This window comes from Cryptomeria japonica, chromosome 6 (genome assembly GCF_030272615.1).
Source record: "Cryptomeria japonica chromosome 6, Sugi_1.0, whole genome shotgun sequence".
Taxonomy (NCBI): Eukaryota; Viridiplantae; Streptophyta; class Pinopsida; order Cupressales; family Cupressaceae; genus Cryptomeria; species Cryptomeria japonica.
The window spans coordinates 389,316,433-389,604,790 of NC_081410.1; positions in this window are offsets into that span (position 1 = coordinate 389,316,433).

The window sequence follows — 288,358 nt, forward strand, 5'->3', positions numbered from 1 at the left end:
ACCCCTTTGATTAATTAATTCAAATTAATTAATCCTCCCCCCATTTCAATCAATTTTTCTAATCCTCAATTAAAACAAATCAATTTATGTGTTGCTGAAAATCAATTTGTCTTTTCCTATTATTTGAATTTTCAAATTCAAATTACCCACATGCCTCCCAACTTCTAACCACCTAACCTAACCATCCCTCTAACCTAACCCATTTCACCAAACCTTGGGTTTAACTAACCCTATCCTATCTTGCACATCCTAACCTCCTTATCCTAACCTTCTATGGTGTGGATATTCTCCCCTTGAGACACATGGAACTTTGGCCACATGTCTCCTCTCTTGGAAACTTTCTCTCTTATGAGCAAGGCTCCTTGACACTTGTTACCACAAAGATGACAAGTGTCCCTTCCTCCAACCTTTTCTCCAACCTCCTCCAATTTCCCCCTTGATATCTTCAGACTCAATCTTGACCATTGATTCTTGCCACCTCACTCCTGGCCTTGGAAATCCTATAAATATCCCCCATTTTGTAGCACAAAGGATCCCCATCTTGTTATCAATTTAGGAATTGTTACTATAGGCATATCATTTGAGCGTTGTTGTTATACCCAATTGCATTAGCTCAATTTGATCATTCTCTAGCATAATTGTTGAATCATGTAGCTTAATCAATCTCTTTTCTATCTTAATTGCATCATCATCATAGCTTAATCATGCATATCATTATCTTAATTAGACTCTTGGATCAATCTAGCGTAATCAATCTCATCTAGTTTGCATATCATTATCATTTCAAATCCTCAATCTAGGTGTAGTCAAGTCATTAGGATTTTTTATCCAGAATTGAGAGCAAATACATACTCACATTTCTTAGGAGGTGATAGGTCACTTTGTCATGGTTTATCTCTCATTTTATTTTAATTTTCTAACCATGCTTTTAATGATCTATTGAGTGTTTGTGTTGCAGCTACAGGTATCACACTTCACAAGCATGACAATATCAGTTCATTGTGCATCCATTAAAAATATCTAACATAACCAGAAGCCTAGCAATGAACTTCACCTAACTTCAAAAAAGCCAAAATAAAAATTTGCACTATAATCTATCTCTCATGCGGGTTCTCCTTATTGAACCAGTCAAGAATTCTTCACGCTTGCTTTTTACGGGCCCACGGTCACAGCTCCGGTCCCATCTCCACCCTTGCTATCTCATGTGCCACCTATAATGATTCCTCAACCCGCATCAACCCCGCAAACATTTTAGAAGATTCCCATCCACACCAATAAGTTGCTCTGCATCTTTCCTTCACCTCATCCTCTAGCCCTCACACAAAGGAAATGGGATTTTCCTGCTCCTCGATGCCTTCAGAAACATCAATTCCAACCCTCGGGACAACCCATTCAAGAATGGAATTTAGGCCCTACAAATAATCCTCTGTAATGAGCTCTTTTAGGATTTGTTAGACCATGTCCAATGTGTTTTCAAATTCTAGCCCTCATGCCACAATCAAAGAATAAATATCTATATTAGTTCGATATCTATAGCTGATGTGAACAATGTTCCCACTCAGCATGAACTTCACCACTTCCAACAGACGCTCATCTTTGTAGAGGAAAAGCCTCTATAATCATCTATTGGATGCCTTTCTCACAAAAGGCACAAGCTTCTTCTATGTTTTAAAAGTAAAATTCGCCTCCATATTTGCAAGCTATAGTTCCGCCACCCCAACACCTAAGAATATAATTCTTTTGCAACTAAAAGAAATAGTGCTACTAGAACAAAATAGTAACACCCTCACTTATTCATTAATATGAAATGATTATCAATCCTTCCTTCCTAAGAAATCCAGCCTTCACCACTGCCAAAGTCATTTTACATCACTGCAAATTGTAAATGCGTTGTCAAATTATACCATAGTGACCTTCCACACGAACCAAGAGTGACTACATTGCATTGTCATATTAATTGGCATGTCCTATATCTAACACTCTACTTCTCCAAAAAAAATTGGGTATACCACCAACAACCACATCTCTCATGTCATCAATGAAAAGGTTTTGAATGTCCTCCAGTTGGAAATCATGTTCCTCTTTAAATTTTCTAGCTCGTTTAGATAGTACGTCCACTTCTTTATTGACTTCTCTTTGCATGTGAGATATCTTGAAATCTGTAAAATATTTCATCTCCTAAGTTATTTTTTGAACATACTTGTTAAGCATCCAAGCCTGCATTTGCCCTTTAATAATTGCATTGACAATAATCGGTGAGTCGCCTTCCAGATGTAGTTTCTGGAAACCAAGTTTCAAACCCCATTCAATGGCTGATGATGTTGCTTGCACCTCGACAACATTATTTGTGCCCTTTTCTAGTCGCTTAGCACCCCATGCAATGATGTTTCTCTTCCAGTCCTTGAACACCACCCCTACACCAGACTCACCCAGATTACCTTTGGATGCACCATCAAAATTAGCCTTAATCAACCCTTCCTCCGATGGAATCCAATTTTCTCTTTCCTTTTCCCACTTCTTGTAGTAAGATTGATCATCCTACCTAGGCCCGTGAATGGGCCTAGGAATGGGATGATTATTGTTTTCACCCCTTCCCCATTATTTTCCACCCCTTCACCAATATTGAATCCTTCAGTCAACGCCGCTCACTCCATGATAGTCTCCAAATTAACATGCAATTTAGTAGGTACCAAAGCCTCCACCACCCACCGAGCCTCACCAATATTGTCTTCCACTTCAAACCCCCATGCTAGAATAAGTGAGTAGACATCCATCCTTGTTTGATATATATGCTTCATTCTTATGAATACCTTACCCACAATCAGATAGACGCATTGAGGGAGATAATCATCCCAGAAATTAAACATCCCTTTGAGTCTCCTCACTGTTAACTTCCCATGAAATGGGCACATCTGCTTCTTCGTCTGCAAAGTGAAATTTCCCTCCATAAATTCCACAACCACCACTTCCAACACCTTCAAAAACCACTGCAAACACACCAACACTTTACTGCAAAACCACTCTATCGTGCTTCACACAACAAACGCAGGGTAAAAAGCCGAAATGACCTGCATTTAAACCAATGCATACACTTGAAGGAAATGCAATAAATTTTAGACCTCATCACACCTCACCACCTTTTGAAAAAGAATATTTTTTTATTTTTGGGTGATGCTTGTGTGTTTGGGGAAATTTCCTTTCCCCGTGAAGATTTTTGGGGAAAAAAAATATAATTCTATTGTTTCAGAATATATTTATTTATCTGCTTCAATGGTATCCGCAAATTATATTTAATTATATTAAATTTATTGGCACATACAATTCTACAAATTATTTTTTATTAAATACTCTTTTTTCCGTATCTCTGTGTTTCTATATTGTGGCGGGGTTCATAATTTTGATTGAGCGTTGTGTTGTTTGGAGTAGCGTGGGGGGGTCTCTTTATTGATTTTTCCTTCAAAATTCAACAATAACAACCTCCATCCTTGACCCCAAGAGGATTTTTATATTCATTAAAGACCCTCACCAATTGTTTTATCTAACTTTCAAATTAGTTGGTCATTTGGGAAACAAAATGCAACTTTTTGCACCAAAATTGCAAAGTTGCTCATAGCAACTTTTGAGCAATTTTGACAACTTTTGCAATTTTCAACCAAATGATCTCCTATCAACCTAGGTAACCTCAAACATATTAAATATGACATAAACCATGAATTACATCAATTTTATCACTTTTGGCCACCTCTGGAGGTGTTGACCAGTGTTGACCTATTCAGGACCTAGTTGGCCTAGAGATGGCAAAAAATGGCACAATGGCCTTACAACTTTGATCCAATACATGGAATGACCTTATTTACTCATGAAAAGAAACAAAATGGTCTCATCATGACCTTATTACTAAGATTGACCCAAAATGGTAATGGTGGCCTCAAAGGGCTCTTGGTGCTCTTGTACCATACACCCCCCCCAAGAAGATTCTCTTGTCACAAGAGAAAGTGTTGAGTATTTGTTTGCCTTGACTCATTCAATGGAATTCAGGCACCACCAAATAGGTATTTTTTAGATCTATCTTCCTCGAGCAAGGGAAATTCAAGAAGAGAAGAGGAAAGTGAGACATGTAGTAGGTCTAAAAGAGGGATACAAACTAGAGGTCAAAAGAATAGAAGAAAACTCCATAAATGCATGGAATTTTTTCTTGTTGAAGGGCGGTCATGTTCTTATGATGATGACAGCATAGGTGACATCGAGGTGCCCTTGAGTTACAAACATCTACAAATACAATGGGTACCCAAGGAACTTCCTCCAATAAACACTAATTTTTGTGTCAACGAAAGGATATATTGCATAACACCATCGTCATTACATGGTTTGGGCATATTTTGTATTGACAACATAAAGGTCTATTATGATAGTTACTGAATTGATGGAGTATGTCGGACCCTATTGTAGTTACAAAGATTGGATGCAGCCGGTTCAATATACACGAAGTATGCGAAGGTATGCGCTGCTAGCAAATTATATACAACTAAAAGATAAGGATCAAAATAAAGGAGTGGCTATGTACATTGATGGAAGGCCAAAAGCATCAGAGAATATTGTAGGGTTTATAAATAGTACACAACCTAGGTCAACAAATAAGCAACCCAACTGCATATTCGAGGTGCACGAGGGAAACCGTGTATTCGTATGTGCGATAAAATCAATAACTGTAGGGGAAGAGTTACTAATCAATTACAATTTGAATCACATAGATACAAACACATTTACTATGGGGTGGTATGTACTATATACCATTTTACCCAGCCTCTAATTAATGACTCCAATATACCATTTTATTATTATTATTATTATTATTTTTGTAAGTCTATTGGTTTCATTTGGGTAATGTTTTTTTATATTTAATTTTTGTCATAGCAGCACATTGATCATAGTGGGAAGGCTCTGGCCTAGAGCACGGATTGTGATGCATCTTTAGGTGCTTCTACCTAACAGGTTTACCTCATTGTAATTGTACAAATTAGATATGAGAAAAATGTTTTAATATTTTTTTTTTTTAAAGTTTATTGGGTTAATTTTGATAGTTTTTAATATTCTTGTCGCAGTCGGATGATTGGAGAAAGGCACCATCAATAGAGGAGAGCATCCATATGGAGATGCAGTCACTATTATGCAATGATGATATGACATATTCTGCAAACCATCTAGATATGATAAGGAAGACCCAAAAAAATGCAATGAAGAAATCCTTCAGTTGTTATTCATAGTGCCTCAAATAGATGATATAAGAGAAAGGGTTAAAATACTGATTGAGAGAACATGAAACTTGCAAGTAAGTTGTCATAATATCTTTAATTATAACACAAGTTTATTCATGGTTTAATATTTTGTACTCTTTTATGTCATGAACTAAAATATGTGTTGTTTTTATAGGATTTTTGCATCCTCATGATGCTACTGGCCTTGACTAGGGTAATGCAAGTGCTGCCTGGGGAGTAGGGGTTGGTACAAGTGTCAATCCTAACCTTATTGCACATACATCACATCATCCTACCCCATCATTCGTGCATATATTGTCAACTAAAATGTCGGCAACACATAGCATGCATGCATCATGTAGTGCACCCTCTGGCAGTGAACAAATGCTAGAACATGCGTCAAGACATGTACCTGGGGATGCAGAGGCTACTAGTACTAGTGATGTTTTAGTAGCACTTCCTGGATCTTCCCACATTACTAGTACGGGAACATTTCCAGTCACATTTGTGGTGACCGAGGATTTTATTCCCAAAAAGATAGAGAAGGTCCCATGTACTTTAAAATGTTTTAATTAATATTATATATAATCCAATTGAAATTTGGTTATTGATCACTCTTTTTAGATTAATGATCCCATGATCTTTTGTAGGAAATGATGTTTTTTATAAACATCTAAATGATATTACATTGGAGATCTTTGGTCCCACCATATGTACACAGTGGAATGCACAAAATCAAGATTTAAAAGATGAGCTCATTAACCATTTAATTGTGTTGTTCGGTAATAACACATTCAACCAAACCAAGGTCCTTAAGAAAGCTGGTACCTATCTAAAGTATGTGAGGGACCAATATAGGTCACATTTAGAGAAGAACAAAAAGTATGAGCATCCCTCACAATTTTGAAGAGGGAGTGGAAGGACCTAGTGTCGGATGGAAAGGAGAAGGCCAAAAAGAAAAAGGGAAAGACACCACTAGGGTAAGGAAGGTATGTGATACTATCAACAATGTAATTATATACTGATTACTTTTTCTTTCTACATAATCTAACATATTTCAAACTTTTCATAGGCTACCCGACACATCAAAGGCAACAGAGGCAAGACTATAAAAACACAAGCAACACAAACTTGGCTCTGGTGGTTATATGAAATTAGTCGCATAAATTATAAGTATCAATAAATAAAATATTGCATCCAAATAATAAATAACAAATAATTTTGGTTTTATCACACCATAGAAGCAAAATTCATGATCTTATGCAAAAATGCAGGGCTTTGAATTCAATAGAATGCCCACAAAAGAGGACTTGAAGATTGCCTTCCAGCAAGGCTATGGAGCCATGGCTGAATGCTTAAGTCTTGACTAGGAAAACATAAGCTTCCATTGCATCTGATAGACATGTAAATAAAATCAATGAAGTTTATTTAAAATTCAATACTTGTGCAATCTATTCAAGATTAATTTCCACCATAAAGTAATTATGTGCCTATTTGTTTTTAAAAAGGCAAGAAATGAAAATAATGCACATGACAATGGAATGCAGCTTGGTGAGGGTGGAGCACAACCTGCAAATGAAGGTCATGGTGTGCATCCCGGTACTAGATGTATGCATGTGCTATACAAAATGTAGTATGGATTAATACAATTAAACATATTTAATTAAAATTGGTGTATTAATTAATGTAATCTTTCATGTTTCAATTTTAGGGCTTGTAGAGCATGATCAACATGTTGAGCATGAATGGGCTAGACAAGATAAGGAACATGATGTGGCCCCATCAGGTAAAGAGGACCACTCTAATGTTCTTTTTAGCATATATATTTAATTTCAATTGGTGTATTAATTAATGTAACCTTTCGTGTTTCAACTCCAAAGGATTTAGAGGGTGTTCAACATGTTGAACATGAAGCTGTAAGACAAGATCAGGAACATGATGTGGCCCCATTAGGTAAAGAGGGCCAATCTAATGTTCTTTTAAACATATATATTTAATTTCAATTGGTGTGTTAATTAATGTAACCTTTCGTGTTTCAACTCCAGAGGATTTAGAGGGTGTTCAACATGTTGAGCATGAGGCTATAAGACAAGATCAGGAACAAGATGTGGCCCCATTAGGTAAAGAGAACCACTCTAATGTTATTTTAATTAATTAAATACTTGTAACAATAATAATAAAACATATCAATTTAACATTTCTTTGTTATTGCAGCAGACCCCCCTTGCAACGACCTCTATTTTGTGAGTACACAACTAGGCATACATTAAGATCACAAGCAAAGGGAAGAACAAATGAAGGGGGGACAAATGATTTAGAAAATGATACTCCACTTCTTTATTTATCTGCCAAAAAAAAAGAGATTGTAATCATATTATGACAACCATATTTTTGATAATATGTTAATGAAAGTAAAAAGTGATATTTTTGATAATATGTAAAAACTGAAAGAATGAATGTTATATGTTATTAATGGATGAATGAATGAAATGTATATATTATTAATGGATGAATGAATGATTAATGTTTTATGATTGGGTATGGGGAATTAAGAGTGATGTGACAAGGGGGGAGGGGCCCTCTAGTCTATGAAGGTTTATTTAACATGATTTCATTGATAGATGGAAGGTGTGAAGGTTTATAAGGAGATTTGATAATGAAAACTAATAAAATTTGTCATTTTCCTTCATGTTTCAAATCTTTGTGGAAATAGTACCCCAAGGATATAATGTTATTTGGTTTCAAATAGTCTTATATATAATAGGGCATGTTGATAAATTTGTTTCCTTTCATTAGAGTCCAATTTAAAAAGGAGGAAGTACAAGGAAACAAAGTTTTGGTAACAGGATGACCAACTGTCATACGGTTCTGCAACTTTATGACTATTACAGTGGAAGAGGTGATCAAATATGAAGTTGTTTTACTCTGCACTCGGTTATGAACTCTAGAACAATGAATCTTATTTTATTTGAATCCATTTTTTATGAGTTTTCACAATGTCTTTTGCAAGTTATGTTAGTTTTTCCAAAAATAGTCTGAAACCCTCAATGAGGGTAACCAACAAGAAAATTATTTGTATAACTTCTAGTATAGCCAGTGGGAAAATCTAGTTTTTGGTGATATGTAGGGTTTATATATATACTCCAAGATTTCAAAGTGGCAAGTTGATTCTCAGAGGTTTGGGGGGGTTTAAGGATGCCCTGGTACTACTAAAACCATGGTTGTGATAAGTGATAATAGTGACAGTGGATTGTACCTCCATTCTGCTTCTGATTATATGTTAGATACTTTCCTATAGCAATCAATAACTAAGGACATTTTGTATACTCTATTTTTCTTCTGAATATATGCTAGATACTTCCATGTACCAATGAACTAATTACATCTTGTAGCTCTTGTTTCTTTATGTGACATGACAAACCTAATGTTGAATATTTCTAATGGAAACTTCTGGAGATTTTACTTGTTCTGATTATATTTGAGCACCTTCCTCCTTTCTGTTTATTAGATGTATCATTGGGATTCCTACCTCATTTATTGTATCACATGTAGAGATATGGCTTATCATTTAGTTTCTCTAGCTATTGGCACTATGAACAACCAAGCTACATCTTCCTTTAGTTATCACAATTACTTAAAGGTACATTTTATTATTTGGAGATACCATTCTTGTACTTACAATATGTATTTCAGCATTTCAACACTGTTTGAAAACATTTCTTTCCTCATGAACAACCAATGAATGCGAGCCTATATCATCTCTGTTAATGTATCAACATCTTTAAGAGGTGTATGTTGTATGTTTTTTGTTGATGTACTAGTGATCAATGTTCATTATTCATGTTATCTTGATGAGCATATAAATGCTCTGATACTTTTGACTGTCTACTTTTGATTCTTAATTGTTGAGCACTAAATTGTTGTTGCTTTCATTACATTTTCCTATTACTACAAATTAATGTTGTTTCCTATAGCTTCCATAATGTACTATTACACTATCGGCATAACAAAAACCTGCTAAAATGACAGTATAAGTCATTCTCATGACATACTATCAATTCTCCTCTATCAGCATTGGTATCCTAAAATGCAATCCCATCGGAATCCCCAACACTATCGGAATTGCACAAAAATGATAAACTGATAGTATAGACTTATTCCTAAAATGCACCTTGGAACAATATCGATATAGCTATACCAATCAAGAATCATCAACCAGATTTACAGTATAGGAATAGTACGAAAACTTTAAATCAACAATAGAAACTATTCCAATCACTTGGCCATCGGCTAAGCTATCTTGATAACTCTTGTCAAGGCAAAAACTAACCATCGGTAAATTATCCTAATATGCTTCCAGTGAGTCCAAAATAATTTTTGAAAGAATTTTTTTTTTAAACTGTAAGGTTTCGTTGCAATTTCAATAAAAATAGATATCGACATATCTTATACCGATAAACAAACTTCCTCAAAGATGACCTTTTTAGCATAGCTATACTGGTCACCAAAAGGATAGTTCTATCAGAATAGGTATCTTGACAACACAAGTCAATCCAAAAACACTGCATTGGAATAGATATCTCAAACAACAACTCATTGACCAGTCTAATACTGTTAGGATAACTTGAAAGGGGCACGCTGATTCTAAAAGTTATTCTAATTAGTTATTGTCGCCGAACCTTAGACATATAGATACCAATGAACCACAAACATTTGTGAAGAGGTTGTTGTACATGCGACCTTGATTTCATCGTAATGAGAATGAAAGTTTGTTCTACCTCATCAGAAAATGGACGACAGCTCAGTGTTTTTTCGACGATTTCGAACAGGTGTTTTGTAACATTTTGTGGTCTTTTTTCATCGATAGATGGATTAAAAATTGCAACAAACACTGCAAACATTTCCCTTGCCACCGACCGATGATTCTGGGTTGTTGTTTCAATGAAAAAGAAAACATCTTTACAGCGACAAAATTCTAGCAATGAAATTCAAACCAAGGTTTCATCGGTAAATCAACAATATTTTGTTGATATGTCATCAAACCTTCGTCAAAATTTGGAGTCAAATATAGTAGTGATATTAGTGTAATACATTAATGTTTTAAAGGTTCACTAATTTGAAGTGATCTATTGTCTATTTTTGCATTCATAATCTAGGAATTGACCCAATGCCCTGGAATAGACACTAGTTTGTTGAATTGTCTATAATTAGTTTTAGAAACATTTCCAATCAAAATAAATCTTTCTTTAGCCCTTTCCTTTTTAATAAGATTATTCTAAATTATTTTTTCTTAGATATTCTCAAAGGCAAAGAAAATGAGATTAAGATTGATTCTAAAGCAATAGATAAAATGTTCTTTATGTATCTGAAAATAATTCATCCTCATCATGCTTGTAAATTGTTGTTGTTAAAAGGTTATTGTCAAATACAAGCCCAAACTAGGAATACCCTCCTAAGTATGATGGAGCTCGAAGTGAAGAAGGCTATAAAAGCCTTGTTATGTTGTATTTTCTTGTCCTCAATATGTTGATGGGGTTAAATGTGTGACATAGGTGTTCAATCCCATGGCCTAGGGTTTTATAATTTCTCTTAGGATTGAGGGTAGCAATAAAAATCACCAATAGGGTGCAACCTTATCATTAAACACCAACAACCCATTCTCAGTGGGCACCCTTCAACATAATTTGATGACCAAAGAACTTGAATCCACACAACAAGATCCTAATATGCTTACACTCCTCAATGACCTTCTAAATAATGACCCAAATCTTTTGTTACTACTCCAGAATGGGGCCACATTACCACCCGACTTTGATGTCATGAACATTTTGCCACCCGAGACCATGCTTCAAACAAAAATGGGTCAAACATTAGGTTCATCTTCCCAAAAAGATCAAACTCATGTTGCATTATCAATTTGTGCCTAAAACTCAACACAAAACACACGAGCAAGGTCAACTTAAACCATTGTGGGTTAAACCCAAAGTTCAAATTCTGGCACACCATCTACAATCACTTAGGAAAACACAAACATTGCTAGTACCTCATCACAAAAATTAGATAGTGCTTCTAGTGCCTTAGACCAAACATTGGCCAGTACTTCCCAAATTCTTGTGTCAACTCTTAAAGGATCAATGGCAAGCACCACACAACCGTTGGTATCAATTTTCATGGGATCCACCTACAGTCATCAAAATTTGAACCAAGGTCCTCATAACTCATTTGGTCTGACTCAACCTTGCATTAACACTCATTTTGCATACTTCACTTTACCAAGTGGGACTAGTAATACATAGCTTCACAATCATTTGACATTTCAACAACCTCCTATCTACACCAATACCAACCCTTTTGTCATCTTTCATCATGTTACACAAATGTCATTGACTCAAACATACCTCCTTTTTTAGCAAGTTGAGAACCTACAAAGACAAATGACAAAACTCCAAAAAGGCAACATAAAAAGAGTTATAGCATGGAAGATCTCTATCCATATCCTTTCGATTAGACAATATACATGTCGCCTTTTCCCCCAAACTTCAAAACTCATAACTTCAAGAAGTATAAGGGGAAGGGTGACCCAAGGGATCAAATTCAAGAGTTGTTCACTACATGTATAGAGATTACAGGAGACAACACCCACTTGATGCATCTTTTCCGTCAAAGCATGGGTGGTCAAGATTTAAAATGGTTGTCTTATCTCCCACCAGGGATAAGTTCATGGGGGGAGCTAGCTGAACATTTCATTGCCCATTTTTCACATAACATTGATAATCCTATGACATTAATGGACTTATGCACTACCAAAGAATAGGAGGAAGAATCCTTTTCTCCCTTCTTACAATGTTGGTACTCACTTGACTAGAGGATTCCTTGTCATATTCCAGAGAAAGAATAGGTTGGCATGTTCATAAAGAACCTCATCCCTAAAATAAAATATCACTTGCCAATGTAGTGTCTTAATTCATTCCACTAGGTAATAGAGAAATAAAGCAAGTGTGAGAAGGGTCTCATTGAACAAGGGATCTTGAAACCTACCAAGAAGAGTAACTCACCCAGTACCTTGAGTAGTGAGAAATCCAATTTCTGGTAAAAAAAAAAGAATGTGACAAATGATGGAGTAGTAAATAGGGCCCAACCTATTATCTCTTTGCAAGGCCCCAACAATGCATTCATTCCTAATACGAATAAGCCTAACAATAATAATGTTGTCTCCACAAATGCACTACAATCTATTAATCTACATCCACCGAGGAATGTCAACCCAAGGTGAAACTATACACCCCTCAGAGAACCTATCAAATCTGCATTCAAGAAACTGATCTAGATGAATGTGATAATATTACTGGAGATTAAACCTTATGAGCTTGGTTTTTTTAAACCATCTTGGTGCAACAACAATGATTTATGTGAGTACCATCTAACTAAAGGTCATAAAACGTCAAATTGTTATAAACTCAAGAACTTAATTCAAGACCTCATTGACCAAGGGGATATAGGTGTTGAAAATAAGAAATAAAATTCTAATAAGGATCACATGATTTTTAATAACCCCTTCTGTAATCATGATAAAGGAAAAGCCTCCAATTCAATTTCACATGATAATAAGGCAAATTATACCCGAGCCTCTGTTAGATAGTTCAAATAACCAAAAGACAACTGAGAGGGGGGGTGAATCAGTTGTCACCAGATTACCGGAACCTTATGCAATTAAAACTTTAATAACAGAATGCATAAACCAAATATTGAAATAGCAGATAAACTAATTAAGCATAAAAAACAATCAGAGAATAAATACCATCCACTTGACACCAAGATCTGTACGTGGAAAACCCGGTAAAGGGAAAAACCATAGTGGGAAGCCTACCCACAATCAGATAATACTTCTACAGTAAGTATGTGGTTACAATTGAGGGGCTTGCACTTGTAGGAAGGCCAAAATCCTAGAGCACACTGCTCATCACAAAAGGAGTCTTACTGACTACATAAAAATGCAGAGTACAATCTGGAAGAAGGAATGAACTGCAAAGATAGCATCTTCTATGCCTGAATACAGTTCTGGTTAAGCTCAATACCGGAGGACTAAATCCTTTTACATAAACCCAACTCAATCACCAATGATCGACCAAATCATCTGCCTGAATGATTATTACATTATTCGCTCCTATTCTACATTCCTATGTGATCTACAATGAGATCTTACATCATATATATACAAACCCTCAACCAAAAACAATAAGGTCGGACACCAGACAATAAAGCAATTACATAATTACAAAACATGTCAGCCTGAGACCAAACAAATAATATTTAACCCATAAGACATCTTGGAAACATATCTATAAGTCCAAACAACATGTTACATTAAGCCGTTCCATAACCTAGATAAACCGGGACCCAATTTAGGTCCACACACACTAACGAAATGATCCCAATCAACCAAGTCTCAAAAATGATCACCATCAACATCCTGAATCAACACTAGAAGCCGCACCAACACCACTTATGCATATCATCAAAGATCACCATTGTTGGCCAAGGGGTTCATTCGTCCTAGTGTTTCCCCTTGGGGTGCGCCTATTATCTTTGTTAAGAAGAAGGATGGTTCTCTTCAGTTATGCATTGATTACCGACAGCTGAATAAGGTAACCATATGAAATTGATATCCATTTCCTTGTATAGATGATCTTTTCGATCAGGTAAAGGGAGCCAAGGTGTTCTCTAAGATTGATCTGAAATCTGGGTATCATTAGTTGCACATTCATGATGCAAACATTCATAAAACGGTGTTGCATACTCATTATGGTCACTATGAGTTCACAGTGGTGCCATTTGGGTTGACAAACGCACCTTCAATTTTCATGTGCCTCATGAATGGAGTTTTTCACACCTACCTTGATCATTTTGTCCTTGTGTTCTTGGATGACATATTGATTTATTCTAGATCTATGGAAGAGCATGAGGGTCACTTGCGACAGGTATTGTAGTGCTTGAGGGAGAATCAACTTTATGCCAATTTGGCGAAGTGTGACTTCTTCCAGTCAAAGGTGAACTATCTTGGTCATGTGGTTTCGAGAGAAGGTGTATCTATGGATCCTTCAAAGATTCAATCCATTGTTGATTGGCCAGCACTGACCAATGTTTCAGAATTTTGGAGTTTTATGGGTTTGGCCGAATATTATCGTCGCTTTATTCAGGGTTTTTCCCGGATAGGTCACCCAATTACTTCTCTTCAGAGGAAAGGGAAGAAGTTTTTTTTGTCAGAGTAGTGTGAGTCATCTTTTCGTACCTTGAAGGAACTCCTTGTCAGTGTTCCAATTTTGGCAGTCCCTGATCCATCTAGAGATTTTATGGTATGCATAGATGCCTCTTTAGAAGGTATAGGTGCAGTTCTTATGAAGGATGGACATGTGGTTTCCTATTAGTCTTGTAAACTCAAGGACCATAAGTTGAACTATCCAATTCATGATTTGGAGTTGGTAGTTGTAGTGCATGTGTTGGTTAGATGGTGACACTTTCTGTTGGGGCATCAGTTTGAGTTGCATAGTGATCATCGTAGTTTGCAGTATATCTCCATGTAGCCGAACTTGAATGCTCGATAGCAAAGATGGATGGAATTCCTCTACGAGTATGATTTTGAGGTTCAATATATTTAGGGGAAAGAAAACGTAGTGGCAGATGCTTTGAGTCGTAGGTGGCATGAAGTTTCAGCACTATCCCTTAGAGTGAACTTCAGAGAGATAATTCTTGGAGTTCTTCCTGAGGATACTTGGTATTAGGATGTTAGAGCCATGATGGATTCCAGAAGGCCATTAAAGGGTAGGTTTTCTGGATATAATATTGAGGCAGATGGTCTTCTTCATCATTTTGGATGGATCTATGTACCTCCTTTGGAGGGTCTTCACATTTTGATCATGACTGAGGCCCATTGTGCACCTTATTCGGCACATCCAGGTGTTAAGAAGATGCACGTAGATCTTAGACAGATTTATCATTGGGCTGGTATGAAACATGACATTGTTGATTTTGTGTCGAGATGTTTAGAATGTCAGCGGGTGAAGGCGGAGCATCAGCACCCAGCAGGGCTTTTTCAACATAATTTGGTACTGGATTGGAAATGGGATATCATTTCCATGGATTTCATTGTTGGGTTTCCTATCTCTTTGCATTGTCATGATGCCATCATAGTCATTGTTGACAGATTGACCAAGGTTTCTCATTTTGTTCCTATTCGAGCTTCCTATAGGCAGTAGTGGTGGCTCGGGTTTTCTTGGAAGATGTGGTGAGATTGCATGGGATCCCAAGGTGGATTATCTCTGATAGAGATCTTATTTTTACCTCAGCCTTGTGGACCTCACTTCAGCATGCTTAGGGGGACTCAATTGAACTTTATTTCATCTTATCATCCAGAGACCGATGGCCATACCGAGCGAGTGAATCAGATTTTGGAGGAAATGCTTCACATGTATGTTATGGACCAGCAGCCACGCTAGGAGGATTATATTTATCTAGTGGAGTTTTCATATAACAATGAATATCATAGCTCCATAGGTATGTCTCCTTTCTAGGAATTGTATGGTCGTCCTTGCCGTACTCCTTTGAGTTGGGATCAGTTAGAGGACAGGGTGCATATAGAACCAGATATCCTCCATGAGATGGAGCAGCAAGTTGAGTGGATTCATGAGCATTTGGTAGCTACACAAGATAGGTAGAAGAATCATGCAAATGCTCATAGGGTAGATCATCAGTTTTTTGTTGGCGACCAAGTGTTTTTGAGAGTGCATCCACAAAAGAGTCTGATCCATTACGGAAAGGGTTCTAAGTTGGTGCCTCATTTTGTTGGCCCTTTTGAGATCCTTGAGAGGATAGGACCTATTTCCTACCATCTTTCCTTTCCATCGAGTCTATCCCACATCCACGATGTCTTTCATGTTTCAATGCTTTGACCTTATCATCCTGATGTAACACACGTCCTTGATTGGAACACTTTGCAGGTCGAGGACGAGCAACTTTCCATGGAGCCCGTGCATATTCTTTAGCATCAAGATTTGACCCTCAAGGGTCATACCATCGACCAGGTAAGGGTCCTATGGGACCCAAATGATGAGACCTCGACAACTTGGGAGGATGCAATGAAGATGAGAGAGCTCTAATCTTATCTATTTTTGGCTTCTAGGAGTAAGTCTAGTTTGGGGGGGGAGAATGTAGTACCCCTCCTCGATCGAACTTGTTAGACTCATATTTTACTGCAGTTTACTTTCAATGGATACATTACTTCTATGTGTTATTCAGACTTATTGATATTATTTCATGTTTTAATTGGATATGTGATGTATGCTTTATTTACAGTATTTCAGTACTTATGATTAGTGTTATTTTTATGGATTATTGACATGGACTGACACTTTTACCCTACATGTGCGATGTGTTATTTATATGTTGTGTGTTTGCAAGTGTATTGGATACGAGGGGATGATTTTCCTTCACTCACTCCAGTGAGATAGGGAACATCACGATTCTCCTTCATTGGTGTGTGTGTCATGTATTCTATATTTGTATATATGCATGTGTGGTTCGATGATGCGAGACATTGCAGGTACAAGTACCGGGTAGGTATGTGGTATCATCTCCACCTAGCTTCACAGGTCCGAGCATGCCTTATTTGTCCGATGGGAGTGGAGGAGATAGTGGTTGACCCTAATTTTACCCCAATTACAATCTTGTGGGTGTCATCAGTTGGTCGTCCTTTCTGTTTGTTCGGTCTTCGAGTTTTGTTTGTTTGACTTTTTAAGAGTCTTTGTATGGGTTTTCTCGGTTTGTGTGCCCTAGTGGGTTAGACTATTTATTTGAGTTATGGCATCATTTCATAGTTGGTGTAATTAATTTATGATTTATTATGCATTTGTGTTATGGAGTTAATTAATTGAACGAAGTGATTAAATTTAGTTTGATAATTGCATTATATTAGAAATATGTTCTTATTTAAATTTAGTGAAAAAACAAATAAAGTTAATTGCTTATTTTGTTCTCTAGATTTTAAAAATTAAAATAAAAAATTAAAATAGAGTTAAACCATTGCCTTAATTTCTTTTTAGAAAAGTTAATTAGTTGGCATGAGAAAAGAAAAATAAAAAGAAATGATTTTTGCAAATAACTTTCCATTTACTTTTTGGAAATTAGAAAAATAAATTCTTTTATTATTATATTAAATATTATGTTTTTTGGGGAAAAGATTTTCAACCTAAAAGTTTAGGTTAAATATATTTTCCTTATTATGCATGTGAGTTCACGGGAAGGAGGCAGCAAATTTTTGGGAAAAATTATTTTGGATGCATAATTTTTGTTGGAGAAGTAAAAAATCGAAGGATTGCTGGTAAGAGGTATTGACTTGGAAATCTGGTTGCAGGGCTGAGCTCTTCCACAGATTCTTCCAAGAAAGCTTCACAGGTTGGATAGCCTATGCCTGGTTTTGTTTTAAAAAAAAAAATTAGGATGAATCTCCTATCTCTGTTTGTGGTTATTTTTATGTTTTATTTGTTTCCTTTCTGTGTATAAAATAGTTTTGCTATTTGAGAAATTGCACGGGTTATGCTGGCAAAATTTTGCCAAATTTACCCTCCTTGGTTCCAAATAAATTCTTCCTATGCAATTTTGTGTTCTTCCTGTATGTGGAAAGATTTAGAAATCTGGTTTAAAAATTCTTTCTTGTGGTCTGTGTAAAAATATTTCCCTTTTAAAGAATTTTGGGGTTTTTACCAATCTCTTTTCTGTCTCAAAGATTTGAATCTTCTGGTAGATTTATTTACCAGTAAATTTTTAGGTTTGGACTATAGTTGTATAAAAAAGAAATTTTATTAAATTGAAAAAAAAAAATATTGCCTATGATTTTTTTAGACTTTGTTTTCTCACTGGAGTTGAGATTTTATAATCTCAAAGTTTATTAAAAAAAAATAAAAAAATAAATTAAACTTTAGGGAGGGGGTGGTAGCTTGCTACCATAAGGTAGCAGTGCTATCGTATGGTAGTAGTACTACCGCTAACACTTTTATTGCCTTCCTTGTGCGTACAACACTGTGGCTGTGGTAAGTTTTGAGAATTCGGTTTTTCTTTTAATTTTTTTGTTAATGTTTAGTGTGTGTGTGTGTGTGTGTATGGAAATTAAAGTATATTGTGAAAATTAGTTTTATGTTTTAATATATATATATTTTAATGTGATATATTTCTATGGTATATATTCGATGAATATATACTCATATACATATATATTATATATATATATATATAAAATTAATTCAGAATTTATTTTATCTTCATAAAAGCATATATTTAGATTCTCTTATTATTTAATCATGAATATATGTTAGGGGGTTAATTTTTATGTGGTTAAATTTAGCCTTATTGGACAAATGACAACTCTGAAATTCTTTTATCAATAAAGATGTATTTTCTATTTTTCTGGAATATCTATATTTGCAAGTATTTAATGCTTTGACTGTTTTAAAAAGATTGCCTATAATAGGATCTTTAGTATAAATGATAGTTTTTGGTAAAAGCATATTTACGTTGTAATCCTGATTTTGAGTTGTCGTCATGTTGTAATGGTTGTTTATACCCCTTGGTCATGTGTTGTTGTGTATGTTAGGATTCCCAAAGATACTGAGAGGGGGGGGTAAATCAGTATCTAACTGATTATTGAATTTACTTGATTTAAAACATGTAAAGCATATCAATAGTGTATACTAGTAAACCAAGAATTATGCAGTAAACAAGAATAACAATAACCACATAAAAAGCACACCATAACACAGTAGTTTAACGAGGAAACTCGGTGTGGGAAAAACCTCGGTGGGATTTGTGACCCACAATATTCGCTTACTGGCCAATAAGTGAATATTACTCTTACAATAAGGGTCTGCACATGCAGGAAGGCCAAGTGCCTAGAGCTCACTGCTCAATTACAAAATAAGAAGTCACACTGACTTACAAAATGGATTATACAAATCCAATGTCTTGTACTACTTCAAATAGCATTTGCTATGCCAGATCTAGTACTGGTTTTAGCTCTGCTTCATACATAAAACCTTAACCTATAATTCGCATATTAGGTCTGCCTTATTTCGCCTATCACCTTATTACAAAAGGTTCTACAATGATCTCATACATATATGAGTCATATTACAACTCGCCATGCCGACTTACAATGATTTTACAATTAATTACAAAATATATTATAAACAAAATTCCTGTCGGCCAAGGTATCAGTATCCTTCCTTTGCCGATGTTCTGTGTGTCGGTGTAGAGTTTGTCATTGCCAATGTCGGTATATTGTCTTGCTGGTATCATATGATTGCAAGGTTGCCATCAATGACAAAACCTTCATTCACCTACAATTTCTCATTGGAGTGTGCATTTGCCAACAATCTCCCCCTTTGGCATTGATGGCAACACTCATGAGAAAAATCCAAAAAGTGTCATCCAAAAATGAGTCTACCAGAATTGTCTTACCAAAAAAATATGAGCTCCCCTTGAGCTAATGAGCCATCTGCTGATCCTTTTTCTCATAGCCTCTACTCCCCCTTTGACATCAATGACAAAGGTTGTCATTCATTGTTAGTGGAGTCCTGCATGGTTTCTTGTAACTGGTGGGTTACACTCTGAAAAATATCTGTCAAAATTAAATTTATGTCATTGTTGAATGTTTTACTATCTTTTATAGCCTCATGGGTTCTCTGCACTGTATCGGTGAGTATGTACATTTTCTCTTCCGATGTTTTTAGTCCGAGAACCAGATCCTGAAATATTTCTTTTCTCAAAGAAATAAGATACTCTAGTCTTGGACCAAGTCTACATTTTAAGTCCTTTGCTTTGTCCTTTATTCTTTGTTTTTCATTTTCCAATTTCCTGATTTTCTCTTCCTGCTCTGCAATTTTCTTCTCTAATTCCAAAAATGGATATGATGTTCCAATTAGATTGTCAGCAATATTGTTAAGCTTATCCTGTGTCTTTCTGATTTCATTGTCAAGATAATCTATTAATACATCCATTTTGCATGTATCCCTGTACAATTTCTTGAAGTCAAAAATGATTTCATTGTTCTGGTAAAAGAGTATCCATCTCCTCTTTGTTCTTATTCACAATTTCCATAAAGAATTTCTCTTTTTCTTTTATCATCCTTTCCTTAAAAGAATCCTCATTTATTTGATCAACAATGATTAGGTTACCGGTGATGAATTTAGACAATGTGTCTAATTGTCCTAAAGAATCTTTATTCTCTATGCTACACTTGGGTGCAATCATCTTCAAAATTGGTATGGTGTTATCAATAGCCTTATATGCTAGTGCATTACAATCTGTTATTTTCTTAATTGAATCTAGCAATACCTCTATCACATTTGTTGGTTTGAATTCAGACATGGAGGTTCTGGATGTCTGTCCAACTATCTTCACAATTTGTAATCCATCGGTGGTGATAATAGCATTGCTTTTCTCTTTCACTAGAGGATCAGTTTGTGTCTGCATTTCAGCTACCAAAGGTTTAGGTCTTTTAGTTGTAGCCGGTGGCACTATCTCTAAATGTACTTGTGAATGAACTTGTTGTTCTACCTATTTCTTTGTACTCTCTACTGATGGTTTCTCTGGTGGTGCCTCTAATGATTTTTCAGTGGTATCCACTGCCGGTTTTTCTATTTGTAACTCTATATGTTCTACCGGTTTCTCTATGCTTGCTCCTGAAATGTCTACAGTCAGTATCTCAATAGATTTTTCATTGTTATCAGTTGTCAGTTGCTCAATAGATACATTATGTACACCAGTGCTGTCAGCTTTTCCTGTATCCGTTGTTTGTTCAGTTTGTTGCTCACTCCTAATTTCAATGTCTCCAATGGTATCTTCAACATTTGTCTCAACTATTGTGTCTTATACCGGTGGCTCATTTGCCACATCTCTTTTCTCACTTGTTTCTTTATGAACCACAATGTTGACTTCCTGAGTATCAATATTCATTGTGTACAACACCTTAGAATCAAGATTTGTGTCCTTGTGTGTTGTCTTCATACTCTCTATTGCCGGTTGATTTTCAGTAGTGTCTACCAGTGGAGTATCTAAAGGCGGTGGGGGTAAGTTGTTTGTTATCTTTATACTGGGAGGTCCACCAACCTTGCCTTTTCCTTTGTCCCTATCCTTTTGATATACCTTGAAGGTTTTAGGTTTTTGATACTCTTCCTGTTTCTCCTTTTCTACCAAGAATATATCTCATGCATCTGTTGTTTCCTCTGTTATCTGATTCACTCTTCCTGCCATCAGTCCTACATGTCGGCGAGCAGTTGAGAATACTAACCGGTTAGCCTCAGAGATTAATTGATCTATCTCATTAGGCGAGTTAACAAGGTGTACTGCAAGTAGTTTTTCAATCTTTATTTTCTTATCTAGCTCAATAATAGCTACTCTTCTAGCTTCTAGTCTGTTATATAGATCTATTGGTATTTCATCAACAACTTGCATCAAAAATTTCTTGAAAATATCTAAGTGTAGTATTACACTGTTCTCTACTCTCTCTTTGTCATCAGCGGATAGTGTGTTATACAGTTTGCTGATATTCTTCAACTTTCCATCCTCAGTAATTTCATTTAGTAATTTATCAATAGGAGCTATAGTCTATTTTGACTTCTTCTTAGGAGTCAACTTCTTTTTCTTTGGAGTTAATTTCTTTGTTGGGGGCCTTACTGCCTGTTGGTTCTGTCTTTTTGGTGTAGGAGAAGGTGCCGGTGAAAGTTTTCTTTGATAGTTCTGATACTTAATATAAGTACAGATCCAATAGCCAACAAGATGAGAGGGGGGGGGGTGAATCATACAAACTTAATCATTCATAAAAACATCAAATTCAACCTCAGTAACATATATATCAGTCATATAACCAAAACTGTCAAACATGCAAACTCAAAAGCATATGAACAATATAAATCTCATAACACCAGATTTAACGTGGAAACCCAAATAGGGAAAAACCACTGTGGGATTTTGGACCCACTAAGAAATATACTCTTCTAGAGTATGCTCGGTTAAAAGAAAATCCTATTAAAGATTATAAACACATTGCTAGATTTGACCTGGCTAAGGGATTTACCTCAAATCTGTTAGGATCTTCACTTTGTTAGAAGTGACCTTGTCAAAGGATTTCAAACACTCAATCAAAATGTCACCTTGCTAGACGATTTTACAAATAAGATTGTTAAGTCCACTCAATTAAGAGATTTTTTGCTACTTCTCAAAATAACAGTAATAAAGATATGTCTGCAACTTCACATCTAAAAATGCTAAAGCAAATTCCTATTTGTTCAATACAATCTAGACATAGAACTAATCTTGTCTATCTACTGGGCTCTATACTCTATTATCAAAACAGGTCTTCAAGCTTATGTGCTCGGTAATCACTATGTAGCATCCATGTGCATACACTTGCCCACATACATTGTTTATTAACAGTTTCCTATTTTTAAACAATCTTCTAACCACTTAATCTCATTGATCACATTTCCCATGATCAATCATAGCCATCAGATCTTCAATCTTGTCCAGGTTCAATGTATCCTTTTTGATCTGAAAATGTTTTACCCCGCCTTGGAACTTGCATTTTCACCTTGGAACTTGTGTTAGGGTGATGCGGTTCAATGTGAGCTATAGATATTCCTGCCGATCTTTCTTTACCATAGATTCTTTAACAATCTTCATACACGGCTTACCAATCATTGATCCACTCCAGCTCATCAGCTTCTTTCATTAAATATCACATGTAAACATTTAATGCATTCTATTATAGCTCGGTTACAACTCGATGAATACTAAACTTCACTTGGTAGACATTCTGCCTTCATTAACCGATAGCGATAACCTTAGGGTTTACCGACTAGGTTCCTTAGGGTTTACCGACTAGGTTCTTTGCTTGATAACATAGTGTAGTATTAACCTTTACATTTTACAATATATGTATGATGTTAAAACAATATAAAACATCATGATCTCATCATTGTCTAACTCGGTAGTAGTTCCCATTGAATAACCTATCCCCTTATTCATCATATTCTTTCCTGTGTCTTTTATCGACTTCTTTATAATTTTCATATCATACTTCTCAAGATATGGCAACATCATACTGAATTAGAAAATCAATTTCTTGACATCAATGTCAAAATAATAATATCAAGATAGTAAAACATCTTTAATCAGTTATGTCCATAATCATCAACAACCTTCTCAATATCCTTATTGAAATGCCAACAATCTTTCATTGTCTGTTATAATGCAATATTGCCAACAATCTCCCCCTTTGGCATTGATGGCAAAACCTATTGATTTGACCTTTAAAAGATTCGGATTGCTGTGATTCTAAAATGCTGAAATGTTCTCCCCCATACTTTAGACTTCTCTTCTGTTTGCAATCTTTATTTCAATCTGTAGTCTTCTCCCATATATTAGTCTTCTCCCCCTTGGTAGGTCTTCTCCCCCTTTGACAACAATGCCAAAAGAAAAGAACTAAAACATAATTTCTTTCTGTAAGAAGTTATTTCCTGCTGTTGTGTATCAATCGAGTCTCGGTCAGAGCATTTGTCTTCAATTCCCGTTTCCTGTATCATTCTCTATAATATTCCAGTATTAATTCTAGTACACTTTTAGAAAACATTCTAAAGTGTATAACTCCAACATCAACTCCCCAAAAGATATTCAATAGAGTCATCAGATTGATGCTTTCATCGAACTCGGCTAGTGAGTAGAAGATAGGGGTAGACCCCTAACTTACTTTTGAGATATTCAAAAGTGTCCTTTGGTAGTGGCTTGGTGAAGATATTTTCTCTTTGCTCCTTTGTGCTAACATATTCCAACACCACTTTCTTCTCTTGAGCTTCTTCTCTAAGATAATGATATTTGATAGATATGTGCTTTGTCTTAGAGTGCATAATAGGATTCTTTGAAATATTAATGGCACTAGTATTGTCACAGAATATAGTTACTGGCTTCGTAAATTTCTCATTTATACCTTCCAACAGTTGTTTGATCCATGTAATGTTGGTACAATTCAGTGCTACAACAACGTATTTAGCTTCTGCTGTTGACTAAGAAACACATCCTTGTTTCTTGCTAAGCCAACTCACTAGTCTTTCTCCTAAAAAGAAAGCTCCTCCACTTGTGCTTTTCCTGTCATCAATGTTGCCTGCTCAATCAACATCAGTATAAACCTTTAAATCAAAATCATTTCCTTTCTGATATACTAAGCCATAATCTTCAGTGCCTTTTAAGTATCTGAAAATTCTTTTGATTGTCGTCATGTGTGTTTCCTTAGGATCTGCAAAGAATCTTGCAACAATACCTACTGCATGTGCTATGTCTGGTCTACTATGAACAACATATTGCAACTTTCCAATCATATATCGGTAAAGTGTCTCATCAATAGATGTAGATTCATCATTCTTTGATAGTTTACAGTTGGTAGTCATAGGAGTACTTACTGGTTTTGAATCCTCCATTCCAAATTTCTTCAAGATTTCCTTTATGTACTTGGATTGAGTAATGAAAATCTCATTTTTCATTTGTAGTATCTGTAAACCTATAAAATACTTTATCTCCCTGATTAATGGCATCTCAAATTCTTTGCTCATTTCATTTCCAAAGTTCTTGCATAAAGATTCATTTCCACAAAATATAATATCCTCAACAAATATGGCTGAGATCAGTATTCAATTTTCATCATTCTTCATGTACATGTTGTTGTTCTCACTTATCCTTATAAAACCAATCTTAATCAAATAAGAGTGCAATCTTTCATACCATGCTCTTGGTGCTTATTTCAAACCATATAAAGCTTTGTTCAATTTACATACCTGATCTTTATTATTGTCTTCAACAAATCCTTCAGGTTGTTCAATGAAAACTTCTTCTTCTAATATTCCATTCAGAAATGCAGATTTGACATCCATTTGATATACCTTGAAGTTCTTGAAAGCAGCATATGCCAACAATGTTCTTACTCCTTCAAGTCTAGCAACAGGTGTAAAAGTATCACCATAATCAATTCCTTCTTCTTGGGCATAACCTTTGCAAACTAGTCTTGCTTTGTTCCGAATGACCTCACCCTTTTCATTTAGCTTGTTTCTGAGGATACACTTTGTACCAATTACATTTTTGTCCTTCAGTCTTGGGATCAATGTCCATGTGTCATTCTTCTTGATTTGATCAATCTCTTCTGTCATAGCATTTATCCAATCTTCACTATTAAATGCCTCTTTCACTACTCTCAGTTCAAATTCAGATATCAAACATGTGTTCTGTCTCAGTTTGTTCCTTGTCATCACTAGATCATCCTTATCTCCTATAATCTCACTTGGTGCATGATGTCTTCTGACATACTTGGCTAATACAGGCTCGGTAGGCTCTGTGTGATCTTCTTCATCACTCGATAACTGGATATTTTCTTCATTTTCTTCAACAGTTTTCTCGGTAGGACTTCTCGGTTGCACATAGACAAATCCGTCATAATCTTTTGGTTCTTTGGAGTTTCTTTCATCATTTCTTTCTACAAATTCATCGATTTTCACATTTGCACTTTCTACTATTTTGTTAGATGATTTGATCAGACATTTAAATGCTTTGCTTCTAGAAGAATAACCTAGAAACATTCCTTCTTCACTTTTCTGATCAAACTTGCCATTTCTATCATCTTTATGAACATAACATCTACTCCCAAAGATTTTGAAATAACTTACATTAGGTTTCTTGCCATACCAGATTTCATAAGGTGTCTTCAAAGTACCTTTCTTCAATTGAACTCGGTTCAGGGTGTAAACAGTTGTTCTTATTGCTTCTCTCCAAAATGTTTGTGGCACCTTCTTCTTAATCATCAGTGTTCTAGCACAATCCACAATAGATCTGTTTCTTCTTTCAGCTATTCCATTCTGCTATGGAGTTCTCGGTGCAGAGACTTGTCTTTTAATACCATGATCATTGCAAAATAAGTTGAATTCATCAGATGAAAACTCTCCTCCTCTATCTGATCTAAGACATTTCAGTTGTCTTCCTGTTTCATTTTCAACTCTTGCCTTGTACCATTTAAACATTTGAAAAGCTTCTGATTTTTCTTTTAAAAACATTACTGACATCATCCTTGAGTAATCATCCACAAATAATATGAAATATTTATCACCATAATAACTTTGAACTTTCATAGGACCACAAAGATCAGTGTGCACTAGATCTAAAATTCCCTTAGAAGTGTAGGACTTACTTGTAAAGCTTGATCTTGTCATCTTACCCATCTGGCATCCTCGGCACATAGCATTCTCAGGTTTTTCAAGACTCGGTAGACCTCTTACTCGGTGCTTCTTACTTATCTTGATCAGGTTATCAAAATTAACATGACAAAACCTTTAAAGCCATAACCAGGTATAATCAATCTTTGCATACAAACACTTATTGTGAGTTGAATCAAGGTGAAATGTATTACCTTTTGTTTGTGTCCCGGTAGCAGCTAACTTTCCATTCTTGTCATGAACTTTGACAGTTCCTTTCTGAAATTCTATTCGGTAACCTGTGTTGTTTAGCTATGCTACACTCAACAAATTGTATTTCAAACTGTCAACCCAATAAACATCATTGCATCTTGCATTATCAAGAAGTGTTATAGATCCTTTACCTCTTACCGGACATGGTGCATCATTACCAAATCTAACATAGCCTCCATCATAATCTTCTAACATAACAAACTTGTGTTTATCTCCTGTCATATGATGTGAGCATCCACTATCTATAATCCAAGAATCATTAGTGTTTATGTGAGCTATTAGGGCTTTTTCTTCATACCTTTCTTCATCTGATCCATCCTTGATAGCCACATAAACAACTTCCTCTATAGCAGTCTCATCTGATTTGTCATCATCAGATTCCTCATCAGCTATTAAGCATGTCTTTCTATCTCTTCTTCTGAAGTCTCGGTGTCCTCTATAATGGTTATCTTTCTGTCTGTCATCTCGGTAATCTCTCTTTTCAGTAAAATCTTTGTCAGGACAGTTAGAAGCCATATGTCCAATCTTATCACAATTGAAACATTTCAAAGGTAGTTTTCCTTTATACTTACCTTTGCCTCTCAGTAGCCTTTTGGCCAATAGTGCTTCAAACTCTTCTTGCTTTCTGATTTCTTCATACAGTTTATGTACTTCTTCCATGTTCTTCCGAAATCTTTCACCTGCTCCATTGTGATCTCCTTCAGAGTACTTATACTTTCTTTCATTATAATCATTAGATTCATTAAGATGAAAAGAACTAATTGCAAATTCAACTTTATTTACCAATGAACCATTGTTATCAAAGATACTTAACTCAAATGCATGTAGCTTACCAATAGTAGCATCTAAAGAAACTGGCATATTGGGTACAGACCTCAATTCATTGATTGCAGAGACTTGGATTGCATAGGTAGGTAGAAGGGTTCTTAACGACTTACTTGTCACACCTTTTTCTTCAATAGTTCCTCCTGCTCCTTTGATTTGATTTACAATCTCCTTTAGTCTTGTACTATACTGAGTTATGTTCTCACCTTCATTCATCCTCATAGATTCAAGTTGTCCTCTTAAACTATCCACTTTTTCTCTTTGAACATGTTCATCTCCTCCATATACAGATATGAGCTTAGTCCACATTGCCTTTGCATCATTGCAGCCTTCTAGATCATTAAACTCTAAATTGGTCAATGCAAATGTTATTTTAATCATTGCTTGAATATGTTCTTGTTTTTCCTTTATCTTTTCCATAGTCAATGGATAGGTGCTCGGTGTGATGAAATCATTCTCTAGATAATAGACAGTATATTCTCCAATTCTTGATAGATTTAGCTTCATCCTTTTCTGCCATGTAGAGAAACTTGACTTGTTCAGCTTCGGTGCATCCCTCTTATACATCTTTGGATCTTTTAACTCAAGTGCCTTTAAACTTTCCTTTCAGAGTCCAGTGCTCTGATACCAATTGATAGTTCTGATACTTAATATGAGCACAGATCCAATAGCCAACAAGATGAGAGGGGGGGGGGGTGAATCATACAAACTTAATCATTCATAAAAACATCAGATTCAACCTCGGTAACATATATATTAGTCATGAAACCCAAATAGGGAAAAACCACTGTGGGATTTCGGACCCACTAAGAAATATACTCTTCTAGAGTATGCTCGGTTAAAAGCAAATCTTGTTAAAGATTACAAACACATTGCTAGATGTGACCCGATTAAGGGATTTTCCTCAGATCTGTTAGGATCTTCACTTTGTTAGAAGTGACCTTGTCAAAGGATTTCAAACACTCAATCAGAATGTCACCTTGCTAGAGGATTTTACAAATAAGACTGTTAAGTCCACTCGGTTAAGAGATTTTCTGCTACTTCTCAAAATAACAATAATAAAGATATGTCTGCAACTTCACATCTAAAAATGCTAAAGCAGATTCCTATTTGTTCAATACAATCTAGACATAGAACTAATCTTGTCTATCTGCTGGGCTCTATACTCTATTATCAAAATAGGTCTTCAAGCTTCTATGCTCAGTAATCACTATGTAGCATCCCTATGCATACACTTGCCCGCATACATTGTTTATTAACAGTTTCCTATTTATAAACAATCTTCTAACCGCTTAATCTCATTGATCACATTTCCCATGATCAATCATAGCCATCAGATCTTCAATCTTGTCCAGGTTCAATGTATCCTTTTTGATCTGAAAATAGTTTACCCCACCTTGGAACTTGCATTTTCACCTTGGAACTTGTCTTAGGGTAATGCGGTTCAATCTGAGCTGTAGATCTTCCTGCCGATCTTTCTTTACCATAGATTCTTTAACAATCTTCATACATGGCTTACCAATCATTGATCCACTCCAGCTCATCAACTTCTTTCATTAAATATCACATATAAACATTTAATGCATTCTGTTATAGATCGGTTACAACTCAGTGAATACTAAACTTCACTTGGTAGACATTCTGCCTTCATTAACCGATAGTGATAACCTTAGGGTTTACCGACTAGGTTCCTTAGGGTTTACCGAATAGGTTCTTTGCCTGATAACATAGTGTAGTATTAACCTTTACATTTTACAACATATGTATGATGTTAAAACAATCTAAAACATCATGATCTCATCATTGTCTAACTCGGTTGTAGTTGCCCATTGAATAACCTATCCCCTTATTCATCATATTCTTTCCTGTGTCTTTTATCAACTTCTTTATAATCTTCATATCATACTTCTCAAGATATGGCAACATCATACTGAATTAGAGAATCAATTTCTTGACATCAATGACAAAATAATAATATCAAGATAGTAAAACATCTTTAATCAATTATGTCCATAATCATCAAAACCCTTCTCAATATCCTTATTGAAATGCCAACAATCTTTCATTGTTTGTTATAATGCAATATTGCCAAGATTCTTTTCCTCTCAACTCTCTTGAATACTGCAAGTATGTCACTTTCTGAAGAACTTCCAATCGGTGAAAGGTGTGTTTCTGGTTGGAGTGCTTCCAACTCACTTTTAGTTATATTGGTTTCTTTAGCACATCCTCTTTAATAGCTTTTTCCTGCCAGGTTCCCTTTTTAATAGTTGCCTCAACTCTTTTAACTCTTTTCCTCAATTGAATTTGACTTTCTATAGTTTCAGCATTACCAAATACTTCTTCTTCAGGTTCCTTAGGAGCTTCTAGGAGGGATTTTGCATAGGTTTCTATTATGTTGTCATCAGTCTCATACCCCATTTCAGTAACCCATATGGTTCTAGGAACAACTGCCTCCATCCAAATTTCATCTTTCTTTATTACAAAACAGATTTCCTTTTGGTACTTATCCACAATAGCTTGTGATAACCTTACTCTTGTTTTCATTCGAGCTTTTAGTGCTTGAAAGTACTCATTTATGGTTTTCTCCCTATTCTCTCCCATATTGTTCAGCAATTCTAATAGTTGTTTTCCTACTAGTATATCATATCCAAAATCTTTGGTGCCAATACCAGGTACTTGTTTGGTTATATATAGCATCAGACAAACAAGTAGGTTTCCAAATCTGAATGTTCCTTTCTTTTCCCTTTTGATCTTTGCTAGATTGTCTATTAGTTCATCTTTAAGCCATTCACATATGTCTATCCTTGCATTATCATTTACCATATCATAGGCACTCTTAATACAGAGGCTAGAAACTAAGTTTAACCTATTTGCATGTGTAGTCTTGTAACCTAAGATCATACTGATAAATCTGATATTTGTGTCCTTTACATCATTTACCCTTAGTGATCTCTTATCAAATGTTGCAATGTTGCACCGGTTAGGTTTGTCACTAGATCATTTGAGATCTTATTAGTTTTGGCAGGTCTGTTGCTGGTGGAGGGTAACCCTATCACAGCCTTTACTGCTTCTTTTGTGTTTTTATGAACTGAGTCCAACCAGAAAAATTCACCATGTACTCTGCTTAATACTATCCTTATGATATCCTTGGGGAAATCTGGGATACTGAGAATTTCAGTGAAACCTAGGGTTTCTATTATCTTATGTTCAAGTTTGACATTTCCTGATTCATCACAAATCACAGATTCATACATATTCTTAATTTCCTCATCACCTAGTTCATCAATATCACAGTGTATATACATTATAGGGTCTTCAACATATACTACCCCTTTAGGTATTTGAGAAAATGCACCTAAGCTATCATCTTTCTTCACAATTTTGGGAACTAGCTGGAATATGGGTCTAGGGCATTTAATAACTTCAACAACAGTAGGGTTTGTAATAAATTCAAGAGTAGATGAAGATGCCATAGCTATAAATACCTTAATATGCCTTAGGGGTGAAAGATTTGATAGATTGCTTCGCTTCTTTGCTTGGAATGCCTTTGCTTGGGATTTCCACGCTCTTGAAGATTTGAATGCTCAGTGAATGAAAAATGGAGCCAAAATACTTGCTTTATAATGTCATTTTCTCCAACTACCACATTTAATGCTTGTCGGTTAAGTAATGACTTAACTTTTTTGCCGGTAAAGAAGTGATCTCAACTTCTCACCATCAACCGAGGGAATAATAGCATGTTTTTCATTTAGTTGCTAAACCCCCAAAGGAATTTTCTTCAATTAGATGAAGAGTCTCCTACTGGTGGAGTGTTACTCTGTTCTGCCGGTGGAGGAGTATTCCCATCAACATTCTATTCTGACTTTCTGATTCATTGTTTTGAGAATTCTTGTTTTACCTCTTCAACCTTTTCTTTACCTTTCAAACTAGCACCATTATTATTTGTTGGTGGTGCCTTACTTCTACAAAATTTTGCAATATGTCCAATCTTGTTACAATCATAACAAGTCACTTTATTTTTCTGAATAGCTTTCCCATATCCTATGCTGGTTTGTGTTTTGCATTGATTAGATAAGTGTCCAAATCTCCCACAAACATAATATCTTATATTTATTCTGCAATTCTCTAAATTATGACCAACTTTGTTGCATTTGGAACATTGACCGGTGGGTGTATTGGTGTTCAAATAATTTCTAGATCTACATTGATTTGCTCTATGACCATACTTGTTACAGTTAAAGTATTTGCCATTAAATTTATAAGCATTTGGTTGCCTTACCGGTTTGTAATGATCATGTGTGCTTGCAAGATCGAAGCTTTCACCAACTTCAAAGACAAGGCCATTAGTGTCACCATTAGGTTTCTGATTCTTTAGCATGTCACCAAGTTCTTCTGAGCTTTTCTTGAATTTTTCTTTGTGTTTATTTGCAGTAGCCAGTTCTCTTTCCAAGATTCATTTTTGTCTCATAAGTTCAATTGAGTCATTTTGTGTATGCATCAGATCTTATGTTTTCATTTGCAGCATCATTCAGTCTTCTAGTCAGATCTTCTTCATTTTTCTTCCTATCTTCAATTTCTTTGCAAAATCTCATAGTCATATCCTGCATTTCATTCTTTGTAGTACTGCTTTTTTGTTTCAGTTTGTTTACGAAATCATTAAGAGTTTCCTTTTCATCATTCTCATTCTGCATCTTTTCACAAAGTTCTCTTCTCTTATTTCTTGTAATGGTAAGATTTTCTTGAAGTGCTTGAATAATATCCTGAGCAACTTTTAGATCATCTTCAAGTTTGATATTTTTCATTTTTTCTGTATCATAGTCTGAAAGAGTTGTTTCCAATTATTTCTTCAAGTTATCCATCTTTACCGGTGTCAAGATCTTCCTCAAGCTGCTAGGCTTCTGAAAATAGAGGACCAAGCTCTGATACCAATTGTTAGGATTCCCAAAGATATTGAGAGGGGGGGTGTGAATCAGTATCTAACCAGTTATTGAATTTACTTGATTTAAAACATGTAAAGCATATCAATACTGTATACTGGTAAACCAAGAATAATGCAGTAAACAAGAATAACAGTAACCACATAAAAATCACACCATAACACAGTAGTTTAACAAGGAAACCCAGTGTGGGAAAAACCTCGGTGGGATTTGTGACCCATAATATTCGCTTACTGGCCAATAAGTGAATATTACTCTTACAATAGGGCCATGCACATGCAGGAAGGCCAAGTGCCTAGAGCTCACTACTCAATTACAAAAAAAGAAGTCACACTGACTTACAAAATGGATTATACAAATCCAATGTCTTGTACTGCTTCAAATTAGCATCTGCTATGCCAGATCCAGTACCAGTTTTAGCTTTGCTTCATACATAAACCCTTAACCTATAATTCACATATTAGGTCTTCCTTATTTTGCCTATCCTTATTACAAAATGTTCTATAATGATCTCATACATATATGAGTCATATTACAACTTGCCATGTCATCTTACACATATTTTACAATTAATTACAAAATACATTATAAACAAAATTCTTGTCGGCCAGGGTGCCGGTATCCTTCCTTTGCCGGTGTTCTGTGTGTTGGTGTAGAGTTTGTCATTGTCGGTGCCGGTATATTGTCTTGCTGGTATCATATGATTGCAAGGTTTCCATCAATGACAAAACTATCAATCACCTACAATTTCTCATTGGAGTGTGCATTTGCCAATAGTGTAACCCTGTTGATGTGAACCGTTGTGTGTTTTGTTCCAAATGGTCAATCCTGGGTTATTGATTTGTGTATCCTTCACCTATATTTTGTTAGGATTAGATATGGCTGTTAGTTTAGCCATAGGGCTCTCGTAGAGAGACCATTCCTATTAGTGTCCTATGAGAGAGTGGCTTTTGAGTAGGGGCCACACCCGAAGATTATGGCAGGATAACCCCTTGAAAGTCATTTAATAAGTGATAATCTAATAAATGATTAGGGAGTGGGTAGTTGTAATATTAATTAAGATATTGTACCTCGCACATGGTTGAGTGCTTGTATAGGCTCAAGATGTTGTGGGAAAGCCTGGAATGGAAAACCGACCACCTTGTCTTCACAAAGGGTTGGTAGGGTCCGCATGATACTTGGATGGAGCTGGGGGTTCGGGAAAGGTTACCAGGATAACCCAGGATGGGGGTTGGGACCTATGGAAACCTACCTAGGGTAACCATCTTAAGCCATGTGATGATACTCTCTCTTTTGGGTCACTAGTATTTTGTGAGTTGAGACACTTGAGTTTTGTGGAGTCATGTTGTATTGTCATACTTGTCTTGTTATGCTTGCTTGAGGGTCTTCTGCTTTCTCCTAGCATGGTGGGGTAGCTCCATTTTGGGATCACATGGTTGGGTGGTAGTGCCACTTCCCATCGGATATCCTTGTTTGTACCTTCATGCGAGGATCGGCTTTGTTGGTGTTTCTTGGTTCGTGATTATTGTACATTTGAGACCCATGTGGTCATTGTATCAGTAAACTATGTAACCTTCGCATTGTAACTTATATATTTCATTTGTACTATTGGAAGCCATGTAATTATTGAATATTGTAATCTTAATTCAATTGAATGTATGTTATTTCAGTTATATTTGTTCTTATGTGTAAATGAATCATTGAAAGTAAATATATTGTAACACTTTAAAACTTTCAATGTGGAAATCAGTTTTATGAGTATGATTTAATTAATTGCAATTGAGTTTCCCTAATTAGATGGATAATTAGATTAATCTTAAGATGTTGTTTTAGTTATGAAGTAATCTTTGTTGGTAACCCTTTAGGATTTCTTTTGTTATACTTCAGCATGTGATATTAATTGTGTAATGTGACAATTAATGCACTTAATCTTTTAAAAAATAATTATTTCACCCTTTAGTTGCCTTGTAGTGTGGTTTTCCTTTAGGGTTCTTGGCGAGGCATTATAGAACAACAAGATAAACCTCATCTAGACTAGTTCAAAAATGACAAGGCGATAGCTAAATTCCTCAATATATATGGAGGGCTACCATATGGGCATCAGAAAGTAGATTTTACAATAGACCTTGATAGAGAAACATACTTTGGGGAGGCAAGTTCATCCTCTAGTTAGGAAGACTAAGAAGAAGATGAAAACAAAAACAAAGCCAGAAGGTCTAGCTAGAGAAAAATGGATGATCGATAAGAAGTCACAAAATGGGGAAGGTCCAATAGCTTACCCATTGATCAAGAGAGATTCTCATTATTAGGAGAGAAATCAAAAGAGGTGAATATTGGCAATAGTGAAAATGTGAGAAAGATCCACCTTACAAAATCACTATAACCTTGGGAGAACAAAAACTTCATTTAGTTCTTTAGAGAAAGGAAGATAAACTTTGGTTGGTCATATGCAAATATGCTTGGTCTAGACCCAAAACTAGTCCTACATCACTTGCCATTACTTCTAGGTGCAAAACCATACAAACAAAAACTCAGAAAGATACACCCTCAGATAGCCCTCCTAGTCAAGGTGGAGTTACAAAAGTTATTGGATGTGGGTTTCAGTAGATCTTTAGACTATGTAGAATGGGTCTCAAATCTCATGTTAGTAACCAAGCCAACTAGACACATCGGCATTTACACCGACTACATGGATCTAAACAAGGCCTTCCCTAAAGATGATTTTCCTCTTCTGAATATTGACATGATAGTAGACCTCACAATTGGACATAAAATTTTAGCTTTAATGTATAGTTTTTAAAGATATAATTAGATGAGGATAACACCTAAGGACCAACACAAGATAACCTTCACCTTCCCATGGGGAACATATTGTTGGATTGTGATACCATTCGAGCTAAAAAAAGTAGGATCCACTTATCAGAGATCCATGACAACACTATTTAATGGTGTGATACATGACATCATAGAATATTATGTGGATGATTTTCTAGCAAAATCTAAGACCAAACACAGTCACCTTGTAGTCTTCACAAAAGTCTTTGATAGACTTGAACTATATAAGGTCTTGTTGAATCTTAAAAAGTGTCTGTTTGAGGTAACATTAAGCAGGATCCTGGGGTTTATAGTCTCCAAAAGAGGTATTGAGGTGGATCCAGCTAAGGTCAAGGCTATTATTGAGATGCCTCCCCTTTTTAATCTAAAACAATCAAGGAGTTTACAAGGCAAATTGAAATTCATCAGGAGATTCATAGCACAACTAGCAGACAAATGTTAGCCTTTCCAATGATTGTTGATAAAAGGGGTCACCTTCAAATGGATAGAATAGTGTCAAGAGTCCTTCTAGGATTTGAAGTATTAATTTCTATTGCCACCAGTCTTAGTACCTTAAATGCAAGAAAATACCTTATTGTTATACATCTCTGCAACTAACTAATCCCTTGGAGCACTTTTGGCGCAACATGGTGACCAAGGGAAAGAACGAGCCATATACTATATTAGTAGAGCTTTAGTCGGATATGAACTGAATTACACTCCCATAGAGAGAGCATGCATTGTTATGATCTTCGCATCCCAAAAACTCTGACATTATATGCTTAGTCACAAGGTGAAACTCATAACAAGTATTGATCCACTCAAATACCTCCTGAACAAGGTTGCTTTGATAGGAAGTTTGGCAAAGTGGGTCATGATCCTTAGCAAATTTGACATTGAATATGTAGAATAAAAAGTGATCAAAGGATAGACCATAATAAACCAATTGGGAAGCTATATTTGAAGATGATCACCCCCTATTGAGATAATTCTCTTATGAATCAGTATTCACCTTAGCAGCATCCAAAAAATGGAAACTATACTTTCATGAATCTTGTACTAATCATAAAGTGGAGTTAGGAGTTCACTTTGTAACACCTCAAGGGGATTCAATCCCTAAATCATATCAAATCAACTTTACTTGCACAAACAATATGGCCAAATATGAGGCCCTTGTTATAGGACTTCATACCGTTGTACAATGGAAAATTAGAGACTTACATGTATATGGAGACTCCTAGCTTATAATTGATCTGGTTAATGATGATTACACAACTAAGGATGAAAAGCTGATGCCATATAATTCCATGGTGGATGACTTTAAGAAATATTTTGATCATATCATTTTTTAGCAATTCCCTCATGTCTAAAACAAAGTAGTTGATGTGATGAAAACAATTGGATCTCTCCTGGACATGCCAAGTAATGTGACACACTTTGAGTTCTTAGTTGAATAGTTAATGGTACTAGCTTATGGAATTCCTCAATAAAAATGTGTGTATGATAGTTTCCCCAAATCTCCATGGTACAAAGACATATATACTTATATCTATTATCAATACCTATCTTTTGATCTCTCTTGCAATCAACACAATTCTGATCCGAGAAGCATCAAATTGTAGATACCTTATTTAAGAAAATTTTGGATGGTACTCTTCTCCAATGTATTGATACTGAGAAAGCATAATTGGCCTTGAGGGAAGTACACGAGGGAATTTATGGCACTCACTCTAGAAATATTTCCTTGGCTAAGAAGCTTATGCGCACCAGATACTATTGGCCGACAATGAAAATATGCATATAAATACGTCCAAAAATGTTGACAATGTCAAATACATGGTGATCTCAGTCATATGCCTGCCCTTTTCACAATGGGGACTTAACCTTGTGGGGAAAATTGATCCTACTTTCAACGGACATAAGTTCATCCTTGCTGCTACCAAATACTTCACTAAATGGGTAGAGGTTATGCCTCTTACATACATAACTGATACACAAATAGCAAAGTTCTTCCTCAATTATATCATTTGCTAGTATAGAATCCCTATGACTATAATCATAGATAATGGTCACCATTTCATGAATCAACTTAACATTCAACATCGCTTTGCCGCTATGTACTACCCACAAAAGAATGGTCAAGCAGAAGCAACTAATTAAAAAATCTTGAAGATTATTAAGAAACTTGTTAATGAATCTAGACGAGATTGGCATTTATAATTGAATCACAATCTTTGGGCTTACCTAACATGTGTTCATATAGCTACAGGCACTACTCCATACTCCCTGGTATTTGAATCAAAAGTCATCCTACCTATTGAGGTTGAATTACCATCCCTTTATGTTTCCTTGCATAATGTCATTTCAAACGAAGACTATAGAGTTGCCAGATTATAGGAATTGGAGATTCTTAATGAAAAGAGATAGAGTACCCTGAATCATCTACAAGCATATCAAAATTGTCTGAGGAGAAGTTACAACATGGTAGGGTTTAGGAAGATCCAAAGAAAATACAAATTAATAATTATATGCATATTTGAATGCACAAAAGATGAAGAATCATACACAACACAAATAACATAGAGATTTAGCATGGTTCACTCAAGATGGGCTGCATCCACATAGCACAACCATCCAACCCTTTCTTATTATCGAGTAATACAGTATATTGTTACTACTTATCAAATTGCCATTAGTTTCATATCCAAAGTCATACTATATTCGAGTCAGTTAGTATTACCAAATCATACAGTCGGTACACACAGAGAAGTCGGTATGAACACTCTAGTCGGTTACTGAAGAAAGCAGTCACAGAACACAGTATTAATCAAGCTGTTTATCGAGTAAAGTTGCATGGCTACCGAGTGATAAAGATAACTCACCGAGTTGATATTCACTAAGTGAAACGTTTTACCAAATACATTGAACCTGAACATGCACATGAAAACGTGTTACAAGATTGAGGCACATCTAACCATTTTTGCATTGGAAATTGCACTATGAGATTGTGTATGATTACAAGGCCAATCTAACCTATGAGATATTTTGTTTATTTATTCATTCAAAGAATCTTTTTGTAAGATCAAAGCAATGAATCAGATCGCTGTTGTAAGAGATCTATATATACAACATGATTCTAGGGTTAGAAAATATATAAGACACATGATGTGATATGAGATACAATGAGATAGCAGTGTGTATGCATGAAGGAAGACTGTTACAGAGACACAAAGAGGTCACCGAGAAGGTTATCAGTGAACAGTCGAAGAATAGAGTAAACAGAAGGGTTTACTGAATTTCATTATGGGTTACTGAGGTATGCTACAAGCTAGATAATCTTATTCAGAGCACATAGAATCTGCTTTAGCATTGCAGATGTAAAGATTATATTGTAATATTTTGAAGTTGTAAGAGAAACCTTTAACAGGGTAAAAGACTCTAACCAAGTCTATAAATTGTAAATCCTTTAACCAGTTGCTACACTTATATAGTGTTGTAACAATCCTTTAGTAAGGTAGATCTAACTGATCTTAATACTCCTAATAGGGTAAGCTATCAGAAATAGCTAAATGTAGCTCTAACCAAGCATTCTTTATTATTGCAATAGTGAAGTTGTGGGTGCCATCCCCACTGTAGTTTTTCTCTCTAACCAAGAGTTTCTGCGTGACCAAAATTTTTGTGTTATGGAGTGAATCATGTATGATTGTTATCTATTGATTATAGTTTTATTTTATGTTACTGCACTATTCTATTTATGCATAGCAATAAGGTTATTATCAAATAAAAGTTTTGAAGTACTGATTCACCCCTCCCCTCTCAGTACATTAGCTTTCTATATTGGGCCTAACAATTAGTATCAGAGCTTGAATCTTGGAAAAGGGTTTAACTACCTAAAGAGAAAGATCTTAGCAATGGAAGACTACAAACAATCTTGGAGGATTGTGCATCTTCAAGAAGAGCCACATAATGCAAATCAAGTGATTGCAGACATGCAGAGGCAAATGCAAAAATCTCTGAAAGTAAGGAGAAGATTATCTAATGACTTGCAAGATTCTCAAGAGCTAGTGGAACAAATCGAGACATCATCTGAGAACAGTATATCTGAAGAAACTGAAGAAATGATTGGAATGTTGAAAGAAAAGAACAAAGTATTGGTTGATCAACTAAAAGCAATGAAAAGAGAACATGAATATTTCAGTACACAAATGACTAAAAATCTAGATTCATTAAGGATAGCTGAGGATAAAGCAAGAGATCTACAAAGAGAGAAACAACAACTTGAAGCTCTAGTATCTGATAAGGATGATGAAATCATAAGGTTAACTAGTATTCAACAAAATATGATAGATCAACTAGGTTATGCACATCATGAAGCAATTCTGAAGAATGATGAAAATCAATCATTGAAACTTGAAGTATCAAGGTTGACTGGTGAACTTGAAACAGAAAAGAAATCCAAAGAATCATTGGAGAAAAATTATGAAGCATCAAAGATGTTGGATGAGCAACTGAATACAAGAAGACTCTACAAAGATGGAGGACTCGGTTACAAAGGAATTCATACTACCGAGAGAGGAGAATCATCAAAACAAGCTGGAAAAAGGAATAACATCAAAAGGAAGAAGCCTATTTGCTACTACTATGGAGATCAAGGTCATACTGCCAACATATGCCAGATCAGAAAAGGTAAGAAACTAAATATCTCCAAGTCCAATGGATATTGTTATAATTGCAATAAATATGGTCACATACCTAATCAATGTAGGACAAAGTCTTTTAACAACCATCAGAAGGCAAAATTCAAAGGGTTTTGTAAATACTGCAATAGATATGGACATAGTACCAAGAAGTGCTGGTTTAAGCAAAATAACTACATGAAGTATCCACACCGAGAAAACACTGGAGGTTACCGAACTCACACAAATCCTTACCGACAATATCCAGCAGTACCATGGGATTACAATACAAGGATATGGTACGAATGTTGTGGAAGATATGGACATATAAGTGCCAACTATTTTATAAGGTTTGGGATGATCAATCGGAGATCATGGAGAAATCTCAGTATGGCATGTTTTCATTGTCACAAAGCTAGACATTTAGCTGGAGATTGCAGAGATCAACCGAGAAGAGACACTGAAGAGATAAAAGAAAAATTCAAGATGATTTGGAAAAAGAAAGATTATGTCTGATGAAGAAAGCACCTTACCTACCGAGTTAGGTGCACCGATTTCAAATTAGTCAAGAAAAGGTATGGAGGGACTACATTCTTTAAAAGTTAAATCATAACAGTTCCTATTTTATTATGAACAAGAATTCAAAATCTGCATAGTTAAGATGCAGTTAGTCAGTTTGCATACTATACAGGAAACCTGTCAAGTCGGTTAATAAAGCAAAGTTGGGTACTTGGTGAAAACAGAAAATGGAGTAAATTGGTAAAAGGTGAACCAAGTGCATTTAATATCTTGACCTAACTTGCATGGAGCCCGATAAGGTATTTTTGAGTACTTAAAAGTGTTTTCGCGGTCATTTTCATTCACCCAAGTTTTTGAGAAGCAGAGCAGAGCGAATCAAGCGATCAAACTTCATTCAGAGTAAATATTCGAGGTATTTACATCAATCTATTCACACTATTTAGCTGGTTTCTGATCTAGTCAAATTGCTAGTGTCTACCAAGTGTGAAGAGTAAGTCACTTGTAAACCCTAAGGATAACCTGTCAAATTTTACTTGAGATCTACCATGGTGCCCAAGATCCAAGACCCTGTAGTTTTCCAAAATGTGGAGAAGCCATCTCTGAAGTATTCCCTAATTCCTAAAGTCGCCTCAGAACCAGATGATAAAACTGCATTTTCACCCATCCCGGATCGAGTCATGTCAAATTCTTTACCAAGTGTCATGTTGAGGAACTCGGTCATGTAGAGATTAGTGACACATATGATGAACTGTGCAATGACGGCAAACTGGATTGTAAATTTGAACATATCAGAATCAAGGGATTCACTGAAGCCCTAGTCTATCCTCGTGTGTTTAAACCCCAATGGGTTAAGTTTGTATTGAGCAGAGTACATGATGATTTCATGTGGCTACAAGAGCAACCATTCAAAATCACGAAGGAAGTCATTCAGCTGATCACTGGATATCCCATCTACGATCATGCTCGTGCATAGAAAATTATATCACAAAAGAAGCTAATCAATCTAACCGGAGTAGAATCCGATTACCGAGGACTAAAATTGACTAATGTCACTGATGTTGAACTAAAATTTGCAATCAGAGTTATTGGTTACTATTTCTTCCAATCTACAAGGGAAAATAGTGTACCATGTGCTGCAGTGGACCTGGCCTACAAAATAGTAAAGAAGGGAATGAAAGTAGACTTATGTGAAGTGCTACTAAAGAACTTATTTGAGAACCTGAACACAATAAGGAAGCCAAAGAAGAACAACTCGGCAAACACACTAAAGTTCGGTTCACTACTTGTCTATATGTTTGTCTATTTTGAGAAGTTCTTTCCCTCAGTTGGTAAAGTATTATGGGAGCTACACCGACATATCACCCATCAGATCAATGATTACATCAAGAAGTTAGGAGATAACTTTAATGATATCATGGATGATTACTTTAGCAAATTCCAAGAGAAAATGCACAACAGGTACAGGATCCCACCACAACTAGTCAAAAAATACAAGGACAATATATGTTTTGAAGTCGACACTGATTATTGCTATGTAAATGTTGTTGAACCAAGGATTCAGTCATTGCAACCAATGGGTTATGAAATATATTATGATATCACATAGCAACAAATTGATGCCTACCTATCATTGCCAAGGCATGCAACTGAACTAAGGTATGGAACCTATGAAGAGGTGAAGGAGAAAGTAAAAATGAGCATTGTAGTTCCTAAGGCTACAAGAAAAGCTACAAAGATGATAAAAAATTTATCTGAGAAATTTGGAGAAGAATCCTCATCTACACCTGTCAAAGGCAATCTTGCCATTATTGAGGAAGAATCAGAAGCACAGGAGGCTACAATAACATTGAGCATAGAGATGCCAAAGGGAAAAGTTCTAAAATGAAAGAAACAGGACATCACAAAGGCCCTGCCAACTCCACCAACAAAGAGACCCAACACGAGAGCATCAGCTACATCACCGAGAAAGAAACAAAAGACTATTGGCATTCCTAAGGTAACAAAGACTTACAAGAAATCTACTCGGAGACTCATTTTGGCAAAAGAGTCGAGTGATATAGAGTCTGATGATGCAAACAAATTCCAGATTGTGAAGAGCAAAAAGGTAAACATTCACAATGTTGAAAACTTTTGTGCCAATCTTAAAGAATACAGAGGATTTGCAAGATTTAGATATGTTAAGTATGAGTCTAGGAATAATGATGAGAAACTACAGATTGAAGAAGTTGTCATATGTACACTTCTAAAATTTTGGTTAGCACCATTAGAACTAGCAAAGTCACTTCCGAGTGAACTCTACTCACATATTGATAACAGATGGAAATATGCAATGGATTCAGAGAGACAAATAAGAGAAAGAAGTCTTGTCCATTTATTTCCTGACATGTCCGTAGCTGAAATCAAGGAGCATTTGTCCACATACAATTCAAAATTTCTTGTGAAACAAAGAGCCTTAAAATTGATGAATGGGCTATAGATTGATGTGGAGAATGAGACTAAGGCCAAGTGGCAGGAGATCTTCAAACAAAAGGATGTCGGTGAACAATCTCAAATTAAAATTTTTGATGTCACCGAGCAAGATCCAGATGTCACCGAGCAAGGTCCAGACCCGGTTGACACAATACAAATTGATGAAGATGTAATGGATGATGCCGCACCGGAGCAGGAAATGATTGAAGGCACCACTTATGCAAAACTTGTGTCTAGTGAATCGGTCTTAGAACAAGTTTAGCCTTATCCACCGGTGAAGCCCCCAGTCCCAACCAAAGCTCCCAAGGACACCAAACAAGTTACCGAAGGTAACAAATCTGAAGCTGCAGAAGATACAAGTAACAAATTTGAAGCTGCAACAGACACAACCAAAGATCAAATATCTCAAGCACAGACAAGAACAACAAATATTACAGCTGAGACCCCTAGCACCAAGCCATCCAAAGACACTGCAACTGCTATAGGAACAGTCAAAATTGTTGCATCTACCAAGCAACCTACCAAGGGACAGCAAGCCTCACAAGCACTTGTCTTAGTGCCCCAGACCAAAGGAAAAGAGAAGAAGGTGAGAAAGCATGGTTTTAAATTTGACTTATCTAAACTGATCGTGTTGCCCAATGTTGAAATTTCCAAATTAAAAGGGCAAGCACTCACTGAATTTGGTGAACTATGCAAAGCAAAGGCCAAACAAGAGAAGCAACTGGCCATATAGAAAAAGAACAAGGTACTTCAAAAGGTTAGGACACTGCTCATAGAAATGCTACCATCAGCAACAGTGTCAACCGATGTAGGCATCCATATTCAGTTGGATGAACTCCTTAATCAGATTGAAACATTTAGAGTTGATGCATCCGAGTACCTAAGAAAGCTCAAGCATAAAGAGCTCACAACAAAAATGATAGAGGAAGTCCAAAAATCAATTGTTGTTGGCAAGGTAAAACTTGTCAAATTCATTGTTGAGTTGTCCCCTCAACTCAAGCACATTCTTTATTTATTAAAGACATCAAAAATAAAACTGATGTAATTGAGAAAGAGATCACCGATCTCTCATCCAGGTTGACCACTGAGCCTAATTCCATTCAGAATTTTTACAAAAAGCTACAACAGCTCATGGCTCAATAGTTAGAACTGAGGAATGAAGAGCATAAAATTAGGATGGATATAATGACCCTTCAAACATTATTCCTTCCTCATCTCTCATTAGTCCAAGAGTAGCTCAACTGAGCTACAAGCTTGTCAACTACAGAAGAGGAAAGCAGTCTTGATGGCTTGATATCACTCTTATTTGATATTCAAGCACAAAACTCATTAATGGAAAGTCTCAAGGACTCACTCTCAGTCGCCCTCACTGATCCCCGGACCAAGTATAAGACTATTTTTGATCAGTTACCGCCTCCAGATGCAAATTAAGTTTTTAATGTTTGTCAAAAAGGGGGAGTAATATTATGTTACTACATAGAGGAAAGCCTAGAAAAGGGGGAGTAATTCTACACTTAGAGAGTAGTACAGTTTTGATAACACAATTTTGAGTATTGTATACAAGGGGAGTATACCGAGCAGAATATACAGAGCATTCAGAGCACACAAGTACAGAACAGAACCAAACATGCAAAATTCAGCATTATGTACAAGATAATGATAAGGGGAGTATATCTACATATACTATTGACTATTGTACATATTGTCAAGTATAGTCATTTTGTCAAGTATGTAGTTTTTTGAGTTATCACTTTGTAAGTAGTTTTTGTCAAACATCTCAACTAATGTCAAAAGGGGAGATTGTTACTACTTATCAAATTGCCATTAGTTTAATATCCAAAGTCATACTATATTCTAGTCGGTTAGTATTACCAAATCATGCAGTCGGTTCACACAGAGAAGTCGGTATGAACAGTCTAGTCGATTACTGAAGAAAGCAGTCATAGAATACAGTATTAACCGAGCTGTTTACCGAGTAAAGTTTCATGGCTACCGAGTGATAAAGATAACTCACCGAGTGAAACGTTTTACCAGATACATTGAACCTAGACATGCACATGAAAACGTGTTACAAGATCGAGGCACATCTAACCGTTTTTGCATTGGAAATTACATTATCAGATTGTGTATGATTACAAGGCCAATCTAACCTATGAGATATTTTGTTTAGTTATTCATTCAAAGAATCTTTTTGTAAGATCGAAGCAATGAATCAGATCACCATTGTAAGAGATCTATATATACAACATGATTCTAGGGTTGGAAAATATATAAGACACATGATGTGATATGAGATACAATGAGATAGCAGTGTTTATGCATGAAGGAAGACTCTTACAGAGACACAAAGAGGTCACCGAGAAGGTTATCAGTGAACAGTCGAAGAACAAAGTAAACAAAAGGGTTTACCGAGTTTCATTATTATGGGTTACCGAGGTATGCTACAAGCTAGGTAATCTTATTTAGAGCACATAGAATTTGCTTTAGCATTACAGATGTAAAGTTGCAGATATTTGTAAGGATTATATTGTAATATTTTGAAGTTGTAAGAGAAACCTTTAACAGGGTAAAATACTCTAACCAAGTCTATAAATTGTAAATCCTTTAACCAGGTGCTACACTTATATAGTGTTGTAAAAATCCTTTAGTAAGGTAGATCTAACTGATCTTAATACTCCTAATAGGGTAAGCTATCAGAAATAGCTAAATGTAGCTCTAATGGAGCATTCTTTATTATTGCAATAGTGAAGTTGTGGGTGCCATCCCCACCACATTTTTTCTCTCTAATGAAGAGTTTTTGCATGACCAAAATATATGTGTTATGGAGTTAATCATGTATGATTGTTATCTGTTGATTATAGTTTTATTTTATGTTACTACACTATTCTGTTTATGCATAACAATAAGGTTATTATCAGAGAAAAGTTTTGAAGTACTAATTCACCCCTCCCCTCTCAGTACATTAGCTTTCTATATTGGGCCTAACATATATCACCATTACAAAATGTCTTTTTTTATTCCAGATGCTTTAACATGCAATTTTTAGGGCAACCTACAAAGTTAGCTTTTTAGGGATTTTTCAAATGGTTTTTCAACAAAATAATTCCAATTTTTATATGAGTGTACAATACTTGCATGATCAATCATGACATACTAACAATCTCCCACTTGGATACTGAATCTGGATGACACTACTATACTTGCAACTCGCACTAGATAAAACACCTAGAATGGGTTGTTCCTTAATTCTATGATTTTTAGTCAAGAAGGCCAATAGAAATTGATGAGGAAATCACCTTCTTTCGTGTGATTACCTTCTTGAACATATCTATAGGAATATCACTTGTGTGAATATTTTCAAGCTATAACTGGCTATCCTCCAAAACAAACCATATGAAGTGGTACCTGAATTGAATCTATTGTGTCCTCGAATGAAGAGAGTAATTATTTGTAAGATGAATGACACTCTAGCTATCAATGTACAATGGGTTATCCTCTTGTGTTTTGCTCAATTCCTCCAGTAAACATTGTAACCAAATCATCTCCTTGCTAGATACAGTAGCAGCCACATACGCAACTTCAGTGGTTGAAAGTGCAACAACCTTTTGCAGTCTAGAAATATAACTAACTGTAGTTCTCCCTATAGTAAAGACATGCCCTACAATACTCCTCCTAGTATCAACATCACCTACCAAATCAAAGACAACATATCCTCATATATCAGTAGTTGATCCTTTAAAACATAATGCCTAAGCAACATTCCAATGTTACATGTTCGGATTGCTCGTATACCTACTCACAACTCCCACTGCATGTGCAATATCTAGTCGTGTGCATGCCATCAAATACATCAGACTACCAATAGCTGATGAATGTTGGGAAAAAAATGGTGTCTCAACCTTGCATTTATATGAGGTTACTATTTATAGTAAGTTCCCATTTGAGCATAAAATGGTGCAAAATTCTCCCCAAAGCTTTTGGTTGGCTAGATAAGCATTTTGATAAAGTTTTGTCACAAGATCACAACTAGTTTTGAAGATATGAAAGTTTTCATTTTGGAAGAGTGTGATGAAAGGTTTAAATTTAATTTTGAGGACTTTAGAGGCTCTAAAATGCCTTTAAAAGTGGGAATCAATTGAACAACTATTTATGAGGTGATAGAGCACTTTGAGCGTTTTCTAGCACTTCAAATGGTTCATCAATTGGATACATGGTTCACAAGTTATGGCCTCCCAAAGTTTGTACTCCTAAAATAGGAAATATAAAATGTATCAGACACATAAATGAGCTGTAAAAGGGAGGGACATGTGTTGATGTGTGTTTTGACATGCCATAGGTCATCTAGATAGGAGATAAGGTTGGCTCTACTTTATTGGGTGGTTTTAGCCCATGGTTTTGCAAATACCGTTTGACGGTTTCTTGTATTGTATCTCCTATGTATGAGGTGTTTGATATAGAGGTTGTGTGTAAGAGTCTTATGGCTATTGAGTTACCTCTGAATCTCTAATTAGTGGTACTCCTAAGAAGAGCTTTCTCTACAAGTATATTTTACTATGTTGTTGATTACTGAATAATATGTTGGACGGCTTTTGGAGTGTGGGGTTTTTCTCTTGAAAGGGTTTTCCCCACATAAATCACTATCTTGTGGTTGTTGTGTCTATTTCTATTAATTTTTTGTAATATATTGTAACGATTTGTAAAAATTTTTGCATTACGCTCCTCTCAAGGTTGGTGTAGGAATTTGTTCTGGTACTTAACTTCCTTACAAGTGGTATCAAAGCTTGATCACCTTTGGTTTCAGTTGTGGGTTGTTGGATCTTTTGAACTAATCTAGATTTGAGTGGGAACTTGTGTAGAAGACACTTTGATCTTGTTGTAGGAATTTTCAGATGGTAAGATCATTAGGGATAATAGAGGTGGAGAAATTTATTGGAATTAATTTTGAGATGTGGAAGTTGAAGATGGAAGATCTATTAATAGATCAAGATCTGTGGGATGTTGTTGATGAAAATGTCTCAAGACCCTCAGATCCTACTATGGCTACTTAGTATGATGTTATGGACCAAAAATCCAAGGGTCTAATTAGATTGTGCCTGGTAGACTTTTTTCTAATCAATGTCCATGAAGAGAACACTACAAAGAAGTTTAGATAAAGCTTGGTGAAATGTATCAAGCGAAATCCTTATTGAATCATATTTTCTAGAGGAAGAAATTGTATTACTTGAAGATAGAAGAGGGTGGACAAATTATAGACCACATGGAAGAATTTAATAGGTTGGTGGCTCAATTGGTATATGTTGGTGTTAAGATGGATGAAGAGGAGAAATGCCATATCTTTCTTTGTTGTTTGCCTGATATGTGGGATTCTCCTATCATGGCTATTGGTAATACTTTTGTTGTTTTGAAGTTTGAAGATGTGGTGGGTGCCCTACTTGGTGAAGAGATGTGGAGGAAGTTATCCATCAATTTTAAGGAAGACCTAACTATTCAATGAATATCTAAGGAAAAAGGCAAGAAGAATGAGAAGTGCAATAAGTCCAAATCCAAAGGGAGATTAAAATCTTATGGAAAGTCCAAAATCATATGCTGGAATTGCGGTAAACTAGGTCAAAACCGTAAGAACTGCAAAAAAGAAAAGAAGAAGAAAAAGAATAAGTTTGATTCTAATTTTGAGTCTGAGAAGAAAGATGGTGATGCATTCTTGCAGCTTTGGCTACTCACGCAGGTAATGATGCATGGTTAATTGACTCAGGTGTAGCTTTTCAAATGACTTCCAATAAAGATTGGTTTTTTTTAATATGAAGAATTTAATGGAGATAAGGTGTACTTGGGTGATGATTCACATTTAGACATTGTTGGTCAAGGTAAAGTTAGAATCATTTTCCTGATGGTAGAATAAAAAGGATTAGCAGTGTGTTCCATAACCCTAGATTAAAATGAAATTTGTTATATGTGAGCAAATTGATAGATGCAGGTGTGTAGCTAGTCTTTTTTGATGCAGGATGTAATATGATTGGGGGTTCTATGGTGATTTCTAGAGTTGTCAAGTTGACACTTTGTATAAACTAGAGGCATACATAGTTGAGTGTAATAGTATTTCTGTAAAAAGTAAATTTGTGAATACTTCATCAGAAGATTTGCAGGTTTTGCCTTCAGCGAATGGACATGGTTTTTTAGTACCTAAGGGTGGTTTTTCTTCTGAAGAAAATTTTCCTACAGAGAAGACTATGTTATGGTGCTAGAGACTTGGCCACATTGGAGAAAAGGGTCTAAGGACCTTGAAAAATAAAAACCTTGTTGAAGGTTTGAATGATTGTAATCTTGACTTTGATTTCTATGAGCATTGCATTTATGGAAAATAAAACCACATTCTGTTTTACTTGTGTTCTCAAAAATCTTGTGGTGTTTTGGATCTTATTCATTCTGATGTGTTTGGTCCTGTAGATGTTCCTTCCTTTGGAAAATCCACATATTATGTTTCATTTATTGATTATTTTAGTAGGACATGGGTATACTTTCTAAAGAGTAAATCTGAAGTTTTCAATTGATTAAAAGAATTTGAAGCAATGGTTGAATTGCAAACTAGAAATAAAATTAAATGTTTAAGGACTGATAATGGTGGTGATTATTTTTAGACAATTCTGATACCAGGAGAAAACTGAGAGGGGGGGTGAATCATTTTTCTTACAAGTATAACAGTTAATGTAGATTATAAACTTTATACGAGAGCACAAAGAAACAACCACAATGAAAGATAAAACATGAAAGCACACTACACACAACACCAATATTTTGATGTGGAAAACCCGATAAAGGGAAAAAACACTATGGGAAACCCTACCCACAATCAGATAAAACTTCTGCAATAGTATGTGAAATAATTACAATGGGGATTGCACTTGCAATCAAGCCAACATCCTAGACCACACTGCTCATCACAAAAGGGAAGTCTCACTAACTTACAAACACATCGAACTACAATCCACAAAGAATGAACTGTTGAAGTAGCATCACCTAATGCTTGATACAATTCTGGTTAAGCACAAATGTCTGCCCTGAAACACCAAATCCTTTACAACCTCCCGCCGAATGACATATCATTGTTCGCACATAAAACTTTCTCTAATAATGCAGACATAACCATTGATCCTGAGATTACATGAATAAGTCGCCTATAAATACAATTCATCAACCTTAATGATAAGGTCAGCAAAACCCTAAACCTATAAACCCATAATTATAAAAATTACATCACACGATATCACCAGACCAATATTATGATTTACATTACATAGCATGGACCTAATTCAAATTCCAAAACAATTACATCCACCGAAAATCACACTAAGACCAATCTCCAACATATTTCACCAACTGGTAGAAACCCTTAGTGCAATAACACAGAATAATTAACCTGATCCAAATAGGACCACCAAATCAGCACACCATCCAATGTGAAGCCACCAAACAATTAGAACATGATCAAGAAAACATTTAGCATGATAACAAGCCATTTCCATAAGTTAGACCAAAATCACTTAGCCAAATCATCAAGTATCACCAATCGGTAAAGCTAACTGGTACCAAGAAATATCAATCGGGAACATAAGTGATAGCTTTCGAAGCACCAAATCATGAACCAATAGAATATGATAAACATGTAGCCAACCTGAATAAACATCCAAAACTGAATCCAAGGATCTCATCATACCAGATCATAATCACAACCAAAACCAAGACAAACACCTAGTCTATTCAGGATAGGTCCAACCAGGATAGCAAAACCATATCCAACCAGGATACAGTGTTGACATCAATGACAACACTTAAATTCAACATATTGCCAACAATGCCAACAATGAATGTGAAAACCATCCAATTGCCAAGGAATGCCAACAATCTCCCAAAGACTGATCTGAAATATAATTCCCCCTTAGATTAATTGATTTTCACATGAACACCATCTCCTCCTTTGACATCAATGACAAAGGATGGGTACTGCCAAACAAAAATACTAAACCAAATAGCTAACTACTCCCCCTGAGCAACAACATCATCTCATCAACCTAGATAAAAAAATATGTTTGATAAGATTACTAGATTGATGCATCCCTGCATCTCTAAGTCTCTTTCAGAGGGGTGGTGACCCCTAGCTGATCTCCAAGATATTCAAAATTATCTTTAAGCAATGGTTTTTTTAGAATATCTGCAATCTATTCCTTAGTAGGCACATAAGCCAATCTGACTTCCTTTGCTTCAACCTTTTCTTTCAAGAAATTATACCTTATAGAAATGTGTTTCGATTTGGAATGAAATACTAGATTCTTTGACATATCAATAGCAACAGTATTATCATAGTGAATAACAATAGGCTCATCATAACTTACCTTTATATCTTTCAACGTTTGTTTCATCCATAAAATCTGAATACAGTTAGTTGCAGCAGCTACATATTCAGCTTCAGCAGTAGACAATGAACTGCATGATTGTTTCTTGCTAAGCCATGAAACCAATTTATTCCCAAGAAATAATGCACCACCTATAGTTCTCTTTCGGTCGTCCACATATCCTTCCCAATTAGAGTTTGTATAGACACATAGTCTAAAATTATCATCCTTTGGATACCATAACCCATAATCTGTTGTACTTTCCAAATATCTAAATATCTTTTTAACAGCAATATCATGAGTTCCTCTAGGATCTGAGTGAAATCTAGAAGCAATACAAATAACATTGATTATATCAGGTCTAGTCTGAGTTAAGTATAGTAATCCACCAATCATTGATTTATATCTACTTGGATTTACTCTAGGAGATTCATCATCCTTTGACAATTTGCAACCGGTTATCATAGGAGTGCTGACAAGTTTCAAATTTTCAAGTCCAAATTTCTTAAGAAATTCCTTTACATACTTTGTTTGATAGATGAAAATACCTTTATTAGTCTGAGTAATCTGTAAACCTAAGAAAAATTTCATCTCTCCAATCATAGACATTTCAAATTCATTCTTCATATCATCAACAAATTTCATGCATAAACTTTCTTCTCCTCCAAATGAGATATTGTCCACAAAGACTTCAATGATTGGTATATCATCATGCTCAATCTTATAATATGTTACTATCAATATTACCTTTGCTAAAATCGATCTTAGAAAGATATTTATCTAATCTAGCATGCCATGCTCTAGGGGCTTGTTTCAATCCATTGAAAGCTTTCTTCAATCTACAAACCATGTCTTTGTCTTTTGATAAAGAAAATCCATCAGGCTTCTCAATGTAGACTTCTTCAAGATCTCCATTTAGAAATGCACATTTGACATCCATCTAATATACCTTGTAGTTCTTCTATGTAGCATAGGCAAGAAATAGTCTTACTACTTCAATTCTTGCAACCAGAGCATAAGTTTCATCATAATCAACTCATTCTTCCTATGAACAACCTTTGCAAACCAATCTATCTTTATTTATCACAACTTGACCTTCCTCATTTAATTTATTCCTGAAAACCCATTTGGTTCTAATAACATTATTATCTTTAGGCCTAGGAACCAATTCCTAAGTCTTATTCTTTTCTATCTAATCTAGTTCCTCTTCCATCTTCAAAGTTTCATATCTCACTCGGAAACCTTCAAGTTTTGCAATATTTACTACTTGGTTGCCTTCATAAAAATTTTCAAGCTTCAACCAGATCTGCTTTGCATTCTCCAACTCTATGACATTTAATAGCTTCTCATTAGATAGGGCACTTAACAATGCTTCTTTTGCTCTGACATCATTTTCAGCTCTCTTTTGCTCATCAGCAGGTTCCGGTGTTCCAGAATTAGGATCATGAGATATATACCCTTTCTCCACTATCTCCCAAACTTCAAATCCAAGACATCTCAGATGAATTTTCATTCACTCCTTCCATATTTTGTAATTTTTACCATCAAATTTGGGACTCTCCTTCCAGTAGGGATTAAATATAGAACTTGATGTTAATGCCATTGGATCTCCTCAAGTGGTTAAGCTTTTGCAGAGAGGACCAAAGGCTCTAATACCAATTGTTAGACAATTTTGATACCAATAGAAAACTGAGAGGGGGGGTGAATCAGTTTTCTTACAAGTATAAAAGTTAATGCAGATTATAAACTTTATACCAAAGCACAAAGAAACCAACACAATGAAAGATAAAGCATGAAAGCATAGTACACACAACTCCAATATTTTGACATTGAAAACCTGGTAAAGGGAAAACCCATGGTGGGAAACCCTACCCAGAATCAGATAATACTTCTGCAGTAGTATGTGAAATAGTTACAATGGGGATTGCACTTGCAATCAGGCCAACTGCCTAGAGCACACTACTCATCACAAAAGGGAACTCTCACTATCTTACAAATACATCGGACTACAATCTAAAAAGAATGAACTATGGAAGTAGCATCACCTAATGCTTGATACAGTTCCAGTTAAGCATAGATGTTTGGCTTGCAACACCAAATACTTTACAACCTTCAGTCGAATGATATATCACTATTCACACATAGACCTTTCTCTGATAATGCAGACATAACCATCAATCTTGAGATTACATGAATAAGTCGCCTATAAATACAATTCATCAACCTTAATGATAAGGTCGGCTAAACCCTTAACCTATAAACCCATAATTATAAAAATTACATCACATGATATCACTGGACCAATATTATGATTTAAATTACATAGCATGAACCTAATTCAAATTCCCAAGCAATTACATCCACTAAAAACCACGCTAAGACCAATCTCCAACATGTTTCACCAATCGGTAGAAACCCTTAGTGCAATAACACAGAATAATCAACCGGATCCAAATAGGACCATCAAATCAGCATGCCAACCAATGCAAAGCCACCAAACAATTAGAACATGATCAAGAACACCTTCAGCATGATAAGAAACCATTTCCATAAGTCGGACCAAAATCACTTAACCAAATCATCAAGTATCACCAACCAGTAAACCATGAACCAAAAGAATATGACAAGCATGTATCCAACTTGAATAACCATCCAAAACCAAATCCAAGGATCTAATCATACCAAATCAGAATCACATCCAAAACCAAGACAAACACCAAGTCTAACCAAGATAGCAGAACCATATCCAACCAAGATACAGTGTTGACATCAATGACAACACTTAACCAAATCCAACATATTGCCAACATTTTTTTCTCTAATAATTTTGATAGACTGTGGTATTAACAGACATAAAACAACTCTGTATTATCCACAATAGATGGGGTTGCAGAAAGAATAAGAAAAACACTAATGGAGAAGACTAGGAGTATGTTGAGTGGTGATGGTCCAGAAAAAAAGTTTTGGGCTAAAGCTATTGCCACTGCTTGCTACTTGATTAAAAAGTCTCCTACATCATTTGTTATTGATAAAATGTCTATGGACGCATGGTCAGGTCAAAAGCCTTCATTGAGACATCTTAGATTTTTTGGTTGCGAGGCATATGCATATGTGTCAAAGGAGAAGCGAACAAAGTTGGAGAAAAAGGATTTGAAATGTATCTTCATTGGTTACAGTTATGGTGCAAGGATACAATCTTTGGGACCTTTTTGCACAAAAGGTAATTCATAGTAGAAGTATTATTTTTAGATAAATTATGGCTCCTTCTATTATATTGTAGCTAGAACAAACTTTGAAGAAAAATGTGATTCAATTCCCTTCTATGCTTGAGAGAGTTGAATCAAGACCCCTTGATAGGCAACAAGTTGAGGAGAGATAGTTTAGCTCTGAATCTTCAGAAGAGGGGAAAGAACCTCCAACTCAGCTTGTTCAAAGGTCTACAAGATTTAGATAACCACCTAAAAGGTATTCACCTGATGATTGAGATATATTTTTTATTTGAATACTAATGTGGATGAACCTAGATCTATAAAAGAGGCATTAGGTATGAATGATGCAGAATCCTGGAAAATTGCTATGGAAGAAGAAATGGTAGCTTTAAAAAAGAATGATACATGGGATCTTGCACCATTTCCTGAAGGATAGAAGCCTATTGGTTGCAAATGGGTGTTGAAGAAAAATATTGGTTCAAATGGAAGCATTAAGAAGTATAAAGCAAGGTTGGTTGCAAAAGGCTACTCTCAGGTTGAGGGTGTTGATTATGGTGAGATATTTTCTCCTATTTCAAAAATTGCATCCATTAAATTTTGGCTTTCTATTGCTATTGCTTATGATTTAGATGTTTAACAAATGCATGTGAAAACTCTTTCCTTCATGGTGATTTAGAGGAGGATATTTATATGACACAACTAGAGCACTATGTGGTAAAAGGTAAAAGTAATTTGGTCTATAAATTAAAGAAATCTCTATATGGCCTCAAACAGAGTCCTAGGATGTGGTACCATAAATTTGATACATATGTCTTGAGTTTGGGATTTGAACATTTTAAATCAGATCACTGTGTTTATTATAAAGTTGATGGTGATTGTTTCTTGTATATTGCTTTATTTGTTAATGATATGATATTCATTGGTAAAGGGAAAGGTATGCTTTCATAACTAAAGTCTCTGCTTGCTACTAAATTTGGAATGAAAGATCTTGGTCCATCAAAACATATTATTGGAATGGAAATTAAAAGATATAGAGGGAACAGAAAGCTATGGCTAGGCCAAAGTAAGTATGTGAATTCAGTTTTACAAAGGTTCAACCTGCATGATTGTAGACCATTGTGTGTTCCTTTTACAGTTGGAACGAAATTATATTTTAGATTGTCCTACATCCCCATTGGAGATGGAAAACATGAGTAAAGTGCCTTACCAAAGTGCAGTTGGAAGTTTGATGTATGTTATGGTTTGTACTAGACCAAACATTTCCCAAGCAGTGGGAGTTCTTTCTAGATATATGTCTAGTCCTGGTAGAGTTCATTGGGATGCGGTCAAAAGAGTCTTCAGATATTTGAAGGGTACCTCAGAGTATTCTTTGTGTTATCATGGTAATTTGGTTGGAGATGTGATTTCCCTTGATACTCATGGATATGTGGATTTAGACTGGGCAGGTGATATTGATAGCTAAAGATTCACTAGTGCTTATGTGTTTACTTTATTTGGCGGTGCAATTAGTTGGATGAGTAAGCAACAGGTCATGGTTGCTTTTTCCACTACAGAAGAAGAGTATATGGCAGCTACGCATGCTTGTAAAGAATCCATTTGGCTTAATAGACTGTGTTCAGATATTGGAATAAAGAAAGGTGTAGTGACAGTTTAGTGTGATAGTTAGAGTGTGATCTGCCTAGCTAAGAACCTGACATTTCATGCCCAAACCAAGCACATTGAAGTTCAATATCATTTTGTCAGATATATGGTCAAAGATGGTAGGGTGAAGCTGGTTAAGATAGAAACTTTGATGAATGTTGCAAATTCTTTAACTAAGGTTGTGAGCATAGAGAAGTTCAGATGGTGCTTAAATTCTATGGGCCTCATGGCCACTAGCAATTAATTTATTATGTTGATACTCCCTTTGTTGTTGCAAGGTGTTCGACAAGTGGGAGAATGTTGGGAAAAATGGTGTCTCAACCTTGCATTTACACGAGGTTACTATTTATAGTAAGTTTTCATTTGAGCATAAAATGGCGTGAAATTATGCCCAAATCTTTTGGTTGGCTAGATAAGCATTCTGGTAAAGTTTCATCACAAGATCACAACTAGTTTTGAAGATATGAAAGTTTTTATTTTGGAGGGGTGCGATAAAAGGTTTAAATTTTATTTTGAGGACTTTAGATGATCTAAAACACCCTAAAAATTGGGCATAAATGACGTAGCATTTTACGAGGTGATAGAGAACTTCATGAGCTTTCTGGCACTTCAACTGGTTTATCAATCAAACACACAATTCACAAGTTATGGCCTCCAAAAGTTTGTACTCCTGAAATAGGAAATATAAAATGCATCGGACACATAAATGAGTTGTAAAAGGGAGGGACACATTTTGATGTGTGTTTTGACATGCCATAGGGCATCTAGATAGGAGATAAGGTCGGCTCCACTTTATTGGGTGGCTTTGGCCCATGGCTTTGTAATATCGTTTGACGGTTTCTTGTATTGTATCTCCTATATATGAGGTGTGTCAGATAGAGGTTGTGTGTAAGAGTCTTATGGCTATTGAGTTACCTTTGAATCTCTGATTAGTGGTACTCCTGAGAAGAGCTTTCTCTGCAAGTTTATTTTAATTTGTCACTGATTGCTGAATAATATATTGGGTGGCTTTTGGAGTGTGGGGTTTTTCTCCCAAAAGGGTTTTCCCATGTAAATCATTGTGTTGTGGTATGCATGTTGTTGTTTCTATTTATGTTAAGTTTCTTTAACTTTTATAATGATCTATAAAAAAAATTGTATTACCCTCCTCTCAAGGTTAGTGTAAGAAGTTGTTCTGCTCCTTAGCTTCCTTACAATGAATATAAAATGTTAGACATTTTATTTACCTCTCCCTGTATCTTTGGAAACATCTCCTTAGTCAATATCAAATGACTAGCCAGAGGTGTACCATCTTCTTATCCATTCTGCATGTTAAATTTTTTCAACACCTTCTTTATATACTCAATTTGGGACAAAGTTAATGTTCCATTTTTCTTGTCTTGTGAAATCCTCATACCAAGGATTTGCTTAGCCGCACCCAAATCCTTCATAGAAAAAGACTTTGCTAATTTCTATTTAAATTCATTTATATGTTTCATGTTAGACCCAATGACAATCATGTCATCAACATAAAATAATAGGATAATATAATTGTCACTATCCAATCTCTTAAAGTAAACACAATAATTAGAATGACATCTATTGTAACCTTGTTCAACCATGAAACTATGAAATTTCAAATACCATTACCGAGGTGCTTGTTTTAGGCCATATAGACTCTTCTTCAACCTACTTAACTCCTCCAAACCTTTAACCTCATATCCTTGTGGTTTCTACATGTAGATTTCCTCCTCCAAATCTCCATGGAGAAAAGCTATTTTAATATCTAGTTGTTCAAGATTCAAGTCTTCTATAGCCACAAGACTTAGAATAGTTCTAATTGAAGTCATTTTTAGAACTGGAGAAAATATTTTTATCAAAATCTATAACTTTTTATGCAAAACCTTTTACCACAAGTCTAGCCTTATATATTTTATGTTCTCCATCCTTTTACATCAGCCTATAAACCCATTTATTTCGCAAGGTTTTTTTTCCTATAGGTAATGGGACTAAGTCCCAATTTTGATTTTGCATCAAAGAATCCATTTCCTCTTTCATGCCTAGCTCCCACTATTGTTTGGCATCAACTTGCATTGCTTCTTTATATCCTTCCGGTTCCCTAGAATTAGTTAATAAAATAGAATACAAAAAAGGAGAAAATATTTCACGAGGTCTAATTAACCTCATATAATGTCTAACACTTGCACGAGTTTGTGGGATATTTTGTTATTGTTGAGAATCAGGTACCAATGGCATTTTATTTTCATGAATCTCATCCAGCACTGCATATTCCTTTTTGACCTGTTCATGCTTCTTTTCCTGCATTTATTCTTTATACATGACCTTCCCATTGCATATGACATCTCTACTTCTAATTATTTTCTGATTTTCAAAATTCCAATCGATAACCAAAGTTGTCTATTCCATATCCAATGAGGATACATTTTTTAGATTTAACATCAAGCTTGGTGAACTATTTTCTTTATCAACATGGACAAAAGCTTCACAACCAAAGGTTTTTAGAAAAAAATAATTTACTATTTTACCAGTCCATGCCTCCTATAGAATGCCACCATCTTAAGGATTTGAAGGTCCTTTGTTTATCAAATAAACAACTATATGTATAACATCTACCCAAAAATGTAAGGGCATTTCAACATGCATTCTCATGCTCCATGATGGTCCTATTCATTCTCTTACACACCATTTTCTTGTGGGGTTCATGGAACCATTTTTTGCCTCCAGATACCATTGAAAGAATATTAATCTTCAAATGATTTTCTACAATACTTGCCTCCATTATCAGATCTGAGACACTTCAACTTTTTTCCTATCTCATTCTCAACCAAAGCTTTCCATTTCTTAAAAATTTCAAAAACATCTGATTTCTGTTATAGGAAATACACCCATGTTTTCCTAGTTGCATCATCTATGAAAATAACATAATAACAAGAGCCACCAAGATATGATACCTAAGGCTATCCCCATATATCTGAATGCACAAGCTCTAATTTCTCAGTCTTCTTCTCTTTCCCAACCTTGAGAAATCTGACTCTTTTTTGTTTACCATAAACACCATTTTCATAGAACTCTAAATCAATGTGCTTCAGTCCTAGTAACAATTTTTTAGAGTGAAGGATTTTCATCCCTTTTTCACTCATGTCCCCAAGTCTATGGTGCCATAGTTTTGTATCTATCCTTGCAATATCTATTGTATTTATCCCTACAACAAAATTTTTTGTAGCAGCTAAGGTAAAACAAGTATTACTAGTACACAAATACAATGTACCTACCTTTGCACCTTTACCTACTATTAATGCACCTTTAGTGACCTTCCAGACATTGTCTGTAAAGGTAATCATGCAACCTTCACTGCCCAGTTGTCCTACAAAAATTAAATTTCTTCTTAAATTAGGGACATGCCTTTGTTGAATATCTGGGCAATTGAGAGGGGGGGGGAATCAGTTGACAATAAAATTTTCTTTAAAATTTCATTCACAGATCTATAACAGCTAACAAAATTAATCAAAATAGATAAAGCATACAATCACCTGTACATAACAAGTCAGACACAAAGAACACCAGAAATTACATGGAAAACCCAAGGGAAAAAACACAGAGAATGCTAATTCTCAATATAGAAAGACCAGTTAAGGTGACACAGGTTAACATATTTTTTACAAATGATGGCTAATTGCAAAGATGCTCACTGCAGGTGGGTTCACTGCATTTAAAGGCTCACTGCATAAGAGAGAAAGATACAAGAGAATCCACCACTAAAACACAATCTGCATTGTTGAAACAACTTCTGATATCAATTCACAACACAACTCTCACACATCAACTAGATTCTTTCAATATTGCATGTCTTCAACAAAAAAGCCACACCTCAACTCATCTAGATCAACCTCTCTATATATTATCTCCAAAAAACATAACCCTGAATGTCAACCAAGACAAAGATCTAAAAAAGGGTCTCCACTAAACATTCCAGTGGTGGGAAGGAATGAGAAGTAGACCTCATCATGATGTTATTTATCTAACATATCAACACTCTATGCATCATGCCAAAGATGGACCCAAAACATTATCCACATGCTATGCAACTGTTGTTATACAATTTCAACATCCAATCCAAAAACCTTGACTTTCAAGTCAATTTCAGATCTAGAAATAACACTGAATAGTATTAACAATACCTCTTCAAAAAGCCAAGACATCCAAGAAATCACATATGTGAAACAATAAAAACAATTGTGAAATGACAATACTACAAATGCAAAAAACAGAAATTGTTTGTGGAATGATTAAAAATGTGAAATGCCAAATGCATATGCAGAATAAAAACAACGTATGCAAAAATTTCAAAATACAAATGTAAAATTCTATGAAATTTGGATTTTGGCAAAAAAATTTAATGAACAAAATTAAGAAAAATTTGACAAAATGGTTCAAGGTACCTACCATGCCGCTAGTTCCCTCTGTTCGATGATCCTAACCCGCTCAGATGAGTGTTGTCTTGCTCCAATTCCCACCATCACTCGCAAAATGCTTAGATTTCGCTCAAAACTCATTATGAATGGTCCAAGTTCCTGGGTTGCAAATGATCTAAATGAGCCTCAAAATTCCTATTTGCAACTGATTTGGAGCCAAATTAGGGTTTTCCCACCCCTATGGTCGCGGTCAAAATAAACTTTCCACATCTTGTAGGTTAGTAAAATGAGCTCCAAACTTCACGAAACTAGAAACATCGGATCCTGATCCCATTATCGTTAAATTGATCATCAAATAAATAAAAATCAACCAATTTCCAGAGAAGGTAATACCCTACCATTGTCAAGACATGCTAAGGCAGAATTTTTCACTTTTTAATTGAAACAATGCTACTTCGAACATTGTCTCAAAGAGGAGCGAAATGTAGACACTTAAAATTGTCTCGTTACTAACATCACTAACTATTCCTCTATATTAATTAAATAATATTAATTATTTAATTAGTCTAATTATGTTCTTCTAAATTAATTGTTGGCAAGAGACACTACATAGGTTATTTGGTGTTGCCATTGATGTTAACCCAAGTCAATGTCCTCATTCGTAGTGAATGATTTGCTCATATTGGAAGTCAGATTGAAGATTGGTTTAAGTCCGACAAACTTAGAACAAAGTGTTTGATAGTGTTTGGTATTTTGGTTGGCATTTTGTTTTGGGTTTATATTTCATGTTGCAGATCTAACAGAAGATTGACAGATGTCTGGAGTACCTTATTCCATAATTTTAGCCTCTGGTGATGATTGATGTGCGAGTTAGAAGATCTGGTGTATCAGGTTTTGGTTTGACAATGCAATACAACCGACTAGCATGATAAATCCTTATGCAGATAAAGTGGAGAAACTTTGGTGATTTTTTTTGTGATTGAGGATGTTTAGCTGACATGTGTTTGATTTTTCTGGTCCGCATTAGCATTTGAGTTTGGATTTTGTCGCTAGTTTGTACACGGTTCATAAAATAATTAAATGTTCTTGAGCTGACATGTAACCGATATGATTTCTTGTTGCGGATAAATAAGAGCAATGTTTTTGGCTATTTTCATGATGCAAAGGTTGGGAGTAATTGATTGTGCATAGTTCTACATGCACAGGTTGGATATTAGTGCTCTAGATCTGTGACAGTCCAGCGAAACAGAAGAGTAAAAGATGAAGTGTGAGCAGAGTATAAAATCTATATAATGAACTTAACTGGAATTGTACTTGGGCATTTGTAGATGTTGTTCATCTGTTCAAATGTTTTTTAATCTTTGTATTTGAATTGTAGGCAGTAAGCCTCTCTCTCTTTTGAGCAGTGAGCTCTAGGCAATGTTCTTGAATGCATGTGCATTCCCCATTGTAATATTTCTATACTTCTGTAGAGTATACCTAGATTGTGGGTTCATCCCCACTGTGGTTTTCCCCTTAACCAGATTTCCTTGTACAAAAATATTGGTGTTGTTGTGTTGTGGTTATTTACTTTATTTTCTTGCATATTTCTTTTTTTCATATGCATTAAGTGGTTCAAAGAATAGTTTAATAAAGTTAAAGATTGCATAACACTGATTCACCCCCCCTCTCAGTGTTCCTTGATTCCAATATTAACATTCATCATTTTTCATCACAAATTAATTAGATTCAATTTCTACCTTAATCATTTAATCATTTGGCCATTCCCACTTTGAATTAATTAAATAATTTTATTATTTAATTAATGACGATTTATTTACCTTAATTAAATGATTTTTATTATTTAATTAAGTTCATTTTCACTTTTTCCCATAATTAAATAATTTTTTAAAATAATTTAATTATTCAACTATGTCATTCAATTAAGTCCATTTCTTATTAATTTGAATTTCATTCACATTTTCAAAAATCTAAATGCAAATCAAATTGAATTTCATGATAATTTCCTACAACACATGCCAAAATTCTAACTACCACTAATGTACAGTCAACTCTCAATCAACTTTTTCTGACTAATCAATCAACTAACAATCACCTTTTTCTAAATAACTAATTAAATTAATTAACTATTAAATCAATCTAGTATTCAATCAATCTAGTCATTTGATCAATTAATTTAGTTAACTATTATGCATGGCACACCTCCACCCCCTTTGCATACTAATCCTATTTTAAATACCATATTGCAAAACATGCGACAGTTGCAACAACAACTCATGAACCTTGCATTTGGCTTTTGTAAATCTTCCTTGCCCACTTACTAGTACAAGAGCTCGCTTGAATTGAGAATCCTTAACACCATTATTCCCCAAGGAGTTGAGGCATTGAATTTTGATTGATATAATGGAGAAGGGGATCTTAATATGCACATTGATTCTTCCATGACCATGTGTAGTGACTACCACAATTTGGATTTTATTTTGCTTAATTTATTCTCTCAATCCCTTAAATAAACCACATTAGAATGGTATAGCTCCTTGTCAAAACACTCCATCCAAATTTTTTATCAACTCATGGATTTGTTTCTCAAATAGTTCCAAGAGAACATTGGTAACAGGGTCACCATAGCTGACCTTGTTCACTATAAACAAAAGTTGAATGAGAAAGTTATTGATTTTATCTCTTGATACCAATCCATCTCTACTAGAATTCCCTTTTCCTTGTAAAATAGTGATCTACAAAGGATTTTTATCAATAATCTATAACCAACAATCATAGAAAAGCTATCCCTTAATCACTATAAAAAAATTGCTAACCTATGTTCTGCACTCACTAACTACTAGCATATAGTGACTCAATTTGAAGAATCTACTTTGAATTCTCTTACTAGTGCCTTTGGGGGTATGTCTTCCATGCAAGGGTCAAGGAAAAAAAGTGGTGGCTAATGTCATTTATGTACTTTAGGTAACCAAGAGACCCACACTACAACCACAACAATATAGAGTCTTTACAAAGTTAAATGACTCTTACTTGATTATAATGCAAATGTTGCTAAAATATAATTTGATAGCCCTTCCTAAGATTATATCTTTTCTCGACAAAAAAACCATACCCTTGATGGTATGATGGTTCAAAGTTCTATCAATTTCACCATGTTCCTAGACATGACACTAAGCATTGCATTTGTCTTAGACATCTTGTCCAAGACCACATAGATAGTGGAGTTATCCAGGTAGGTGAAAGGAAACATAAATATAACAAATATGTTGATAAGGTGAACAATGAATTGCAAATATACATGGATCCTTTTTCTGCCTCATTCATCTAACTTTATTTCTGCATCATCTTTGGATCTAGCATCAAGTGCAAGCCCATATGTTAATATGGTTACCATCACTTTGATCTCGCCTCCTAGAAAAAGGGTGAAAACCATTGATATATCTTTCACCCCTTTGGATGCCCCTTATTGTGGAGAGCCTACTCCTCTATACATCCTAGCAAATTTAAATGTTCAAACCATTATAGGTGTGATGGTTGATCCTTCATACAAAGTTGATGTCATTAGGAAAGAGGCCTTCTTTATTAATGGTTGACATATGCCAAGATATGATGAGTGTCATGCTACCCTCCATATGCATAATGGGTTATCTCTTAGTCCTTTGGGAAACATCACCTTGAAGGTCCTTATGGGACTCAAGGTTGTATTGAGAAAGTTCATAATTATCTCTGAATCAGATCTTTTTGGGTTAAACTAGGTATCCCTTGGTTGATCATTGTGGATGCGACCCCCACAGTAACTCACAAGTGCTTAAAGTTTCCTCATGTGGCCTCAGTGCATGTTGTCCAAGATACTAGATATTGACCGCTTGTGGCCCATAATGATTTTTCATTGGATCACTTTTGGCCTACTCTGGTTGGGCCTATGCTTCCTCAAGGTGACTTTATGTATAAATAATATTATCATTATAGGATGGGGGAGTTGGCTCCTAAGTCGATTTAGTCTAGGTATTCATTGCCCCTTCCTACATCATTATCTATTTCGCCCTCACTATTTGCTCCACCTATGTTGCAACGAGTCATGTTATTTTTCCCTTCTTCATCATGGGTTGGGGATAGACCTTTTACCTAGGGTAGACCTCCTTTCACACCTAGGACAATGTAGCCTTCGATGGTTTCTTTTGTTCCCATGACTACTTCTAAGGCAGATAAGGGAAAGACAGCCGTACTATGAAAGTTTGCAACTTTCTCACCCTTTGAGCTCCTGATCCTAGTTGATATCCCTCATCCTATTCAGTATGATAAGTATAAGAACTCACCTTGTGCTTTCTCATCACCTCTAGCACCTACATCATAGCCTCTAAGGGTACCTCCTATTCTTTCAACTATTCCTAAAAAAAAAAGAGGAGGGGCACCCATGGCTATGTTTGTAGTCCTTTCTTTAGATACACCTCTTGCTTCATTGGTTGGGATTTCCCCTTCATCGGCAATGGTATTGAAGGCCTCTCCTATAGAGAATAATGGTGCTAACCCTTCTTAGAACTCCATTCTTGGTCCCCACCTAAGTCAAAACTGACTTGTGTGTGAGCATAAGCATCATCAGCAAATGATGGCCCAAGAGCATGATGCTAATTTGAAGGCCACAAGTGATTCATTGGTGTCCACTCCTTCTTTTTCCATGTCTAATCCTTATTCCATTCCTTCTTTTGTTAAGCCCATTGCTCTAATGATTGCCTTGTCTTCCATCTTTCTCTTGTTTTCTTTGAGGATTGTTGGCAAGCCTCACATTAAGTGGGTGTAGGTTTTCATCACTACTTCCTTGGAGATGCCTCTATCACCTCATTTCCTAATGTGCCTCTAGTTTCTTATCCACTTGACATGCTTCATACACAAGTGGTGTCTAATACAGCCTTATTTGATCCTCCAACTTTGTAGCCGCATCTTCATTAGAGTTTTCCTAGGATCCTTCAGCCCACTATGGTTTATCGAAGGTCCGTGTCTCCAAGTTGCAACCTAAGTGAACGTTCAAGAAGGGTTTCACGTCATAATTTCACCATTGGAAGTACACTCTGATATTATCTTCATCTATTCCATTGTGTATTTCAGTGCTTATTTCTTTTTTTTCTCTATTTATTTTGTTGAGCAGGTTCCACCTTCTCCAAAGTTTGTCTTCACCCCTCTTCTCGAGGTCAGTGGTCTAACTCATGTTTCATCACCTCAAGATGAATGACCTACCTCTTATACTAAGGGGAATTTGTTTTATTCTTTTGAGGAAATCTTGGTGTTATCTATGATCTTCACATGATCATTGACCCTTGCCTCTCAAGATATTTTGGATGAGAATGTGGAAGTTGCATCATTGTTGGCTCTTGTTGTTGGTATTGCACATGGTGTCACTTTTGTTGTCGTTTCTCTTTGGGCTTGTCCTCCCTCCTCATATGATCTGCATTGGGAGGATGATGACCTATTTGTAGATGATCTGTAGGACAGTACCTCCTTGTTCTTTATGTTTAGTATAGAATGTGCCTATCTATGTTCCCTTGTAGTTGCTTTAATTGTTTGTTCCCTCCTGAAGGACCCAAGTTACTTTGTTAGTACTTGGAAATGGGAGGTTGACTGTCTTTATTTTTTGTTCTCTCTTGGAGGACCCAAGTTACCCCGTAGGTGATCAAAAATAAGGGATTTTATGTCAGAAAGCTTATTCTATTTGTCAATTTCTCTTCTTCTATTTTTCATCTTTTTCTTTTTGATATCAGGGATGATGCAAGGTGTCATGGGCATTTAGGCTCTTTTCCATGTTGACTTGATTTTTATTTTATATTTGTTTTCATGTGCCTTCTTCATAGGATAAGTAATATTTGTCACCATGTTGAATTACTCATTTGCAACTACATATACATTGTCTCATTTTATTACTATGGGTTCTAACATCGAATCAATGTATCCCTTTATGGTTTTTGCATTTTTATTGATGTTGTGGATCTTATGTGTCATTCATCAAAGATGACATTCCATAGAAACATCTCGTGATGTTAACATGACACAAAATCTCTTATATTTAAAATCACATGCATTCTACACATACCATTCTAAAGGGGGGCTATCATATCTTTGTGTCTCTATATCTCTACATTTTCATCATGAATATCTCTACATTTGTTTTATCTAATGATCTATTTTTGTCATTTACCTTTGTGGGGGCCAAACCACTTGATCTATTTTTATCTTTTTTTTTGTTGGGACCAAACCACTTTATCTCTTTTTATCATTTACCTTTGTGGGGACCAATCCACCTAATCTATTTTTATCTCTTGCCTTTATGGAGGTCAAACCACTATATAATCAATTGTCGATGAATGTAAAATGCCCTATCATATGGCTAACTATCATAACACAACTTGTTACATGTACCAATGCATCTTTTAATCATCATCTTGTTATCTTGATGTTTAATTATATCAAAAAAAATTCTTCTTCATTAACTTGTCTGTTTGCAGCTAACATCTTTATGATGGAACAATCTAGCAAGATCTTACTAAGGTTCGGGACACTTCCTTGGGGGGAACTTCGGTTAGAGGATTTTTCTTCCCCTTCATGTCTTGATAAAATCATTCTAACCTTTATATCTCCTTTAGCTTCACATCTTGTAACAATGATATGCTTGCTAAAGTGGGGGTAAAATGTAACATCATAAATTGTGCCATGTGAAATTCCATGCTAAACAAATGCTTTCTCCTTACTCTGATTAGAGATCATCTTCATCTTTTTTTAATTTTTTTGCATGGCTTGACTAGTTATCTTTCACCTTGGCTTTTTCTCAAGTTTATTGTTTGTTGACTCAAGGACACTAGCACACCCACTAATACATTTAGCCTAAAATTCCACCGGAGGTTTTCGACGGAGAAGGTATATTGTGATCAAACTTGATTTTTTTTTGAAAAAATGCCCGATTTCATTGGAATTCTGATGATAATGCAATGACATTAGGGTTTTTTAGAAAAAGTGCCCCTGTTCATCGAAATTCTGATGACCGTGTGCATTACTTAAAAAAAAAGAAAAAACCAAAATCCTGACTCTTTACAAAATCCCGCCTCTCATTCATCCCGCCTCTGTAGCGATCATTGGTGTGACAAAGACGGCCGTAGCAGGGAACGGGGGAACGAAGTGCCACGGGCACAAAGTGCCAAGGGCTGGCATATAACCAGCGAGGATGACCGCAAGGGAGCCCAAAATGGGCTATGTAAATGGCGATGCCTGGGCCTCTGTCAACAACAATAAGAGCTACGGATGGAGGAAGAAGTCATCTTTGAGAAAGAATTATGGATCTGAGCACTCTTGAGGAATGGTATTTTTGCAGTGAAATTTTCTTGAACTTGTGCTACAATTGTATCAACAAAATTCCTTGCTAGTTAGGGTATTAGAACAGATTAATCAAGAAAATTTTCGGTTCATTTTCATTACATTATGGTCGGAAAATAAATCTATATCCTGATACAAGATTGTAATCTCCTCCCCCATCACCCCCATTTCTCCCCATGTAATACTTATCCAGAGAATCTAGATAGAGAGGTAGATTATATTATATATCTCATCAAGATGAGTATTAGTCATTCTTGTTTAGGTATGGAAATCTTTTGCAAGAGGAAATATTGTGGATGTGATTGACAAAGAAATAGTAGAAAGCGTATCCAATGAGTAAGTTTTAAGATGCATTCATGTGGGCCTTTTATGTGCACAAGTAGATGCATTAATTCGGTCGTCAATGATCAATGTACATGCAATGCTTTTAAACTCTCCAACCTCTAGAATTATAGGCACAAATTCAACTACTTCACCGATCACTCATTCAATCCATCCATCTATTAATGATGAAACCATAACAGATTTAATTCCTAGATAATCTTGTTTATTCTTTACACATTAGAATAATAATAAATTTAATATCAAGTAGGTAGTGTTTTTTACAATTTTAATTATGTAATACTTTATCATTATATATTAGTGAGTCATATGAACTCACACTTCATGATTAGTATGCAATATCTCCAGTTAGAATATTAAGTAATATTTCACTAAATTTCTCACCTCAAAAATTTCTCCACCTTAATTATAGTTAATGTTAAGGATTGAATGAAACAAACTCTTGTTCATGGATCACCTTCTTAACCTCCTATGGAAGTCATTCTTTGTGTGGTCTACCATGACCATAATTAGGGTCTTAATAAATGTATTAGATACTCTCTATTATCAATAAGAGAGTTATCATAATATAGTCGTGGTGAGTGGTTACAAATAAGATTAGTGGGTCTATAGTTCCCACTTGGTTTGTACTTAGAAACATTATCATTTATTAGTTGTATGGAAACTACAAATTCATGCATCTAGCCAACAATACACACTAGCTATTATATGATTCCACTAATGAGAAAAGCCTAGTCAATCTTATAGTTTGTGGAATTAGCCATGTCCCTCATATAGAATATCTATATATGGAGTATTCTTGCCTATAGATTACCTATTATTTTGCTTAATAATGTGATTATTTTGAATACATCATAAAAGTGCCCTTCTAATATTTTTGTGCATCAATCTTGAAACCATATTTTTATTAACCAACCAATGATAAGAATTATCTTAAACACGCCTCTATATTTGAATCCCACTAGCTTTGATAATCAACCATAATAACCTTAACAATGCATCGATGGCAACAATGCCTAATAAATGATCAATTATCTTAGGTGAATCTAGCCAAAGCCAACCCATCAAATCCACTAATCTCCCTTGCATCCCAATCATAAAATTTTATGGTTGTTGGAACAAGTTTGGGAGATTTAGTTCTTCCTTTGCAAATCAACATACCCTATTTTGGTTTCCCAAATATTTACTAAATAACTTTGAAGATAAATTGGGAAGAGAATCCATGATATAGATATTTCTTTTCAACAACCTTAGAGGACATTGTTTTGTCTATCATTTATTATAATAGCTAATACCCAATTTTTTTATAAGATAACAAGCAAAACCTCTTCTTCACAAACTATGTTTTCCTTAATAATCCAAGAATGAAAAAAGGAACCCACATAAAAATTACTTACTCCCTACCATGAAGGCAAAAGAACATCCAATTTAAAGATAGATGTACCAAAATGAAAGAAATATCACCTCAAAATCTGTCTTGAACTTATACATTGAATCTATACACACGAGAATCCCCTTAATAACTCTCTCACAACTTTCAATTCTAGAAGAATGAGTGTTTTCACAAGACTTTCATACTATGATATTTATATCAAGATTCACTTGCATAGTTTTAGAGTCAAGCTGACCCATTCTCATGAGTAGTTTACATGAACCCCTCATAAGAATGGATCACTTAGTACTCATTTCATCAAAGTGAAGCTCATAGTATTATTGAAAAATTGTATTATTGTTCCAAATTTTGTGGATATTTAGGAGACACAAATAAAATATAAATGTAATCATTCCATATTTTTGTAGGAGATATTGGAACGAGACTAATAGGAAGAGTAGTAAACATGAGTCACAATGAGCACTTTAGAATAAATCTAAACATTATAAGGAAGAGTAGCTTGGAAAAATAGAAGTGTAATTTATTTTCCAATATGCAAGATTATTACTTGAGAAAGAATCTTGAAAGAGGATTGAAAAGATTCCTTGAGCTAACATTGTCCCACTTATCCAAAATTATGAGGAAGGATTCATTAATGAAATGGTCATTAACAAGATGGAGAGAATAATAATTTAGCTTGGCCATGACACAAAGTCTTAGAATAGATGCCAACCTAGGTGAATGGAATGAAAATCCCAAACAATTAATGAGTGGTGAGACAAGCAGAGGCATCTATAAATTTTGTTTTGAATATATATAAAATAAAGAAAAAATGGGACTAAAACCAAGGGAAATGCACATGGAAAGGATATGATGAAAATCAAAATAGATAGTTTGAAGATAATATTAGTTACCTAAAGGATATTCCACTTGATTATTTGGTATATCATAACTATTTTGACAAATTTTGAAACCATTAGAGGTACCTTTTACTTCTGTAGATGAGGCATTCATTCATGTTGAAGTTGTGATAGCTTATTTGCCTCTTTATAGAAAACAAATTATCCATACGAATTATCATATATACTTGTAACCTCCATCCCAAACCACCTATTTCACTCTTCTTCCTTTGTATACCTCTTTTATTCTTCCATTACCTCTTCACTTACCTAAATTCAATCCAAAACATAGTGTATATAGCATCAAAAAAATTCCATATTTGATTAATATTATCCACAACATATCGAAAAGACAAATACCACACTTACTGTGTCATCAACCAAAAATAATTTACTTACATATTCAAAGAGTTCAATAATGGAGAAACATCCATGCGGTGCTCTACACATGTCCTTCAAGGTTCAAGAAATACTTATCCTCTATTGGTCCAAACTTTAAATCACTTTCCATGCATGAAAATAATTGCAACCATACACAATTTCCCACCCAATAGATTCTCTCAAACTAGTTTACTATCTTAACATAGGGTCAAGGAAAAGTGGGCCAAAATAGGAATCCAAGTGTCTTAAAAGCCTTCAAGACCATAGTGGTGAGGATTGAATTTCTTTCTTTAGTGGTATCTTTCTGTAGATTAATTAGTTGGGGATTCTATTAGGACCTTTTCCTAATTAAAAAAAAAATATAAAGATTACATCCCTAAATATTGCATTCATAATAGAATACATTTCTGCAATATTGAGACTATATTCATAATAGATTTATAGTGATGAATAAAGAAATATTTAAGATTATCAAAAAATTGATGTTTTCTTTCTCCCAACCGTCATTGGATATTGGGTGATCTTTGAGGCATTATGTCAAATAGTTCATGTGCCTTATCTAAGCTTACATATTTTGCATGCATGTGTACCTGGGTAGTTGCACTACAACATCTATACTCACTAATCACATTTGGTTGGAAGTTTCTAAATCCATTTCAAACACATCTTGTGCATATCCTGCAATCTATGCTAATGGTGATTGTCTTTTTAATGGAAGCTGACAGGAAGGGACGTCAAGGGAAGGAATGGGCCCAAAACACACCTAAGCAGTCAAAGCTTAGTGTGTGTTGTTTAAGGCTGCCCCATTAAGACATCATAAGTGATTGGCTCTTCACTCCTAAGACATTAAAAAGTCTTTAATGGCTTCATTGAGTCCTTTCATCTTCCAAATTCACCTGCACCAACTTGAATTCTCCTTCAATGCTTGATTGCCTGTTCACTTGGAATTGAATTGATTTTATAACTAAGAGATCACTTGATTTTATATGTCTTGAAAGCATTTTATCCTGATGGCTTTAAATTAAAGTACTTTCTCTTCTATCTAGTATTAGTGGAGCACATCCTTTTATGATATGTAAGTTGAGAATATTTTATGAAAGGTCCCTAAATGAATACACTTTAAACTAATTTTAATATACCTTGAAGTGTGCAATATGGAAGGTTTGTATTCTTGATCTCCTACCCATTTCTTAATTTAAAAGATGATATCTTTATTAAATATCTTTATTAACTTGATTTCTCCTTCAATTCTTGATGAATTCTTGATTGCATGTTCACTTGGAATTGAATTGATTTTATAATTAAGAGATCACTTGAATTGTAGGTAAACCCCTTCAAATGAAAGGGTAGGCTTCCTTTTATACCTAATATATGTCTTGAAAGCATTTTATTGTGATGGCATTAAATTAAAGTACTTTCTCTTCTATCTGGTATTGGTGGAGCAGAGGTTGCATTGCATCGTCCTAGGATACATATTTCCGCAGATACAACACAAGTTAAATGTATCCCAGGTCGATGCAAAGCAACCTCTGCTCCAAAGATCACCAAAAAATAGAGAAAGAACTTTAATTTAATGCCAATAAAAGTCTTTAATCAAGACAGATAAAATTTGAGTTTGATTGTCATCATTTACTTTGCCAAATTCTTCACACGTAACTCCTGAATCAATTTCCTACTCACAAGAATTTTATTATGTCTCAAATATAGGGAAACAAAAGGCTTCAAATAGAAAACTTGAACATGCAACTAAATCCATTGACTAACCAGAAGAACAAAATTAAGAAACGGTTTGATCATCTAAGAGATGTTGTAGACTTGCAACTCACCAGTTAAGTTTTTGCAGGTAAGAATTTTTTTTGTTTTGGTTATGGTTGTGGTGTTTATAGGGAGACATTTACAAATTTATATCTATTTTCACTATTTAATGGTTTATGGGTTTGTAATGGTAATTTAATGTTCTTTCATATTTTTGTATATATTCTTTATAATAGCCTATTATATTGATTTGTTCTATCATGCATAATGGTGTGGTTCAGACGGCTTTGCCGTCGGTGCATGAAAGCATTGAACGAGTTCTACTTTTAAAAATTACATGAAACATTTTTAATTTATTTGATTCAGTGTTATTTGCAAAAAATGATTATCAATGATGTTTCCTTTCTCCAAGAATTGTCTAGGATCTTTCCATCAAATAATATGTAACATCGAATGACTAAATCTTTTCATTACAAATGCTTATTTTATTTAATTATTATCTGAGCATGAATTAAAATTTATGTCTGTACAGAAGCAAAACATACAAGTTCAAGAGTCATGTGCAAGCAAATTTCCTAAAAGAAAGCAAGCAGGCATTATCTTGAATGACATGGAAACAAGCTCATCAGTTGCCTAGAAGAGAGAAATTGGAGAATGGCAGAGGAAACTGTTTAAGGGTGATAAATAGATAGATAGTATGCAATACAAACAAACAATGTCTGGAGTGTCTAATGTGACATCTCTAATTTATGTCCAGAGGGTCTAACTAGTTTTGGAGTTCCTGTGAAACCTATTTGGCCACGCTTGGAGGAAATCAATGTGTTCATGCAAGGAGCACCTTTTTTCTATTATGAGAATGATACTTTTGCACCGAGGGATATTTGGAAGTCAATATCCAAAAATTTCTATAGTGTGGAACAAGCGTTGGCGGACTCAAAGTATAATTGTCAGCTTTCAGAAGACCAAGAGGTTATGTACACAATCTCCCAATTGAAGAGCGATTTCAAGAATTACCTCTCCCCCCATGACTATTTAGGAAGCACTTCCTCAAACAGAGGACAATTGGCCTCCATGGGATCAAGGAAAAAAATTAAAGCATAGACTCTAGACGATGTGGTGGTGTCCTTCGTGAAGAACTCTACACTATAATTGAAAATTCACGAGGGAAACTGCAAGATAGTGAAGAGAAATACAATCTTGAAAAGTGGGAAGAATGGATCTTGGTTTGGGTGGGGCCAAGTCAGGTGGCTCCTCTAGAGGTTGACGAGATAGAAATCATATTAGGATTTGAAAAAGATCACACTCATGGAACTTCATGTGCGAGTGATTGATTGTGGTGTTTGGGTAACGCATTCTGTAGACACCTAAAAATGGTCAACGCTTGCGGAATCATACTTTAACATTTGCGCATTGCCTTATTTTAGGTTTTTGCATCGCATTAACATTTCTCCTGTGATTCGCACTTGGTATTTATCATTTGTGAGTATCGAGTCTTTCTTCTGCATTCTTCCTTCATCTCGCCTTCGAATTTGGTCTTGTCGACAACACTATCCAGTCATGATTTTGATCAATTTTATCCTATTGCATCAATGTGCATGCTCATTTGTCATCATTTTGGACATCGTCAATCCTAATTAGGGTTTTTTCCTCTTATCAATCTTGTTATCTGGCGATCAATTTATCATCAATCCTTATCATTTTCAATCTTGTCATTTTAATGATCGATTTGTCATCAATCGTTGTCATGTTCGATCTTGTCATTTTGCAATCGATTTGTCATCGATCGTGGTCATTTTCAATATTGTCATTTTGCAATCTATTTTGTCATCGATTCTTGTCCTCTTGTCAATCTTGTCATTTTGCGATCGATTTGTCATCGATCGTTGTTTGTCTCAATTATGTCAATTTGGATCAATTTGTCATTGTTCCTCATCAATTGGCGCATTTTCTCAATCAAATCATTTATCACATTGGTCATTTATCAATTTAAAATCATGATCGATATCAATTATCTTCAATCAAGACCTAATTGTCATTCTCGCATTGCTAATTCATCTTCTAGGGTTTTATGATTTAATTATTTAACCTTGTGTGTCATTTCTTCCTCTAGGATTAATAAATTATTTATTTATCCTAAGTCTTCTCATTGCAATTAAATGTTCATTTAATTGGCTAATTATTCCTCTTTTTATGAATTAATTAATAAATGACAAATTATTAATTAATTTACCTAATTTCCTAATTTCCTAATTTCTTAAATTCCTCATTTTTCTAATTTTCTATTTTTCTAATTCCTAATTTCATGGGAATGACATAGAAATTTGTCATAATTTGTCATAATTGACAATCAATGAATTCTTGACATAGAAATTTGTCATAAAATCCTTGCATAGCAATTTGTCATACACATGTCATAATTTTGCTATTCTTGATTTGAATTTCTATTCGAATCAATTTCATGCTAATCTTGTCTTTTTCTCCAATTTCTCTATAAATTGGATGAATTTCTTCAATCAAATCCCCTAATCAGATTATCAAATTTCTAATCAATCACATTTCAAGTACTCTTGATCAATAATCTTGTCTACTTGCTTTCAATTATGTGTGTGCACTTGTAGGTGAGATCCACAACCAAACTATTTGAAGAGGAAAGAAGAACAATGGAGCCGCATGAAGGAAGCATTCATATCCACATATGGTTTGCATAGTATTTACTTTTGAATGTTTTATCTTTATGTCTTTATTGAGTGTGTTTTAGGATTGATCATTGCATTTTAGTTTTTGTGATTGAGCTAATGATTAGTGTTTTGACTTGTTTGTGATGATTTCCTATTTCCTAAGCTACATTAATTGGTGAACCCAACATGAACACTAACCATCTAACCCCTTTACTATGTTTTTGAGTGCTTTTGAGTTGATTTGCAGGTCAAAAAACCCAAAAACAGGGTAGTGCAGGGCTTTCTGGGGACTTCTGCGCCTGTGTGAGATAACCTGCGCCTGTGTCAAGCAACCTGCACCTATGTTGAAGACATTATGCACCTGTGTCATGCATTCTGTGCCTGTGTCATGAGTTCTGCACCTGTGTAAAGTCCAGAACAGAGGTAAAAAGGTAGTGTTTTGCTTAAAAATTTGTTTTGTTTTTGCATTCTGTTTTCTGTTTTTTGGGTTTTGGTACTAATTATCTGTGCAGCATCTTGGCATACGCATGGCAAAGACAACAAATGAAACTACTAACATGTTTTGTGCAGAATCGATAGTCAAAGAATAAACACCTCAAACTTCTAACTTGGGTTTTGCAGGTTGCCTTGGAGAAACAACTAAACTTGGTGTTTGCCATTAATTTTTAGGCACCTAGTGATTTCTAAATAGGATGGACTGGGCATGTTTTTCCTTTGATTGTTGAATGTGACATTGGAGTAGGAGAGTATGCTCTCATCCTTCTTAGGGTGATCAGAAATCTAGATCGTCAATACCATGCTCATTGTTTTGATTGTTTGTCACCTTTAGAGGGCCTGCCTTCCCGACCATTTGCTTTTGCAAGCAAGTGATAATTGTGAGAAGGGAATGACCCAAAGTGAGTATGGCTATAATTCCTTGGCATTCTAACTCACTATAAACAAATACCTGATGGGCGAAAGCTTTGAAGGAAGGGTTACGTGGGAATTGCAGTTACTTGGGAAGTGATGACCCTTGAACTCTTTCTCATATCAACATCTAAGTAGGGCCTCTTGGTCTAAATCATGCTTGCACGACTACATTTGTTTGGTATCTTGATGGGCTTAATGTCTCAATCATGCTTGTGTGACATCAAGGAGTAACACTTAACAAAAATCCTTACTACACACCTTGTTTTAGAGGCCAAAAACCCTTCTAGTTGCTTGAGAAGGACAAGTTCGAATACTTGGAAGAGATACTAAGTTCGCCATGGGGAGATTTCCATGGGGACTGATGCTTGGCTGCCCTGAGAAGTGAGTGTCGTGGAGGGGAGCCCGTGGGGTCAAGCATCTATGTATTCTCCTTGAATCCCATAGTGAGTCTACCTCTCAAGTACCTAATGTCCTTGCCTACCATAAGAAATGTGGGAATGAGCATGATTGTCTTGAGTCTAAGTTGCAATATCTTGTATTCTTTGCTTGTCAAAAGTTGAATTGTATCTCATTTCAAGAACAAAACAAATTGATCCAACATAAGATTAAACACAAGAGACATTCATCCAACAAAAGTTCAACAAGATTCAAAACTCATCTTCAAACATGGTTAGAAAACATTGTTCAAAATCTTGTCTCAACATTCATGTCACTTACATTTAGGTTCATCCTAGGTTGCATTTTGCAAAATTCATTGTCAAGTACGGTTAGGTTTCACCTAAGTCATACTCCTTTGCATATCAATAAGGGTCATCCATTTGCATGTGTCCTCTTGCATTAAAGTCATACCATTGTCATACATTCATATTTGCATACCCTAGGTATCTTCATTAAGCTTAGGTCATTATCATATCATATTAGGGTCACTTGCATGGTAATTGTCACTTTTTCCATATAGTCTCAAAACTAGGTTTTGTCATACTTGAGTAATCCAAATCTTTGATAAACCCTAAGTCATTGTTAGGAAGTCTAGACCTTATTAAATCTTTTGTCCTTTTGTCATCAATATCATTTGGTCAAACCTAGCTTAGTATCCAAGCATATAGGGGAGACGTTGTCACCTTGTCCTTTGTCACTTAGTCCTTTTGTCCTTTGAGGTCTAGACATCATTCCAATTTCCCAAGGGTCCCTCTCTTAGATTTGCATTCATAAGTTTGTCAAAATCTTCAAAAACAACCAAAAACATAGATTGCATTTTCATCTATTCAAGTTTGCATTTAGTTGCATAGCATATATTGCCCTTGAAAAATTCCAAAAACATTGCATTTGCATAAGTGACATGCCTGTTGAGACAAGATCAAAATCTAAAAAGATGGGCAAACCAATGTATCAACCCATGGACAACATAGCAAATTCATAGTTTCAAACTAGTCAAATAGTACAAATTGAAGGTTCATCAAACACATCTCTACCACCATATGGAACGGTTCAACTTGGACCACCTCCATTATATGAACCAGTGTTTGTACCTATGAAACCAGGACATGGGAGTGTTCCACCAACTCCAAGAGGAAGTGCACCTTTCAAATGGAATCAACCACACCTGCAACATGACATTCAAACTCAAACATTATATGAAGAACAAACACTTTCGCAAGGATTTGGTTCAGATCAAGGCATTCAACAAGAAACGAATCCAAATATCCAACCAGATTCTTCATCCGATTCCGATGCTTCTGATGATGTTGACATGTTCCTTCAAGATCCAAAGATAACAAAAAAGATGGATAAGTTCTTGAACAAGGTCTTTAAGATGTTTCCACAAAAGTATCTTAACATGATGAGTAATGTGACCTCTTCAAGTGAGCAAATTAATGTGCAAGAACAACAAGGTGGTGAGTTGCTAAGTTTCTCTCCGCATCCAAATGAAGAAAATACACAACAAGCAACTCAACCTACCTTGATGAGTAAATGTGCTTCAAAGGCATTGACAGTGACTATTCCTCAAAAGTCACCATTTGAGACAATAAATAATCCATTATTCAACACAACACCTGTAACACAAGATCAAATGAAGACCACACCAATATTGATAGCTGTCCCTCAACAAGAAGTGGTTCCTTACATGCACAAAATTGGATCAAAATCTAAGATGCAGGAAAGCTTCACAACTGGAATGCCTGATATCACCAATGTCCAAAACAATTCCATGGTGCAACAAAGTTCTTATGTCCCGTTAAGTTCAATATCTTTGCCAAACACTATTGCGACAGATCCTTCAATAATGGCGACACAAAGAGCTATGAATAGTGTTTTGCACCAACAACAATTGTTGCAACAATTGAGTAATACACAAAAGGTACAATCGAATGTGCAAACTAGCAATGTGCAACAACAACAATTTTGCATTCGACAACAAATTGCAGTGCCTTCGGCACCATTACAAGTTAATGCAAACTTGCAACCATCACAATGGATTGGACAAAAAACACATCAAGTTAATGCAAGTGCTATACCCCATCTTAAGGAGAAGCAACGAAAACCACCTAAACAAAGTTTTTTACAAATGATGGGATATACACCACGACAACAATTGGTACAGAGTCAACAAATTCCGATCCTTCAGCCTCAACACCAACATGTGCCACAATATGTGCCAAGGCAAACAATCTATCCTACTTCACAACCGCAATTGGTGCCTATGCAATATCAACAACATACTCAATTGCAATATCAACCTAGGCTACAAGAAGCACAACAACAAGGTCGATATCAAGGCATAGCACAACCGCAACAACAAGAGATGTACCAAGAGCATTATATGCCGGAGACACCAAAAATAGCCATTTCAGAGTATCAACAACCAATCGGAAATGCGATGTATTGACAAAGAATACCCACCGGGATTAATGATGGACCTCCAAAATCTGATACAATTGTGCAACAGTTGAGAAGTTGCAATGAAAAGTTGATGCATTAGAAACTAAAGGAACAAAGAAGTTGTATACAGATCAAGATTTATGTCCTAATCCATTTGACAAGAGTGTATACATGCCTCCATTCCCTAAGAATTTTGAGGAACCTAATTTTGAGAAATATAAAGGGAATGGCAATCCAAAAGATCACATTCAAGAATTTTTCACGGCATGTACGGAAGTAAGCTATGAGGAGACATATTTAATGTGATTATTTGCATGAAGTCTCACGGGACAAGCCATGGATTGGTATTCACATCTGCCAGGAAATATAAAGACATGGTCGAAATTGGCTCAAAAGTTTTTATCTCATTTCGCATTCAACATCGACAGTGACGTGACCATGTCAGATTTATGCAACACCAAGCAAAAGCAAGGTGAACCATTAGTGACTTTCTTGCAATCATGGCGAAGCTTGTATAGTCATTCTTCTCTCGATATACCCAAAGAACAACAAGTGAATCTGTTCATCCAGAATTTGGTCCCAGAAATGATGTATGAGCTAAAATTGAAAAGTCCCAATACTCTAGAGAAACTCATTAAGAAAGGAATGAGCATTGAAACGGCTCTTGTAGCTAAAGGAATTATCAAGCTCAATAAAGACAGTGACAACACAAATTATTCAGGGGACAGAAATAGATTTTGGTATAAGAACAAGAATGTCACTAATGATGGAGTTGTTGATGCAAGAGCGGTGAATGCAAATCAACCCCCATTCACGATCAAGAAATTGAGTGTTCCTAATATGTCAACTATGGAACAAAATCAAGCACCAGTGAGCAATGTTACTCAACAGCTGCAATACCAACAGCATGCTCAACAACAGCATACTCAACAATATAATCAACAACAAGGCCAACAACAAAACCAGTAGCGCAAACCTTTCTGATCAAGGGATGGGCCTCCTCGACAATTTACACCATTGGGAGATCCTATTGAGTCAGTAATGAAGCAATTAATACAAGCAAAATTTATTAAGCTACCAGATATCAAGGCAGAACCAGTGGTAAAACCGCATTGGTGGAATGATAATGCAAACTGTGAGTATCATTGGTCTAAAGGACATAAAACCGTATCATGTTTTCAATTGAAACATATGATTCAAGATTTATTAGAGCAAGGAGTAATTGAGGTAGATCCACCCCATGTGACTTCTAACACTGATCATACTATTTTCAAAACTCCTTTGCTTGATCATGACAAGGGTAAAGCGTCTTCTTCCAACTCTGCCCAAACAGCAAATTATGCAAATACTGGTTATAATAATGTCATTAATTGTTTTCGTGCATCAAATGAGTATGTTTCCACCCTGAGAATAAAGGAACAAGATCCTTCTTGCATGGTTACCACTCGTCGATCCAAGATAGTCTTGAAAGGAGCTCCTAAAGCTCCTCCCAAACCAACTCCTGCAAGTCAGTATAATCTCTTGGATCATCTAGGAAAGACACCTGCACAAATATCAATCCTTGAGTTGTTGAAAATGTCTCCCATGCATCGTGCAATCCTGGATAAAGCTTTAATTGAGTCCACTGTCCCGATAGATATTGATGTTGACCAGTTTCAAGCCCGGATTGGACATCTAGCTGTTTCCCAAAATATCGCATTTTTCGATAATGATATCTCACCTGATAAGCTCCCTCATAATGATCCTTTGCACCTTGAAGTCTTTGTCCATAATTGTAAAATCCGACGAGTCTTGATAGATGGCGAAGCAGGTCTTAATATTTGTACCTTGAGAGTGGTCATTGGCCTTGGATATACAGAAAATGACATTGATGCTTCCAAAAGAATAACAATCAAAGCATATGATGATGCTGAGCATCCATCCAAAGGGATAATTACATTGCCTATCAGAGTCGGTCCAGTGATAGAAAACACTTTCCTGCAGGTCTTAGACCTTGACCTCCCTTATAATATGATCCTTGGCCGTCCATGGATCCATGCAATGAAAGCAGTTCCATCCACCTATCATCAATGTTTAAAATATCCTTACAATGGAACTAAGATAACAATTCCAGGAGATCCTAATCCATTTCAATTTTGTGCTACTCTAAAGGATACCCCTCAGCAGCAAGTTCCAGTCAATAGAGAGGCCAAGTCACATAGCTATGTAGATCCTAATGAATTGTTAGATGCTGTTAAAGGAAAATTCAAGATACAGGACCAAGGGTGTGGAGAATATTCAATGGATCAAACATTCCTCATCGGGAATTTACCAATATCTCCAAAATCATATGGAAAACAACATTTATTGCAAAAGGAACCTAAGGTCATTATTCAATATCAGCCTCCCACTACATTTACAAGATGGGGTGAACTTGACAAAGAAACTGTAGATGATGATATCATAGATTGGCTTTATAAGGATCCAACTGAGACCCCACCTGTCAGATTGCCAGTGGAACAATACGGCAAAGGATTTACTATGCTGCAAAAGAAAGGATATGATGGTTGTAGTGGCTTAGGCCTGAACAACAATGGAAGGTTAGAACCTATTATACCCAAGAGGCGACCTCCAACTTTAGGGTTAGGTTTTGTACCATTGCGAATTGGATCTACATCTACCAAAGTGCCCACGTGTAGAAACGGGCGTGATTTTGACGATGAAATAACACCTGAGGATACCCGACCCAAAACTGATTCCAATGAATGGGAGTGGAGTTCTTTTTCTTCTAGCTCCTATGCCCTCGACAATATTTTCATTGACCCTGATAATTTGCCTATGGAAGACAAACATGAAATAACTCCTCTTCCTAAAACATGTCCTCATGCTTGGATAGAGTCATTTTGGGATCCAAGCTCCGAATCCGATACAAGCAGTTCGGATAGTGACACCACAGATGTTCATATCTTTACCATATCAGCCCTCTCTCTCCTTACAACCGATGATGAAATGCCCCTCATCTATCCCCAGCTTATCCAACATGACCAACAAGAACCACTCACATTGGACTGTTTTCAAAATGACGAAGCAATTGCAGAATTCCTTGGAATACGGGAAGGCATACCACAAGGTGATCATAAGGCAGGATTTGCTATTGACCTAGATTCCACAACATATTTTGGGGAGTCAACTCCCTCTTCTAGTCATCAAAATGAAAAAAGAAAAGAAATAGTAAAAAATCAAAAGAGTAGATCTCTGAGTGAAAACCGTAAGGCACTCTTTGATCATACGCAAGTCAAAATAAAAGACGTACCTGCGGGTGAAAACCTCTCTGAGGTGCCCAAAGGTGGAAGAGTGGACATACCCCTATCAAGTCAGGACAAATCAACATTTCTTGTGGAAATGACCAAGGAAATCAATTTGGGTACACCTGACAACCCTAAGGTCATTCATTTTGCTGCTTCTCTATCACAACAGGAAAAAATAGATTTTGTCAATTTCTTTCTTGAGAAGAAGATCAGCTTTGCATGGTCCTATGTAGATATGCCTGGCCTCAATCCAGAATTGGTTCTTCATCATTTGCCACTAAAAGCCGATGCCAAGCCTGTCAAACAGAAACTTAGAAAGATGCATCCCCAGGTGGCTCTTTTGGTCAAGGTGGAACTGAAAAAATTACTGGATGTGGGCTTTATCAGACCCATCGATTATGCAGACTGGATTTCAAATTTAGTACCAGTTAGCAAAGTAACTGGGGGCATTAGAATCTGCACAGATTTTAGGGATCTCAATAAAGCATGCCCTAAAGATGATTTTCCATTGCCAAATATTGACATCATAGTTGACATGACTGCTGGATACGAGATGCTTTCATTGATGGATGGTTTCTTCGGCTATAACCAAATTCGCATTGCTCCTGAAGATCAGCATAAGATAGCATTCACCTGTGCTTGGGGTACCTACTATTGGAATGTGATGCCCTTCGGTCTTAAAAATGCAGGCGCAACATATCAAAGAGCAATGATGACAATTTTTCATGATTTCATGCACACTTTCATGGAGGACTATGTTGATGACTTGTTATGCAAATCTATCACTAGAGATAGTCATCTAGCCATCCTGGGCTCGATCTTTGACCGAATGGAGACTTACAAGCTCAGACTCAATCCAAAGAAGTGTGTCTTTGGTGTCACAGCTGGCAAATTACTAGGGTACATTATTTCTCATAGAGGCATTGAGGTCGACCCTGCCAAGGTTAAAGCAATAATGGATATGCCTCCACCTTCAAACCTCCAGCAATTAAGAAGTCTGCAAGGAAAGCTCCAGTCAATTCGTTACTTCATAGCTCAGTTGGCCGACAAATGTCATCCATTCCAACATCTACTGCACAAAGGTGTCACTTTCAAATGGACTAAGCAATGTCAATCAGCCTTTCAAGCTCTCAAAGACTATTTGCTGTCACTGCCTATTCTAATGCCTCCGATAGAAGGAAAGCCATTTTTATTGTATATTTCTGCAACTGAAACAGCATTAGGAGTTCTCTTGGCCCAACAAGATGAGAATGACAAAGAGCAAGCTATTTATTATATCAACCGGACACTGGTAGGCTATGAGCTAAATTATTCAACTATTGAAAGGGCATGCTTAGCAGTGGTATTTGCAACACAGAAGCTCTGACATTATATGTTAAGCCACCAAACATTGTTGGTTGCAAAAATTGATCCCTTAAAATACTTGCTTAGCCGAGCAGCTTTGACGGGTCGCCTAGCAAAGTGGGTCATGATCCTCAGTGAATTTGATATTGAGTATATGGAGCGAAAGGCGATAAAAGGACAAGTCATAGCAGATCAACTTGCAGAGGCTCCTATTTCTAATGATCATCCCATGTTGACTGATTTTCTAGATGAATCAGTCTTTGCTCTCACATCCTCTAATGAATGGAAGTTATACTTTGATGGATCCCATACCAAGTTCGGGTCCGAAGCCAGCATTCTGTTTGTCACCCCTCAAGGTGATGCTATTCCAAAGTCCTACAGAATAACTTTTCATTGTACCAATAACATTGTAGAGTATGAAGCATTGGTTACAGGACTCCGAGTAGCAGTCCACTGGAACATCACGCATTTGCAAGTCTATGGAGATTCTCAATTAGTCATCTGACAAGTGAATGATGACTATGAAAAAAAAGATGAAAAGCTTATTCCCTATAAGCATATGGTGGATTTCTTCAAAACCAAATTCATGGCTATCCATTTCAGTCAAGTTCCAAGAATGCAAAACAAGTCGGAAAATGCGATGGCTATGATTGCTTCCATGTTGAATATGCCCCACAATATGGACAAATGTGAATTTTTAGTTGAACAATTGCTGGTTCCTTCTTTTGACATTCCGACAGCAGATGTGATGTGCATTCTTGTTGGTCCCAACTCCCCGTGGTACAATGACATCTATCAATATTTAAAATCCCAAATTTTATAACCTAACCTTTCCGCTAACCAACGCCGAGCCTTTATCCGACAGACAGCCAAATATGTCATCATCGCCGACACCCTTTACCGACGTTCCTTTGACCATACCCTCCTCAGGTGTTTGGATTCTGACGAAGCACAAACGGCTTTACATGAGGTTCACGATGGTGTATGTGGGGGACATTTCAATGGTCTAAGCTTAGCCAAAAATTTGATTCGTGTTGGGTATTATTGGCCCACTCTCGAAAAGGATGTTCATGATTTTGTTAAGAAGTGCTACAAATGCCAGATTCATGGAAACTACATTCATGCACCAGCCCAAGAACTTCATTCTGTCATATCTCCATGGCCCTTTTCTCAATGGCGATTGGATCTTATTGGCAAGATTCACCCAACATCTGCAAATGGACATAAGTTCATCATTACAGCCACAGAGTATTTTACAAAATGGATCGAGGCCATTCCCATGACTTATATCACTGGTGTCCAAATTTCAAAATTCTTGCTGAATTATATCATATGCTGGTATGGGGTTCCCCTTGCCATAGTCACAGATAATGGTCGTCCCTTCAAGAATAAAGATGTCAAGGAACTTTGTGAAAAGTTTCATATCCAACACCGATTATCCAGTCCATACTATCCACAGGGGAATGGTCAAGCTGAAGCATCAAATAAAACCATTATCAAGATCCTGAAGAAGGTTGTCAATGACGCTGGTCGAGATTGGCATGTACAGTTGAATCCAGCACTATGGGCCTATCACACTTCTATCCGCACACTTACTGGCGCAACACCTTATTCCTTGGTGTATGGTGTGGAAGCCATTTTACCTTTGGAAGTGGAGATTCCTTCCTTGCATGTTTCCTTGCAACATCTGATTGATGATGAGACACATAGAGTCTCTCGGTTGCATCAGCTTGAGATGTTAGATGAGAAACGTCAGACAGCTTTGACACATTTGCAAGCATATCAAAACCATCTCCATCGCTCTTATAATAAGAAGGTCAAAGGGCGACACTTCGAAGTGGGAGATCTAGTTTTAAAGGCAAACCCTAAGAATGCACAATCTACTGACATCATCAAAGGCAAGTTTGAACCTAATTGGGTTGGGCCTTTCATAGTAACTGCAGCATATGGCTCGGGGGCATATCAGCTTGCTACCCCAGAAGGTGAACCTCTGTCTGATCCTATAAACAGCATGCATCTTCGCAAGTACTGGGCATAATTTTCTATCAGCACTTCTTCGAATATGATCCTGAAAAAAATACAAAAAAATGGAAAAAGCAAAAAAATACAAAAAAATGGAAAAAGCAAAAAATACAAAAAAATTGAAAAAGCAAAAAAAGTGAAAAAAAAAAAAAAAGTAAAGAAAAATGATTCGCCCTCTAGTGAAAACCTGGCAAATAGGCGCTTGGGGCAAGTACCTTGGTGAAAACCTGGCAAACAGGCGCCATGTGTAACATGAGATTGTTGCTTCGTCATCTATCATGACCTCTAAGCTATGCTTTCTCTCGGTCGGTTTCTCACGTCTATCTTTGTCTTGACCCAATGTTCTATTCCAGGCCTGTTATTGGTCAAAATCATTGTCTTGCATATTCTGGTTGCTTGTACATATGTTTTGGTCCCGTTCTATGTATGTCTTTCAGATGCGCATTGGGTGTGTTCCCCTTATCATGATCGATCACTAGAACTTTAACATTTAAAAATGTCCTGAAAAAAAAAAAAACATTTAAAAATGTCCTGAAAAAAATCAAAAAAATTGAATAACGTCCTGAAAAAATCATAAAAAATCAAATAAGGTCTTTAAAAAAATTAAAAAAATTGAAAAATGTCCTAAAAAAATCTCAAAAACATTTAAAAATGTCCTGAAAAAAATCAAAAAAATTGAATAACGTCCTGAAAAAATCATAAAAAATCAAATAAGGTCCTGAAAAAAATCAAAAAAATTGAATAACGTCCTGAAATAATCGAAAAAAATCAAATAAAGTCCTAAAAAAATGAACAAATTTTTTTTTCAAAACATTAAAATCCAAAACCAAGCATTTTGCAATAAATATTCTCTTGGTGCATAGACAGATCGCTGAGTATACATCCAATGACACGCAATCACACATTGTGCTTTAATGAAATCATGCTTAAACAGATGAACTTTTCACTTAAACCAGACATTCAACTTGATCCGAATTGTTATATCAATCAACCTCCAAATCGTTTGTCCTTGTCACTAATATCATGGGTCTTATATAGGGTGTGGTATACTCGAAACCAGATTGTGTCCTGTCTTAGACGAGGTACCGCATGTCCTAAAACTAGACAGCATGATTGTCCTCTCAGCACTTTCAACTTTTGACAATGAAGATCAAGATGTTTGTTTGATTTGTTGGAATTTGTTTATCTTATCTTTTTACTGATTTATCTTTGGCTTCGATCATGTTCCTATGTTGCTCGATGATGTCACTGAGTGATTTAGAGTGACCGGGATGGATCATGGTCCCTTTCTTTTTTTGTGATTGTTGTTTGTTTGTGATGTGTCTGTCTTTTGCAAAAAGGGTTGCATTTCAGCTCTGGCCTTCAATGCCATGATGCTACGCATCCGTTTTGCTACATAAAAATAAAGGTTCTCACCTACAAAGTGCATTACTGAAAGCAAGTTTTTCTTCATCTCTAATTGTCCTCTGTCTCATTTCTTCTTACTAACATTTCTTCCGTCAGTTCAGATAGTCAGTTTGGTCTAGTGCTCTGATTTCCCCAAACATACATGCTGCATCCTGCATTCATTGGTTAGTACATTTGCATTACATTAAGCATCATATCAAGTCTTTTATCCATTTCATATTATCAATGCATCAAAAACACATAAAAAATACATCCATACATGTTCCATAATGATACATCAACAGTGCATAAGTCATCCATAGATAGAAAATCACATAAGTCATAACACATTGCATCCCATCATATCAATGCATATCATATCATATGTCACAATAATATTGGAGTATAAAATTGGACTGTCTGTCCTAAGTATGGCCCGAAGGCTGACTACAAAATGTCAAACTACATAATGTCCACTATCTGTCCTAAGGAGCATGTGCCTCTATCACTGGGTGCTCTCTCTATCCTCCTCATCCCTGCCATGTCTCACGGATGATGTCCCTCCTGGTCCTGGTTGTGGTGGTCTCATAGGTCCACTCACCCCCATGTTGCTCAATGACCTCCGAGAGCATTCCCTTCTCTCTGTCCTCGATCGTGCCCGATATGAAGTTGCTCTCTGCTCTAGTGGAATGACACCCTCATATAGTGTCCTCCAATGGCGTATCTCCTCTCTAATCTCTACCAGCATCTGTGCCATCTCGCATGCACTGGCATCCCAAATCGACCCAATATACTCAGTGACTCTCTGTTCCTCTCGCTGTGCCTGAGCAATTGCTGCATCTCGAGCCGCTGTGAGTCTGGCTATCTCCGCTCTGGACTGATCCTGCTGTCTCTCTAATGTCGCAATGTGATCCTACTAACTTGCTATGATAGCCCTGCACATCTCCATCTCCTCTGTCCTAGCTATCTCCGGCTCTATGGGCATATCCTGCAAGGCCTCCTGCTCGCCTGAATCTGGCTCATTCTCATCATCCCCATCCTCATCTCCATCCTCATCATCCCCATCCTCATCTCCATCCTCATCCCCGCCCTCATCCTCCTCTTCCTCATCATCTCCCTCCTCCTCTCCTATGAGTGGGAAATCCTCCTGTCTTCTAGGAACTAGAATAACCGGATCTGTCAATGGCACTGGTCGTAGTCGTGCAAACCATCTCTCATACTCCTCTGTCATCCCGGTGTCAACTACATCTGATCTCCAATCCCATTGTCTCTGTTATAGCTGTGAGAAGTCAATATATGCTATGTGTGGCTGAATCATACTCCCCCACTGACTCGTCTCTCTGTGAGATCGGGCAAAGTGTGCAGTCCTCCTAGGTACATCCTGCCTCTCTCCAAACTGTCGTCTGACTCTCTCTGGTAGGTACATCTCAATCACTCTCTGGCGATTCACTGGTCACCTAATCAAGTACCTCTCCTGTCTACATTATGGTAATTCCTCACTATCATCTGACCATCCCGGGCAATCACGATATGGCCTCCATATGAACTCTCTCAATCTGTCTAGCTCATGTCGCCAATATAGTATGTATCCAAAAGGACCCTGTCTCAGTGCTCCCCCATAGCAATACACATATGGTCAGTGTGGTACTACCTGTCTCTTGGCAATCGGTCGACATATGACTATGTGCTCAAATGCCCATACCTGTAGCAATGTGACTCCACAGCTCAAAGTCTGAACTCCCTGATATGCTATCTGATGCAGCTGAAAATATAGCATAGCCAGTACACATGGTCCCCATGCATACACCTTCCCCTCTATCACCATCCGCTCTAGCACTCTTCCCCATCCAATAGGGAATCCTTGTCCTCATTTGTCTCCTGCTAGTAGGCATGCTATCACCACTGCAATCACCACATATCGTTGATCATACTCTGATGCCATAGTCTCCCAGCCAATCTCCCTCTCCATGATATCCAGATCATCTGCGTCACACTCAAACAATCTGCACAACACGTCTCTCCCTATCACTGGGTCATACTCTACCATCTCTCCATGAATCAGAATGTGGAGGATATGCCATACATCCTCCAGTGTCACAGTCACCTCTCCAGTCACCAGATGGAAGGAGGAGGTCTCCGAATGCCATTGCTCTGCCAATGCGGTAAGCAGTCCTGTATTTGCCCTAATCTTGGGCATGAACGTGATATAGTATATCCCTAGTCCTGCTAATGTATCTCTGTCTGTGCTCCTGAGTCTATGTCGTAGCATGAAGCAGTCAAGTCGGTTCTCCCGTGTGATCAATGGACACTGTCGACTCTGCATCACAATTGGGGCACATTTTGTCAGTTTTAGGGTTTGCTCCTATGGGTTGCATTTCCTCATTTTCATGTCCAAATCAAGGTGTTTTTCATCTAATCTGACCTATCCTACCCTTATCCCCCCTTTTTGGATCATTTGCATGTTGTTTTGACCACAATTAGGGTTTCAAATGCACAACTGCGCTTGTGTCAAGGAACCTACGCCTGTGTCATGTAACCTGTGCCTATGTACCCTACACAAGTGTAGAAGACCTCACACAAGTGCAGGATTCGCCCTACACAAGCGCAGAAGTCAGTTTCTGCACTCCCTGTGGGCCCCGCAATGTCTTGCAAGCAATCAAACTTCATGAAATTGAAAACATGGGTTTTTGAGATACATATCGCTGCTCCTGCATCGTCTGGTCGTCTAAATGTGTGTACACGTTCTCTGAGGTGATCTGCCATTGGAATTTTTGCCATCTATCTGCAAGTGTCCTTTTCCAGAGCACCAAATCCTCCTCTTTGTCTAGTGCAAATGAGCAATTTTCCCTCTCTTGGTCTCATTTATAGATCTTTGTCAGTACATAGATGGACGTGCACCCTCTCCATCTTATGTTGGTCGCAGTCTTTTGCATCTTAAATTGCTTGTCCTTCATGCATCCGATCTCCGATTGTCAGTCCGTTCGATCCTATCATTTTTATCGATCAATTGGCCTCTTCTCTGCATCTTTCTGGCCAATTCCTCGAGGGGGCATGCATATGTCATTGTCATTGTTTGGGGCATTTTCATTATTGTTCTTTGAAACAATGCTTACAATCACATTGTCTCAAAGAGGGGCAAAATGTAGACACCTAAAAATGGTCAACGCTTGCGGAATCATACTTTAACATTTGCGCATTGCCTTATTTTAGGTTTTTGCATCGCATTAACATTTCTCCTATGATTCACACTTGCTATTTATCATTTGCGAGTATCGAGTCTTTCTTCTGCATTCTTCCTTCATCTCACCTTCGAATTTGGTCTTGTCGACAACACTATCCAGTCATGATTTTGATCGATTTTATCCTATTGCATCAATGTGCATGCTCATTTGTCATCATTTTGGACATCGTCAATCCTAATTAGGGTTTTTTCCTCTTATCAATCTTGTCATCTAGCGATCAATTTATCATCAATCCTTATCATTTTCAATCTTGTCATTTTAATGATCGATTTATCATCAATCGTTGTCATGTTCGATCTTGTCATTTTGCAATCGATTTGTCATCGATCGTGGTCATTTTCAATATTGTCATTTTGCAATCTATTTTGTCATCGATTCTTGTCCTCTTGTCAATCTTGTCATTTTGCGATCGATTTGTCATCGATCGTTGTTTGTCTCAATTATGTCAATTTGGATCAATTTGTCATTGTTCCTCGTCAATTAGCACATTTTCTCAATCAAATCATTAATCACATTGGTCATTTATCAATTTAAAATCATGATCGATATCAATTATCTTCAATCAAGACCTAATTGTCATTCTCGCATTGCTAATTCATCTTCTAGGGTTTTATGATTTAATTATTTAACCTTGTGTGTCATTTCTTCCTCTAGGATTAATAAATTATTTATTTATCCTAAGTCTTCTCATTGCAATTAAATGTTCATTTAATTGGCTAATTATTCCTCTTTTTATGAATTAATTAATAAATGACAAATTATTAATTAATTTACCTAATTTCCTAATTTCCTAATTTCTTAAATTCCTCATTTTTCTAATTTTCTATTTTTCTAATTACTAATTTCAATTCTCTCCTATTTTTCTCCTAATTTCATGGGAATGACATAGAAATTTGTCATAATTTGTCATAATTGACAATCAATCAATTCTTGACATAGAAATTTGTCATAAATTGTCATAAAATCCTTGCATAGCAATTTGTCATACACATGTCATAATTTTGCTATTCTTGATTTGAATTTCTATTCGAATCAATTTCATGCTAATCTTGTCTTTTTCTCCAATTTCTCTATAAATTGGATGAATTTCTTCAATCAAATCCCCTAATCAGATTATTGAATTTCTAATCAATCACATTTCAAGTACTCTTGATCAATAATCTTGTCTACTTGCTTTCAATTATGTGTGTGCACTTGTAGGTGAGATCCACAACCAAACTATTTGAAGAGGAAAGAAGAAAAATGGAGCCGCATGAAGGAAGCATTCATATCCACATATGGTTTGCATAGTATTTACTTTTGAATGTTTTATCTTTATGTCTTTATTGAGTGTGTTTTAGGATTGATCATTGCATTTTAGTTTTTGTGATTGAGCTAATGATTAGTGTTTTGACTTGTTTGTGATGATTTCCTATTTCCTAAGCTACACATTCCAAATAGATACAATTGCATTCCAAATGGGTAATGTCTTGATGGCATGCAACTGTATCTATTTGGAATGCATTACCCAAACACCGCAATCGATCACTCGCACACGAAGTTCCATGAGTGTGATCTTTTTCAAATCCTAATATGATTTCTATCTCGCCAACCTCTAGAGGAGCCACCTGACTTGGCCCCACCCAAACTAAGATCCATTCTTCCCACTTTTCAAGATTGTATTTCTCTTCACTATCTTGCAGTTTCCCTCGTGAATTTTCAATTATAGTGTAGAGTTCTTCACGAAGGACACCACCACATCGTCTAGAGTCTATGCTTTAATTTTTTTCTTTGATCCCATGGAGGCTAATAGTCCTCTATTTGAGGAAGTGCTTCCTGAATAGTCATGGGGGGGAGAGGTAATTCTTGAAATCGCTCTTCTATTGGGAGATTGTGTACATAACCTCTTGGTCTTCTGAAAGCTGACAATTATACTTCGAGTCCACCAACTCTTGTTCCACACTATAGAAATTTTTGGATATTGACTTCCAAATATCCCTCAGTGCAAAAGTATGTTTAATGCAATTTTAAAAAATAGAACTCGTTCAATGCTTTCATGCACCGACGACAAAGCCGTTTGATCCACATCATCTCTTGCCGTCGGAATTCCGACGACAACTCATGAAATGCTCGACAAGGATGTTGTGCATCCGACGACACTCCTCTGTCAGAATTTTATACTTTGGAGTCGGAATTCCGATGACAGCCCCAGATGGCGATGGTATTCTTTCATGGAATGAGCATCCATGGTGGCCATCGGAAAGGTTGGAGGTGATGTCGGAATTGTGACGACCACAAGGATAGTCAGAACTTCTGACACAAAGTTTTTGATGGCCTTTTTTGTCAGTAGTGCGATGAAATGTGGTCGGAATTCCAATGATTGGCCGTCGAAATCTTGACCCAAATGTACTAGTGACCATTAAGATGTCCATGCACCACACTAGCATCCTGCGAATATGTAGACTGAATGTGGTCATCTGAGCATTATGCCTATGATTGGCAAGGTTTGTAACACCTCTATATGCACCCATCAATTTCACATTTAAACCTAGTTAGTTTATCTTCCCTTGAGAGTTTCATTTTACCTCTCTAGAAATAGATTCAATTCTCTCTTGAATATCTGGAGACTCTTTGTAACTTCTTGATCATTCTTCTTGCAGTCCACCATTGTTGCACATCAATTTATCTTTCCACCATCTTCATAATTGTGTATCAAAGGATTCTTGGTGCTTACCTTCACACTGGCAAGTTCTTGTTCTCTTGGTGTAAAAGGGAAGTTCATCTTTATTTTCACTATTGAATTGTATCTCCATAGCATAGCTTTTGTTATCTTTATTTTATTATTTGTTTTGTCATTTATCAATCTATCATCTTGGTTATCTATGTAGGTGGAAACACCAAAATAGGGGTCTAACTGTGGTAGACGTCTATACACAACCCCAACATTTTTCTCTTTGTTATGTGTGTGGGTTTTTAAGATAAGTTCAGGAGCTAGTTGGAGGTTTCAATTGTGGACCAATTCTAAGACAATCATTCTCTTTTCTCCCTTTTAATACTTAATACTATAGTTTTTTTCACTTTTTGATACTCTTTAATTAGCTTAAAGGTCCATTTAGAGTATCTATGTGTCACTTTGTACTTTATGTGTGATTTTTTGTGTTTCTATATGTATAGGATATTAGCACATCACATTGTCATCTTTGACCCGTGTGCACATCCTTGGGAAGAGACTGTATAGAGACCACTAGAGAGTCTCTATGACTTATCTTTTCAAGTTTAATAGTTTGACAGACCTTCTAGCCAGTAAAACTTCACTTGGGTAGTTAAGTAGTTTGTATCTCTTGGCTCACCAAAGTGCCAATTTAGTGGGGTGGAATAGGCTTATTTTCTCCTTTGAGATTTCATCACCTAGAGGGTATCAAATTTCCTCCTCCACCACGATGGAGAGTTGAAAGAATAACTTTCGTAGCATGAATCCAAGTTTGTCTTAGGAGAAGATTATAAGTAAGATTATCGGGCATGACTTAGATAGGTGTGGGTAAAATAATAGGTCCTGCATTATTAGTAAAGGCTATAGTACCTAAGGATGCTTTAGCAACATTATCAAATCCACAAATAGAAAGAGAATTAGGTTGAATAAGAGAATTATTAATATTAATCTTATACAATAAATCAATGCTTAAAACATTAAGGCCACATCCATTGTCCAATAAGGTTCATCTTATAGTATTACCATTAATAAGGACAACAATCATAAGAGGATCATATTGATTTTGAATCTCTTTAGGAGGTAACTCATTTTGAGAGAACACAATTTCATCTTTAGGTGCCTTAATAAAATCAATCAAGGAAGTCATGTTATTATGTCTCATACAAGGTTGAACATCTATCTTCTTTAAGGCATCTTGCAATAGTCCATGATGTGTAGATGTAAGTCTAAATCAAATCCCAAAGGGATATCTTAGTAGGAGTGGCTTTAAGTTGTTCAATGAGGTCATACTACTTACCAAGATGTTGTCAAAGACAAGGTGTTGGTGGAAGCATTGGTTGAGAAATAGGAAGAGAAGAAGGTAAAAATGGATGAGGAGTAGGCTGACTATTGTTTCTTGTGTTATATGTGTATATACCTAAAAATGGTCTGAAGATAATTAATTAAATAAGCAATTATTTAATTAACCCCCCTTCCTAATTTAATTGAATTCATTAGCAATTTGATTAAATCCCTTTCATCTACTTATTAATAAATCTAAGGATTTATTTAATTGGTCCATCTCTATAGTTCCCTTTGATTAATTAATCCAAATTAATTAATCCTCATCCCATTTAATTAATTCCTTCTAATCCCCTAATTAATTAAAAAAATCAATTTGTGAGTTGTTGAAAGTTAATTAGTCTTTTCCTATTATTTGAATTTTTAAATTCAAATTACCCAAATGTCTCCTAACCTATCCATCCCCTAACCTAACCTATTCCACCTAACCCTGGGTTTAACTAACCCTATCCTATCTTGCACATTCTAACCTCCTTATCCTAACCTCCTATGGTGTGGGTATTCTCCCCTTGAGACATGTGGCACTTTTGCCACATGTCTCCTCTCTTGGACACTTGCCCTCTAATGAGTAAGGCTCCTTGACACTTGTCACCACAAAGATGACAAGTGTCCCTTCCTCCAACCTCTTCTCCAACTTCCTCAATCTTGGCCCTTGATATCTTCAGATCAGATCTGGACCTTTGATTCCTACCACCTCAACTTTGGCCTTGGAATTCCTATAAATATCCCCCATTTTGGAGCAATAAGGATCCCTTGCATTCATAGTTTTAGCATCATTACTATAGGCAATTTGCATTTCAATTATCTAGTAATTAGATTTTGGATTAATCATAGTATGTTAATCTAGTTTCTTAGATCATGCATTTCATTTCATTTTCATAATCGATCATAATCAAATAGTTACTCAACTCTTGAGTTTCCACTTTGGAGGTCATTGCTCCGCGAAGAGCAAACCAATCCAACACCTTCAAGATCCTCAAGAATAGAGGAAAATGGGACATTTCAAGGAAGGCTTATGGTTTTCATCTTTAATTTACTTTTTAATTAAGCTTTCCATTATTTTTTATTGTCTCATTATATGTGTATGCATTTCTATATACCACATTTTTAGCATCACATTAATTGGCACCCACCATGGGGCCTAGCCCCTTTGATCTTTAACAAGTTTGCTTGCAGGAAATTTCATTGATAGGTTGATTAGCTCTTTTGGTGGGTAGATTAGCTCTCTCGGGATCCCAAACCGCATTCTTGGTCTCTATTGTAGCATCCTAGCATCTCAAATGGCATTTATGGGAGACTTCTCAACTCTGTTTTTATGTTTTTCTCTATTTTAGCATTTTTGGTATGTTCTGTAACATTTCAACTATATTTGACAGTGTTTTCAATCAATTTAACAGTGTTTTTGGTATGCATAATAGCATTTCTGGTGTACAAAGTAGCGTTTCCGGTGTGCAGAGTAGTGTTATGGGTCCATTTGGTAGCATTCTTGGCATATATGATGGCGTTCTTAGTCAATTTGACGGTATTTTCAGTTTTTTATTGATGTTGCAAAATTTGTATGTTGCATTCCTTATTTCTGCTTCTGGACTATTATTTTCTTGAACCTAATTTGCAGATTGTTGGTTTTGTAGGTACTCATTTCGCTATGAGAGACCAGAGGCATAATCCATTTCATCATCAAATATTACAATATAAACTACTAACTTTGTTTGTAGCCATGGGATTTTGCACTTATTTTTGTTAAATTAGGCACATAGACTAATTACAATGGAAATGAACAAACATGTCTTATGTGTTTTTATGATAGGCGGGTATGATCTCACCTTTCTTAGGTCATCAGAAAGATAGACTCATCTTTTCCTTTCAATAGTGCATATCTTTAGTGGGTCTGCAATCTGGAGGATCCTATAAGGCCAAAGCCATTAAGGTCGGTGAGAGAGGAATGACCCAAGTGGGAATAGTTAATGCCAAGTACTCCAGCCCACTATAAAATGAACATGATTTGATGAAAATCAAGTCAACGACAGTGCTCAAGAATAGCTCTCCTATGTACCTTTGGGTATATCAAACCTTGGTTTTCAAGGCTGGGAGACCTCTTAATTGAGTTTATACCCCGACGCACTGAACAGATCCCTTACTAGTTCCAATTAAAATTAGCAGCTACCCGGTTTACCTCTGAACATTATTAAATTCTTAGTGTATGGAGGGGGAAGAATCTCTCCTTAAGATACTCACCATATATCCCTCTTAAGCATAGTGTGAACTCCTCTTTTGAGACCTTATTGCTAGGCTCATAATGGGACTCCACTAGCTCTCGTAAAGGCAAAAACATGGGCACCCTTTAGGGGGTGACAGGGTTGTGTGAGCCGATAGGGTACCAAGTGTGGGCTAAGAACTAATAATCAAGCCAATCTCCTTAGTATAGACTGAATGATGTGTTTTCAATTGTTCCAAATCCATGAAAACTTGGGCTTTCTTTAAAGCTTCATGAACATACACTTTATGTGTCCTTTGGGACAAATATATAATCTAAATTATGTGTTTGTAAGTCAAGTCAAGATATGATCCATTGAAATACAACAAAAATTGCAAACTCAAACCTCAAATTGTCAAGTTTACAAGTTTCACAACAGATTAGCTCTTTCGGTCCAAACAGTCGCACATACGATCCAAACAGATGCACCTACGGTCCAAACACTCGCACCTATGATCCAAACAATTGCACCTATAGTCCAAAAAGTCACACTTTAAGTCCAGTCAAGATATCATCCATTGAAATACAATAAAAATTGCAAACTCAAACCTCAAATTGTCAAATTTACAAGTTTCACAGCAGATTAGCTCTTTCAGTCCAAACAGTCACACATATGGTCCAAACAGTCGCACATACGGTCCAAATAGTCATACAAACGGTCCAAATAGTCACACATACGGTCCAAACAGTCGCACCTATGGTCCAAACAATCGCACCTATGATCCAAACAGTCGCACCTATGGTCCAAACAGTCGCTCTTTTGGTCTAAATGTCAGCTCTCTTGGTATGAATGTTAGCTTTTTCATATTTAACATTAACTCTCCAAGGTTGAGCTTGCTAGGTATAAACATCAATTTTCTCATTCTACACATTAACTCTTGGGGTCAAAATAATCATTGTCTAAGTTCTAACATCACTAGTTTAAGCTTTAGAGTTCTTGGTCTAAACGTCGGCACTCTTGGTCTAAACGTCAGCTCTCTTGGCCTAAACATCAACTCTTATGGTCTAAATGTCAACTCTCTTGGTCTAAACGTCAGCTCTTTTGGGTTGAATGTCAAATTGCTCATGTTTCAACTCTAGATCTTCTAGTATGTGCTTGCTAGGTCTAAATTTCAGTTATCTGAGTCTAAAAATCAAAAAGTTAGGTCAAAACAACAATCTCCTAAGTTCAAACACCCAATTTGCTGAGTCTAAACATCATTGTTTTGAAGTTTAGAGTTGTTGCACTATAAAATAGCATTTTTGGTATGTTCCTCAGCATTCCTGGTCAGTTTGTTAGCATTTTTTATCCATATAGCAGCATTTCTAGTTAGTATAACAGTGTTTCTAGTTAGTATAGCAATGTTTCTGGTCAGTTTGTCAGTGTTTCTGGTCAGTTTGTTAGTGTTTCTGGTCAGTTTGTCAGTGTTTTTGGTCAATATAGTAGCATTCTCGGTCAGTTTGTCAGCATTTTTGGTCCATATAGTAGTGTTTCTGGTCCGTCTAGCAATGTTTCTAGACATTTTGTCAGTGTTTCTGGTAAACTGCACCGAAATCAAAAAACAAAAACAAACCATTTCTTAAACAGTTAAACATTGAGAATAGGTCATCTTCTTGGGTCACTCAGTCAGGTTATCTTTTGTTAAAACAGATTCAAAGATAGACACACTAAGGCTCTCAAGTATTCATCTCCAACAAGCTTAAGATCTAATTCTCAAAGTGCAACATCACACCTTTTATAAACTTATCACTCAAAACATAGTTTCTCATTAGGATTTATCATCCTTTATCATGAAACTATAATGCTTTATCAGGATAACCTTGTCCCACATTGTAGGATATATCATTCCTATTGGACTTGGTTTTATCAAAATCATCATTATTGGACTCCAAACTAAGATCGAAAAACTTATAAATATACATATACTTGAATTATCTTTTCATGTCATATCATCATATCACTCTATCATACCTACCTTGATAGTTGGTCACTTATCGAAACACCTTTTAGACAATTGAATCCTTACAATGGAAACAAAATCATTAGGAATAGCTGAAGATCATAGAAACATGGAATACCAAAGCAAAATACAAGAAGAAGACATAACATGTCAACATATCAGAGAAATCAAAGAAGTCCAAAATCAAAATCCAACTGTGTAAAAACCTCACAAGGATTCAAATGCATCTCCAAAGAAAGGTGGCTCTCTTATGAAACTCTTAAAGAGATCCCTAAAGGATTTTGTTGAGGAAGATCAAAATCGCACACCTATGTCTAGGAATGGCTCATCCCCCCATAAGAAAATTGACTCTCGAAGGGAATCTATTCCTACACCTCTTAAGAACTTGCAAGAACCTTCCATAGCATCCTCACCAAACAATACACCCAAGGATGAATTTCCCCAAAGGATATCCATAATGGCCATCAAACCTATTTCAGAGGATCCTATTCAAAGCCCATCTCCTTCATATCTAAGCATCGATTCCTTGCAATATCCCCATAACTCTCCCTTGCAAATTGAAGTCCTCATTCATAGAACACTCATTAAACGTGTCCTAATAGATGGTGGAGTTGGCTTAAACATTTTCTCATTGAGTCTTGTTCATGCTCTAGGTTATTCAAAAGATGCAATTGATCCCCAGAAAAAGATCACATTCAAAACATATGATGAGGAATATCATTCCTCTAAAGGAATTGTGATATTACCCATCAAGGTGGGACCTTTGCAGAAAGAGATAGCATGCCAAGTTATATACTTGGACTTACCAGACAACATACTCTTGGGAAGACCATGGATATATGGCATATAAGCTATTCCATCAACATGTCATCAGTGCCTGCAATTTCCATACAATGGGCAGGAAATCATGATCTCAGTAGACTCAAATCCATTACATTGTTGTAGTAATCTAAAACCAGCTCAAGAGGTCACTATTCCACATAATAGAGAGGCAGCATCTTCAAGCACACAATCCAAGGAACAATCATTTGCATCAATTTTGTCAAGCATGGAAAAATAAATGCAACTAAGACATCGAGGGATCGGAGAATATTTGCTATCATGGATTAACAAACAAGAGCACCTTGAAATTGAAAGGGATGAATAAGTTTTAGGTGTCAATATAGTTCACACGTATGCAGGACAAACGTTAGGAACTAGCCCACTTGAGTCAGAATCACATTCGATTGACTTGGACTTAATCGAGGATGATTAGGAGATACCTATAAGAGATCATTCTGATGAGAGTATCATTCTAGACATATAAATGCATATTGAAAGCTCTGACATCTTTGTCATGACCCCTGATATCTTTGAAACAATTCACCCTGAGGATCCTTTACCCTTAATCCATCCTAAACTTATGGACTGGTAAAATGAAAGACATACTACCATCGATACCTTTCCTAATGACCATGCCATATGCTTATATCTTAATGCAATCGAACCCACAACAAATTCCACCAAGGATTTTGCTAACATATCTTCGAGTCATGTGGGTGCCAAATCTTCTAGTCGCAAAAATGAAAATAAAGAAAACAATATCAGGTCTACTACTGAAAACCATTTATTGGCAACACTAGACTTGGAAAAAGTAAAAAGAAAGGATGCATCTAACATTGAAAACCTCCTCGAGGTGCCGAAAGATGGGATATTTGACACCTTACCTAAATTTTATCAAGAGAGGTCATCTATCCTGATAGAACTGATAGAGGTAGTTAACATTGGCATAGCTGATCTATATCTAGCAACTTCTCTATCGGAACTAGAAAGGCAAAAATATTTGGAACTCTTCAAAAGGAGGCAAATCAAAAGATGGTCATATGTAGACATTCCAGGGTTAGATCCAGATCTTATAATACATCACCCAAATATCAATCCAGGAGAAGGCATCAATAATGTAACACAGCATGGATCAAGAGCAGGTATTCTTTTTATCACACCACAAGGTCATACAATTCTGAAAGCATACAAATTAAGCTTTCCATGCACCAACAACACAACAGAATATGAAGCTTTGGTTACAAGTATCAAAATGGCTATAGAATGGAACATTACACAACTTCAGGTCGTCATCAATCAAATTAATAATGATTACCAAACAAAGGATGAAAAACGCATGCCTTATAAAAAGATGGTAGATGATTACAAGAAGTATTTTGTTGAATTCACTTTTGAGAAAATTCCAAGGAATGACAACAAAGCAGTGGATTCTGTAGACGTATAAAAATGACCATATTCCTAAAATGAATATTTTATGTTCATTTCCCTATTTAATTAAATCCAATTTAATTAAATTATCCACATTCTTCTATTTAATTAAGTAAATCACTTGATTAAATTCACTATACTATTTAATGAATAAATCATTTTATTCAATTAAATCCCCCTAGCCATTTTTAATTAAATTCAAATTTAATTAAATAGTTATCCTAAATTGAATAAATCAAATTTATTTAATTGCAACCAAATTGAATGAAAATCAAATAATTCAATTTAATCCTATAATTCCCCATCCACTTGCAAAATCCCAAACCCCTTCCTAAACCCTTCTAGAATCTTCTAACCAATTCTAATTAACCTAACCCCCTCTAAAATTTGTCACATCCCTAAGCAAAGGGAGGTCACTTCTCAAATGGCCCAAAGTCATGGATAACCATTGAAGGTTTTCAATCTTCAACCACCAAAAACCCTAAAGTCTTTGAAAACCATTGAAGGCTTCCAACCTTCAACCACTTAATCCACAAAGTCTCCAATAACCATTAATGGTTATTTCAAACCTTCCCACATGGTTAAAACATTTGTTTTGACTCAACCTCTATCCAACCCAAGGGTCTCATCAGGTTATTAATGCTTTGACCATGATTATCTCTTAATCATTTGCACAAAGGTTTATCCTTGGATTAGATCCTAATTCAGTGGGTAAACCTAACTTAGACTTGACCCTTAGCCTTTAGATAACCATGAGGTCTCCTCAGGCCTTTAATGCCTCCAACCTCTTCTTTCAACCCAATCCTGTGTGGACACTTGTCACCATTTCATTGGTGCAAATTGTGCACATGGATCCCCAACTTTCAAACTTGGCCCTTGATTAAACCTTTCAATCCTGACCATCCATTGCCCTGTTTGTGCTATAAATAGAGCTCTCATTCCTCCATTCAAAACAATCATCTTTCAAATTTGAAGCATCATACTTATGCTCAAATTCTTTCAAGCTTTCATATCATCTATATGCTCATCATTTAGCCTCTCTTAGATCATAAATTAGACTAATATGCATGTTTAGAATAAGTTCTTTACCATTTTAGCTCAATCATAAAGTAAATATAGTATGCTAGGATAATCTTCATACTAACCTCGTCATCTTATCATTTAGTTTGTTGCATTTCTAGCATCTCATCTAGCTTATAACACATCTCATATTAAAAACAGTTAAAATCTCTCTCTCGTTCTCATATTTGCCATCCCTAAACCATTTTGCTCAGTAATCTGAGAGCAAAACATTGGTTTGAGGGACATTGTGAGATAGAGAACCATGGGACCCTCCTTGGGAAGCTGAGTAACGCATCGTTACTCCATAGCTTGCATCAAGAAGTCCTGTGTGTGTGTGTGGATTGGTATTTTACATATTTTTCACATTTTTAATTCTAACAACCCACTTTTCCCACATACATTTCTGGCGCCCACCGTGGGACACGCACCCCAATAACCTATCGTTTATTGAATTTGAAGACTTTTGCAGGTACGCGGGAAACTAGAATTGGCGCGTCAAAGACATATTTTAGCGCATCCGCCTAACAGTTTAGCGCTTCTAGCCTACTGTTTAGCGCGTGGGCTCTCTGTCTTAGCGCGTGATTCTGTTTAAAAAAAAAATTTCCTGTAGGTATTGACGCGGGCAAAACACAGAGTAGCGCATCTACTTAACAGAGTAGCGCATCCGCCCAACAGTTTAGCGCTTCTAGCCTACTGTTTAGCGCGTGGGCTCTCTGTCTTAGCGCGTGATTCTGTTTAAAAAAAATTTCCTGCAAGTATTGACGCGGGTAAAACACTGTTTAGCGCATCCAGTAAACAGAGTAGCGCATCCAATCCACTGTTCAGCGCGTGGAGACCATCTTCTAGCGCGTGCAGTTAAAACATTAGCGCGTGATTCTCATAAAAAGTTCACAGCAAATTTCAAAACAGCCTGTTTTAGCGCGTGGAACAAACAGCTTAGCGCGTAGAATTCCTGTTTTAGCGCATTAGCCAAACCAGTCAGCGCGTGGAAAATACAGTCTAGCGCGTGCATATTTCACAGTCAACAAAACAAAATTTTCCAGAATCAATATTTTAGCGCGTCCATAAAACAGATTAGTGCATTGGGGGCACATAATAGCGCGTGGGTGCTTTTTCTTAGCGCGTCTGTGCAATAGTTTAGCGCATGGAGTTGACAGAGTCAAAAATTCATGACAGAGTAAAAAAATTAGGCTTGTGAGAGGCATAGTATATATGGAATATAACATTTAAGTATAAGAAAGGAAATGTAACTTATACTTTAAGTTATATTCCATATATACTTTCAGGATGTTTGAGAGGGGTTTCAGACCTCTAGGAGTTGTAATGCAAAATCTAGTTTTTGGAAGATCTTCCAAATTTCAGACTTAGACAAATTTCAGGGCATTTCAGGATCAGAATTGTAAAATTTGTAACCAAGATCAGAATTTAGGCTTGTGTAAGCCCACACTAATATTTGATCACTGATTGTGTGCAGGTTCTAATATTTTTTATGCAGGGGAAGGAGTTAGTTTAGAGGGTTTAAGTCTCTTTTTTTACTTTCTTTCAACAAAAGTTGGTTAAAAAGAACTCACTCTCCTTTTTTTGCACAAATTAAAATAAACCTCATCATTTCATTTGGATGCATAAAATGAACTTCATGCCTTCCTTTTTGGTGTTTTAAAAGAAACTTCATCTTTTCTTTATTGCAAGGTAAAAAGAACAACAAAACAAACCTTTCATTCCTGCAAGTTAGGAAAAACACATCATTTTGGAAGCTCTAAAAAGAACAAGCAAATTTACTTTCTGCAAAGCTTAAAACGAACCTCACCATCCTTTGGTGTTTAAAAGGATTCACTTCATTTTGCAAGGTAAAAGAACCTCATCTTCATTTTGTGCAAAGCAAAAAGGGAAAGTTTTCCCCTATCGACTTTAATTTTGTTGACCAAAAATCACGATTTACTTTTGTTAACCAGGCTTGTTTTACAAAAGTTTTGGAAATACACACTTTGCTATGAAAGGTTAAAAAGAACATCATGCTTGTTGGAGCAACATCTCCAAATAGAAGTTAGCAAATCATTATCTTGAAGGCTAAAAAGAACAACTTGATTGCCTTGTCTTGAAAGTGGAAGGTATATGCTCTTCCCTTAACTGGGTGACCAAAAAACCAAACCACTCTTACGCTTTCAGTATTTCAAGCAGTTAAAACCTTTAGCAGGCCTGCCTTCCCGAGGAGTTGCACTCAACTCTTAAAGCCGTTTATGGCCGGTGTGAAGGGAACGACCTAAGTGGGGAACGACTTTGAAGCCAAGTGTTCCAACCCACTATAATCAAAAGTGGAAAGTGACGAAAGTCCTTTTCAACGGTTGCACGCAGCGATTAGCCTTCCCCCAGTATCCTCGAGATACGTAAAGCCTTTGTTCTAAAGGTTGGGAAGCCTCCTGAGGGAGTTTATCACTGACGGCCGAACGGGAAGCCTGATTAAGAACCTTAGCATTAGAAACTTTGAACTGAGTCAGTCGCCAAACATTGGCAATATCATAGTGCAAGGGTGGGGAAGAATCCGCCCCCAAGATCACTCACCATATATCTCCCAAGATAACTACTCAATTGTGAAGCAATTCACTTTGGGTTAATTTCTGGCAAAAGGCAAAAAAACGGGCACCCTCTAGGGGGTGACAAGGCTGTTTGAGCTGACAGAGTATCGAGACTAGTGGGCTATGATATTGTCAATGACCTTTGAATAAAGAGTCTATCTGATGTGTCTTTTGTTGTAAATCAAACCAGTGATAACATCGAGGATTTGAACACATCCTCAAACGAATATACACTCAATGTTTAGCATTAGGATGATCATTGTCTTCATGTGTGCTATGTATTCTTGTCACAAATGCTAAAATATCTTGCAAAGTATCTAACAATCAAACTCAAAAGTCAGTTCAAACAAGGAAGAATCATAAAGTGGAGAAGATTTCCATATCCAACAAAACATCTTTTGAGATGGTTATCAACATTTCAACTATCTTTAGGAAAGACTTTCATCCAACAAGATTCGAGAAAAGCACAAACTCAAATGATCATACTCCAAGTCAAGATCAAGATCAAGGAATCTCTTCATCCTCCAAATCTATCTTAGGTCCTTTCATTCCACAATCGAACTCTCCATCCCTTTCTTCCATCTTGGGTCCTTACTTCCCTCCATCCACAAATCCATCACCTCAAATGATCCATCAGAAAGACCAATGAGGAGCACCTCTTTGAAATTCTTTCAATCCTCTATCTAAACATCTTTCCAAAACTTCTTCTATCATTTCCTCTATCTATTTTGGGTCCTTCTGTCCCAAAATTCAATTTTCCTCCATCTCTTCATCACTTCTCAAGTACCAACACTCATCTTGAATACATTTCCCTCTATCCTTGCACAAATCTTCAAACATTCTATCTATTATCCAACACCTCTTTTCTATCCTTCCATCCCTATCATTCAATCCTTTGCATACATCCTTCATCTGTGAAATAGGCATTTGTGTCATTTTGTCACATACTTGCCCATGCTCGAATCTCATGTTCAGTCCTTTTCCTAGATATCTATTCATGAAATGCTTCAGAATCCGAGGTTGTTCCTCTTTAACATTTTCTTTTGGTTGGGATACACACTCAATCCAGAAAAGAACCACTTATCGTATCTTGGTACCGACATCTTTTGATTACTATATCTCATACACTTAATTGATTGCTCTAAAAATCATTGTGATCTCTTAAATTGAAGACATGGCTAGTGAAAAATCTAAAATCTTGCTTCAGCGCCACTGTAATTATCAGACCCATGTAAGTTTCATCACTTACAAGCCAATGCAAGAAACAAGAGAAAAAAAGAAATATCAAAAGCATGAGCAAGAAAATGAATATCAAGAAAAGCAAAATGCAATGAAAAGCAATATCAAAATGATTGGCTATGGGAACATGCAAGTAACTCCATCGGGGCTATGGACGCCTGGCTGGCAATGGAGCAATATTTGTGAGATTACAGCGATAACCTCGTCGGGGCTATGGACGCTCGCTGGCAGCGAGGCTCTATCCAGGATGCTTTTGAAGTCAAGGTAACTCATGTAGCTAGCCATGTTGGATTCTGAAGATTACAATGATCATATGAGCCAGAATGAACCCACTTGCACACACATGGGTAATCAAAGACTAAGTACCTTGATCCAGTTTGAGATTCTTATTCCCTTTTGAGTCTGCTTCCCAGTTGCTAGAAATGTTCAGTTGAATTTTCCAGATGTTCTAAGTGTGGGTTGGGTCTCTATCTTTGAAAAGTTCGAGAACACTTATTCAGATGGTGCTAAATACTATGACAATCTTACATATCACCTTTTTGCAAATGGAAACCTCTATGCTTGGGGGCAAAGTTCATCCACTCTATTCTTCCTACCATATCTCCCATATCCTCTAATCCATATCCCTTATCCTATATATTCATTTCTTCTATCATCCAATTCTTTCTACAATCTTGCTTCACCTCATCCATATCCTCTAATCCATATCCCTCATCCTATCTATTCATTTCTTCTATCATCCAATTCTTTCTACAATCTTGCTTCACTCTAATTCATATCTATCTATCCTATCTATTCATTTCTTCTATCATCCAATTCTTTCTACAATCCTGCTTCACCTCTATCCTATCTCTATCCATATCCCCTTTTTCATCCTTGATCTTGATCAAAACTATGGACAACAAATCTATTTTGGTTCAGTCATCCATTCATCCATTCCTTGTCTTGATATACATTGGGGCAACCAAATACATCTTTCTTCTAATCCAAAAACTCAAAAAAAATCAAAATATCCCAAAACTCAAAAAAATCAAAATATCCAAAAACTCAAAAAAATCAAAATATCCAAAAACTCAAAAAAAATCAAAATATCCAAAAACTCAAAAAAATCAAAATATCCAAAAACCAAAAATAAAAATAAAAAAATCAAAGCATGAACACATGGACCATCCATCAAATCAGATCAACAACAGGAAAACTCTCAAAGTATACAATCAAACTTATCACATGTCTTGTTAATCAATTCATTTCTTGAAATCAACATCAACATCAAACATGTCTTATACAGGGATAGGTACACTCGAAACCAGACAGATCGGTCTTATACGGGGTACTCACTCTTTGAATCTAGACATCCCTATCAATCATCAAGTCTTGATAATCAATCCATCCATCAACATCATTTTTCATCAAAGCAGAGTGACAAAAACAAGCCATAAAACTATTTCTTAAGCAAAATTTGTGTCAAACAAAGTTGTCCGAATCCTAAACAAATCGAGCAATAGAGGATGTCTCTCCTATCATAATCCGGAAAATTTTCATCATCAGTATCAATCAAATCCTTTACCATCTTATGGATTTTATCTCAAAAACACTTGTTTAAAATTTTCACATTGTCAAATCCAGTTTCCAGACCGGGAAACTTTATCCATATCATTTGACACGCTTTATCCTGAAGGGACAGCTAAACCTTCACTTTGATAAAGTAAGATTTGAAATTTTCAAAAACAAGAATCAACTGAATCCAAACCAATCAAAGGAAACCATTGATCACTCATGCATGACTAATCTCCTTATTCTGAGAAGAAAGAACCTCTATCGTAACATCACGTTGAAGAAACAACAACCTAGTTTTTCCAACTTCATCAAGAGAAATAAATTTTTATACATCAATCATCAACCAAATCATAACAATGACATCAATCAGTATGACTGCTGGGTTTTGTTCTAGTTATCCTTATCTTTATCAATTGATGGTAGTACAGGGTTCACAAATCATATTGTACATATCATATCCACCCATCTGAGACATCACCAGAAATTCACAAATGCTTATCAATCTTGGACATACTTAGTGTAGTCACTGTCCTTGGTTTATCTGAAACAATTATCCAAAATAATATCCCACCATGGCTTGGTGATCTGTGTACATATCCATATCAAAGTAGTATCAACAATAAGGGGCAAAATCCTAACCTCGCTTGGGGCATTTCGCCTTCAAGATTTTCAACATCAGACCAAAAACATAGCAAGACAACAAGGATCAAAACAACCAACAAATGACAAATGACAATACAAGAAGGCTAAACATCACGAACTTGAACTGATTTCAACTAAACAAAGATCTATTTTGCAAGATGTTTTAATTGACAAGAATACATTTCCAATAGCATGCATGATTACTTATGGTTGTTAATTTTTGCTTATCATATCTCCTGAGCACCTCCAGGATGTCTTACGACTAGAGAAGCAAGGAAGGAATGTGATGTTTTATTTATCTTCTATCTGTGAGTGAAGCCTTTTACCATGCAAATTTGTCCTATGAAGAAATCCGGTGGCATATTGCTGAGGACATTTCGGATTTGTATGGGACAAAGGTTAACTCTTGTATGTTTACGCAATACGCACTCAGGTCGTCCTGGTTCAATTATACCTTGACGCTTGTGCTATCTTGCAAAATCAAATATCATGTAAATTTTTCTCAGGTCATTATGGTTCAATTATACCATTATGCTTGTATAAATTTTCAACATATCCTAAAAAAATCAATGCTCAGTGATGATATTTACAAAGAAAGCAAATGAATGGTTCTATCGGATGGCAAATACAGAACGAGAGATGCTCCAAAAACATAGCTGCATATCATTTTACAATTAGCTGCATATCACTTTACACATAGCTACATATCATTTTACAATTAGTTGCATAGCATTTTACAATTAGTTGCATATCATATCATACATCTCATTTTCAAAATATCATTCATCATTCATCATTGCATCCCTCACATGCATATCTATCACATCATCTTCTATCATTCTTCCAAACTATCTTATATCATTCTTCCAAACTATCTTCTATCATTCTTCCAACCTATCTTCTATCATTCTTTCAAACTATCTTCTATCATGTCTTATACAGGCGGTATCATTCTTGCAACCAGACACTCAATCATCCATATCTTATACAGGCGATATCATTCCTTAACCCAGATGATCGATCATCCATGTCTTATACAAGAGGTGTCATACCTAAAACAAGACTTGCTCTCATCATTCCAATCAATCTTATCAAACCCATGCATGCCATCACTATCTACTCTTCCATCTTTCAAACAACATTCTTCTTCTTTCGAGAGATCATTCATGCTTTGTGTGCACGAACGATCTCCCGAGGGGGCATTATCATATCAAATCTCAAAACAAATCCAATATCAGTTTCCACATCAACAACATGAAACAAATTTGCTCATCTACATCAAGTTCAAAAACCTATCATTTCATATCAACTTGTAACACAACTCAAGTTCTCAAAAACCATATCAAAACTTGTAAAACAACTCAAGTACCACAATCACATAAACTTGTAAAACAACTCAAGTTTCCCACCCATATCAAAACTTGTAAAACAACTCAAGTTTCCAACCCATATCGGCTTGTAAAACAACTCAGGCTTTCACACACATTGAACTCGAAATAGATAATGCAAATAATCATGTTCTGATCAACACAAACAGCTTGATATCTATACATAACTTGAAATATCTCACATCAAAACAAGTTATACCGACACTCATATTGGACAACTACATAAAATCATGACAACACGACACAAATCTCGAATCTGGGGCATCACATCAAACATCGAATCTGGGGCATCACATCAAATCTGAGACACGACTGGCAAATCAAAAGAGCGACACAAAAATTGCATTTGATCATAAAAACACAAAAACACATCATTTTCTTTGAATTAACATGTGCACACACGTCACTTCAAAGAGGGGCAAAATGTAGACGTATAAAAATGACCATATTCCTAAAATGAATATTTTATGTTCATTTCCCTATTTAATTAAATCCAATTTAATTAAATTATCCACATTCTTCTATTTAATTAAGTAAATCACTTGATTAAATTCACTATACTATTTAATGAATAAATCATTTTATTCAATTAAATCCCCCTAGCCATTTTTAATTAAATTCAAATTTAATTAAATAGTTATCCTAAATTGAATAAATCAAATTTATTTAATTGCAACCAAATTGAATGAAAATCAAATAATTCAATTTAATCCTATAATTCCCCATCCACTTGCAAAATCCCAAACCCCTTCCTAAACCCTTCTAGAATCTTCTAACCAATTCTAATTAACCTAACCCCCTCTAAAATTTGTCACATCCCTAAGCAAAGGGAGGTCACTTCTCAAATGGCCCAAAGTCATGGATAACCATTGAAGGTTTTCAATCTTCAACCACCAAAAACCCTAAAGTCTTTGAAAACCATTGAAGGCTTCCAACCTTCAACCACTTAATCCACAAAGTCTCCAATAACCATTAATGGTTATTTCAAACCTTCCCACATGGTTAAAACATTTGTTTTGACTCAACCTCTATCCAACCCAAGGGTCTCATCAGGTTATTAATGCTTTGACCATGATTATCTCTTAATCATTTGCACAAAGGTTTATCCTTGGATTAGATCCTAATTCAGTGGGTAAACCTAACTTAGACTTGACCCTTAGCCTTTAGATAACCATGAGGTCTCCTCAGGCCTTTAATGCCTCCAACCTCTTCTTTCAACCCAATCCTGTGTGGACACTTGTCACCATTTCATTGGTGCAAATTGTGCACATGGATCCCCAACTTTCAAACTTGGCCCTTGATTAAACCTTTCAATCCTGACCATCCATTGCCCTGTTTGTGCTATAAATAGAGCTCTCATTCCTCCATTCAAAACAATCATCTTTCAAATTTGAAGCATCATACTTATGCTCAAATTCTTTCAAGCTTTCATATCATCTATATGCTCATCATTTAGCCTCTCTTAGATCATAAATTAGACTAATATGCATGTTTAGAATAAGTTCTTTACCATTTTAGCTCAATCATAAAGTAAATATAGTATGCTAGGATAATCTTCATACTAACCTCGTCATCTTATCATTTAGTTTGTTGCATTTCTAGCATCTCATCTAGCTTATAACACATCTCATATTAAAAACAGTTAAAATCTCTCTCTCGTTCTCATATTTGCCATCCCTAAACCATTTTGCTCAGTAATTTGAGAGCAAAACATTGGTTTGAGGGACATTGTGAGATAGAGAACCATGGGACCCTCCTTGGGAAGCTGAGTAACGCATCGTTACTCCATAGCTTGCATCAAGAAGTCCTGTGTGTGTGTGTGGATTGGTATTTTACATATTTTTCACATTTTTAATTCTAACAACCCACTTTTCCCACATACAGATTCCATGGCAACACTTGCTTCTCTACTTCAGACATGGGAAAATCAAGAGTGTTATGAATTCCTGGTGGACGAGTTATTTTACCCTACTCATAATTGTCTTGATTCCTAAATTATATGTCACCTTGTTGTGCCTGATTCCTCCCACTATGGCCAAACTTATACATACCTAAAAGATAACACCCTACCTCCCGATTTGTCAAAAAATCAAAAGAGAAATTATTCGCTAATCCTCCCATTATACTCTTGTCGCACTCATTCAAGTGGTCTTACCCTTTCAAAAAAACTCATACGCTTGGCTATTATTGGCCAACTATGGAACGAGATTATTTTTAGATAGCTAAAACATGCAAACAATGTCAGATCCATGGGAATTTGACTCATGCACCAGCACAAGAACTTCATGCTTTGGCAACATCCTGGCCTTTCTGCCAATGGGGTCTTGATCTAGTAGGAAAGATAAATCCTTCTTCATCCAATGGTCACAAATTCATCTTTGTAGCTATAGAATATTTTACAAAATGGATAGGCAGTACCTCTCACAAATATCACAGGAAAACAAATTGATGCATTTATCTTGAACTACATCATCTGTCATTATGGAATACCCATGACCATAATCACTGATAATGCACGACCGTTCAAGAATCAAGATGTACAAGAGCTATGTGAGAAATTCAAGATCTAACACAAATTTTCCACACCCTACTATCCACAAGGAATGGGCAAGCAGGAGCATCAAACAAAACTATTTTGAAAATCCTCAAAATGATAGTGAATGATGTTGGCAGAGATTGGCATATTCAATTGAACCCTACTATATGGGCCTATCGTACCAGTATCTACACACCAACAGGTGCCACACCTTTCTCTCTATTTATGGATTAGAAGAAATACTGCCAATAGAAGTAGAGATACCTTCTCTACGAGTGTCATTAAAAGGCCTTATCCCAGATGAAGAATAATGAGTATCTAGATTGTAGGAGTTAGAATTGATCCATGAACGAAGACAAAATACCTTTGATCATTTAAAGGTATATCAACGAAGAATGTGTCAAAGTTATAATCACAAGGTCAAACCATGAGTCTTTCAAATTAGGGAACTAGTACTAAAGGAAAATCCACAAATCTAGTACGATCGAGAAAAGAAAGGGAAGTTTGAACCAAACTAGTTAGGTATGTTTGTGGTCACAACAGTATTTGGGTTAGGAGCATATCAGCTATCAACATAGGACAGGGATCAGCTTGAGGAACCCATCAATAGCATGCATCTGAAGAAGTTTAATGTCTAAAAAAGCAGAGAAAAATTCCAAAACAGTGGAAAACCAAAAAACTCCAAAAACAGTGAGAAAGCAGAAAAATCCAAAAACAGTGAAAAAGAAGAAAAATCCAAAAATAGTGAAAAAGAAGAAAATACAAAAACAATGAAAAAAAATGAAAAAAATAAACAAAAAAAAAATCCAATATGAGAAAAAGTGCAACAAAAATAGATGGTGAAAACCTGGCAAACAAGCGCTATCTGTCAGCTAGCTCTTCCATATATTGGTTCATGCATCCTTCTGCTTGCATTCATTTCCATAAGCATTGTTCATATCCATAATAAAGTCTTTGTTCATACGCAGCATCCTAGGTGATTTCTCATCATGGTTTGGATCATTGTATATATCATAATAAAGTTTGTTTCTAGACTGGGGGCAAAAATTTTCATCATTTTGAGCTTAATCAAATAGGTAGAACAACAGTTAGAAAACACTTGTCAAGCAAAAAACTGAGACACATCCAACATTGAACATAAGATCACATTGTCAACTATCAACTATCACATATCAGTATAAACATGACAAACACATATCAATGGATGATATCTTTTGGCTAATTATTTTAACACTTTGAAAATAATGGTTCAACTATTTTATCTCAATTTTCACTATCATGATTTTTGAGTGACTCTAGGATGTCTTAGACTAGAGGAACAAGGAAGGAACATGATATTTTTCTTGTCTACTATTTGTAAATTAATCGTTCATATGTGCAAAGTTGTCTCGAGACATGATCATCAGAGTATCATAGAAGACATTTCGGACTTGCATATAGAAATGGTTAATACTGCCTATTTTACGCAAGCAACACTCAGGTCGTCTTGGTTCAATTATACCTCGATGCTTGTGCTAACTTGCAATCTCAAAACCCAAGAAAGTATTGCTTAGGTCATCATGGTTCAATTATACCATTGATGTTTACACTCGCTTCCCACATTTTAAAGTCTCAATGATGAAACAAAACAATGATCACATGACCAGTTCGATCACCGCATTGCATTTCATTTGCATTTTCATTTCCATTTAGCTTGCATTTTATTCTTGCATGGGATTACAAAAGCTCATCTTATCCAAGGCCAAATCTATCACAGGAATCATCAATGTATCATCATAGGCATATACACAATCAGAATGATGACTCATTTCTCTCTGGATATTGTCAACCCAATGCAAATCTTATGATATGACCTCAAATGAACCCACATCAGCATATCTGAATCTTCCTGCAACCTGCTATCAACAAAATGTTAGTTCTTTATCCAATCAACCTTATCAATTTTATCAATCAATCTCATCTGATCCATTCTATCATGTCTTATATAGGATGAATCCTTCCTGGAACCAGATGTTTTGATCAAGTCTTATATAGGATATATCGTTCCTGAAACCAGGCACTTTGATCATCTTTGTCATATATAGGAGGTGTCATTCCTGAAACTAGACTTGATCTCAATCTCATCAATCTAATCAATCTTATCAATTCAATCAAACTCTATCAATCATCACATCAAGAACCACATCAAAGTGATCGAAGAACTCACACTTTCATCAACCACAATTGTAGGAATCATCCAATAATCTATCTGGAAATCAATTTTCAAAGATCCAAAAACTCCAAAGGTCAATTATCTCAATTGATCTCCCGAGGGGGCATCATCGTATCACAATTTAGCAATCAATGGTTGGGGCATCCTATCGAACCAATATCACATCAACATCATCACATTGAGATTATTCTTTGAATCAACATGTCATCATACCTCACTTCAAAGAGGGGCAAAATGTATATACCTAAAAATGGTCTGAAGATAATTAATTAAATAAGCAATTATTTAATTAACCCCCCTTCCCAATTTAATTGAATTCATTAAAAATTTGATTAAATCCCTTTCATCTACTTATTAATAAATCTAAGGATTTATTTAATAGGTTCATCTCAATAGTTCCCTTTGATTAATTAATCCAAATTAATAATCCTCCCCCCATTTAATTCATTCCTTCTAATCCCCTAATTAATTAAAACAAATCAACTTATGAGTTGTTGAAAGTTAATTAGTCTTTTCCTATTATTTGAATTTTTAAATTCAAATTACCCACATGCCTCCTAACCTAACCATACCCTAACCTAACCCATTCCACCTAACCCTAGGTTTAACTAACCCTATCCTATCTTGCACATTCTAATCTCCTTATCCTAACCTCCTATGGTGTAGGTATTCTCCCCTTGAGACACATGGCACTTTTGCCACATGTCTCCTCCCTCGGACACTTTCCCTCTCATGAGCAAGGCTCATTGACACTTGTCACCATAGAGATGAAAAATGTCCCTTCCTCCAACCTCTTCTCCAACTTCCTCAATCTTGGCCCTTGATATCTTCAGATCAGATCTGGACTGTTGATTCCTGCCAGCTCAGCTTTGGCCCTAGAATTCCTATAAATATCCCCCATTTTGGAGCAATAAGGATCCCTTGCATTCATATTTTTAGGATCATTACTATAGGCAATTTGCATTTCAATTATCTAGTAATTATCTTTTGGATTAATCATAGCATGTTAATCTAGTCTCTTAGATTATGCATTTCATATCATTTTCATAATCAATCATGATCAAATAGCTACTCAACTCTTGAGTTGCCACTTTGGAGGTCATCACTCCACTGAGAGCCAACCAATCCAACACCTTCAAGGTCCTCAAGAATAGAGGAAAATGGGACATTTCAAGAAAGGCTTATGGTTTGCATCTTTAATTTAGTTTTCAATTAAGCTTTCCATTATGTTTTGTTGTCTCATTATATGTGTATGCCTTTCTATATACCACATTTTTAGCATCACAATATGTGTGGGTAACCGTACTATAACTCTCTTGGGTATATTTTTTGGCATATTCATAAGGAATTTTAGTAATGTAACCTCCTTTCACAATAATAACCGATTTATAGAAGTGCAAAAAGTATCATGATTATTACCACCTTGAGCCACAATAACTAGTTTATTAAGAGGTTGAGAGGTTTGAGGATACCATCCTTAACAACAATCACAAGATTCTTAGGTGTTTGTAAATTTTGGTCATATCCATTCACATTTATCATGTTGATCAATCTTTTACATATGTATGTTTTAGGATTATTTGAGGAAGATTAAGTAGAGATGAAATCATCAAGAACATCATCCAACATAGCAAAATCAACACTACTAAAGGGTTGATTGTTAGATTGAGTAGGATTCAAAACTTTATAAAGAGTATTCTCATACACCACCATGTTATTGGATTTGGAAGATTTAGAGGATGATTTATTAAGAATAACATCATAAAAAGTGTCATCCATCTTATCCAAATCACCACTACTAAATGGCATAGTGATTATTTTGATCAATTTTTGGCAAAATGAGGGTTTAGAGGCTTATAATAAAGGAAATAATCAAGAGCCTCATCAAGTTCTTCCTTACTATATGTCTCCTCAAAGGGGTAATCATAATAAGAAAAGGGATTATCATAGGTATGAAAGTCTTGTAAATAAATATCTGACATTGTTGAAAAGAAATGCTAACTTTTCCAATGAAATAAATTCATCTAATGTAAAAATGCTTATAAATTTAAACACATAGCATAAAACAAGATTTTTTGTTTTTTGTATTTTTTATTATTTTGAAATGAAATGAACATACAAATCAAAAAAATCATTTCAAGAAGGTCAAGTTCACCAAAATGTGATGGATGGAAATGGAACTGGGTAGGACTAAGACCAAGATCCACTTTCATGCATACATTAGAATACAAAATCACCTAGATGATTGATCATATTTGACTAACTCTTGTAAAAGAGAGTCGAATGACACTTCTAGAGTTTTTATTCCTTTGTTGCCTTAGAAAGTGAATGACCTATGAAAATAGGTTGAAGTAATGAAAAATTATGGCTAAAGTTTGAAGTAAATGAACACTGATATGTTGTTGTAATTGATTAATAAACACACAAAAATATTGTAACAAACACAAAAATGAGTAGGAAATCTACTATGCATTTGTAACTGCAAACTAAAGTTGAAGTTGCAGGTTCGCGATGCTCAAAACATCCTGGTCTTATGAGTATGATTTGTTAGCTAAGAATCTATAACCTGAAGCTATCTAGGAGCCACTTGTGAAATTTTGTGAAAAAGGCATTGGATAGGCGCACCCCCAATGCCTTGGTCCTAGGAAATTAGGTCTGAATTCCAGGAGTGGGTTTGAGACAATCTCTTAATATTGCTCTAGGCTTCTTGACTTTATCAAGTACCTGTAGCTACACCTATAATATGGAAAATGATAGGGTGGTGGTTGTATAGGGGTTTTCCTTGGTCAACCCCCTATTTTGGTGATTTCCACCTCCACAAATAGTCGATATTGAAATTGGAATAATGTGCGTATTCTTGAATCTTAAGTGTGTCTAAGATTTCTATGAGCTAAAGAGTCTAATATGAAAACTAGAGTCCTACTCAAATGTGCTAGAGAAAAACCCTAAATGATAATGATTGAATTAAAAATGCTTTGAATCACATGATTAGAATATAGATTTGAAGCAATGATGTAAATCTAAAAATATGATGTAGATTTGAATCTCAATGGTAGAAACATAAGAACAACATGAAATCATATCAAATCTCATGGGAATAGGTGCAAGCCAATCATTAGTCTCTTGAAGCTTCCATGGTTGAATGAATGTTGATGAAGAATTTATTGATTACAAATCTAAGACCCCTTTAGAACAACACCTTCACTTCCTTTGGATACCTTCAATTGCATAATTGTTTCTCTCCAAAAATGCCCAAAATTTATCACAAATGAGGAAGTGAATTACATTATATATAAAATTTTAGATTTGAATTTGATGAAAAGATTACTTAAATTTATTATTTATTCACATGTAGCAATATTTTCATTGATTAGGACAACTAAATTGTCCTCTTGAAATTCGGAGAAAAAAGTGTGGGACCAAGTGGTATGACTATCTTAATCCTAACAACTTTATCCAAAATTTATAGGGATGCAAGATAACAAGGTTATAATGCTAATTCCATCTTGGTGGCTCAAACCATGATGTATATATATGCAAAATGTGTTTTTGAATTTGAAATTGGGGTAGGATTAAGGATAAATTAGAATAAAATGATAATAAGGCACACCTAGAATCAAGGGCCCAATTTATAGAGTGTGATGTGATTTAAATTAATAAAGGACCTAGATTATAATTAATTTATTAAAATGCATATAAAATTCCTATAGTGCATAGTATAATGAGACATACTAAAATGAGTGCTAACTAAGCATGGAAATGGACACCCTAATTAAAGGTGTACAATTTACAATGCTATAGGTATAGAGAAAAAGATAATGTAACTTAAACTCTAAGATTTGATTTCACCAATTACATGATGTTGTCTAGTTTATTTATGGCTTCATTTTCCTCCAAAAGTTGAGCTTTTTGCAAACTTCCTTGGTATTCAATTCTATATCAGTTTAATAAAATCTCTAGAAAACTAAAAGTTATGATTGTATTTTACCAAATTTAAACCAAAAAAACATGATAGTTATCATTCGAACACTAGGAACATAAAAATATTAGTTTATAGAATCAAATTCAATCTAAAAAGATTCAATTTATTTCTTCTACACTAACCAAATAAAAAAAAGTTCATTGAATTGCTAAACAATGATTAATATTTTGTAATCACAAAAATTTCATTTCATTGTTAAAAAACTTGTAGATTTAAAACAAAAAATAGATCATGTTGGTTTTGAATCACAAGATCCCTAGATTTTTTATGATTTTGTGTGATTCTGACTAACATGCTTATATTACAATATGAGTGCATTATAGCCTACATTGAGAGAGAGAGAGAGGTCTAAAGAGGGTAAAGACAGGAAAGGAGGGTGGGATAGATCAAAATATAAAGACTGAGATGAGAGGACAGATATAAAGAGATATCTAGAGGGATAAGGAGAGAGTGGTGAAATAGGGAGTAAAGAGGGAGAAATGTAGCAAGGGAGAGGTAGAGAGAGGTATAGATAAAGAGAGAGACATGGAGAGAGAGAGAGAGGGGGGTCTAGAAAGGGAGGGAGGGGACAAGGGAAAGAGAGATCATTTTCCTTCACACAAACAAAAATACAATATAACATGCTCACATTATTTACTTTGGCTATAATGTGCTCATGCTATTATCTATTTTGGACAATTCCAACCCTCAGAGTTGTAATTTCTTCAGGCATCCAACCCAATGGTACATGTCAATACTTACATGCATACTTTGTGCAATTTCTAAAAAACGATACAGTCTAGAGTGTGTTCTCTATAAAGTTTTGACATTATTCAATGTCAAGTTAAAGAAATACCACAATAGCATTGAGCTCTCTTAACTTTCTAACCATACATTTTTTCTACATTTCAAATATGTTGAGGTTTTGATCCTTAATTTAATTTCCCAGTGTCACCATTATTTTCAAAATCCTATATATGGTATTTTTGGTTTCATTTTTTTCTTGTTCATCAAAATTTGAAATAAAATAGATTTTTACAAACTAGACTTATTAGTTACACATTCATTATTTATTTATTTTTTAATAGTTATCAAAATATTTTGGGGGTTGTATGCTCAATTTTTAATTTTTAAGATGTGTCTACTTTGGAACTAGTAAACAAATTATATATATATTAAAAAAATCAAGCATACACTACATGTTGTTAGCTAATTTTCACTAAAATGATTTTTGAAATAAAAAAATCAAATTTTAGGGGGGCACACTAGATGCTATGTTATATTTTAAAAGAAAAAAAAAGGATCACTTTTAGTGTGCTTCTCTCATGTTTGAACCCCTTAATCTCCACAATTTACAAATTTTAAAATTAGATTTAGAGCACTACGACTCTTGTTCTTGTTGTGTCTTCAAATCTTAAGTATAACTATCTTCAATTTGTCATCCAAGATCAACTTTTCCTAATTTAATAAAAAATAAAGTGGTCACTGAAGACCCCCTTTTGGTCCCCCATTTCCATGCACTTTTTCTATAAATTCTTTTAAATGTGTGATTATATTTTTTGGTAACTATTCCATGAAGATCTTAGATTATCAAGCACAACATAACTAAAAAAATGCAAGAAGATTGATTATAGCTACAAGAAATTCACATAGTCTTGCATATATGCCATACAAGAAATTCACAAATTTTATTGATCCTACTAGGTTAGATTAAACCATTTAACCACATAAATGGCTTGTGAGGGTTTAAGGAAAAAAGGAAGATGGTCAATGCAGGTGACAATTTGGTTGACTAAAAAGGTGATGTGTTAGTAGGTGGGATCCATGGTCATTTTATAATTGTATATGTATTTATTAATTATGTGATTGCTTTATTATTTTTTGTGATTATTTGAAGAATCTTAGAAGATATTGATAAGATTTTTAATTTCTCATTAATTTAAATTTAATTATGATTGCATTTCTCCCTAAATATCCACTAAATTAGTTTCTTATCCATTCAATTTGTTAGTTAAAAATAGCCTAGGGGACTATACCCATTATACAAGAGATATAAAAAATATTATAGATGGTTACTCCATGAAGGAGGGCCACATATACAAATTATAATCTAAAGTAAATAACCCCAAAAATAGACTAAAATTTTGCAGCGATGTGATAACACCAAAAAAACATACTAGTACAATACTTGTCTGTATTCATACAAAATATCCTAAATTTGTAAGATGGAGAGAGTGCAACAAAGTTCATTAGAGAAATTCACCATATTTTTACAATCTCTTCAATTTTCTCATCAACTTTACTATCTAAAATGGTGAAGGAATATTAAATGCTAATTGTGGGAGTGGTTTTACTATCAATTTTGAGGAAATTAGTATCAATCTTGTCTAGCTATTGTTATTGTCATATGAAATTGTACCCTTCTACAACTAGGTCTAGCATTCCAATGACACAATGGAAACAACCTCAAAGTGTGGGACCTTTCTAAATGAGGTTGAATCTCTAGAGAAGGATGAATTCCTCTCTAAACTAAATGTACCAATGTTGGTCTAACCCAAAACAACATAAAACTATAAACTATCTTACTCTACTAATTATAGGTAAAAGGTGAGAAGGAATGGAAAAATGAATGGGAAGGTGATGCACCTATATTATATGATTTTATTCCTACTTGAACAACACTATGTATCAATAAAACAATATGAACTTACATAGTTGTGTACTACATTAACTTTTATGGGTATACAATGGAGGCTAGGGCTTGACCTGTGGTTTTGGAAGGAAAGAAGGTATTCAATGAGAACATATGCAAACATGATTAACACAATATATAGACCTAGGAAATAACAAGTATGCATTCAGACACAAAGGTAAAAATATTTTACATAGCACATCTAAAAGAGATAAGGGGTAAAAACTGATCATTTTATTCATAAAAATCCCTAAGCTTGTCTACAATTGTAGAATTCATAAAACATAGAGTCTAGAAAAGAAATTGCGTAGAACTTGTAATGACCAAAAAATGAGAAAGGAAGGTGAAAGAGAACATGAATAATCACAAACTCAAAATCTATCACAAAATCTCTAATCCTTAAAAATGAAGGAAGCAAATGAATTCAACAATGAACAAAGCCAACCCTTCACAGTGAGGAATAATAGCCTATTTATCATCTCTCGATGTTAGGAAGGAACATAGAAATATAAGTAAATAAAACCCTAGCTACACATAAGTTCCCCTAGAAGATGTAACAAGAACCTCATTGGATTTGATTTTAGATTACTGAAGAAGCTAGAGAGGAAATGTATGCCATTCAATGATGTCCTAAAATTGATGATATTGAGTTTGAATGGAAGGCAAAAGAAAAGATCATTTACAAAATATGATTTGGGGTTGTTTGAGAAATGGAGATGTTTGCAATCATTAGATGAGCATGGTACATGCTCATTTTTTCAAATCCATGTTAGGGGCATTCAAGATGTTCTAAAACTCCATATGTATGGTTAGAATAGTTTTTGAGGCCTAATGATAAGCGTTGTGTCCAAAAATCATATTTTTGGGATTATCTCTATGAAAAGAAGGATCAAAGATAGTTGTTCTTAATATTTAAATGTTGGTTATCGATCTGGATTTGGCATAGTTGAATTAATGGTGATATTTTCATTTGAAAATCTTTGAGTATTTTGGATAAAAGGAAGTAACGTATTAAAAAATATCGAATAATTAGGATCTACCACAAAGAAGAAAATTTTACACTTCATTAGTATAGGTCCACAAAATGGAAAATCTACTTAAATAGGATGGAAATGCATCATGATAACACACTAGGAAGGATTATAATGATCAAGAAGGATTTTAAAATGAATAATAAACCTTATCTCTATAGGACTGATTAGATGGCATGAAATGTCAACAACTTGGAAACCTCTACAAGATGTTTTCCTACTAAACATGGGATCTTGTAGCCTTATTAGTCCATTGGAAACATAGTCAAGAAAATAGATATACAAAAAAAGACATACCTCAACCATAAAAGGTAAAAACCTGTACAATCCTACACTTGGAAGAAAATAACAACTAAAGAATACATTCCCTTAAGGAGAATACAAACAGTGCAACAACACTTTCTAGAAAGAAACAATAAAAAACTAATATGTGTAGCATCCTAAATTGTACTCCCTTACAATTTCTTCCACATTTGGGCCCTCACCTGGGCATGTCCTGAGGTCTGATCAGAGCCCTTATTCTTCTCGTGCACCATGTAATAAGTTCACCTTTTTCAGCATGAACACTTTCTGCCCCCCATATCTTGATCCCTGATTGGTCAAGACTAGGGTGCTAGCGCTCTGGTCCTCTCAATCAAGGCCTTTTGGGGGGCCCTTAATGCTAACATCATTTGGGCAGGAACTTGGATCTCGTGTTGGCTCATGTTGGAAAATTAAGTTGTTTTTTGACATGCATGTATAAAAGGAGGTCTACCCCTCTCATTTCAAAACCTAACAAATTCAAGATCTCAATTACATCCGAGCAAATTCAAATGAGCAATAAATCAATATTCTTTTAAGCATTGGAGCAGAAGTAAGGCCAAGATTCAAGCATTAGTGTTGACATTTATGTTCTATTTTTATGAAGACTTCGTGAAACCCTATTTCCTTGTGGAGACAAACAAAACTCTATTAAAAGGTATATCATTAGTGTTTCAAACTTTATTGAACATTTCCCTCAAAAGGAAATCATTTCCATTACAACAATTTGATTAATTTCATTTCTATTTCATGGTTAATTCCAAAATCAAGGTTTGAACTAAGGAAAACCCCTAATCCCAACCATTTTACCTTCTCTATTAAGCACAGGAATAAGCGCAGAGAGCTATGATCTTTAGAATTGGCATTATTTATAGAGATAAACAGGTTCCCCTTTAGATGGCAAAAAGTGTGGAGGACTAGAGCGATGGGCATTTCGGTCTTGACATTTTAGGAGCTCCTTCGAGGAACAAATCCTAACACTCTTATATTGCTTAGATGCAGTTTCATGGCTCGATCCGATGACCTTAGCTCATTGTTTATGCATTTTTAGTTCCATTCCACTACATTTACCCTAATTTCAATATTTTCACAATTCAACGTAAAAGAGAATAAACAACCAATACCCCCAGATGAATCCAATAGAAATTTTCAGCCCTATCTTTGTTGATTTGAGGCTAGACATATTGGGTTCACCCCTTTTTAATGTAATGATCCCTAAGAAAAATAATATTAGTGGTATTCTCCCTTCTTGTGATGGAATCCTATTAATATTTTCACCATCACGATATGTACATGAACTTAAAACAAAATATCAGCCACCATATTTACCTCTATCAAAGACAAATATTTTAAAGGAGTCAATATCCCTCAAACCATAGTTTCATTTACCACCTAGCAACAACCATTGAATCTTCTATCATGCATGCATCAAGTGACACATACTACCCATATAATGAAGGGACATCTCACTATAAACCCTTGTTATTGTAGGACAAACATAAAGTATCTACCTCTGACTAATCCAATGATGTATCAAGCATGATACAATAACAAGGATATAATACTTTGGTAGTGAATCACCATCCTAAGGACTAAACTTTGCAAAGGAAAAAACATTTTCCCCACAGAAAGGTGCATTGCTACCACACAGGCTAGCCTCCTCATAGCATTAGTTAAAATAAAAAGATAATGTGTCAATCTCACATGGAAATGAAAATTATACCATACTTTATCATTGATCTTCACAAGGAATCTCCTCTCCATGCATATCAAAAGAAAAAATTTGAAGCTGAAGTATATTGTCAATTAGAGAAAAAGAGAAATGCCTTCTTGACACATATGTTGTTGCTTAACCTCATCAACTTTGGTATGTAGGTCCTAAGTGAAACACTCATGTTTGGGTTCCTTGTCCCCAATACAAAAAGTAACATATTCATCCTCAATGAAGACCTCAAATTCAATATTCACATTTAGGGATAGCATAGAACCAACATACATCATAGTTAGATGTGTTGACACTTATTTGATCAACACAAGCCTTGGATTTATGAGAAAATTCATAGGAAGAATTAAAATATTTAGATTGTCTCTATTTTTTTGTCTTCTTCTTGGTGACTAGCTGCAACAACCTCAGGTTCATGGCACAATTTTCTCTTTGCATGTACTAGATTAGTAATATCATTTTTTTGTGGCCTCCTCATGTGAAATAGTGGCTACAACATTTAAACACATAGGATCATCAACCTGAACCTCAACCTCTAAAAATTGAACAAAATTAGGTAATATATCAAAGAAGAAACAATTTTCTTCTTCACCATTTTCATCACGGATAACCTATGTTTTGAATAACCAATCCCACAAGTTGATCTAGCTATCTCTTCCATGTTGCATGCATTCTCTTCTTCATCTAAGGAGAATAAATTATCTTCTAAGGGTTATCAGCGTCATCATATTTGACACAAAATGGAAGCTCATAAAAAAGGGCACCAAATCATCTCCCCCATCATCACCCACTTGCTCAATGTCTTTCTATTACAAATGATATTCTTCAAATTTATCTTGCAATAGGTATAAATTTTAAAACTATGGGAAGCCTTAGGATTTATGTAGTTGTGAGTTAGGAATTAGGCAAAGGCATCAAAGCAATAAATTAGGTAACCACGAAACCTAAAATGCAATGAAAATAATCCTAACACATTCAATAAAGGAAGACAAGACAATCAAATAAATGCAATCCACATGCAGGTGTCTCCTCCATTAACCTCCATTGTTCTTCTTTCTTCATTAAATATGTGTTGATATCATCTACAAGATGAAAATGAGTAGCAATAAATATGATGACAAGATGTAATTCGTAGTGTAAGGATACTAGAAACGTGGTTGAAAATGATGAAGAAGAAGGCTCAATTTATAGACAAATTGATGAAGATATCAAATTAGCACAAATGATTCAAAAGAGGCAATTTCATTCAAAATTGGCATGATTGTGACAAATTTCCATGTCAATTTATGACAAATTTCTATGCAAGGAGTATTACAAGTTGCTATGTCAAGAATATGACAAATTGAGAAAAAATCATGCTTCCCAATTATTACAAATTGTGCACAAAAATAGGAGAAATTTAGGGGAAATGTAAGGAGAAAAAAAAGGTTGCAAATATTAATAAATTACATTTATTAATATCTCTCACAAAAGGGACTTAATTAGCCAATTAAATAATTCATTTAATTATGACATAGGATAAATGAATAAATTCATTTAGCCTAAGGGTAAGTGTTAATAAGATTAAATGATTAAATCATAAAACCCTAGGAAATGAATCTAGAAATGAATTAGGTCTTGTTATAATTAAAGTCATTAACATATGATGATTATCGCAATCGAAGAGACAAATGACAAATACTTGATAATTGATTGACAAAGACCAATGACAATTTGGTCGAAGATGACAAAAGGATGGCATTGATAAAAGATAACTGACAAAGGATCAATGATAGATTGATCCAAAATTGACAAAGATTGATGATTGATTGAGATTGATGACAAATCGATCAAAAATTGACAAAAGGTTGATTTGGTGAAGATTGATTCGATAGGAACTAACAAAGACCGATGACGAATTATTTGCAAATGATAACTGAAGATTGACGATGACTGATAATTGAAGATTGACAAAGATTCAAAATGATAGAAATCAATTGATGGTTGATCAAATATGATTGATATTGTAAATGAAAAGATATTAGGATGAAACCTTAATAAATATCAATTAGGGTTGCAATAATGTCCAATCAATATTGAATAGGATATAAATGCAGAGGAATGACACAATGTCAACCTATCAAACCAATCAACCCTCTAGACAACAGGTTCACCTTTAAAGAGTAAAATAGTGTTAGGAAAAGAAGACTAATTAGATGTAGAATATTATAGGGGAGGCTAAGGGATTTTTTGAACCTCTTGGGAAATGAAAGGCCTTTGATTAGGTTGTTGTTATGGATAACTTGAAAGATACCAATAAAACTTGGGATTTCAAATTTAAGGGGCTTATTTGAAGGTTTAGACAACCTACCTTGTCTAAACATTGGGATTTTAAATACAAGAGTTTCCTTGTTAAGAAGATAGTTTTAAATGTGAGAGGTTGATTAGGATTCTAATCTTTGTACTTGAGAAAACAAAAAATTCATTTTCTACTCTTTTGCAATAACCTCCATTGTAAGGCACTCCTCATATTGCTTTCTCTATGTGTCCATTTATTTTTGGTGTTGGAAGGCCTAGTAAAAAATATCTTCCTATTGTAAACCACATTTATTCACTCTCTCAACAACCTTACATTATTCCTGGAATTTGATCAATATATCAGTAATGCTAACATTTCCCAAATTATTTATGTTCTAGGGTTGTCTTGGGGAAGAAGTATGTTGATTGGGAGTAAAATAAGCCTCTTGGAGTTGCTAATAAGCATAGCTAGGTTTTCAAAAATGTTGAGCAGGGGTGGGAGGCTAGAAAGAATTAGGAAAATATTCATATCTTGTCATAGAAAGCTACCTAGGATAGATCTACGAGAATTCCTAGTTTGATATTGCTAATGGAGAGAAAGAAAACGTGTATGTTCATGAAACAAAGAGGAAATTAATGCATTCGCATAATATGTCTCCATTTTTAAAGCATTTGAAGGAGACAAAACTTTGATTAATAATACTCAAAAGAGCATGTGCAAGTCTAATTAAATAAATAACTAATAACATATCAATATATTTACCAAAAAATTGGTTGTAGAGTCACTAGGTGCTTCAAACATGCCTCTTTAAGGCTGAATACAATGAAGAACATACCAAATCTTTAGTAAGTGATGTAAAGCTCACAAAAATTAATCCCATTGAGCATGCCAAAAACTCTTCTCACATGAAATTGTACCCCATTAGATCTAGGTCGAATATTCAAATAAAATGATAGAAAAAACCTCAAAGTGTGGGACCTTTGCAAATGAGGTTGAATATCTAGAGAAGATTGGATTCCTCTTTAATTTAAATGCACCAATATTCATCCAACCTAGCACTACATAAACCTATGAACTATCTTACTCTATTGATTCTAGGTAAAAGGAAAGAAAGACTGCAAAAAATTTAATGGAAGGTGATGAACCTAGATTAAATGGAGGTCTTCTTGCTTGAACAACACAATTCATCAATGAAATATATTAAAATTACACAATTCTATACTTCACTAACTCCTATGGGTACACATGGAGGTTAGCACTTGTCGAGGGATTGGAATGAATAGGGTATTCATAGCCAACATTTGCAAACATAATTAACACAACATATATACCTAGAAAACAATGACTACACATTTGGACATGAAGGTAAGAGTTTTTTACACATCACATCTAAAAGATAGAATAGGTAAAAATGATCATTTTATTCAAATAAAGACTAAGCCTATAAATACTTTTAGAAAGACTAAAATATAGTGTCTACCAAAGAAATCGAGAAGGACCAACCCTTTGCAATGAGGCTTAATAACCTATTTATCATCTTTGGATGTGAGGAAGGCACAAAGAAATGTAAGGACCTGAAACCTTAACTTCATGTAACCCCTGTAAAATCTAACAAGAGCCTCATAAAATTTAATTTGGGATAATTGAAGAGGCTAGATAGGACATGTCTCTCATTCAATCATATCCTAGAATTTATGATCCTAATTTTGAATGCAAGGTAGAAGAGAAGATCACTTGCAAATTACAATTTGGGGTGGCTTGAGAAATGGAGACATTTATGACCATTAGATGAGAATGGGCCACTCACTTTTCTTTAGATCCATGTGAAAGTAATTTAATATATGTTTCAACTTCAATGGCTCAAGGATTCAATGGTTAGGATGGTTATTGAGCCTTAATAGCAATCATTGTGTCCATAAATCACACTATCTGGCTTATCCCTATGAATTGAAGGCTTACAAATAGTTGTTCTTTAGATTTTAATGTTGGTTGTTGATTTTAATTTGGTCTAGTTAGATCAATGGTAGAAACATTTGATTAGATTTGAATATTTTGGTTTGGAGAAAATAACATGTCAAAAACTATCAACCAGTCAAGATGTTTTGTAAAGAAGTCATCTTTACACTTTATTGGTTTAAAATGGACAATATCCTTTGAACATTATGGGCATGTATCATGATTGCACACTAGTAATGCTCATATGATCAAGAATCCTTCTAAAAATAATAATTAGCTCTAGCTCTATAGGAATGACTAGGCGGTATGAAATGTCAACAATTGTGTTATTCTTTAATGGATAAAACACCTAGAGAGATAATGAGAGTCATGAACTAGTCACCACATAAACATGAATACAATATTTTTATCTATGGTGGGAGATACAAACTAGTAACAATAACATCTAGAACCGTATCCAACCCTACTCTCCATTTTGGTTGGACCAAAGTGACTACTACTATCATACAAGACATATCTATGTTGACCTTGTAGCAATGCTTGACTACCATAAACTACTCTCCAAGGTTAATTTTAATAGAATGAAGCATGATTATGCCATTAGTCTTGAAAACCTTCTTAAGACTTAAGTTTGAAATGCTACCAATAAAAGCAATCTATGACTTGTTTTCCAAAAGATAAATGTCATAATTCATTCAAGATAGTGATATCTATTTCATAGAGTTCATGATGAAACATAGGCAATTAGAGACCTTGTTTAAGTGTTTGCCATAATTTAAATAAAATACATACTAAAAAGGACCAACTAACTAGAACCACTTGACAAAGATAAATAGTGTTAAAAACATACAATATGAACAATATTTAAGGGGTTCCTTGATAGGACTAGTGTAGCCAAGCCAAATCTAAAATTATTAAAAAAAATTAAAATAATCTTAGAATCATGCATCATAACTCTAATTATGGTTTATTTTCTCCCAAATGAAAGAATACTATATAACTAATTAATCACATATACAAATTCCTAATAAAAAAATTTAGAGGAAGAGACAACACCATTGAATATAAAAATGTATGCTAGTTGATTTTCAAAGATATATACTACTTCGCTGCCACTTCAACTGATTTCCATTATCTTTCAAGATTGTGTATAATTTTATTTGGAGTCCATTGTACTAAAACAAAGATATGAGTTCAATTTATTCCACAGAATACTCTACCAACAGTTAGGAGACCATAGTATGTAGGAGATTCTTAAAGTGGAAAGCATTATCATTAGCTATAAAAAGTGAAGTGCTAGTTAGGAAACCATAGTGTTTTTATTTTAATCCAAATAATTAACTTATTGATTCGACATGCTTAGGTGTACAAGTATTGCTATAGGTAGATACATAACTAATTCTAGTAGTAGCACTTATTTGTGTAAAAAGTGTTATTGTATTATATAGAAGGTTTAAAAAGATATATTTCTACTATAAAAAAATACATAATCTTGAGTTACAATAATATTCAATAGTAAAAAATTCACCTACATCCAATGGTTCAACTTCTCCATTATATCCATCTAGAGCTTTATCAATATTCTCTATAAATCATGTAATCTTTAATTATCAAACCATTACTAACAAACCAAAGGCATATTCACAAGGAGATTTAAAATTCTTTGGAGCATTTTATGGAATTGGGAAGTAGGAACCTCCACCAAGGTTTTGAGTTCCCAGTACATCTCCAATAAGTGATTAAAGGTAGTTAGTTTAGGTGGTTCTCAAACCACCTCCAAGGCTTGACATGTTTTTGAATTTTTCCTACATAACTAACAACTTTTCAAAGGCCAATATCCAAGCAATGGGGAAAGCAATATGATTGGTCTGCAAAAGAAAAATATTTGTAAAGGAGATCATTTTAATTTTAGTAGCATTGTATGAGGGTTTTGAGTACCAAATATAATAACATTTATTTTATTCACTGATTTCCTTGTCATAAATGTAGAGGAACACTCCAAACGAGTTACATTTACTCCATATACTCTCTATTACTCCTTCCAACTACTTTTGTACCCCTACACATTGTTCCTTCATCTAGTCATCTATCTCAAGTGGCAATGCACCTACTGTTGGCAACAATGCAACAAACTGAGAGGATGGGGGGATGAATCAGTTTGCTCACAAACTCTAAACAACTAAAACTTAAATTTAGATCTGATTATTAACAATGAAAGAACAAATCAACACATCAATAACACACATAACACCAATATTTTTGACGTAGAAAACCTGGTTAAGGGAAAAATCATGATGGGAACCTAGCTCAAAACACAAGAAGGGATACAACCCTGAGGAAGACTCACAGTCTTACAAAATTCAGACAACAATCTGGATTACATGAACTAATGAAATAACATCTTCACATGCCTGGTTATAGTTCTGGTTAAGCACATATACTGAAACTCTACTCTTCACACTTCTTTCACACTCTTTTGCACTTCTCCTCTGCTACTAAAAGACCAAATCAATATTCACACATGCAAATGCATCTCACAAATGAATATTACATATATTTATACAAATCATCAACCTATATTTCAAGGTCGGCTAAACCCTCAACATAAATTACAAAATAATAACCTCACATGCTACAACAACACATCGAGACTAAAAAAATATCGGCTAAGACATAGTCTGGACCCAAATCTATATCACAACCAAGAATCACCTCCAAGAAGTACACCTCAAACATCCACAACAAGCTACAATCACCAAGAATGTTGCATAACATGAAGAACTCCACTATATCAAGAAAATGATCAATAACATGCACAACAATCAATGTAGACCATCAACATGGATAGGACCCGATCGAGAAACATCCACAAGCAATGTGAATCGCACTTGAAAAAACCACAACAACACAACTTACTAGAATATTCATCATCAATACACCGAACCTCAAGAACACATGTTGAACTGACTATCAAACTGAAAGATTCACTTGCAGAAATCCACAAAACAAGATAATGCAATTCTAAAGCAATGCGGAGCACAAACTAGAAAACAAAATTACATGAATAACTGGATATCAACCATAATATCGGACCTCCTAACTCAATCAAATCAACATGTTGATAACTGAAACTTTTGTTGAATTAACTAAACATGCATATATCAAAACCCATTAAAGTGCAATAGCTCAACTACAAAACACTAACCAAACCAACTCATTTAATCTGACTGCGAAACTGGAATACATAGAAGAATATGTTACATCAATGAAAACACATCATTCCAACAAACTTCTCAGCAATATCCAACAACTTTCCCCTTTGTCAATGATGGCAACATATGAATGTGAAAAACAATCAGTGCAAAGAAATAAATTAACAACCATAACTCGCAAAAAACTCCCCCTGAGATCAGCATAGGATATAGCAGTTTTTCACATGCTTTTCTCCCCCTTTGACATCAATGCAGAAGGCATATATAAAGCATTATTTTTCCCCCCTTTGACACATACTAACAATTTCAAACAACTAAAACACACCACTGCCTACTCCCCCTGATTAGCAACCTCACTCGTCAATTTGGATCACAAGATATCTCTGTGAAGTCCAATGGATTGATGCAACTCCATGCATCTTAGTTCTTATTAGGAGGGGCAATTACCCCTATCTGCTCATTGAGATACTCAAATGTATCTTTAGGCAAAGGCTTTATGAAGATATATGCAATATGTTCCTTTGTAGATACATATTCCAATTTGACTTCCTTCTCATTCACCTTCTCTCTCAAGAAATGAAACTTGATTGATATATGCTTGGTATATGCTTGCAACACTAGATTCTTAGAAATATTAATAACACTTGAATTGTCATAGTATATAGCAGTAGGCTCATCAAAAATAACTCTGATATCCTTCAACATCTACTTCATCCAAATCACCTGAGTACAATTGCTAGCAACAACAATGTATTCAGCTTCTGTAGTAGACAAAGATATAGGATTTTGCTTCTTACTTATCCATGAAACCAATCTCTTACCCAAGAAAAATGCACCACCACTAGTACTCTTTTTGTAATCAACATCACCTACCCAATCAACATCAGTAAAAGCACTCAATGTAAAATCATCATATTTAGGATACCACAAACCAAAATCAACTATACCTTTCAAATATCTGAAAATTCTCTTCACAACAACAACATGAGATTTTTTAGGATCATCTTGAAATCTATCAACAAGATATACAACATTCATAATATTGGGTCTAGTCTGATTCAAATACAACAAACCACCAATCATAGATTTGTATATAGTTTGATTTTTTTTCAGAAAATCATCATCTGTTGTCAACTTACATACAGTCACCATAGGTGTACCAAAAGGCTTTGCATCATCCAAGCCAAACTTCTTCAACAATTCCTTCATATAGTTAGATTGAGATATAAAGATACCTTTATCCAATTGAGTAATTTGCAATCCTAAAAAGAATTTCATCTCACCTATCATAGACATCTCAAACTCATTCTGCATATCATTAGCAAACTTTAAGCAAGAAATAATCTAACAACTTCAATTCTAGCTACCAGAGAAAAAGTCTCCTAAAAATTAATACCTTCCATCTGAGAGTAACCTTTACAAACAAGTCTTTCTCTATTCCTAACAGCTTCACCTTTCTCATTCAACTTATTCTGAAACACCCATTTAGTTCCAATTACATTCTTATCCTTAGGTTTTGGAAATAAGATCCATGTATTATTCTTTTCAATCCAATTCAACTTTTCTTCCATAGCTTTAACCCATTTTTCATCTTTACATGCTTCAACAACATCTTTATCTTCAATATTAGAAATCAAACAATACTCTTCAATAACTCTTCTCCAACTCATCACACTGATAGTTCTGATACTTAATATAAGTACAAATCCAATAGCCAACAAGATGAGAGAGGGGGGGGTGAATCATACAAACTTAATCATCCCTAAAAACATCAGATTCAACCTCGGTAACATGTATAGCAGTAATATAACCAAAATTGTCAAACATGCAAACTCAAAAGCATATGAACATCATAAACCTCATAACACCAAATTTAACGTGGAAACCCAAATAGCGAAAAACCACTGTGGGATTTCGGACCCACTAAGAAATATACTTTTCTAGAGTATGCTCGGTTAAAAGCAAATCCTGTTAAAGATTACAAACACATTACTAGATGTGACCCAGTTAAGGGATTCCCCTCAGATCTGTTAGGATCTTCACTTTGTTAGAAGTGACCTTATTAAAGGATTTCAAACATTCAATCAGAATGTAACCTTGCTAGAGGGTTTTACAAATAAGACTGTTAAGTCCACTCGGTTAAGAGATTTTCTATCACTTTCACAAAATAACAGTAATAAAATCTATCTGCAACTTCACATCTAAAATGCTAAAGCAGATTCCTATTTGTTCAATACAATCTAGACATAGACCTAATCTTGTCTATCTGTTGGGCTTCTATACTCTGTTATTCTAATAGGTCTTCAAGCTTCTGTGCTCGGTAATCACTATGTAGCATCCCTGTGCATACACTTATCTGCATACATTGTTTATCAACATTTTCCTATTTATAAACAATTAGGTAACCGCTTAATCTCCTTGATCACATTTCCCATGATCAATCATAGCCATCAGATCTTCAATCATGTCCAAGTTCAATGTATCTTCCAATCTGAAAATGTTTTACCCTACCTTGGAACTTGCATATTAGTCTTGGAACTTGTCCTAGGGTATTGCAGTTCAATCTGAGCTGTAGATCTTCATGCCAACTTTTCATTGCCTTAGATTCGTTAACAAACTTCATTCACGGCTCACCAATCATTAATCAGTTCTAGCTCATCAACTTCCTTCATTAAATATCACATGTAAAAATTTAATGCATTCTGTTATAGCTCGGTTACAACTCAGTGAATACTAAACTTCACTCGGTAGACATTCCGTCTTCATTAACCGATAGCGATAACCTTAGGGTTTACCGACTAGGTTCCTTAGGGTTTACCGACTAGGTTCTTTGCTTGATAACATAGTATAGTATTAACCTTTACATTTTACAACATATGTATGATGTTAAAACAATTTAAAACATCATGATCTCATCATTGTCTGACTCAGTACTAGTTGCCCATTGAATACCTTATTCTTCTCAAGATATGGCAACATCATACTGAATTAGAAAATCAATTTCTTGACATCAATGACAAAATAATAATATCAAGACAGTAAACATCTTTAATCAGTTATATCCATAATCATCAACAACCTTCTCAATATCCTTATTGAAATGCCAACAATCTTTCATTGTCTGTTATAAAGCTATATTGCCAACAATCTCCCCCTTTGGCATTGATGGCAAAACCAATTGATTTGACCTTAAAAAATTTGGATTGCTGTTATTCTGAAATACTGAAATGCTCTCCCCCATACATTAGACTTCTCCTAGTTTCAATCTTCTTTCTAATCTGTAGTCTGCTTAGTTTTATTTTAGTCTTCTCCCCTAATAGGTCTTCTTCCTCTATATTAGTCTTCTCCCCTTTATAGTAGTCTTCTCCCCCTTTGACAACAATGCCAAAAAGTAAAGAACGAAAACATAATTACTTTCTGTAGGAAGTTATTTCTTGCTGTTGTGTATCAACTGAGTCTCGGTCAAAGCATTTGTCTTCAGTTCTTGTTCCCTGTAATATTTCCTGTATACCTTTAGAAAACATCCTAAAGTGTATAAATCAGCATCAACTCCCAAAAGATATTCATTAGACTCATCGGATTGATACTTTCACCGAACTCGGTCAGTGAGTAGAAGATAGGGGTAGGACCCCTAACTTACTTCTAAGATATTCAAAAGTGTCCCTTGGTAGTGGCTTGGTGAAGATATCTGCTATTTGTTCCTTTGTGCTAACATACTCCAACACCACTTTCTTCTCTTGAGCTTCTTCTCTAGGATAATGATATTTGATAGATATGTGCTTTGTCTTAGAGTGTATAATAGGATTTTTTGAAATGTTAATGGCACTAGTATTGTCACATAATATAGTTACTGGCTCGGTAACTTTCTCATTTATACCTTCCAATAGTTGTTTGATCCATGCAATGATGGTAAAATTCAATGCTGCAACAACGTATTCAGCTTTTGTTGTTGATTGTGAAACACATCCTTGTTTCTTGCTAAGCCAACTCACTACTCTTTCTCCTAAAAAGAAAGCTCCTCCACTTGTGCTTTTTCTATCATCAATGTTGTCTGCCCAATCAGCATCAGTATAAACTTTTAAACCAAAATCATTTCCTTTCTGATATACTAAGCCATAATCCTCTGTGCCTTTCGAGTATCTAAAAATTATTTTCATTGCTGTCATGTGTGTTTCCTTAGGATGTGCAGAGAATCTTTCAACTATACCTACTGCATGTGCTATGTCTAGTCTGCTGTGAACAACATATTGTAGCTTTCCAATCATGGATCGGTAAAGTGTCTCATCAATAAATGCATATTCATCATTCTTTGATAATTTACAGTTGGTAGTCATAGGAGTACTTACTGGTTTTGAATCCTCCATTTCAAATTTCTTCAAGATTTCCTTTATGTACTTGGATTGAGTAATGAAAATCTCATTTTTTAGTTGCAGTATCTGTAAACCTATAAAATACTTTATCTCACTGATTAATGACATCTCAAATTCTTTTCTCATTTCATTTCCAAAGTTCTTGCATAAAGAGTCATTTCCACAAAATATAATATCATCAACAAATATGGCTGAGATCAGTATTCCATTTTCATCATTCTTCATGTACATGTTGTTGTTCTCACTTGTCCTTATAAAACCAATCTTAATCAAATAAGAGTGCAATCTTTCATACCATGCTCTTGGTGCTTGTTTCAAACCATATAAATCTTTGTTCAATTTACATACCTGATCTTTATTATTGTCTTCAACAAATCCTTCAGGTTGTTCAATGAAAACTTCTTCTTCTAATATTCCATTCAGAAATGCAGATTTGACATCCATTTGATATACCTTGAAATTTTTGAAAGAAGCATAGGCCAGCAATGTTCTTACTCCTTCAAGTCTAGCAACAGGTGCAAAAGTTTCACCATAATCAATTCCTTCTTCTTGAGCATAACCTTTGCAAACTAGTCTTGCTTTGTTCCAAATGACCTCTCCTTTTTCATTTAGCTTGTTTCTAAAAATCCACTTTGTACTGATTACATTTTTGTCCTTCGGTCTTGGGATTAGTGTCCCTGTGTCATTCTTCTTGATTTGATCAATCTCTTCTGTCATAGCATTTATCCAATCTTCACTGTTAAATGCCTCTTTCACTATTCTTGGTTCAAATTCAGATATCAAACATGTGTTATGTCTCAGTTCGTTCCTTGTCATCACTGGATCATCCTTATCTCCTATAATCTGACTTGGTGCATGATGTCTCCTGACATACTTGGCTAATACAGGCTTGGTAGGCTCTGTATGATCTTCTTCATCACTCGGTAACTGGATATTCTCTTCATTTTCTTCAACAGTCTTCTCGATAGGACTTCTCGGTTGAACATAGACAAATTCATCATAGTCTTCTGGTTCCTTGGAATTTCCTTCATCATTCCTTTCTACAAATTCATCAATTTTCACATTTGCACTTTCTACCATTTTGTTAGATGATTTGATCATACATTTAAATGCTTTGCTTCTAAAAGAATAACCTAGAAACGTTCCTTCTTCACTTTTCTAATGAAATTTGCCATTTCTATCATCTTTATGAACATAGCATCTACTTCCAAAGATTTTAAAATAACTAACATTAGGTTTCTTATCGTACCGGATTTCATATGGTGTCTTCAAACTACCTTTCTTCAATTGAACTCAGTTCAGGGTGTAAACTGTTGTGCTTATTGCTTCTCTCCAAAATGTTTGTGGCACCTTCTTTTCAATAATCAGTGTTCTAGCACAATCCATAATAGATCTATTTCTTCTCTCAGCTATTCCATTCTGATGTGGAGTTCTTGGTGTAGAGACTTGTCTTTTAATGCCATGATCATTGCAAAATAAGTTGAACTCATCAGATGTGAACTCTCCTCCTCTATCTGATCTAAGACATTTCAGTTGTCTTCTTGTTTCATTTTCAACTCTTGCCTTGTACCATTTAAACATTTGAAAAGCTTCTGATTTTTCTTTTAAAAACATTACTGACATCATCCTTGAATAGTCATCCACAAATAATATGAAATATTTATCACCATAATAACTTTGAACTTTCATAGGACCACAAAGATCAGTGTGCACTAGATCTAAAATTCCCTTAGAAGTGTAAGACTTACTTGTAAAGCTTGATCTTGTCATCTTACCCATTTGGCATCCTCGGCACATAGCATTCTTAGGTTTTTCAAGACTCGGTAGACCTCTTACTCTGTGCTTCTTACTTATTTTGATCAGATTATCAAAATTGACATGACAAAACCTTTTATGCCATAACCAAGTATCATCTAACTTTGCATGCAAACACTTATTCCGAGTTGAGTCAAGGTGAAATGTATTACCATTTGTTTGTGTCCCAGTAGCAGCTAACTTTCCATTCTTGTCATGAACTTTGACAATTCCCTTCTAAAATTCTATTCGGTAACCTGTGTTGTTTAGTTGTGCTACACTCAACAAATTGTATTTCAAACCTTCAACCCAATAAACATCATTGCATCTTGCATTATCAAGAAGTGTTATAGATCCTTTACCTCTCACTAGACATGGTGCATCATTACCAAATCTAACATTGCCTCCATCATAATCTTCTAACATAATAGACTTGTGTTTATCTCCTGTCATATGATGTGAGCATCCACTATCTATAATCCAAGAATCATTAGTGTTTATGTGAGATATTAGGGATTTTTCTTCATACCTTTCTTCATCTGATCCATCCTTGATAGCCACATAAACTACTTCCTCTGTATCAGTATCATCTGATTTATCATCGTTGGATTCCTTATCAGCTATTAGGCATGTCTTTCTATCTCTTCTTCTGAAGTCTCGGTGCCCTCTATAATAATTATCTGCCTTTCTGTCATCTCGGTAATCTCTCTTTTCAATGGAATCTTTGTCAGGACAGTTAGAAGCCATATGTCCTATCTTATCACAATTGAAACATTTCAAAGGTAGTTTTCCTTTATACTTACCTTTGTCTCTCGGTAACCTTTTGGCTAATAGTGCTTCAAACTCTTCTTGCTTTCTGATTTCCTCATACAGTTTGTGTACTGTCTCCATGTTCTTACGAAATCTTTCACTTGCTCCACTGTGATCTCCTTCAGAGTACTTATACTTTCTTTCATTGAAATCATTAGATTCATCAAGATGAAAAGAACTAAATGTAGGTTCAACTTTATTTACCGAAGATTCACTGTTATTAAAATTACTTAACTCAAATGCATGTAGCTTACCAATAGTAGCATCTAAAGAAACTGGCATATTAGGTACAGACCTCAATTCATTGATTGCAGAGACTCAGATTGCATAAGCTGGTAGAAGGGTTCTTAACAACTTACTTGTTATATCTTATTCTTCAATAGTTCCACCTGCTCCTTTGATTTGATTGACAATCTCCTTTAGTCTTGTACTATACTGAGTTATGTTCTCACCTTCATTCATCCTCATAGATTCAAGTTGTCCTCTTAGACTATCTACTTTTGCTCTTTGAATATGTTCATCTCCTCCATATACTGATATGAGCTTATCCCACATTGCCTTTGCATCATTGCAGCCTTCTAGATCATTAAACTCTGAATCAGTCAATCCAGATGTTATTTCAATCATTGCTTGAATATGTTCTTGCTTTACCTTTATCTCTTCCATAGTCAATGGATTGGTGCTTGGTGTGACAAAATCATTCTCCAGATAGTATACAACATAATCTCCAACTCCTGATAGATGTAGCTTCATCCTTTTCTGCCATGTAGAGAAACTTGACTTGTTCAGCTTCGGTGCATCCCTCTTATACATCTTGGATCTTTAACTCAAGTGCCTTTAAACTTTCCTTCTGGAGTCCAAAGCTCTGATACCAATTGATAGTTCTGATACTTAATATAAGTACAGATCCAATAGCCAACAAGATGAGAGGGGGGGGTGAATCATACAAACTTAATCATCCCTAAAATCATCAGATTCAACCTCGGTAACATGTATATCTGTAATATAACCAAAACTATCAAACATGCAAACTCAAAAGCATATGAACATCATAAACCTCATAACATTAGATTTAACGTGGAAACCCAAATAGGGAAAAACCACTGTGGGATTTCGGACCCACTAAGAAATATACTCTTCTAGAGTATGCTCGATTAAAAGCAAATCATGTTAAAGATTACAAACACATTGCTAGATGTGACCCGGTTAAGGGATTTCCCTCAGATCTGTTAGGATCTTCACTTTGTTAGAAGTGACCTTGTTAAAGGATTTCAAACATTCAATCAGAATGTCACCTTGCTAGAGTGTTTTACAAATAAGACTGTTAAGTCCACTCGGTTAAGAGATTTTCTGTCACTTTCACAAAATAACAGTAATAAAATCTATCTGCAACTTCACATCTAAAATGCTAAAGCAGATTCCTATTTGTTCAATACAATCTAGACATAGAACTAATCTTGTCTATCTGTTGGGCTTCTATACTCTATTATTCTAATAGGTCTTCAAGCTTTTGTGCTCGGTAATCACTATGTAGCATCCCTATGCATACACTTGCCCGCATACATTGTTTATCAACAGTTTCCTATTTATAAACAATTAGGTAACCGCTTAATCTCCTTGATCACATTTCCCATGATCAATCATAGCCATCAGATCTTCAATCTTGTCCAAGTTCAATGCATCTTCCGATCTGAAAATGTTTTACCCCACCTTGGAACTTGCATATTAGTCTTGGAACTTGTGCCAGGGTATTGCGGTTCAATCTGAGCTATAGATCTTCATGCCGACTTTTCATTGCCTTAGATTCGTTAATAAACTTCATTCATGGCTCACCAATCATTGATCAGTTCCAACTCATCAGCTTCCTTCATTAAATACCGCATGTAAACATTTAATGCATTCTGTTATAGTTCAGTTACAACTCGGTGAATACTAAACTTCACTCGGTAGACATTTTGTCTTCATTAACTGATAGCGATAACCTTAGGGTTTACCAACTAGGTTCCTTAGGGTTTACTGACTAGATTCTTTTCTTGATAACATAGTATAATATTAACCTTTACATTTTACAACATATGTATGATGTTAAAATGATCTAAAACATCATGATCTCATCATTGTTTGACTCGGTACTAGTTGCCCATTGAATACCTTATTCTTCTCAAGATATGGCAACATCATACTGAATTAGAAAATCAATTTCTTGACATCAATGACAAAATAATAATATCAAGACAGTAAACATCTTTAATCAGTTATATCCATAATCATCAACAACCTTCTCAATATCCTTATTGAAATGACAACAATCTTTCATTGTCTGTTATAAAACTATATTACCAACACACACCTTTATTCTTGTCACCTATAATTTTATTATCTCAATGATTTAGCCTGACATACCTGGGAGTCTTAGGATTTTCATGATTTTTAAACTCTTGAGCTCTTTCTTCTACACTATCTTCTCCTTCATTCTTAGGCTTTTTGAGAGCAATCTGAACTTGATTTTGGGTCTTCTCTTTCTTTCCTTTATCTTCACTGACAATCTGATCATCTAAATCATATCCAAAGTATCTTGGCTAATACTCATTTCCTTCATCCACTTTCACATTAGCACTTTCAACTATCTTTCTCAATCTCTTATTATAACATCACTAGGCCTTGCTCTTAGTAGAATAACAAAGAAATATTCCTTCATCACATCTAGCATCAAACTTCCCTAGATCTTCATCTCTTCTAATATAGAATTTACTACCAAAAATTTTAAAATATCTAACTGTAGGAGCATGACCAAACCATAACTCATAAGGAGTCTTACTAGAATTACCTTTAATATGCACCCAGTTGAGAGTATATACAACAGTACTTATAGCCTATCTCTAATAGATATGCGCAACATTTTGTTCAATCATCATGGTTCTAGTAGCTTCCTGAACTATCATGTTATTCCTTTCCACAATGCCATTTTGTTGAGGGGTTTGTGGAGAAGATAACTGTCTCTTTACCCTATTCTCTTCACAAAAAGAATTGAACTCACCCAAAGTAAATTCACCACCTCTGTCAGATCTCAAACACTTCAGCTTCTATCCAGTCTCAATCTCAACCATAGCTTTGAAAAACTTGAACTTTTCCAATGCTTCAGACTTCTCTTGTAAGAAAGTAACCCACATCATCCTTGATTAATCATCAATCAACAACATGAAATGCCTATCACCGTACAAGCTTCTCACTCTAGAGGGACCACACCAATCAGTATGCACAAGATCCAATATCCCATTAGAAGTATACTATTTTTTTTTTAAAGAAACTCTTTGTCCACATCCCTAATTGACAATCCTTACATACTGAATTAGAAGGATTTACAATCTTAGGTAGATCTCTTACAGCTTGAGTGGAACTTATCTTAACCATGCAATCAAAATTTATATGACACGTCCTTCTATTCCATAATCAACTTTCATCAACCTGAGCAATTAAACAACTTTTACCACCAGCATTCAAGTGAAAGATATTACCTTTAGTCTTTGTACCTGATGCAATTTCAGTTCCAAAGCTACTCAAGATCTTAGATCTACCGTCCTTGAATTACAAATAGTATCCCCTATCAACCATCTATCCAACACTCAAAATATTATGCTTGAGACCTTCAACATACAAAACATCATCAATGTTATGCTTACCATCAAGAGAAATAGTACCTCTACCTTGGATTATACCATCTTTTTTATCTCCAAATCTCACAACACCACCATCATACTTTTCCATACTCACAAACTTACTCTTATCACTAGTCATATGATGAGAGCAACCACTGTCAATAACTGATTCACCTTTCTCTTCAAATTTAGCAGCCAAAGCTTTCTCTTCAATAATGTAACTAGTAGAATTAGCAGTCACTGGATCACCTTCCTTGATAGCAATAAACACCCACTCATTTCTGAATATCCCTTCTCAGAATCATCATTTGTCACACCTTTGTCACCAATAAAATAACACTTCTTTAGATATTTAGACTTATAAGGCTTAAATGGCTTCTTAGAAACTCTTTCCGGACACCTTGAGGAAAAATGTCCTATCTGATTACATGAAAAAAATTTAAGAGGCAACTTTCCTTCATACTTATTGGCACATTTAGGCAATCTTCTAGCAATCTGGGCTTCAATCTCTTCAAGATCTCTTTCATCTTCTTCAAGTTCTCTCATCTCCTCATAGCTAGATACTCTTGCTGAAATTTCTCCCAAATCATATTCCTACTTCTTGGATACAATAGCTTTGAATGAAGATTCATATTTAGGAGGAGCTTCACCAAAATCACTCAAATCAAAAGCAACAAGCTTCCCAAGCAGCATATCTCTAGTCACATCTATCATAGTATGGATCTCTTCAATAGAAGCAACCTTATGCTTGTAAGTTGGAGGCAAGGATCTCAACACTTTAGCCACAATCTTAAATTCTCCCAATACTCCACTGGCACATATGATGTTCAACACAAGCTCATTCACTTTTTGCATAAAGGAGGTAATGTTCTCATCTTCATCCATCTTTAGCATTTCATAATTTCCCTTCAAGATTTGAAACTTAGAAACTTTGGCATGGTTGTCACCCTCATACAAAGTCTCTAGCTTCTTCCATATCTCATGAGCAATCAACAAATCCATCACATTAGTCATCTCAAAATCAGACAAGGCACTCAACAATGCTTCCTTAGCTCTAATATTGAATTCAAATTCCTTTATCTCATTTGGAGTGGTAGGACCATTCTGAGGAGTATTATGTGCATTCTTAGTAATATTCCAATAGTATTCATTGATGCATCACAAATGACATTCCATCTGGTTCTTCTATAGAGTGTAATGTGTTCCATAAAACCTCAGACTATCCTTCTTAAAAGAAAAGGTTGTCATCCTGGATCTCCTCAAGCAATCAAGCTTCTTCTGGAGGATCTAGCTCTAATACCAATTATTGGCAACAATGCAACAAACTCAGAGGGGGGGGTGAATCAGTTTGCTCACAAACTCTACACAACTCAAACTTAAATTCAAATTTAATTTTAACAATGAAATCGTAAATCAGCACCACATCAATAATACACATAACACCAATATTTTTTACATGGAAAACCTAGTTAAGGGAAAAACCACGGTGGGAACTTACCCACAATGAGATAATACCCTGTTAGGAGTAAATGTAAATATTCCAATGGGGAATGCACATGCATTTAGGCACACTGCCTAGAGCTCACTATTCAAATCACAAGAAGGGCTACAACCCTAAGGAAGACTCACTATCTTACAAAATTCATACAATAATCCGGATTACATGAACTAATTAAATGGAATCTTCACATGCCTAGTTATAGTTCTGGTTAAGCATATATACTGAAACTCTTCTCTTCACACTTCTTTCACACTCTTTCGCACTTCTCCTCAGCTACTGAAAGATCAAATCAATATTCTCACATGCAAATGCATCTCACAAATGAATATTACATATATTTATATAAATAATCAGCCTATATTTCAAGGTCTGCCAAACCCTCAACATAAATTACAAAATAATAACCTCACATGCTACAACAACACATGTGGACCAAAACAATGTTAGCTAAGACATATTTTGGACCGAAATCAATACTGTAACTAAGAAACACATCCAAGAATTACGCCTCGAACATCCACAACATGTTACAATCACCAAGAATGTTGCATAATAGGAACAACACCATCGGATCAATAAAATAACTAATAACACACACAATGATCAATTCAGACCATCAACATGGATAGGACCTGATCTAGAAACATCCACAAGCAATGTGAATCACACCATAAACAACCGCAACAACACAACTTACTAGAATCTCCATCATCAATATACTGAACCTCAAGAACACATGTTGAACTGACTATCAAACTGAAATATTCACTTGCAATCTTCCAAACCATGAACCTATTAGGTTTAGACAGATCCAGAGAAAATACAAAGTAACAATTATATGCAAATACAAACACAAAAGATGAAGAAAAATGCATAACATGGAGATTTAACGTGATTCACCCAAGATGGGCTACATCCATAGAACACAGTCATCCAATGTTTTCTTATTATTTAGTAAATCAGTACATCACCATTACAATGCCCTTTTACATTCTAGCCACTTATAACAAGCAATTTTTAGGGCAACACTCAAAGTCAGTTATTTTTAGGGTTTTTTCAAAGTCGGTATTTTTAACAAAAATGACAAAGGATACATAACGAGTGTACAGTACTAGCATGATTAGTTGCCACATATCAATAAAACCATCTGAATTGAGGACACATATGAACATCCCAAACACTCCGCCAAATCCACAAACCAAGATAATGCAATTCTGAAGCAATACGGAGCACAAACCAGAATATCGAATAACACAAACAACTGGATATCAACCATAATATCGGACCTCATAACTCGATCAAATCAACATGTGGATCACTGAAACTTATGTTGAATCAACTAAATATGCATATATCAAAACCCATTAAATTGCAAGAGCTCAACTGCAACACACAAACCAACTCATTTAATTTGATTGCAACACTGGAATACACAGAAGAGTATGTTGACATAAATGACAACACATCATTATAGAAAACTTCTCAGCAATATCCAACACCTACACCATTGATTTTCAATATATTCTAGAGACACAATAAGGGTTTTGGAATCGAACAAGGTTAAGGTGGGGGGGTTGGGAGGGGGTTTGGGGTTTTTTTGAAGCATTGGTTAGTGATTATTCCTATCAGACAAAGTAGGTGTTAGAGAATTTTAAGATTTCAATCATGGAATTTTATTGCAAGAAGGCAATGGATTCTATTAAAGTACCAAAAGAGAATACTATATTGTATAATTCAAGTGTTATGTCTCCTAGATTATATGAACACATTTAGGGTAATTTCCAAATTCATCAAGGTTTGTCCTTAACACAATTGCAACTATGAGCGTGAATGTGATTTAAAAAATATGGAAACATTTTTAAAACTACTATAATATTTGTAATAATCATTTTGGATTCCTTTTAAAACTTCTAAACACTACAATAAATGTCAATAAAAATAATATTACCCAGACTTGGAGGATGCAACATTGTCATTGTTGTCAAATATAATTATTTTTAGAAGGTGGATCAAGTAGCTTCATATTGTAAAGAATAATGCAAACATGATAATAAAATTTGGTAATATATCATATTTTTATGAAGGAATCATCATCATCTATAATTTCTTTGAATGATATGCAATGTTACTAGATATTGTAAATTGTGTGGATGGGCATATTATAACAATATCCTCACAATCTACAACAAGATTTTAATTTGGCTACCTATTTTTTTAGCAAGGAGTTCATGAAATATCCAACATAATACTACTTATATTTAACAATACATTTTTTTCAGACTATTAAATGGTTCTTTATGTAAAATGAAATGAGTTGATTTAGTTATATGGGTGTTCAAATCAAAGTTCATTTGAGGAATGTGGCTTTTGTTCACCAATGCAACGTTTATATTTTTCTCTTGTTAGGAGAAAAATGTTTGGGCCAATGTGCTTGTATAATGGTCAAACAATAGATGATAATGGTGGAGTGATTTGATCTAAGAATATCTTATCAAACCATGAATAGAGGCATTAATACAAACAATAGTGAAGATATATCTAAATGAGAAAAGACTCCATACATCATTGAAAGGAGGGAGTAAGTACTTATCAAAAGATAAAGAACAACATGAGTTTGAGATCTTATCATTTGTAGACAAGTGTGGTGGTTTATAAATTGGTGTATAAGTACAAACAATGCATTTTGCTATGAAACTTTGAGAGAGATGGTCTTGCATCCTAACTACCTAGTGAACATTTAGACCTAAGTAATGAGGATAATTACAATGACAATTGGAATGTAGTGAACTAATTTAAAAATTCAACTAGGAAATAAGAAGGAAGAAACTATTTGTGAAACAATAGTTGTGTTTCTCAATAATGTCTCTTTGTTCTCATTAAAAGAGAACAAACCAAAAATTTCTTATGTCAGCATTAAAGGGGGATGTTGGGAAATAGTGTATAACATGCATTGATAATTATTAGATAATAAATAATAAATTAACATAATATTATTTATGTATTAATAGGTGTTAGTTTCTAGTTAGTTATTGGGTAGTTATAAGGATTTATAAAGATAATAGAATGTAATGATTATTGTTCAAGATGATTGACTAAATTTGTGGTATTATAGTCTTTAGTTATTTGTTTGTCAATTTCAATATGAGTATATTTTATCTGTGATACTCTAACCTTGATGCATTTTTTATGTTTTAATCAACATATTCAACACTTATTTTTTGGTAAAATTTCTTCTTTTCAATTTGACTCTATAACCAATTGATAGGAGTTGATAGAAGAATATATTGATTCAATCAAATAATTAAAAGAAAAAAACATTTAACTTGTAATCCTAGTTTAGTCCCAACTTTCAAGTAGTTCATGATTTTGTAGCAAACATTAAACAATTTTCATGAAATTCATATTTATTATACTTTGTGATTTGAGTAGACTTTTATCACCTTACACTAATTAAACTAATGTCTGATTCAGCTATGTCAAGGTATTAAGATAGGTATTTTCTCTTAGTTTAGTGATAGTATTTGGAGTTGAATTAGTAGTTTGGGATTAAATAATATTATTTTCAATTGTCCATTTTATCCACTCTAACCTCTAGAAATACCATCCCAATTCTAAGATGATCTCAATGTGTAGGTGAGTGATCCAGGTGAATCTTGAGTCTGTTAGGGGATTCGACCCCCTAACCTCCAACCTCCAAAACAATGAACCTATTGTTGCACCAGTGTCAATGCCTTTACCTATATATGGCGTCAATTTCATTCAAACACTACCTATGATTGGCAATGCTTTAAAATAGGGTTCGGTGAGGGTTGAACTGATTGCCAGATTAACATATCATCATTGCACCATGAAACGATTTTAAATTTTATGTGGGCGATGCATTTTTATACAATGTTTCAAGCCTGAATCATAACAAAAAAACCTATATGGCTACTAACAACCTAAAAAATGCATAAAGCCAAACAAGGGGGTTGTAAATGAATTATAAAGAAGGGTTTTGTTGTGAGGGGATTAATTTATTAATTATAGTGGTTTTAACCCCATATGGAAAAATAATGTATAAAAGGGGATGTATCCTTTTTGAAAATTCATTCTCAAGGAGGAGAATTTTGGAGAAGAAATTTGGGAGAGAATTTTCTAGAGAGTTAAGTGGTATCTTATTGTGAGATAAAAACTTAGTGGTTTCTAGTGGAGAACTTTCATGACTTTTAAGTCATTTGTAAAGGGTTGATGCCTAATGTATTTATGTACTCTTGTTGAGAGAGAGTGAGTTGCAATGCATTGCTTAGTGTTAAAAGGTGATGGAGGACCTAGGCACGAACATGTTGCTAGATAGATCCTATCATCGCAGTGTGGAAGCGGGAAGAGCCTAAAGTGCAACAATCTTCCTTAGAAGTATATTGTAACTCAATGGAAGACCATGGTGATGTAATAACATTTGCATCATAATAATGGCATCGACCACACATGTTTGCGGATCCAGAGATGTAGCCAAAGTCTAGTGAACTCCGTTATCAAATCTCCTTTCTCTCTCTTTTCCTTGTGTGTGTTCTTATCAGCTTCTTTACTTTCATGTATTTTATGTGTTTATTTGCTTAATTCACAAGCAACGTCAATTTCGATCTTCAATTAAATATGTATCTTGGTGAATCTAACGGTTGTTTTTTTTAAGAAAAAGGCCAAGGCCTATAATATATTAATTATAATATAAAAGAGATTACAATATATATGGAATAGATTAGAGAGAAAAAAAGGACACCCTCCATCTAGGATGCTAGAAAAATCTGACCCTTAAGCTACTAAATCTTCCAGTATATGAAGGAAAGATAATACATTACAGTCCGAATACATGGGGATAAAATTGCAAAATAAATCTGATCCGAAAAGATGATCCAAGAAGAAAGACATAGTGATATCTCAATGATGAACCACTAGTACCAAACCAGTACTGAGAGGGGAGGGCGAATCAGTAAAAACACAAATACTGTCCAAAACTGGTTTGACAGCAAATACTCCAAATGACTGATAAACAGGGATACCGGTAAAACAGAGTGCAACCGGTAACATTCAGTATAGCTCAATCAATCATGAACCGGTCACTCAATAAGCTTTTCTCTTAGCTCAATACCATAGTATCATTATATTCTCATGCATAAACTAGTAAACCTAACCATCAAATTTTCACAATAGTGAGTTCAATATGTTTTATAGACAAGCATAAAACATAGAACCTTCATGTTCTTAATAGATAAAATAGAGCATCACAAGACAAGAGCATTACACATGACACACATATTTTTCATGTGGAAACCCAACTGGGAAAAACCATGGTGGGAATGAATACCCACAAGCTGCTTTTTGAACTCTTTAGAAGTCCGCTCTGTTAGGAGCCTTGTCCGGTTAAGGACATTACAATAGGTTCTGGTAGGAACCGATCCTGTTAAGGATCACCCAGTTAAGGGATACCCGGTTAAGGGTTAAACCTGGTAGGGTCACCTTGTTAGAGAATTTTAAGAACTCAATAGCTGAAAGGATCTCCTAAGCTTCTCTAGCTTCTCAGAACTCATTAGCCTCGAGTTACCTGATTAAGGGATTTGAAACAAGTCGGTTAAGACCACCTAATTTAAGGGATTTTGAATCAAGCCAGTTAAGGCTACCCTGTTAGGGGATTTTACAACTGTTGAAGTGGTTAGAGATCAACAGGTATTACAATGATCTATTAACAGCACTCAATGCTAATGCAGATCCGTTTAGGCTCCTCTTTTCCTTCTGCACATTCACTTTGCAGGTATCTCTTCTCCCCTTTGGTCTGGCAAGAATCATGTATCACTTTCCTTGGATACACACTCACAACTTTTTGCCAACAACCTTAGATAGAAACCCAACATCGACCTTATAGGAAACATACAAGTTGGTAGCAAAAACCCTAAACCCTAAACCTGTTAGGTTGAACAATTCAAACAGTTCGATCCTGACCGTTGGATTATACTACATTAAATGCACCAGTCTTGAATCAATCTCAAGACATTCTCCATCATCTATTATCCACCATTTTCATGGCGGCTGATAACCCATCACACTTTATCACCGTTTGACAGACTTCGCACATTCCCAAGGTAGATAGGAATAGTCATCTTTATGCAAGATCCTTCACACACATAGAGCTTACATGGCAACACGATCTGTCCTTCATCATACTGCTAACTCATCACACAAAGATCACCAATTGAGTCACATAGACTTGAGGTACTCCAACTAGAAACCCCGAAGTGGAAGCTGCCTACCAACCGGTAGTCATACAGTGCTTCCATGTGTCGGTTCCCATAACTACATGTCGGTTCACCTTGAACAAATATGCCACTTCACTTTGGCATATACCGGTTCACACATGTGTTGGTTCACACTATGTCCCATATTGACATCAATGACAACATACAATATCATTATGTCTTTATGCCGATTCACATAAGGCACATGCTGGTTCACATAATGCCAACACATAGATCCTTAGCATCTCCATGCCTCCTTCCATTACTAGTTGTGAAGACAAAGACAATCCATCCTCCATCAAAAACTACCAATCTCTAGTAAAATGCTCAAAAACATAAAGGGATCAAAGTCGACCAAACTGCCAACCGCCAGCTGAGACGACCAAGGAAAAACCTGCCTAGATATCAATCACGGCCACAAACCACTCGAACCGACCAAAATGAGCACTGACACTACCCATAAGAAAAATTTCAGTTTTCTATCTCCATCAAACACCTGAGCTCACCGCCAACATCTGCAACAAGTGCACCTTCTGAGAAAGCCCTGGCCCCAAAACTCTACAATCACTGACTAATTTGCAATTCTAGATTCATGTGAAGAAGTTGCTTCACATGATCGAGGGAAGGAGCTTGAAATCCCAAAAAAATCAATTGATGCAAACTCCCTCAAGATCCATACCGTAGTGAATTTTGCTACCACTATTGAAATTAGTGGTTCTCCAATTAACCATGCAAATTGATGAACCCAAGATAGGAAGGGGTGTGGAGAAGGGTAATTTAAACCATGGATGAAGGAGATGCACACTGCCCTGGGGGTGGAATCAAATAGAAATAATCCTTATTCAAGAAGCCACCCTGCTATACATCTCCACTGAACAAATCATATTTGTCCAATTGGAGATTCAATTCCTCCCATGTATAGGCAAAAGAATGAGTGAAATATCCCATTACCAGCTTAGTGAGCTCCCTCAACTAAGTTAGGTCCATGATATTAGATGTAGATTTGGAAGCAACAATGTTAGGTGGTGCCAGTGGGTTTGCAGCTATCCACTCTTCCCCAATAATAGTCCTTACCGCCCATTCTATTGAACTGCTCAATATTGCAAAAGTATTAGCCATGATGATTGGATGAACAAATGCAAACCGCATTGGTTCATTGGGATTCCTCTGCAAATGATTTTGTTGAGCCATGAACCAAAGAAGCCAACAGAGCCTAGAAGCACTCACTACTCCCACTCGAAACTAACCTCAAACCACCTTGGATTGTTGCAAACCACCCTCGATAGAAAACTTCCACAAATGGAAAGAAGTTGTTTTGAATTAATAAAAAACCATCCACCTTGCAGGACTCGATGAGCCTGAATGTAGAAGTGCCCAAATTCTCTTTGGCCTCATATTTCAAGGACTTTCCCATGTGCAAAACCTCTTATATCCATATTATCATGTGATCGGACTGAAATCTGAAGCTTGGAATGACCTTCACTTGGCGATTATGTATTATATGATAAACTCTACCCTCAATTCATAGGTAATCAATCATAAAATTCATTATTGATTGATAACCCTTAAAGTCACCAATTCAGTAAAAATGTGGGAGAAAATCCACAGATAATAAGAGGCTTATCTTCAACTCGTGTAAGCTTATGATGATTGATTTAAGGCTCACTACTCCAGCTTGTCAATGTATCATTCATATGATAAACTATTGCCACTTAATCCACTATCGTGTGCCCTAAAATGCAATGAAATGACTTTCCCATAAAATATGGATGAAGATCTCTAAATTTTATACACTATCAATGTGAAGGACTCCTTGGATTGAATTCCCACATGGTACCTTTTAGTTGTCATATCCAGATGGCTTTACAAAGATGTCTGATCTGATGGCAACTGCACTTTGGCCTACCAAAATTATATTCTATCGAAAGCGAGGAGATTGAGGAAGCTCGTGCCAACACTTTTATATGTGCACCTAGGCAGAGCCTCTAGTGAGATTAGTAATAATAGTGAGTGAAGTCCTTCCCATATTTAAAGGATATTTATAATTGACTCTTAGGAATTAAATCGCACTATGCCCATTCTGCAATCAACACAAAATAAGGTTAAAGAGAGGATTAATAAATTTGAAATAAATCCCTATCTGCTTGCTCCCTTAGTGTTTTGATTTCAAGGAATTCCCTCTGAGATAGCACTAACTTTTTTTATTCTTGGTCACACCCCAAGTTTGCCAAAATATCTTTCAACTTATTAGCTTCTTTGTAACAGTGCACTATTTGATAAGGAACTAGAGAAGGAATTAATTCTCTTGCTTCCTGAATAATGTAGTTTAACTTCCAATTGGGAGTTTGCTTCTTAAGGAGTGCATATATGATATTCTTAGAATCCCCTTCTATTATTAGATTGTTGGCCTTATATTTGATTGCTAATTTGATGCCGAGAAGGAGTGCCTTTGCCTCTGTAATGTTATTAGAACCATTTGGGATACTCCCATAACCTACTACTAGGATTTTGCCCTCTTGATCTCTGATAACACAACCAATTCCTTGAATTCCTGGGTTCCCTCAAGCTGCACCATTGAAGTTCAGTTTTGAAAACCTACCATTGGGGGGTTTCCATCTAATTTCTTTTCTGTCAATTCTGAATTCCTAATTGCACATTAGATGAATGGAAGCTTAATGGATTTCCATTTTTGCAATATGTTATCATCCCAAGAGGAGAAGAGTGAGTTTAACTTCTTCTTTCTAGTTGTGCATGCATTAACTGCCTCTAAAATTGTTGACTATATTCTGAGCTTCATATCTGATATCTTATTTATCTCCTTTCTAAAAGTAAATTTGTTCCTTTCCCACCAAATTTTCCAGATCAAGACTACTGGGGCTATTTCCCAAATAACTACAAAAAATGACTATTTATAAAGTCTAGGCCAGGCTTCAAAAACTTCTGAAACTAACTGTTGCAGGGGGGAATGCCAATTTAATTTGAGGAGAAGCCACTTCCAACATTCTTCAGCTACTTCACATTGTAAGAGAAGATGATCTGTAGTCTCAATCTTTGTATTGCATCATATGCATTTGAAAGTTGGGGCTATTCTCAGTAAAGCCAATCTATCACTAGTCACGATACATTCTTTTAAAGCAATCTATGCAAAAAGTCCAGCCTTTTGCAAGCCACAATCATTCCAACAGAAGGAAAACTTTCTCAGTGAGGGAGTGGAGTCATGATTAGAGAAGACTTTCAGACCTTCCTTGACTGAATTAGCCCCAGATTTTGATGGAGTCCATACCATTCTATCATCATTTTCTTTGTAAAAGATCTATCTAAACTCTAGTTCTGAAGCAAGTTTATGTATCTGGATTTGGGGAACTGGTAATTGTGTAAAGGATTTCCATTTTTCTTTTATCTTGCCTTTAATAGAGGTGACAATAAATTAATCTCTTATTGAACAACCCCAAGCATTTTGCAAAAAAAAAATTAATGTCCTCTAATCCCTGGATGTTGATCAAGGTCACATAATTGTTCTATGGATCCTCCCAAAATCTTGCTAGTCTTCCATTATGTACTACCCAAGCTTGATTTGGTAACATGTACTCTCTACAACTCACAATGAAATTCCACATTTTTTATCCTTTGGGAGGATTAGATAGAGTAAAGATCCTTTTAGGTTCATTGGAATCAAGGTATTTGCTTCTAATAATAGAAGCCCAGATGGATGAGGAATTTTCATAAAGTTTCCATACTAGCTTTGCACTAAGAGCAATATTCATGTCTTCAAAATTTGGAATGCCCACTCCCCTATGCCTTTTAGGATCACACACCTTTTCCCAAGATAGAAGGTGGATTTTATTTTTGGGGTCTCTATTTCCTTTCCACAAGAATTTCTTAAGATGAGACTCAATATCATCTCTTATTTTTTAAGGCATAGGTAAAACTGACATGATATAATTAGGGATAGAAGAAAGCACTGACTTGATGAGTAATATCCTACCAGCAAGTGATAACCAATTATTCTTCCAAGAATCCATCTTGTTTTTAATAGTTGAAATGATTAATTCCCAATATCGATTTCTGTTCACACCAGAGAATAAAGGGATACCCAAATATTTATAGGGAAGCTCGGCTTGTTTGAATCCTATGGTACTGATTAGATTTTTTGCCAGGATGGGAGAATAATGAAATAAGAAAACTTTGGATTTTGTCTCGCTTACTTTCTGACCAAACACTTCACAATAAGACTGGAGGACTTTCTTGATGTTCTTGGCTACATTAACCAAAGCTTCACCAAACAGAATTGTATCATCAGCGAATAGACAGTGAAAAAGGACTTCTTGAGATTGAAGAATATGAATCCCCCTCCATATTGAGGACTCCTAACTTGCTGATATCATTCTGCTTAGGGCTTTAGCCATAATGATGAAGAGAGAGGGAGATAAAGGATCTCCTTGTCTCACACCTTGAGAGGAAGGAAAAAAACCCCACTGGAGATCCATTCAACAAAATTGAGAACTTTGCACCCAAGATGCAAGAAAGAATCCATTTGCTCCAAACTATTTAGAAACCAAATCTAATAAGAACTTGGTGTAAGAAGTTCCAGTTTACTTGATTGTATGCCTTTATCATGTCCCATTGCTTCTATTTTATGCTCCATGATTGTGTGCGCTATTTCATGAACCACCAATGCCCCTTCTGTAGTTTCACTACCCTAGACAAAACCCCCTTGCTACTTCGAGATGATCCTGGGAATGAATTGTGCCAACCTGAAAGAAATGGCTTTTGAGATGATTTTATAAATCGTGTTACATAGCAATATCGGTCTAAAATCTGCAAAGGTTGAAGGATTGGGCATCTTAGGGATGAGAACTATAAGAGTAGTATTGAACTATGTTAACATTTTTCCATGTTTTCTTGATTCCTCAACTACTCTCCAAATGTCTGATCCCAAAAAATTCCAGCATTTTTGGAAGAAGAGGGTAGGAAAACCATCAGGCCCTGGAGACTTGTCTGAATGCATAGAGAAAATTGTATGTCTGATTTCTTCTAAAGAAAATGGTTTCAAGAGGAGAAAGTTGTCTTGATCATTGATTAACTGGGGGATATGCTGGAGGATAACCTCTGATTTTTGCTTGATATCTTCCTCGTCTGGAACCCCATTTGTGAATAGTGTGGAAAAGAAGGAAACTGCTTCATGCTAAATCTTTTCAACATCCACTATGATATCACCATCCTCATTCTTTATTTGGTGTATTTGATTGCTAGCTCTCCTCATTTTTACCGAAGCATGGAAATATTTTGTGTTTTTGTCTCCTTCTTGTAACCACGTTTCTCTGGACTTTTCTTTCCAATATAGCTCCTCTCTTGCCAAGATTTCTTGAAGTTGGGCATTTAGGTCATTTTGCATCTTGTAGGTGTTCTCATCTATTCCATCTTGAATAATGGGTACATTTAAATCTTTGATCTTGTTTTCTATTTAACTTTTGGCTTGGAAGATGTTTTGCAAAGAGGATATGTTCCACTCTTTAATTTTTCTTTTAATCCATTGAAGATTTTTACAAAACTGAAACATTCTACTTCCTTGAACAAAAGGTGCATCTTTCCAACATTTTTGTAGGAGCGGTAAAGAGGAAAAATCTCTAAACCACATCTTCTGAAATCTAAAAGTTGGCCTACCTTTCCTCAAAATGGGAATTAATGGAACTTCAATCCAAAGAGCAAAGTGATCCAACCCTTAAAGTGGCAAAATAATGGAATTTGGAATTCCAAATGCTAGCATCCAGTTGGATTTAACAAAAAATCTATCAAGACGCTCTTATATATATGTAAATCCTTGCCTTCTATTTGTCCAAGTAAAAGAGCCATTGATGGGGATGCAATCCTTTAATGCAAAGTTAGAGACAAAATTATTGAAATCTTGCATACTTTTGGATGAGGGAAGATACCCCCAAACTTATCTTGAGAAGATAATATTGCATTAAAGTCCCCACCTATAACAAAGGGGTCTAGGGGAAAGCTAAATAGAATTTGGGCAATGATGTCCCAAACTGCCTTCTTACCTGTTGTTGAAGTTGGGTCATAAACCGCTATGAGCTAAAAAAACCCTTTGGTTGACTAGACTAAAATATGTATGATATTTTCCTTTGTTGCTATGTTTGATATACTACCTACATGCGGTTTCCATAAAATGGCCAACCCTCCAGAAGCACCAATGGCTTGAGAAGTTGTATAAGTCCAATGTTGCCACTTTTTGAATAGATGTTCTTCTTTACTGTCTGATAATTTTGTTTCTTGGATAAGAACAATATCTACCCCACAATTCTCAATTTGAGATTTAATGTGGTGTCTTTTTTCGGGGGCATTAATACCCCTGACATTCTAGGTAATTATCCTCATTGGGGACTCAGAGAGTGAATCACTCTCCTCAGTCTCAGCTTGTCCTCTAGGGTGGATTGCAAACCTGCTTTAATTTCCTCAAATGTCTTTTTTGCAAGTCTCTTCTTTTTTGGAGGCCTTCCCACCTTTCCTTTTAGTTTCAGTACTTGTTTTGGGATTTTTGATCTTGTTTGGTACATAGAGGAAACTATGGTTGGAGTGTCTTGTTGCTCTGGATGGAGGTCAGTGATGTGTTCTGATGAAGTTTGATCATAATTCTGCTCCATAGATCCATTATCTTGCATTACTAGAGAGGAGCTTTAAAATTCTAGCTTAAGCTTGTTCTTTTTTGTGATTTGGTCATAAATTTGGAGAAGATCCTCAATATATAGAGTATATGCTACTTGGGGCAATTGTTCATCTAAGAATAATGAACAAGCTCTGAAAATCTACTCTTCAATGATTTTACTTTGGGATCCCCACAACAATGGTGCAATGGTGCAATAGAAAATCTCTACTACTATTCAGTGGAGAAAGCCTGATATCACCAGAGGTCATGGGAAGGCATCTTGGAGAATCTAACACAATTGTTATTGATTGGATTTTCTGCCTACCAATCTAGTTTGTAACCTTCATGGGCCCTCCTTCAGCTGAGTACTGAATGACTACCTGGTCTTGTATTTGATCATCCTCCTGAGACCTTTTCCCTAATAATGTGTTATCAGAATAACAGGCTTGAACTTTTGCTCTATTCAACATAATTTACTTGTCTGTTGATAAGGACAATAATCTATTATTTTCCCTTTTGTTCCAATTACTGTTATGAGCCCTTGCCATCAATCTCTTTAACACTGAGACTATGCTTAGTTTAGAGGGTAAGGCCATTATCTAAAATCTAAAGTTAAACTTTTTTTTCCCTATACTTCTATGGTATATATCCCACTGATGTCTCATTTTAGTACAATTGAAAACAACTTGTTGAGTTGAAAAGAGTGTCTCCTTATGATCTTTTAGTCTACATATTACCACTGAATTCTCTCATGTCTGAAATGACACTTCCTGAATACACTCCCCCTCATTGTCCAGAGCTCTGTTTGGGATCACAAGCCCATCCTTTGAGTGAAAATTCTCTAATTGGTGTGATATGGATTGGTGTTTACACTGTTGAGGGGGTACAATAGATGGATGATCTTTGCATTGGCAAGCCTCAGAGGATTGGTCCTCACAGACCAAATTGATTTGGCAATCCTCCCCCTTACATTCAGATGTCAAATGCCCTAAGCACTCTGAGTGAAGTACATTAACTATATCTGGATCATCAAAGTGGATTTTTTGCGAACATCTTCCAAAGGAGGAAGAGATAAGAACTGATTTGGCCAATGGTTTTGACAGCTCGAAGAGAAGAAAAACCCTTATAGGGAGCTGAGGTGTCTCAAATGGGATAAGATCATGTCTAATAAAGATTCCCAATATGTTAGCCAAGATCTCTATCGGGTCTAAGTCCCTGTATTCAAGAGGAAGGTCCGGGAGAGAAATCCAGAAAGGGGCATACTTGATGTCAACATATTTTGGATCAAAGTTTACACATCAGAGAGAAAACTTATTTTCATAGAGTTGACCTTTAATTCGCCATGGTCTATGGATGCGAAAGTTCCACTTTCACGATGACAACCTTAGCCTAAAAAGTGAGTTTTTATTCTACAAAATGGAGCAATTATTTTGAGACTCAACGAGTTGTATTAATGTATTTGCTTCTACCTAATTAATACATACTCAGTATCTCTTTAATGGTAGATTTTTTTCTTGAAAGTGTTTCCCCACATATATTAAATGTCAGATAAAAAATTGCTAATTTATTATTACTATTATAAATATTTATCCATATTCTATTTGAGATTAATGGTTAATAAGATGAACCTTCGATATTAGTCAAATTTATACACTTTAAGTTTTTGCTTTCATTGTTATTATTTACCAATTTTTTGAACATTTAGTATTAGAGCTAATAGAAATGATCATTTAGAGATACCTTTCTAGAAGTATTGTGAAGTTACCTATTTAGTGGTAACATTTATTTTAGAAGGTCTTTGTAGATATATTGTGGGGGAAGCAATGAATATCATATCTCAATTAGAAATTAAGAAGTTTAATGATTTTGAGTATAGTCCATGGAAGTTAAAGATGGGGGATATCTTGAAAGAAATAGAAAACTGGAAAACTATAGAAAAAAAAGGGAAATTTTATGGAATTAATGAAGATTATAAAAAGTTGGAAAAGAAGGCACAATGAACCATTTGGTTGTGTCATGCAAAAATGTCTTCTTAAAGTCTCAAAGGAGACTACCACATTTAATTATGGAATGAATATGTAATATATATCAAATTAAAACTCTAATAAATAAAATATATTTTAAAATATGCTTATGTTCTCTAAAAATGTAGGAAGGTGATTATATTTAAGAACATTTAAATACCTGATTTTATTTTGTGTCATTTAACTTCAATAGATGTTAAATGTGATGAAAAATATAAATACATATTTGTTGTTGTATTATTTGTTTGAATTTTGAGATAACTTAATTGTTGCTAAAAGTGTTGATGTTGTAAATATGAAGATGGACTATCTTATTAGTACCTTACTTTCTAAGGAGATGAGGAGAAAATCCATGGATGAGGGATACAAGGATGTCTTTCATGTTTAGGGAAGGCTCGAGTACAAAGGTGTGTCTAAAGGGGAATAAAAGAAATCAAAAGATAGTTCCAAGTTTAAAGGATGGTCCAAAACCTCTAGGAAGAGTGTAAGTGTTTCAACTATGGAAAGAGAGAACATGTCAACAAAGAAACATAAATAAGCAAAAGAGCTTTGATGATTCTTCTTCCTCTATAGAAAAATTCTCTATTGACAGTGAAAATGATATAGTGTTTATTTTTTCTAATATTACTAGTGGTGACTCTTGGTTAATTGATTTAGATTTCCCCTACCATATGAATCCATGCAACATGGGTTTTGGAAAGGTGTCTCAACCTTGTGTTTCTAATGTTATTTTTTTATTATTTGTTGTAATTATTTATAAATTGTATCCTCATATGGGAAGAAAGGGTCATAATTTGAGGTGGAACTCTTTACCACATTTCAAGTATCTTAGAAAGTGTGTAAGGAGTTACAAGAGAATTTAATTTGATTATGATATGTCAGAGCATCTTATGATATCCCAATACATGAGAGTTACTTATGACAAATTATCTCATGTGTAAGAGCATGATTATGGTGGTTACATTAGAATATCGAATAACATTATTAGAGTCTAATGGCGCATGCTAGGAAAACATCTTTGTGTGGAGGAACATAAAAAATTAGAGTACCTAAGTTAGAATTTTGACTATGATAGGTTAAGACAAGTTATAATAGTTGGAAATATTCTAAATATCACCTAGAATTCAAAACTAGAATGGGGTGTTGAAATTTGGGCCATGGGGTTTGGTTGCCACACCTCTTTGTGTTGGCTCATATTTATCTAAAACTATTGGATGGTTTCCTATTTGTGTCTCTTTTATTTATTGGGGTGATTCAATAGATTTATTATAGTATGTTGAATGATTACCATTATATAATTGAAATTATTGCAAGATTTAATTTTGGTGATACTCTTCTAAGGGCATATGCCTAAATATGTATGTAATTGTATTGTTATTGTAATGCAATGGATTTTGTGCTTTGAAGTGTGGGGTTTTGTTTGCATAGGGTTTTTACCACATATAACTTTACTTAATAGTTTTATGAGCTACATGTCTTTGCATGCCACTTTAACACCAATACATGTTATTGTATACTTGATTTTATTATTAGAAATAGTTAGATATGAGATTTTGTGCTTTTTTTCTCATCATGGATTAGTGTATGAAGTTTTTGCATCATTATTCTCTTTTTGGAGTGGTTCTCATATTATTGAGATTATGTTGAAGAATAATTATCCTTTGCAACAAAAATTCACATCAAACTATTGGTAAATTAACTATATAGTTGTGATTTAGTGATGAGAAGGTGAAAAATCTTAATAATATTTTGTACATTATAGAACTTACAATAAATATTTTACCTTTATTTCAAGTTGAATGATGCTAGAATGTTTGTGGCATATCATACTTCTAGTTTTAGGTTGGTGAGAAGAAATCTAGTGGTGGTTAGAGTCATGGTATGAAACTTTGTTTATATTTGATGCCTCCATATTTTGTAACTCTACTAATATAATTAAAAATATAAAAAAAATACATGTATGTTGTTGCACCAATGTTTGGGCTATATTAGTGAAAATAATCTATGGAACCTTATTAATATAAATATTAATCATATTCACTTGTTTACTCTAATAAGCATTTTGTTTTTTTATGAATTTGGAAAGTAGAATAGAGTTTCCTTTTTTACAAGAAGTTATACAAAAAAAGTTTATTAGAATTCATTCATTTAGATGTGTTTGGTCTAATGGATGTAGGTTCCATGGTATATCTTGGTTGAAGTTACATTCATTAATGATTGTTATTGTGATGGTGAAAAATGGGATTGGATAGTTTAGGACCTAACCCCACTTTCCTCCATACATTGGAATACGAAAGCTCCTAAGGAGATGATTCACTTTGACTTCCTCTTATGAAAGAGAGTTAAGGAATATCTTTAGGGTTTCTATTCCTCTGTTGATATGAAGAGGAGATGAGATAAATGTGCAATAATGACAAACTATGCTAGAAAGATGAAGTAAAATGACTATATAAATTGCAATAATAGGGAAATACAAAACTAAAACTAAACACAAATCACAGAGATGAAGGGGAAATTATTATGTGCACCTGGTATCAGAATTTGAACCTAATTGAGCCAAGCCAAGGAATTGGGCACTCTCATCCTCCTTATTATACTGAGGTTAACTTCTGGAATCTATAGACAAAGGTTTTAAGATGCAAAACTATCAATGAATGTCCAAAAATGTAGAGGACAAGGGCGATGGGCGCTCTAGTCCTAGACAAGGGTTTCGGGCACCCCAGTCCCAAGGATCCGGGGCCTATTTTTGGGTCCAATTTTGTGCCTACAAGTTTTGAATTTCTTGAAGTTTGTTGCTTAGTCAAATTTATGTACCTACACCTACAACTTGAAAATGGTGTTTGGTGGCTATATAGGGTTTTTCCTTAGTCAAATCCCTTGTTTCAAGGTGATTTCCACCTCCACAAAAGCCAATAATGTATTGAAATATGTGTGTGATATAATCTCAAGTGTTTATAAGATCCTAAATGAGCTAGAATGCAAGAGTTAGAGCTCTACCCTATGCTTTGAGTATAAACCCTAAGTGAACATAATGTAAATGAGAATGGTCCAAATCACAAATGCAACAATGGATCTGAAGCAATGATGTAGATTTTAAAACAAGTGTTGTGAAACTCATACAGAGATATGAAATAACATGAAACCATACCAAACCCTAAGGGAGAGGTACAAGACAATCAACAGTCGATGATCTCCTATTATTCTTCAATATCTTCAAATCTTTAATTCATGATGAAAATGGTTGATGAATACTTGATAAAGTGCTTGATTTTTTTATTGAAGACTTCATATAAACCTACATTTTCACTTCATAAGAGGCTCCTTTACTTTTTATTGTTGTTGGATCCTTCAAATGAGGAAAGGAGAGGTTATATATATGAAACACTGACTTTTTTTTATCATAGGTTGACCATGAATTGATATATTTTCACACAAAGATGGATTTAAACATTATAATACCACCAAAACATGATCCCGAAATTCAAGGAGAAAAATTCTAGACTGAGATGAATCATTTTGGTCTAACCAACTTTTTTCTAATTTTTTAGGAATTCCAAGTATCATGATTATAAGGTGAACCACAACTCGATGTGACAATTCAAGATGTTTAGATATACGAAATCAAGCCTTAAAGGTCAAAATAGGACCTAATTAGGGTTTTGATGAATTAATTAATTAAAAGGATAAAATAAAAAGGGGCACAATTAGGGTTTGTTGGTTATCAAATCAACAGATTGAAAACTTCTATGAGTATGCCTTGCTCAATTATCAAGTATTCCAATTGATTTGGCCAACTAATAGAGTGAACCTTTCGAGGTTGCTAACTCCCTCACTTCAGGCTCTGTAGAAGTCAGGTGGGTGTACCTACTCACCAATTGATTTTCTTGCTTGGTTCTTTTTATAGCAAATCTGTATATTTTACTTTCTACCTCTGTTGTTTATCTCAAAGTGGCATATGTCTTTGGGATAAACTATCTTATTGATTTCAATTATCTGATTTCTCCTACTCTCTTGGTGATCTTCTTTAATTGATTATCTTTTTCTCTAATCTAGTTCCTACTGTCTGATTTTTTAACTATCCTTCCTTCTAACTTCTACTTATATCTCCTACTAACATAAAAATGAAACTGAAAAAATATGGATAAGTGATTTGAATTGAAATTTGTATGTAATTAGTGCCCTATTTCTTTCGGGCAATAGAGTTGTTCACTTTCAAACTTTATGTATAAATCTGATAGACAATTTTTAAATCCTCCCTTGGATGGATCTATCAACTATCCAACCTCCAATGCTATATAATTGTATAATATTTTTCACAGTTGGTCTAATTGAATTGAACTCTCCTTGTGAAAGACCAATTAGACAAGCACAATAGGAAAAATGGTTCTCAAATGTATCTTGATGCTCCAACTATGTAATAGCATACAAGTTCTTCACACGGTGACTTAGAGTAGTAATTATCAACCATGGACAATTATAATAGAGAACTGATTTGAAAATGAAAGAATCCACAACACAATTTTGCAAATAAGGAAACTGATTTCTTTATACTTTGAAATAAAATCTTGCTCTTGAAACATCAACACTTCTTTAAACTTTAAACTTTCAGAATCCTTTGCAAATGATTACATTGAGTACTTTATAACATGTCAAAGGGTTATACCCTTTGAAAAAGGTCTCTTGGAGATAAACTAAACACTTAAAGAAACTAATCATCTAGTTAAGCATAAATGCACACTAGTTAAATGTGCCAAATGTGTTTCATTGTATCAAGTATCACAATCATGGATTGTATCTCAAGCTTCTACCTCCATCAACACCATGCTTTCTATGTATTTTGCCACCTTATCAACATCTCCATTCTTGGTAGCTTTCAGTGCATCCCTGAGCACCTGTTGGCATTCCTAAATCCATTCCACCTTTCCCTTCTGATCTCCATCTTCATTAAGAAGGGGTGGGATGTCATTGGATCCATCAGTAAGGAAATCAGCACCCTCAGATCTCAACGTTTCCAAATACTTTTTATGGGTTTTCATCAATTCATCACAATTCTGCACGACTTCAGGATCTGCTTCATCTTCGCCTTGGATCTCTTTGAGTTGCTCATGCAGTCGTTCATCTAGTCTTTCATGCTCCTCAATAACAATCTGATTCTTAGTGAATACATCCCAATATTTGTCCATCCATGTCATCAAGTGAGTAAACTTCTTTTGGATAAGCACTGACATGGTTTCACTTTTGAATTCTCTTAATTGGGCATGGAGCTAATAATTCTCTTTTATTAATTTTCTAGCCTTAGTTTGAGGTTGTGAGCTCTCACATTGCATTAATAGTCTTTGTGGCTCCTTCTTTTTCAACATTTCCTTTGGATGATCAATTTCTTTACTCAGCCTGATATTTTCAAGTTTACTAGACTTGTTTTCTCTCAATAACAATCGATTCTAGTCCTTATTCAATTTTGGCAATGTTCACCCCTAAATCAGCTATAACTATGGGGTTTGTTTCACCAACCTTCAAAGTCATGATGTGTATGAAGGCCTTCTGTGTATCAATCCCTATGGGTTTTTTGTTTGGAAGATACAATGACCAAATCAACATAGAATGTTTGGTAGGGTTGTACAATGAACCCATGTATACTTGGGTCACACCTTCTAGAGATAACTTATGTTTTGCATCAATATTATGAAGAAAGCTATTAAATACTAAAGTTGAATTCATATCCCACCCAAGAAAGATCAGGACACCTATATCTTCAAGTAGTTTTCTCCCTCTTTTAGGAGTCATTCGGCCCATTACCTATTCTACTTCATTTTCCAAACTAGATGACAATTGTTTTTCATTAGAGGTATCCACCTCTCCAACAATTTCTCTAATTGCTTTTCCTTTTACTTTATACAAAAAGGACATGAATTTAGGAGACTATAAAATTATTATCAGATATAAAATTCTTACAAGCCAATTGTCTTAGATCTTCTTCTATTAGAATTTCCTCATCAGGATCCCTAACAGGTGACACTTGTTCTTCAATCAGCATTTTGGAAAATTTCTCAAATGAAACCTTATCCCCTTCTAATGACTCCTCATCATCTGAAGATGACACATCGATAGTCTTCTTCTCCCTTGCCTTTTTCTCCATCTCCCTATTATGGTTATCAATGTTCAATTCAATCTCCTTTTCATCCATGTTTCTTATCAAGTCATCTCTCATGTACGGGATATGCTCATAATCACCAAGTTTCTTTTTCTTCCTTGTTAAATGGATATATCCTTCAGGATCAAAGTTCTTCTTTGGAGCACCCAAATTCATATCATAATGGACCAGTTTTCTCCATGTGAGCTCTTTCCCTTCTCTCTCATTAATAATTAATTCACCAACATATAAGGTTGCATGCATAAAATCCTACTTGTCATGCGAACCTAAATGCATATGATTCAAATCTCCCATCTTCCTTATGATTTCTAAATAGGCTACTTTGTTACACACTATCTTGGGCAATAATAATGGAGATCCTTCAAAGCCATAGACTCTAATCATGGTCACATCAGAAAAGCAATACCAATCACCCCAGTTGTGCTTAAAGGTTTCATGCCCTCCAAAGTCTGTGGACCTTAGGAATTTTTTAATATCTTCTGAGAGTGCAAAATTGCAAGGGCAATCATAAAACTTGTATAAAGTTTTTACAAAGTACTCTTAAAAATGAATCTAACTGGATCTACAAAATCTACAGTCCCATATTGAAGTCCACAATTGGACTAGCATAGGCTTGTTGTCATTATCACATTTCCTTATCCTCATCTCCTTGGGCCAAAGACCCAATTCTTGGCCATAAAATAACACGATATGCATCAGCAAGGAATAATGTGGGAAGTGGATCCAAGATGAATCTTTCTGGATAGTTTTAAACCTCATTTCAAGTTGCCTTGCTACAAATGTGGCATAGTCAAATTCTCTTACTTTCAGGGACTGAATATCTACTGCAATGATCATGGATTCTATCCTCATGAAATCTAGAGTGTTAAACCCTAAAACCTCACCAACTGAGTAGTATGTATACTTGAAATAATTTTTGAACAAATTTAAATGAAATGCAAAACCTTCCCCTACTTCCAATGGTGCATTGTGATTAAGCAAGTGAAAGGGAAATCTCCATCTTGCATAGGTGGTGTCTAACCTTTGATATTCTTTGGAAAATTCTCAAGAACAATGGGATAATCATAAATCCAAGGTAGGTCAAAAACTTCAGAGATTGCCTCTCTAGATATAAAGAAACAAGGCTTTCCATCCCGGTCGCAAATTGCCCTCTTTTTGGGATCATAGTTTTGTGCTAACAGTTTCAGAAGATCCACATTAACATAAACATTGGGAGCAACTAGTTTTCCCAAGGTCAATTTCCACGGGTTGCAAATTGGCTCAGGATATTCATGCCTATGATAGTGGAACATAAATAGCTCATAGCCTCTGATGGTTGTGTACACATCTCCTACATTACCATAGTTGTCTTCCAACTTCCATTCTGCAGACCTCTTGGGTTTAGGGGTGGAACCAGGTAATTGGTCAAACAGATCTTGATTTAATTTTCTCTCTTCTAATTGGATCTCTACACTTGTTTCCTTAGTTTTTTATTTTTTCCCTTTACCCTTGCTTGTTTCTCCCTTTTTTCCTCTTCCTAGAACCACTAGAACTCTCCATTTCATAGGAAATTCAATGAATTTCTTGAGGAAATCATAGGGGAATTGCTCAAGATACTTACTTGTCTCTCTTACTATTCCCTTTTTCCCACTCCAATGTCATCTCTATGTGTTTGCAATTCTAGTACAAAAATTTCTTGGATTGTGTTTCTCAGAGAATTTCATTTGTGCAGCAATATATGTTCCAATCTATAAATCAATGGGGTAGTCTTTTTTAAATTTTAATTTCTCTAATGATGCATGACATCGGCTTAACTCTTTTCATTGACGTTTCTAAATTTGGTGCCTATCTGACAATTTAGTCACTGCGGATAAATATGGCTCTTTCTATAACTATCTTTCTTTCACATCATTTGGACATTGGTTATACCGATAAGTAACCACCAGTTTGATTTTTATCTTTGGGTTACCTATGCCGAACACATCTTGGATGATGCCTATCAGTGTTACTTTCATTATCAGTATATCTAAAAACCATCTTCCCGACTTCACAAGTTATCCCAATGAAAGTTTTTTCCTTTGAATTCGTTGTGAGTTATCTTGGTAGAGGTATTCAAATCAAGAGTACGCCATCATAGTAACTATTCTGATGACCATCCATATGCCTATTTTTGAAATAAGTTATGCTATCGGATCATAGGTTATTCATTATCCTGATCTCATTAGTTATACCGATAAGGACTCTTTCTCCATTTTCCTTTTATCGTCATAGGTTTCTAGGATATCGATTTCTTCAGTCATGAGTTCATATTCGAGATAATTCTCCTGCTATTGTTCCACCTATTTATCATTGGGATATTTTTAATGATCAAAACCCTATTTATGTGCTATTCTGATTTCATAAGTTATTCTGATGAGCCTGCATAATACATTCTTTTATATTTTCTTTCGTCGAGATAACTTACTCTATCGTCAATACAAATTATTGCTACTCCACCTTTGGTGGTTACTTCGATAGATGTCCATATGTCCTATTTGGTATAGTTACATCGAAGTAGTGATATTGGGATAGTTTGTTCCATCGGGATCACAAAGAATTGTTGTTCCACCTTTATCAGTTATTCTGATGGGTAGTCAAGACCTCATGTTCGGTAATGATATCTTGATATCAGTGTCTAACATTGATTTATCAATTCGGAATAGCTATTCTAATATATACATGAAATGTTGATTGGTGAAAGTTATTTTATTGATCTTTCTTGGGTCTATCAAGAATTCTTCATGTAGGATTGAGGTGTAATGGAGAAAGTATGTGGGATTTTTTGCCAAGGTAAAAGAAAACTTCTGAAGCTTCAACCTTTTGCCATCTTAAATACAGAAGCTTCATGATGACTGACATGCCATGGGTACTAAGTATTATTATGAAATTTTGGGGTTTCAACGGGGTTAAGGGCCCAATTTTATGATGTGTGGGGGGATAAAAGAGGACTTTAAATTAAAATTAAATTGATTAATTAAATGCTTACAAGAAATTTAAAATGTAGATTACAACACACTAAGGTGGGTGCTAACCTAAGCATGAAATTGTACCACCTAATTAAGGGTGTACAATAAACGAGGCTACAGTTATAAATATACTTAGGTTTATTTTCTCCATTCTAAATTTGAATTTTCTCTAAGTTTAAGAATATGCATTTTTTATTGAGAAATAATCACATAAGAAAACATGAGATCTAAAACTGATAGTAAATATTGTTCTAAAGAGTTTAAATTTTTTTATAGATATGTAGGTATTGTTTAATAGAAGGCTACCTTATATCCACCACAACAAAATTGTCTTACAAAGGGGATGGACTGAATCTCAATTGAAAGAGCCATAAGTGTGTTAAGTGGTACACAAAAAGATTGGTGCTTTTCGAAAAGGCTATGAGTACTTTTTATTACTTGATTAATTAATTTATATGTTTGTCTCTTATCCACAAAAATCCTAATGAAGTGTGAACATTAAGAAACCTTCTATTTCATATTTAAGAGTGTTTGGTTATGAGGCTTATATTTATGAGGCCTAAAGAAAATTGATTTGTTGAATCCAAAAGCATAAAATTACATATTCATTAGTTATGGTGACAATGCAAATAAATATTCAACTAAAATTAAAAAAAAATTATTCAAGAGATATGCTTTTTAGGAAGCTTAGATAATTTTTAGGTCGTATACAACCAAACAAAAAAAGAAGGAAAGAAAACAATGAATTTGGAGACAAAAGTTGAGAAGTAGGAAGACACATATGTTAAATAATTAAATAATGTATTAGAGAACAGAGAGGAAGAAGAGGGTTTAAATGAGAGTTATGCACAAGTGATGACTCAATGATGAACAATAAGTACCAAACCGGTACTGAGAGGGGGGGGTGAATCAGTACAGTCACAAAACTTTTCCCGAACTGGTTTGACTGCAAATGTCTGACAAACAGTAACACCGGTCTGAAAAAGAGTGCAACTGGTAAAGCTAAGAATGATTGTGACAAGCATTAACCGGTTAATCACTTAGCTTTCCACTTAACTTAATACTACACTTCCATTTCACCCTTATGCATGAATAGGTAACCTATCATCAGAAATATAATAACAGCTAGCTCAACATGATTACCTTCAGACACAAATCACTTAAATCATCACATGAAAAATACTAAACATGACACACAAATGTTTCACGTGGAAACCCAACTGGGAAAAACCACGGTGGGGATGAATACCCACTAGCTACTTTTGAACTCTTCAGAAGTCTGCTCTTTTAGGAGCCTAGTCCAGTTAAAGACTGTTACAATAGGTTCTTCTAGGAACCGATCCTGTTAGAGATCACCCAGTTAAGGGATGGCTAAATACCCGGTTAAGGGTTAAACCCTGTTAGAGGTTACCTTGTTAAAGGATTTCAAGAACTCAATGAGTTTGAGTCACCCTGTTAAAGGATTTACAGCAAGCTGGTTAAAGCTACCCAGTTAAGGGATTTTCCAACTATTGAAGTGGTTAAAGATCAATAGGTATTACAATGATCTGATAATAGCTCTCAATGCCTAATGCAGATCTACTTAAGTTCCTTCCTTCTGCACACACACTATGCAGGAATCAATCCTCTTATCTCATCTGGTCTGGCAAGAATCACGTATCTCTTCACTTAGATACACACACACAATTTTCCAACAACCTCAGTATGAAACACAACATCGACCTTATAGGAAATAGGTAGATCGGTAGCATAAACCCTAAACCCTAAACATTTAGGTTAAGCAATTTAGGTGGTTCAATCCTGGCCATTGAACACTTTGCATTTGAATACAGCGGTCTTGAACAGATCTCAATATATTCTCCATCGTTTGTTCTTCACCATTTCATGGAGGTGATAACCCATCACACATTCTCCACCGTTTACAGGGACTTTGAACATTCTCGAGGCAGGTAGGATCAATCTCCTTCATGCAAGATCCTTCACGTGCACAAGGCTGACGTGGCAACATGATCTGATCTTGATTACAATGCTAGCTCATCACACAATGTCATCAGTTGAATCACACAGGCTTGGAACACTTCAACTGAAAACCCTTAAGCTAAGACTACCAACTGGTAGTCATACCATATTAAGCCTTACTAGAAAACATTCCATATGTCGGTTCACATTCCATCATACCGGTTCACTTGGACAAACATACCGCTTCACCTATTGCTCATATATTGGTTTATATCGTTATACTAGTTCTCTTTGCCAGCTGCTTAGCTTCAATATACCTGTACACTCCTTTGCACATATACCGGTTCACCACATTATACAGGTTCACTTTTTAGCATATTGTCGGTTCACTCTCCTATATATTGACATCAATGACAACATAATATCATCATGTCAACATACTTTGCACAAATGCCAACAATCTCCCCCTTTGGCATTGATGGCAATAGACAAAGATATTACTTAGCATCACATCTGCTGCTACAGATATCTTCTCCGCTTCACATCTTCTCCCCCTTTGACAACAATGCCAAAGTGGAGGCACAAGTTTTCCTATTCCACTATGTTGCTCCCCCTAAGGAGTAGCATCCTTCAACACATCAATCCTGAAAAATATTAGACACTACAATACCTGACTAATGTGGAGCACATACTTTCAGTTCACCTCTTGAAGGGGTAGCACCCCTAATTCACCTCTCAAATAGGTAAATATAGCCTTTGGTAGAGGCTTGGTGAATGTGTCTGCTAACTACTCCTTACTGGAAACATGTTCCAACACAACCTCCTTGTTCTAAACCTTCTCCCTTAAGAAATGATACTTGAGCTCAAAGTGCTTGGTTCTAGCATGAAAAACTGGATTCTTGGAAATGTTAATTGCACTTGTATTGTCACAAAATATGCTTACTGGTTCAGATACAGGAACTTTGAAGCCATTTAATACATGCTTCATCCAAATGGTCTGGGTGCAGTTCATAAAAGCTACAACATACTCTGCTTCTGTTGTAGACTGAGAGATACAACTCTACTTTTTACTTATCCATGAGACTAGTCTACCACCAAGGAAGAATGCACCACTGGTTGTGCTCTTTTGGTCATCTACATTACGAGCCCAATCAGCATCTATGAACACTTTCAGGTTGAAATCATTATTGTATGGATACCATAACCCATAGTCAATTGTTCCCTTCAGATATCTAAGAATCTGCTTGACTGCTACCAAGTGGGATTCTCTTGGGCTTTGCTGAAACCGAGCGGTAATACCCACTGCATGTGCAATGTTCGGTCTGCTATGCACTACATAATGCAACTTACCAATCATTGATCAGTAATCCTTCTCATTTACCAATGCCGAGTCATCCTCTTTTGATAATTTACAACCGGTCACCATTGGTGTACCAACCAGTTTATTGTCTTCCATAGCAAAGGTCTTCAACACCTCTTTGACATACTTGGACTGAGTATTAAAGATTCCTTCTTTCATCTATTGAATCTGTAGTCCAATGAAGAGCTTAATTTCCCATATGAGTGACATCTCAAACTCCTTTTTCATCTCATCTGCAAAATTATGACTCATCTTGTCATCTCCTCCAAAGATGATGTCATCAACAAATACTTCACAGATTAGAATCCGATCTCCTTCTGATTTCAAATAGATATTGCTATATTTACTTGTTCTTTCAAATCCATTCTTCACAAGATGGGAGTACAAGCATTCATACCATGCTCTAGGTGCTTGCTTTAGTCTATCCAAGGCTTTATGTAGCCTACACACCATGTCACTGTCTTCTGATAGGGAAAACCCATCTGGTTATTCTATGTACACCTCATCTTCAAGTATTCCATTTAGGAATGCAGATTTTACATCCATTTGATATACCTTGAATCCTTTAAAAGCTGCATATGCAAGAAGCATACGCACTCCTTCCAATCTTGCTACTGGAGCAAAGGTTTCTCCATAGTATTCTCCTTCTTCTTGGGCATATCCTTTACACACTAGTCTGGCTTTGTTCCTTACCACGGTGCCATCCTCATTTAGCTTGTTTCTAAAAACCCATTTGGTTCCCATGACATTTTTATGCTCCGGTCTGGGTACCAAAGACCATGTACCATTCTTCTCTATTTGATCAAGTTCCTCCTCCATTGCCTTGGTCCAATCTTCATCTTTATGTGCCTCTTTGAATGATTTAGGCTCAAATTCAGAGATCATACATGAGTTTTCTCTAACCTTTCTTCTTGTAATAATTCCTGCATCTTTGTCTCATATGATCTGCTTTGGGTCATGATTGAGTTTGACATACTTAGGTATGTTCTTAATAGATTCTTCTTGTTTTTATCCTTCATCCTCATCTTCGTCAGCAGTAGCATCCACCGTTGTAGGAACACAATTACTGGTACTAGGCTGATTTGCAACCAGTTCCTAGAATCTTACTACCAGTTCATCTCCTACTTTCTCATTGTCGATTTCCTCAGGTTTCCCACAGTTTTCATCAACCCTAACATTGATGCTTTCAACAATTCTTTGAGTCCTATTGTTGAAACATTTGAGAGCTTTACTCTTGGTGGAATATCCTAGGAATATTCCTTCATCACATTTTGCATCGAACTTGCTCTAATGTTCACTCCTCTTGATATAACATTTGCTACCAAACATTCTAAAGTAGCTTACCACTAGTGTCTTACCGGTCCAGTACTCATAAGGAGTCTTATCCTTTCCCTTTTTGATGAGTACTCGGTTCATTGTGTAGACTGCAGTGCTCACCGCTTCTCTCCAAAAGGTGTGAGCAACTTTTCCTTGGATCAACATTGTTCTAGCTGCTTCAACCACAGTTTGGTTGTTTCTCTCTGCCAAGCCATTCTACTATAGATTCTGGGGGCAGATAGTTGCCTCTTGATGCCATTCTCTTTATAGTATTTGTTGAATTCACTGGAAGTGAATTCCCCTCCTTGATCATTTCTAAGGCATTTGATTCTTCTACCACTTTCCTTTTCTACCAATGCTCTGAAAGCTTTGAACTTTCCAAAGGCCTCATACTTGTCCTTCAAGAATGTGACCCACATCATTCTTGAGAAATCATCTATAAGAATCATAAAATACTTATCTCCCTGCACACTCCTAGTTTTCATAGGACCACACAAATCAGTATGAACAAGATCAAGTAAGTTGTCAGCCATGAACGATTTACCTTTGAAGGTTGAGGAAGACATTTTCCCCAGTTGACATTCTCTACACAAAGGATTTTTTGGTTTTCTCAGCATCAGCAGTCCTCTAACTGCCTTGATCTTACTGGCCTTCACAATGTTATCAAAGTTTACATGGCAGAATCTCCTATGCCATATCCAGCTATCATCAAACTTGGCCATAAGACATGTAGTTATATTTGCATTTAGCTTAAATAAGTTACCTTTGGTCTGCATACTGGTGGCCATCAAATCACCATTCTTTCCTTTGATTTTGCACACTCCATTTTTGAATTCCAGAGTGAGTCCACTATCATTCAGCTGGGCAACACTCAATAGATTGTGTCTGAGACCTTCCACCCAATACACATTGTCAGCACTGCTCTTTCCATTCAAAGAGATGGACCCTCTTCCTCTGACCATACATGGTGCATCATTACCAAAGCAAACCACACCACCATCATATTCTTCCAAAGATAGAAACTTGCTCCGGTCGCCATTCATATGATGAGAACAACCACTATCAATAATCCACTCATTTGAATTATCAAAGTGGGAGACAAGAGCCTTCTTGTCTGACACATCTTCCTTTACTGCAACAAACACAATATCTTCATTCTCTTCATCTTCCGATTCCTCATCTGTGACACCTTCATCAACTGCAACAAAACAGTTTCTCCAGTTTCCTCCTTTGAATTTCTTGAACCTTTCTGATTTGTCCTTGTTGTCACGATTAGGATAGTTTATAGCAATATGTCCTATCCAATTACAAGAAAAGCATTTCAAAGGGAGCTTACCTCTATATTTACCAGTTCCTTTAGGAATTTTCCCGACAAGAAGAGCTTCAAATTCCATCAGGATCTCCTCATCATCCATTTCTCTACTTTATCTTGGTTCACCACTGGTGCTTGCTTCTTTTCCTTTTCTGGATGGTATAGTAGAGGCTCTAAAAGTTGATTCAGTCTTTTGAACACTGCCATCAAAACTATTTAGCTCATAGGTTGTCAACTTTGCAATAGTGGAGTCTAGTGATACCTTAGTCTTGTCTATTGATCTCAACTCTTGAATAGCAACAACCCTTATTGTATAGACTGGTAATAAGGATCTCAGAACTTTGCTTACCATAGTGGAATCTTCCATTTTACCACCTGCACTCTTGATATCTCCAACAACAGTTTTGATTCTTATTCCATACTATTGAATGGTCTCACCTTCAACCATCCACATGTCTTCAAACTTCCCTCTAAGGCTTTCTTCCTTAGCTCTTTTTACATGCTCATCACCACCATAGATATTCTCAAGAGTGTCCCATACTTCTTTGGGATTATCTTTATCCTAGACATCAATAAACTCAATGTCAAATAAGTTGCTGATTAGGGCTTCCATGACTTGCCTATTCTCCTGTATTTCTCTCTTTTCATCATTGGTGAGAGAACCAGTAGGAATAACAAAAGCATTCTCAAAATAGCTCCAATGTTGAGCACCCATGCTTCTGATGTAAATCTTCATTTTGTCCTTCCATATTTTGAAGTTATCTCTGTTGAACTTTGGACCTTCCCTCTTCATCATTACAATAGGATTTTTCCCTCAAGCAGTTAAGCTTACAACATATAGGACCTGGAGGATGCTCTGATACCAATTGATGACTCAATGATGAACAATAAGTACCAAACTGGTACTGAGAGGGGGGGGTGAATCAGTACAGTCACAAAACTTTTCCCGAACTGGTTTGACTGCAAACACTGCAAATGTCTGACAGACAGTAACACCAGTTTGAAACAGAGTGCAACCGGTAAAGCTAAGAATTACTATGACAAGCATTAACTAGTTAATCACTTAGCTTTCCACTTAACTTAATACTACACTTCCATTTCACCCTTATGCATGAATAGGTAATCTATCATCAGAAATATAATAATAGCTAGCTCAGCATGATTTACCTTCAGACATAAATCACTTAAATCATCACATGAAAAATACTAAACATGACACATAGATTTTTCACGTGGAAACCCAACTGGGAAAAACCACAGTGGGGATGAATACCCACAAGCTTCTTTTGAACTCTTTAGAAGTCCACTCTGTTAGGAGCCTAGTCCGGTTAAAGACTATTACAACAGGTTCTGCTGGGAGCCGATCCTGTTAGAGATCACCCAGTTAAGGGATGGCTAAATACTCGGTTAAGGGTTAAACCCTGTTAGAGGTTACCTTGTTAGAGGATTTCAAGAACTCAATGAGTTTGAGTCACCCTGTTAAAGGATTTATAGCAAGCTGGTTAAAGCTACCCAGTTAAGGGATTTTCCAACTATTGAAGTGGTTAAAGATCAACAGGTATTACAATGATCTAATAATAGCTCTCAATGCCTAATGCAGACCCGCTTAAGTTCCTTCCTTCTGCACACACACTATGTAGGAATCAATCATCTCATCTAGTCTGGCAAGAATCATGTATCTCTTCACTTAGATATACACACACAATTTTCCAACAACCTCAGTATGAAACACAACATCGACCTTATAGGAAACAAGTAGGTCGGTAGCCTAAACCCTAAACCCTAAACATTTAGGTTAAGCAATTTAGGTGGTTCAATCCTGGCCATTGAACACTTTGCATTTGAACATAGTGGTCTTGAATAGATCTCAAGATATTCTCCATTGTTTGTTCTTCACGGTTTCATGGAGGCGATAACCCATCATGTGTTCTCCATCGTTTACAGGGACTTGGCACATTCCTGAGGTAGATAGGGTCAATCTCCTTCATGCAAGATCCTTCATGCACACAAGGCTGACGTGGCAACATGATCTAATCTTGATTACAATGCTAGCTCATCACACAATGTCATCGGTTGAATCAAACAAGCTTAGAACACTTCAACCAGAAACCCATAAGCTAAGACTACCAACTGGTAGTCATACCATATTAAGCCTTACTAGAAAACATTCCATATGTTGGTTCACATTCCATCATACCAGTTCACTTGGACAAACATACCGCTTCACCTATTGCTCATATACTAGTTTATACTGTTATACCAGTTCTCTTTGCCAGCTGCTTAGCTTCAATATACCTGTACACTCCTTTGCACATATACTGGTTCACCACATTATATCGGTTCACTTTTCAGCATATTGCCAGTTCACTCTCCTGTATATTGACATCAATGACAACATAATATCATCATGTCAACATACTCTGCACAAATGCCAACAACAAGATGGTCCTATAGACAAATATGCAAAGCTCCTAATCTAGTCTTTAGATGATCCACAAGACAATGAAACTTAACTCAAAGTAACAACCCATAAAATTTTCAATATGCATTTAACTTTAAATTATACTCATGATGAACTAAGATCTTTGAAGGAGCATATCTCTTTGAAGGAAATCAAATCTTGGAGGAAGGCGATGCAAGAGGAGATGGTGGTCATGAATTTTTGGGACACTTGAAATCTTATAAATTTTATCAAGTGTATTGATCCCACAGGTTGCAAGTGGGTGTAGAAAAACAATCTAGAGAACATGGTAAGTTAGAGAGGTACAAGGCCAAATTGGTGGCCAAGGAAATTTTGCTTTTGGTATATTTTTTTCTCCTATCACTAAATTATCTTCCATAAAATTTGTATTATCTATTAATATTTCTTATGATTTTAATTTTGAGAAAAGAAATGCTAAAACTACTTCCTTGCATGGATCTTGAAGAATATATTTATATATTAGAAACTAACGGTTTTATGATAAAAGGGGAGGAACATTTATTTTTCATGTAAAAAATGGTCATTACATGGTTTTGAAATATTCACATCATGTGTGATATGAAAAAATTAAGGATTTTGAATTAAAGTTGAGTCTTGTTAGAAGCGATGATTATCACTCTATTTACATTTGATGAATTGATGTTTAGGTTCTAATCATTATCTTGTATGTGGATGACATTATTATTTTCTAGTAACTAGCAAAGGGATGATTAAGGAGCTTAATGATATTGTTTGATTCTTTTGAAATGAAGAATTTAGAGAAAAAATCAATTTTGGAATGGAAATTAGAAGGGACTAAGTTTACATAAAGCTTTATCTAAGTTAAAATATGTTAATGCTATATTGTAGTTGTTTTTTGTGCATGATAGTAAACCCATGTGTATTCCGTTACCTATTGGTAATAAAATTTGATTGGATATGCAATGTTAGCTGGCAATTTGGAGGATATTTGTAATGTATCTTATGCTAGTATTTTAGGGGACCTAATGTATGCAATGGTATGGACTAAATTATATATTTTTTGGAAGATTAAAACTATTGTAAAACCACAAATATCCAACCACAAAAAAACTAGTTCTACAATTAAGAATCCACCATACACCAATGAAGAACCTAAAATATACAAAATATAAAAAACATGAAGATTATACCATTCACATGCTTAGTAGGATTTGATATCCATTGTTTTCTATCTCCATTGATCTTGCTTGATATGATTGCTCTTAGATTTTGTATTGTGCACAAGAGCTCAACAAAGAACGAATTGCGGTTGTCAAGTCGCTTGATCGCATGAAGATTGACTGCATAAAGTACTTAGGGTTTGAAAAGGATAAATGAATCCCCTTATATAGAGAACACCTTAGAAATGGAGGGATAGGATTGAGAGGTGAAAGGACAAATGGTTGGCTAAGATAAATGGTCGGAAAGAATAAATGGTCGGCTAGGGTAGAGAGAGAGAAATATAAAATTATAAAAGGGTAGTTGAAGGCAAATTATGAGATAAATGACAAGTCTCATGGAGAGAAAAGGCTAATTAATTAATTAATAAATAAATATTTAATTAATTAATAGGGGAAGTGGGACCAATTAAACAAATAAAATATTTATTTAATTTAGAGAAAGGATAATTTAAATAAATAAAATTATATATTTAAATATGGAAAGGCTAGAAAAGGCTTAGTGAATTAATGAAATAAATAAAAATATTTATTTAATTAGGCTTGGACAATTTTATGTGTCTACATTTTTCCCCTCTTTGAGACAATGTAGCTTGTCGTGTTGGCCCAAAGAAAATAAGATAAATTGATATAAAGTTTTCCCAAGGATGGGAGTGATATGCCCCCTCGAGAGATTGGATGAAAAAAATTTTAAAACATTATAGACAATCTCTCGAAAAGAAAGAAAGGCTAAAAGGGATAAGGATAAGACAACAGGGTTAGGTGGGTGAAAACTAGACTCAAAAGGGATCAACAAAACCACATTCATTTAAACAGTGATGCATATGTGTCTACGAAGGCTAAAATCAATAGTTTTGTGATAGACATACACTGTTGATTGGATAAACTATCAAGAGGATACACTTAGATAGGTGCCCCAACTAGGATAATGATAGGATTGGGAAAAGAATCAACAACCATGTGATAAACATGTATAGCTAATTGGATAAATTGTTGAGATGATTAACTCAAACAAGTGCCCCTAGGTAGATAAAATGCTAATAAAATCTAGGATAAGTCGTCGAATTGATAAAATATGATGGGTACTCTAGCAGAAATAGGATCAAGTACAATGTGATAAACATATACACCGATGGGATGTAGCAAAATACATAAGCACTAAGAATATTGTCTGATGAGAAACATCATGTGATAAACATAAGCACCACTAGGATAGGATAGGATAAGCAGCACTATGTGATAGACATGAGTATCTTGCACAGTTGAAGTCACAAGAGAGATTCCCTATGACACAACGGCTATGATCGAGCTTGAATTTCTGAGGATCAAGTGGCGATGGATGTTATGGGATTGCAATATATTTCATTCATGCCTAAGATTCAGGTGAACACAAGATTGCTGATTTCTCTCACAGAGAGATGATATTTCAGACATGCTCTTTTAGGGGGGCAAAGACAGGATCCAGGGGCTAGGCCTTCATGAACTCAGATTCCTTTGAGGAGTACTAGCTCTGAGGGTGGGAGTTCATCATAGCTCTCTCTAGTCCATTTTGTATCAGTTTTGTATGATGATGTAGACACCTTTAGGTGATTTTGTAGTCATATGATTTTTAACATCATTGTATCATGAAACATTATTTTTGATATATATGAGGGATGATCTATTGGTTGCAATTATGTACATGTGTTTTATATGATGCATTTACTTATGATATTATGCTTATGATGTGATGTTTCTATATGCCTTATGATATCTATGATGCTTATGAAATGTATTCTTATGATGTAATGCAATGCTTATATATATATATATATATATATATATATATATATATATATATATATATATATATATATATATATATATATATATATATATATATATATATATATATATATATATATATATATATATATATATATAATGTAATGTTTCTATTTATGATAATACAAATGTTCTAAACTATGATGGCATATGATGAATGCAATAGGATAATGATGTTTATATGATGTGCTAACAAGTGGTGCATGCAGGATGTGATATTATGTAAATGATATAATACGATATATACAATTATTCTATTGATATTCAAGATGAATGCAATTATTATTCCTATCTATATGATATGCATTATGCAAACTAACATGTGATGATGTAGATGAACACTACATGAAATGCAAATATTTTTGGTGTGTCATTATACTCAATCTTATGATTTCGGACTACAAGGATGGGCGGAAAGAAGTTGAAGGACAAAATAGAAAAGGGGATGGAAGGTAGAAGATATGGAGGTGAATGAGCTTCTTGTGCTATTATCATCTTTGAGCTTTATTATGGAAAATGTATTGTGACCATCTAGATATATGTTTGACCTATATAGTCATCATATCATTTTCATAGAGATCAGATAGTTGTAAACAAGGAATGCAATGTCCTCATATCATTGGACAAGCCATAGTATTACTAAGAGACTATTGGCATTCTACACTCAAATGACAATTGTTGATGTTTTCATTAATGGAAACCAACTAGTTGTTAGGGATCCCATAGATACTGAGAGGGGGGGGTGAATCAGTATCTGACCGGTGAATGGAATTTCTTAACTTAAAACATGCAGAACATAATATAACAGTGTACCGGTATGCAAGAAATAATGCAATAAATAGGATCAAGAACATCCACATGAAAAGAAAACCATAACACAATATTTTAACGAGGAAACCTGGTGTGGGAAAAACCTCGGTGGGATTTGTGACCCACAATATTCACTCACTGGCCAATAAGAGAATATTACTTACAATAGGGGCCTACACATATAGGAAGGCCAACTGCCTAGAGCTCACTGCTCAATGGGAAGTCTCACTGACTTACAATAAGGATTCTACAAATCCGATATTTTGTACTACTTTACAATAGCATCTTCAATGCCAGATTTAGTACCAGTTCCTGCTCTGTTCTTTACATATACCCCTTGACCTATATTTCGCACAATAGGTCTGCCTAATATTTTTCCTTTTTTTTTCTTATATCTCCTATCTCTAATGTCTACAATGATCTCTCTTATATATAAGAGTCATTTTACAATTTTCCAAGTCAGCTTACACATTTTTACAATAATAAACAAAATATAATATAACAAAATCTTGTTGGCCTCTGTGTTGGTATACTTCCTTTCTTTTGTGCCAGTGTCGGTGTCCTGAGTGCCGGTGTAGAGTGTGATCTGTTGATGTCGGTATAATGCCTTTTCCGGTGCCATAAGATTTCAAGGTTGCCATCAATGACAAAACCTTCAATCACATACAATGTCTCATTGGAGTGTGCATATGCCAACAATCTCCCCCGTTGGCATCGATGGCAACACTCATGAGAAATTTCAAAAAAAAATGATCCAAAAATGTGAAGTCCAAAAATGTTACCAAAAATGTGTGAGCTCCCCCTGAGCATATGATTCCTGTGATTTGAATTTTCTCATCCCACTACTCCCCCTTTGGCATCAATGATAAAGGTTGTCAAGATGTCAGTAGAGTTTGTAGTTTCAACCTTGTAACTGGGTAGTTACAATTTGAAAAAGATATCCCAAAATCAAGTTTATATTGTCCATAAACTTTTTGCTATCCTTTATTGTTGTCTCTATTCTCTTCACTGTACTGGTGAGATGTTGCAAATGCTCTGTCGATGTTTTGCTTCCCTGTATTAGTGCCTCAAATACTTTCTTCCATAGAGATGCTAGATAGTCCAATCTTGGACTTAGTTTTGATCTCAAATGTTTTGCCTTATTCAGTATTCTTTCTTTCTCTCTTTCCAATTTGAGTAGTTCTTCCTCAAAATTTGTTATCTTCTCCTCAAAAACTGATAGTGTATCAGGTGAGTTGACAAAACTATCTGCAAGTTTATTGATCTCATCCTATACCTTGCTCATTTTCTTGTCTATATCTACAGTCAAAAAGTTTGTTTTACAGGTATCTTTGTACAAGTTTTTGTAGTCTTTCAACAATTTACATAATTCTGGTAGAAGTGTGTCAAAATCTCTATTACACTTCTTTATTTGCTCATCAAAGAATTTCTATTTTTCAACTTCTACTTTATCCTTCACTGACTCTTCTTTTATTTTCTCAATGTTTTCTGAGATATATTTACACAGTGTATCAAGTTGTCCTAAAGAATCTTTATTGTCTATATTACAGTTGGGGGCAATTACCTTCAAAATTGGTATGGCATCAATTGCTTTGTAAGCTTGTGAGCTATAGTCATTATTTTCTTGATAAAATCGAGTAGTACCTTAGTCACATTAGTTGATTTGAAGCTTGATGATGAATCAACAATCTGAGTACTGGTGAAAGTAACCAAGCTTGTATTGACCTCTGGTAGTTCTGTTTGTGTTTGCATTTCTTTAAGCAATGGTTTTTCACTAGTTACCGGTGGTAATGTTTCCTTATGTACCTGTTCCTATTCTGGAGCCTTTTGCTCTATTTTTTCCTCTATTTGTTGCATTGCCTCAGTCTGTGTCTGAGTCTCTACCTTGTGTTCTTTATCTTCTATCAGTTTCTCCTATGAGTTATCAGTTTTCTCAGCAACTGGAGGCTCACTAGCCATATCTGTCTTATCTGTTGTATCTTTGTCTACCACTATGTTGATCTTTTGAGTATCAACATCCATAGTATATTAAACTTCAGGATTAAGATTATCATCCTCTACATCCATACTCTCAGCTACCAGTTGATCTTCAGTAGTTGTTGATTTTACCGGTGGAGTAATTAAAGGAGGTGGGGGTAAGTTGTCTCTAACCTTGATACTAGGTGGTCCACCAACTTTTCCTTTCCCCTTGTCTCTATCTTTCTGATAAACTTTTATGGGTTTGGGGTTCCTGTACTCTTGTTTTTCTTTCTCAACTAGGAATATATCCCATCCATTTTATGTCTCCTCTGTTACCTCATTAACTCTTCCTACCATTAAAGCAACATGTCGGTGTGCAGTAGAAAATATTGTCTGATGGGCTTGAGCAATTAGGTCATCAATTTCTTGGGGAGAGTTTACCGGATATACAGCAAGTAGCTTTTCAATCTTTATTTTCTTATCCAGTTCTATCACTGCTTGTCTTCTTGCTTCTAGTCTTTTGAACAGTTCATCAGGAATTTCATTGATTGCTTCCATCAAAAATTTCATGTACATATCCATATGTAATATAACACTATTTTCAACTTGCTCTTTTTCATTAGCTATTAGAGTGTCATATATTTTCTCTATGTTCTTCAATTTACCTTCCTCTGTGATTTCATTCAGTAGTATATCAAGAGGGGCCAAGTCTTTGTTTGTCCTTTTCTTCTTCTTGGGTGTCAGTTTCTTCTTTGGTGTGGCCTTTCTTACCGGAGATCTCACTGCTTGTCGTTTTTGCCTTGTCCTCCTGGGTGAGGGTGTGGTTGTCGGTGAGGGATCTCTTTTTCTTACAACTCTTTTGAAAGTTGCAAGCATGTCACTCCCTGAAGAAGTACCTACCGGTGATAGGTGAGTTTCAGGTTGTGGAGTTGCTAACTCATCCTCTACTATACCAATTTTCTTCAGTACATCTTCTTTGATGGCTTTTGCTTGTCTAGAACCTTTCCTTATGACTGCCTCAACCTTTTTCACTCTTTTCTTTGATTGTATTTGGCTTTCAATGGTTTTTGCACTACCAAATACTTCTTCCTTAGGTTCTCTGGGGGCTTCCAGAAGTGCTTTAGCATATGTTTCAACTATGTGATCATATGTTTCATATCCCATCTCGGTTACCCAAATTGTCCTTGAGATGACTGCTTCCATCCAGATTTCATCTTTCTTGATGACAAAGCATATTTCATCTTTGTATTTGTCTACAATCTTCTGTGATAACCTTATTCTTTTCTTCATTTTGGCCTTTAATGCTTAGGAAAAGTCATGAATATTGTTTTCCTTGTTCTCACCCATGTTATTGAATAGTTCTGTTAATTGTTTGCCTACCGATATATCATATCCAAGTTCTTTCTAACCTATATCGGGAACCTGTTTTGTTATGTGTAGCATCAAACATACTAACAGATTTCCAAACCTGAAAGTTCCTTTCTTGTCCTTCTTGATCTTTCCAAGGTTATCAATTAATTCATCTTTTAACCACTCACATATGTCAATTTTTGCATTGTTTGTGACCATGTCATAAGCACTCTTAATGCATAAGCTTGAAACTAAATTAAGTCTATTTGCATGAGTAGCTTTATATCCTAATATCATGCTGATGAATCTCACATTGATATCTATTACATCATTAACTCTTAGGGACCTCTTGTCGAATGTTGCACCAGTAAGGTTTATAACTGGGTCATTAGAAACCTTCTTGGTTTTATCTGGTCTTTTACCGGTGGTCGGTAACCCTGTGACAGCTTTCACAGCTTCCTTGGTGATCTTGTGGGCTACATCCAACCAAAAAAACTCACCATGTACCTTGCTTAAGACTATCCTAATCACATCCTTGGGAAATTCAGGAATGCTAAGGATCTCTCTAAATCCTAGGGTCTCAATGATCTTGTGTTCATCTTTTAAATTGCCAGTTTTATCACATATCACAGTTTTAAACATGGTTTTAATTTCTTCATCTCCTAACTCTTCAATGTTGTAGTGGATGTACATTATGGGATCTTCAGCATAAACAACTCCCTTAGGAATTTGAGAAAAAGAACCTAAGGTATCATCTTTCTTTGCTACCTCGGGAACTAATTGAAATACGGGCCTAGGTCTTTTTATCACTTCAACAACAGTAGGGTTTTCTATATATTCAATTGCAGAGGTGGATGCCATGATTAAATACCTTTTACTTCCTTGGGATGGATGATTGTTTGGAGTGTTCTTGCTTCTTGCTCGAAATGACTTAGCTCGGAGTCTTCACGCTCTTCGTAAATTTGAAATCTCGGTGAAATGAAGTGGAGCCAAAACCTTGATTATATAGTGTCTATTCGCTATGTACCACATTAATTGCATGTCAGTTAAGTATTCACTTAGCATTGTTTGCCGGTAATAAGTAATTTCCAACTTCTTATCTCTAACCGAGGGAATAATAGCACATGTGTCATTAGATTTCCAAACCCTAAAGGAAATTTTCTTCAATTAGATGAAGAACTTCCTGTCGGTGGAGCACTGCTCTGTCCTTCTGGTGAAGCATCACTTTGTTCTACCGGTGAAGCATTGGTTGGTTCTACTAGTGGAGGAGTATTCCCAATAGTTAGATTAGCTTTTCTAATCCATTGTTTTGAGAATTCTTGCTTAACCTCTTCAACCTTTTCTTTACCTTTCAAGCTAGAACTTTTGTTGTCTACCGGTGTTCCTTTACTTCTATAGAATTTATCAATATGCCCAATCTTGTTACATGCATAACAAGTTACATTATTTTTCTGAATAGCTTTCCCATAACCTATGCCAGTTTGTGTTCTACATTGATTAGATAAATGTCCAAATCTTCCACAAATATAACATCTTACATTCATTCTGCAGTTTTCATAATTGTGACCTGCTTTGCTGCATTTAGAACATTGACCGGTGGGTGTGTTGATATTCTGATAATTTCTAGATTTACATTCATTTTCTCTATGACCATACTTATTACAGTTAAAGCATTTTCCATTGAATTTATGAGCATTAGGTTGTCTTACCGATTTGCTGTGATCTTGAGTATTTGCAGTGCTAGAGCTTTCACCAACTTCAAAGCCAATTCCAAAAGTGTCACCTTTAGGTTTTTGATTCTGCAACAAGGTGCCAAGTTCCTCTGAGCTTTTCTTGATTTTTTCTTTATGTTGATTTGCAGTTTCTAGTTCTCTTTCTAAGACTTCTTTTTGTCTCATTGGTTCATTTGAGTCATTTCGAGTATGCATCAGATCTGTCTTCAACATGTCATTTTCATAGCTAAGTCTTGTGTTCTCATTTGCTGCATCAGTTAGTCTTCTGGTCAATTCTTCTTCATTCTTCTTCCTATCCTCAATCTCTTTGCAAAATCTCATAGTCATATCCTACATTTCATTCTTTGTTGTCATGATCTCTTGTTTCAACTTGCTCATCATATCATTAAGTGATTCCTTTTCATCATTCTCATTTTGCAATTTTTCACAAAGTTCTCTTCTCTTATTTCTTGCAACAGTAAAGTTTTCTTGAATTGCCTGAATGATGTCCTGAGCTGCCCTTAAATCATCTTCTAGTTTGATATTTTTCAATTTTTCTGCATCATAGTCTGTAAGAGCTCCTTCCAATTGCTTCATCAGATTTTCCATCTTTACCGGTGTCAAGATCTTCCTCAAGTTGTTAGGCTTTTGAAAATAGAGGACCAAGCTCTGATACCAATTGTTAGGGATCCCACAGATACTGAGAGGGGGGGTGAATCAGTATCTGACAGGTGAATGGAATTTCTTAACTTAAAACATGCAGAACATAATATAACAGTGTACTGGTATGCAAGAAATAATATAAATAGAATCAAGAACATCCACATGAAAAGCACACCATAACACAAGATTTTAACAAGGAAACCCGGTGTGGGAAAAACCTCAATGGGATTTGTGACCCACAATATTCACTCACTGGCCAATAAGAGAATATTACTTACAATAGGGGCCTGCACATATAGGAAGGCCAACTGCCTAGAGCTCACTGCTCAATGGGAAGTCTCATTGACTTACAATAAGGATTATACAAATCCAATATCTTGTACTACTTTACAATAGCATCTTCAATGCTAGATTCAGTACCGGTTCCTGCTCTATTCTTTACATATACCCCTTGACCTATATTTCGCACAATAGGTCTGCCTAATATTTTTCCTTTTTTTTTGCTTATATCTCCTATCTCTAATGTCTACAATGATCTCTCTTATATATAAGAGTCATTTTACAATTTTCCAAGTCGGCTTACACATTTTTACAATAATAAACAAAATATAATATAACAAAATTTTGTCGGCCTCTGTGCTGGTATACTTCCTTTCTTTTGTGCCACTGTCGGTGTCCTGAGTGCCAGTGTAGAGTGTGATCTATTGATGTCGGTATAATGCCTTTCCTGGTGCCATAAGATTTCAAGGTTGCCATCAATGACAAAACCTTCAATCACATACAATGTCTCATTGGAGTGTGCATATGCCAACACTAGTAACATGGTTCACAGCTTACACCGGCAACAAACATCATCTACCAGCACCGGCAGGCACAACAAGATTATTCTCACCAACACCTAGTCTACACCAACAGAAGATCTTACCAACACCCCAGCTGACATGAAAATTATATTATATAGCCGACATGATGTATTGTAAAGACTCATATATGTATGAGATCTTATAGGTCATTTTGTAAGTGTGATAGGTATGTATAGGTAATTAATGCAAGTAGAATATGAGAGCGAATATCTGTATATGCATTTTGATGTAATAATTTTGATGAGTGAATAAGAGTAGAGGAGAGCAAAGAAAGTTTTATGGCAGAGGTATTTGATAGAGTTTAAACTAGTACTGAATCAAGCATTGTAGATGCTATTTTGAGCAGTACATTATCAGTGAATTTAATCATCCAATTTTGTAGTCAATGTGACTCCTTTTTGTGATTGAGCAGTGAGCTCTAGGCTGTTGGCCTTCCTCCATGTGTAGGCCCCTATTGTATCAGTAATATTTATTCATATTGGCCAGTGAGTAAATATTGTGGGTCACAAATCCCACCGAGGTTTTTCTCCTACCGAGTTTCCTCGCCAAAATTTCTTGTTCTATGGTGTGCATTGATGTTGTCTCTCTTATTTCTCTTTATTTCATTATTGCTTGTTTACCGATACATTAATTTGGTTTGTAAAGTTGCAAACAAGTTTAAATATTTCATTCACCAATAATACATTGATTCACCCCCCCCCCCCTCTTAGTGTCTTTGGGACTGATCAAGTATTTAACAATTGGTGTCAAAGCCTAGTCCTCTATTTACAGAAGCCTAACAACTTGAGGAAGATTCTAAAACTAGTATCAATGGAAAGCTTGAGACAATAGTTGGAAGGAGCTCTTGAAGATTTTGATGCAGAAAAATTGCAGAATATCAAGCTGGAAGATGAACTCAAAACTTCTCAGGAATTTATCAAAGCACTTCAAGATAACCTGGTTATAGAAAAGAATAAGAGAAAATAATTACATGTGCAATTGCAAAATCAAGATGATGAAGAAAAAGGAACTCTTAGAGATATTGCAGACAAATTAAGACAAGAGAACAGTAACATGAAGAATGAGATGCAAGATTTAACCATGAGGTTGTTGAAATTTTGAGTTTGTTGGCATTTTGCATAGAGATTGCATTGATGATATATTGTCATTGATGTCAATTGAACCAGTAATGGTATTCATGTTATTGCTGATATCATTGTTTTTTATATTGGCTAGTAACTGGTAAGAAGAGATTTGTGGAAGATGTTGTAAACCAGTATGTAAAGTTTGTGAGTTGAACCGATGAATTGGTGTAAAGGGTTAAAACTTTCTAAGCAATGTAACCGGTAAACCCTATTAGATGTTAAACCCTAACTGATCAAGTTTTGTTGATTTATTATCTAATAAGAGGAAATGATGGAGACAAGTGTGATCATTGTATGAGGATAAGTTCAAATTGTTTTGGCACATTTGTTTTTTGTCTAGGGAAGGAGCAAAGTGGTTTGCATCTAATGCACAACGTGTGATGAGTTACAAAGTTTGATGAAGCGATGATCATGGAGCGGTTGGAATTTTCTTGAAGAATGTGAAGAGATTGTCATGATTTCTAAAGGTCAAGATTGTACCGACTTGTTTGTAATCTCGATGATGAGAATTAGGTTTTTGTTGTGTTACCGACCTAATTGATTTGTATTTAAGGTCGATGAAGTTGTTTGTAAAGTTTGTTGGCAAGATTGATAGAAACCTGTTGAGTGTGTAGTTGCCTAACCAGTGAATGGATCTACACTTTGAGTGAAGGCAAATTGAGCTTAGAAGGATCTGATCAAGCAAATGTAGTGCTACTCAGACAGATCAAGAAAACCCATTTTTTTCTAACAATTACAGCAGTAGTGAAATCCCTTAACCAAGTAAGCTCTAACAAGCTTGGTTACTCATTAAATCCTCTAACAAGGTGGTCCATTAGCTTGGATTCTTAAATCCTCTAGCGAGGTTACTCCTAACAGGGTATTATTCTTTTCATCAAGGCATATTTGTAATTCCCTTAACTGGGTGATTCCTAATCAGAATTAGTTCTTAACAAGACTTGTTGTAAAGCTTTAACAAGCTTGGATCCTAACAAGGTGAACTTCAGAAGATTTCAGATAGCTATCCTTGTGAGTCTCTTCTCACCATTGTTTTTACCTATTTGGGTTTTCCACGTATAAACATTTGTGTCAAGTGGTGAATTCTTTTGTGGTTATGATCTTATTTTTTGATTTGGTTAACTTCTGATAAGGCATGATAAGTAGAAGCATTGAAAGATGAATATGTTGAGTTATGATTAAGCATTGTTGATGTTTACAAGGTTGAAGTTGTTTACTGTTAAGTTGGCATAATAGTTAAACCAGTTGATGTCAAGTATTCTTATGAATATTGATCTTAACTGAGATATGTTTACTTTGTGTGACTGAGTTTGAGATTAAGAACTTTGTATCAATTTTTCAATATACTGATTCACCCCCCCCCCCCCCTCTCAGTATTCTACCGGATACTTATTCTTTCATCATACCATCAATTGGTATCAGAGCATCTTAGGTCCTCTTAATCTAAAAGCCTAACAGCTTGAGGAAAATATCATGATGAAGAAAGAAGGTTCGAAGTTCAACAAAGATAACTATAGAATATGGAGTGACAGAATTAAGATATACATTAAGAGTCTTGGCAGTCAGTATTTGGATCATATAGGAACTAAGTATATTACACCTATTGGAATCCTGACTGATGATCAAAAGAAAGAATAGCAAGAAAATCACCAAGCATTAGAGGCCATTATCAGTTCTATGTCTGATGCTAAATATGTAGATGTTCATGGTCTTGAGACTGCACATGAAGTGTGGAAAAAATTTGAAGAGAATTATAGTGGTGATGAACATCTTAAGATTGCCAAAGAGGAGAGTTCAAGAGGAAAGTTTGATGACATGAGAATGTCTGAAGGTGAGAATATCCAGCAGTATGGTCAAAGGATTAAAGAGATAGTTGGAGAGATAAAGAGTGCAGGAGAGAAAGTGGAAGATGCCACAGTAATTAGTAAGGTACTGAGAACCTTGCTACCGGTCTATGCTATCCGAGTTGCAGCTATTCAAGAGCTGAAATCCATTAACAAGACAAAGGTAACTCTTGACTCTATTATTGGCAAACTTACTGCTTTTGAACTAAATGGCTATGATGGTAGTGTACAGAAATCAGAATCTACATTCAGAGCTTCTATCTCTAACTCATCTGTGAGAAGAAGTAGAGATACCAGCCATAGTTATGAATCTAGATCTAGCAGAGATGTTGATGATGAAGACAGCTTAGTGGAACTTGAAGGATTGTTGGCAAAATAACTCCCTAGAGGTACTGGTAAATATAGAGGTAAGCTGCCTTTAAAATGTTTTGCATGCAACAAGATTGGTCATATAGCAACTAATTGCCCTAATGGTGAAAATGAATACAAGAGAGATAAATTTAAGAAGTATAAGGGTAAAGGCAAGAGAGATTGTCTTGTAGCTATTGATAGTGGTATTACTGATGAAGAATCTGATGATGATGCTAGTGAAGATATTGTGTTTGTAGCTATTAAGGAAGAAATATTAGATCAGAAGACACTAGTATCCAAAATGGATAACTCTGATGATTGGATCATTGATAGTGGTTGTTCACATCACATGACCGATAATCGGAGAAAATTTCTTTCCTTGAAGGAATTTGATGGCGGTGTTGTCAGATTTGGCAATGACTCACCCTGTATGGTTAAAGGTGAGGGAATTATTTTTCTTAATGGGAAGAGCAGTGTTGACGATGTCTATTGGGTTGAAGGCCTAAAGCACAATCTTTTAAGTGTGGCACAACTTAATGATAGAGGGTACCCACTGGAGCTTAGAAATGGAATGTGCAAAATCTTTGACAACAAAGGTGAATTGATTGCAACCGACAAATAGACCAGAGGTAATATATTTCATCTCAATCCTAAAGTTAGCAATTGTTTGATTGCAAAAATAGATGATAGCTGGATTTGTCATAGGAGATTTTGTCATATAAATTTTGACAATATTGTTAAAGTAAGCAAGTATAAGACAATAAGAGGTCTACCTTAGCTAGACAAACTGGTTAATGCTCTTTGTAAACAATGTCAGCTAGGAAATATGACTTCTTCAACTTTTAAGAGAAAGTCCTTCTCAGCAGAGCACTTGTTAGATTTGGTTCATACAGATCTATGTGGACCAAAAATAACAAGAAGCATTCAAGGTGACAGATACTTCATGATCTTCACTGATGATTGTTCAAGGATGATGTGGGTCACATTCTTGAAGCATAAGAATGAAGCTTTTGGTAAATTCAAGGCATTCAGAGCCTTAGCTGAGAAAGAGAGTGGCAAAAAGATAAAATGTCTAAGAACAGATCAAGGCGGTGAATTCACTTCTGTGGAGTTCACTAAGTATTGTGATGATAATGGTATCAAGTGGTAGCTTTCTGCACCAAGGACACCACAACATAATGGTATAGCAGAGAGAAACAATCGATCAATGGTTGAAGCTGCTGAGGACTATGTTGATACAAGGAGGTGTAGCAAAAACATTTTGGAAAGAAGTTGTAAGTACAGTTGTTTACATAATGAACCGAGTTCTGGTGAAAAGAGGTAAGGACAAGACCCCATATTAATATTGGTATGGGAGATCACATGATGTTAGCTATTTGAATATATTTGGAAACAAATGTTTTATTAAAAGAGGTGATTACATAAGCAAGTTTGAAGCTAAGACTGATGAAGGCATATTTCTTGGCTATTCCACTAAGAGTAAGGCCTATAAATGCTTCAACAACCGGACATAGAAAATTGTTGAGAGTGCTAATGTTCATGTAGATGAATGTCCTAAAGTTTCAGAAGGAACTAGTTCTGAGAAGAAGGATGAAGATCCTTGCATTTTTCTTTTAGAACCTGAAACTGTTAAATCAGAAATTGGTAAAGCAAATCCTGATGTACTTGTTCAACTAGAACAAATAAATTCAGAGAAAGATGATAATGAGGAAGCTGGACCTAAAGAGAATGATCATGTTATTCCTAGGTATGTGAGACTGAATCACACTCTTGAATAGATAATTGGAGATAAGGATGTCGATGTACTAACTAGAAGGAGAATAAGAGAGAACTCTTGCATGATCTCCACCTTTAAACCTAGAAGTGCTAAGGAGGCATTTGGTGATGATCATTGGGTGAAAGCTATGGAGGAGGAGTTGGATCAAATTGAGAAAAACAACACTTGGACCCTGGTACCCCAACCGGCAAACAAGAATGTTATAGGTACTAAATGGGTGTTTAGAAACAAGTTAAATGAAGATGGTGGTGTAGTTCGCAACAAGGCAATATTAGTATGCAAAGGTTATGCACAAGAAGGAGAGGATTATGGAGAAACTTTTGCACCAGTAGAAAGACTGGAAGGTGTCAAAACATTGCTTGCATTTGCAGCTCATAAGAAGTTCAAGGTATACTAGATGGATGTCAAGTCTGAATTTTTTAATGGGATACTAGAAGAAGAGGTTTATATAGAGCAGCCTGATGGTTATGCATTGACAGAAAAGGAAGACATGGTATGCAAACTACATAAAGCTTTGTATGGATTAAAGCAAGCACCTAGAGCATGGTATGAATGGCTTCATACTCATCTGATGAAGATAGGCTTTGCTAGAACCAGTGATGATAGCAGCATTTATCTTAAATCTGAAGGAGATGAAATACTGGTCAGTGAAGTATTTGTTGATGACATTATATTTGGAGGTAATGATGACATGAGTAATTGTTTTGCAGATGAAATGAAAAATGAATTTGAGATGTCATTAGTAGGGGAAATAAAAAAATTCATAGGCTTACAGATAGAGCAGATGAAGAATGGTATTTTCATTACTCAATCCAAGTATGTGAAAGAGGTTTTGAAGACTTTCGATATGAGTGACTGTAAACCAGTTGGAACCCCAATGGTTACAAGTTGTAAATTGTCCAAGGAAGATGCATCTAAGTCTGCAGATGAAAAAGAATATAGGTCAATGATTGGCAAATTGCACTATGATGTTCATAGTCGACCGGATATTGCCCATGCAGTTGGTATTGTTGCCAGATTTAAAAAGAATCCAAAGGAGGCACATCTGATGGCAACCAAAAGAATTTTTAGATATCTGAAAGGTACTGTTGACTATGGGTTATGGTATCCATATGGTGGAAATTTTGATTTGAAAGCATACACAGATGCTGATTGGGCAGGAAATATTGATGACAGGAAAAGCACTACCGATGGAGCATTCTTTCTAGGAGGAAGGGTAGTTTCATGGAGTAGTAAAAAGAAGAGGTGTACTTCACAATATATTATTGAAGTTGAGTATGTAGCAGCTTATATGAATTGCACACAATCTATGTGGATGAGACGTATTTTGGAAGGATTGAAGATGGAAATCTCAGAACCAATAAATTTTTTGTGTGATAATACAAGTGCAATAAACATTTCTAAGAATCTAGGTTTGCATGCAAGGACTAAGCACATTGAATTGAAATATCACTTCTTGAGGGAAAAAGTTCAAAGTAAAGATTTTATCTTGGAGCATGTTTCTACCAAGGAGCAGCTTGTAGATATCTTTACCAAACCTCTGCCTAAGACCACTTTCGAGTATCTTAGAAGTCAATTGGGGGTTGTCCCTCTTCATAAAGTTAGTTGAGCATGATGCTGATTGCATCAGTCCCCGAACAACTTGTAGAATTTTACATGGATTGATGAAGTAGAGGATGTATTCCATAGGGGGAGCATCAAGTTGCAAAATGATGTTGATGCACAGTGAGAGAAGAATTACATTTTCTTTTTACTTTCACTTTGGCATTATTGTCAAAGGGGGAGAAGAATTATGTGATTGAGGAGAAGAATTATGTGTCTGATTAGGTGAACCATCGGCAGGCTGAAGTCAAACAGCAGCAAGGTGAATACTTGGTAATGTAAACCAGGATTCCTATTCACCAATCTTAGCAGCAATCAAAGGAGTTGATATTTATATTGTCATCAATGCCAAATGGGGAGATTGTTGGAATTTTGAGTTCGTTGGCATTTTGCATAGAGATTGCATTAACGATATGTTGTCATTGATGTCAATTGAACTGGTAATGGTATTCATGTTATTGTTGATATTGTTGGTTTTTTATATTGGCTAGTAACCAGTAAGAAGAGATTTGTGGAAGATGTTGTAAACCGGTATGTAAAGTTTGTGACTTGAACTAGTGAACTGGTGTAAAGGGTTAAACCTTTCTAAGAAATGTAACCGGTAAACCCTATCAGCTGTTAAACCCTAACCGATCAAGTTTGTTGGTTTATTATCTGATAAGTGGTAATGATGGAGACACGTGTGATCATTGTATGAGGATAAGTTTAAATTGTTTTGGTGCATTTTTTTTTGTCTAGGGAATGAGAAAAGTGGATTGCATCTAATGCACAACACGTGATGAGTTACAAAGTCCGATGAAGCAATGATCATGGAGCGGTTGGAATTTTCTTGAAGAATGTGAAGAGATTGTCATGATTGCTAATGGTCAAGATTGTACCGACTTGTTTATAATCTCGATGATGAGAATTAGGTTTTTGTTGTGTTACTGACCTAATTGATTTATATTTAACATCAATGAAGTTGTTTGTAAAGGTTGTTGGCAAGATTGATAGAAACCTATTGAGTGTGTAGTTGCCTAACCAGTGAATGGATCTGCACTTTGAGTGAAGGCAGATTAAAGCTTAGAAGGATCTGATCAAGCAAATGTAGTGCTACACAGACAGAACAAAAAAACCTGTTATTTTCTAACAATTATAGCGGTAGTGAAATCCCTTAACCAGGTAAGCTCTAACAAGCTTGGTTACTCATTAAATCCTCTAAAAAGGTGGTACATTATCTTGGATTCTTAAATCCTCCAGCGAGGTCACTCCTAACAGGGTATTGTTCTTTTCAACAAGGCATATTTGTAAATCCCTTAACCAAGTGATTCCTAACCAGAATTAATTCTTAACATGACTTATTGTAAAGCTTTAACAGGCTTGGCTCCTAATAGGGTGAACTTTAGAAGAGTTCATATAGCTATCCTTGTAAGTCTCATCTCACTGTGGTTTTTACCTATTTGGGTTTTCCACGTATAAACATTTGTGTCAAGTGGTGAATGCTTTTGTGGTTATGATCTTATTTGTTGATTTGGTTAGCTTCTGATAAGGCATGATAAGTAGAAGCATTGAAAGATGAATATGTTGAGTTATGATTAAGCATTGTTGATGTTTACAAGGTTGAAGTTGTTTACTGTTAAGTTGTCATAACAGTTAAACTGGTTGATGTCAAGTATTCTTATGAATATTGATCTTAACTAAGATATGTTTACTTTGTGTGACTGAGTTTGAGATTGGGAACTTTGTATCAGTTTTTCAATATACTGATTCACTCCTGCTCCCCTCTTAGTATTTTACCAGATACATATTCTTTCATCATACCATCAGAGACTATGCAAGGATATTGAAGATAGAAAGAGGAATGAGGAAGATTTGGCCAAAAGACTAAATGAAAGATCAGATGAATCTCAAAGGCTTAGTTATGAAAATGATATACTCAAAACTGATTTGATTCACATGTAGCATGACAAAGAGGAACTTTTGAGACAAGTTAGCATGTTGGAAAGTGAGTTGGTCACTACAAATGAATACAAAGACAAATTCAAGAAGAGTTCAGATAATCTTGATGATATGCTGAAAAGTTAGAAACCTGATGGAGAAACTGTTGGAGAAAGTTTTGGGACTGCAAACAACCATGATCACAGCAAACTGGTAAGGCAACCTAGTGCTTATAAATTTAATGGGAAATGTTTTAATTGCAACAAATTTGGTCATAGATCAAATCAATGCAGATTTAGGAATAATCAGAATACAAACTTACCCACTGGTCAATGTTCCAAATGCAATAAAAATGGTCATAACTCAGACAATTGCAGAATGAATGTGAAATGCTATGTTTGTGGGAGATTTGGACATTTGTCTAATCAATACAGAAATCAAATCAGTCAAGTTTATGGAAAGGCTATTCAGAGAAACAATGTAACTCAAAATTTTGTAGAAGCAAGACTATAACGACAAACAATAAAGGATCTAATAACAAAGGCAAAGAGAAGGTGACTAAAATCAAGCAAGAATTTTCAAAACAATGGATTAGGAAGAGAGATCAAAGAGGTGATAAATCTATCACTGCACCGGCAGAACAGGGTAATCCTGCACCGGCAAGAGATTCTTCATCCAACTAAGGAATAAACCTTAGGGGTAAGGCACCAAATTGAAAATCATGCATTTACCCTTGGTTGATGGAGAGAAGTTATATTTCTTCTTTACCAGTAGATATGTGGAGTTTTTCACTTCACCGGCAAGCATTTATTACAGTTGTAAGTCAAAATTTTGGCTATAAAGGCATTATAACCTCTCATTTCAATTCACCAAGCATCCAAGCATTCAAAGAGAGTGAAATTGAGCAAAGGAATTCTAAAGGCGAAGCAGCAAAAAAAAATTTCAGGGCATTCAAGGATTTCATAGTTAAGAGGTATTTATCCTTCACAATGGCATCTTCATCTTCTTTTCCCGAATTTGTAGCAAACCCTACCATTGTGGAAAACATTAAGTGACATAGACCCATTTTTAAGATCATTCCTAAGATAGCAAAATAGGATGATTCTATTGGTGCATTTTCTAAAATTCCAAAGGGAGTCGTGTTTACTGAAGACCCTAGGGCATACATACATTGCAACATAGAAAGTTTAGGATCTAAAGATTTGATGAACATGTACATGAATGAAATTACTGACAAAGATGTGATAGTGAAACCAAAACATAAGGTAGTTGAGGATTTAGGTTTCATAGACATCCTCCATATGCCAGAATTCTCAGATGAAGTCGTCTGCTACGTCCTTAGCAGGGTTCACAGAGAATTTATGTGGTTGGACTCGGTATTCAAGATTACCAAGGAATCTATCAAAGTTGTTATTGGTTTACTCTCCATCAGTTCTAGACCTGACAAGAAGAAGAAAATACCTAAAAAATGAAGTTATGAGCTTAACCGGAGCTAAATATGACAACCGGTCACTTAGGGTTAATGACATAAAGAATAAAAATGTTAAATTTGCTAGCATGATAAGTGGGTATAAAATCGATCACACAAATAGGTTGAATTTTGTGTCAAGTTCATGCATTTATAGTGCACATGAGATGATTGTAAACAATGCAAAGATTGACATTTGTGAATGGTTGAAGGATGAATTGCTAGAAAATTTGGATAAAATAAAAGGTGACAAGAAAGGAACATTCAAATTTGGAAATCTTTTGGTATGTTTAATGCTTTACTTTTCTAAGGAGATCCCTGACATAGGTCATAAGGATTTTGCCTATGATATTTCTATTGGAAAATAGATAAAGGAGGCAATCACCGGTATGGGAGATAACAGTGATGAGTTGGTCAAAGATTACTTTAAGAATTTTCAAACTAGAATGAAACAGAGAGAAAGGATTTCCCAAAGCATCATAGACAAATATGATAAACAAATATGCTTTCTAGTAAAGAGAGATGAAATCTGGATGGAAGCAGTTAGACCCAGAATAGTATGGATTACCGAAATGGGATATGAGGTGGACTCTCACATTGGAATCATATGCAAAAATACTCCTAGATGCTCCATTGGAACCATCTGAGAAAATATTTGGTAGTGCTAAAATAATTGAAAGTGATGTAGCCATGATGAAGCAGAGAAAGAAAAGAGACAAATTCATTCAAAAGATGCATCTAAAATGGTAAAGGAAGTTACATAAGGGTTGATGAGTCTTGGCGGTATTGCTGCTAGTATGAAAGAAAGTCAATCAGAGCAGACACCGATAGCTCATGTTTCCCCGGTTGTTACTTCTTCTGAGACAGAAAGTGATAAAGCAACTGAATTTAAAAGAGTTGAAAGGAAGAAAAGAAAACCTTCATGGGGCACCTGCTCCATCTCCAAAGAAGTCAAGGACACAAAGAAAGAAGCAAAAAGTTGTAAGAGAGCCTAGTGGTCCAAAGAAGAAGGTAACTCCAAAGAAGAAATTAGAACCTAAGGCACCGGATACTCTTACATCGGAAGAGTTAATAAATGAAATCACACAAGAAGGTAACCTTAGCAATGTAAATAAACTTTATCATTCTTTCAAGGATTCAGATAAAAACACTATAGAGGAAAGCATTATATTACATCTTGATATCTACAAGAAAGTTCTCATTGAAGTTGTAGATGATCTGCCCAATGATTTGTATTTGAGGTTAGAGGCTAAAAGGATGTCAGTTATGGAATTAGATAAGAAATTGAAAGTAGAGGCTCTACTTGATGTGCATCCTATTAATTCTAAATAGGAAATTAATGACTTAATTTCAGAGGCAAACATAACAGTTTTTGTAAGTGGTCACCGGCAGGTTAGCCTTATGGTAGACCGAGTTAAGGAAATTGCAGATGAGACAACAGACAAGTGGGACATATTCTTTGTGGAAAGAGAGAAGAAAGAAGAAAAGGATAGACAAAAAATGGATAAGTCTTTTGCAAAGGTATATCAGAAGGATAAAGGTAAAGGTAAAATTGGTAGTGTACCTAATATAACAGTCAAGGATAACCTTCCTCCACTAGCACAGGACACTCCACCAATAACTGCAGAGGCATTGGTACAAACTTACAGTCAAACGGAAGAGAAGGCAAAGGAAATAACAAGAGATGACACTAATCTACAATCTGAAGTTCTTTTTACCATGAATGTGGACACACAAAACTTCAACATTGTCATGGACAAAGAGACTACAGAGGTTAAGGCAACTAAAGCTACAAATATTGAAATCTCTGAGTCACCGGTCAATACTATTGACTCTCAGAATATTGAGATACTAGCAGAAGTTGAGAAACCTGATACCATCCCAGATGCTACTCAGCCTAACATTGAGAAACTAGAAAAAGAACAAGCAAAAGCAGAGGTAAAAGCACAAATTGAACCTATAAATGTTGACACTCAGTAGAAGGTAGAGAAACCGACAGAGAAAGAACCTGAATAGAGTATGGTTGAACCGGCAATCAGCAAGACAGAGAGTAAGGATGATAGTAAGGTTGAAAACAAAATTGAAACACAGGGTGAACAAAAGGCAAAAACAGTGATTAAAGAAGAGGTCAATGATGGAAACAAGGAAGAAGTGGTTAAGGCAATTGGACAATAATTTGAAGAAAAGAAAGTTATTGCTGAGCCTAGCACTTCCACCATAGATTATAGGCCTACAAATGTGACTGATATACTTTTGGATTCAATAAAGAGGATCACAGATTGCAACACCTTAGCATTTAAGGCCATTGATGATACATTACCTATATTGAAAATGATTGCAGTGGCTTGTAAGATAGATCATATTGATGGATCTTTAGGTAAATTGGACACATTGTCCAAATTCATTGCTTCAAATATGCTAACTATAGATAAAATAAATGAGGAGACTATTAAGGAAAGGGTGAACATGGAGAAAAGTGAATTATTTGATAAGACTATCAAGGATTGTACTAAGCATATTGACTCTTTATTATCGGTACTTAATTCCACTATTTTGGAATATAAAGAATTGTATAAGGAAGCATGCAAGCCTCACAAACTGATAGAAGACATTGAGGAAGAGATAAAGAAAACACAAAAAGAGATTGATGATATAGCAGACAAAATGATAGGTTCTTTGGGACTTGCCTCTGTTTTTTATCAAGAAATGACAATTTTTGAGGAAATGATTGAGAAACTAGAAAAAGAAAAGGCAAGGATAAGAATGAAGGCATGTGAGCTAAAAAAAAACTTGGTCCTAGATTAGAAAACCTTATAACTCAGCGCATTGAGCTGTCTAAAGCAACAATTCAAGGAGATAGATCACCGGGGTAACAGATGCATTATCTGATCAGTATGATCCAACAGACTGAAACCATTATCTCTTATAGTACCAAATTCATGCAGAGTCTTAATCTGATTTTGGCGGATATGTTTCAAATTGTACATAACCGGATACAGGATGAGGTAGAATTTTGAATTCTTTGATTCTTTTTTACATCCTTTGTCATTGATGTCAAAGGGGGAGTAGTAGTATGGAGAAAAATGTACATAAGAGATCATTTTCTTAGGGGGAGCACTCCTATTTTTGGATCAGTTTTGGACTTCATTTTTGGATATCAGTTTTTGGATTTTTCTCATGAGTGTTGCCATCAATGCTAAAGGGGGAGATTGTTGGCATTCTAAACTCAAATGAGAATTGTTGATGTTGTCATTAATGGCAACCAATTGGTAACATGGTTCATAGCCTACACTGACCACAAACATCATCTACTGGCACCGGTAGGCACAACAAGATTATTCTCACTGGCACCCAGTCTACACCAACAAAAGATCTTACCGGCACACTAGCCAACATGATGTATTATTTTTTTGTATTTTATATATTTTTTTATTTTTTTTGTATTTTTTACTTTTTTTATTTTTTTAAATTTTTGATTGAGGTACTTTGAAAAGCTATGTATAAAACATGTGAAGGTGCATGTTGTTGATAGGATCATCCAATGGTTCTCCTTGTAGTTTTTATAACTGATATGCACCTGATCCATAGGTTTTTTTGATGACATAGGGACCAAGCCAATTTGGTTCAAACTTGTCCTTTTTCTCTGTCTTGTTGATTTTAGGGTATTCTCTTAGGGCCAAGTCACCCACCTCAAATGTGTGAGGCTTTACCTTGTGATTGTAAATACGATTCATACATTTTTTATATGCTTTGAGATGATTAAATCTAGTTTGTCGACACTCATCTAACAATTCCAAATCTTACAAGCAGGAGACCCTACAGTCTTCATCACTAATAAGATTATGCAAGGAGACCTATTACTTTACAAAATAATGTGTTGCTCCATTTATTGTCTTCCTTGATGAAGGAACTAAGGTATAATGAATAATGTGTGGAATATGTTGGCCCATATGCATTTCACCTAAACAAGTTTGGGCATCCCTAATAACCAAGCCCCTCAAGGAAGTTCCATTAAAGGTCCATCAATGTGATATATCACCAAGGGAGATGGATGTATGAAATGAATTCTTGCAAGGTGAAGGATTATAAATATGGGAAGAAGTGAAATTAGGATGACTTGATGGAGACTTAGAATCAACAAGCATGCCTTTTGACTTATAACTTTTGAAAGTTATGCCCCCAATTACTTTGGTATTAGGGGAGATCAACTCTTGTTCTTTTTTCTTCATAGGATTTTTATCCTTGTCTTTGATTTTTGTAGAGTCCAATAGCTTTTGATTTTGTTTTGGACTGAAGGACTTATCTTTGTTTTTAACTTTTAGATTTTTATTTTCAAAACTTGATTTTTGATCCTTAATTAGTAAGGGCTTCTATGATTCTTGTTGATCCAAGTCTAGGAGAGGAGTAGAAATGGAATGAGCAGATGAAATGGTATCAAGAGTTGTTTGCACCACTAAGGAGATTTGCATTCAGACTTAGTAGCCACAACACTAGGTGGTTAATACCCAATTCCTTGACATTGCAAATTATTTGTAGGTTTTAAGAGCTCTAGTGTTCCTTGCTCATGTACACCAAAATATGTTCCTTTATAGACCATAATTTGTAGCTTGGGCTTGTGTTAATCATCCTCATACTTGATATCTTCCTATATGACATCATTATCCACAATTCCTCGATCTTATCGACCAAATGTCTTAGGAGATAGTGGGAGTTGATCAACATGAAAGATATACTCACTGTGCATCCCATGTCTTTAACCTTGAATTTTCCTTTTAGATCTGCTTGATTTGAAATGGAAACCTCCAAATATGTTGGATCAATGTATGCTAAAGATCAAATAGCCTCTCTATTGATTTGAATTGTTATTTCTAGTATTGGTCATAGCTTGTTACAATATATGAATGGTTTTGGATCACCTTTGACTATTACTTCGATTCCATTGTATGGGAACTTAATACATTGGTGATATGTTGATGGTATTTCTCTCATTTCATGTATCCATGGATGTCTAAGAAGTATTTTGTATGTGAGATCAAGATCAAGAACTTGGCAAACCACATCCTTCATTACTAGCCCAATGCTTAAAGGTAGGGTGACTATTCCTTTAGATGAGTGGTCTTCGTCATCATATGCCTTTATGGTGATCTTATTTCTTGAATCCACAACCTATTTAGATTATCCCAATTGTAAGAAGGTTTTCAATGTGCAAATGTTAAGACCTATCCTCCATCTATCAAGACCCGTTTGATGTGGTTTTTGTGAATGAAGTCTTCAATATGGAGTGGTGCATTATGTGGTTGACATGTAAGGAAATGAAGAGTGGAAAGGTACCCCACCATGGCTTGAAATTGGTTCATGTTTAGATTAGTGGGAACAGATGTCTCTCTAAATATTTTGTCTAGAATACACTTATGTGAGGAGGAAATGCGCAGAAGCTCAAGGATGGAGATAAGGGTTGGTGTCTTCCCTAACCGGTCTACAAGGTCATACTCATTCTTGGTTGATGATGATGTTGTTGTCCTAGATGGAACACCTTGTAAGGTAACTTTGCCTTGTTGAGTTTTGACATTGCATTTGGTGTTTTTGTCATTATTTGATGAAGATGAAATTGATTTAGGTTTAATGCCTTGAAAAATAATTTTACTCCTTCAAGTAGTGCATTAAGGGGTTTTGTCTTTGATAATTATGGTAGACACGTGGTTGTCCATTTTTTAAATATGGTTGATGATGTAATCATAGGATGTGATAGTATAATTGGTATTGTTGTCTATCTTAGGGGATTTTCCCTTATCATGTTTTGGGAATGGTTCCTTAAACATTGCATGCTCTTCATTGGAAGTGTGACCATCAACTTCTATTGCACCATCAATGAGATCTTGGATGAGATTTTTTAATTAGTGATAATTATTAGTCTTATGCCCCTTGCTCTTGTGTTAGTTGTAAAACTCATTATCGTTCCACCATGATGGCTTCACCTTAGGTTCAAATGATTGATTGTCTAGAAATGTAATAAGCTTGTTTGCAACCAATTTATTCAATGCAGTTTCGATTGGTTCTCCCAATGGAGTGTATTTTATTGGAATTCTTGATGACCTTTGAGAATTTACTTGATTATTTGAATTAGATGAACTTGCACCAAGGAAAGTTAACTTTGGTTTAACCATCTTTGTATCCACTACCCCATCATTGATGGTATTCCTTTTTTTGTTCCAAAAGTGGGGTTTATCTTTCTGATTTGAATTATCCTTATTGTCCTTGAATAGTTTAATGGTACCTTGCTCAATAATAACTTTCTCAACTGCTAGGCCTTTCTCAATAAGATCTTTAAAATTAGATTAACAAGCTTTCCTTAGTTCATATCGAATGTCCTTGTTGACATTTTGAGTGAACATTTCAACCATTTGTTTTTGTGGAACATCACAAGAGCAACAAATACATAAACTTCCCATCGTTGTAATAATGATGCAAATGACTCTCCATTTTTTAACTTGGTATTGCATAAGGTAGTCACTGACACATCCATTTCAATTTTGTATGATAAGTGTTGTATAAAAGCTTCTACTAGTTCACCCCTTGACTTTATCCTAGATGGAAGTTGTGAATACCATTCCATGGCTTGTCCATCTAAGCTTTATGGAAATAATCTCATTAGGTAGGATTCCTCTCTTGCTACCTCTATGCAAGCCATGAAAAACTCTCTAATGTGTGCCTTAGGATCTCCCTTTCCTCTATACTTGTCAAAATTTGGTGTCATAAAATGTGGAGGAAAAGGAGGAATTGGTATATGCTTCTATCAAATGGATAAGGACATATGTCTTTCATTTTGTAGTCCTTTGTTGGTGCATGCCTATCTGCCACTTTTTTTTGCAAATCATTGATCTTCTGTTGCAATTCATTACTAGGTGGTGTCTTATCTCTTTGAGGTGTTCCCATGCTCAAGCCACTGAGTGGAGGAGGAGGGATATAATGCATGTAGGGATGATATTGGTCATAGATATGCTCATATACAGGAGGACCATAATTTTAGATAGTATATGGGCCATTTGGTATGGTATTATAATGAGGACCACTAGGTCTAGGATGATTGTATGTGTCATGACCATGAGGATGAGGGGTATTATAATATGATCTTGAGTATTGCCCTCAAATCTAACATAGGGTCTTCTAGTGTCATGATCTGGAATGTTCCCTCATTGGTGTTTCTTTTCCCTTGGATAGGATGACCATGAGGTTGTTCATGAGTATGTCTAAGAAAAAATGGTATAGGCATAAGCATCCTCGGGCTTTTGAACCAAGGATGAGGGTGACTCAAGATCGTGGCATTCTCTTCTACTACCACCATCATTATCACTAGGATTTGCATTTTATTGATTGACTTGGTTGGGATCATCTTCCATGATTTCCGAGACATCAAAGTTATGGGGTAATCTTGGACCACTTTGCATAAACATTTGCACAAGGTATTGATGGTCTCTTCTCATAATTTCCTCAATCATTCTATTAAATCATGCATTAGATATAGTATCTTGTGTCTGCAAAAGTAATGGACTCATTCTCATTTTTCATTGTCAATTTTTGGTGGATTACTACAATTCTCAAAAGCTTGTGAGTTGAAAAACTCATCTCCATCAAATTCATAAGTACTAATGTTGAGAGATCTTAGAGCTTCCTCAGATTATCTTCTAGACCTTTGTGAGTGGGTTTCAACCATGAAATAACCTTGGCTAAAATGGAGGATGAAAGAAAAATGTGAAGACTATGTAAGACCAAAAGGATTGAATGAAAAATTAAATAATATAGGGTTGTCTTGTAATGTCCATAATTGTAAGTACAAGAAAAATGTGATAATCTAAAGCAAGGTGTGCCTTCCAAAGAGATGATAGACTCTTGATGAGGTAAGTTGACCTTTACTAAAGATAACCAAATGATACCCAAGATGATAGATCTGATGTGGGAACCACCTAGTGATGTGATGTAATGTGTTGGCAAGATAGGATGAGGACTAATAAACAACCTTTTGACTTTAGTTGGATAAGTGTATATGAAATATTGCAAGGATGACTGAAAATGGACTGGAAAATGTATGACAAAATTGTGATAAAGGCTAGATAACTAAAATGAAGCCCTAAGGAAGCAACCTTAAAAATTCTTTTGATCTCCTAACACAAATGCACTATGAGTTCACAGACGCATCATTAATCCACTTATATGCATTTTTAGAGTCCACAGATGCATTTTCATAGTTGATATGTACATCTTAGTTTTGATACAAATATATGCTAAAATGTTGCATAAATACAATTTTAAGACACAAACATGATTTTATCCGACACAAACAGTTTTATCTTTGTTGACAATTTTCTCAGTTTATGCTCAGATACACATTGAAATAGTGTACAAAAGTGAAAATATCTGTTAGATACATGGTAACAGAGTGCACAGACGTGACCTAAAATATCATATATGTGTTGATATCAAACACAAACACGTTTTTGGCAAATTTCTTAAAATTCTACCCAAGTTTTTACAAGTTGTTGACAGTGACCAGATATTAATAATGAATGTCTTGTGGCAAAAATACACAACAAACAAGAAGACACAATGTTTGAAGGTGTGTTTGTCCAAATTTTGAGCGCAAATGTGTATGTTCAAAAGATTTCCACTGGTATAGCACAAATAAAAAACACTTGTAAGAAAACACAACCTAGGCTAGAAAGAGGATAATACTTGTTGAGTTTCCACTGTGGAATTTAATCTAAGCCATACTTATTCAAAGAGGATAACCTAGAAGCTTGATAGAACTAGCTCCGCTCCATGAAACTCACTTCTTGGATATACCAAGCTTTGAATTCCCAAAGATCCAAGGATCTTAAGAAATTTGTTATCTCTACTATGAATTTTGAGAACATGGAACAACTTTAGAGGCCCGACCTCCTGCACCAACCAGAAAAAGGGATTTTTGGCCACTACAACAAATGTATTTAGTGGGGGAACTTTAGCGGAACCCAGTGTCTATCATGCGGCAGTGACTTCCTTAAGAGCCTATCCCAATCCTCATAAGAGTATTTTTATGCATCCCACACAAGTGTGGATACTGAGGGAACCTGTCAAATAGAAATCATGGCTTTCACCTAAATTTTTAATTTATATAGTGGACTAAAGAAGTACTGCTTGGGTCATTCCCTCTCACTTGGCCTTATGGGCTACTCAGAAGGCAGGCCCTTCCACCCAAAAAAATAAGATAATAAAAATTTCTCTCTCACCCAACATCCAATGGAAGGTGAGAGAGATTATAATTTTGTTATCACCTTAGAGATTAAACAAAAATGTGCCTAAAGAACAAGACACAACCAAGTTAATTTACCCCAAATAAAAATGATGACCCTAATTAAACAAAAAAAAGAAAGAAAGACACACACTAGATTATCCCTACAAGCAAGTGATAGTAGTTTTCAATGATTACCTCAGCTTGCAAGGAAACTTGTTAGGTTAATTTTAGAAATTCCAAAACAAAATGTGAAAAGGAGCCTTCAAAAACACGATATAGATGGTTGCACCACTTTGTTAGGCCACAAAAAGGGGTTAGGACAAAAAAGCCAAATCAAATACAAAATTAAACCTAAATGGAAAAACTAAACTAAATGCAGAAAACCTGGACATAATTATACCTAATGCAAACATAGAAAGACGTTGCACATATGTGATTTTGGCAGTCGCAGATGCAGAAATATGAAGTACACACACACAACTATGACTTGCAAATGTGAAAATATGAAAATTGAAATCCTATAACCTACAAGATCACCAAAAACCCAAACGCGACAATACATAACAAAAACACAATTTTAAATGTCAGATACGTTGTATAATAGAACCCATACACAAATTTATGCAACACACACACAGACACAAAAACAAAATTGTACAATAATGCCATCAAATCTAAGACAGAAACACGGTAAAAGGATACACTGACGCAGTAACACCACACAAAGATGTAGAAATAAGATTCACATACGTGATTCCCATAAACCTGCAAAATAGAAAATTGGATAGAACATAGACACAATAAAAAGACTCGTAGATGTGCTTTCACCTGTAATCATCATTGATCCAACCTGCAACTTGACGAAAAAGACAAAATGCAAAGATGGTGTTAAAAACATGGGACAAGAGTCCCATCAAGAATGCCAAAAATGTATACGGTGAAAATGGGAAGATTAAAACTATTGTAAAACCAACAAAGATTCAACCACATAAACCCTAGTTCTACAATCAATAATCCACCATACACCAATGAAGAACCCAAAAAATGCAAATCACAACAAAATAGAAAGATTATACCATTCACATGCTTGGTAGGGTTTGATCTCCATTTTTTCTTATCTCCATTGATCTTGTTTGATATGATTGCTCTCAAATTTTATGTGTGCACAAGAGCTCAACAAAGAATAGAGAGTGGTTGTGAAGTCACTTGATCATCAGAAGATTGATTGATTGTTGATTAGTTAGATTGCTAGACTAGGGTTATAAAAGGATGAAAGGATCCTCTTAGATACAGAATGTTGACATATTGGAATAACTGATAGAGATGATGGTGTGTTGGTAAAGGACTATTGGTGATGATATAATTATAATATGATCCTTAATGATCAGTTATTTGTATTGTCATTGATGGCAACCATGTTTGTTTATGTTTGGTATATCATCTAAGTTATCTAAGCTATCTAGCCTAATTGGTAATGGAATGTTTGCTAAGTTGGCAGTGAACCGGTAAGCAAGAACAATGAAGGAAATGGTTGTGGTAGAGATCCATCGGTTTGGAATGTATGCTTGTGACATTATAATGAGTCTATGTCTTGAACCGCATCATGTTTGGAGAACCAGAAGTCATGTTTATAATTGATTATTGTTTATTCAGTGCAGGATTTGAGAACCGGTAACAAGATCTTTAATTAGTGATGATTTATGGTTTGGCGATGAATCTTATCATGTTCATTACTTAGTGATGACATGTCAAAATCTGTGTGAGGAGAAAATATGTTTTTCTAGCATGTACATGGATAAAATTTCTTAGGAAACAGCGAAGTGCTTAGAAAAAAGTGTTAAGGGTTTGAAAGCTTATCAGATCGATGTGCAGTGATGAGTTATGATCATTCAACGACTATAATTGTCTTGAAATTTGTTGTAATGATTTGTAATGATCTGTTTTGATCTATGATATAGATTCATTGTAAGTTAGGGTTATGTAACCAACCTAATTGTAAAGTCTATTTAGGTCAAGTTTTAAAAGGTTTATTGTGTCGGTGACCAGAGAAGGAGAGTTTGTCAAACCAAATTGAGATGTCTGCATGAGTGAAGTAGATTGGAGCTGAAAAGGATCTGTATTAGCAAGCAAAGAATGCATTGATCAGAACATTTATCTATTTTTGATTAAGGAAAAATAGGTTTTAAGGGACCCGAAACCCGCTTACATAACGAAGAGATAAGAGAAACTAGATAATACAAAACAAAGAGAGAAAGGCTGAAAAAGAACAACAAAAAGAACAACAACCAAAGAAAAGAATAGCTCAAGGCCAGCGAGAGACTAGAAACATAAAACCAAATTACATTTCAAATGAAAATCTTTATAGTCTCTTTTGCATCCTTGACCAGCATCATCATCGCATTAGCTACCTCTTTCAGTTCTTTATTTTCCTGCATCTATTGATTGCCTTTGGTCTTCAGCTCCAGCTCACTTGCATTTTGCCTAGTTCTGTGTCTGGAGGAGTGTAGAACAGAACTAGAAGCCGACTCGTCATCAATAATCAGCATTTCTTTATTCTAATTGTTCTTCTCCAAGTAAGCAACCAACATATTCATGTTTTGAGAGGACACCTTCAACACAGCCAGACTACGCTCCATGAATTTCTTCAAAGCATTCTCAATTTTTTGAATCCAATTGTTTATCATACCATTATCAACCTCACCCTTTTCTTTGATAATTCTCACTGCACCCTCAAGGTGCTTCAAATCTCCCTTTATAATGTCACTTTCCAGCTAGTCCGGGATTTCTTTTTCATCCTCTGCAACACTAGTATCCTCTGCATTATCCTCTTTACCTTTAATGTTGATATCCTTAATCAAATTTTCAATTTTAAAATCCAGCTCTCTCTATTTATCCTAAATGCTAGTGATGTTATCAGTCACCCATTTCTGAAAAATTTAACATTTCCAGGGTGCTATTTCTAGCAGCATTCAGAATGGATTTCGTGTTCTCTAGATCTGGGGCAGAGTCCACAAATGTAGGGTTTCCCTCCTCTGTGTTATATTGAACATCATCCTTGTTATCCAAGGCATAGGGATTATCCTTCACCTTTGACTCTTCAACATCCTCTTCTCTCTGCTCGTCTCCTTCCTCACCCTCAACCTCCTTATCCTGCTCATTCTCCACCTCTTATTCCACCTCCTTCTCTTGCTCCTGCTTGGAACCAGTAGTCTCTTCGGTGTCTTCTTTAGCTTCATCACTAACCCACGATTTCTTATTCAGAGGAAGATTAGAAGAATCTTCATCAGAATCAAAGCCATCATAATCCTCAGAAATGTGGGCATTTTCCACAAAGGGATTATCCCTATTAGCCTTAGCTTTACCCTTCAGATGCTCATATATTAACAAAATAAGGCCTTGGTGAGCAATACGGTAGGAATTAGGTTTCTTGGCATGGTCAGCAGGGCTATCATTAAGGGAAGAGGCCAAGTAGAAGGGCAATGATATCTTAGATCCATGGAAAAAATGGCTAAGAATAACAAAGTGGTAATTGTAAACTTTCAAAAACCTTCCATCAACCGTAAGGTACTCCATTAAAACTTTCAACATTTTTTGCCAGAAAGATTTAACCTAGTTAGGGAGATAATAGGAAGCATTATCCTTTTTTGCAAGCCGAGCCCTTTCTTCTTCATTTTTGGAGAAATTCTTGATAGCATCCATTGAGAACTTGTGGTCTCTATAGAATTCGATGCCATCCTTCTACAAGCCGGTTACCTCTGCTACCAAATCTTCATCCAACTTCCATGTCTGGTCAAACAGAGTAACTTTATTATTATTCCAGCCCTTGGAAAAACCATGGGAAATAGACTTCTCCATGCAGTTTCTCCATGTTATCGGTGAAGTCATATCTATGCAACCTTCGCCATATTTTCCTTTCACTTTTCTAGCTATCACAGCTAGTAGGCTCATTGCGGTTAATATTTTCCCCCATAATGTGATGGTGGTTCAAGTTGAAACCCTGAAAAGAGTGCAAACTGACCAAATGCTGAAGAAACAAGACACTGAAATCAAAAAACAAGGTGATTTTCTTGTTATTCAAGTAGTCTTTTAAAACATTCAAAATAACCCAGCACTTAATATGATAAGGCCCGTCACACCAGTACTCATTATCATGATGCCTGAGATAGGTAATCAACTGACAATCTGCCTCACTCCAATATCTATCATTGAAGTCCAAACCCAGAAAGGTAATAATGAAATTAACATGTACCATGGACTCTATCAAAAAATAATTGCTCTCAGACTCCATTCTTACATGATAATTATCCGATATACTTAGCATCCTCCGCTAAAATGACCCCCTCATTGGCTAACAAATCGGCTACCCTATTACCTTCCCTAAAGATATGGGTAATAATCACACTATCATAGGCATCTAACAATTTTTTAGCATTATCAATGATATTTTTGATGTTCCAAGAAGGAGAACTAATACCTTTAATAGCCTGAATTATATTGAGGGAATCCCCCTCCAGCCAAATTCTTTTAAAATTAAAACTCTGAGCTAGCTGAAGGCATTTTAACATTGCTAGAGCTTCTGCCACATGGTTTTTTTGAACTCCAAAGGGATAGGCAATCGCAGAAACACAAAAGCCGTAAGAGTTTATGATGACCCCTCCCCCTCCAGCATTCCACGGATTTCCTTTAGTTGCACCATCAAAGTTCACCTTAACCCAATTGTGAAGAGGGAACATCCACACAATATTATCTCTTCTACTCTTCATATCAAATTTCCAAACCTTGTGTATCAAATTCCATTAAGTTAGGATGCTTTTCTCATTATCTGACATGTTAAATTAACTACACTGCTTGTTACTTTTGTGAATGGTATTGATGTTTTCTTTAATATCCCCACGAATCTTTTCAAAAACCACCTGAGAAGAACACTTAGTCTCCCTAAAAATTATATTGTTTCTCTCCTTCCAGATATGCCAATAGGTCATAGGAAGGACAAAGGACTAGAGGATCTTAACCATGGGAAGCTTGGTAGAGAAAATCCATTGCCAGATGACTTCCTTAAAACTATTTTGCATTACCCAATCAACTTTCCATTGCATCCACACTTTACCCCAGTTCTCCCAGGTAAAAGAACAATGAATAAACAAATGATCCACAGACTCAACCTCTTTTTGACATAACTCACACCTATTAGGAATCATGAATCCTCTTCGAACCAAGTTATCAATGGTAAGAATCGTGTTGTGAGTTGCAAGCTAGAAAAACATGTTAACTTTAGGAATGAGGAATCTATTCCAAACTTTAGTCCATATAGGGTTGCAGACCTGAGTAGAAATTGTTTTATAAGAAGAGGCAACAATAAAATTACCCCTAGGATTACTCTTCCATAAGAAAACATCATCAGAATCTTTGCTAACAGAAAAAGACAGCAACTCATGCAGGAGCAATGAAAATCTAGCATAAACTACATCAAGTCTGACCCATTTATTCTCCTTCCAATAATTACATACCATAGAACCATACCTCCTTTTACATTCTTCAATGAAATGGCTACAATCCTAGTTAAAAAGAGGCTCATCTTTAATCCAGTCATCCTCCCAAAATCTGATTTTATTACCTTTGCCAAGGACCCATCCAACTCCAGCTTTAGCAACTTTAATAGATTTGATCATACTATTCCATATAAAAGATCTAGTAGGGACATCTTCAGAATAGAGAAGAGAATGAATGGGCTGATTATGTATGTATTTATCAAACCACACGCTACTCCAACCTTTCTTAATACCATATGCCCTCCAAAACTATTTAGCTAACAAAGATTTGTTGAAAGGTTTGAGAGATTTAATACCTAACCCCCCGTTGCTTTTAGGAGAGCAGACTTTATCCCAGGCAACCAAAGAAATCCTTTTCTTATCTTCCACACCAAACCAAAGAAATGTTTTCTGAATTCTTTCTAAAGCTTCAGCAAATTTGACAAGTATACTAAACAAGCTAAGAGCATAAACAGGCATATTCTGAAGAGTGGCTTGAAGAAGTTGAAGCTTACCAGCCTGTGATAACATAGAGCCTTTCCAACCTACCAATTTTTTGTTGAGCTTATCAATTAAAGAGTTGCAGAAAGAGTTTGGAGGAGCCAAACCAAGAGGGAGACCCAAATAAGTAGAGGGGAGTAGCTCAACCTTACAGCCAATTATGTTAGCAATCCTCCACTACCTCAATAATGAGGTATTGATGAAGTAAATAGAAAATTTCTCCCAATTAACCTGTTGTCCAGTAGCAAGGGAATAAGATCTAAGAGCACCTTTGAAGGTAGAAGCTTCGCTAACAGAAGAATATCCCAACAATATTGTATCAACAACAAAATGTTGATGTGTGCATAAGACATTAGCATAAGAGGGTTGCAACCCTTTGATGGTTCTATTCTTTTTCAACTTTTGAATCAATCTACTCAAACATTCTGCCAAAATAGTGAAAAGAATAGGTGAAATAGGATCTCCTTGCCTAAGTCCCCTTGAAGATTTAAAAAATCTGGACGGAGATCCATTAATAAGAATAGAGAAATTTGGTGTACATATCAGCTCTCTAGTGATTTTAATAACCTTCTCATCAAATCCAAAGGCCTCCATGATCCTAAAAAGAACCTGCCATTCAACCCTATCATAGGCTTTTGCCAAATCTAGCTTTATGAGAAATCCCTCTTTGTTTACAGCATTAAGAGAGTGGATATTCTCATGCATAAGAATTATAGAGTCCAAAATCTGCCTGCCTGGGACAAATCCTTTTTGCTCTGAAGAGATAACAAGGGGAAGAACTAACAGCAATCTAGAAGTCAGGACTTTTGAGATTATCTTGTACAAAGAATTACAAAGACTTTTTGGCCTAAACTTACCCATAGAATCAGCTCCAGCCACCTTAGGAATTATAGCAATGAAAGTAGAGTTGATTTCTTTAAGAATTCTTTTGGATCCAAAGAATTCTTTGACAACATTGGTCGTATCATCCCCAACAATGTGCCAATATTTCTGAAAGAAAAACATTGGGAAGTCATCTGAGCCCGGAGCCTTATACCCTTGAAAGGAGAAAACGGCTTTTTTAATTTCATCAACTGAAGGGATAGCAGATAATATCTTATTCTGATTAGGTCCAATAATCGTAGGAATATTATCAACCAGATCTTGTTGCTTAACAATGTCAATTTCCTTGCTACCTGTCAGGAGGTTAGAGAAGAACCTAACAGCTTCATCACCTATGTCATCATCTTTGACAAGAATTTTGTCATCAACAATTAATCTGGAAATTTTGCTAGCTATTTTATGCTTCATTGATGTCATATGAAAGAATTTAGTATTTCTATCACCAGCTTCTAACCAAATAGCCCTAGATCTCTGCCTCCAATAATTTCTTCTCTTGATATAGTGTTGTGTAATTTGGCTAGAACCTCATCTTCTTTAGCCTTGGAGAACTTCTTATAACCATCTTCCTGAATTGAGTTTTGAATATATTCTAATTCCTCCTTAAGCTTCCTTTTGGATTCAAAAATATCTCCAAAAACCTTTTTGTTCCAAATCTTAATGTTGTCTTTGGTATTTCTTAAATTTTTAGCAACTTTGAACATGGCAAATCCATCCACAATAATATTCCACCATTTGGCAATGGAAGTTTCTAAAGAAGGGTGTGAAATCCATATTTTATCAAACCGGAATGGAAAACAACTTTTGCCCTTAATAGAATCAGCAACAAAAGATGGGATAATGGTCTGATCTTATTCTGTTAATAACAGATAGAGAGCATATATACTTAAGGACCTAGTCAAGAGTGATAAGGGATCTATCTAGCCTTACCTGAATAAGATCTCCTCTATCCCTTCGATTAGACCAAGTGTAGGAAGCTCCAGAAAGGTCAACATCAATCGGGGCATTGGCATTGATGAAGTCCATAAGATCAATCTTGTTATCCAATTGAGCTTGAGTTCCTCCAAATTTGTCAATCTCTTGCAAAGGGGTGTTGAAATCTCCCATCAATAGCCAATGATATTGGGAAAAAAACCCTCTTTTCTGCTGGATTTTGTCCCAAAACTTACTCCTAGCATCTTTAGAATTTGGAGCATAAATGTTGGTGACCACCCATTCCTGTCCTTCAGCAATGCATTTAACTCTCATAGAAATGACATTACCATCTTCATCAATCAGATCTCCATCAATAGTTTTCTTATTCCAAAATAAGGTCACCCCACCAGATGCCCCATTAGAACTACTACCACAAACACCCCCCTGTTTAAAGAAATTTAATTTTTCAACTTTTTCCTTACTCATTTTAGTTTCTTGAACCAAGATGATGTCCAGCTTATGATCTCTAATAAAATTCCTTAGCACATCCATTTATGGAGACCATTTAGGCCTCCTATGTTCCAAGAAATTACCTTCATTTGGAAACGTGGGAGCAGGATTCCTAAATGGTTCGCTGCCTTCCATCAGCTATATTTTGTTTTCTCTCTTGGTCCCTATGCCACTTCATAGTTTTATGTCCTTGCGGGGATTTGGAAAGACCAATATCTGCCTTAGACTTGGTTCTAGTTTTAACCCCATTAGAAAAACCTATCCTCTTTGTAATGCCCCGCCAGGAAACCCCTAAGGGTTTAAGTTAAAAACACTCAAATAGAGTGTAAATATTTTATTTTTTTTTATAATAATAGTTAAGAGTATTACTGATAAGTTACAACATTAAGATAGTTTGGAGTCATCTAAAACTTAGATACCACAGCAGAAGGCTAAACAATCCTAAGGGGTTTCCCAACGTGATTACATAACCTTACACCTAACTCAACACGCATCAACTGATCCAATAAGCTGGATAACTTAATTACGAGATAATGCATAAGACTTGATCATACACCCTGTCTATCCCTTCAGGATACATGAAAATTTCTTGGAGAACTTAGCTTTGCCTTGAAAATTTTTGGTATTTCTCTTGCATGACTCATAGTGAGGGAACCTTACTACTGACAGTCATGGTTCTCCCTCGTGATCTTCCCTTTTACTTTTTCAATCGAAGTCGTAAGATCCTTAGTCCACTGGGGGCTTGGTGTGTCTTGCCTCCTTGACGTGGTGAAAGTCTTTCAATATTGTTTCCTTGTACTTTACCGGAAGTATGAGCATACATACTCCCGCTAAAGTGGGGGCTAAATGTAGCGTCCTAAAATTGCGACACTTGCAATTTTGACTGCATTTCGGTCTTCACGATGGCAACGCAACACGCAACCTGAATGGAGACCCCGAAACTTGCTCACGACACCAAAAATTGCATTTTCTTGCACCCTGGCCTGAACCTCCTTTGCACCCTGCTGTCCCGGGAGGTGGGACCAGAGCGCCCAGTGCCCTGGTCCTTCAGGACCAGGGCGCCTCCCTGGGTCCTATTTTGGGCCCGGTCTCTTTTGGACTTCGGGTCTTTATGTTTGCAAATTGGAAAATTGTCTTTCCTGGTCGGCCTAAGGTCGGGAAAATCAGTCTATCAGCCCTAATTGACAAGTATATAAACTACATTTTCCTCTTTCATTCGATATGATGAAAAAGCGTGGAAATTATACTCAAGCATTCAAGCATTCAAGCATTCCTTCAAGCAATTGATCATTTCAAGTCTCCATTCAAGGCTAAGTGTTGCATTCAAGACAAGGATTCAACCATTGAAGAGGAGATCACTTACTACATACTACTACAACATACAACATACAACATCTATACCTTCACACATAAGGATACAAGCATCCTTACAACAAGGTATTAGTACTTGTTTTACATTACAGACATTTACATTTACAGCATTGCTCATTTCTTGGTTAATTCCAAAACCGGGGTTTGACCTAAAGGCAAACCCCTAATCCCTAACCCCCCAATCGTCTTCGCTTTTCTGTGTGTAGGTTGCAGGTACGCGGCTGAAATTGAAGATCTGGAATCCTTGTGCAGAGATGAACAGATCCCCCTTCGTTTTGCGGATTTTTTGGAGGACCGTGGCGCTCGGGCGCCATCGTCCTGACAACTTTTGCTCAAATTTGCAGGACAGCGCCGTATCGACATTTTACTGCTAATTCCAGGTCCGCAGCTTCATCCTATATCCCTATCTCAGTTTATAAGCGAATCTTTGTCACTTTCTATGCATTCCTAGCTTAATTCTTCTATGCACATTCTTTACAAAAGAGGGTAGCCTTGCTTTCTTAACCCTTGAAACACATTTAGCATCCAATCTTGCATTGTGTGGGATTGGATCTTGTGGGTTTCAACCCCTCTTTTGAATGTAAAGTCTCTCCCCTAAGTGAAAACCATCAACCCTAGTGAATCTCCCTTCTCTCTCCTTGGAGTTGGAAGAGGGGAGAGCAACTAGGGTTCGATTGCGATTTTCCGCTTTACAGGAAGGCTAAACAATCCTAAGGGGTTTCCCAACGTGATTACATAACCTTACACCTAACTCAACACGCATCAACTGATCCAATAAGCTGGATAACTTAATTACGAGATAATGCATAAGACTTGATTATACATATGTTCAATGATTTGACATCTTATAATTTTTAGGAAGTGTTCATTTATTTTGGGTGGATAGGAGGCCATTGTGAGGTTATTTACTCAATGCACATTAACACCTATTTAATTTAAAAGGCCTCCCTTAAGGTTCAATGTGATAAATATAACAAGGTTCATTCATTCGGGTTTTAAGATAACCACCCACATCTGATGTTTTTTTCTTAAATATTAAAAGTACGGTTAATAAGACTAGATACATTCATTAAGGATTAAACTACAATTAATAGAGTGTGATCCCTTCATTTGATTTCATGCATAGCCAACTAATGAGTTGTAGTTCTTTTATGGAGTATAAAATGTGAGTAGCCATAGAATTCATTCATTGAAGTTTTAATAATACTAATAGAAGGAGCTCGATTCATTAAGGTGAAAATGTATTAGGAACACATGAGTTCATTCTTTAAATTAAAATATAGTTAGCAAGATGAAATTCATTATTACAGGATTTAAATATAAGTTCATAGTGACGTTCTTCCATTAGGATTAAAATACAATTATCTTATTGCATATCACTCTTTTTAGTTAAATGAAGTTAATATGAGAGAGATACTTTTACTAAGATTTAATGTATAAACAACTAATTGAATCCTTCCCTTTTCAGTTCATTTTTTTTTTGCAATCATAAAGAAATTCATTTATTTGGGTTATAATTATGGAAGGCTAGTTGAGTTCATCCTTTGTATAGATTTAATCTGATAAAGATTATTTGTTAAGATTAAAACATAAACAACTAAGTAAATTCATCTGATAAAGCGAAATATAATTAACATGGCGATACTCATTTACTAAGGTAAGAAGGTAAATACCCATATGAGGTTCATCCTTTAAACTTCATCTTATAATTTATAACATTAATTCTAACTTTGTTTTCCATTCACATTCGTTCCATTTATAAGCTTAATAACAAGTTAATCCAATAATGTAACCCAGCAAGATTCTTTTCACTAATACTACTTTTAATTCACATTTTCAAAATACTTTTCCATAATCTCATTTACATTCTTTCATGAACCTGATTACTACATTTGTCAAGATGAATAATTTTATGCACTTAGATTTAAATTCGTTAAATTCCCCACCATACACTTATACAGAATACAACCATCCATGATAATTTAAAGCATAAAACAAGGTAAGCTAACACATCGCATAACACAGATATGATCTCAGAGTTCACCCCTAAAGGGCTACATCTCCGGGTCTGCTCAACTGCAAGACCCCTCTGGCATTTAATATAGTTAAGATTACAAATTTACATGTCTTTTACATCTATGCCCTTTAGGCGAACACATACACTATTCAACATCTACCTCGATTGATTATTACATAGTGATCCCTTTTAGAAGCGGGTCAAATTGAATCATGACCAAAAAAAAAAAACAATCCTGGATTCTCTTGTTTGACGGTACCCTAACTAGGGGCTTGACCGACTTATGACCAAACACTATCATATCAAGTCTTACCATTACATAACCAAATTCAATAATAGAAATTTAAATCTGCATAGGCATTATCCGGTAGAGGTATTTGTTTACCATATTGCTCTAACTATTAATGTCGATCAATTGGTGGATTTGCTAAATTAACTTTTATTTAAAAATTCATATTAATCCACCATTACTATTTAGTCCATGTTAATAATAAGTATTAACCCGAGTACGATGTAATCAATGTGAAATTAATAACTTGTATTAAAGTATGGATTTACTAAATGTTGAATCTCTAAAATCCAAATATATTATTTAACAATCTGAAATTAAATAATATAAAAGAAACTGAATTAAAAATTAAATAATATAAAAGAACTGAGTTTAAATCTCTTAAACTAATTTTTAAATCCACTTCTTAATCTGATTCTTCTTTATTTTTATATATTACATACATATATTCTTTTTTTTTTCTTTAAAAACAATTATATAAAATAATAAAAATAAATAAATAATTAAAAATAAAATAAAATAACTTTTTTTTTTAAATTTTCAAAAAAAACAAAAAAAGAGAGGGAAGGTACCCATGTGGACACCCACGTGCCCCCCCCCCTTTGGCAGCCCAAGCTACCATTGGTAGCGCTGCTACCAAATGGTAGCAGTCCACTACCTCTGGTAGCGCTGCTACCAACTGGTAGTAGTTGCTACCAGCTACCATGGGGTTTGCAAAAAAAAAAAAAAAAAATTTTTTTTTTTTTTTTCTAGGTATAGTAAATAAAACAATGTTAAAAAAAAAAAGAAAGGATAACAAATCCCCTATGCACACTACACAGCCTGAGACAGGGATATAAGGCATTTTTCGGCATTTCCCCATTTTGAAAGAAAGTCACAGACCAAATATGTTTCCAGCAATCTCCCATTTTTTTTTAAGAAAATCACAGTCCATATATTTTCCAGATTGCTTAAAACCAACAACCAACTGGGGAACTATGTTTTTTTGAATTAAACATGAACAAAACAACCAAAACAAAACGTAAAAACCCCCATTCTCCATTTATTGCAGTCACAACCATTTTTTTTCTTGTTTTTCTTTTTCCAGAATGTTATGGATTTCAAAAAGAAATAAGTAGAAGAGTTGAAGAATAACCACCAAATCCAAAACAATGTTTGCATTCCATTTTCCACTCAAAGATCCAACAAATAAACAAGAGGGTGGGTTGGAATCCTACCTTCAAATGCATTCCGGGAAGAGTTTTGATGAAGAGCTCCACCTGCAAATCAAAGCAAATCTCCCTTTTTTCCAAAATTCCTCCATCTCCATTTTTTTTTCCCCCAAAAAGCTCTCCCAAAAAGAACCCCCAAAAACATTTCAAAACTAGGTTAAATGAGAAACCCTATTTTTGCCCTAATTTTCAATTTCGAATTTAGGCATTTTTTTTTTTAAAATAAAAGAGAATGAGAATGGAAAAATCATTCCTTTCCACTATTCAATACATCTTATCGCTTTTCTCATTAAAATTAAAATGCCTCTATTTCTTATTTAATTCTAATTTTAATTTCTCCATATTACTTTAGCCAACATTTATATTTTGAACTATTAACAAGGATAACGCATTTTGATTAATTTAAATTTCCAAAAATCAATCTTTTATACTATATCAACTTTACAAGTAAAAAGAATAATTTCCTTTTAAATAATAAAATTTACCCTTTCTTTCCAAAATGCGAAAATGATTAATTTATTTCTATTTCCCAAATGACTTTAAATCTTTCCTTTCTAAAACGCATAACTCATTAAATTCGTTATTATTAAAATTAACTATTAAATTGACTCGCTATAACATAATAAAGCGACCTTTTTAAATAAATGACTAATCTAATGAAAGAGTCCTATTTATCCTAATTTCTCAACTACAAATGCGTAAATGAGCACATTAATCCAAGTTAAATACCTTAAGCTTGCTACAATAATAATTAAAGCAATCTCTTTAAATTAACGATTAATCGTATAAAAGAAAACTACCTATTTTAAATTTCTAAATTTCTAATGCGTACATCTACTCATTAAATTGAATTAAATACTTAGAATAACAAACTCCACTTACCCCGTGCAAGGCACACAAACCGAGGAAGTTCACCAAATCATATGACACGCAACCCAATGCAAGGAAAGCCTCACGAATCCACACACGATGCTCACCTGACCATGGCTAAGGCAAGACGAGAGTTTAATGACCCCCAAATCCGAATTCTAAGGATGGAGGAGGTTTACTCAAACCTGCGAACCCCGAAGGAGATGAACCTCGCCTTAGGCGGTGTCGTACCTGCAATCTTCTGCACCCATGAATCATGCAAGCATACATATACATATACATATTCAATGAAGGCGTTAGCTCAAGATTTATCACAAGGGTTAGGAACAATTACATTTACACAAGAATCAATGCAAAAGCACAATAATAAGTATGCACAATTATTTATATTATCTAAATTACACATTGCATCACGGTTAACCTACCATTCAAGAATGCCACATAGGAAGTCAACCAAGGTCAAACGGGTTTTACAAGTCCGACTCGGGTATGGGCATTACACTCTTGTTTTTCTTTTTCCCACTCCTATTATCTCTTCATCTTCTTCATCTTTATATGCATATTGCTTACTATTCCAAGGTTCTCCTTTTCTCTAAGAAAAGGTGGGCGATTCAGTTCCAACACTCTGAAATAGAGAGTTAAGGTTAACCTGGGGCGATCTAAACTGGGTATTTTTTCCAATGATAACATCTGGACCTTCAAATTCCTTGGACACACTTTATTACTTTCCTTTTTTATATCTTTTGGAGCCTCATGTTGTGATTCATTTATGTCACCAATCTCACCATCTTCAATAATTTCTTCTATGCTTACATTTTCTTCCTCCTAAATATGTAAAACTTCAAATCCATTGATTGTTTTGACTTCAAATATATTATCTTCATCCTTTCTAACTTCCTTCTGAAGACTATCCTTGGAAGGACTAGCTTTCCTATCATCCTTTGTTATATCTTTTGAGTTACTAGGAAGTCCACTTCCTCCTTCTGCTCTACCCTCCTCATTTTTGTTCATCTTCTCTTTCCAGATTTGTTTAACATGATTGTTATGCTTTTGAGAATTCTTGGGGTTACTAGGACAAGCCTTTGCCCAATGTCCAACTTTCTTACAAGGGAAGCACATAAAAGGGAGGGATTCAAACTCTATAACTTGTTCCCACTTCCCTAGCTTGGAATTTATTTTGATTGAGCTAGGAAGGTCCATATTCTGTGAGATATTAACATATATCCTAGCATACACTAGCCTCTTTCATGTTGTTGTCATAGAATATATAGCCACAAGCTTCCCAAAGGAGTTAGCAATGCTTGAGAACACATCCTCCAACCAAAATTCAAGCGGCAAGCCAAGAAACCGCACCCAGACCGGAGCAGATTCAAAAAAGGAATCATTGAGCTCCATATTTGGAGACCATTTTCTTAAGGATAAAGAAGATTTCCCAACCATCTAGGGTCCTCCAATCAAAGCCATTTCCAAATCTTCCCCACAGGAGAAGGAAAAAACAAAGAATCCCCTTGACAGCGCTGAGACATCAACCTGTCCTTTCAACCTCCATTTTCTCTTCACAAAAGACCTAACAATTTCAATATTAGGTCTTGGTCCAACAAATTTTCCCACTAGAGAAAAAGCCATTAGAGAAATATTGTGGTCTATGATTACATCTGGTACTGATAGCTAATCTACCTATCTTTCTATTAGAAATATCATCCATAGAGGGAAAAGATGATTTACCAGTGGGTTTGTTTGCAAATAAGTTGTTCCAGGGTTTGAGAACCTTCACCTCAGCCGTCTTTTCCAACTCAGCGTTCAAGATCTCGGGACCCAAATTTGAAGAATCTTCAGTATTTTTAAAGTCAAGAGGAGGGTCCCAATGCCATGGGTCCCTATCCTTTCGACCATCCTCATCATCCACTATAGATCCCAAAGAGACAAGTTGTCCTTGAGCTACAAAGGCAGTAGAACCAGAGGAACCAGCCATGATGTTCCCTCCATTCGCAGAATTTAAATTTTCCTCCAGCTGTGTTATTCCCTCCATCATTAGTTATTGACATATCAAAGAATCACATCTGAACATTTATCTGTTGTTTCCTAATAGTTGCAGCAGTATTAAAATCCCTTAACCAGGTAGGTCCTAATAGGCTTGATCTTATAAATCCCTTAACCAGGTGGCTCATTAACTTGGGTTTAATTTTTCTAGTGAGGTTACTCCTAACAAGGTAGAGCTCCTAACAGGGCTGAGGTTAAAATCCCTTCACCAGGTGACTCCTAATAGGGTCTTCTCTTAACTAGACATTATTGTAAAGCTCTTAACCAGTCTAGGCCTTTAATAAGGGGCATTCCGAAAGAGTGCAAATATTTTGTGGGTACAAATTCCCATCGTGGTTTCCCATTTGGGTTTCCATGGGAAAAGTCTATGTTTTCATGTTGTAGATGGATTGTTGAGTTATTCATTTGATGTCTTTCCTATATTTTCTTAATGATGAACACTTAAGTGGTTGTCGATATTAGTTTGGTAAATCTATTTTGGAGACTATTTGATAAGCTACCGGTACTAGTTACGAACTATTTTTGGGAAGTGTTTTCAGATTGGTAAAAGATTGTAATGCTCTTCAACACAAAAATGGAATGCCCCTTTTTGGGAAGTGTTTTTAGATTGGTTAAAGACTGATTCACTCCCCCCCTCTCAGTAATAATTGGATCCTCACATTAACAATTGGTATTAGAGCATTGGGTCCTCTTTGTGCAAAATCTTAACCGCTTGAGGTAAAGATCATTGAGGATAACGTGGGGGAAGGTTTAATGAGTAAACGAGAGCTTTCATAAAATCTTGTAGAATCTAAAGAAGCCTATGATGAACTAAAAGTCAAGTATAAAGCTTCAATGGCTAAGAGAAGAGAGTTGGTTGAGCAATTGATGGAATTCATTGAAAGCAGTTCATCTGATGAAGCAAACATTGATGCCTTGGTGAATGAGGTGGAAAAGTTGAATGATGATAAGGAAAATCTAAGGAGAGAGCTGGAAGCCCTTACCATCAAGGTGAGTCAAGAGCTGGAAGCTAGTAGAATAACTGAAGACACAATAAAAGATAAGGAGCATGAGATCTTAAAGTTGAACCGAGAGATTGGTACCTTGCATGCACAACTTCATGAGGAAAAAGAGGAAATACAAGCTGATCTAGACATGGCTATGTCTCTTAGAGAAAGTCTTACAAAAAGGAATGAAAGTCTAACAAATTCACCATATTCACAAAGTAGGTATTTAGAAACAAGTTGAATGAATATGGTGAATTTGTTAGAAACAAGGCAAGACTAGTATGCAAAGGGTATGCACAAGAAGAAGGTGAAGATTATGGAGAGACATTTGCACCGGTTGCTAGGCTTGAAGGAGTTAGGATGTTACCTATATTTGCAGCCTTTAAAGGTTTCAAATTTTACCAAATGGATGTAAAGTCAGCATTTCTGAATGGTATTCTTGAAGAAGAGGTGTATATTGAAAAACCAGATGGGTTTGCATTGACTGAAGACAAGGATATGGTATTCAAACTACATAAAGATTTATATGGATTAAAGCAAGCACCAAGGGCATGGTTTGAGAGACTTCATGCACATCTGATAAAGATAGGATTTTAGAGAACCAGTGAGGACATCAATATTTATTTGAAGACTGAAGGAGACAAGATGTTGATTGTAGAAGTATTTGTTGATGATATCATATTTGGAGGAAATGATGATTTGAATGTGACTTTTGCAGATGAGATGAAGAAAGAGTTTGAGATGTCTTTGATAGGTGAGATAAAAAAAATTCATTGGTTTGTAGGTACAACAACTGAAAGGTGGAATTTTTATCACTCAGTCTAAATATGTGAAGGAAGTGTTCAAGACCTTTGGAATGTAAAACTATAAACTGGTTGGAACACTTATGGTTACAGGTTGTAGATTGTCAAAAGAAGATGATTCACCCTCAGTGGATGAGAAGGAATACAGATCCATGATTGGGAAACTTCATTATGATGTTCATAGTAGACTAGATATTTCCCATGCAATTGGTTTAGTAGTAAGATTTTAGAAGAGCCCTAAGGAGACACATATGACAATAGTAAAGAGAATATTCAGATATCTTAGAGGGATAGTTGATTATGGATTATGGTATCCATACAGAGGACATTTTTCTTTGTAGGTATTCACTGATGCAAATTGGGTAGGAAATGTAGATGACTGGAAGAGCACAACTGGTGGTGCATTATTTCTAAGTGGTAGACTGGTATCTTGGACCAGTAAGAAACAAACTTGTATATCTCAGTCCACAACAGAAGAAAAATATGTGGTTGCATCAATGAATTGTACACAATCTATATGGATGAGGCATGTCATGAAAGGATTCAACCAGAATATGAAAAAATTGGTGGTCATACATTGTGATAACAATAGTGCTATAAACATTTCTAAGAACCCAGTACTACATGCTAGGACTAAACATATTGAATTAAAGTATCTGATAACTTAATGATGAATGAATAGTACCAAACCGGTACTGAGAGGGGGGGATGAATCAGTACAGGCAAAAACTCAACCTTAAACCGGTTTGTCAACTGACACTTATGCACTGATAGACAAACAATAGCATCGGTCCTACAACAGAGTTCAATCGGTAGAACCTAGTGTAACTAAGACGAGCAAAGACTGGTTGACACTTATCTTCTCATATAATCTAACTCTTCATTCCCGTTTCACTCTAATGCATGAACATGCAATCTACCATCAAAGATGTACATATTACAGCAAGATCAACATGCATCACCACTTAATCAGAAAATAATCATAACATCACACATGACACACATTTTTCACGTGGAAACCCAACTAGGAAAAACCACGGTGGGGATGAATACCCACAAGCTTGTTTTTGAACTCTTTGGAAGTTTTCTCTGTTAGGAGCCTTGTCCGGTTAAAGACAGATACAATAGGTTCTCTTAGGAACTGATCCTGTTAGGGATCAACCGATCCTATTAGGGATCACCCGGTTAAGGGATGGCTACAATACCCGGTTAAGGGTACCTTGTTAGAGGATTTCAAGAACTCAATAGCTAAAGGATATCAATGACTCAGTAGCTTCGAGTTACCTTGTTAAATGATTTTCAACAAGCCGGTTAAGGCTACCCTGTTAGGGGATTTCACAACTGTTGAAGTAGTTAAAGATCAACAGGTATATCAATGACCTGATAATAGCACTCAATGCCAATGCAGAACCGCTTAAGCTCCTCTTCACCTTCTGCACTTACACTCTGCAGATATGACTTCTCTCCTCTGGTCTAGCAAGAATCATGTATCTCTTCTCTTAGATACACACACACAACTTTTGCCAACAAAAATCTAAAAGAATCACAACATCAACCTTATAGAAAATAGTTAGGTCAGAAGCATAAACCCTAAAACCTAAACCTAATAGGTTAAGGAATTCAAACAGTTCAATCCTGATAGTTGATCATACTGTATTGAATGCAACAGTCTTGATCCAATCTCAAGACATTCTCCATCGTTCTTTTTCCACCGATTTCATGGCGGCTGATAACCCATCACCGTTTACAGACTTCGCACATTCCCGAGCTAGATAAGAACACTCTTCTTTATGCAAGATCCTTTATGCGCACAAGGCTTACGTGGCAATACTATCTGTTCTTCATTATCATGCTAACTAAATCACATAAAGATCACCGATTGAGTCACACAGGCTTAAGATACTCCACCTAGAAATCCTAAAGTGGAAACTACCTACCAACCGGTAGTCATCCAATGCTTCCATGTGTCGGTTCCCATGACTATATGCCAGTTCACCTTGAACAAATATACCGCTTTACCTTGGCATATATACCAGTTCTCACATATGTTGGTTCTCTCTTCATATCATATATTGACATCAATGACAACATACAATATCATTATGTCCTCATACCATTTCACATAATGCCAACAATCTTCCCCTTTGGCATTGATGGCAATATACAAAGATGTCTTTCTGCAAACTCATCTTCTCCCCAATTTCTGCAGATATCTTCTCCATCTTCTCCGCACACTTCTTCTCCCCCTTTGAAAACAATGCCAAAGTGGAGGCACAAACATCCCTATTCCATTATGCTGCTCCCCCTGAGGAGTAGCATCCTTCAACACATCAATCAAAAAAAATGAATGTGCAGTACCTGACTGATGTGGAGCATATGCTTTTAGTTCACCTCCTGAAGGGTCAGTACCCCTAATTCACCTCTTAAGTATGTAAATGTAGTCTTTGGGAGAGACTTGGTGAATATGTCTGCTAACTGCTCCTTACTGGAAACATGCTCCAGTGCAATCTCTTTGTTCTGAACCTTTTCCCTCAAGAAATGATACTTAAGCTCAAAGTGCTTGGTTCTAGAATGTAAAACTGGATTCTTAGAGATATTAATTGCACTAGTATTGTCATAAAATATGCTTATTGGTTCAGATATAGGAATTTTAAAGCCATTCAATACATGCTTCATCCAAATTGTCTGAGTGCAGTTCATGAAAGCTGCAACATACTCCGCTTTCGCTGTAGACTGAGAGATACAACTCTGCTTCTTACTCATCCAGGAAACCAATCTACCACCAAGGAAGAATGCACCACCAATTGTGCTCTTCCGGTCATCTACATTACCAGCCCAATCAGCATCTATGAACACTTTCAAGTTGAAATCCTTCCTATATGGATACCACAATCCATAGTCAACAATTCCCTTCAGATACCTAAGAATCCGCTTGACTGCAACCAAGTGGGATTCCCTTGGACTTTTTTGGAACCTTGAAGTAATGCCAACTGCATGTGCAATATCTGGTCTTCTATGCACTACATAATGCAATTTACCAATCATTGATCGGTATTCCTTCTCATCAACCAATGTTGAGTCATCCTCTTTGGATAGTTTACAACCGGTCACCATCGGTGTACCAACCGGTTTGCTATCTTCCATGCCAAAGGTCTTCAACACCTCTTTGACATACTTGGACTGAGTGATAAAGATTCCATCTCTCATCTGTTGGATCTGCAGTCTAATGAAGAACTTAATCTCCTTTATGAGTGACATCTCAAACTCTTTCTTCATCTCATCCGCAAACTCATGACTCATCTTGTCATCTCCACTAAAGATAATGTCATCAACAAATACCTCACAGATCAAGATTTGATCTCCTTCAGACTTCAAGTAGATATTGCTATCTTCACTTGTTCTCTCAAATCCAATCTTCACAAGATGGGAATGCAAGTGTTCATACCATGCTCTAGGTGCCTGCTTTAGACCATATAAGGCTTTATGTAGCCTACACACCATGTCATTGTCTTCAGATAGGGCAAACCCATATGGTTGCTCTATATACACCTCCTCTTCAAGTACACCATTTAGAAATGTAGATTTTACATCTATTTGATATACTTTGAAGCCTTTAAAGGCTGCATATGCTAGAAGCATACGAACTCCTTCCAATCTGGCTACAGGAGCAAAGGTTTCACCATAGTCTTCTCCTTCTTCTTGGGCATATCCTTTGCACACTAATCTGGCTTTGTTTCTAATCACTGTGCCATCCTCATTCAACTTGTTTTTGAACACTCATTTGGTGCCAATGACATTTTTATGTTCCAGTCTGGGTACCAAGGACCATGTGCCATTTTTCTCTATCTGGTCAAGTTCCTCTTCCATTGCCTTGATCTAGTCTTCATCTTTATGAGCCTCTTGGAATGACTTAGGCTCAAATTCAAAGATCAAACATGAGTTTTCTCTGATCTTTTTTCTTGTAAGGATTCCTGCATCCTTATCTCCTATGATCTGCTTAGGATCATGATTCAGCTTGACATACCAAGGAATAGTCTTGACTGGTTCTTCTTGCTTTTCCTCTTCATCCTCATCTTCATCAGTATCAACATTCACCGGTTCAGGAACACTGTTACTAGTACTTGGTTGACTGACAACCGATTCCCAGAAGGTTGCAACCAGTTCATTTACAGCTTTCTCACTGCCTGTTTCTTTCAGTTTCTCGGAGGTTTCATCAATTCTCACATTGATACTTTCCATAATTCTCTGAGTCCTATTGTTGAAACACTTGAGAGCTTTACTCTTGGTGGAATATCCTAGGAATATTCCCTCATCACATTTAGCTTCAAACTTTCCCTGATGTTCACTCCTCTTGATGTAACATTTTCTACCAAATACCCTAAAGTAGCTAACCACAGGTGTCTTACCAGTCCAATACTCATAAGGAGTTTTATCCTTACCTTTCTTGATGAGTACCCGATTCATTGTGTAGACTACAGTGCTCACAGCTTCTCTCCAAAAGGTGTGAGCTACCTTTCCTTGAATCAACATGGTTCTAGCTCCTTCAACCATAGTTCGGATATTCCTCTCTGCTAGGCCATTCTGTTTTGGAGTCTGGGGGGAAGATAATTGCCTCTTGATGCCATGTTCTTCACAGTACTTGTTGAATTCATCAGAAGTGAATTCCCCTCCTTGATCAGTTCTCAGGCACTTGATCCTTTACCGCTTTCCTTCTCCACTAATGCTCTAAAATATTTAAAATTTACAAAGGCTTCAGACTTGTCTTTCAAGAATGTGACCCACATCATTCTTGAGCAGTCATCAATGAGAATCATGAAGTACCTATCACCCTGCACACTCCTAGTTTTCATAGGACCACACAAATCAGTATGCACAAGATCAAGCAAGTTGTCAGCAGTGAAAGATTTACCTTTAAAGGTTGAGGAAGACATTTTCCCCAATTGACACTCTCTACACAAGGTATTATCCAGTTTGCTTAGCACCGGCAACCCTCTAACTGTCATGATCTTACTAGCCTTTACAATGTTATCAAAGTTTACATGGTAGAGTCTCCTATGCCATATCCAGCTATCATCAAACTTAGCCATAAGACATGTACTTATATTTGCATTTAGATGAAATAGGTTACCTTTGGTCTGCATGTCGGCAGCCACCAATTCATCATCTTTTCCTTTGATTCTGCAAACTCCATTCTTGAATTCCAAAGTGAGGCCACTATCATTCAGCTGGGCAACACTCAGAAGGTTGTGTCTGAGACCATCAACCCAATACACATTGTCAGCACTACTCTTTCCATTCAAAGAGATGGACCCTCTACCTTTGACCATGCATGGTGCATCATTGCCAAAATGAACCACACCACCATCATACTCCTCCAAGGATAGGAACTTGCTCCGGTCACCAGTCATATGGTGAGAACAACCACTGTCAATGATCCACTCATTGGAATTATCAAACCAGGAGACAAGAGCCTTCTTGTCTGACACTTCTTCCTTGATAGCCACAAACACAATATCTTCATTTTCTTCATCCTCTGATTCTTCATCTGTGACACCTTCATCAACTGCCACAAAACAGTTTCTCTGGTTTCCTCCTTTGAATTTCTTGAACCTTTCCGGTTTGTCCTTGTTATTGCTATTAGGATAGTTTATAGCAATATGTCCTATCCAGTTACAAGAAAAGCATTTCAAAGGTAGCTTACCTTTGTATTTACCAGTTCCTTTAGGAATCTTCCTGGCAAGGAGAGCTTCAAATGCCATCAGAATCTCCTCATCATCCATTTCTCTGCTCTGTCTTGGTTCACCACTGGTGCTAGCTTCTTTTCCTTTTCTGGATGGAATAACAGAAGCTTAAAAGCAGATTCAGTCTTTTGAACACTACCATCAAAACTATTTAGCTCATAGGCTGTCAACTTTGCTATGATGGAGTCCAAGGATACCTTAGTCTTGTCTATTGATCTCAGCTCCTGAATAGCGGAAACCCTTATTGCATAGACTAGCAATAGGGATCTCAAGACTTTGCTTACCACACTGGAGTCTTCTATTTTACCAACTGCACTCTTGATATCTCCAACAACAGTTTTGATACTTATTCCATACTATTGAATGGTCTCACCTTCAACCATCCACATATCTTCAAACTTCCCTCTCAGGCTTTCTTCCATAGCCTATTTTACATGTTCATCACCGCCATAGATATTTTCAAGAGCATCCCATACCTCTTTGGGATTTACCTTGTCCTGAACATCAATAAACTCAATGTCAAATAGACTACTAATAAGGGCTTCCATGACTTGCCCATTTTCTTGTATCTCTCTCTTTTGGTCATCGGTGAGAGTACCGGTAGGGGCAACATAGACATTCTCAACATAGCTCCAGTGTTGAGCACCCATGCTTCTGATGAATATATTCATCCTATATTTCCATATACCAAAATTTTCCTTGTTAAACTTTGGACCTTCCCTCTTCATCATTACAACATGATCTTTCCCTCAGGCGGTTAAGCTTATAACACAGAGGACCTAGAGGACGCTCTGATACCAATTGATAACTTAATGATGAATGAATAGTACCAAACCGGTACTAAGAGGGGGGGTGAATCAATAAGGCAAAAACTCAACCTTAAACTGGTTTGTCAACTACCACTTATGCACTGATAGACAAATAGCAGCACCGGTCCTACAACAGAGTTCAACCGACAGAACCCAATGTAACTAAGATGAGCAAAGTCCGATTGACACTTATCTTCTCATATAATCTAACTCTTCATTCCCATTTCACTCTAATGCATGAACAGGCAGTCTACCATCAAAGATGTACATATTATAGAAAGATCAACATGCATCACCACTTAATCAGAAAACAATCATAACATCACACATGACACACATATTTTTCACGTAGAAACCCAACTAGGAAAAACCACGGTGGGGATGAATACCCACAATCTGGTTTTTGAACTCTTTGGAAGTCCACTCTGTTAGGAGCCTTGTCCGGTTAAAGACAGATACAATAGGTTCTATTAGGAACCGATCCTGTTAGGGATCACCCAGTTAAGGGATGTCTACAATACCCGGTTAAGGGTTAAACCCTGTTAAGGGTACCTTGTTAGAGGATTTCAAGAACTCAATAGCTAGAGGATATCAATGACTCAGTAGCTTTGAGTTACCTTGTTAGAGGATTTTCAACAAGCCGATTAAGGCTACCCTGTTAGGGGATTTCACAACTGTTGAAGTAGTTAAAGATCAACAGGTATATCAATGACCTAATAATAGCACTCAATGCCAATGCAGATTCGCTTAAGCTCCTCTTCACCTTCTGCACTTACACTTTGCAGATATGACTTCTCTCCTCTGGTCTGGCAAGAATCACGTATCTCTTCTCTTAGATACACACACATAACTTTTACCAACAAAACTCTAAAAGAATCATAACATCGACCTTATAGAAAACAGTTAGGTCAGAAGCATAAACCCTAAACCCTAAACCTAATAGGTTAAGGAATTCAAATGGTTCAATCCTGACCATTGATCATACTGTATTGAATGCCACAATCTTGATCCAATCTCAAGACATTCTCCATTGTTCATTTTCCACCGATTTCATGACGGCTAATAACCCATCACACGTTATCACCGTTTATAGACTTCGGACATTCCCGAGCTAGATAGGAACACTCTTCTTTATGCAAGATCCTTCACGTGCACAAGGCTTACATGGCAACACTATCTGTTCTTCGTTATCATGCTAACTACATCACATAAAGATCACCAATTGAGTCACACAGGCTTAAGATACTCCAACCGAAAATCCTGAAGTGGAAACTACCTACCAATTGGTAGTCATTCAATGCTTCCATGTGTCGATTCCCATGACTACATGTTGGTTCACCTTGACATGCCAGTTCACCTTGAAAAAATATACCGCTTTACTTTGGCATATATACCGATTCTCACATATGTTGGTTCTCTCTTCATATCACATATTGACATCAATGACAACATACAATATCATTATGTCCTCATATCATTTCACATAATGCCAACAGTATCACTTTCTGAGAGAAAGAGTGCAGGAAAAGAAAGTGAGATTGGAGCATGTGTCAAGCAAAGAGTAGTTGGTAGACATATTTACTAAGCCACTACCTAAGGCTACCTTTGAATATCTCAAAGGTAAGTTAGGGGTTATACCCCTGCCCAAGATCAACTAGGATGTTGGTGATGCATCAATCCAATGGATTCATTGAATATCTTTTACTGTGGATTGATGAGAAGTGGGCTACTCCTCAGGGGAGTAGCTAAGATGAGGAACATAAAGATGAGATAATGGAGATGTAGCAACAGAGTTGGAGATAAAAGATGCCTTTGCACCTTTAACATTGTCATCAAAGGAGGAGAAAAATGATAGGGGGAGTAGAGCAATAAAATGCAGAGAAGAAAAGTAAAACTGGGAGAAGAACTGAGAAATGGACAATGAGTGATGTACACCAAACACAACAGGTTTCATGATGAAATTTTGGTGTTGCAATTTTTGGTGTTGCCATCAATGCCAAAGGGGGATAATGTTGGCATATTGGCATAACTAATAGAGATGATGATGTACTGGTAAAGGATTGTTGGTGATGAAATATTGATGGACTATTGGTGATGATATAGTTATAATATGATGCTTAATGATTAGTTATTTGTGTTGTCATTGATGACAACCATGTTTGTTTATGTTTGGTATATCATCTAAGTTATATAAGTTATCTAGCCTAACCGGTAATGGAATTTTTTCTAAGTTGATAGTGAATCGGTAAGCAGAAATAGTGAAGGAGATGGTTGTGATAGAGATCCATGTTGAGTTAAGCGTTGCAGTTTGGAATGTATGCTTATGACATTATAATGAGTCTATGACTTGAACCGTGTATCATTTTTGGAGAACCGGAAGTCATGTTTATAATTGGTTGTTGTTTATTCAGTGCAGGGTTTGAGAACCAGTAACAAGATCTTTAACCGGTGATGATTTATGGTTTGGCGGTGAATCTTATCATGTTCATTACTTAGTGATGACGTGTTAGAATTCATGTGAAGAAAAAAGATATTGTTCTAGCGCGTACATGGAGCAAATTTCTTGGGAAACAATGAAGTGCTTAGCAGAATGTGTTAAGGGTTTGATATCTTATCAAATTGATGTGTGGTGATGAGTTATGATAATTCAACAACTATAATTATCTTAAAATTTATTGTAATTGTAGCATCCTAAAATTGTGACACTTGCAATTTCGACTGCATTTGGGTCTTCACAATGGCGATGCAACACGGAACCTGAATGGAGACCCCGAAACTTGTTCACGACACCAAAAACTGCATTTTTCAGCACCCTGGCCTGATCCTCCTTACACCTTGCTGTCCCTGGCCCTATTTTTGGGCCCGGTCTCTTTTGGGTCTCGGGTCTTTATGTTTGCAAATTGGAAAATAACATTTCCTGGTCGGCCTAAGGTCGGGAAAATCAGTCTATCAGCCCTAATTGACAAGTATATAAACTACATTTCCTCTCCCATTTTGGAAGATGAGAAAAAAGGCGGAAACGATATTCAAGCATTCAAGCATTCAAGCATTCCTTCAAGCAATTGATCATTCTAAGTCTCCATTCAAGGCTAAGTGTTGCATTCAAGACAAGGATTCAACCATTGAAGAGGAGATCACATACAACATACAACATACTACATACATTACACCTTCGCATGTAAGAATACAAACATTCTTACAACAAGGTATCAGTACTTGTTTACATTACAAACATTTACATTTACAGCATTCTCATTTCTTGGTTAATTCCAAAACCGGGGTTTGACCTAAAGGAAAACCCCTCATCCCTAACCCCCCAATCATCCTCTCTTTTCTGTGTGTAGGTTGCAGGTACGGGGCTGTAATTGAAGATCTGGAATCCTTGTGCAGAGACAAACAGATCCCCCTTCATTTCGCGGATTTTTCGGAGGACCGTGTGCACGCCGGGCGCCATCATCCCATCAACTTTCGCTCAAATTTGTATAACAACACCGTCTCGACATTTTACTGCTAATTCCAGGTCCGCAGCTTCATCCCATATCCCTATCTCTGTTTATAAGCGAATCTTTCCTACTTTATATGCATTCCTAGTTCAATCTTTCTATCTACATTCTTTACAAAAGAGGGTATCCTTGATGTCACAACCCTTGAAACTCATATAGAATCCAATCTTGCATTGCGTGGGATTGGATCTTGTGGGTTTCAACCCCTCTTTTGAATATAAAGTCTCCCCTAAGTGAAAACCATCAACCCTAGTGACTCTCCCTTCTCTCTCCTTGGAGTTGGGGAGGGGAGAACGACTAGGGTTCGATTTTTCCGCTTTACATTTTGGTGAACCCGACGTGAACATCCTCATTCTGATTATTCATGGTTAGATCTGAAAATTTTACTTTCCTATATTTCCATGTTTGATCTTTTGCAAATTTTAGAGGCTAATTGCATAAAAACCCTAAAATTTTCTTTTTAAGTAATTAAACTTGTGAAATGTTTAATTGTTAATGCTTGTTTCAGATCTACCCTTCTATTGCAAATTGTCAATTCATATTTGTGCTTTAATTATGAAAATTAAGTGGTTAAGTGTCAAAACCCTAATTTTTAAAACCTCCTTGATTCAACCTTTGACTGATAATTTCACTAATCAAAACACCTCCAAATCGGCTGTAACTTTGGATTCCGCAATAAAATCACAATATCTCTCATCCCTAAAAATTTGGAAAAAAGTTGTGAGGATCGTGTGCACCCCGAGCGCCCTCGTCCCCAACATTTTTTTCAAAATTTCGGGAGCTAGATCTTACTGTATTTTTTTGCTAAAATCCAGAATTTTGGCTGATTTTATCAATTTTAACACTTTCAAAATTAAAGTCAAAGTTGGTCTAGCGATTGTTTGGATTGAGGCTTCTAATCATTCAAAAATTGTTGAAATTGAAATTCATATCAAAATTGTGTTTCTTACAATCCTAAATCTGAAAAGTGTGTTGGCATTCATTCAAAATTTCAATGCTTTATTCAAATTTTTACAATTTGTGACTTTTGAAATTAAGTGTTTAATTGCAACAACCTTGATTTCCACTTTCCAAATTCGAATTTTGCATGAAATCGAGTCAACTTTTAAATTTCAAAACTTGCATTTCTTTTAGCATTCCCTCTAGAATCATAAAATTCAAAATTTCAGTTTCCCCCTCTTTTTCAAAATTCAAATTTTACATTTTTCAACAATCTTGGTAGGGTTCAATTTTGAGATTGCAACTTTAATTTGGCCTATCTACAGATCGTAAAATCACTCAATTTTTTCAGATTAGCTTTAAAATCATCATAACTTTCATCCCTGAAAATTTTGAAAAAAGTTGCGAGGACCGTGTGCACTCCGTTCACCACGGTCCCGGACATTTTTTCCAAAATTTCGGGAGATTGTCCTGATTGCATTTAACAGCTTAAATCTAGGAGATTGGCTGATTTTATTGAAATTTGCTACCTCTAAAATTCAAAATCTTCTCTCTCTCTTTAGTGCATGAGTTTTACAACAATAAGCCCTACTTACACTATTCCCGTTAGACGAAGCCTTAGAATTAAGTCTTTCCAAGGTGTAATTACCGAGGAGATGGAACCTAATTTGAATGGCCTTTTTAACGAGGACATGGGTAATTCCTCTAATCCTCTTAATGATGAAGAAGCTCTCCATGAGGTTTCTGTAGAACAACTTTCAAAATTGGATAACCAATTTGATGATTTTCGACAATGGATATCTCAAGAATACCCTGATAGTCAAGCTCTTTCATTAATTGAGGGTCTAAAACGTATGGTTCAAAGTGATAAGAATGGAATTGATATTTTGCGTGGTATTGCACACATTGTGGATTTGAATGTGATGCCGATGAAAAGTTGTGCCGAAACCTTAGGTTATACACAACCTCCTACTCAAGTTAATCATTCTATTCCTTTGACAACTTCTATTGCTAGTTTACCTACTTTTACATCAAACATAATGACTACTTCAATACAAGACATTCCACCTATGATCACCAGTCATGGGGGAAATCCCTCTTCTTCAATCAACCCTCTTCTTCATTCAATCCAACTTCTTCATTCATTCCTTCAATAAGTGTTCCTATTATATCACCACAAATGAACATGACGCAAGGGGGCAATTCGTTTAATCATTCCATTTCTCCTTGTAGTGTTCCTCCTTTCCAATCATCTCCTATGACTAACTATCATAGTGTCCCACCACCTTACTCTCTACCTTCTTTCAATAACATAACACATCCATCACAATCTAACACGTCTAATATGAACTCTTCGACTGAAGCGACCATTAACAATCTTGCACAAACTGTCTCTTCTTTACAACAACAAATTGCTTCTATGAATCAATCTAAGTTTAGTGTGCCCACATTTGATGTTGCGAGCCCACTTTCTCTTGACATTGTTCAAGCTATCCCCCCTAAACATGTTGAAATTCCGCATTTGGAGCTTTATAATGGTAAGGGTGATCCTCTAACACATGTTAAGACCTTTCAAACAATATGTACTGATTTTGCTTATGACCAAAGGTTGCTTGCAAAACTGTTCACTAGAACATTAAGAGATAAAGCCCTACAATGGTATTGCTTGTTGCCTTCTTATTCTATTTCTTATTTCGAACAACTTGCAAATGCTTTCATTCAACAATTTCAAAACAATATAAGTCCTAAAGTTACTTTGATTGATTTAATGCATTGTAAACAAGGTGTTAAAGAAAAAGTGACTGATTTCATTGGTAGATATAAGCATTTGTATGCTCAAATTTCTTTTCCAGTGCCTGACAATGATATTCAAAGAATCTTTATTTCTAATTTACAAAAAGACATTAGAGAAAAACTTTTGTTTTCTGAGTTTACTTCTTTCCAACAGTTGTGCGCAACTCTTCACAATTATCAACTGACTGTGAGTCAAATGGAACAAGCAAATCCTATGGCTCCGAGTGATAAGGGTGATACTAGTCAACAACCATTTGGGAAGTTTAAACCGAACAGAGAGTCCATTAAATTCAATGAAAACATCATCAACAACAATGTGAATGCGGCATCAGGTGTGCCTCATATTTCTAAGTTTTTCAAGAAAGAAAGAAAGTTCACTCCTTTGAATGAATCATTGCATAGTATTATGAATAAGTTATTGGAACAAAATGTGCTCACTCTCCCTCCTATAAGGCAAATAGATCCTGCAAAGATTAATTCACCCTATTTTGATAACAAATCTTTTTGTCAATTTCATCGTCATCCTGGGCATGATACTGAAAAATGTTTTGCTTTAAAGGGGAAAATTCAAGATTTGATTGATAATAATACTATCTCTGTTTCTGGTGTGAATGATAAAGGCAACACATCTGTAGCTCCTCCTAACCAAAATCTTAAGATTTTTACTGATCCATTGCCTTCTCATACCTCTAATGCGATTGATACTAATGATTCATCTGTCTCACCCGATGATCTTGTGTCTATGGCTCCGAATGTGATTAACTTTGTAGAGCAGCAGAAAATCCCTAAAGAACCTTCCATCACCTTTGATTCTAGTGAAACTATCAGGGCACCTGATGGTCCTTTATATATAGTTGCAAAAGTCAAGAATACACCTTGCCGTGGAGTGCTTATTGATCCTTCTTGTATGGTTAATATCATTACGGAAGAATTTCTTTTTACTTTGCAATTGAATCAAGTGATCTATGATGAAACAAATGTGGTTGTGAAACTATTTGATGCATTTTCTTCTCCTGCAATTGGTTCTATTACATTACCTATTGAGGTCCATAACAAATCTCTTGAGGTAAGCTTTTCTATTATTCCATCGTCCAAACAATTTCGTGTGAAGCTAGGCTATCCTTGGCTATCTTCCATGAAAGATATTGCTTCTCCTATTCACAAGTGTTTGAAATTTCCCCATAATGGTGAAGTTGTTACTGTCAATCATAGTCTCTTTAAACCTGCTGAAAGAACTTCTAGCGTTCCTATTGATTACTTTTGGCCTAAACAATTCCAATCTCTTCCACCGCGGAGTGATCATCTTTTCAAATCTTATCAAAAGTGGAAAAAAGATATGATCCTATCTCTAAGTGAACCTAGAACACCCAAACTTGACATCCCTATCGTTCTTGAGAAGGAAGTTCTTCCTTTGAAAGATGAAACTAATGTCTTTCCTCAAGAAGATTCCCAACCCATTCCTATGAATGTGACTATGCCTATGACTAATAAACTTCCTAAAAGTAGACCTATCCCTCCTCGTCATGATGGACTCGGTCTCCTTCCTAAACCAAATATTCCTCCCTTATATGGAGCAGTTCCTCCTCCTTCCTCTTATGGAGAGAAGAGACCTTCCTCTTCTCCTATTATTCAACCTAAGAGACCACAACCTAAACACCCAAGTGATAAGGATGAGAACATTCCTCCTCCTCAATCTTCGCAACTTCCTACTAAGACTAGATGAAATCATTCTGCACGTGAACACCGACAAAAGCATCATCTTAGAGCTCAGGCAGCTGCTTCTCACACTTTGCAATCCCCAAAAACACCTTCAGCTAGTATTATTCTATTTTCTCCTCAGCCAACGATGGAGCCGAAATCTCCTAAACATAAGATGTATGATGGTCTTGATCTTGTGCGAGTTAAAGATCCTATTTTTATAAATCTTGATGATGATATAGATGAAAATGTTATTTATGATGAAAATGTTACTCCTGTTCATTTTGATAGTGAATATGAATATGTTGATGTTGATAACCGTCTATCTGACAAATTTTCTAAAGCACTTATCCTAGCTCCTAGACAAGAACACCGTGGCTTGGGATATGAACATAGCCCTTGTTTGGATCTTGTGATAGCTCCATCTGCTGTGTTGAATGTTCCTCCTCTAGCATGTTTCCTGCCTTCCCGAAATATTGATCAGCAAGATCGGGGGGTAGATGGCGTGCTAGACTAGTTCATTAGCATAGCAGATTCTCTCCTCCTCTCTTGATTTTTTATTACTTCTTCTATGTGTTACTCTCATTCTTCTATTTGTTGTCCTTAGTGTTTTCTACTTGAGGACGATGCAAAGCATTGAGATCTCTTTTGGTCTCTCTCATGTTGACTCAAAAGACACATGTGTTCCCTTCTTCTAGGTGACCTTCCTTGATTGGGGAATGAAGAACAATTATGCATACATACATATGATATACATGAATCATCATACAGCATACTGACCCCGAGGAAAGCGAAGTCACCTTGTGCTTTATGTTCTATGTCTATTATCCTTGGGTTTATCTCACACTTGGGGGCTAAATCCTTGTGATAACGTGCTCCTTTCTCATTTCTTATATGTATCACTACCTTAAAGCAATCACCCCCGGTGAGGCATGTGCGATCGCTTTAATGTAGGGGGGCATACATCCCGTCCATATCTTTTCAAGATACTTGAAAATTTCTTGACAAATTTAGCTTTGCCTTGAAAATTTTTGATATCTTTCTTGCATGACTCATAGTGAGGGAACCTTACTACTGACAGTCATGGTTCCCCCTCATGATCTTCCCTTTTACTTTGTCAATCGAAGTCGTAAGATCCTTAGTCCACTGGGGGCTTAGTGTATCTTGCCTCCTTGATGTGGTGAAAGTTTTTCAATGTTGTTTCCTTGTACTTTACTAGAAGTATGAGCGTACGCTTATACTCCCGCTAAAGTGGGGGCTAAATGTAGCGTCCTAAAATTGCGACACTTGCAATTTCGACTGCATTTGGGTCTTCACGATGGCGATGCAACATGGAACCTGAATGGAGACCCCGAAACTTGTTCACGACACCAAAAACTGCATTTTTCAGCACCTTGGCCTAATCCTCCTTGCACCTTTCTATCCCTGGAGGTGGGACCATGGCGCCCAGCGCCCTGGTCCCTGGCCCTATTTTTGGGCCCGGTCTCTTTTGGGTCTCGGGTCTTTATGTTTGCAAATTGGAAAATAACATTTCCTGGTCGGCCTAAGGTTGGGAAAATCAGTCTATCAGCCCTAATTGACAAGTATATAAACTACATTTCCTCTCCCATTTTGGAAGATGAGAAAAAAGGTGGAAACGATATTCAAGCATTCAAGCATTCAAGCATTCAAGCATTCCTTCAAGCAATTGATCATTCTAAGTCTCCATTCAAGGCTAAGTGTTGCATTCAAGACAAGGATTCAACCATTGAAGAGGAGATCACATACAACATACAACATACTACATACATTACACCTTCGCATGTAAGAATACAAACATTCTTACAACAAGGTATCAGTACTTGTTTACATTACAAACATTTACATTTACAGCATTTTCATTTATTGGTTAATTCCAAAACCGAGGTTTGACCTAAAGACAAACCCCTCATCCCTAACCCCCCAATCATCCTCTCTTTTCTGTGTGTAGGTTGCAGGTACGCGGCTGTAATTGAAGATCTGGAATCCTTGTGTAGAGACGAACAGATCCCCCTTCGTTTCGCGGATTTTTTGGAGGACCGTGTGCACGCCGGGCGCCATCGTCCCGTCAACTTTCGCTCAAATTTGCAGAACAACACCGTCTCGACATTTTACTGCTAATTCTAGGTCCGCAGCTTCATCCCATATCCCTATCTCTATTTATAAGCAAATCTTTCCTACTTTATATGCATTCCTAGTTCAATCTTTCTATCTACATTCTTTACAAAAGAGGGTATCCTTGCTATCACAACCCTTGAAACTCATTTAGAATCCAATCTTGCATTGTGTGGGATTGGATCTTGTGGGTTTCAACCCCTCTTTTGAATGTAAAGTCTCTCCTAAGTGAAAACCATCAACCCTAGTGACTCTCCCTTCTCTCTCCTCGGAGTTGGGGAGGGGAGAACAACTAGGGTTCGATTTTTCCCCTTTATAGTAATGATCTGTATAATGAATTGTAATGAATTGAAATGATCTGATATGATCTATGATGTAGATTCATTGTAAGTTAGGGTTATGTAACTGACCTAATTGTAAAGTCTATTTAGGTCAAGTTTTAGAAGGTTTATTGTGTCGGTGATCAGAGAAGGAGAGTGTGCCAAACCAGATTGAGATGTCTGCACAAGTGAAGTAGATTGGAGCTGAAAATGATCTGTATTAGCGAGCAGAGAGTGCATTGATCAGATCATTTATCTATTGTTTCCTAAAACTTGCAGCATTATTAAAATCCCTTAACCGGGTAGGTCCTAATAGGCCTGATCTTGTAAATCCCTTAACCAGGTGGCTCATTAACTTGGGTTTAAATACTCTAGCGAGGTTACTCCTAATAGGTAGAGCTCCTAACAGAGCTAAGGTTAAAATCCCTTCACCAGGTGACTCCTAACAGGGTCTGCTCTTAACCAGGCATTATTGTAAAGCTCCTAACCGAGCTAGGCCTTTAACATGGTACATTCTGAAAGAGTGCAAATATTTTGTGGGTACCAATTCCCACCGTGGTTATGCCCATTTGGGTTTCCATGTGAAAAATCTCTATGTTCATGTTGTGGATGGATTGTTGAGTTATTCATTTGATGTCTTTACTGTATTTTTTTAATGATGAACACTTAAGTAGCTACCGGTATTAGTTTGGTAAATCTGTTTTGGAGACTGTTTGATAAGCTACCAGTACTAGTTATGAACTATTTTTGGGAAGTGTTTTCATATTGGTGAAAGATTGTAGTTTATTGTTATCACTGATTTACCCCCCCCCCCCTCTCAGGTAATAACCAGATCCTCACATTAACAGAGAACACCTTAGAAAATGAATGGATATGATTAAGAGGTGAAAGGATAAATGGCCGGCTAGGATTAAAGGGGAGGTAGGAAAGAGGATAAAATATTAGAAAGGTGGTTAGGATAAAATCAAGAGATAAATGACAAGTGTCATGGAGAGACAACATTAATGAATTAATTAAATAAATAAAGATATATTTAATTAATAGAAGGACCAATTAAATAAATAAAATATTTATTTAATTTAGGGAAAGGATCATTTAAATAAATAAAAATATTTATTTAAATAAGGAAAGGCTAGAAAAGGCTTAGTGAATTAATTAAATAAATAAAAATATATTTAATTAATAGAAGGCTTAGGATAAAAAAATTAAATAAATAAAATATCTATTTAATTAGGCTAGGAAATTTTTAGTTGTCTACACTTATGGTAAGAAGTTATTTAAATATTTGCCAGGAACTTCTAATTATTGCTTATGTTGTTATGGTTCTAATGGCATGAACAAGATGTTGGGCATACGAGGCTTTGTTGATGTAGTTAAGGTAGGTGTCTTTAGTAGTTAGAGGCTCATTATTGGTTGTGTGTTTTCTCTATTTAGTACTACTCCTACTACTAGTGACATGAGTAAGATGTAGCCCTAGTTGCTTTGTCCACTACTAAAGAAGAGTATATGGCTACTACACATGCTTATAAAGAGGTGACTTGGTTAGAGATACCATGTTTAGAGGTTGATTTTGATTGCAGGGAAGTTTAGATTAAATGTGACAATTAGAGTGCTATGTGTTTGGCCTAGAATCCCATGTACCATGTTCATTCAAAGCATATTGATGTTTACTATCATTTTATTTAGGAGGGTGGAGAGTGACAAGGTCATGATTTAGAAGTTTAGTACTTGAGATAATGTTGTAAATGCACTTATGAAATCAATGAGCACTGCAAATAAGTTCTTTTGGTGCAAGGAGACCACAAACCTTGCATCGTGTACTTGATTGATTGTATGTTTCCTATCAATGGAATTGCAATGTATAATATTAAGAGGAAGAGTGCTATGATAGTGTGATATTTAAATTGTAATTCTAATTTTTAATGTAGGGTCACCAATTTTCTTGGAATGGGTAATTTGGATGCACATGAGGAGTTTAGAGATATTTTTAAATCATTCTTCTCTACATTATGCGAGATATTGTTGTAATGATATTGGATAAGGGAGATTAAAAAAATAAATCAAAGACAGGGAGTTATGAAGCATCTTTCTCAACACATGTAATGACAATTATTAATTGCAAGTTCATGGAGCACCTAGAAATGAGAATGTGGACTTAATGGTATCTTAATCTATGATGAATCGATGTCAAAAAAGGATTTAATTTCTATTTTAGAGATCACTCACATATACTATGTCATCAATTTTTTTAACATGGTATTATTTTATGGTGGTTTTCTAAGCCTCCTTAAGTCTATTATATATCAAGGAGCTATTATGGTGATCATGAATGTATTCTCATGTTCTTCAATGTTGTCAAATTGAAGAAAATTGTATGATTTGTATTAATGTACTTGTTTTTACTTGATCAATGCAACCACTGGTTTCACTCCCTAAATGTTCTAACCAGCACATTCCCTCCTATCCTATTGCCTATCAGGTTCTCCATCCTGAACTGTTGGAGCTAAGGTATAATACCCTAAAAATGGTCACCTAAACCATGGGCCCCTAATCTCAACAACATCACCAAGGTCCTAACCAAAGGCAATTAAATCAACCTTGAGCACCTAATTAATTAATTCTTCAATCATTAATGTTACATGACAAATAAATCACTCTATATTAATTAAATATTTATTTAATTAATTAAATCATTCCAAGTAAATCATTTTGATCAATTATCCTATTTATTTAATTAAATATCCTAGCATATTTAATTAATAAATAAATTTGCCATCTCATTTACAAAAAGAGGAACTAATTTACAAAAAGAGATTAATTTTACAAAAAGAGGAATTAATTTACAAAAAAGGAATTAATTTACAAAAAGAGGAATTAATTTACAAAAAAGAGATTAATCACAAAAAGAGGAATTAATTTACAAAAAGAGATTAATTTACAAAAAAAGGAATTAATCTACAAAAGAAAGAGTTAAATTGAAAACAAAAGAAAATAATTAAATTGCGAGAATAAATCAAACTTAAGATATTTCTTTTTCTAAAATTGAGATAACTTGAGAAATCAGAAAAGTCATTAAATTGAATTAATCATTTTCTCTAAAATTAAAACTCAAAGCTTTTCTTGAGGAAAGAGGTTCAGTTGCATTGAAAAGGCTTTTTCTAAATAAATTTTTTGAGCAAATTAAAGAAATATGCATGGAATCACCTATTTTTATCTCAAGTGCATGGAATCAACTAATTTTATCTCCAATGCAAACTCACACTTATGATCTGAATGCATTCAATCAAGCTATAATTGGAATCTATCTCAAGATTAACTTAATCCGATCTCTCAATTATTTCAATTAGCCTGGATTGTGCTTTTTCTTAAGGAATCTCAACTGCTCATTGTTAATCGATCTTGACCGTTGGTCTCTCTTTTGAGTCTCTATAAATTCAGCCCTTCATCTCTCATTCAAGACACCCTGGAGATTTATTGTTATTGTGCAGTTTTTTCTTTGGAGTCATTGAAGATATTGTGCTTTGAGATTATTGCATCTTAGTTTAGATTTTTGCATATTTAGTTTAGTCATTATTGTTTGCATTCATCTAGCTTAATATTCATTCATCTAGCTTAATATTCTATCATCTAACTTAATATTGCATATCTAGCTTAATCTTGCATCCATTTAGCTTATTCTTGTGCTCATATAGATTAAATCCTTCATCTTGGTGTAGTCTAGTCACTGGTATTGCTTAGACAAATCTGAGAGCAAGCCTATTCTCACATCTTTTAGAAGGCAATATGTTGATTTGTTATGGTTTTATATTCATGATTATATTTGTCTAACCATGCATGCAATGACTTAATTGAAGTGTCATTTCTTACAACTTGTAGACTTTATCCACTTTTCACACACATTTTTGGCGCCCACCATGGGGCAGAAGAATACAATTTTTGGCCTCACACATCAGCTTATTTATTTTTTGGATTTTTTTTCGTACAACAGTTACTGCTAAAACTCATACGATTTTTCACAGAGGCCCGAATGACAATCTGTAGGTCACATACAGTCCGTGGTGAATTATCGTACGACTGGGTGAGAATTATCGTATGATTTTCTGGTTTTTGGTATTAAAATAGATTGCATTTTTAGGGTTTTTCTGATTGGATTTTGATAATACTAATGCTAACCTCAGCTTATTTTCTATCTGCCTGAGAGATTTATTTTATAGCCTAACTTGTTTTTGCATAACATTTATCGAAGAACATGTCTGTCGCATAAAAACAATATGACTATTGATTCGTTGTTTTTGCAGGTTCCTGAGGAGATTCAAGTGAATATAGTGTATTCTTTAAATTCATTTTTAGGCACTTAAATTGCTATCTGGTTAATGAAAAAATATGTCTTTTGTGTTTTAAGAAAAATCTAAGAGGTAGGAGAGTATGCTCTTGTCTACACAAACAATCATAAATCTAGACCCTCGAAGCTTTTTCTAAGTTTTGAGATTTGTGTACGTTTAGCGGGCTTGTCATAGTGGGAAAAAGTAATCACCCTATGAGAATGACCCAACTGAGTACAACTAAACCTAAGCATTCCAACTCACTATAATAAATAGGCCTCTGGTGATTAAAGTCTCAGAGGACGGGATTATTTGAGTTTTCTCTTTGAGATCTCTCATATTGAGCATTTTGTAGGCCCTCACGGTCTCAATCATGTTTACGTGACTACAACTTGTTTTTCTACCTTGTCGGGCTATAGGCCTCAATCATGCTTGTGTGACTTCAAGGGGTAATTTCGAACAGAATTTCTTACTAAGAACTATAAGATAGAGGCTACCCGATTCACCTCCAAAAGAGGGATAATCTTTGTGGAAGAGAGATAGTAACTCTCCTAAGATACTTGTCATTTTGTGCCCCCATTAGTGTTTGGAGTTGGCTAATACGGTGTTGAGAATCCATTATGTGAGACTCAACAACCATATTCTGATTAGCTATTGGGTGTGTGCCTGAGTCTGCAAGCAAAGGTTTTCTTCTCTCAGCCAACTTCCGTAGGGTTAGCGTGTTGTGCTTGAAGTCATTATACATCTTGTGTGTTTACTGTGGTTTCATCCTTGAAACTAAAACTGAAATACTAAAACTAGAGAAAACAATCAAAAATATCGATTACTCAGTGATCAAAACTCTATCTGTGTCAGAAATTAGTCTCTGTCTAGTCCTCTGTCGTACGAGCCTTCTTTTTTGTCATCCTGCTCTCTATGAATTATCATTTGGTTATAGACCTGTTATCGTATGAGTCTGAATTCATCCTGTCAGTTTGTCATTCGATTATGTCAGATTTGTCATCTTGGTCCTCAGAATTATCGTATGACCTTAGATAAATTATCGTATGAGTAATCATTATCCTCATCGTATTGTCATCTGGAGAACTTTAAATTGTCGTGCGAGTATAGGCAGAAACTCATACAAGAAACTGTTTGTCTCATCTGGGACCTGTTAAATTGTCGTCTAAGGCTGAATAACCTGTCATACAAATTTTTAATTTTGATAGTCTAGAAACTTGTCTGTTTACACACATTTCCAGAATTATCGTACTTGCCTAATTGGTCTGTAGTGAGAATAAACCTGGTCATCATAATTCTAAGCATAAACAATCTTGATAGTATACCCATTTTGTTGTGTTGCATGATTTTGTCGATCATCTTTCAGCTAGTTCAATCAACTACTTATCAAACTTAAGTTACTTAGATAATGTCTTATACAAGATAGATCTTTCCTGAAACCAGACTGAGTCTTAGTCACTTCTCTCAAATCACTACATCAAATGAACAACTAGCTTCAATTTGATCTTGACATCTATATCACTTCTAGCTCTCAGTCACATCAGTTATAAATTCCTATTCAAACCAGAAGTTCTCATAAGAAAGCTGCCAAAGGTAAAGGACAATCCTTTTCATTACAAACTAATCCATTCTTTGTAGAAGAACCCGTATCTGACAAACCTTCATCATCAAATATACCAATTTTTTATCAACCCTTATCTCCCACCATGTCTGGAGAAAGGCAAGAAAGAGAAGCTGCTAAACATGATACTTATGATAATATCAATACCCATGCTAATGATAGTGATTCCTCATCTAGCGAGTCTGAAGCTTTCAAACCTATAGAAGCTATTATAAATAGCTATCAAAATGATAAAGCTTTTTTGAAAAATGATGAAAATCATCATGGCTAGAGAAAAAGAAGAGCATTTTCTAGAGCTAGCAAAACAAGATGCTAAACTTCCCACTGATTATAACATTGAAACACTTATCACTAAAGAGGAAGAGACACCATTAGCATTGGTAAACAAACAATTGCAAGCATTACAGACTGAAATCAAAGAAATGAAAAACAAGGATAAATCATCTACACAATATTTTTTAGACACGATCTTCACGTTCCCATTTGACAAAAACCTTCATGTGCCTCCATTTCCTTCAAGAGTGGAAATTCCTAAGTTTGACAAATATGATGGTAACGCAGATCCTCAAGACCATGTCAGAGAATTTTGTGCTTTATGTATGGAGTTCATGCATGAACAGACATATCTCATGTGCCTTTTCCCGAGGAGTTTAGGAGGACAAGCTATGAAATGGTTTCAAGCCTACCTATGGGAATTAAATCTTTTGAGGAATTAGTCAAAATTTCTCTCCAACAATACTTCTATAACATTCGTCATCCACTCACTATGATCGAGCTTTGCAATACCAAACAGAAAATAGGAGAACCTTTTTCTCACTTTTCTTCAACGTTGGAGAAAGATGTTCTCTAGATATTCACGGCCTATTCCAGATTCTGAGAAGATGGATATTTTTGTCAATAACCCGATCCCTGAATTAAAATATAATATCCAAATGCAAGTGTACCCTTCATTCAACAAAATGGTAGATAGTGCCCTCAGAATGGAAGATGTGCTTATAAAGAAAGGAGATATATCACTTTGGAAAGAAACACAACAAGGCCCTAGTTCCAAAGAAAAGAACAAATACTGCAAATATGGCAAAGATAACAATAGAAATGTTGTTAATGATGGAGTGGTGGACATTGTTAAACCAAAATCAAAACCCGCAATATTTAATCTAGCTAGCGGTACACAAGCTCTTAAAGCAGTTGAAACTATAGCAGAAAACCCTTTGAAGAAACCAAAAGAGTGGTTTAAAGAGAAGCCTTGTCTTTTAAAGCCTAAATGCGATTTCACTCCTTTGAGAGAATCGTATGAATCGGCTCTTAAAACTCTATTGGAAAACAAACTGATCACATTGCCAGACAACTCTAGACCATATGATCTAGAAGTTAAACCCAAATGGTGGAGGGAAAATGAGTATTGTGAATATCATCGAAACAAGGGTCATACAATAAATTCTATGCTTCATTCAACATTCATTTTTTTCAAGTGCTATGTAACATGTAGAAATAACAATCTATCGGCAATGGAGGGAACAATGCAAGCAGAGGGGGGAAATTTGAAAACTAGAAATGGAGGGAACAGTGAGGTTGGATCTTCTGGTTCTAATGCCACTATAGTTCAAGGATAAGCGATGGATGATGAGGATGGGAGATCAAATGGGGACCCACGGCAATGGGACCCTCCTCCTGACTGCAAAAAAGATTCCCCAAAACTGGGTCCCGAGGCTGTGAAAGTTGACGCAAAAAAGATTAAGGAGGTGCAAGCCCTCAAACCCTGGAGTAGTCTGTTTACAAAGAAATCATTTGGAAAACTGACTGGTAAATCGTCCTTTCCCTTTGTGAAAGACATATCTGATAGAAAAATGGGTAAACTTGCTATTGTCATTCCAGATTTGGTTATCGATCATAGCATTTCTTTAATGGCTTTCTCTCTGGTGGGGAAGTTTGTTGGACCACGACCCAATATTGAGGATGTTAGGTCCTTTGCTAAGAGAAAATGGAGGATTAAATGTTAGGTTGATGTTTCTTCCCTGTCTAGAGGTTTTTTTGTTTTCTCCTTCTCTTGTGGGGAAGATATGGAAGCAGCTTTAAGTGGTGGCCCTTGGATGTTTGGTAAATCCTCCTTATCTATGAGAAAATGGTCTCCTAACATGGAACTCAATGACTCCTTCTTTGAATCTGCTCCGGTCTGGGTAAGGTTGCCAGGCTTGCCGATGGAATTTTGGGTTGAGGATGTATTCTCAGGAATTGCAAACTCCTTTGGGGAGCTTGTTGCGATAGATCCAATGACTGCAGCTCAAAAAAGATTGGTTTATGCACGTATCTATGTCAATATTTCACAAAAGATGGATCTTCCTAGTTCTATTGATATAAGTCCCAAACTTGGATTATGGGAATAGACAATAGAGTTCGAGTCACTCCCCTTTGTGTGCTTTTCTTGTAAAAAAGTTGGTCACTGGGCTAAGGCCTGCCCTAGTAACCCTAAAAAACCTGTGACGGCTAACACCCACAAACAGGTTTGGAAAGAAAAGAATAATGATAAAGAAGGTAATAAAGTGGAAGGAAGAAGTGGAAGTCCTGGTAACATACTAGTCCTATCTGAAGGAGATAGAAATGACCCTCCTAAGAATCCCCCTTTGAAGGAAGATAAAAAGAATGAAATCAGGGAGTTTGAAATCAAAATAGTCAATACTTTTGAGGCTCTACAGACTCAGGAGGAGGAGAATGTTATTAGTGAAGTGACACTTGAAGATGGTGAGATTGAGAATGTCACTGAATCTCATCATGAGGCCCCTCAAGTTTCAATAACAAAGAGAGATGAACATGCCTAAAAGAACTTGAAGGACATGAAATTAAACTTGGAAGGAATAACAAGTTTGGATCGCCTAAGGTTAATCTAAATGCGTTATTCCATAATATTGGAGTTGATATGCCCACATCATCCCAAAAAAGAGGAGAACTGTGGAGTAATATTCAAGATGAGCCCAGAGAGGAGCATGAGGAAGAAATAACAGGGAATGGAAAAAATAAAAACAAGAAGGCAGGATGCCTTAATGGGGTGAAAACTAGGACCAGATCCAAGGCTAACATTGGTGTATCCAAATCTTCGTCGGGACGTAAAACTATGAAATGGCATAGGGACCAGGAGAGCAAGCAAAACATAGCTGATGGAAGGCAATGAACTATACAGGAATCCTGCCCCCAAGTTTCCAAATGAAGGTAATATCATGGAACATTAGAGGCCTAAATGGTTTCAATAAACAGGATATATTACAGAATCTCATTCGAGACCAAAAACCGAATATTATCCTTGTTCAAGAAACCAAAATGAGTAAGGAGAAAGTGGAGAATTTAAAATTCTTTAAAAATGGAGGGGTCTGTGGTAGCAGTTTGAATGGGGCATCTGGTGGGGTGGCTATTTTCTAGAACAAGAAAACTATTTTAGGAGATATGATTGATGAAGATGGTAACATTATATCCATGAAAGTTAAAAGCATCTACGATGGAAAGGAATGTGTGGTTACAAACATCTATGCCCCTAATTCCAAATCTGCTAGGAGTAAATTTTGGGATAAAATCCAGCAAAAAAGAAGATCTTTTCCTAAGAAAAGCTGGGTTGTTATGGGAGATTTCAATACTCCTCTGCAAGGTACTGATAAATTTGGAGGAACTCAAGCTCAACCGGACAGCAGATCTGATTTGATGGACTTCGTCAATGTCAATGCTCTTATTGATATGGATCTTAATGGAGCTTCCTACACCTGGTCTAACCGCAGGGATGGTGAGGACCTCATTCAGGTAAGACTTGATAGATCCCTTGTTACTAATGATTGGATTCTTTCTCATAGATGCTCCTTGTCTGTCATCAATAGAATTGGTTCGGATCATTATCCCATTACTTTTGTTGCTGAGACCATTAAGAGTAATTAGAGTTTCCCTTTCCGGTTTGAGAAAATGTGGATCTCTCACCCCTCTCTTGATAAATATATTGCCAACTAGTGGAATATTGATGTGAATGGAACTGCCATGTATAAAGTTGCTAAAAAACTTAGAAACATCAAAGTCAACATTAAGATATGGAACAAGAAGGTCTTTGGTGATATTTTTGACTCAAATAAAAAGTTGAAGGAAGAATTAGAACATATCCAAAACTCAATACAGAAAGATGGCTATAAAAAGTATCCCAAAGCTATGGAAGATGATGTTTTAGTCAAACTTCACAAAATCATTTATAGGGAGGTAATCTATTGGAGGCAGAGATCTAGGGCGACTTGGTTGGAGGCTGGGGACAGAAACACTAAATTTTTCCACATGACTTCTTGAAAACATAAAGCAGGGAAAAGAATTTCTAGATTAATTGTCGAGGACAAAATTCTTCTTAATGAGGATGAAATTAGGGATGAAGCTATTAGTTTCTTCTCTCAGCTCCTCACCGGGAACAAGGATATTGATTATACCCAACGACAATATTTGGTTGACATCATCCCCAAGATCATTAATCCTAATCAGAATAAGGCCCTTTCTGCTATCCCCTCTGCTGGGGAAATTAAAAAAGTTGTCTTGTCTTTTCAAGGGGATAAAGCTCTGGGTCCTAATGGCTTCCCTATGTTTTTCTTCCAAGAATTCTAGCATATTGTGGGAGAAGACACGGTCAATGTGGTAAAAGAATTTTTTCGTTCTAGGAGAATCCTTAAGGAATTCAACTCCACTTTTATTGCCTTAATTCCTAAGGTGGCTGGGGTGGATTCAATCGGAAAATTTAGGCCAATAAGTCTATGTAACTCTTTCTATAAGATCATATATAAAGTTTTGACTACTAGAATTTTGGCTATCCTCCCCTTCATCATCTCTGAGGATCAGAAAGGTTTTGTTCCTGGTAGGCAGATTTTGGACTCTATCATTCTTGTGCATGAGATTATTCATTCCCTCAATGTTGCTAATAAAGAAGGATTTTTGATAAAGTTGGATCTGGCAAAAGCTTATGATAGAGTGGATTGGCAATTTCTTTTTAGAATCATGGAGGCTTTTGGTTTTGATGAGAAGATAATCAAAATTATTAGAGAGTTGATCTCCACTCCTATGTTCTCATTTCTCATTAATGGATCTCCTACTAAATTCTTTAAATCGTCAAGGGAGCTCAGACAAGGAGATCCCATATCTCCTATTCTTTTCACCATCTTGGCGGAGAGCATGAGCAGATTGATCCAAAAATTGAAAGTGAAAAAAATCATCAAAGGCCTTCAACCTTCCTCTGCTAATGACTTTTGTTCTCACCAACACTTTGTTGATGATACTATCCTAGTGGGATATTCGTCTATTGGGGAGGTTGTTGCCTTTAAAAGTGCTCTTAATTCTTATTCTTTGGCTACTGGCCAGCAAGTCAATTGGGACAAATCGGCTATATACTTCATGAATACTCTAGTCATAAGACAACAGAGAATTGCTAAAATTATTGGTTGCAAGGTGGAAATGCTTCCATCCACCTACCTAGGCCTCCCCTTGGGTTTAGTTCCCCCAAATTCCTTCTGGAATGTGCTTATTGACAAACTCAACAAAAAAATTGTTGGATGGAAAGGATCCATTTTATCTCAGGCTGGGAAGTTGCAGCTTCTTCAAGCTACTCTCCAAAATCTCCTTGTTTATGCTCTCAGTCTATTTGGTATCCCGACTAAATTTGTTGAAGCATTAGAAAGAATCGAGAAGAGATTTCTATGGTTAGAGGTTGAAGAAAAAAAGAGAATATCCTTGGTTGCTTGGGACAAAGTGTGTAAACCAAAGAGCAAAGGAGGGCTTGGGATTAAAGCTTTAAAAACTTTTAATAAAGCTCTCCTTGCTGAACAAATATGGAGAGCTTATGACATCAAGAAAGATTGGAACCGGATTTGGTTTGACAAATATATTCAGAATCAACCTCTCCAGGACAGGGAAAACTTTAAGAAACCCCCCCCCCATTGGAGAAGGTGTAAAAACCTGGCGAAAGTTGTATAATTCCGAGGAAAATTTTAATTTTACTGGCAAATTTTTGTGGCTTACGGAGAAAAATAATAATCTCCATTGGCGAATTAGCCATGATAGCTCAAAATTTGTGAAAAATCCTGGCGAATTGTACTATTTTTAAAACGCAAAAAATAATTGCATGGGCAAATGGTAATGTTTTTAAAACTAGAAAAATATTTGCATTGGCAATTTCAACCTATTTTCAAACCATAAAAATAAAATATTGGTGATTTCATGCTATTTTCAAACCATAAAAATAAAATATTGGCGATTTCAAGCTATTTTCAAACCATAAAAATAAATTTTTGGCAATTTTAAGATATTAACTTTAAGTAATTAAAACACGTGGCACATAGTCATCAACTCTCTGCCTCTCACAGTCGTCAACTCTCTCTATCTCCAACTCACAAGCTAAAAATGCTAAGCCTTCTTAACCTCAAGATCTAGTGATAGAGGGAAATTGAACTGGCACTCGCCAATTCTCGACCACAAATGTTAAGTCCTCGTCACTGCAATGACTTGGAGATAGTGGTGACTTAAAAACTTTAACCCTTATCGCGTACTCGCCAACATAAAACTATTTATCTCAGACCAACTTGAGACCTCGTGACCAAAGTAATTTCACTAACAATCTCCAGCTCTGTAACATAAAATGCTAACACCCAAAAAGCTAGAGACCTCGTGATGTAAACCCAAACCAACTTGTCACCAACTTGCAGCTTGATCATGTCTTCAAACATTTTACCTCGCGAGCTGGCGATAACCATAAAACTTAACCACAAACTATCTGGTCGCTAGCTCACAACCTAAAATTTTTAAGGCTTGCATGCTGACTCATTCCTGAGGGACTAGTTTGAAGGTTTCTCTTGAGTCGAGGTTGATTAGACAAGTGAGATTGACGATTTCAGAGGCATAAAAGGATTTGATAGCTTCTGAGTTAGAGATGGGAGATCACAGATTTCTATGAGAAATAAGAGCTCAGGTTGCTTGTTGTCAGGGATTTTGAAGCAGAATTTGTCCAATCAAGGAGGAATAAAATCAGAACAAAATCATTCACAATAGATGAGCCTTAGCAGGATGCAGTGGATTTGATAGGCATGATGATGACTTCTAGGAATCTAGAGTCTACAGTCATGTTGAAAACCACCAAAATGATAATTTTTCATGTGAATGTAGAATGAGCATCACCAAATGAAGTGTGAAATGTTATAAATACAATGGACTGGTGACTTAATTGGTAGAAGAGAAAATAAACCTTTTTCATTTTCTGAGAGTGGTTTTTTTCCTCAAAAAGGAAGATGATGTTTGAGCAGGATCGTGCATGGAGTTGTACTTGTTGTGTGCTCTGTGATACCGGATGCGTGTTTTTTTGTTTTCTTCTATGTGAGTTTGTTTATTGTCAGAGGGGTTGTGAAAGTGAGAAGGATTGCCAGAGGGGGTGTAAAAGCCTTTTTTGTCAAGAAGGGCCAAGCATGGCACATCCTCTACTTCTACTCTGCCATAGGATGGCAAGGGGTTTGAAGAAGGAGCCCACAGAGGAATGAAAGAAGGATTTGTTTGGGTGGGGAGTGGTAGCCAGTCATCTTTGTGATGACATGGAAGCTGCAACCCCCCCCCCCCAATAGATTACATTTACCCTAAAGCTCCTATTTCCACTTTCCCTGATCATGGGTGTAGCGTCGTAAATTGTACGCACTTGCTAGGGTGGTACAATTTCGCACCTAGTTTAGCACCCGCCTTAGCGCATTTTGTATTTTGCATTGCATTTCCCCTTTAGCACTTAATTAATCAAATTAATTAGGTCTAAGGTCCTATTTTATCATCTCCCACATCATAAAGTTGGGCCCTTTCATTAAAGTGTGCCCTTTTCATTTTATTCCTCCAATACATCATTTAATCGAAAACCCTAATTAGGTCCTATTTTGAACTTGGGGGCTTGATTTCGGGGGTCAAAACATCTCGAAATCACCTGTAACTTCGGGATTCTCTCTAAAATCATCATATCCGACGGCCCTGAAAATTTGGTGAAAAGTTGTTGGGACCGTGGCGCCCGATGCACATGGTCCCGGACATTTTTCCCGAAATTTTGGGAGCACGATCCAATCATAAAATAAAGCTTAACCCCAAGAAATTGGCAGGATATTCAATCTCTAGGTCGGCCAAAAGTCGAAATTGAGACCTAGGGTTTCATATATAAGAGCTCTCTTTCTTCATTTGAAGGGATCCGATTTTTTGGCTTTGAGGAACCTCATATGCAGCGAAAGAGCAGATCTTTGAAGACTTCAACAACATTCAACATCTTTCTATCAAGCATTTATCAATTTCATTTATCCATTTAGGGCTTGGAAGACATTGAAGAACAATAGGAGATTACCGACTGAAGATTGGCTTGTACTCCTCCCTTGAGGGTTGGGTATGATTTCATGTTGTTTTCATGTCTTTGCATAAGCTTCAAATATCCTTTATTCATGCTTTAGATCACTTTTCATCTTGATTTAGAGCATTTACATTATCATTTACAAGCAATTAGGGTTTACTTTCTAGGTTGCTCTAGTTTGCTTTCTTGCATTTTAGGACCTTGCACACACACTAGGTCTGCACACACAATACATTTTACAATACAACTTGGCTATTCGTGGAGGTGGAAATCACTGAAGCGGGGGTTTGACTAAGGCAAAACCCTATATAGCCGCCCAAACACCTTTTTCAGATATAAGTGCAGGTTTCGGGACTCGGACGACGCCGCAGGTTGCAGATCCGGGAGAAGCAGACTGAGACCGACCTTCCCACCAAATTTCAGAGCAAAAGACTAGGACAGGGGCGTGGGGCGCCCTGGTCCCTAGGACAGGGGCACTGGGCGCCCTGGTCCTCCTGACAGACAGCATTTTCAGCATTTTTGACAGCTTTTTCCAAAGTGCAAAACAGCAGTTTCCAGAGCAGTTTCAGGGGCAGAATCAGGACAGTGGCACCCGTGCCCCCGTCCCGAACATTTTCACTCAGATTTTAACTCCACGTATGCATTTGCATTCTTGTCTTGTCCTTGTGTTTACAGCTTTCCATTATTTAAGTTCAATTCTGCAATCTTGTTATTAGTTCATACTTGCACTTTGGGGTTAGGGATTGAACTTGCATCATTCTATCTTTCAATTACAACAAAGGAATAGAAATCCTAATAGGTATCCCGTGGCTCTCTCTTCCACAAAAATAAGTAGCCAATTGTGTGATACCTCTAGGCTCTTTCGTATTCCACAAGTGTGTGGTCAAAAGTGAGATTAGGGCATGTTTGCTTAGTGTCACTTTTTCTCCCACACATTTTTGGTGAACCCGACGTGAACTCCAATCTTCTCTAATTTATGTTTTCAAATTTGAGTGTTTATGCTATTTCAAATTCAAATTTGTATTTTCAAGTTTCAATTTCTTGCAAGATTCAAAAATTTAGAGGAAATTTTTGCTAAAACCCTGATTTTTCAATTCAAAGTTGAACTTGTGGATAGCTTATTTGGGATCAATAATTTCAAATCTGATTTAGGAACTCATTTGAATCATAAATTTCATTTTCTAAATCTACATTCTAAGTGTTTGCATTGGTTAAAATTGAACATTTTCTTCTATTTTGCATGTGTTATCATTTGAAAGAGGAAAATTGTCGTCATGATGCATTCATGTCATAGATGTGATAATGGGTTAGCTTCCCTTGTTTCAATTTTTCCTTCTCCTAAAGAACCTCTCCCCATCTATAACAACATTTTAGTGCCTAAAATAGTTGCTACCAATCCCTTTGAGACTCTCCCATGCTCTAAGGATGAAGACTTTAAGAGTGATCTTGACAATTCTCCTAAAATGTGTCCTTCCTATTTAGCTATCCTAGAGGAAGAGAATGATATCATAAACACCTTTCTTAATGTTACTTCACCTTCCCTCCATGATGCCTCTCTAAGTGAAAAGGTATTGATGGACATTGAATTATTTTCTCCTAAAGTTGGTCCTTCCAATGGGGGCATGTTAGTGCAACAAGAGGTTATGAACACTTCTTTCAAAGATCTCCTTCCTAAGCATGAATCTTTGGAGAAATATGTTCATGTTCCTCCTAAAAAACACTCCCTTCATGAGGATCCTTTTGTGCAAGAAGATGACATTATCCCTACATTTCCTAGTGATGGCATTTCCTTTTCCAACAAAATTCCCACTAGAGATGATGAATTAATGGTAAATGCTTACCCTTCTCCTAAAGTTGGTCTTACCCATAAGCATCCCTTAGAGAAAGAAGATGAAATAATAAGCCATTACCTTAATTCTCTCTCCCCTATTGAACATATTTTGAGGAAAGAGGATGAGTTTAACACATCTATTGATGCTCTCCCTCCTAAGGATGAGGAATTAATAAACAATGTTATCTCCTCTCCCGAAATTGACAATACTTCAAACATTCCTTTCAACAACTTCACTATTTGGGATGAACCATTAGAAGAAGGTGTAGATTATTCTCTATCCCATGAGAGAACCCTAGCCAAAGGGGATGAAATCAAGATGGAAAACTCCCTTGATAGTTTCTCACCTTCCTTGAATCTCAATTATTCTCCCTCTAAAAATAAAGCATCTCCCTCTCCTCAACTTGGTTCTACTCATAAGGAAACCCTAGTTCAAAGCAAGATGGTTAACATTTCTTTCAAAGATCTCCCTCTCCAAAGTGAGACTTTAGAGAGTAATGTTGATCCTTCTCCTAGAGAGTTTATTCCCCATGTAGATCCTTTGATGATAGAGGATGATATGACCTTTCCTCTTCCTACTAGAACATCAATGCCTACCCCTTGTCTCTCTCCTAAAATTGGTTTAATCTGTGATAAGATTTTAGTGCAAGAGAAGACTATCAATAATTCTTCCAACACTTTTGTTCATTCTTCTAAACCATCCTCAATCAATTTGATACATGTGAATAAGACACCTAACAAACCTCTCTTTACTGTCCAAGGTGCTTGTCCTTCTCAAAATTCTCAACCTTTAAATAAGCCTATCTTAGTGGTTCAAGGTGGTTATGTTAATGATTCTTTTTGCACTCCTAAGAAACCTATTATTACCATGCAAGGAGGTTATTCTTCTAAGAGCCCTTATGAGTATGCTAAGCAATTGACTAGAGAGAGTTATCATGTGGTTGCTCATACCTATAACACAAGAAACAATAGGCAACCTAATCCTCCTCCAGTTATCCCAACTTCACTTCCTCCTTCTCAACCAATTCTTCCGCAAGCTCCACGTATTTCACAAGTTCTTGTTAAGGAATATGATCTCATAGAACAACTTAAAGCTACCCCTGCTAAGATATCCCTTTGGGATTTGATCCAAACTTCTTCCGCTCATCATCGAATGTTACAAGATGCCTTGAAAGATTTGAATGTTCCTCCACCGAATACATCTAGTAATATAGCATCTTTAGTTAACTCTGTGATGAATCCTAAAGCTCAAATTATGTTTACCCAAGATGAGTTGCCTACTAGTGAAATTCAACAACAATATGATCCCTTGATGATTGTGGTTATCATAAATGATACGGCTATAAGACGAACACTAGTAGATAATGGCTCTAGCCTTAATGTATGTAGCATTAATCTATTGCATAAGATGAATGTGGATACATCCCTTATTGAGCCTGACTCTCGTCCCATTTGAGGCTTTGATAATGTGGCTAAGTTTTCATTAGGTATTATCACCTTACCCGTCACAGTGGGACCTGTTACTTTGCCTACTCCTATCCATGTTATGTTGGGAAATCTAACATACAACTTGTTATTAGGGAGGCCTTGGATTCACAGTATGCAAGTTGTCCCCTCTACATTGCATAGACAAGTTAAATTCATTTATAACAATAAGACATATACCTTGATAGGTGATACTAAACTTCAGGCTTGTTTGCAAACATCTACTTCCAAAGGGAGTTCTTCTAAGCCTTCCTCTTCTAGTGATGACTCGTTAAACAAGATACCTATGGATGAATCATTACCCTCTAATAATCAAAATTCTTTGGATGAGTCTAAAGCTCCTGAAGAAGATCCTTCTCGACTTGAGTCTACACATGAAAAGGCTTTTGATCCTGAGAAGGTTCTCACAGAAGACGATTGGGGATCCCTTGACTTTAATCCCACCTTTGTAGGTGAGTATAGGGTTCCTCCTAGAGAGCTTAAAGTTAAAAAGAAGGAAGAAAATAGAAATCAATCAGTCTTACCTGAGCTTATGAACAATAATTTTGTGGCTGCTTCTCAAACTTCTTCTCCTCACACCTCTAATTATGAAGAGTTTAATTCTTTGTCTTATGAAAAACCACCTTCTCTTTCTGAAATGGCTGATCGTTATGGTCGTGGTTTTCGCATTTTTGCTAAGCATGGGTATCATGGAAATGGTTGTGGCGCTCATGAACAAGGGATAAAAGTTCCTCTAGAGACTAATTTTCACAATTATGCCTTTGGACTCGGCTATAATCCCTGCAAACGTACCAAAGCATCTAAAAGACCATCTCTCAATGTGAATGCTATATTTAGTAGTGATGATGATCTCACTTCAACTAAATCATCTTCTACTTCTATCAACTCTCATTCCCCTCATAAGAAAATCTTGGCGATGAACAAATCTCTTTATGAATCCCCTCAAATTTCTAAATCTACTTATGAATCTTTATCTCCTATTCATCATAAAGTCCTTTTCCCCAGGGATAAGGCTCTAATAAATTACACTCATCCCTCTTCTAAGATTTCTTGTGACTTTTCTTCTTCAATTTTTATCATTTTATACATGTTTTTGATCTCACTTATAGTTGAGCATTTAGTATGTCATATTCAAATACCTCATTCAATCTATCATGTCTTTAAATAACATTAAGGGTTGTTATGTTGCTCATCATTATGTGACATTGGTAGCTCATTTACTGGGGGCTCATTGTCATTCATGATGGTACAATTTCAAGTGCAATCATATTTTTGAAGCAACATAATAGCCTAATTTTCTATGTTATCTCTTGTTCATATGAGGACAAGAGTGATTTCATATATCTCTTCTTTTGCTTATGTCCAAATATCTCCTTAGAAGATTGTGTAAGTCCTTCTCATTGAGGCAATAATCTTTTCTTATTTTTATCTAAGGATCCACTTTTTCCTATTTCGTGGATGGTGTGAACTTCATTACTTGATGTTATTCCTTGTATGCATTTGTTGTTGTTTGTCCAAGGATTCTCTCTTACAAGAGGTGTAAGTCCTTGACTACAACCTCTTTTGCACTTGGTAAAATACATCCATAATGAATTCACTCTCCCAATTGGGTTAAAAAGAGTGTCATCCTTCATTAAGAATCACTTTCACCTCGCAAAAGAAGGAAGTATTGCATTCTTATTCTCTTCTTTGTCTTATTCTAGAAGATGTTATATTTGTCTAAGACAATTCCTCTTTGGGATAGGTGTCTTTTGTACAAAGGTCTCTTCTCCTCTAAGGATCTCCTTTACACATACTACAAGATATCCCTTTTCAACTATCTTATCCTTGCTTAAAGAGTGCAAAAACTCCCTTGCTTGGATCTATGACATTGTTGCATTTTTTGGGGTATCTTCTTTTGTGATGAAGGTAGGTATCCTTGTTCTACTTTGCTTATGATATAAACATTACACTTTTTGAGCAATGGGTCATTCTCGGAACCAGAGCACAGACTCTTAAAGCGAGATGTCACGCTTTTGTACTATACATATACAAGTTGTAGCATACCCGGGCATAGACTCCTATGGGGTGCTTCCAACCTCCCTTACACACACATGCACGAGGTTGAGTGGAACTAGCGGCATAAGGCTAGAATTTCTCACTCTCCTCCCTTACATGGATCACCTAGATAGACTCTAGGGGCTAGTTTTCCATGTCCTTTTCCCATGGATCACCTAGACAAAATCTAGGGGCGAGAAGTCCATGTTTTCTCTTTCACTATTCTTCTCATGGATCACCAATGTGTGTATTCATGCTTTTTTTTCCTTTCTTTTCTTCTCTTTGCATTTTGTTTCCATTTACATCCTTCATCTCGTGTTAGAGAACTCTCAAATCCTCACACTCTTTGTTGTGTTGGAATTGAGATTTAGTCCTCTTTCTTACCAAATGATTCTCCATTAGTTTTTGATCTCATATCAAATCTTCTTGTGAGCATTTGTCATCAATATTCTTTAACAATTCGAAGTGGTAAACATGATACCCTGTTTCAACTCACTAAAATTAGCAAGCCGAAATAGGGGGGGGCATATAGCTACCCTCGAATTTTCATCACCTTCCTTAGTAAGCATTAGGTGATTTTGTGATCTAATGTGTGTTTTGTAGGGTGCGGTTCCTAACTGTGTACTGCAGATACCGTTGGGGGCTTCGTTCGACAGACTTATGGATATATCCTTTTTCAAATAATGTTTACTTTTCTGTACTTTAGCTTGCATATGCACGTAGTGTTCATATGACCGCTAAAGTGGGGGCTAAATGTAGCGTCGTAAATTGTACGCACTTGCTAGGGTGGTACAATTTCGCACCTAGTTTAGCACCCGCCTTAGCGCATTTTGTATTTTGCATTGCATTTCCCCTTTAGCACTTAATTAATCAAATTAATTAGGTCTAAGGTCCTATTTTATCATCTCCCACATCATAAAGTTGGGCCCTTTCATTAAAGTGTGCCCTTTTCATTTTATTCCTCCAATACATCATTTAATCGAAAACCCTAATTAGGTCCTATTTTGAACTTGGGGGCTTGATTTCGGGGGTCAAAACATCTCGAAATCACCTGTAACTTCGGGATTCTCTCTAAAATCATCATATCCGACGGCCCTGAAAATTTGGTGAAAAGTTGTCAAGACCGTGGCTCCCGGTGCACATGGTCCCGGACATTTTTCCCGAAATTTTGGGAGCACGATCCAATCATAAAATAAAGCTTAACCCCAATAAATTGGCAGGATATTCAATCTCTAGGTCAGCCAAAAGTCGAAATTGAGACCTAGGGTTTCATATATAAGAGCTCTCTTTCTTCATTTGAAGGGATCCGATTTTTTGGCTTTGAGGAACCTCATATGCAGCGAAAGAGCAGATCTTTGAAGACTTCAACAACATTCAACATCTTTCTATCAAGCATTTATCAATTTCATTCATCCATTTAGGGCTTGGAAGACATTGAAGAACAATAGGAGATTACCGACTGAAGATTGGCTTGTACTCCTCCCTTGAGGGTTGGGTATGATTTCATGTTGTTTTCATGTCTTTGCATAAGCTTCAAATATCCTTTATTCATGCTTTAGATCACTTTGCATCTTGATTTAGAGCATTTACATTATCATTTACAAGCAATTAGGGTTTACTTTCTAGGTTGCTCTAGTTTGCTTTCTTGCATTTTAGGACCTTGCACACACACTAGGTCTACACACACAATACATTTTACAATACAACTTGGCTATTCATGGAGGTGGAAATCACTGAAGCGGGGGTTTGACTAAGGAAAAACCCTATATAGCCGCCCAAACACCTTTTTCAGATATAAGTGCAGGTTTCGGGACTCGGACGACGCCGCAGGTTGCAGATCCGGGAGAAGCAGACTGAGACCGACCTTCCCACCAAATTTCAGAGCAAAAGACCAGGACAGGGGCGTGGGGCGCCCTGGTCCTGCCAGGACAGGGGCTTTGGGTGCCCTGGTCCCTAGGACAGGGGCGCTGGGCGCCCTGGTCCTCCTGACAGACAGCATTTTCAGCATTTTTGACAGCTTTTTCCAAAGTGCAAAACAGCAGTTTCCGAAGCAGTTTCAGGGGCAGAATCAGGACAGTGGCGCCCGCGCCCCCGTCCCGAACATTTTCACTTAGATTTTAACTCCAGGTACGCATTTGCATTCTTGTCTTGTCCTTGTGTTTACAGCTTTCCATTATTTAAGTTCAATTCTGCAATCTTGTTATTAGTTCATACTTGCACTTTGGGGTTAGGGATTGAACTTGCATCATTCTATCTTTCAATTACAACAAAGGAATAGAAATCCTAATAGGTAGCTCGTGGCTCTCTCTTCCACAAAAAGAAGTAGCCAATTGTGTGATACCTCTAGGCTCTTTCATATTCCACAAGTGTGTGGTCAAAAGTGAGATTAGGGCATGTTTGCTTAGTGTCACTTTTTCTCCCACACAATGGGCATGAAGGCTCAAGTTCCTCTTTCCATTTTCTCAGTTCCTAGGCATGAAGGCTTCCTCCTCAATTTGGAAATGATCTGTTGGACTTGGACAGAACATAACATCTCACATTCCATCCGAAATGAAGGCATCAGGGTGATAATGGCATGGCTCAAGCAGTTTTGCAAGTTGTATAGTCATTGGGGTTCTTTTTCTGGTTCTAGTAGTGATTCTAGACTCTAGGTGAAGGGAGCAAGTTGTATACTGTATAGTCATTTACAGAGCAAATGAAAAGCATTTAGTGTCAAGCTTTGTCTATATATAAATTTATTTTGTGTATAATTCTATCTCTTTCAAATGATCAGAATCATGAGATTTAATTTTTTTCATTTGTTGTATTGTTATGGTGTATGTAATTTTTCATTTAATGCTTCCTAATCCTATTATGCCCAGGAATGCAAAAAAATTTGTTAGTCTGGAATCATATTAAATAATTAAGGATTCACCTCATTATAATTGGTGGGCGGATTATAGAGTCATAGACAGTCATAGAACACCTCCATATATATTACATAAACATCAATAGCATATAAAATCATAAGAGTATTAATAATGGAAGTATTAAACACCACAATAGATTATTAGATAGGAATACAGTTATACAACATAATTAGTAAAACATCAAGACAACAGACCAGTGCCTTATCCTAGGGCATAGAGTCACTTACAATTCAAGACAACTTGATAATAAACTTCAATAAGATTCATTTGCAGATAAATAGGAATGAAATTATGAATAATGCCATTACATACAGTTACACAACCCAGATTCATATGTAAACTGAAAAACCCTTAACCATTCAATTCACAGTGAAAACATAAATTCAACACAAAGACAATTATGTGAAGATCGCACTGCTCAAACTGCAAATGATATTGATATTATATTCATAATGATATCAGAAAGTAAATTCACAATGCGATTCAACTATGCACTTATCAAATTCTTGAACAATTGAGCTATTATAACTATATTAATATAAGAGTTTTCAAGTTCAACATCATTGATCAATAAAAGTGGCAACCTCAACCTGAGGATTCAACAAGCTTAGGATTACTGTGAGGAATCTTGGGTAGCAAGCTCAACCTAAGATTTCTTCTTTGGCTTTAGCATGGCTTGCCACCTGTCCACCTTTTTGTCTATTGGCCAATTGAATGCCTTTACCTCTTCCAACTTTGCAACTGAATCTGCCCATCTGGCATCTGTAACTACCCTGGACTCAACAATAAACTTTGCATGGTCAACCTCAACCTTGAACAGTGAATCAAGCAGACCGTTAAGGAAATTAGCATCAACCTATTCATTTACATGCTTGATTATTTCTTCTTTCTCCAGAATCAAATCAAATGCACTGGTCCAATCAAAAACTAATTTCAAATCTCCATTACTACGATAAATTGAAGGCACCGATTTATTATAACCTTCCCCAAATGTCTGCAATTTTTTATTTATAAGCACATCCTTCCCTGTGAAAAATGCATAAGTTGCATTCATTACCTCCACCATGTCTTTAGTGTCATTGATCCTAGGAGGGAACTCGTCACTATACATCATTGCAGTATCTAGCTTATCCATTAATTTTCTTCTTCCTGACCAAACATTGAACAAAGGTCCAAGAAAAGCGATAACCTCAGAGGATGTTTTGCTTGCATCTTTCAAAGAAATGTGCATATCATGCACAACCATCAATTTGTCTTTCAATACACTAATCCTGTGTTTCAGAATTCCTGACACAACAGAGATAGCCTTGACATTTTGTTCCTTTTCAAGCTTTTCAATTTTCCCTACGTATTCCTCCATTTTTGCTATCACATTAGCAGGTATTTCTTGTACTTGTTCTGTAATCTGTATTGGAGGGGGCTCATTTGCAATTTTTTCTTTCAACTCCACTAACTCTTCCTCTAGAGCACCCTTCTTTATCAGTGTCTCTTCATATTTTTTAGACAATGCAATCAATTGGGTATATGTTTCTGTGTATCTTCTTGACAAATCCTCTGCTTTTGATAAATTCATGAAAGAAACTTGAGTAAAAAATGAGGCAATCTCCGTGTTAGTTGTGTTCTGCAAGTTCCAAATCATTCTATCAGCTTTATTTTCTACTTGGATATTTAGAAGGTGGGGCTTTTAAGTGGAAGGGGCCAAAGACTAAGTACCAGGTGTCTTTGACTTAGGATTAAATCCCGATCCTCTTATTACATCTCCAATTTCAAATTCAGTTCTAAACATTGGGTCCTCTTGCTTCCTAATCTGATAATAATAAAAATAGACTGGATATCCCAGTCAAGCATCATAATCATACCAGTACTCTTTATCAATTGTCTTGCCTGTTCCATAGATATTTCCTCCCTGTCAGGATCATATTCCCGCAGTGCCTTGATGATCTCCTCTTTCTTTTCTTCATTTGCTTCCTCTGTGATCAGATTTTGTTTTAATTGATTTTGTTTCAACCTTGTCAAAAAACTTTTAAATTCATTTGACTTAATAAAGTCATCATCTTTCCTGAACTCATTTGACAACATCACACGCTCATCAAAGCCTTGAGCAAGGGCTTCGTTTGTTTCTCCTTGTTCTTCATTCTGCCCTACTTCTCTAAGATGTGTCCTTATTTGATGAAAGCAGTGTCCTTTTTCTGTAACAATTTCTCTATTAGGGTCTCTCCTCACAATTGTACCGGCCTTAGTGGTTTTTTGTTTCTTTGCAGCTAGCACTCGAGTAGATTGAACTTCATCCCCACTCTCTACATCATCAACAGACACACTAAGTGGCCTCTTGCCATGTGAAGAATGTCCATCTTAGGGGTCTTGCTACTAAGCAGTCACTTTTGGAATTTGAGGTATTTGTTCCATCAGAGTTTCATATAAACTTAGCATTTTGTTAATCCTCTCTAGGTACGGGTTATCAGGGCAAAAACCTAAGAAACTAGGGTCAGCAACCAACAATTCTGCTTCAACTCTCATCAATTTTTTCCATTTTCTTCTCCTTTCTTGTACTTCATCTTTTCTCAGCAAATTTCTAACCACGTCTTCATCATCCAATGGTTCATGGTCCTTTATTGTGGCCCAAGGTGTCATTTTTGGCATTGCAACTTTAATAAATTGTTCCAGATCACAGAATCTAGACACGGCATTAACCAACCTATACCATTTAAGGAAATTGTTTACTTCATCAAAGGAACTCCTACTAATGGTAAAATCAGACGCAACCCAAAGCCTAGGAAGAAAAGAACCCTTCCTATGTTTATCAAGGTATTCTTTTTCAACTAGGGTCAATTGCCAGATAAACTCCATAAAAGCAATCCTAATTGGAAGAAATTTTGGTAAAATATGAGGACGCTGAGGACACCCATAGACTCTCATCATAGTAAAGTTATCAAAAAAATAAAAGTCCCCCCAGTTATGTGAAATAGGCCAGTTTGGAACATACTGGTAAGGTCTCAAAATTCTTCTAACATTAATTAACAATCCTTCCCTATTTATTCCTAGCATTTCCATAATTGGCAAAACAATCCAATTTTCAAAGAAAAGGAAAGAAGAATGGGGAGAACTACTGTCCCAAACCTGGGTCCATCTTTGTATTGGCACTAAGACACCGAATTCTTCTTTGAAAAGCTCCAATTCTTTATCCACAAACTCAACATTATAGAATAAGATTAAATGCATCAGCAATGAGTAATGCTTGAATGTAGGGCTGGGTGCACCACTCTGAATTTCAACTAGAGCATTATGAATGTGTTCAACCACATAGCCCACATAATCATAATCTTTGTAAACATCTAGGTGTTGAATGTCCATAGTCATCATCAGTAATACAGCTGACACTATTGAATCTCCATCAAAACCCAACACTCTGCATAATCCATAGATTGTACAATGCATATAATGGTGGAAAGGTGTGATGTCAAATGGTGGTTCGATACTCTCTGGAATTATAACCGGCTTCTTATTCACCCTAGGCATGTATCTGGGCATTGCATGCTTCTTGATAACACCTTTGTATTTGTCATAATCCTCTGCAATCCGCTCCAAATCTATATCTGTACATGCAGCACCAGTAATCTGGAAAGCTTCAACAAAGCTAGCTCTGTTAATTGAAACTAGGGTAGACTGGTTCTTTCTTCTGATTACCCTAGATACTGGGCAATAGCATTTTCCCAACTCTTTGATCAAATCCACATCAACATACACATCTGGCACAATTAACTTTGCCATATTTAAATCCCAAGGGTTTGACATCGAGACACCCTTAACCCTATTTTTCTAGAAAAAATGAAATAGAGCAGAACTAGTCATATTAAGCATGGTAGGGTTTTTGTATTGGCTCCATAAATCTCTCCATGCCAAATGATTTGTATTCAAAGCAATAGAAGTCCCTAGCATCAAATCTACAAATTCATCTTTGTATTTCTTAACCATCGTTTCCTCAGTGGCACTGGCCTTGGAACCTCCAGGTCCACCTGCTCCACTTGTCGTGGGCTTGGGCTTGGGCTTGGGCTTGGGCTTGGGCTTGGAACCTCCAGCACCACTCGTCGCCTAGCTCATTTTAGCTGTAGGAGAAAAACTTAACCAATTTTCTGAAATTTTCTCACACCCAACACTCTGAATTCTCCAACGTTGTTGCAGAGCTCAATTCACTGGATTACCTCGAAGATAGAATGCATTAATGCAATTATACAAAACCTCAGCTCGATCATGCAATTTATGGTATTTACTATTTGAATTTTGGGCGTTGTCACTTCTCTCAAGTCTCAAGTCTCATTAATTGCCACACTTTCATGAACTAGCTAGTAGCTACTGTGGCATAATGACATTAATTCAAACTTCAAACTGAAGTACTCAAGCGAAATTTGAATTCATGCCCTTCTATTTGATTGGTGATTGGCATTCAAAACTTTTACAAAACCCGACAAACAAGTCCATGTGTTAGCAAGTTCGCGATAATGCTACCAAATCCTCTTAATCGCAAGCTCGCAACCCCTTTTACGAATCCTCAAATAATCTCGTGAGTGAGTGACAGCCGTTGATCTAACAAAACAACTTATTTCATCGCAAGCTCGCAACTAGAAACTTAACTTGACTTAAACCCTTGCGATCCCACAACAACAAGACACTTAACCGCCTTCGCATGCTCGCAACACTTTTTGACTTAAGACTTACAAACCCGCGAGCATGCGATGACCACAAAATCAGACCAAAACTTACCTGTCGCCAGATCACAACTTAAAATGCTAAACAACTTCAAAACCTATGAGCAAGCGACTTAACCACATCGCATGATCACAAATTAAAATGACTAAACCGCGAACACCTCGCGACCTTGCGATAACATAAAATCACACCCAGTCGCAACCTCGCAACATAGATTGGTATTTGGGCACCGCCACTTCTCTCAAGTGACCAAGTCTCATTAACTGCCACACTTGCATGAACTAGCTAGTGTGGCATTAATTCAATTAAACTAATAGAATGCATTAATGCAATTGTACAAATTTCAAAATCTCGGCTCGATCGTGTCAAAACTTTTACAGAACCCGACAAACAAGTCCACGTGTCAATCCCCATCTTTAATCGCACACTCTCAACCAGTTATAACAATCAGGAAAGGAACCATCGAGTTAGCGACAATGCTACCAAATACGCTTAATCGCATGCTCACAACCCCTTTTACGAATCCTCATAGAATCTCGCAAGTGAGCGACAGCCATTGATCTAACAAAATAACTTATTTCATCGCAAGCTCGCAACTCGAAACTTAACTTGACTTAAACCCTTGTGATCCCATGATAATAAGGCACTTAACCACCATCGCATGCTCGTAACACTTTTTGACTTAAGACTTACAAACCCGCGAGCATGCGATGACCACAAAATCAGACCAAAACTTACATGTCACCAAATCGCAACTTAAAATGCTAAACAACTTCAAAACCTGCAAGCAAGTGATGAAACCAACTAAGTTGTGATACCTCATACCAACTACATCGTATGATCGCAAATTAAAATGACTTAACCATGAACACCTCGTGACCGTGCGACAACATAAAATCACACCCAGTTGCAACCTCGCAACATAAAATGGTCAAGTGCAAAACATCTTGTGAGCTAGCGACAACTAAAATCTCCCAGTAGTCGCAAGCTCGCGACTTAAACTGACTTGATGATAAAGGACCTACAAGCTAGTGATAACCATTAAACATGTCTGACCAACTGTTTGACCACACTTGACGTTGACATGGACAAAAAAATAGAGGACAACTTAGATTTTCAACGCACGACAACTTAGGTTTACTAGCCAACTAAGACAAAAAACAAACACAAAACCGTAATCGCCATGAACATCATTTTAAGCATTTAATGTAGAACAATAGAAATGTAACAAAGGTTCTAGCAGTAACAGTTATGCAATATGAATAATTTTATGGATCTTGTGACACAAATTTGTTGCATTTCATGTTCAACATGTTACATAATGTGGAACCAAATACCAATTTACTAATAATTCAATTGTTTAGTAATAATTCAAATTCACAATTAAAAATATGAAATAAGTATCCATTCTACTTCTGATTGACAAATTCAAGGAATGCAATATCAAAAATCATCAATGACAACTATAGTATTGCAATTTTGCAAATTGAAATTGTAATATGACTCAAGAATTGTAGTATAATTATAAATACCTATAAACTGACTGCTAATGCACTTCAGTGATTCAATCCGACTGTTTGAGGCTTCTATATCCCAAATGGACTCAAGATCCGAAAACTGGCTAGTACTAATAGGTTCATCTTCATTCTGAGTCAGGTATTCAAAAATGTCTTCGTCTTCATGCTGACTTTGAGTCTGCGATCCATCATAATCATTTGTCTCAGCACTAGCACTAGCAGTAGCACCACTAGCTTTTAAAGTGTTGCACACCCCTCGTCTATCACGCATGGAATTTCGGATTGCTAGTGCCCTATCATATGGAAAATCTCTAACATAATACTAGGTTACAAACAAGCTCAAGCAAGTTTCCAAATTCTTGTCTAATTTGTTTTTGATCTTTGATTTCAAAAGCCCTAATGCACTGAAAACTCTCTCATCTTCCACCGACCCTAATATCATTATTTGACATAAATCAACAAGTTTCAAATATTCTGGTATTGCAATACACAATGCTTCACTTTGATCTATCCTTTTCCAAAGCCTTGTGATTGATCCAGGTTCAAATGGATTCTCCAAGTTAACCAACTATTGTTTCATAACCAATGCAAACTATTTACATTATTTTCTAAGATGATCTTAATTTAAAATTCCTTCTATTGGATGTCCATTGCAATATGCATCTTTTGAAAATGTCAATATCAATTCCTCTAGTTTTTAATGATACATCTTTGTGTCATTTGGATTATCTCCAATTGAATGCCAAAATTGAGGATACACACAACCCATGGCTTCAAGTATTTCTTCTCGAGGGAATCTTTCTTGAATCTCAGTTGAAAGTTCATATGCAATAGACTTCAAATTATCACTAACAGATTTAACAATCCTGTCAAAATCTTCCTTTTTAACTGGTAGTGCTTTGCCTCGCTTGCCCGTCTTAGATTGGTGCATTGGTATCTGAAATCCTTTTACAAAGACACATAACTCATTTTTTGTATTGAAATGTAAAAAAATTTCAACATGATTCAAATCTGTAATTATCTGCCACCTAAAAAAATTTGGGCTTCGCCCTATTAGATATGAATATAGACCATCTAGGCTCAAGCATATCATTTTACGTAGAGTGCTATACTCATTGATATACATAGTTCTATCTTGGGCTTTCTTAACAAGTTTGTTCATTGAATCCAGCATGGGGAGAAGACTAGCTAAAGTTAATAGAGTCTCTATATCACTTAACTTATGTAAGAGATCAGGAGCTTTGTCTACTGTGAGGCATTGCTCATACATTAGTCCAATCAAGGATTGATATTCTGTTAGAACTCATTCCGCCGGTCCATGCAAGGAGATCCATCTGGTCTCAACATCCCTGAGAAGCTTGTTTCTTCCTGTTACTCCCTCAGCAAAAATTTGAAATTGTGCAAAACGTTTAGGACTTCGACAGAAGTATGAGTGGAGCTCGTGCACCAGATCTTCAACTTTTGACACTATAGGGAAATTGCTTACAATTCTATATGCTAAATTCATTCGATGGGCCATGCAGTGAATGCCAACCATGTATGGTGCAATACTAGTTTGTAATCTTGTGCAAAGACCGGTCCTTTGACCTTGCATTACTGCAGCTCCATCAGCTCCAACACACACCAACTTCTTGGCAATTGTCAAGTCATCCATACCAGCAATTTCATTCAAAGCTTTCTTAATTTCCAAATATAAATTTTCTATTGTTGAATTGCCCCATTTTACGAACACAGAGTAGATGAGCTCGGCGGACGTGTTCTTTTATGGTATACACATGCATACAAACCCAAACAGTGTTATCTACCGCAGTAACTTCATCTATGGACAATGGAATGAAATTTGACTCTTTTACACTCTCTTGTAAATTTTCCTTTTCCACCTCAGCGAGACAGTTTGCCATTTCTCATCCAACGTTTATTGACCAATGTGACATAGGATAGTGAGGAACATTCAAAAAAGATAATAAATTACTAAATTTTGGGAAATATTTCATAGGATGCCCTCTCGACATAATATGAAAAACAACACTCATCTGAACAGTCTTTACTAGGTTTGCATCTTTCACTGCATGTTCAAGCCCAGCCTTGATTGTATTTCCAAATCCACTATTACGAATCAGTGTCATTTTGTGGTTATGCTCTTCATATTCCATGACATACTTAACATGAAGACATTCTTCCTTTGATTTCCATCTTACTACTCGTGTTTCCTTTCCGTCTATGATTTGTTTTTCATAAACCTTACCAATATGCTTTTCTATGGTGTCAAGCTTTAGCCGCATCTTCTTCTCTCTTTTAGTTTTCTAGCTACAAATCTTACACCTGCATTCTATTGGTTGTTCATCATTGTTTGGGATCGGTTTAATGAATGGGTACTTTTCTACCCAATCAATCTTAAAACTCCTTGTCATATCCCACTCTTGCCCCAGTTTTACTTTCCTTTTTCTTTTCTTCCTACCAACATCATCTTCAATACTAGCATTTGCATTCGCCAATGGTATCTCATTGTGTGTATCCCTTAGAACATCTTCTGCCATGTCGGTATTGTCATCCTCATTTGATGCATTTAACTCAATGACAATCCCACCTTGTGGTATTGGTGGTGGTGAGCTACTGTGAATGGGTTCTGCAACTGTAGAGGTTGATGGACAAGAAACTTTGCCAATTCCAAAAAAAGACTTTATGGTACTATCTTTAAGTTTAAGTTTTGGGTGTTTTGATGACCTCCCAATCCCTTCAGTTTCACTGCCCTGAGGAGTCTCACCCTTGTATGACATCCAAATCCCTTCACCACCCTGAGGAGTCTCACCCATGTCTAACTGTGACATCTTGAGTCTTGACCTCTCACTACGAATTAAAAGTTAAAACTAATACTATCAACTATCAAGTATGAAGAAATGATTACTCACCTTTATGCCTTCTCAATTCTCTGAATCAGGAATCAGGAATGAATGCCTGGGCCTGTGTTGCAGGATTGTAACTTTGGCCATCTACCCTACAATGAACTTCAACTTTCCAACTCAATTTGTGGAATGTGAATTGAGACTCGAGACTCCGAGAGCTCCCAATTTACTAATCAAACACGAACAAATTGTAAGAAATAGTGTATTTATAGCAATCCATGATTGCATTTTTGGCGAATTGCACGGGGCCCGAGCATCACAATTGCCAATAAACATTTAATTTAATTGCATTTTTGGTGAATTGCGCGGGAATGCAATGAATATTTAATTTAAGCGGGGTGAAATGGGTCCTCGAATGCTTATAATGTTTTATTTGATATTGGCGAATTTGGCCGACGCATGCGATGAACATGTAATTTACCATTGGCAAATTAGGTCCTGGGTACGTGGTCGTTTAACTATTGCTAGCGAATAGCGGAGGTGATCTAATACCCATGTCTGAGTGATTCTAGGAGAATATTATGGGCATGCACGTCGAAGGGGTGTGGTCATTGGCGAAGCCAGTTTCAACAGTGTGTCGTTAACCCCAAAATTTTGGGTGATTTGACCACGATGATGCCCAAGACTATTCGTGCAGAATTCGCCAATTGGTGAAGATTCGCCACTAAAAAACTCTCTACTCCAGGATCTCCTCAACTCTGAAGACATCCCTGTTGGGTCCTTCATTTGGAATAGTATTATCAAATCCATAAAAGTGGCCAAAGTTGGAGCTGGATGGGTCCTTGGAAAAGGTGACAAAATAAGGTTTTGGGAGGATCCTTGGATGAACAATGAACCTCTCTTTGAGCAAGGGAGCAGTCAATTTATTGAAGAATGTAAAAGGAGGTTTGGACCTATGGTGTGTGACTACTGGAAGGAGAACAAATGGGTTAGGCTTGATGTTATATATGCTGGATTTTCCCTGCTCCAGCAGAAGTTGCTATCTTTTTCAATTAACAAAGACTATGATGATGTTTTTCTCTGGAAGAGTAATCCTAGAGGTGACTTCACGGTTGCTTCAACCTACAATAATACTTTCACTCAGACCAGTAACCCCATTTGGGGTAAAGTTTGGAATAGAATTCATACCCCTAAAGTCAATATGTTCCTTTGGCTTGCTACTCACAATAGGATCCTTACTATTGACAATTTGGTCTGAAGAGGTTTCATGTTCCCTAATAGGTGCAAGCTCTGCCAGAAAGAGGAAGAATCAGTTGATCATCTATTTTTCCACTGCTCCTTTACCTGGGAAATTTGGAGTAAGTTTTGGGTGAAATGGAAATTATCTGGCAACGGACATTCCCCACCAATTGTCCTCTTATCAAGAACCTTTGGTCCTTGATCCTCCCCATGACTTGCTAGGGAATCTGGAAAGGGAGAAATAACAAAATATTTAGGGAAGCTAAGAGCACCGCTTAGGTGGTCTTTGAAAAAATTTGTAGGGTTATAAAAGAAAACATAAATATTCCTCATGGGAACAATAAACAATGGGTTTTTACTGATATGAATGAAATTGAAAAAGGCATCCTTACTGATTGGAACTTAATACACAAAGTTTGCAGATCTGACAATAAGAATAGGAAAGATAATATTGTCTGGTGATTTCCTGATCATGAATGGATAAAGGTGAATTTTGATGGGGTAGCTAAAGGCAACCCTGGGAAGTCTGGTGGTGGAGGAGTCATTAGAAATACTCAAGCTGTCTGTATTGTTGCTATTGATTCTCCTTTTGGGTTCCAAAATAATCATGTGACTGAAGCTCTGGCCATGCTAAAAAGCCTCCAGCTTGCTCAGGGATTCAAATTTAAAAAAATTTGGCTGGAAGGGGACTCCCTAAATATCATCCAAGCCCTTAAAGGTACTAGTTATGTTTCTTGGAATATTACTAACTTAGTTGAAAGTGCTAAAAAATTATTAAATGACTATGTTAGTATTATCATAACTCACACTCTAAGAGAAGGCAATAAGGTTGTGAACCTTTTAGCTAATGAAGGGTTCAATTTAGAGGTGGAGGTTAAATATACCGGAGAGACCCATTGTAAAAGGGATGTTAGAGAACAATTATTATTTGATTGCATCAATGGGTCAAGTTAAAATCATGATTATCTTCTGTGGTCTGGATTTTAAAGACAGAGTTTGGGGGCAGATGAACTATCAGTTAATGATTGCTTTTAGGCATCAGTTATATGATCAAATGTGTGATGGGGATTATAATAATAAATGTTGGTTTTGTGCGGCCATTAACATTAGCTTTAAAACTACGGAAGGGACTCTGTTATGTTATTCCAGAATTTTACACAAGAAATTATGGTTAAACATGCGGATTGTGAGATACACCTTTGGGTATTTCTACTTGTTGTTCAAAATGGGAGGTAAATTAAATAGGAATGAGCCCCCTGGCTACGAAAATTGGAAGAGTGAACGAAAAGTATGGAGGGGGCTTCATAGATATGGTTTCACCGACTATATGGAAAAGCTACATGGAAGCAAAAATTTCATGTCACATGGCTTCGCTAGGGGCTGGAACAACAATGGAGTCACATTATCCAGGGAGACATGGAAAATTGATGAGGATCTAGTTGCGGAGGTCATGGGCCTTCAAAAGGAGGACACTAAATTCTATAGAGACCGGAAGTATGCTGCTGAAGCGTTTAAAAACTTCTCGAAATCGGAGGATGATAAGGCCAAGCTTGTCAAGAAAGACAACATCTCCTACTACCTTCCCCAATAGGTAAAGTCCTTTTGGCAGAAAGTTTTAAGGGTTTTGATGGAGTTTCTCATGGTAGATGGTAGATTTACTAAAATCAATAACTATCATTTTGCAATTCTTAATCACTTACACCATGGGGTTAAAATCTCCCTGCCCTTTTACTTAGTGTCTTCTCTGAATGAGAGTCTGGCTGATCACGCTAAAAATCCTAATTCTTACCCCATAGCCCATCAAGGGCTTATCCTACTTATTTATGAATACCTAAAGGAAAAAGCTAGGGCTAGCAACGATGATCACCTAGTTACTAATGCACAAGTTTCTGAGAGCTGTAAAGATTCTGAGTCGGATGAGGATCAGTCTATGCCCCTACCCATAAAAAATGGAGAGTTGATACAGATAATGTGGAAACAGAGGTGCATTATCATTTGGAGGAGGAAAAGGGGAAGGATAGTGAGACAAAAATGGAGAGTGAGAAGGATGAGAATGTTGGAGAAAAGGAAGAAGGGAAAAAAGATGTTAATTCTGAAAACCCTTATTCTAACCCTATGGGCTGAGATAGTAGGAATGTCACCCTGAACTCTATGGAGGAAAACCCTAATTCTGCAGGCATTGAGCAGGGTAGGGAATCGGCAAATACTATTCTAAATACTGCCCGTAATTGTACTCTGGAATCCTTCAGCTTCTAGAAATGGGTTATTGACAATATTACTAGAATTCAAAGCAAACAAAGGGACCTGGAAAATAAGATACACAATTTGATTAAGGAAACAAATTCGGGGAAAAAGAATGAGGAGATGGATACCAGTGAAGCTGAGGAGGAAATTGAAATGGAGGACTGGCTAGAAAAAGCCCTGATAAAAGGGGATTTGAAACATCTGGAGGATGTTATCAGAATTGTAAAAGAACAGGCTAAGGAGGATAAAGGTAACATCATCACTCGAGTTGCTCAAACTGAGAAGGCTTTGAAAAGCTTCATGAACCACAATCTTGAGGTATTAAGAGTTTCATCCCATAACATGAATGCCTTGGTGGATCACTTAGAGAGGAAAAATCAGGATAAGAACTTGGTAATCATTGAAGATGTGCCGACCTCCAGCTCCACTCATCAAATCTCTAGGTGAAGGACTAGGCAGAACACCACTGAGATGGAGACCAAAATGAAAGACATCTAGCTGAAACGGGAGAGCAATGATCTGAGAGAAGCTATGAAGGCTATGATGCTTTTAGTTCAGAACGTTGAGGAGTCTATAAAAATTTTCATTTAATATGTAAAGTTGGGTTTTGGATGCCAATTTCTTGTTGGCTCCTTGCTGTCTTTTGGTCCTAGCTGCTGGTTTTTGTGCTGGTTTTTGGTAGCTGTTTTGTCTTGTTTCTTTCTTGCTCCTCTTTCGTATGTAAGCGGGTTTCAGGTCCCTTAAAACTTGTTTTTTCTTAATAAAAAACAAATAACTGCATGAAACTAAAACATGAGATTCAAGACCTCATAATGCATCATCTCTCTATCACTCCCAGAGTTAAACCTGTTAAGGAAAAACTCCAAAAAATGCATCCTCATGTTGCATTACTTGTTAAAGTTGAGCTAGAAAAATTACTAAAATTTGGATTCATCAGAGCAATCAATTATGCTGAGTGGATATCTAATATTGTACCTGTTTCCAAACCTGACAAATCAATACGTGTTTGCACAAATTTCAGAGATTTAAACAAAGCTTGTCCAAAAGATGATTTTCCACTACCCAACATAGACATGATAGTGGACATGACTGTTGGCTATGAAATGTACTCTTTAATGGATGGTTTTTTCGGATACAATCAGATCAAAATTGCACCTGAGGATCAAGAGAAAACATCATTCACCTGTGCATGGGGAACCTTCTATTGGAATGTAATGCCCTTTGAATTAAAGAATGCAGGTGCTACTTTTCAAAGAGTTGTAACAACAATTTTTCATTATATGATGCACAAAAACATGGAGGATTATGTTGATGATACTCTAGTCAAATATATGAAAAGATCAACACATCCATCAGAACTTGGTCCAATATTAGACAGGATGGAAAAATTCAAACTTAGATTAAATCCCAAGAAATGTGCATTTGGGGTTACATCTGGTAAGCTCCTAGGATATATTGTTTCACCAAAAGGAATTGAAGTGGATCAAGAAAAAGTTAAAGCTATCATGGAAATGCCACCTCCAAAGAATGTCAGTCAAATGGGAAGTTTACAAGGATGGCTCCAATCAATAAGATGCTTCATCTCTCAACTAGTAGATAAGGCTCAATCATTCACAAAGGCATTATGGAAAGGAGTTACATACAACTGGGATGAAGATTGTGAACAACATCTAAAGAAAAACAAGGAATGTCTTTTTAATCTACCTATATTGATGCCACTAATTCAAGGCAAGCCCTTGATTCTCTACATATCAGCTACTGATACATCATTGGGGGCACTTTAGGCACAATAGGATGAGAACAAAAGAGAAAGATCTATATACTATATCAACAGGACCTTGGTGTCCTATGCGATGAACTATACTATCATAGATAAATCTTGTTTGACATTGGTCTTTGCATCATAGAAATTAAGACACTACATGCTAGCACATTCTATCAAAATGGTGGCTAAGATTGATCTGCTCAAATACCTTCTATGCAGAGCAACACTTATAGGGAGATTGGCTAAATGGGTCATGGTTCTTATAGAATTTGATATTGAATATATAAAACACAAAGCTATCAAAGGACAGGTCATTGCAAATCAACTTGTTGATGCTTCACTTGAAGATAATCAACCTTTGCACATAGAATTTCTAGATGAATCCATCATGCACCTTACTCAGCGATCCTAGAAAATGTTCTTTGATGGGTCTTCCACTGAACAAGGTTCTGGTGCTGGAATACTTTATATCATCCTTAGAGATATTCAATCCCAAAGGCATACAAGATTCTCTTTCCTTGTACCAAAAATATTGTAAAATATGAAGCCTTGGTAAATGGAATCAAGCTAGCTATCGAATGGAAGGTTGTTGAGTTATACATCTATGAAGACTCTCAGTTGATTATCAATCAGATCAATGATATATATTAGACTCGGGATAACAAACTAATGCCTTATAAAAGAATGGTTAATGACCTCAAGAAATACTTTACCTTTGTATCATTTCAGCAGATTTCTAGATTAGCAAATAGAGCAGCAGATGCTATGGCTACCTTGGCATCTATACCACAACTACAAGAATTCAAGTTCCGCTATGAATTCTTGGTGGAAGAGTTACATTATCCTATTTACGATTCCCATGAGTCTCAAATGGTTTATTCTATCATTGGACATGATTCATCTCGCTATAGCCACATCTACTCTTATTTGCGTAACCAAATTATCCCTGCCAATATTACCCGTAATGAGAAAAGAAACCTAATCCAAAATGCTTCACGGTATGTCATCATCGCTAACGATCTATATAGGCGAGGTTTGGATAGTACTTTTCTTAGGTGTCTAGAAACTGAAGAGTCCCAACGCGTGTTATCTGAAGCCCATGAAGGTATTTGTGGATCTCATTCAAATGGTCCAACTCTAGCTCGAAAATTGCTAAGGGTTGGATACTACTGGCCAGATATGGAGAAAGATGCTATAAAATTTTCTAAAACTTGTGAGAAGTGTCAGCTACATGGAAATGTCATGCATGCTCTAGTAAGGGATCTAATACCTTTCATCACACATTGGCCTTTTCAACAATGGGCATTTGACCTCATTGGCCAAATCTATCCTGCATCATCTAATGGGCACAAGTTTATCATAAATGCCACTGAGTACTTCACTAAGTGGGTTGAAGCGGTTCTGCTAATCAAAGCAACCGATAAACAAGTAGCTCTGTTCATCCTTAACTATATCATCTGTAGGTATGGAATACCTTCTTCAACTGTAATTGACAATAGAGGGCAATTTAAAAACAAAGATCTAGATGAAATCTGTGAAAATTTCAAAATCAAACAACACTGGTCATTCATATACTACCCTCAAGGTAATGGACAAGCTGAAGAATCTAACAAAAATCTACTGACTATCTTGCACAAAACAGTAAACAAATCTAGAAAGGATTGGCATATGTCGCTCAATCCTACACTATGGGCTTGTAGAAGAAGTATTAGAACACCTACTGTGGCTACACCTTTTTCTTTGGTGTATGGATCCAAAGCAGTCTTGCCTATTGAGGTGGAAATACCTTCTTTGAGAGTTTGTTTGTAAGGTCTTGTTACTTATGAAGACTACAAAATATCTAGATTGCAAGAGCTCGAGTTGTTGGATGAACATCGACAAGTAGCGTTTGATCATCTGAGAGCGTACCAAAAGAGAGTGTCTAGAGGTTATAACAAGAAAGTTCGACAAAGAGAATTTCAGGTTGGTGACCTTGTTTTGAGAGAGAATCCTAAAAATCAACAGTTTTGAGACAACAAAGGGAAGTTTGAACCCAACTGGTTGGGTCCCTACATTGTTACTATAGTCTTTGGCTCTAGTGCTTATCAACTCTCAACATTAGAAGGAGAACAACTCCGTGAACCGATCAACACCATCCACTTGAAGAAATTATTCACTTAGTATTCTCTGCTCTAGCAACCTGTACAGCTAAAAAATATAAAATAAAATCAAAAATCAAAAAAATCAAATGCCTTGGTGAAAACCTGGTAAATAGGCACCTTGGTAGTAAAAAAAAAAGAATGGATCTTTGCCAAGTAGGTGAAAACCTGGTAAACAGATGCCTCTTGTACTCAAGCTCTCCATCTATCAACACAAATTTGGCATTTCCTGTTTTCATTCCCTCTTTCCTGCATCTTTTCTTTCGCTTGTACATATATTTTAGTCGCTTTTGTGACATCCTGGTTCTTTTGGAACCCTCATGGCTTGAAACCGATCAATGTCCTAGTCTTAGGGTAATCGACTGATCAATTTACATGTCCTAAGCAGTTTAACCAAGTCATCTTTCTGTTGGCAGTATCAGGTCATCCAATCCAAATCAGTCACCTGTCTCCAAACTACTAAAGAGTTTTATCATTGAGTAAACAATCTAAACAAGACTACTGAAAACAATCACTAAACTGTTTGAGATATGATTGAAATTTTCTTTGCATGTTGTCTTTTACATTGGTTTTCGATTATTATTCCCTTTGAGTAACTTGAGGAAGTCTATCTTGACTAAGACGAGCAAGGATTGGGGGCATGATACTTTTCTTTGTTTTTTGCTTGTAGGAATGATTCTGATGATCTGGAAACATCTAATCAGTTGGGTGTCTGTGATAAGTGCCTTCACATTAAGGTGAAATCGCCACACTTACCTCAACTTCGCTTATTTGTATGCTACAGGGAGGTTGGAGTCATTTCTTTGTCTGTTTTGAGGGAATTCCTTTAATGTGCAATCTGGATGCATGCGTAATCTGTCCAAGGATATGAATGATAAAAGGGTCATTGTGGACAAGAAAATTAATATTGCATATGAAAAGGATGAAACTCTGTTTTGTCTGCTCTGTTTGTAAAAAGCTCAGTGATGATAATTAAGCATACCAAATCTAGTGACTAAGTTTAATTTGCACAATTTTATGCGTTTCAAGTGATTTCAACATGATAACAATGATCTCTTTATCTTTTGAATGAGAGTCTGAAGCAATCATCATTTCTTTGCTAAGTGGTACCCTTTTTCATCATCGCTTCTCCGATCGAGTACTTGGGTATTGAGATGTTAGCTGCATACATGAGCATCTTATATAGATCCGTACATTTCATTATATATTTATTTTTATTCATATTATTTCATGAAAAATAAACATTTGCATTACTAGTTACTCATTTTCATCATTTATTTGCATATGAAAAAGAAAAAGAAATAACATCCATATTCATCTCCATTACATACATCCATACTGAAAAGATATGCATACATATAGAATAAAAGTATACAAAAACACATCTCATAATCAATCAACACAAGTACAATGAAATCAAATCAAGAGCTCGTATATCTCATCATAATCTCAGTGTCTAAGAGTACAAATGATATCAACTGTCAAATACAATGTCTCATCGGAGCAAGAATTATATAAGCTACAAAAATGAGGTATATAAAAAATCTATCTCTCTACCTCTCCCTCATCGTTGGGTGGAGGAGGTGGTGCCTATTGATTTTCATCCTGTCTGGGTGCCCTAGATCCCTCAGATCGAGCCATATACTAAGAATATGACACAACCTATTGCGCTACTGGGACCGCTACACTATAAGCTGCAACACAATAAGTTGCATTACTCGTCTGATGCAAAACCACTCGCTGAAGGGCATCTCGCTCTGTTATGATCTCAACAAGTTGTCGATCTCGCTCTGCTAGCCACGTCTACGCCACTGTCAACTATGACTGCAAACCTGTCACCCTCGCCCTCAAAGACCGTACTATGTCTGGCACTGTCTTCTCTCTCCTCATCTCCCCCTCTCCACCTCTCTGCTCATCCCTCCATTGCCTAACTTGCCTAGGAGTTGTTCTCTCCTCCTCACCTCCAGCCTTTGTTGCCCTAGAACCGCCAACCTCAACCCCAACAACTCCTAAGGATCCACCCTCCCCTCTCTGTTGTTGTCGACCTCCCGCTGGTGCCCTAGTGCTACTCACACCAAGATCACCTCCTGTCTATCTAGGTACATCCGCTCTCTGTCCTTGTACCTACACTCATCCTTGTACCTGACCTATTACTTGTGCCTATGTTGGTGCATCCTCCTCAACTTCATCTATAAGAGGCACATGCTCTCTGTTGAACAATATATTTGAACTTAAAAATCTTCCCAAAGGCGTGAAAGCTAAAAGATCATCGGCCAAAAATATCATGTCGAGCATCTCAAAATGAGTTTCACCGAAAGAATACTTTCATCGAAATAAAACGTAAAGTGTAAAACACTAAGTTAAGATGTCTTCGGCAGAATATCTCTTTCGATAAATGAAGGAAGCCACTCATCGATATTCTAGTTTCATCGAAAAGTGAAAGGCCAACAAAAGGTGAAGTCGAGGAAATAAAATTGCCAAGGAAACTCAAAAAACATTCATCGAAAAACAAATCTTATCGATAACAATATGTCGATAAAAGCAGAGGGATTTCATCGATAAAAGAAGGACATCAAAGAAAAAAGGATTTCGGAGGGCTCGCGTGAACTTTCACTGAAGTATAAAACTCATCGAAATATGATTTTGATGAGATTCACGAATAATTCATCAAAAAAGATTTCATCGAGGAGAGGATGATTTCGGGGAGACTAGAAGATGGTTTTTTGACAAAGGCCATTCACTGATGAGTTGATATCGAGGAAAATGAACTTTCGATGAAAGATTAAAGAATTCAACCGAAGATAGGGGTTTCATCGAAATCTCGATTCACAATCTTTTCAGCTGAACAGTACTTCCCGCGAAGGAATTAAAAGCTCAAGTTGAGGATGTCACATCTGCAATTAAGTTTAAACATTTGAGTAGCCGTTATAAACACAGAGACATTAACTATTGCACAAGTTGCCCACACAATTATAGCTGAATTGATCGAATTTTCATAAGAACCAGTTTGTTGCCAAAAGACGGAAAGTTACAAGGAGTTAGCTGAAGTTCGTAAACAACAGACAGAAGAGCTCGACAATTCTCCAAGTAAGTGCGATATCTCACATTGATTGAAATTATGGAACCCTCTTCTTCTTCTAAAAAGAGTAGGAAAGGAAAGGAATTGAACCCTGAAGAGAAACCCAAACGACAGAAAAAGGAGGGTAGAACTTTAGCTCAGGATCTGCTAGACCAGTGCCCGACATCCAATGTGAGGTCCAAAAAAAATCAAAAGCGAAGAGGAAGGATTGGAAGATAGATTTGAACATCTAGGAGACATATGGACTGAAATCAGAGGACATGAGTTGTTCTTGTTTGGTTACAAGAGAAGGGATGCTCCTGAGCCCATGAGTAACCTGTGGAAGAAAAATTTAGGGAAATTGGCAGTTCTGAATGTATTTGTGGATGTTGAATTAATGAAAGCCCTAGTAGATTGTTATGATCCAAAAACCAAAACCATATGTGACTACCGAGGGAATCCTATGGTGGTAATTAACAAATAGACCATTGATATGGTGTTTGATCTAGACTAGGATGTAGAAGAGAAAATTGACATACAGAAACTGTCGCAAGAGTTTTTCAATTTAGAGGACATCTATAGGACATGGAGACTACCCATTCACCGACCAAAAGTGGGAAATTCCTTAGTTCCTTTTAGTAAAGATGACAAGGTGCCTTTTGATGTCAACCAATTCCATCCATATTTCAAGTATACATACTATGTTGCAGCCCAAGTATTAGGCTTAGAGGCTCATCCTCTCATGGATATTGGGGTTATGGTTCTATGTGCTGATCTACAATCAAAAGACCCTAGGCTGTTTGACTACGCTACTTATGTTGCAGAAGCCCTAAATCATGGGTTGGAAAAGTTAAAAGGAGACCTTGTAAATGTTCATTTCTCATTGTATTCCTTATTAATGCACATTATTCTTTATTATGGACAAGAATTCAATTTCTGGTTAGACGATTTTAGCATCAGAGCTTATGATAAAAATGGTTTGAAGAAACCAGTCTAGTTGTGGGTTTCTGCATGGGATCAAAGATTTATAAACAACCAGTATTGGCACTTTCAGGAATATTTTGTAAAACCACTCAGTGCAGCCTTTAGACAACATAGAAATTATGCTTTGTCTCTTGAAATCAAAAGATTCCTCAGGCCAAAAGACTTCTCTCCATAGTCTCAGATTGATCACAACTGGGGTGATTGGTATTGCCACCCTAATCATACAGAAATCAGGGTTTTCGGGTATGAAGGAACGCCATACATGCTTCCAATTACAGTGCCAAACAGGGTGGCTAGTCTAGAGATTATAAGACAACTGTCTGCTGTCAGTGCCAAACATCTCATAGATTTTGGTAAACAATCTATTGTGCCAGGGTTACTGGTGTTTTCTGATTTCATTGTTAAAAGTTCTAAAAGTTATCATTTACTTCAAAATAAGTTATATTATTATGGCATGACTCTGGGTGATCCTAGAGAGAACTTTGATCCTGAGGGATATATAAAAGCTGCAAGGGCATCACAGAAGCTAAAGGCTGGAATACATGTGGCTCAAATGCCAGACGATTTAATCAGGAACCTTGAAAGGGAAGAGGCCAAGGTTTTGAGAGAAAGAAGCGAGATGACTTGGGAAGCTTTCAAGTGGAAAAGAGAAAGGGGGATGGTGGATGGAGACCTACTTGGAAACCTGCAAGATCCTTTGGAGATAGCCAAAAAACTACTTCAGCATGAGGTAGAGATTATGCATAGAGTATCCCCACAGTTCCTCCATTTTGTCAACACTGGAAGAGATAGTAAGCCATTGGCTCACATGTCACCAAAATCAACTGCTAGTAGCATCCCTGCTGACTCCCCTAGAGAAGATTATCCACCTGGTTTTGAAGCAGAGGTAGATGTGGAAACTGGTGATTTTAATATTAGGGATGTAGTTGATATAAGGATGACAGAGCATGAAGACTTTGTTGCGGATGACAGATTCGCTTCCTCAGGAGAATTCCTTTCATTCTTATACCAGTACAAGGGGGCTCATGTGAGACGAAGTATGGCTGGGAGATCAGAAGAAGAGCAGATGAGAAGGCTGCAAGATGAGATAGATGCTCTCATGAAAGATATGACCCCTGAGAAGGGGAGGAAAATATTAAAGGAGGCTGGTGTTATCATCTTTTCAGGTTGGGATATAAATTCAGCACTTCTGTTTGATGGATTCTTGAAGAAGCAAGACCTAAATCAATAGGTATTGCCTCAAGAGATAGATAAATTGTTCATAGGCTTAGGATATGATCCTGATCAAAAATCTCTCTTACAATGGGCACTGTATCCGAGAGGAAAAAGACCAATAATTGTGGATGTTGAAGAAACCTTTGGACACCTTATGATCCATCAGGTAGGAAAGACTGACCCTAGGGTCACTACAAAATTAAACTTGGATGTAGCCAAATTAAATTTGGATCAGACAGAGTTTTTGGTCAGGGAAAACATTACCTATAAGGGTTTATATGAAAGAACTAAAGAGGAGAATCAGAGGCTACAAGCAAGGATATTGCAATTTGAGACAGGAACTCCTTTAAATGAATATGCTGCATATCCCACAGGACGAAGCTCGGATGATGTCTCTGATGTTCTGTATTGGAAATATCAAGCAGAAAAGGCTACCAAACAGGTGAGTAATATTCAACAGAAGATGGATAAAATGGTTAATGATATCATTGAACACAGGTTCAACACCATGCTCATCCATGTTGAACATTATTGGAGGGTGTACACTGGAACCATAAAGGCATTAAGAGAGCATGAAAGGTTAAAAGCACGATTGCATGAAGTAATAATCAATCTTGATGTGATGACACTAGAGGAGAAAACATAAGGGACTTTGTTTATGGAGAATCATGTTAAATTCGAAGATGTGCTAAAAAGAGATCTTCAAGAATTGGATGATGGGAGCCCTATTGGAATGCCCTCGATTTATAAAGAGAGAGAATTAATATCTATGGAGGAATGGCGGAATGAACTTATAAGCGTCAAGGATTGGGCTCTATCAAGATTGGATCGAAGCAAAGACATGGCCCCTACCATCAACTAGATGATATTCGAATACCTTTCACAGGGAGAAGAATTAAAGAAACAGAGCATCAAGATCAAGACTTTTAAAGAAGATGATTACATTCATCATTTAGGGATGCTTAATCTCTTTTTACTTAAGTTTGTTAGGAATGTTCAAATTGACAATTAGTGTTTCGAAAAGACATGTCTTTTCATAGATAGCATTTGCTCTCATATATATATGAGAAAGGTTTCTTGTAATTTAATTAATAACATGATAGGAAGAAGACAGTGATATATGACAGCTTGTAAGTTTCCCGTTATACAAATTTTGACGGATACATAATATAATCAGTTGTCTTTTCTTTGCATATGTGTTGTGGATTATTTCATTCGTTGTTGGCAATTGCTTGTGATATTATCTAAAGGAGATAAGGTTATTCATATTCTTTGAGTGAAATTGATGTTGTATGTTATAAGGTTGAAATAAAAGTTCTGCTTGTGAATTATAATTGTTCTTTGCAGTGCTTACTTGGGTGGTCCCTTAAAGGTAGGGTTAAATTCATTCAAGCAACTTATGATATAGGCATTCAATTGATCTCATAAGAAATAGTAACTGACAGATCCATAAAAGGGGTGGGTTTAAAAACTGTTTCACAAGTTCACACAATAAGTCCTAAGGAAATATAAAGACTCTGTAGCCCAGACAGCAAAGAAGGCACTGGCCATTTATAAATTACAACTTATCACCATATTCATCACATTTTATTTTAAAACAATAGGAGTAATTGAGTAGGAAGCATAGAGTAAGTTGGCAATAGTGTATACATATAAAATTCTAAGCACAAAGATCAAATAGCTTCTACAACAACAATCTTGAACTCATCTGCTATATCTCCATCCTAGAAACTTATGCCATTCTAAGATAGGAGGAATCTAGATTGAGACATTGAATCTGCTATAAAAAGCATTAGTTGAAGGAACAACTAGTGAGTAGGTATACCAGCCTAGGTCCTGCAGAGCCTAAAGTGAGAGAGTTAGTAACCAAATAGGTTCACTCTATAAGTTGGCCAAGTCAATTGGAGGGTTTGATCATAGGAGTTGGCATTTCCTTAGAACCTATCCAATTTGTTGATTTGAGACCCAACACTCTCTAGGATTTGTAAACCGAGGAAAAGGGAGTCTCTGAAACCAATCTTTATATTGGGGCAATACCCTCGCGTCTGCTACATCCTCCTGATACTCCCATCTTTGTGGTTGTAAACCCGCTAACTCCTGCATACTTAAGGCATATGATATTCTCGATTCCCATCCTCACCTCTCCTCCTCCCCATATCTAGCATACGTTGTGAACTCCTGAGATATACTCTGTGGTCTCTCATATTGTCTCAAAACCCTAGATACTACAAATCGCTCAATAATAGTAGTCACTCTGCCAATGAGAGGTCTAGTCATAAACGTCTTTCTGTTGTACCCTCAAATTGTCCCACAACTGTAGACCCCTATACAGTCTCCATACTACAACTATCAAGTCATCCAACTACCTCCTCTAATAATCAGTCTTGCCTAGGTGGGGCTGTGTGACATAACTTGAGTAACAACATACAATAGGTTGATGTGCCTCTCTAGAATCATCCACTATAGGTCTACAAACCGAGATATGCTCCCATTCCCATATCTGCAAAACTAGGACACATGTTGCCATGCTCTTCCCCTCATGATAGACAATCTCATGCATCTCATGGTACATATGAGCGAGTAAGCATGAACCCCACCCTAATCTCACTGGATGAGTCAACAATCTCTCTAACATTCTACCCCATCCACATAAAAAACCCTGCTATCCTCTGTCAAGCATAACAAAACAACCTATCATGCCAGCTAAAATGCAAGCCATAGGGTACTCTGCACCATACCTGCTCATCAAATTGTCCCAAGTGATAGCACGATCAAGGATAGTCTCGTCATGGAAAATACATCTAAGAGCCAAAATACCCGGTCGTGGAGTAGAATCATAATCTACCTTATCTCCAGCAAACAAAATTCTCAATATCCTATAAATATCCTTCGGAGTGATCATCATCTCTCCCACCAGCAAATGAAATATGTTATGCTCAGAATGGAAATGCTCAACTAATGCGGTCAACATACCATGATTCCCACAGATATCAGGAATCTGTAATAAATATCCAGATCCATACAACCCTATGTGACCTCTCTATGCATCTGATAAATCATGCACTAATCTCATCGTCGACGAAAATGTACACCGAACTGAATATTAGGCAACTGAATCTGCAAAATCGAACACACAAATCATCAGTATGTGATCAAATTTGTGCTAAAAATCTAATAAACATGCTAAAGAATCTAAATTTACAACATTCAAAATAAAAAATTTCTCTTTAGACCTTCAAACATACTTGTTGTTTTTCATATGAGTTACCACAGACAAGTAGCAACTCGTACAAGCAAACACGACGACCCGCATGAGAAAACACTCTCATATGACAAACAATATCACGCCACATGATTAAATGGTCTCTTAAGCACATTTTCATATGAAACAAGGGTAAACACCAGACGACAAACCCTACATGCCCATACGATGAAACAAAAAATTCCAAAAACTCATACGATAAAGCGTATAACATCGAACGATAAAACGACACATTTCAA